Source organism: Trichomycterus rosablanca, chromosome 16, assembly GCF_030014385.1.
Source record: "Trichomycterus rosablanca isolate fTriRos1 chromosome 16, fTriRos1.hap1, whole genome shotgun sequence".
Lineage (NCBI taxonomy): Eukaryota > Metazoa > Chordata > Actinopteri > Siluriformes > Trichomycteridae > Trichomycterus > Trichomycterus rosablanca.
Genome location: NC_086003.1, coordinates 11048802 through 11280427, shown reverse-complemented (window position 1 = coordinate 11280427; position 231626 = coordinate 11048802). Strand labels below are relative to the sequence as shown.

At 37.4% G+C, this 231626-nt stretch overlaps 2 protein-coding genes across 2 annotated transcripts; both read left to right on the top strand.

Annotated features, from left to right (window-relative positions):
• Positions 1-6999: 6999 nt before the first annotated feature.
• rnf145b (ring finger protein 145b) lies at positions 7000-25331 on the top strand. Its single transcript, XM_063011657.1, has 11 exons — positions 7000-7154; positions 13863-14055; positions 16596-16704; positions 16968-17059; positions 18255-18490; positions 19496-19671; positions 20307-20447; positions 20536-20718; positions 21435-21582; positions 21924-22280; positions 23067-25331. Exons 2-11 carry the CDS (start codon positions 13872-13874, stop codon positions 23517-23519), a joined length of 2079 nt encoding a protein of 692 aa, XP_062867727.1. The 5' UTR covers positions 7000-7154; positions 13863-13871; the 3' UTR covers positions 23520-25331.
• Positions 25332-36394: 11063 nt separating this feature from the next.
• On the top strand, positions 36395-159947 carry ebf1b (EBF transcription factor 1b). The gene is made up of 17 exons (XM_063010988.1): positions 36395-37008; positions 38488-38644; positions 39465-39528; positions 40743-40798; positions 49006-49079; positions 52776-52844; positions 119553-119634; positions 123173-123314; positions 129687-129817; positions 131898-132024; positions 144644-144732; positions 152237-152302; positions 153762-153939; positions 154848-155027; positions 157729-157923; positions 158591-158659; positions 159863-159947. The coding sequence occupies exons 1-16, from the start codon at positions 36875-36877 to the stop codon at positions 158656-158658; spliced, it is 1812 nt and encodes a 603-aa protein (XP_062867058.1). The 5' UTR covers positions 36395-36874; the 3' UTR covers position 158659; positions 159863-159947.
• The last annotated feature ends 71679 nt before the right edge of the window (positions 159948-231626 follow it).

The window sequence follows — 231626 nt, the reverse complement described above, 5'->3', positions numbered from 1 at the left end:
TATATCACAAGAACTGAACACAAACTGATGAATACACTGTGTAACGGCAGCTTAACCAGTGACCTAACAAGATACAAGACTACTTTTGAGTGCAAAGGGGACTTAATTGTGCACTTTTTGGTGTAGTACAAGTTACACTGTTTTGAATTAATACACAATAAGCAGTTGAATTGGTAACAGGTGAAGTTTTCATGATTGGGTTGAAAAGGAGGATCAACCAAAGTGCAAGATAGCAAATAATTTAAGTTTTTCACCATCCATAACACAGAATATTGTGAAATTATTAGGAATGTCAGACCGTATAGGTCAGGGCTGGAAACCACTGTTGAATGTGCTTGACCTTTAAGCCGTCAGATGACATTGCATGAGAAACTAGCCAAATATCATACTACTAACCCAATATATCCACATGGGCTTGGGAGTACTTCGGAAAACTGTTGTCTCTTATCACAGTCTACTGCTGCAACCTGAAACTATATCATGCAAAAAAGTTATATGTCAATTCTATGCAGAAATGCCACAGGATTCTCTGGCCCTGAGCTTAGCTCAGATAGATGGTAAGATAGTGGAATCGTGTACTGTGATCACATAAATCCACATTTTAGCTTGTTTTTTTGGTGCCAAATATCAACAGGATTATGATGTTATCAGTAAAAAGTGCAAAAGCCAGCATCTGTCCTGGTATAGGGTTAAATCAGTGCTTCATAAAATATGAATGTTATATTGATATGTATTTAGCAAGAATGTGAAAAATATTGCAAAACTGCAACTAAAATCATCCGTTCCCAAATATTTTAAATCAAAATCTGTCAAAAATAGGTCATCACTAAATCTTCCAGCAAGACAATGATATAAAACATATGTCCAGGTCAACACAAAACCCCATAGAAGGGGGATTGTACACAGTATTAAATGCATGGGTGCTAATAAATATGTACAGTAAATTTGCTACAGCTCAGCAGCTCACCCTATTACTTGAGCAGGCTAAGAGTGGAAAAAATTGCGAATGGAAATAAAGAAAAACTAATAAAATTGACTCCCACTTGCTGGCTAAGCAGATATGATATCTTTTGCTATCTTTAATAGTGTTTAATAGTGTTTCCTTAGAGCATTCAGTTTTCTGTTTGAGTCTTCAAGCTTCTTAATGGTTCGTCCATTGTTCCTCGAATTGTATACATCCATCTTGTTGCTGGCCATCTTCTTCCTCATTTACCTTAACTTTTTCAAGCATAATTGTTTTTTTCCAATTAATTGGTTCTTCTTGTAATATGTCCAAAATATGAGAACTTTGGTTTGGTTGTTTGGGCTTCAAGGGAGGTTAGGTTTGATTTGTTCGAGGATCAGTTTGTCTGTCTTATTTGCTGTCTTAACCAGCAATAAAATTCAATAGCGTCTAGTTTTTTTATTGCCCAGCTTTACATCAATAAAACACATAAAGGATCATAGTCTGGACAGCATCTTTTTTGGAGAGACAAATTGTTAAATCTGAAGACATTTACCAGTTTCTTCAGTCTTATTCTGCCAAGAATCAGTCTGTGTTGCATTTCCTGGCTGCTCGATACTTTGCTGTTAAGCACTTCTACATCTTCTTCATCAATGGTAAATTTAGTGTTTTTTATGTTGTCATGACTTTTGTCTTTATATTAAGCTGAAGTCCCATCTTTTCACTCTGTTCATTAACTTTCCTATAAATGTTTCCATCCGCATATAAAAGGCTATTAATGTTTCTTTGTCCAAACTAAAATCAATCATTTTCCTCCTAGTCCCACTTCTGTAAATATGTTCAGTGTACAGGTTGAACAGGAACATTGACAGAATGCAGCCTTGTCTCAACTTCTTTGCCTGTGTGTAACCGGTGTGTTTGTCATAACAGTGTCTTGTTAATCAGTGTAGAGATTCCTCATTAGATGCTCTGGTATTACTGAGGACATTCTATAATCTTGTGTGGTTAACACAGTCAGAAGCTTTGTTGTAATCAGTAAAGCACATATTAACTTATTTCTGGAAATCCTTGGCTTTTTCTGTAATCCAGTGTACATCAGTGATATTGCTTGTTCATCTGTGTTTTCTTTATCCTGTTTGCACATCTTGCTTTTATTTTTTCAAGGTAAGCCTCTAGTCTTGTGTAGAATAATTTTCAGCATAATTTTACTGGCCTGTGATATGAGGAAGCTACAATAGTATAAACACTCCTTCCTGTCTCCTTCTTTTGTATTGGGAAAAAAACAACCATTTTCAATCTGCCTGCCATTGAGTGGTTTTCCAGGTTTGTTTGCATAATTTGCATAAATTAAAATATTTTCATTACAATGTTAGATTTTTGTGGCTTTCTTTTTTGGTATTGCTCTCAAGGCCTCTCTTTCTTCATCCTTACTCACACTGAAAATTCTTCTTTACAATACCCAAAATGTTTTTTTTTTATTATTTTAAATGCATTTATATGATAGTGAAGACATTTTATAACCACATATAAATATCATACATATAATTCTTATATGCACCTTGTACTGAACATCTTAAAAGGTATTATTTTCATATACTTCCTATTTTATGTACACATTTTTGAGGGTATAGGTCAGTGTGTGTGCGCATGTGTTCATTTGAATTGCGTGGCTTCACATTTTTTAGTGGTGGATAAAGTACCTGAAAGCCATTCTTGAGTAAAAGTACAAACATCTTAGCGGAAATTAAATTTGGTAGAAGTTGGTAGAAGTTAACCCTTTGATGCACAACCTGGGTCAAAAGTGACCCAGCTGAGTTTTTATTTTCTATATCTTTGCAATTAATTAATTTTGTCATTCAAGCTTCCATGAATTTTTCAATCAACTTGTTTTTGATCATCACAAATCCTTATTTCAGTTTTATATTTTTTACTTTTTTAATGAAAAATATTTTTGTATTACTACCCTTCTAATGCCCAACATGGGTCATGTATTTACTATGGAATTTGACAGGAACTACTGACATTTGTAAGTGTTTGTAGTCAAAAATATATTTACTGATCTTTTGAAAGACAACCAAAGATTAGGCCCTTGAATCTTGAATATGTCCAATACTATTTGCTTGCAAGCTGTTTACATATTCTAGTATAGATAGCTTTTATTAGCTAAGACAGTAAATACATGAATAACTGAATAATGTGCATATGAAAATATTCTTGAATGGATGAATATGGGTCATTTTCCACCCATGTTGTACATTAGAAGGGGTTTGCTTAGCTTGTGCATTAAAGGGTTAAAGTCACCTCTTAGAATATTACTTGAGTAAAAGTCTTAAAGTATCTGATGTTTAATGTACTTAAGTCAAAAGTATTTTTTTATATATATTAAATGTACTTAAGTATTGAAAGTAGAAATACAAGTAAATGCAGTTAATAACATTTCTTTAATCTATCTAAAACTGCAAAGCGGTCAAAATTTAAAAAAATATGAAGTGCTATTAAGCCTGTAAACCACCCTAACAATGGAGCCTACCTTACACATACAGAAAAATGAGGTCTTCACAACGTAAGAATTTAAAGAACAAGATACATTTTCTTTTTCCTCTAAACATGTTGACATCACCTGTTTGAAACCACGTCATTATTTAATTATTTTTTTTACCTCAATACTAGCTCTAAATTGCCCAGTCCCAACTTTTTTGGAATGTGCTGTAGGCCTGAAATGCATGTACAACCCCAAATCAGAAAAAGTTGGCCAGTCCAGTACCCGTACCCTCTTCTTCCGCAGCCATGCAGCATGTGGTTTTGCATTGTCTTTTTGAAAAATGCATGGACGTCCCTATAAAGGTGACGTCTTGAAGGCAACATATGTTGCTCTAAGATCTCAATGTACTTTTCTGCATTAATGCTGCCATCACAGAAGTGTAAATGACCTTTGCCAAGGGCACTGACACGACCCCATACCATGACAGACCCTGGCTTTTGGACTTGTTACTGATAACAGTCTGGATGGTCCTTTTCGTCTTTTGTCCGGAGCACATGGAGTTCATTTTTTTCAAAAAAAGACCTGAAATGCTGATTCATCTGACCACAATACACGTTTCCACTGTGTGATGATCCATCCTAGATGCCTCCAAGCCCAGAGAAGTTGACGCCGCTTCTGGACATGGTTAACATAAGGCTTCTTTTTTGCACAGTAAAGTTTTAAGTGGCATTTGTGCATGTAACTCTGTATTGTAGTGCTTGACAAAGGTTTGCCAAAGTAATCTCTTGCCCATGTGGTTATATCAGCTATTGTTGAGTGGCGGTTCTTGATGCAGTGCCATCTGAGGGATCAAACATAATGGTTGTTCAGCTTAAGCTTGTGCCCTTGGCCTTTGCGCACTGAAATTCCTTCCGATTCCTTGAATGGTTTAATGATATTATGCACTGTAGAGGGAGAAATATGCAAAACCCTTCCAATCTTTCTTTAACATTGTTTTTAAACATTTCCAAAAAAATTTCACGAATTTGTTGACAAACTGGAGATCCTCTGATCATCTTTGCTCATCAAAGACTCCTGTCCTGGATGCTGCTTTTGTACCAAACCATGATTACAATCATCTGTTGACATCACCTGTTTGGAATCACATCATTATTTAGTTTTTTCACCTCATTACTTGCCCTAAATTGCCCTGTCTTAACTTTTTTTGGAATGTGTTGCAGACCTGAAATGCAGGAATGGAGATATATTAACACATGAAATAAAGTTAAGCAGACCAAACAAGAAATATCTTGGGTTCAAACTGTCTGCAATCAAATAAAAGTTGAAGTAAATGTAAGGAACACTGCATTCTTATTTTCCATACTGCCCCAACTTTTTCTGACTTGGAGTTGTAGAACTACAAAGTGCTTCTATATGGTAAGTGAAGCTGATAAAATGGACAGTGTGTGTAGAAACAAGGTGGTTTTAATGTTATGGCTGATCGGTGTATTTAAGCAATAGAACACGAGAGGGAGTGTGTTATCGCAAATAACATCACGGCTGTGATTCGGTCGCAGGCACGAGCCAAAGGCGAGTGCCGTAGATCATCACAGCCGTGATGTTATTCGCGATAACACATGACCTCAAGTGTTCTATTGCTTTTATACAACAGTTTTTACAAAATAAAGAAAGAAAATAAATCAAAGAAGCCCTGAATTTCATAATAAATATGCTTTAATATTGTCAATACCTTCCGTCAAAAAGTAGTTCCACAACGAATATAAAGTTTAACACTACAAAGCAGACATCCCAAGTTGCAAAAATTCATTTCAGGGAGGCAAGAACCTCCAAAGGGAAAAAAAAGAAATAAAAAACCTCTCACACACACCAAAGGATATGGGTGATAACAGAACTTTTAGGAGCTGTTAACTGGACTATTTAGCTAACTGTTCGCGTTACAAACACATTAATGTTCCCTACATAGTGCACTAGATTGTGTATCAGATCACGGATTTATGTTCCCTACATAGTGCACTAGATAGTGAATTAGACAATTGATTTATGTTCCCTACACAGTGTGCTAGATTGTATATCAGACAACGGATTTAAAACGCGACCGGGAAAAAAGTCTGTGTCGCCTGCGTGCGCGTTTGTGTGCATGAAACTTGTCGTTACTGGCAGCGCGTCAGCGAAGTAATACAGTTGTGGTGTGAAAAGGCCGTGCTGTTATCACGAATATCAGCACAGTTAGAACGCTTCTCAACCAATCAGATTGTAAGGTCGGAACTAACTGTTGTATAAATCCCAATAACCTATAACCACCACCAGGGGTGCTGACAGGCCACCGTGGTGAGTACCCACCGACAGCAGATGAGATGGCACTAGGATGCGCTGTAGGTAGGGTGGCCAGATTCATACTAACAAAAAGGAGGACATTACACCCCAAAAAGCCGGACATTACACCCAAAAGACGGACCTCATATTAGGAACAGGGGGACATGATACTGCAACACACAGAATGAATCCAGAACCCATATAACAAAGTTTTTGACCAATTTAAGCAAGAATTCTGTAACAAATTATTGTTTTACTCACTAAATGTTGTGTCTACTTTTCATATTTAAGTCCGTTCCTCGCTGCCTCCAAAAGTTTACTTTTTGGCATTTTCACAGCGTTCCTGAGCATGAGAACTGAGTGACTGTCTCAGGTAGCGGTGTTTACAGAACAGAGCGGGCGGACGAAATTCAACCACCCAATCACAGACTAGCATTTAGAGGGCGGACCTTCTGCGATTGGCCAGTGGTAGCACTGTAAGCAGTGAAAGGAGGCTGTTAAACCAGTGAAATACAAAGCATTTGTTCTGACATGTACCTGAGCCAATGACTAATATAATCAATTAATAATATTAATAATATAATAATATTAATCAAAAATGAAACCAGTTTACTCCAAAAGGAGGATTTTTAAGTGTCCGGCCTAGCGTTGCGTGGATGGAGGACTGGCAGCTGAAAAGCCGGACTGTCCGGCCTAAAACCGGACGTCTGGCCACCCTAGCTGTAGGGCAATCCACCTCGCAACGTAGTTTTCATGTACATTTTGTTAACAAGAGATATGAATAATTAAATAAATTATTTGACATAAGTTGTAGCCTAATAATAACTAAAATGTGTGCAACTGAAAGTAGTACGTCAAAATGTTGACTGTCTTAAAAAGTTTGACTTTTAAATTTGGAATTAGTATTTCAAACATTTTTAATAAAATGTCTTTTGGTCTTTAATGAAACTCAGTTTAAACACTTAGATTATAGTCTACAGTTTGAATTAGTGATGCCATGCTGCTCTTTTTCTCTATGTGGCAGGAACAAGCTTTTATTAATATCCAGCAGGACCAGACAGAGTTACATTTCCACGACGGGAAATGTTTTGACTCATGAGACACACACTACCGTACTCGATAGTATGGAACGCGTTACTGTTGGTTTAATTGTTCTACATACTGTTTAGTATGATAGTGTTTTGGTAATGGACTGCTTAGCGTTTCCCGACAGTGGAACGCGCATGCGCAGTGCAAAATACCTTTTGTAATGGCTGCTAGATGGTACATTTCAGATCCGATAGCTCTTCGTCTGTTTAAGAAACTTTGGTCATAAGAGACCCATAACGTGTGATAACCGGAGCTAAAATGGTATATATCAGAAAGGGGACTTACGGGAAGACTCTACTCTATTGTGTTAAAGTGAACTGATAGCATGTAAGTATTAAATAGTTTGAATAGGGGGCGTTTTCGCGAGGAGCAGGACGTTGTGGTATCTAACAATGCTAGCTAGCTGTGCTAAACTACCTGATCGTTTTTATTGAAAGCAGGAAAGTAACTCCCTGTTTTATGTTTTGTTAATGTCTAAATTACAATATATCGGATAACTTTAATATATATCTTAAATAAAGTACGAATTGGATAAAGTTGTTTATAAAAACGCTGCGAACTGATTACCAAGCCGATTTTATTCCAGCTCTGTGTAGCTTTGTTTATTTACCTACTACTTAGTTAAATAATGGAACCTATAATGAAAAAAAACATGCTATATCAACTGATACACCGACTTTATACCAACATTGTGTTTTTTTGTTTTTGTCTAAACAGTTTTATTTAACTTGTGTTCGAAATGAAATCTAAACAGATGAGGTTACTATAGGTCAACAGTCGCCTACGCATCGACACCATAGTGTGTGGAGCGAGATAACAATGTGATCTGTATCTGTTATTTCTCTTTAACCTTTAATTAACTAACAAAAGTACGAAACAGTTTTCCATTTTAAGTGAACAACTTAATTGTATTTTGAATATATACACAAATTTAAAAATTTGATGCCTGCAACACACCTGAAAAAAGTTTGGACATACGTATGTTTATCATTGTTTTAAATTACCATTCCTAATAATTACTCATTTGTGAACGGATGATACTCATTGTTGCAGTTTTGCAAGTGGTATTTTTCGTGTTGTGGTGTCTGAGTCTCCTATTCCTGATGCCCCATACATTTTCATTCTGAGACAGATCTGGACTGCAGGCAGGCCAGTCAAACACACACACTTTGTATACAAAGCTACACTGATGTAGCACGTGCAGAATTATGCCTGGTATTGTCTTGCTGAAATAGTCATGGACTTAATGTCTGTCCAAAATCCTAATATACACCCCCATGTTAATGGTATCTTTACACATACAGTGTATCACAAAAGTGAGTACACCCCTCACATTTCTGCAAATATTTTATTATATCTTTTCATGGGACAACACTATAGACATGAAACTTGGATATAACTTAGAGTAGTCAGCGTACAGCTTGTATAGCAGTGTAGATTTACTGTCTTCTGAAAATAACTCAACACACAGCCATTAATGTCTAAATGGCTGGCAACATAAGTGAGTACACCCCACAGTGAACATGTCCAAATTGTGCCCAAAGTGTCAATATTTTGTGTGACCACCATTATTATCCAGCACTGCCTTAACCCCCCTGGGCATGGAATTCACCAGAGCTGCACAGGTTGCTACTGGAATCCTCTTCCACTCCTCCATGATGACATCACAGAGCTGGTGGATGTTAGACATCTTGAACTCCTCCACCTTCCACTTGAGGATGCCCCACAGTGCTCAATTGGGTTTAGTCCATCACCTTTACCTTCAGCTTCCTCAGCAAGGCAGTTGTCATCTTGGAGGTTGTGTTTGGGGTCGTTATCCTGTTGGAAAACTGCCATGAGGCCCAGTTTTCGAAGGGAGGGGATCATGCTCTGTTTCAGAATGTCACAGTACATGTTGGAATTCATGTTTCCCTCAATGAACTGCAGCTCCCCAGCGCCAGCAACACTCATGCAGCCCAAGACCATGATGCTACCACCACCATGCTTGACTGTAGGCAAGATACAGTTGTCTTGGTACTTCTCACCAGGGCGCCGCAACACATGCTGGACACCGTCTGAGCCAAACAAGTTTATCTTGGTCTTGTCAGACCACAGGGCATTCCAGTAATCCATGTTCTTGGACTGCTTGTCTTCAGCAAACTGTTTGCGGGCTTTCTTGTGCGTCAGCTTCCTTCTGGGATGACGACCATGCAGACCGAGTTGATGCAGTGTGCGGCGTATGGTCTGAGCACTGACAGGCTGACCTCCCACATCTTCAACCTCTGCAGCAATGCTGGCAGCACTCATGTGTCTATTTTTTAAAGCCAACCTCTGGATATGACGCCGAACACGTGGACTCAACTTCTTTGGTCGACCCTGGCGAAGCCTGTTCCGAGTGGAACCTGTCCTGGAAAACCGCTGTATGACCTTGGACACCATGCTGTAGCTCAGTTTTAGGGTGTTAGCAATCTTCTTATAGCCCAGGCCATCTTTGTGGAGAGCAACAATTCTATTTCTCACATCCTCAGAGAGTTCTTTGCCATGAGGAGCCATGTTGAATATCCAGTGGCCAGTATGAGAGAATTGTACCCAAAACACCAAATTTAACAGCCCTGCTCCCCATTTACACCTGGGACCTTGACACATGACACCAGGGAGGGACAACGACACATTTTGGCACAATTTGGACATGTTCACTGTGGGGTGTACTCACTTATGTTGCCAGCCATTTAGACATTAATGGCTGTGTGTTGAGTTATTTTCAGAAGACAGTAAATCTACACTGCTATACAAGCTGTACGCTGACTACTCTAAGTTATATCCAAGTTTCATGTCTATAGTGTTGTCCCATGAAAAGATATAATAAAATATTTGCAGAAATGTGAGGGGTGTACTCACTTTTGTGATACACTGTATGCAAGCCAGTTATGCTGTGGCACAGTGGCTCAGTAGGTAGCACTGTCAGCCTCACAACAAGAAGGTTCTAGGTTCGATCCCCAGGTGGAGCGGTCCGGGTCCTTTCTGTGTGGAGTTTGCATGTTCTCCCTGTGTCTGTGTGGGTTTCCCTTTGCGAGCTCCATTTTTTCCCACAATCCAAAGACATGCAAGTGAGGTAAATTGGAGATACAAAATTGTCCATGACTGTGTTTGACTTTAAACTTGTGAACTGATGAATCATGCGTAACTGGTGACTTCCTGTTCTGTCATGAATGTAACTGAAGTCTATAAAACATGATGTTAAAATCCTAATAAATAATAATAAGTTATGCTGTGGGAACTGATGCACCACTATGCCATAAAAAAATGTGGGCTTTTTTCCCTTTAGCTGATAAATGTCTGGATGGTTGAAGTCAACCATGTTTTTTTCAAAAACAGGCTGAAGCAAGGACTTCAAGAACTATAGCACACATTTTCACTCTTTTCATTCCACAAGCTTAGGCCCAGAGAACACAGTGGCATGTCTGCCACGGCTTTCTTACTGCATAATAAAGTTTCAGGTTGCATATAATATAAACATTTAAGCTTTAATATATATCCTTTAATTGGATTTTTGCCAAAATTTGTTTTGGGTTGTTTACTATTTCTGTTTAGGTAAACACTATATGTATACACAACAGTGTTCTAGTTTTTTAGTATAGGATTAGTGCCACCCTGCAGTGAAGTTTTTTTCCTGTGAGAGGAAATGATCTGAAATGGCATTCCTTGGTGCAGAACAGATGTTTGTTACTAAATTAACTTGTTTACTTGGCCACGGTGGCATAACGAGGTTGACAGACATTATTCACTGCAATTAAAAGTTTAATTCCCTCAAAATCCTAATATAAAAACACCATACTTAATATAAAAGCACAAAGCTTAATTCCAAAAAGGTTGGGTCAGTTTGGAAAATACTAATAAACACAGAAATCAGTTTTTTTAAATAGCTTTTGAACCATGACTTTTAAATGAAAAAATACAAGATATTTAATGTTTTACATTATCAATGTCATTGTTTTATGTTCACTTATTTTAAAATTGAACCCTACAACAAATTCCAAAAACATTAAGTTATGAAGTGCAGTTTTGCTTGGTTATAAAAAAGCACCCATGGAAGACAAAGTTTTTAAATGTCTTGAAATATTCTAAAACAGCTGACATTTTGCATTCAACTGCAGTGTAAATGCACTTGACTTATTTACATTATAAAACTGCATTACTGATTGGCCAGAATGAAACTAATTGGTTTGGAGCAAACAAAACTATTATTATTTATTTATTTTCCAATGTAGTAACTTCCTAATCCCTAATGCAATTCTTCTGCCACGTGCACCATCCCTGCGCTGGTCAAGAAGAGTCTGAAATCCGCACTAGCCCCCTCTGTTGTCGATACTTTTTTCACCAGCAGTGGATTCTCAGAGCGAGCGATACCTCACTGAAAGTGTCATTCTAGGTTCCCAGGTGGTGCAGCGGGATATTCCGCTTGCACACCAGCACCGAGTTTCTTAACTCCCCGGTTCGAAACTCGGGGTTGCCACCGGTCGGCTGGGCGCCATCTAGCAGGCATAATTGGCAGTGCCTGCAGCAGATACTAATTGGCCACCGTATCTGCAGGGTGGGGGCCGGACTGTGTGTGGGTGGGTCTTCATACGCTGTGTAAGGACCCTGATTGGCGGAAAAGATGCCTGTGCAGAATGCATGGGCGAGAAGAGGAGGGCTGTGCATGTGTCGAAAGAGGCGTGTACAGCGACGTGCTCTCCTTGAATGCAATCTGGCATCTCTCAGCAGCGGAAGACAAAATTGAGTGCACTAAATCGGGAGGAAATTGGGGAGAAAATGCATTAAAAAAAAAAAAAAAAATGATTCTGTATTTTGTGATTAGCCCATTCTTCAGTCAGTAGCATCCCTGAGATTTGAACTCAAGGATATAGGTTAACCACGTCACTACAAGGGCTCGAGTTCTCCACAGTGGTGGATAGCTTATTAGACCACTGTGCCACCCGAGTGCCCTAAACATCAATTTTAGTGGAATTGACTGTGAGCAGTGGTTTTGCATTGCAAACTTCAAGTTCAAAATTTACATCTTTGTTTTGGTTCAGCTGTACTCGATGATCATAGTCAAATGCTTTGGTAAAGTCTCCCTCTAAAGCAGAGGTGGCCAATTAAAATGTATCTCTTTTTAAAAAGCAGTAACTTGTACAGTTTTGATAAGCTGTTACTGTTAACAGTAGGTCATGATTTTACATTACATCAGGCAATGAAAATGAGGAGCAGGCAGAGTAAAAACTTCAGCTTTATCTCACTAATTACACTTATTTACGTCTGACTTCTAATTTCTACTGTGGCCATACAATGCCCAGACGTGCTCTAAAGGAATGTTGATTCAATTAAAACATAGTTAAGCTGTGTACCAGTTGACATTTGTACAATATAACCCAACCTGACAGTAATTAATGGCATACAAATGTATTTACATTGTTAGGTTGAAGGAGGCTGAAGTACATAAAGACGTGGTTACAAAAGTTGCAGATATGTTGTTAGGTTACTTTGGTTACAGCTTAGATTGGCAGGTGCGGTAGATTGCCAAGAAACTTGTTTAATATTTTGGATTCACATAGGGTTAAAAGGTTTGTTTCATGTTGTATCTTTTTAAATTTAAGTTAATAATTTGCAAGCTAATCACAGCTATTATAATGACAGACCATTTCTGGCTCAAATTTTTCAGTTCCTTTTTTATCACACCAAATGGATGAAACAATAGGTTTCTGGTGTTATTGTTATTGCATCTGAGTAAAAGTTTGTAGGCAGACTTTTGGCAAGTAATATACCAGGTGTAAAACAGAGCATGTCCGTTTTAATGTGGTGATTAACATCTGAGACTGCAGTCCTCAGCTTGCAGGTTTGATCTGCATATTTGTCACTCTTAGATTTCAAATTATCAATTTACTTTTAATATTAGACAAGATAACACAACTAAACTCAAAGTGTTTTTTAAATAATATCATTTATTGAAGTAAAAATGCTGTTCAGCTCTACCTGGCCTTGTGTGAAAAGATAATTGCCTCCTTAGCTACTACATAAACCAGTTAACCCAAATTCAATTGACAATAGGGATCAGTTTTACTAGGCACACCCAGGCATGATTAATGCCAGACTTAAATCTAAATGTCACTTAAATAGAACCTGTCTGGCAGTGTAAAGCAGGTTAGAATGACTCAAATGCTGCACATGATGCCACATTTAAATACAGATACAGTCATTGAAATCTACCAGTCTGGGAAGTGGAACAAAGCTATTTTAAGGCTCTGGAACATTAGTAAAGCACAGTGAGAGCCAATATCCACAAATGGAGAAAACTTGTAACAGTGGTGAACATTCCCTACCAGAATTTCACCAAGAACACGATGATGACTAATCAAGTTACAAATGAACCCAGGCAAACATCTAAAGAACTGCATGCCTTGCTTTTCTTAGTTAAGGTCAGTGTACACAATTCCACAACAAGAAAGACAATGGGAATGATGGAACCATGAATTCTGGTCTCTATCAAAGATCCTGAAAAAAATGTCAGTTCATTACTTTGTAACAAAACTCAAGTGCAAGTGGGTTATGCAGCAAGACAACAATCCACACAAACAAGTCCACTTTAAATGGCTCCAAATAAACAAAATTAGAGTTTTAGAGTGGCTGAGTGAAAGTGCTGTAGCAAAACGTTTGATTACAGTTGTTAATGCCAGGGGTGACCCAACCAGTTATTAGGTTTGAGAGCTCAAGTACCTTTAAACATGGGTAATAAACATTTTGAATAAATCTTGATCTTCAGTAAATGGAATGCTCATTTAAAGCTACAATTGTGTTCACTTGTGATTTCTTTAACTTATTTTAAAATTGGTTAGAAGGTCTGAAACATTTAAATGTGACAAATGAGCAAAAAAGAAGAAATCTTTGAGGGGCAAATACTTTTTTACAGCCCAAATTAGAATTGTTGTGTGTGCTGTGTGTGCTTAAATTTCAGGTTGATTAGGGATGAAGCAGAATGACTTTCAGTTTTCACTTTCCTATTCTTTCTGTCTCTCTTAGCTGGTGGCCATGGCTGTGTGGGAACGTGTGGAGGCGGTGCTCAACGTGGGGCTCCGGGTACCCAGTATTATGCTGCTGGAGGTGCTCTACCGCTGGGATGTCAGCTCTTTCTTCCAGAAAATCCAGAGAAGCAGCTTGAGCAACAACCCCCTGTTTCAGTACAAGTACCTGGCCCTCTACCTGCATTATGTTGGTATGTGCATTTTTATTGTGGTACCATATAAACCTACACAAACCTGTATGACTAAAAACCTACTAAAGGAGACTTACAGACTGACCAACAAGAAAAAAGGAAATGCTATTGTACAGGAGATGGGATTTGTTGGAAGACAGATGAAAAACACACTAGAGATGTGAACTTTGATGGATAGCCAAGTCGAATACTAAAAGTGAATTAAATATTGATACTATTTCTTACCCAGGGGAAAAAGCAAGATATTTTTAGAAATGAAGAATACTGCACTGAGTTAAAAGTTTATAAGAATTTAATACAAATTTTTTGATGGTAATCAAATACAGACATATACCTGCTACCAGAACTGAAACCAAAGAAAAAGATCCAAAGGTGTCCCAGCTGCAGTCTAACTTCCCCTCACAAAGGCCAATCATTTATACCCTCTATTGATGTCATTGTCTGATCTAACCTTTCTAGAGCATTCTATGATGTATATGTCAGTCACATACATTGAATAACATAAGTTAAGGATTCACACTTAATTTCATTACATCAATGTGTACTTCTACCTGAAGTGCTCATGTAGAAACATAGCCATAGAGATGGCTCCTCTGAACTTTATACTGGCTTTTTCTGGAGCCACCATTCCTCTTTTTGCAACTCAAGCATTCCACTTTTTCTTCTTTAATTACGTGGGAAAGATGCGAGTTTGCATAGACAGAGCATCTGATCCATTTCGTTATTTTGGAGGAACAGTAAAAAACACACTTAATTGTGCATATCTAGCCTGATAAATATTTGTAAAAATAATAAATTTAAAATGTAACACTTTTTTTTTTTTTTTACCTGTTTAATACTGAATTTTCAGACAGAAAATCATCTTGCGACCCCTACCATTTTTTGGCATCCCACCGAGGGATTGCTTCCCGCAGTTTAAGAACCAATGGCTTGAACACTGACCTATGGAAAGTTCAGAAGTTCAGAAACTCGGTGCTGGTGTGCAAGCGGAATATCCCGCTGCGCCACCTGGGTGCCTAGGTGGTGTATTTTTAGTTAGAAAAGCGTGAAGCATGCATTTATTAGCAGACACAGAAACTGAGAAAAAGATTTGTTGTCCTGCCATCCCTGATGAGCTACTCATGACCCCTCTCAGATACCAAGAATGTCTATGTGAATGCAGCCTCACTTACTAACAGCAGAAAGTTGCATTGTCAGCTCAGGACAAACAGTTCTGGCTGTGTTCTAGAGCACTACAGTCAAGGTTAAAAACATTAACATTGTCACACTAAGCAAACCTTGATTCCTTGAAATTTTGGGTTTCTTTTAATCTACCATAGCAGTTATAAAGCTTGTCTTGGGTATCAGCAGTGACTGGTGTGAGCAATGGAACAGTGTTAGTATAGGATCAGACCATAAAGAGGTGAAATCGCAGACAATGATGAACTGTGTTTAAATCAAAACTAAATCTTGAATAAAATTAAAATGGTTACATTTGTTTTAGATGTTTTATGTTGATAAATAGACAGGCAATACTTTTAGTAGACAAGATTAATACGAAGGGTTGTACAGTTTGAGCACGAGTGGACAAACTTGAAATAACTAAATACTACCTGCCATCTGCAAATATGTATTTCACTGTAGCTCTTTTGTTTTGTCTGTGATCTGAGCAGAAGTCTTTGTAGCTCACATACTGCTTGATGTGCAAGTCTGTGCTGTAGACATGTGGTTTTATCTGCACTATGAGCAGGGTGCATTTAATATTACTAGACTATATTACTGCTGTGGTCTGTACTACATGACCTTGGCTTCTAGGCTGGTGTAAAAGCATTTTGTGCTAGTAAATAACTAAATTAGATTTCCTAATTACATGACTTTTCTTACTTGTATACAGCTGTGTTATCTATAAAATGCCTCATGTATAACAGCACTGATACTTATTTCTGTTATGAAAAACATCAGTTTTGAGCTAAAGCTAATTTTAAAAACAACAGATACGGCTTAAATGAAGCCTACACATACAGTAAGCTGCATGCCTAATATCAATTTAAACAATAAAGTCATAAGCAGGCTAATATTTTTGTAACTCTACAGTGGTACTCCAGCAGTTCAGGCCACACCAATGCTAGATTGACATCCTTAAGTGCCAGAATAACTAAGACTTTAAAATATGTGTTTAGATTTTCATTTCCTTTCTAAATCTGTTCTCAACCTGACCAGTAAGACCACAACAATGGCTTTCCCAGGCAAAGTAAAAGTCTTTATGTAAGGAGTAAAATGAATTGGTCTCCTCCTTAACTTGCTTAGCTTCCTCTCAGAAGCCTGCAGCTTGTGGTTTGACATTTTTAATTGAATCATCTCATGATGTCTTCCTTCTACAGCATATCAAACATCTGCTCACACCTGTTTCCTAAACCATTCAAGCATTTCACAGACCCAGCTTGATACTTGATGAAAAATGCTTTTTTGCATGTCTGTTTGTGTCCTGCCTGCTCCACATTTTTTTTGTTTTGTAGGTTATAATGATTTCAGTAGTGGATTGTATCTCTCTCACTCTGCAGGTTACATCCTCAGCCTGGTGTTGCTTACTCTGCCACGGCAACATTTGATGCGCCTCTACCTATATGTACTCACCGCTCTTCTGCTGTTTGGTGGACATCAACTTTCCAGGTGTGTCCACACACACACGCACACACATTGATTGACGGCTACACAAAGGGACACAGACAAACATCCCACTATGTTGTTGCCCAGGTTTCAGTTTCATTAAAATTCACACCTGAAGAGAATCTCTTCGTTTTATTGATATTGTAAAATTTGCATTGTAAATATTTTTCTTTCGTTTTTTTTCCTTAACCCATTTTACATGAGCGTCTGAGGTTTTGCAGTTGCAGTGGTTCTGTATTTCTTAATGAAGCTGATGTTCTTTGCAGGGATTATGTTCGTAGCGAGCTGGACTCGGGCTATGAAGGACCTCTGTACCTGGATCCACTCTCTATGAATCGCTTTACCACTGCTTTAATCGGTAAATGCTCAATTATGTTTTGTCTCCATCTCCATTCAAATAATTGGCTCACCTTTAGTAAGTTAGGTTTTTGCAGTCATTGTGTTTGTCTTTTCACTGCCATTTGATGTGTTTCTGTATTCTTACCATGTTGGATGAGGGTGGAGTTGCAAAGAGTTTCACATGTTCTAACTTTAGTTCCTTTTCCTGGCTGAAAAGGTGTCAGTACATTGATACACACAACCTGACAGAAAAGGAAGTAGATTTTACTCTGAGTAGAAGCCTGTGAGCTGTCTGGGAACAAGGTACAATTCAGTTGTTCATGGTGGATATGTAACAAGTTGCCAGTTCTTTAAACGTTGAAAACCACAGGCAGAGGAGAGTGTTAGGTGTTGTTTCCGGTCTGGTCGTTAAGACAAGGTCAGTGTGCAGTTTGATTCTAGCACAAGTTAGAACAGAAATTACACTTAAACAAGAAGCCTTAACCAGCAGAAGAAACTGTAAACAATTAGAAGACACCAGCGCTGATTGGTGTAATGCAAACACAGTCAATTTATATGAAGTAAAGCCCTGCCCCAAGTTGACACCTTTAGATTAACAACTTGTTTTAACAACAGACACCTGAAACCAACTAATTAGCAGAGTTCCTGACCACACAAATGACCACAACAGGAGGCCTAACCTATGCCTACCTTAACCAGGAGTAGAAAGTGTAAACAAATGGAAGACACCAGTAACTTGCCAACACCTATTTTTTTAAAGCTTTTTACATGATAAATCAGCAATGCAAAATAGCTCCTACACTTTTTTTTTACTTTCAGAAAAAAAGAAATATTAGAAACTTTTAACAAAAATTCAGGCTTCTTGTCACACAGAACTACAAGAGGGAGGGTGGCGTGTGATAGTCACGACTCTCCTCGGTCAGGAGTGGAGGTTAGCAGCAATAGAGAAAACAAAATGTGATTGGGTAATTGGATGCGACTAGATTGGGAACAAATAGTTATTTTATATAAATAAATAGATAAGCATGCAAGAATTGGTTCTTTATGGAAACTCCTCTTTTACTTTTTTTTTTAATGAACACGTAATGGAAAATACCTTGACTTGTATAAAAATGCAGAATTAGCTAAATGTGTGTATGAGAATCCTTCTGAGTTTAGTAAAAAACTGAAAAAAGTGATAAACTTTAAAATGAATGTTTGTTTTCTTACTACAGGACAGTTGGTGGTGTGTACGCTGTGCTCATGTGTGATGCAGACCAAGCAGATTTGGCTGTTCTCAGCTCACCTCCTCCCCCTGGTGGCTCGGCTGTGCCTTGTCCCTTTAGAGACCATCGTTTTCATTAATCGCTTTGCCATGATCTTCACTGGGCTGGAGGTGCTGTACTTTCTTGCTTCCAACCTGCTGGTGCCCTACAACCTGGCAAAGAATGCTTACAGAGAGCTTGCACAGGTACAATGCAGATTTTATGTATATATTTTAAAAAGCCACACAGTATCTACTACTGTCCAATGTCTGTTCTGTTGTGCATTGGAAAATAGCACATTTGTATTTGTGTGTGTGTGTTTGTTTTCTATATATACACTAACACTATGGGTCTGTTCGAAAACCTAGTGAGCTGCCTTTCTGTCTACTGCCTACCTAGGCAGCTGCCTAAGTAGAGAGGATTCTAATAGGACATCTAGCTCACTTTCGGACAGACCCCATGTGGCCGAAAGTATGTGGACATCTTTATTGAGTTTATTGGGTAGCCTATTCTATTTCATCCTAAACCATGTATGCCCCCCTTGTATGCCCCCCTTGTTTTTTAACAAGATTTTGGTTGCGCAACTGTGTGATTTTATGCCTGTTCATTTTAAGAGTTAGGCAGATATAAAAAGGCTTTGGTCAATGTTTTAATTTATTCCAAAAGTGTTTAGTTGGGTTGAGTTCAGGGCTTGGTGAGGGTCACTAGAATTCCTTCACACCAAACTTGCCAAGCCATATCTTTATGGGTTAAATTTGGAGGGCATGGCTAAAACGCAGTAGTTAGAATAGGTGTATATTATGTAAACTTCATTCGTCACATATATTTTGAGCTCTGACTTAGCCCAGACACACTCATGCTACATTGTCAATATACATTGTATGATGAAAATTGTAAGAGATTCAATGACTGGTTTCTCAGGGAAGGTAGTTCACAGCATGATGCTGTGCCAAGATCCCGAACAGATTGGCTGTTTTATGCTACAAAATCACAGATTAATCCACGTAAGTAAATTTTGGCCGCTCAAACCTGTACAAATGCTGACCTGCACCAGCACTTTATCGGTGGAAAAGTGGTATTTGTTAATTGTGTGCAGCACGATTGTGTAAATGATGCAAAGTCAAGATATAACTTGTAAAGGTAACCTAGCAATATACCAGGTTTTGGATACGAAAAAGTCTTCATTCCTTTAATTCCTGTTCTGTTTCTAGGTGGTGGAGGTGTACGGACTGCTTGCACTGGGCATGTTCCTGTGGAATCAGCTCGTCCTGCCTATGCTTTTCATGTGCTTCTGGTTGGTGCTGTTTGCCTTACAGATCTATACCTACTTCAGCATGAGGGATCAGCCACCTTCACGTGAACGACTGCTCTTTCTCTTCCTCACCAGGTTTAAATACAATAACACTTTTATTTGTGTTATTCCTACTAAGTATTAACACATATCTACAAACAATCTGTTTACTCTATAAACAAACTTCTAAAGGAGGCATAGGGGCAGAGCATGTTTTCCAATTTCATTTATATAAACCGCTTAATCAGGGTCACTGTGGGTCAGGTTCCACCAGGAAACAGTGGGCTCAGGGCAGACATACTCTAGGCAGGGCTCCAACTCGCTGCAGGGCTTTGAACACGAAGGAAAAGGGGAAAATGAAAAAATTATATTTGCTAGCTAGATCTATCTATCTATCTATCTATCTATCTATCTATCTATCTATCTATCTATCTATCTATCTATCTATCTATCTAGTTGTTATTAGGTGTGAAATACAGATCTGATGCAAATATTTGGACACCCCTGATCAAATTATAACATGGGGGATTATGCCCTTAGGATGCTGTGTTTACCAATTTTTCTTTGGAAAAGCAATAAAACATGGGATTATTTTATAAGACTGTATGACCAGGCTAAGCTTAGTGAAGTATAAATAAAGCCTCAGAAGAACTTGGTAACTGCTGCAGTATGTCTTAGGCTTTGGGTTTTTGGTCAGAGTCATTAATATAAATGTGTGTTTGTGTGTGTAGCATTGCAGAGTGTTGTTGTAGTCCATACTCTTTGTTGGGCCTGGTCTTCACTGTATCCTTTGTGGTGCTGGGCGTTCTCACACTCTGCAAATTCTACCTACAAGGCTACCGTGCCTTTATGAACGACAATGCAATGAACAGGTAACTTTCTGCTTCAGCCAGCTAAATCTAAACTCTGACATGTTTTCCCCAGACATAAAGTTAATATCATTTTGTGCTTTTTCCATAGGGGAATGACTGAGGGCATCACTTTGCTAATTCTGTCTGTTCAGACGGGGCTGATTGAGCTGCAGGTAATCCACCGGGCCTTTCTACTCAGCATCATCCTCTTCATTGTAGTGGCCTCTATTTTGCAGTCCATGCTGGAGATTGCTGACCCCATAGTGCTGGCACTGGGGGCCTCCAGGGACAAGTAAGAGTCTTACATAACATGTTAATATTGTATGCCAGAAATCTTTTATCTGATGTAAAATTGTATAAAGGTAGGTGTGTGCACGTGTATTTGTTTGTGTTTATATTGTGTTTTATATAAAACCTAATGCTAGTCTGTATGATCCAAAGTTGAGTTACAACAAGATTAACACATTAGGAATTAAAAAACATTGTTTTAAGTCCAAAATGTTTTTTTAATTAAAAAACATTTGGTTTATAAAAAAAAGTCTTTATGTCAGCATGGTTCCCATAATTATTACTTCTAAATACATATTTAAATTAAGGATTTGCCTTAATTTCTAACTTTTAAACAGTAGAACCACTATGACTGTAAATTACAGTGCATTTGAGAGTAGGAGACTCCATTGTCAAACTAGACCTACATAGCTGTTAGGAGTCATAGCATCATCCAGAAATGTAAAAAAATATATAAAAAAATGCAAATTTAAAATATCAAATTATTTAGTAGGACAATTGCTATGTGGCAAATTTAAGTAGCTAGCTAGACAATTGATTATTGATTTCTGAGATATATGCTGAACATTACAATTGTAATAGATATTGTATAAGCACATAATTTGAGTAGTTGAAGAAGTAATTAGTTGATGGACAAGCATGAGTAGTTGTTAAATTGGAATGATTTTTTCTTCGCTTTGGGACATTTTAATTTACCTTGACTCTGCCTGTATCCTTCAGGAGTCTGTGGAAACACTTCCGAGCAGTCAGCCTGTGTCTGTTTCTTCTTATATTTCCTGCCTACATGGTCTACATGATCTGCCAATTCTTCCATATGGACTTCTGGCTGCTCATTATTATTTCATCCAGCATTCTTACCTCACTGCAGGTACTCACACTCACACACAAATAAATTTTACTATTATAGTTAATGTAGAAGAAATAGCTGCACTTTACAGTGAAAAGCAAAACACTGAATGTCTGTAATCACATCAAATATTATATAATTAAAATTGAGAACTGAGAAATCAGTTGTAACAGTGGATTGGTCACAGAAAGAAGTTGAGAGGAATTATTTGTTTACTTGTAAATTTTCTTAAACATTTATTTAACTGACAAAAATACTAAGAAATGCTTTACCTGATGTAACTCGATTGTATTCTGTAATTACAAACAAAATTTAATGCCGGCAGCACACTCAGTCGGGTAAAGCCGTATCCCTCTCCTCAGGTGCTGGGCACTCTGCTGATCTATGTGCTCTTCATGGTGGAGGAAATCCGCAAGGCTCCGGTAGAGAACATGGATGAAGTGATGTATTTTGTGAACGGCACCTACAGACTGCTGGAGTTTGTGGTGGCGCTGTGCGTGGTGGCCTACGGTGTGTGTGAGACGCTCTTCGGCCAGTGGAGCGTAATGGGTTCCACCATCATTCTGCTGCACGCTTACTACAACGTGTGGCTGCGGGCACAGCTCGGCTGGCAAAGCTTTCTCCTCCGCCGCGATGCTGTATACAAGATCCAGAGCCTGCCAACTGCTTCAGCACTGCAGCTGCAGCAGCACAATGACATCTGCTCCATTTGCTATCAGGTATGGGGGGACAGGGCATGGGGAAAGAAGTGGGTCAAAGGTTTGTCAATAGCAGCTCTTCTTAGTACTTTGCCAATTAACTGCACATGGCATTCAATCACATTTTTGGCCTCTTGTGTGTGATCATTAACAAAAACTTTTGGCCTGTGCATTGCCCTTCTGCCACATGACTGACTGATGAATTACATGAATAGTCAGGTGTACAGGTGTTCCTAATAAATCAAACTATGAGTTTGTGACTGCAAAAAAGTAACTTAATTTCATATCCTGTGATGAGTGTTGCCACAAGGGACTTAATTATTCAATATTGTTTTGATTACAGGTACTTTATTTTTGTTCAGCTCATTTTTAAAGGTAGTTCACTGTCTGTGCATGTGACAACAATCTCACAAAGCTGGCCTGTATGGCAGGATGGCAAGAAAGAAGCTGCTCCTAAAAAAGTGCCTAGCTAAATGACTTATGCCTAGTTCACACTACACGATTTTTGCCCTGATTTTCGCTCGCCGACAGGTCGTATGTATTTTCATGCTGTAAGATAAATTGACTACTTCAAAGGGGTATGAGGATTTGAACAGGTGCTGTAAATGCTTATTCCTACTAAATGAACAAAACAAATCAGTCAGGCAGTGAGCAACATTACGGCCACATTTCAGTTGGTGCAGTGCAGATACTTCAGAGTTGTAATGTATCAGTGTGAGCTTTGTAACAATAAACTGCTTGTTGTTTATTTTTTGTGAAATTCACTATTATCTTAACAGATTTTATAATATACACTCTCTTCTGTAGGACATGAAAACAGCGGTCATTACACCCTGCGGTCATTTCTTCCACGCTGGCTGTCTGAAGAAATGGCTCTACGTGCAGGAAACCTGCCCCCTCTGCCACGGTCCTCTAAAGAGCCAACCCCAGTCCCCCAACACTCCCATCCCAGCTTCTCCTGCTGCCTCACCAGCTAATCAGAGTGCTGAACAGGAAGAACCACAAGGTGCAGTAGTAACGGAGGAGCAGACACAAGCAAAAATAGCTGTTCCAAAGTTGGAAAGCCAATCAGATGTTCAGAATTCGGCAGATCCTGGTAGGGAAGCTGTTCAAGAAGAATCCTGCAGCTGTGATTTAAAAGTGGGTGATGAAAACGGTGAAGAGCAGATTGAGGAGACGGATGGTAAACAAGCTCCACACTGTGCTATGTGTGATCTCTCATGTCCTCCTCTGAGCGCACCACCGAGCTGTGCTCAGTAATTTTTTCGAAGGTGACTGTTTAGACTTACCACAGTCTCACGGTAATGCTGCCACAGGAGGGTGCCGGTTGATGGTTCAATCCACACACATTTACACACATTCATCTCGAGTGCTGGCAAATTATATTCTGATTTATAGTCATGTGGTATAATTTTTTAGTAAAGAAAGGAAAATTATATGCAGAAAATTATAAGAATTAGAGAAAACTAGATGTAAAATTTCCCAGCTTTGTGCAGACTGGAAGCAACAATTGTTGGATGATGCCCAATCTGTCCACCACAAGTCACTAGAACAGCCAAAATGCTCCTTAGAAATCTACAAATCTCTGTAAGTGCAATGGAGGGATTGGACACTATCCTTCCAGAAAGAATATGGATGTGGGCATTGTCACCCCCTAAAAAGCATTAAGAAGCATTTATTAAAAGAATGTGAAAATATTATTTTGGATTTACCGACTGCTAACACAGATCTGCTAACAGAATCTGTTTTGTTAGAGCATAGAATCCAACTTCACTTCTCATTGCAGATAAATTGCAGCACTCCCTATAGCAACCAACCATTGGTGAAGGAAGCCTGTGGCATTGCTGCGGTGTGAATGTACCCTGACTGAACTCATTCCACCAAATGGGAAATTCTTTTCAGTTGTCTGCCATAATGTTTATATGTGTTTACTAGGTCATGAACTTTCACTTGCACTAAAATGAGTCATATTTGTTTCAGACTTCTTAAATGTACCATCTAAACATTTGATGGACATATGACATTCTTGAAGGGGTTGTACCTTTCTAAAATGATTATACCATTTGAAACCAATTATTGAGAGTATTTTTGTGACGATTGTTTTTGTACTAGCTTTTTTCACCCCAGAGGCCCACTGAAACCAGATTCCCTCAAAATGACAAATGTGTTTTTTCCTCCTCCAACACGTCTCGCACACTTATTTTTCATGAGATGACCTACATTAACTATGGCGAGTACTGCAAAGTTGTTGGGGAAATTTTATTTCATTGGTGCATTGTCAGCTGGTTTGTAGCCAGGTCTTTTTTTCATTTCATTTTTCTGCTCTATTGTAAGAACCTCTGCAACTTTATGTAAAAAGATTTCCTAAATATCACTTATTCTACATGCCGGAATGATTAATATGGGTTTGGAAAGCAACAAGTGTCTTTAAAAAAGCCCAACTTAAGACCATTGGCGTTTTTGCAAGCAGGTCCACAATTAAAGATCATTTCTAGCAAATACCAAAATACATGTCTTAAATAGATGCTTTAGTTTATTTGACTGTTTTAAGTGTTTGTGACTGAACACAACACGATCAGTGCTTTAATAACATGAAGCACAGGTAGATTTCTATACACTATCAAACTATCGTTTTCATATAACCTTGTTTTCATGCCACCCTGTAGAGGCACCGCTTCCAGGTCTTGTCTCTCCTTACCAGCATGCAATACTTGTGTACACGAGTGACAGCACTTTAAAAATGTGTACATATGTTTAATATAGAATGATGTTTCTGGTTTTAAAATGCCAAACAGTATTGAAGCAGTATTGGCAGTCATGATGCAGGCTTCAGGTTTGTGGGAACACTTCAATGCCCCTGAGAGGTAGAAGTGGGATTGAGTCTGAAGATGCTGAACTGAGTTGTACTGTGTCTTAATGACAGTGTTATGTATAGTTGGTGCGATTGTGTAGATGAATACATATGCCAATGTATGATAAAACACAAAACATCCACCAAAACGGATTGTTCCGGAGGTTTTGGCTTTGCACTTTTTGAAAATAATAATAAAATGACAAAAGTTTACATTTAAACTTGAGTGCAGTTTTTTTTCTTCTATTCTTTCAGTTACAAACATTTACATTTGATTTTGTTTTCCTCTGATGTCACAAAGTTTCACAATATAATTCTAATGGGTTCCTTATGGGTCTCCTTTGAGTACTCAATTTTTCAGACCCACCTCAACCCTACTCTGGATAAAGTGAATAATGAATAAACATGAAAATGAAATATTAAATATATAATAATAATAATCCTTTGGGGCTGTTTATACCTATAATTATTCATGCACTGTCATATTAAGACTGTGTGTCTATAAAGATGACACAGTAAATGATAACTTTTTTATAAATAGGATTTTTATTTTAGCTCATGCGAACACAATCAAATCCCCTTTTGGTGGCAATACTGTATACAGTGCTTACAAAAAAATTGTTATACCCTATAAATCCTTGAATTGCCACATTATACCATAAAATACGAGGATTCTTTAAAAAGTTTCCGTCATTTTTCTTACTCTATTTATTAAGAATTTCAAAAACAAATGACCTCACTTTTCTACATAGTCACTTTCCAGTGCATTTTCCCAGCGTTGTACAAACTTTTTAATGCCATCAGCAAAAAATTTTTTGGTTGAGCGCTGATCTGATACATTATTATAATTTGACTAGTAAAATATCTGGTTTGGATAACCAGTCCCTTAGTAACCATTATAAACTTGCTCAGATTTGACCAATCATCTTCCAGATCACACACCAGGCTAAATGCTGCACACATTACCTCAGCTGTTTTGTATTTGATTACTTTAGAATCCAGCTAATCTTTTTGTGAGAGTTCCACTAGTAGTAAGTAGTGCATGCTAACACAAAAATGTACAGTGGTTGGAAAGGTTCTTTCAAAATGGCTCTGTGATAAAGTTGTTTAAATTAAGTAATTAATTAAAGTTACAAGGAAGGATACAAAAGAGTTTAGTGAGTAACATTCAAAGCATTATCAAGAAGTGAAAAGTGTATAATACTACCAACACCTTGCCAAGATTGGGCTGTCCCTCCAGACTGGATGACCGAGCCAATAGGATATTGATCCAGGAAGCTACCAAGAAGCCAATGGAAACTCTGAAGGACTTAGAAGTCTCTGTGGCTGAGATTGGTTGGTTTGTGCATGTGACGGCAATCTCACAAGCTTTACACAATGCTAGCCTGTATTGCAGGGTGGTGAGAAAGAAGCGCCTAAAAAAAGTGCCATGCTGAAAGACTTGATAGATTCTGATTCCATGTGGCAATAGGTTTTGTGGTCATATAAGACTTAAGATTAACTTTTTGGACCAAGTGGTATGTTTGGAAAAAACCAAAGATGGCACATCACTGAAAACTCTAAAGCACAGTTGTGGCAACATTGTTATGGGGATGTTTCTCTTCAGCAGTCTGTTAGGATATGTACCTACCAGCTTTGCACATCTATATTAGGGAATAATTGAAGTGAAAATTGCCTCACACAATCAAGGAACAGGATGTTCTTAGAAATACAATTGGAAGCAAAGTTTGCAAGTTCAGAATTAAAGGATCATTAGCAGAAAGAGGAAGTAATTACCGGCTGCCACCAGATTCCTGACTGCAGAAGACCTGCAGGAAGATTTGGTGACAGCAGGCTCTGAGGTTTCAGTGTGCTCATTAAGGCACATTCTTAACTCTAAAGGTCTCCATGCCCAAAGACATAAACTTCTACTGACCCAAAAATGCAAGAAAGGTTGGTTCCAATATGCTCAAACCATATAACTAAGCCACGAAAGTGTTTGGACTCTGTTCTGTGGAGCAATGAAACAAAACTGGAACTCTTCAGGTCTATGGATCAGCAGTATGTCTGGATGAAGAAGAATGAAGCATACGCTGAAAAGAACACCCTGCCTGCAGTGAAGCATAGTGGTGGGTTGATGATGCTCTGGGGCTGCTTTGCTTTCTCTGGCACTGGAAACCTGCAGCATGTGGAGGCCAAGATGGATCAAGAATCATGAAATCCTAAGAGAAAATGTCATGCCTTCTTAGTGGAAGGCGGTTGTATCATGCAAACCCAAGGAGATTAGGGAACTGGAGGCCTCTGCCCATGAGGAATGAGCTAAGATTCCTCAGGAACACTGCCAGAAGCTGGTGTCTGGCTATGCATTATGTTTGCAGCAGGTCATAACAGCAGAAAGGTGCACTACTAAGTACTAAAGATGCTTGTCTTAAAGTGGTTGAATAATTCTCGTTTTCTTTCCTGAGGCATTGACACCTTCCTTGACTCTGTCTTTTATAACCTTAGCATTTCCAGTTTAGCATTTTGTTTAAACTTGCACCAGGTTGTATACACCAACTGGGAACAACCAACATTTTGTCACAGACCATGTTGGATATTCTTCTTGAAGGAGTTTTATAATTCTGCTCTTTTGATTAACTGCAGACTGATGAGCAAATTACAAAGTAATTCCATACACTGATCAGCCATAACATTAAAACCCACCTCCTTGTTTCTACACTTGCTGTCCATTTTAGCAGCTCCACCATATAGAAGCACTTTGTAGTTCTACAATTACTGACTGTAGTCCATGTGTTTCTGTGCATGCATTGTTATCCCCCTTTCATGTTGTTCTTCAATGGTTAGGACCACTACAGAGCAGGTATTATTTAGGTAGTGGATCATTCTCAGCACTGAAGTGACACTGACATGGTCATGGTGTGTTAGTGTGTGTTGTGCTGGCTTGAGTGGATCAGACACTGTCCACTCTATTAGACACTCCTACCTAGTTGGTCCACCTTGTAGATGTAAAGTCAGAGACGATCGCTGCTGTTTGAGTTGGTCATCTTCTAGACCTTCATCAAGTGGTCACAGGACGCTGCCCGCGGGGTGCTGTTGGCTGGATGTTTTTGGTTGGTGGACTATTCTCAGTCCAGCAGTGACAGTGAGGTGTTTAAAAACTCCAGCAGCGCTGCTGTGTCTTATCTACTCATACCAGCACAACACACACACCACCACCATGTCAGTGTCACTGCAGTGCTGAGAATGATCCCCCACCCTGAATAATACCTACCTAAAAGAACAGCAGGAAAGGGGGGTAACAAAGCATGCGAAACAGATGGACTACAGTCAGTAATTGTTAAACTACAAAGTGCTTTTATATGGTAAGTGGAGCTGATAAAATGGACAGTGAGTGTAGAAACAAGGAGGTGGTCATAATGTTATGCCTAATCAGTGTATTTTTGATCTCAACATTTGAGTGATTCCATGTTTTTTCCTTGACCTTAGAAATATGGCAGTAGATAAAATTGTTTTATTAATTTTATTAAATTTGAAGTATAAAAGCATCCTATTAAGTTGGTGAATCAATAAGTTTTTTGCCAGGAGATGCACCTATTAGAATATATCATTTTTGCCAGGAGATGCACCTATTAAGAAGTTTTGACCACACTCAATGCTAACAGTTGGATAAAATCAAATCTCCATTTACTAACATTAACAGTCTGGCACACAGAAGAGCTCAGTGGCTTTTAAACTGCCACTGTTAGGATGTCACCTTTATCATGAGTCTGAAATGAGTTTGAAAATATTCTTCTCTGCTATTTGCCCAATTCATCTATCACTAAGTGCTAAACTGTGTAGCACTTAAAAATCACTGTTTTCTGTTGCACCCAAGTGTCTTTGAAAGCAACATCAGCACAAGAACTGTACATGTGAACTTTATTATAAACAGGTTTCCATGGCTGTACACACTTCTAAAAGTATTATATGCAATGTAAAGTTGTAGCCTAGTGGTTAAGGTACTGGACTAGTAATCAGAAGGTTGCTGGTTCAAGCCCCACCACCGCCAGGTTGCCACTGTTGGGCGCTTGAGCAAGGCCCTTAACCCTGAATTGCTTAGACTGTATACTGTCCTAGTACTGTAAGTCGCTTTGGATAAAAGCGTCTGCTAAATGCCAAAAATAAAATAAAAATAAATAAATTATCAGCTAGACTATTGTGAAGCACCCAGTCACTGGAGCAGTATAAACAATCTCTGGAATGATACATCACACTTGACTATCTGATGGGGGAAATCTGGGTTTGGACAATGCCTATACCTACCCAAATGCATAGTTCCAACAGTAAGATTTGGTGGGGGACAGATAATGGTCTGAGATTGTTTTTCAGGATTTGGGATAAGGCCAACAGCATACAGAGACATTTTAGACACATTTGCCTCTAATTTTGATAAGTTTGGTGAGGAGAAACATTGATTGCAAGCCATGCCTTCTCATCCAACATCAGGGCATGACTTCACATACATTTTTCAATTAATGGCCACAATTTCCAAATTGTACACAAAATCTTGTGTAAAGCTGTCCCAGAAGAATGTATACAAAGTGCCCTCTTCTTCTGTAATATGTGCAGCATGTGGTTTTGCATTGTCTTGTTGAAAACGCATGAATCCCTGAAAAAGATGACGTCTTGAAGGCAGCATATGTTGCTCTAAGATGTACTATTCTGCATTAATGCTGCCATCACAGAAGTGTAAATTACCTTTGCCAAGAGCACCGACACAGCCCCATACCATGACAGACCCTTGTTTTGGACTTGTTGCTGATAACAGTCTGGATGGTTCTTTTCGTCTTTGGTCCAGAGCACACGGCATCCATTTTTTCCAAAAAAAGACCTGGAATGCTAATTCATCTGACCACAGTACACGTTTACACTGTGTTATGGTCCATCCTAGATGCCTCAGAGCCCAAAGAAGTCGACGCTGCTTCTGGACATGGTTAACATTAGGCTTCTTTTTTGCACAGTGAAGTTTTAAGTAACTCTGTATTGTAGTGCTTGACAAAGATTTGCCAAAGTAATCCCCTTGCCCATGTGGTTATATCAGCTATTGTTGAGTGGCGGTTCTTGATGCAGTGCCGTCTGAGGGATTGAAGATCACGGGTGCTCAGCTTAAGCTTGCACCCTTGACCTTTATGCACTGAAATTCCTCCCGATTCTTCAAATCTTTTAATGATATTATGCACTGTAGAGGGAGAAATATGCAAATCCAATCTTTCTTTAAGGTACTATTAACAAAGTGCACAAAATATACAATGGTTGAAATTTTTTACAAGCTAATTTTTTTTGAAAAATACAAGACTGATAATACACATCTAGAACTAAACACAGAAAGGACACTAGACAAAGAACATGAATAAATAACCTGTACAAAATCTAGTTACCTATCTTGTCATGAGAATGACCAATGTGTAAACATGGGGTTAAACAACAAACCAACAAACAAACCAAACTTTGAGGTACATTGTTTTTAAACATTTCAATAATTTTCTCACGCATTTGTTGACAAACTGGAGATCCTCTGATCATCTTTGCTCATCAAAGACTCTGCCTTTCCTGGATGCTGCTTTTGTACCAAACCATGATTACAATCACCTGTTTGGAATCACATCATTATTTAGTTTTTTCACCTCATTACTAGCCCTAAATTGCCCCCGTCCCAACTTTGTTTGGAATGTGTTGCAGGCCTGAAGTGCAGGAATGGAGGTATATTAACAAATGAAATGAAATTGAGCAGACAAAACATGACGTATCTTGGGTTCAACTTGTCTGCAATCAAATAAAAGTCAAAGTGAATGTAAGTAACACTGCATTTTTATTTGATTTGCATTTTCCATACTGTCCCAACTATTTCTGATTTGGGGTTGTAGATGAATGGTCTTTTTTCCAAAAACAACAGCCTTTAAGTCTCCTCTGAATCACACTTTATTGTGTCGTATTTCCTTTAACTTTTGGATATATGCGGGTTCTCAACGACTCTTCAGGCTCTTCAGTGTAATAATTTAAACACATGGCGGCGCTCCTGCATTTCTTAACACAATTCGCTCTAAAGCGGCACTGTGCTGTGCAGTGTCATTTTTGTGTCGATTTTCTCACTAAAACCCTCATTTACACGAATGATAAAATGATTATAATTCTCATTATTCTCATCTTCCAAAATATTTTAGCAAACTTTTAATCCTGTCTCATCCAAACAACTAAATTGTGCAAAATTATTACTTATTACACTAATTTTAGGACCTGTTTTTAGAATTTGTAAATGGAATGATAATTTAAACTGTTAAAGCCACGCTGTATATACTGTACTCGAATGCCATATTATGTACGTAATATCCTGTAATAGCAACACTTTCTTTGCCTATTTGCTGTTTAATAAATGCCAATAAATTAAATACATTTTATTTTTATTAAATACTTTTAGATTGTTCAGCACTGATGTAGTTTCAATCCTATTATATTTATGTTTGTATGTTACTGACGCTATAGTTTATGTACATAAAAATAATATTAGCATTATTTTTTTATTCACTCAAACCTCTTAATCGTATTTTATTTACCTGTTTTAATTTGTATTTGTTATTAACAATGTATAAAGCATTGTTTTTATTTTACTGTATTGTCTTCTTTTTCACATTAAGCCATCTGGGGGTTTTTTTCTATATATTTATTGCTTGTTTGTTTTAATTAATTAAATTCGCACAAATTCTCCAAAACGCAGCACAAATCTTCTGGAAAGCCTATCCAGAAGAGTGGAGGCTTGTATAGCCGCAAAGGGTGGGGTGAATGTTTGGCGGACAACTCCATATGGGTTTGGAATGAGTAGTCCAACATGCTCATGGTCAGGCGTCTGCATACTTTTGATAGTGTATATTTTCCTATATTAGTACCAAAGATAAATTTGACTCGTGTGCGCTTCTCACTTTCACCTTAGTAAAATACGGTTTTTGTTTTTATTACAAAACATCAATTTAAAATTACAACTAAGAAATTTTGATATATCTTCAGTAGCTATTTATTTTAATATTTTGCCCCCATGATGCAGTCAGTGAGTTTCTCATCACTAAAACTGTAAAAAATCAAAGCAGAAACGCCATTTTCTGATGGGAACCTTTTTTGTTGTAGTATCTCTAATTATTTAGGGTTGTTAAAATTAGGACATTTTTTGCAGTCGCCTGTAACTTTACGTGAAAAAAGTGAAAAAGAACAGAAATGTTACGCTCCTGTGAGGTCCGGAATCTTCACTATGTTGTAAAGAAGAGTTGCTGCTGTAACAGTCTCTTCTTTCTTATTGTGATCATTTGAAAAGCAGTAAATAATTAATAATGAAACATTTCTACACCAGATTTGACTGGATCAATTTGAGACATTTTATTAGATTACTCTGGTGCATAGGAGCTTTAAAGACCGTGGTAAAGTTAGTTTTATATTGGACGTGCTTTAAAGGCTCGTCTTGGTTTTTTTTTTGTTTGGAATGCTTTATTGTAGTTCATTATAACTTTGTCCCAATAATAATCAACTATAGTTAAGATAAGATAGATAAGATGATCCTTTATTAGTCCCACAGTGGGGAAAATCACAGTATCTAGCATATCATTGTTTCATTTTATACCTTAGGAATTACCGGTGCCCAGGTTTAGAACAAAACCCACCGGGAAACTATGTAATAACATAAAATACCATCTTAAATTGGTCATACAATTCACGTAGATCTATAGATTGTATTTTATATTAAGTATATAGAGGTCAATAAAATAACTAAATACTATTGCAAACTGGGGTTAATTCTCTTTGTTCTTGACATGACAGGAAAATCCATGCCTCTTCGCTCTTGTAAGGTGAGTACATACTAAAAGAGCAGTTAAGGAGGAATTTGAAGGATTTTTTAAGATGGAATGTTGTTGTTGGAATAGAAGAAGTGGCGCTGTATGGTTTAACGTTAACACCAGCGTTCCACACAGCCATTAAATATAAATACTGTATATACTTTTGTTTTAATTTGACATTGTTAAGCACGTACAAATAAAAGCTTAAGATGCACCCAAGACCCTCAGCCCAAATGTAGTTTTTGTTCATTGCTGGTTAAAAATAGTGTTTTAGTACTTAGAAAAAATGAGTCTTAATATTGTGAAGTGTGAAAATAATGTTTCATTACTGTGCATTGTGAAAACAGTGTTTTAGTACTGTTCAGTGTGAAAATAGTGTTTCAGTACTGTAGAGTGTGAAGATAATGTTTTAGTACTGTAAGGTGTGAAAATAGTGTATCAGTAATGTGTAGTGATTTAAATAGTGTTTCAGTACTGTACAGTGTATTAGATATTGTTTATTACTGTGCGGTGTATAAAATAGTGTTTCAGTAATGTGTAGTGATTTAAATAGTGTTTCAGTACTGTACAGTGTATTAGATATTGTTTATTACTGTGCAGTGTATAAAATAGTGTTTCAGTAATGTGTAGTGATTTAAATAGTGTTTTAGTACTGTACAGTGTAAAATATAGTGTTTCAGTATTGTGTAGTGATTTAAATAGTGTTTTAGTACTGTACAGTGTAAAATATAGTGTTTCAGTAATGTGGAGTGTGAAGATGGTGTTTTAGTACTGTACACGGTAAAATATAGTGTTTCAGTACTGTGCAATGTATAAGATAGTGTTTCAGTACTGTGCAGTGTATTAAATCGTGTTTCAGTATTATGCTGTGTATAAAATGGTGTTTTAGTACTGTACAGTGTAAAATATCGTGTTTCAGTAATGTGTAGTGTATTAAATAGTGTTTTAGTACTGTACAGTGTAAAATATAGGGTTTCAGTACTGTGGAGTGTAAAATATTAGATAGTGTTTAGTACTGTACAGTGTAAAATATAGTGTTTAGTACTGTGCAGTGTATTAAAGTGTTTAGTACTGTACAGTGTATTAAATAGTGTTTAGTACTGTACAGTGTAAAATATAGTGTTTAGTACTGTTCAGTGTATTAAATAGTGTTTAGTACTGTGCAGTGTATTAGATAGTGTTTAGTACTGTACAGTGTAAAATATAGTGTTTAGTACTGTACAGTGTATTAAATAGTGTTTAGTACTGTACAGTGTAAAATATAGTTTTTAGTACTGTGCAGTGTATTAGATAGTGTTTAGTACTGTGCCGTGTATTAAAGTGTTTAGTACTGTACAGTGTAAAGTATAGTGTTTAGTACTGTTCAGTGTATTAAATAGTGTTTAGTACTGTGCAGTGTATTAAATAGTGTTTAGTACTGTGCAGTGTATTAAATACTGTTTAGTACTGTACAGTGTAAAATATAGTGTTTAGTACTGTGCAGTGTATTAAATAGTGTTTAGTACTGTACAGTGTAAAATATAGTGTTTAGTACTGTTCAGTGTATTAAATAGTGTTTAGTACTGTACAGTGTAAAATATAGTGTTTAGTACTGTGCAGTGTATTAAATAGTGTTTAGTACTGTACAGTGTAAAATATAGTGTTTAGTACTGTGCAGTGTATTAAATAGTGTTTAGTACTGTACAGTGTAAAATATAGTGTTTAGTACTGTGCAGTGTATTAAATAGTGTTTAGTTCTGTACAGTGTAAAATATAGTGTTTAGTACTGTTCAGTGTATTAAATAGTGTTTAGTACTGTGCAGTGTATTAGATAGTGTTTAGTACCGTGTAGTGTATTAAATAGTGTTTAGTACTGTGCAGTACTAGTGATTTAGTACTGTACAGTGTAAAATATAGTGTTTAGTACTGTGCAGTGTATTAAATAGTGTTAAGTGCTGTGCAGTGTATTAAATAGTGTTTAGTACTGTGCAGTGTATTAAATAGTGTTTAGTACTGTGCAGTGTATAAAATAGTGTTTCAGTATTGTGCAGTACTAGTGATTTAGTACTGTACAGTGTATTAAAAGTGTTTAGTGCTGTGCAGTGTATTAAATAGTGTTTAGTACTGTGCAGTGTATTAGATAGTGTTTAGTACTGTGCAGTGTATTAAATAGTGTTTCAGTATTGTGCAGTACTAGTGATTTAGTACTGTACAGTGTAAAATATAGTGTTTAGTACTGTGCAGTGTATTAAATAGTGTTAAGTGCTGTGCAGTGTATTAAATAGTTTTTAGTACTGTGCAGTGTATTAAATAGTGTTTCAGTATTGTGCAGTACTAGTGATTTAGTACTGTATAGTGTATTAAAAGTGTTTAGTGCTGTGCAGTGTATTAAATAGTGTTTAGTACTGTGCAGTGTATTAGATAGTGTTTAGTACTGTGCAGTGTATTAAATAGTGTTTCAGTATTGTGCAGTACTAGTGATTTAGTACTGTACAGTGTAAAATATAGTGTTTAGTACTGTGCAGTGTATTAAATAGTGTTTAGTACTGTGCAGTGTATAAAATAGTGTTTAGTACTGTGCAGTGTATTAAATAGTGTTTAGTGCTGTGCAGTGTAAAATAGTGTTTCAGTATTGTGCAGTACTAGTAATTTAGTACTGTACAGTGTATTAAAAAGTGTTTAGTGCAGTGTATTAAATAGTGTTTAGTACTGTGCAGTGTATAAAATAGTGTTTCAGTATTGTGCAGTACTAGTGATTTAGTACTGTACAGTGTATTAAAAAGTGTTTAGTGCTGTGCAGTGTATTAAATAGTGTTTAGTGCTGTGCAGTGTATTAAATAGTGTTTAGTACTGTACAGTGTATTAAAAAGTGTTTAGTGCTGTGCAGTGTATTAAATAGTGTTTAGTGCTGTACAGTGTATTAAAAAGTGTTTAGTGCTTTGCAGTGTATTAAATAGTGTTTAGTGCTGTGCAGTGTATTAAATAGTGTTTAGTACTGTGCATTGTATTAAATAGTGTTTCAGTATTGTGCAGTACTAGTGATTTAGTACTGTACAGTGTAAAATATAGTGTTTAGTGCTGTGCAGTGTATTAAATAGTGTTTAGTGCTGTGCAGTGTATTAAATAGTGTTTAGTGCTGTGCAGTGTATACATTATTGTTATAACAATGTGCTGTTTGAGTCATTCTTCGTTTGGATAATTGTGTGGATAATGAGTGCTACAGATGGCATTAATCGGAGGGGCGTCGTTTCGGATTTTTCTCGCTCGTTCTGCCTCCTGGTTGCGCCTTGTTTGGCGTCTAAGTGACTTCTGACAGGCTTGTGGTGGAAGGTGGGATTAAATATGTAATGAGGCGGAACAGACACGGGCATTTGGACTTTGTTAGAGGGCGGTGCGAGCCTCTCAGTACCTCCCTTACACCCTTCAGGCTCACTCCGCTTGCTCGAGTTTGCCTCCCGGAGCACCGAGTCAAAAGGAGGGAGTGCTTTGGAAAGGGGCACACATCACTTAAGTTTTAACAAGAAGGGGGCAACGAAGAACCCCCTAATCGACTAAGGTCTTATCGACCCTCCTTCTGTGAGCATTTTGTCTTTAGCAAAAGCGGAGAAAACTTGTTGGAGGATGCTGGTATTTGATGTAGCGCACGCTGTCAAGCTCTAATACTGAAGCTATTTCACTTCATCTGCGAACTGACAGCGTTCAAATCTCCACGCTGAGCAAAGAAGACAACCTAAAGCTTTGTTTACAATCCCATCGTCTTTTCTTGGATTTGGGCCTACATACTTTTTGGACGTTTCTTTTTTTGGACGTCTGATCGCCTCCCGTTGCTCTCTCTCTCTCTCTCTCTCTCTCTCTCTCTCTCTCTCTGTGTGTGTGTTACGGTCGGACTCAACTCAGCGTCGACAAAGAAAGAGGCGAGGGGAAGCGGGATTAGTTTTTAAGGTGTCTGGATGTTCGGGACTCCGGAGGGTGTGCAGTTTGGTGGGAGCAGTCTGAAGCAGGAGCCGCTGAGCGCAGGGATGAACGCTGTAAGGACGTGGATGCAGAGCGCCGGCGTGCTGGACGCCAACACAGCTGCGCAGAGGTGAGCAGGACAGAGACACCGATCACTCACTGCCGGGGACATGGACAGCACATTGGTTTGAAAATAAAACATGGCAGATTATCAGTTAATGTTGAAAGTTAAGTTTATGCTTTACCAAACTGTACCGGATCTTTAACGCTACTTTCCAATATTATGTTTGATGCTTTTGGATGGGCAGCTTTATTTATATATATATATATTTACTAATTCAGGTCTTGTCAGGTGAAAACGACTTCACAAATTTAGCTCTAAAATATATTTTAGAATTTATATAGTCATATTAAAATAAAAACAAACAATTAGTTCGGTACCTGTCTAAAAGTAGCTAAATAAAACAATATTTTCCCCATTTACAGTTAGAATATTTTTATTTAGGGGCAAATTAAATTGCATTTAAGTTTATGCTAAGGATTTTGTCTCATGCTACAATTACAATCAATAGTTATAGTATTTATTAATTAATTTTTAAGTTTTGTAGAAGTAAATTTGTTATGTTTGAAATATATTCTTTTTTTCAAGACAAAAAGAAAAAGAGACACTGATTCACCACACAGTGACCTTTCGTTAATGTATTAGCCTTATATTATTATTATTATTATTATTATCATCATCATCATCATTGTTGTTGTTGTTATACAAAAATGATAATAATAATAATATAATAATAATAACAAAGCAGTAGTAGTCAAACAGTAGTAGTTATAGACTTAAGTAGTTTGAAGTAAAGTAACTTTACACTGTTGATTTGTGTCTGTGTGTACTATCTGAACACCAGGATTTTAGATCAACACCAAAAATTGTTCTCAGTTATTATTATTATTATTATTATTATTATTATTATTATTATTATGAGTAGTAGTGTATCGACCGTTGTGCTATGTACACGTAGTAGGCAAAAGTTGTGGCAGTATCACAAAGTATTTTGCTAACATAAATGTTAAATTAAGCCTTTAGAGTATTTGTTTGTCTGTTTACACAACACTAAAGACTTTATTATTATTATTATTATGAATACTATTATTATTAATATTATTATTATTATTAGTAGTAGGAGTGCTAATAGTGTCAGCACTAATTTTTGTAGTAGTATACTATATATATATATATATATATATATATATACTACATATTAGTTGTAATAGTAATACCATTTCTCTCTAGTATTTAATTCACATCTACAATGTGTACCTGGACATTCACACTACAAGTTCTACTCCAGCATGAAACTTGCTGTGTATTCCTTTTTTCTTTTACCTGTTATCATTACTATTAGTTGTGTATGCTAAATGTATCACGTTATTGAATATATTAAAGAATCTCAATATAAACATCAATTAAAAGCCACAACTAATACCAGATTTATTTCGAAATAAGCCAGTGATGAACATGTAGTATGAGTGAGTGTGAAGGGGTGTAGTGTGTAGTATACTGTATGTGTTTGTATATTTACTGTTGTGTTGTTGACCTGTGTGTCTGCAGTGGTGTGGGATTGGCCCGAGCGCACTTTGAGAAGCAGCCGCCCTCCAACCTGCGCAAATCAAACTTCTTCCACTTCGTGCTGGCTCTGTATGACCGGCAGGGACAGCCCGTCGAGATCGAGAGGACTTCGTTCGTGGGATTTGTCGAAAAAGAAAAGGTTGAGCACCTTCACATGTTTTTAGAAATGCCTAAATTATTTTAGTCCGAAAAAACGTTGCTAGGAAAAAATCCCAGTGCTTAAAACCTTGTAGTACAAAGTCACAGTGAAACTAACACTTATGCACTTAGCACTTATGTAAATATATTTAAAAACGTATTTAACTTATTTAATTAACCTTTACACTTACTACTGCAGTAAAAATCTAACTTCGGAATAACTTCATTTTTAAAAAATATGTAGTGGTGCAATTATAGTTGATTGTTGAGTTCATACAAGAGCCAAATAATTGTATTTTGTTTTAATTAAAAAATGTGCGTTATATTATCACGACGTAAACTTAATTTATTTAATTAAATGTAAACTTAGTAACATAATTTATGTTGATGTATTGATAATGCAAATAGTTAACACATTTAAAAAACGTCCAAAAGGATTACATTGCCATTCTTAATTAGGCACAAACATGTTAAAGCCTAAAGAAGGTCTACATTAATTAAAAGTTGTTGCTCTTTTGCACTTTAAAATGTTTGTAAATAGCCTGTTTACAACCCAGTGGGTCAAATTGGTTTATAACAGTAAACTGGGTTTATAACTGTAAACTGTTTAGTGCGCGTCTGAAAAAAAGAAAACATGCTACTGTTACTGTTCATTACTTTTAAATTATGAATTTCATTTGGCCATTTATCCTTGTAAATATTTTTAAATAGCATTTTATTGCATACATTTATTCATTAATTTTAACAGACCCATTTTTTTCCTTTTTGAGCTAGGCTGGTTTTTGTATGTTTATTACATGTGTTTTTATCTGTGTGCGCAGGAGACGACAGGAGAAAAGACGAACAATGGCATTCACTACAGACTGCAGCTCCTCTACAGTAACGGTGAGCTTCTGTCTCTGCTCGCACTTTAAATGTACATTTACATTTGCCAAAAATAAGCTGGCACCGAAAAGCAGGTGGATCTAATGACATCGATCCAGCTGTTTGTGAACGAATGGATTATTTTTTGAATAGGCTTACTATGATTTGTGCTCTATATATAAACTGCATGATAACAGGTGGATTCCATTCCTTGGTATCAAAGTGTTAAGCGCATCAGTCTCATGTACTCGTACATAAAAAATTCCTGTTTAATATAATATCCACTCATTTAAAGTCTGTTTCTTCCCTGTATTAGACAGAAACGATTTTGAAGTTAATGTGAATTGGTGTATATTGATCGGGCTGGTGTTGGCTTGGTCACGTGTCAGGAGTTAACACAGTTTACCGGACGATGCTGTTTAGGTTTTATTAAACAAATCTAAGCCCCTTACAAACGGATTTTTTCCCCGTCTTTCTGTATAGCAAATAATGTTCTCTTTCCAAAGACCAATTTCCATAATAGCAATGTCCAAAAGTTTTGTACAGGGTCGCTTAATTCCCATAAAACAACCCTATTAACTGAACGTGTGTGTGTGTGTGTGTGTGTGTGTGTATGTGTGTGTGTCGTCTGTGTATGTATGTGTGGATGCATATGTGTAAATGTGATTGTGTTAATGTGAAAAAGATTATTTTTATTTATTTATTTATTTATGTTTACTGCATGTTATAAATGAAAATAGTTTGTAATTAAAAATCAAATATATACTTTTTGTTTATCTTAAAAAACTATTATATAATAATAAAACAATAATATAATATATAATATAACATAACATAATGTAATATCATATAGTATAACAACATAACAAAACAACATAACAACATTATACAGTATAATGTAATAAATATAATCTAACAATATAATATATAATATAATAAATTATAATATAATACTGTATAACATATGAATGCGGAGAATCTGTTTCTGGTCACAAGTTTTATTTGTTCTCTTTCACCTTTTTAAGTTGTTAGACAGCTATTATAGTCTAACACTGGGTTTAACAATTCAAATCTTATAACCTGCAGAATACCCCAGTGTCAACCTCTGTTTCAACCAACTTAGTTCTCTTTAACTTCATTTGTAAAGTATAATTTGACTGGCACAGCCACCACACGGTATAAAGACAAATTAGGCTCACAGTAATTCACAGTCTGTCCACTTTCTCTGTTTACAGGAATCAGGACAGAACAGGATTTTTATGTGCGTCTTATCGACTCCATGACTAAACAGGTAAGGAAGCGTTTTTTCCAGCCTGTCCAGTTACCTGTATATCATAGCAAAATTTTAATTGTGCTTAATGAGTGGGTTACATGTAGGATGTCTTATGGTTTAGCTGAGTATATCTTTTTTAATGAATGTGGATTTGGACAAATGTACAGCTTTTTAATGAGTGAAAGTAATAAGTGGTGAATAAAGATGGGCTTACTGTATTTTTGTAGTTGTTTTTAAGCATTAGATATTGAATTTGTTTTAGGTACAGCATAAATTTAACCTCTTTATTGTGAATTAGGAACTTACATTATTAACCTTGCGTGTTCCTTGATCACTGAATTGCTGCCAAAACCTTTTAACTCCCTCCCCAACGCACAACTTGTCTGGGGTAAAAACTGTGGTATCACAGTAAATGTACTGCTTTACTTTAGGAGAGAAGTTAATTATGGATGATATATATAAAGTGAAGGAAATGTAAAAATATATTTGTTTTTTGTGATATAATAGTACACTGCACTATTACTGTGAGTTGAGCTTTAATAGCAACTAACTAGTCTCTAACCTCTGGAGAATTGTCCTGTGTGCTTTATTTACAATATCTGTGCATCTGTATGTGCCACTTTGACAGCCCTCATTTGCCTGTTTTGCTGCTTTCTAACTTGCCGCTGTGCCACTCTTTGTAGGAGGATGTTGTACTTTTGTGTGCCGTGTTTCTTGTGTTCTCTCTGTTTATCAGTGTCACGGTGAAGAGAAAGTAATCACCCTGTTGCCTTACTTCTTTTCTTCTTCACAAATCTTTTGTAGTTGTCTACTGGCAGATCTCAGATTATTTTTAGCTCTAGTGTTTATTATTTTCCTTTAGCTAATGGAACGGCTGTTCAGCAGTAATAATAAGGTTGCTATCTGCATTGTCTTGAGTTTAGGTTAGTGACTAGGTGGTAATCACAATTTATTTAATGGAGAAGTCCCCCCCAGTATTAATTCTCAAAACAACCCCTTTATAGTAATGTAGAATTTATAAATAAATATATTCCACCTACTATCTTTGCGTACTGTTATGATCTGTCACTGTTTCCATCAATTGCTGATATGGCAGAAATGTTTTAGAATGGCAGCACCCTTCCCCTGGTAGATTTTGTTCCCACCAATGTTCAGTTTATGGCTATGGCCTTGGTTAGTGAAGGAAACACTGCTTAAAGCATTGTCTGTTTGAGTATCCTAGTTTGCTTTTTCCTCCGGGTGCTACTCAGTGTTACACTGACATGCAGTGAGTTCTAATATTAGAACAGCTACTATATCCCCCTCCAGAAAGAAGTATTACACAAAAGAAGCAGGTATGCGGTTTGGTCGGCATGTGCCTTAGATTTCTTCTGGATGAATAAGAGCTGTGAATCAGGTGTATACTAGCTTAAGGACACGAGACTTTTAGGAAGTGTGAAACAAAATAGGCATGAATGCTGAATGAAGATCAGCTATAGGTGTAGGTGCATATATTATTGTTCCAAGAACTGGATGAACCTTTCCTTACTTAGATTCACTGCACTGTACTGGAGCTAATAAGATCTTTGGACGTTTTATTGTAGTCCCCCAATCAATAGATGTTATCTATGAACTTTTTCGAAGTTAGATCAGTTTTGAGAGACAAAAATATTTTTCTCCAATTTAAATAACTTGTTTCCCTAAATCCCTCATTCCCACCCATTCTTACAATCACTCTATTTCTGTATAATTATATTTACATTATATTTTTCCCTGTCCCTAGTGTTATTTTGATCTAACTTATACCAGTGTTTCTCTTCTGCTTTGTATAGAACTTCCTCTCCATTGCCTTCTATCTTTTCTCTCTCTGCTTTGGATCATTTACCAGTTTTCAGTTCATAAGGCTAGATGTGCGTGGATAGATGTGTGTGAATTTGGGGTTGGGTGTGGTGGGACATCTGTATGTGCTAGTGTTTTTCTGTGTATGCGCTTGGGAACAAAGGAACAAAAAGCGGCACCTCTTTAAATGTCTTCCAGTGACCTAGGAAAAACGCCAGTGATGTTGGCGCACTAACCTTGTAGAAAGCTTGTTTCCATGTATTTGTATGGCCTTGTTTACGCATTTGCAGTTTCGGGCGTGATATTGAAGTTGTTGAAGGAATTGCCGGATAGAACATAAAAAGCGAGGTTGGCAAGAAGCACGTTTCAGAATTGTTTCCTAATGTGCCCCCTGAGTATTCTGACATGTCCTAACTATTATTTTGGCAACATTTAAACATACAACTGTGTTTAATCAAATACAGTAGTACCTTAAAAGTATGTGGACACTTCTAATTATGTTGTTTAGGTTTTTTAGCTACACTCATTGCTAACAGGTGTATGCAATTCATTATATCAATATAATTATATTGTGACAACAGTTTGGTAAAATGCTGCTTACTATTCTAGTATAACTGTATCCCTGTCCGCAAAGCATGTTCAGTGAAGACATGATCTGATGAGATTGATGTAGAGGAACTCCCATGGCCTGCATCAAGCCCTGACCTCAATCCCATTTAGAGTTGGGTTTGTTCTTTCTGTGTCTGCAGATTTGCAGAAGTTAAATTAGCTAGGCTTAATTCAGCTCCTGGTGTGGGTGGGTGTTGCCCTGCAGTAGATCTCCAGTGTGAATTTCTGCCTTGTGCCCAGACACTGACTAATACAAATCTGATGTACAGACTGATACAAATCTGATCTACAGACTGATACAAATGTGATCTACAGACTGATACAAATCTGATCTACAGACTGATACAAATGTGATCTACAGCAAAGATCAGAAAGCTTCTTTTACACCAATTCAACTGAAGTCATACAGTAATTGTATTATTATTATTATTATGAAGTGCTAGTATGCCTAGTGTTTGTTTATAACGTCCTGTTTTCTTAATGGTTCATCCATCATTCATAAAATGCTTATATGGTTTAATTTATCTTACAGTATTAAACATCTATACAGTAGATGCACTGTAGTATGGCCAATATGAGTAACTAAGAAAAATGTATAAGGATGTTTAGGACACCTAAGGTTAAAACAAAAATAAGTAAATAATATACATAAGATACTTAAAATACAGTGAGATGTAAATGACGTTTTTCTAAATCAATAGTTCTTTAATGGTTGAAACAACTCTATATCCACTGTCACTCTTAACAGGATAAAACTGTGAATACTGATGATGAGTTAATATTAAACTAATGTGAGATTATTAATCAAAAATAGGACAACGTGTACTTGTGTTTTGGTTTTTAAGTATGTACATAAAAAAAAAGTGAAATATTTTAAAGTTGGTTCTGAAAGCTATAATGACAATTAACCACGGTTGGTGTTTTGTTCTGTTGTAGCTCAGCAGCATGACCTGTTTGGAGTTAGTTTTGGACTAGTGTGGAATATATAATATATGTCCAAAAGTGTATGGGCACCTGACCATGAGCTTGTTGGACATTCTATTTCTCGAGTTGTATTGCAAACTCCAGCAGAGTGTTTCTTTGGCAATTTGTGCACATTCAGTCAGAACAGCATATGTGAGGTCGGTGTTAAAGAGGTGTTAAAGGTCTGGCTTACAGTCAGTGGTCCAAATCATTTCAAAGGTGTTTAATAGGGATGATGTCAGGGCTTTGTGCAGGCTACTGGATTTCGAGGAACAGGACAGCCTTTCTATAAATGTTACCACAAACGTAGAATAAAATGATTTATTTTATATACATTTTACTCATTTTGGCACACGTAACTTCAGATTGTTAATGTGAATAACTTAACAAACAAAGTTACATTTAAGAAGTAACTTAATTGCCAAAGCGACCCAGACTTTGCAACTTATGAGGAGCTTGAAATCGCTACATTTACCTGCAGTGTAAACATAGCTGAAGGTCTTAAGACAAGCTTCCCTTCATTTGAGAGCTGGCCCATCTATTTTCTCACTTATACTGAGTTATTACAGTGCATGTAATTAAATGTATGTAATTAATGTTTTAACCAGCGTCTGCAACTATACAATCAATAATATAATGAAATCTTTTTTATGCATGGAGCAGTTTGATTTTCCTGCTAAAGAACATGTGCTAACATGGTTTATATATTGTCTGTGAATGTGGAACAGCTGGCAGACAGTGATGCACTCTGAGCACTTTTAAAAGCCCTTGGCTCTTTTTTTTACCTCATAGTGAAAGAAAAACAGCTGAATGAATTGTATAAGCTTGCCTTTTACTGCACTGACTGCAGCGATATCACTTTCTGCACCTTTGTGTGGTGTAAAGTAAACCTAAAAGACATCAAACAATGTATTGATTGTCTGCCATCATAGGCCAACATCTCAGCTGACAAAGTAGGACGATCTTCACATCCAGGACAGCTGAAGATTCTGGGACCTGAGCTTTGGTTAACATTTCGGTTAAACTGGTTGTAAAGCTTGTCATCTTTATTGATGCTGTTGATGTTGATACACCAGGTCATACGAACATTTCAGACAGATTGTTGACTAGTCTGCATGCTTCTTAACGAGTTCCACAAGTACCATCAAGGTGACAGGATTGGCATTGTCAATCAAGGGATTGGTTGGAATAGCAGACCAATTCCAATATTCAGCTTCAAAAGGGCGTCTATGCTATGCTAAGGGGCACAGTAAGCTTTGCCAGTCTGGCATAGACATAGAGAGCAATGCCACAAAGTTATAAGAGAAAATTAAGGAGGTGCCGTGACAGATGGTGCCTCTATTCTCCAGTCTGGCATCCCAACTACTTGGCCCTATACCCACCTTGTGCCTGCCTTCTTGCACCCTCCACCTATACCCACCATGTCCATGAGCTTGTTTGCTGTTTTACACGGGTGGGTAGGATGCTAGTGAGGACATATTTTACACTTACTTTACACTTCCTGTTCTGCTTTCTTGACACTTTCACAATCTGAGCCAAAAAGACAAGAAACAGAAAATGAGATAATGGGTGAGAGAGGAAAGCAGGCTGGAGGAGAATAAAGACTGAAAGATGAGCTTTTTTCAGAGTTTTCTGGAAGACTGGCTAGTGTGAGTCATGAATTTTTAAACCCTGAGAACGCTGGGTGGAGATCTGATGATGCAAAGACAAAAACAATTTGACATTTCCACTCAAAACGTCTTGCTTTGACCTTATCCAAGTTCTCAGTTAAACAGAATAACATAGGGTCTATGGTGCAAGTTCTTATGTAAAAATGACTTGAGGTATAGTGAAAAAGCACCTTTTAGCTATCAAGGACATAGTATAGTTAATACAAAAGCATGAATGTAAGAAGAACTGGCTTTTAACTGACATTCTTATTTATCCCAAAGGTGTTCTGGGCAGGACACTGTAATTCCTCCATACCAAACTTTATAGACAACACTAGGTGCAGTCATACTGAAACGGAAAAGGACCTTTCCCAAGCTGTTGCTATAAAGTTGTAAGCCTATCAATTATTTTATATAATTGATTTTATATACCTTTTTATATATGAAGAGTTACTAATGCAGTCTATTATTAAATATGCATTAAATATCACATTGGGAAAAGGTATTGTTTAAATTGCTCTACTATTAATATCTTACCATAAAGTCTTGAGCCATTATAATTGGTCATAATTCTGACAGAATGTCAGTGAAACCTTCCACTAGATGCATTTTTGTTAAAAAAAAAAAAACCTGGGTAAATAACTCATGTAAATGACCATGACATGCATAGACAATTATCCAGTTTAATAAAATATATAAACCTGTACATACATAATTGTTATACAGTTCACACATACTTTATATGTTTTTAGTCTCCAATGCCACATCTTCTCCCAGCTGTTATAACTCAATCTAATGCATTTTATGTAATTTCATAATTGAACTGTTAACTCTGGACATCACAGCAGATAGTGTCAGTGTTGCTGAGCCCCAGAGTACATGTTTTGATTTGTACTTGTGGTACCCAAGTCTTGTATGTTCCTTCAGTGTCCATGTGGAATTTCACCTATTTCAATAGTTGGACTGGATTCTCATGGCCCAAAATGTGAATTATTGTAAAAGGGTGACTGTGTGTGTGATGCCCTGTTCAGACACTTCCTGCCTTACGCTCAGGGTTCATGTGATATGCTATGAAACCTCCATGACCCTAATCCTAAGATGAATGACTGATTTGTTATTTTATGCTTTGATTTTAAGGCATCTAACCTGGTGAAGATAAGCATAATAACTTTCAGGATGTTTCTTAGGAGACAAAGCAAATGCTGTTGAGGCATTTATTATTTTTGTTCCCTAAATGCTTCATAGTTTACATTAACAGAGCTATTTATTCAATATATTTTAATACCAGTCAAGTAGTTTTATTGTGTATAAAAGCCCTGATAAGTCATTTCCAAATGCTGGTTATTGGTTGCAGATTTTCTGTAAATTCTCATTTTATTTAATTTTGGAAGTACAGATGCCGCTTCTGCCCATTACTTGTCATCTTCTTCATCTAAAACAGTATGTGTAGATCGTAGCTCCTCGTCAAAGCTTTAGACACATTACCTGTAACTGTGAATCTTTTGACAGAAACACACTGAAATTATACAGGATTAAAAGTACAAGGTTTAACAGCTACAGTAGGTCTTCCTACTGTCATCACTTCTGGAATCCCTTTTTTTTTTTTTTTTCTCCGCCCACATTTTTTCTCATGTGTGAAGCTGTAGCCAGAGCCACTGAGTGGTCAGAGATGCTGAAATGGCACTGCTGGGTTCCCACGACATGTGGTGCTTTTCATTAAACACAGCCCTGGTCACAGGCTGTAAATGCTTAAGCTCTCAAGCCCCCTCACTGTGTGTTTGTGTGTTTCTTAAGTGGAATATGTTGGACTGGAGCATGAGAGGATGGAAGAGTTTGGGAAGAAGTTAGGGGTCATCAGGGAGGGGACACTAGATTTTGGGGATGATGGTGAAAAAGCTTTGGGAAAAGCCCAAATCGATAACACAGACATGAAGTATATTGGTTTTAAGGTGCTAATTTGGTCAGAAGTTTGCTTATGTTTAACTATTTCTTTTAAAATTGTGTGTTCCACTGTACATTTATAAACAGTAAATTGTCTAAATCAAAAGCAATGCCATTTAGAATTCTAGCTAAAATCCATTTTGCACAGATGTTAAGAAATAACTAAACAGTTCAGAATGATGATACTGCAGCAACATTACAGTTCTTAATTATAATATTTCCATAATAGGATTAATCCACAGTTCAATTTAAATGATGGGTGCATGATTGCCATTAAACATTAAACAGTGCTCTGATCAACTTGGAACCTTTGTCTAACCTTTTAAACCTGTTTAAGCCATTTGGATTACCATTATTCTTGTTTGTGATAAAAGGCTTTATTTGCAAGGGACTAACAAGAGTGGGTCAACTTTAAATAGCTGAAAGCAACAAAATAAAAATGTGGACTGTAACAAAATTAAACTCTAACAAATTCAGGTTAACTGAGCCTCCATCCTCATCTGCTGGCCAAACTGTGAAGCGCAGTGTGAGATGACTCCTAATATGAAGCTTCTGCACCTCTGTGCCCCAGCTGCCGACCAAACTAGACTGCACAAAGAGAGACATCTCCTATTGTGGAGCATGCTGCCACCATGTTACATAAACAACAAGCCTGTCTATTTTGTTAGTTTGGTTCATTATTTGTTTGAATATTCAAAGAACTTTATTAGGAATATTCGTCTTAAGTGTACATTCACTGGCCATTTTATGAGGTACACCGACTATCTAGATGTACTGGGTGGGTATACAGTTACTGACTGTAGTCCATCTGTAATTCTGTACATCCATCTCTAGCCCATCTGTTAATGGTAAAGGACCCTATTGGATCCCCACTGCCAAATGATGCTTAGGTGCTGGGTCATTCTCATTGTATGGAATGCAGTTCTGTTGTTTTAAAGATGCTTAGAATGATCCATCACCTATCTACTGTGTATGGCTCATTAAATGTTCAGTAAATGCATATTTAAGACAGGTATTGCTTAATTAATACAGTGCTTATTAAGTGTTTGTTTTGTGAAGTGGTATGTCATTAGGGCCTATTGTTGTCTAATCTTAACATCTGTCATGGGTGGTGGCCATACATTTAATAAATGAATGGTGGCCAATTAAAAAAACACAGTTGAACTGTAAGATGTGGCAAAAAACTGGTATTTTGTTGAGAAGACTCATAATAATCAGTGTAACCTATATTTTCTCTTTTCCAAGGCTATTGTCTATGAAGGTCAGGACAAGAATCCTGAGATGTGTCGTGTGCTCCTTACCCATGAAATCATGTGCAGGTAAGACCCAGTTTTGTTATATACTGGTCAAGCTTTGTTGCAAGGTTGTTTGTGTTCATAGAAAAAAAGATGTTACAGTTGGTGCATTATATGTTCAAAAAATTAATAATGCATTAATGACTAGTGAGAAAATTCAACCTGAGTGTACATGCAACCTTAACAGGAAAAAGAAAATCAAAACAGTCATGCGCAAAACAAATTACTTTTTAGTAATCCAACTAAGCTGGCAGTGTGGGTGCTGCACAGCAAGATCAATGCTGGAGAAAGGGTCCAATCCTTGCCTTGAGTTACAGTTTATGAGATGTTTGTTCTGGGCCAGGGTTTGGTAGGTTTGGACTTCAGTCCAAAATAATTTCAGTTTTTAAGCTCAGGTGAAATCAGGTGCACTATATAAATTAATCTTCTCCCAGGGTCAGTAATAGTAGTTTGATTCAACTAATCAAACTACTGTGATTAGCCGATAAATCCTTATGTGCAGTCTTTAATAAACCAGAATTACTTTTATACATTGATTAAAATATAAAAAACAATAAAGACACCAGAGTGTTTAAACCAGAGTTTAAGTAAGTGAGTGAGGTGTATTTCTGCCTTATACAAGTGTTTCCAGATGGTGCCTTGTTTACATAAACAGTAGGTACATTAAAGTTGATGCTAAAACACATCATGTGTAAAATTCACAACAGCACTAAAGCTAAAGTGTGCTAAAATGAAACATGTTTGGTATTGGAATTGCTTAAACAAGAAAATTACAAAAGCTGGAAATGGAAACTTTGTTAAGTGAAGGTAACTGTGCTAAGCTAGACGTAATTAAAAAGACTAAGTAGTGTTGCATATGAATTTTAATTCAGAATGGATCATTTAAACATGAAATAAGGAAGACTCTCTTAGTAAAAAACAAGTTGGAAGGCCTTTTACATAGATGTTTTCTACTACAAATTTGAAAGCCCTCCAGTTCTGATTGCACACATGCAGCTCATAGCATAATGGCAGCTGTTTTTTACTTTATAATGAAAAACAACTGTCAGTGACCTTGCTCTGTGTGAGAGGAATACACATGCATTTATTTTGTTATTATCTGCCTCTATATTATGACTCATTTGTGCCCATGCTCTGACAGCTTTACTACTAATGACCTCAAACTTAGAAAGCTCTAGCCAATGAGGGGAGGGCAAGAGAATGTTAAGAGTTATGATTTTAACTGCTTCATCTACAATTAACATCCACAGATGAATTTTGGATAAAAGTAGGTTGTGGAGATTGATGTGTACCCATTTTTAGCATTATTTTAACAGAGCCCAACCATGAACATCACTGTGATACTGAATTAATTAGGACGGGCAGAAACTCATTATACTTTCAGATCTATTAACAAATATGTCTCCTCTGCAGCACACTGAACTTTCTACTAAGTTTTAATTTTCACTATTAGATCCAGTATAGATTTAAATTGAGCAGCCAAAGTACAAGCACACACACAGAAATGCTTACAGTAACACATACAGTACCTCCCAATGACAAACATCTTCCACTATTAGAGTCAACAATCTGGGCGGCAACCAATGGGTGATTCCCCAAGCCAACTTGCTTCAATATTGTTGTTTTTTCTGGGTGTGTGCATATATGTATGTATGTGCATATACAGTGTGTTTGTGCATGTGTGTGTGTGTGTGTGTGTGTGTGTGTGAATGTGTTGGGGGGGTTCAAATGCACTCTCAATTATAAGCAGAAAATTAGGCTGTTCACTATTAATCAGGCCTGTTAATTGCCACAGACCACCATTAGCCATATGGTGCTGTGCCAGCTTGCAACTGTGAGACAGAAGTGCTTATTCCTTTTATGTGAACAGATTGAGGAGAAAAAAAATATGAAAACAGTTGTTAAAACGTGCTAGAGGACGTTAGTTGCTGAACATGGCCAAAACAGTATTTTTAAAAGATTATAGTTGTCATAACACAGGGCTAGCAACATGAATCAAAGTGTTGTGTGAAGTATAACATATGCTGGAGCGAGGCGATGCATAGTCACGTTGCTGCGAAGTCACAGCAACTGCTGCTTCCTGTTAATTACATGAGGCAATTATGCTTTAATTTCTTCAAAAGCTGAATCGGGAAGGAAATGCTGAGATTACAGATGTGATTTCCTGTAGGGGTTTTAAGAGCTATATTGACTAGCAGGAAATAAACTGTCGCTAGAAAATACTTTCTCTGAACAGTAGCTGATATTATTAATATCATTTGAGCTTAATCTGTTAAAATAATGTAATGTATACATGACACCTCATACTGTAATATCTGTAGCAAACACACGTTCTATTTATTAACATTGTATAGCTGCTGTATTTAACCTTTGCTGCACAACCAGCATCAAGCTTTTATTTTACTATGCTTTTAAGACAATACTAAAGAAAATACTTTGTAGTACAGTGACACAGCTAACAGTTCCTAAAAATGTTGAAAAAATATTATTTATTTGACTATTTTAAGTGGTATGACCCCAGTTAAACCAAAATATGCTACTCATATTTATCATATGTATTTTATGTACACTTTATGTTATGTGCTGAACAGATAATTGATGATACACAACACACAGTTTATCCATTGTCCTAAAAACTTGAAAAAAGAGGAAGAAGATGGAAAGAGATTGAGAAACTGTTGGGGAAAAAGGACAATGCCAAGGGTTTCATGTGACAGTTTCATTCCCAACCCCATTCACAGTCCCGCTGCCATCTGTGCAGTGGAAATCCGAGCCTGAGGTCTCTCTCTCTTCAAGCTGCTTCTAACCCCCTTTCACTTCCCCTTTATCACCCTTAACCCCTCGAATACAACCTCGTCATCTATTCATACCCGATCTTTGGCTTATACACAACTTATATAAATATTTAAAGCTTTTCAGGTACTTGACATACACAAGAAAGAAGCTTCTGCTTTAAAATCAATGATGAAGTAAATGGCGAACAACACTAAATTAAATATAGAAGTTGCTGCATATTTATTTTTAACCAGCTCTTTTTATCCTGTAATTAACTTATCAAAGAATATTTGTGAAAGTACTGAACACAGAATAGTGCAGTTGCGGAAACAATTAAAATCTCAGTACTTCCATGGCACATGTTCTTTAAAACAGTGGTTTTCTTAACCGGGGGGCAAGTGCAGTGAGCCTAGAGGGGGGTCTTGCTACATATTTTGATAAAATTAAGAAAAGTAAAAAAGAATCACATGGGACGGGACAATCAATAGGATATTGGCATATGGGAGATTTCTTGTGATGCCACAAAAGTGCAAAGGTCAATGAACAGCAACTATGAGAGATCCTGATTCAGTTGTTGATGCAGAACACAATACCTTTTGTCATGCTTGCTGAAAGCATAAGTATTAAAGAAAAAAAATACAATATGATACAATATACCACATATGTAAACATTTTGACCTCAACTGTATTATATTTTATACAGTTTTATTTTCTGTATAATTTTTCATTTTCTCACCTTAAATAATATTTGTATTATAAATTGTATATGACTTATTTCTACCCATCAAGGTGTTATCTAGTTGTAATTGTCTGCATTAAAAAGAAGTTGATGCGTGTATAACATGGTCACACTGCTCTCTAGCATTACAACTGCAGGCTTGTTATCTTTCAGTGCTAAATGATTCCTTTCTTAATGCATCTTTCTTCTCCTTACCCCTATGTAAGTCGGTGTTGCGACAAAAAGAGCTGTGGGAACCGAAATGAGACGCCCTCAGACCCCGTCATCATCGACAGGTAGGGGAACTTCCTCCTCATTACTTTGCTATGACAGATGCTTGTGTGTATGTGTTCATCATGCTAATTGGCACTTGTGTTGTAGGGCTAGGGTGCACTGGGTGATTGCGTCCTTCCAATTGTTTTGCTGGCTGTGTACCTACGATATTTGGATAGGTTCCTATTATCTTGTTGGCTTTAATGCTGTGGATCTCTGGATGTTGTCAGACTGTTTGTTGAGCTGTGCTTTTGCTGTGCTAAGCCCAACACGTCAGAGCAATTTCATCTAATGCATGGCTTTTTATTTTTGAAATAAGGGAGCTGTATAGGATTTTATTTATTTTATCTTATTTTGTTGCTTATCTAGATCATTGGTATGTTTTTATGTTTTGTGTCATTGAGTTTATTCAAATCAATTGTTAAAGAGGTAGAAAAGAAATCACAGCCAATATCTGTCACAAGATATAAAAAATCTGTTTTAATAGATTGCTTGACAGTAACCATGCAAACAATCTAGATAATATCAGCATGGTAAATGCTTCAAATTGGTAATTGGCCTGATTTTACTTTCCACATCCAAAACCTGGGAAAGGCTGTACTTGTATTTCTTTCGTTTTTCTTAATAAAATCCACATGGATAATAGGCTTCGAAACAATAGCAGCCAAAGGCTTCGGGCCTCCCTCCCTCTTCCTTACTTTATTTCTTTAGCTCTCTCTTTCCCTCACGTACCTGAATACAACACTTCTCTCCTCCACTCGGTATCCATCTGTCCAAAATCTCCTCCTCTAAAGAGCTTTCCATCATTTTTATGTTCCACTGTTATTGCTTTGTTATGCAATATTGTAGCTTAATAGTTGTATGTGTAATTTTCTTGTTAGCAGTACTACCAAGCTATTAGCCACATTCTTGGACATTGCTGTTTTATTGGTGTTTGTGCTGTAGATGTTTGCATTTGTGTGCAGTGCCTCAGGTACACTTGGTTCTTTTAAGGTGGGTTTTGCAGAAAGTGGTTTTGCTCAATGTGGAAGCTACTATCCGAATTCTGGAGCCGTTTACTTGTACGGGTCAGAGATCTCAGCTCGGTTGTAGAGTCTCTTTTACTCAGTGTTGTGGCAGGATCTTTAGCTCTGCAATCAATGAATTATGTGAATCTATCCTTAGGGACACTCGCATGGAGATCTGACACTCATTTTAAAGGTACCCCTTCCTCTAAAACAGTGGCATTTAAACCATTTTTGGCAAAGTCATAATACTTTTCTTTATAAGTTCAACACTTGCTTAAAAATGAATCAGTTTTCTGTACATGTAGGTAAAATGACTAATATATTTATTGGCCATTTTGATCCTGTTTGGGGTTATACTGGGTCTGAAGTCCACTTGGAAACACTTTTTGCAGGGCCAAAGCACACCCTGGACAAAGCACTGGCCAATTCCGTTAAACTTTAAAATGAAAAGGGCCAGCTCTTTTACTGGCACTTTTTGGAAAGTGTAGGGAAACCTGAGTACCTAAAGAAAACACATGTGAACATGGGGAAAACATGTGACAGTACATAAGGATTTGACTAGTGATTGATAAGTGATTGACGAGTTGCTAATGTGTTGACGTTTGGGTCTTGTGAATGTATAGCCAGTTATCTCTCACTTTGTTGCTTTGTTTTTTTGTATAAAATATTTCAAAATATGGTGTACTTTTTGGAGGAGTGACTTGGCCATTCAAGATATTTATATAATCAGTTCAAGGAGGAAATCACAGTGGAATCTGTCAATAGAACATCTGGCTAAGTGTGGTTAGCAAAATACAATTCAGTAAAATTAAGTCAACATGTAGCTAGTTATATTTCCTATAAAATCAGCTGTATGCAATTTCTTTGCTATTTAACAGCAAAAACAAAAGTTCACACAAGTTAAAATGCTCTTTACGTTTAGAAGATTTGTAATGATACAGCAGTTGGATGGTTGTTCAGATTTGTATGTTTGTGTATCTCTAATTTTTATTCATGTGCTTATTGTAAAACAAATAATTCAGTCCTGACTGCTCTTAGTTAAGTGAATCAGAATCAAAACAGACTGATGAGTCACATAAGTAGAACATTACATTGAAAGCTGTATTCATACTACATAGACCTACACACATCCACATTAAATATAAAACATGCACAGATATTTCCAGACAAAGACTGAGTTTGATGTATTTAAAAGTATTTTTGTCGTGTGTTGTTTTTTGCTTAAGATTTTGTTGAGATTTTTAAGAGGAATAGGTCAAGAGTACGTCAGTTGTCATTGTGTTTCTAGCGATTACTATCGGTCATCTCAACTTTCAGGGTGCTTGTTGTTTCTGAGACCTAAGAGCTTATGGCTTGAAAGAGGTGTGATAAAGTATGTGTGGGTATGTGAATATTTCTTCAGTCTTATTCTGGGATGCACAAACCAGAGGTCAAAGCAGAGGAAAGAGGCGCTATTACATTTGTATTCATTTTTCTGCTGGAATAAAGCATTATTGAGGTGTGTTTGCTAGTTTGTATATGTTAAAAAGATAGATGCCTGTTTTATTCCAAAAACTCATTGTCCCTGGGTTTAAATAATTTGCTGTAAAAAGTTTGTATTACTTAGTAGTAAAATGTAAACCATCAAAATGACAAAAAGACAGCACAGTTAACTGTAAATGAAACATAAATTACAGATTTACTGCAGCTAATAAGAGCTTAAAAACATTTTGTTTTGTTTGTTAGAGGTTCACTTGTACCTTAGTGGCAATCAACCCCCTAATTTCTCCCTGTGCCAATAATACAATAAAATGTGGAAAAATAACTGGCATGGCAATAAATGATGCTTATTATTGATGTTACATTTCAGAGTTGTTGTACTCATATCTTTTGTGATGTGCATCAGCTGCATGGTACTATTTTTTTTTTTTTATAATTTCTATTTCAATGTGTGACCATTTCTCATTAAACACCTCACTATCAGTGCTGGGTTGTGAGTAGTCTGGCAAACACAAATATTTAGCCAACACCAGTAATGCAAATATATGGTAAACATACAGTATATTACCAAAATGATATGTGGACACCAGATCATTAGCTTGTTATACATTTCATAATAATTGGTAATTATGAGGTATTTGGGCCTCTTTTTTCTGGGTATAACAGTGTCCACTCTCCTGGGTTTTCCCACAAGATTTTGAAGTGTGTTTGTGGGAATTTGTTGGTTTTGATGTTGAAAGAGAAGACCTGGCTCTCTGTGTAGTAAATTGAGTGTTTAATCAGTGGACGTAACATAGGTCTTTTCATAATTAAGCAAATGACAGAAACAAGCAAACAATTTATAATCATAGACTGTCATTTGTATGTGCTACTTGTTATCTATATCCATAGTTAAACACAATAAACTGGGTGTAGTTTAATGTTGGATAATTAAAATTATATACTGTAAACTAGTGTATTTTTTTAAGTTTCAGACATGGAGAAACTTCTTTTAAAAGCTTTTGAATGACAAGATGTTAAGTTAGAAAATATTTTAGGACTACTTGTTTTGACCTCAGGTATGTTGTGTTATTATTAATATTAATTATTATTATTGGTGGGCAATTAAATGAAATTATCTAATAAAATATTTATGCATATTAATGCATAATGCATATATTTTTTGACACGTTTGGCTCTCCTCTGAAATACAACCCAAATCCAAATAAGTTGGGACAGTAGGTAAAATGTAAATAAAAACAGAAGACAGATTGGTGAGCAATTAAATATGATAATCTTAATCTTAATGTAAGACTGAAATCATGTAATATAATATTTATGCATATTGTTGCATAATGATTTCTGTGGTAAAGTGACCAGTTTGTTGATGAAAAAAGACAAGTTATGGATGAAATGACCAGTTTTAAGATAAAGAAAAACATTCTCACATTAATGTGTGTGAGAAATGACGGCAGCAGTCTATTGTAACATCAACTACTAAAAGGCCTGAATTGGTGTATTATCCCTATCCATTGCTGGCCACATGGTCTCTTCACTTTGTTTCCCATTAAGCTGATCTAGACATTGTTAGCATAAGCCCTGACAGTTGGGGGTTATTGTGAAGCAATTAGAGAGAGGAATGGCACACAGAGTGAGACTGAAAGAAGCAAACAGAAGGAAGGGCAGAAAGAAACCAAGAAAGGTGTAAAGAAGATTGACAGAAATTAAGATATTGAGAAAACGAGGAGGGACGTGGGTAAAAATCTGGAACGTTACTTCTGTAGCATGCAGAGGTTCTCCGGTCATTCTCAGTGCTGCTCTTTTGTACTCGACTGCGTGTGGCCCACTTAATCCAGGCATGCAAAACAGCTAAAAACATAACATGGACCTCTACCTCTCCAAGCTAATATAAGGTTAACAATATGCAGTTCATGCAGACTGCAATCCCATCATTCGCCTGGTTGACCTCAAAAGAGTGGGCTGTGTTGGGCTGAGAGTGAGGGGGTCTCACTCGCTCTCACTTTCTCACATTTGTATTTATACTTTACCTCATCTTGCTGTCACTCAGTCACTGTGTGCTGATGAATTTTAACTTAGCATTTTGGTGTTTATTATCTAGTTTTTGCGTTTCCATTAATCTCTCTAATGACTTAGTTTGCCTTTACGTTATCATTAATAATGATAAAATGGATTTTTGCCAGTTATCTAATTTGGCCATTAGCTGATTTCAAGCAATCTGCTAAACTGTTATAATTATTTATATATGTGACCAGATTAATCATGTGACCAAATTTATTTCCTCCTCATAACCAACATGACCCTGTTATAAAGACATTTTTACCATTTTTTTTTTTAACCAGAACAGCATTATAGGTCTGTATAGTATAAGGTAAAAAAATGTAGTGCTAATCAACCTTACTACCCAACTTCTTATCTGATATAAAATAGCCCCATATACTTTTACATTATCAGGGTAATGAAGTTGTGAATCCACTAATCCATAAGTAAACACTTATATACAAACATAACGTCTTTTTAATCTCTGCTCTGTGCACATTTTGTTCCTCCCCAAACATGCCAGTGGCTTCAAGGTCTACCAACCCCAAAATCTGGTGCATTTACCTTTGTGTGTGTGCGTGTCTGTGTGTGTTTTTGTGCGTTCGTGGGCGGGTGTGTTTTTTGCTACAGGCAGTGGAACCACTGGTGTGTGTCCTGTCAGTACTAAGGGAAAGGCCTGTGGGGAGGAAGGAAGCACCGTATACCCCCTGTTTGAGATAAGACCAATCATAGGGCTAAACGTGTGTGTGTGTGTGTGTGTGTGCTGAGGCCTGTCAATCAAACCCCCATAAACTCGTCTGTCAATCACCCTTCACAGAGGCTTCTTCTTTACGGCACCATTAGGTCAGCATAAACTCCTTGAAGTTTGCGTAAGCTGGGTTCTATTCTTCATGCCTCATTAAAAAAATTATAATGTGGTGGCTTTACATTTCTGCACTTAATTTACAAAGTTCTAGTCAAAGATGGCGATTTCTTTTTATTTAAACTTACTGCCCTCCTTGGAAGGACGGTTAATAAATAAGTGAGGTCCTGGATTTAGACATCATCACACAACAGGAGGACATTTGGACATGTTTGCTAAAGCCATATAAAGCATTTAAAGCTTACACTCAATTGCAGCTGTATTAAAACACCTGTACACCCACTCATTCATGTAATTTTGCCATTTATTCAAATCTGCCAGTCATGCGGCTGCAGCACAATGCGTAAAATCACACAGACATAGGTCAAGAGCTTCAATTAATATTCACATCAAACATCAGTGGAATATGTCATTTAAGTGACTTTGACTGTTATGGTTGTTGGTTTGAGTGTGTAAGAAACTGCAACATTTCCTGTGACTTTCACACACAACAGTCTTCAGAGCTTACACAGAATAGTAAGAATAATATATAACATCCAGTGAGCAGCAGTTTATTGGAGGGAAAATCCTTGATGAGAGAAGTTAGAGACAAATCACCAAACTGTATTGAGAAAAGTTACATAACTCTTCTCAAAATGTACATGCTAAACTTTGATGTAGATGGGCTACAATGGAAGGACAGATTTGGTTTCACTCAAAAACATGAATATAAGACTACAGTGGGCAGATATTCACTGAAACGGGACAGTTAAAGATTATGCCAGTTTAGTATGTTAGTCATGTATTTAATCACAAGCTTTCAGCTGTTAGTATTAATAAAGTCCTCTAACTGTCTTTATTTATTAGATGCTGAGACAACATTATCTGTACTGCATAACATTGCAAAAATTAGTTGTATGTCCTTATCCACTTACTGGACCCAAGGATATGCACACTTATTCACACGTATGCACATAATGTATGCACAGATTTAATGATTGATTTTCATAAGTGCTTCATCCTGATCAGATCTGCTGTGGTTCCCAAAACAATAATACACCCTAGATAGGGCGCCAATCCATCACAGGCCACACACATGCCGGCCCACTCATTCCCTTTCACACCAAGAGTGTGATTTAGAGTAGCCAGTACTCTATATCTGTATAAATACTCTATATAATACTCTGACTGACTTGTTTTTAGAAAATACATTTTAAAAAGCTCAGACTCTTTACACAGACTGCTGTGTAGTGAGTCTGATGCTTAATTGTATGAAGATTGGCTTTTATCATTTTTGCAATATTTTTGGAAGGTTTTTAGCTTGAGCTTGTGTGTACATTTGGATCCCCTGCTGAGGACACATCATACATTGACCTGATGATTAGCGTTTCCTGCTAAATTAAATTTTTGACCATGGCCCAGAATGGCAGACAGGAAAAGCCCCTCCTAGGGTGCTGATGTCACTTCCTGATTTATATTACACTCTTTCACAGGTGCATGAGAATGTCAAAAAGAAAAACAACTTTTGCTTGTTTCTTTTTGTTTTCTTTCTTTTTTTAGCCTGTGTTTTATATGTATTCTTTAATGTCAATGTGGCCACTGCTAAATTAGTGAACCAAGGTTACAATAAACTTACTTAAATAAAAAGTATTTATCCTTTAGAGAAAATGAAAGGTTTATCATTTTAAGAATTGTAATATATAGAAATAGTAAACAGAGAAACAAGAACTGAAAATGTGCACAGGGTGCAGGGTCACACTTCACTGAGCTCTTCTCTGAAATACAACCCGAATTCAAGTAAGGTGGGACAGTAGGTAAAATGCAAATAAAAACAGGAAGCAGTTCTTTGTAGATTGTCATTTGCAGGGATTTAATTGAAAACAGAACAATGATGAGAAATATACACTAATTCCTAATTTAATGTTTGTTACACATTTCTAAAACATTGGGACATGAATTAAGCCCAAAAACAAACACAAAAATAACTTCAAAAAGCAGGTGATGCTGCCATCATAGGGTAAAAAAAAACATTAACGAAATGTTTAAATGTTTTTGAGCAAGGATGGGTAACAATTCATCACGTTGCAGAAAAGTATACAAGGATGTAGACTAGTTAAAGAACAATGTTTCTCCCTGCACAATTGTAAGGAATTTAGGGATTGTACCATCTACAGTACATAACATTATCAAAAGATTCAGTTAATAAATGGCTCAGAGCAGCTCTGTAACTTCACAATAAGAAGGTCCTGGGTTTGATTCCCAGGTGGAGCAGTCCAGGTCCTTCCTGTGTGGAGTTTGCATGTTCTCTCAGTGTCGGGGTGCGTTTCCTCTGGGAGCCCCGGTTTCCTCCCAAAGACATATAGGTTAAGTAAATTGGAGATACAAAATTGCTCGTGATGGTGGTTGACATTAAACTTGAACTGATAAATCATGTGTAAGCTGTAACTTCCTGTCCTGTACTCAAAGTGTAAAAGATGAAGTTAAAATCATAATAAATAAATACATTAATAAATAATAATAATAATTAGTAGCAGTAAAAGCAGTAGTAAATGTAATGGAATTAAACATTTATTTTAGATTTAGTGGTTTTGTAGTGATATTTTAAATTTCTTACTAGTTAGATACTGTGCAGGTCAACAACAACAGCTAATGACTGTAGTGTGAGGAAGGTTAGTTTGCTTACTTCAGCATTTGCCGTGATTAGTACCTTAGCCACGAACACCATGCATCTTTTAGCATGTGGGCTGTGTTTATTCAGGGTGCATTATGGGCTCCATAACTGAATAATTCATGAATGCGTAATATATGGGATCCTGGAGATTTCTGTATCCCCGGTTGTGTTTTTAGTGTCCTGTTAGCCAGGATCCCTCTGCGCTCAGGGGCTTATTGTTGTGTTTTGAATCCACTTCCTGCGGGGAAAGGTCACCCGTGGCTCTGAGAGAGAGTGAGGCTGGTGAATTATTCATGACATTGACTTTGTGTCAGATAGAGAGAGGGGGAGGGAGAGGCAGAAAAATTGAGAAATAAGGAGAGATCTACAGAAAGAATGAGGATGTTTTATTCATTTAGCTCATTTAGGATCCATATCTGCACCTTTCCACTGGTTAAAAGCCAATGTTTACAGTTGATTTGATTTCAGAAATGTTTGTCCAAGATTTAATGTCCTATAAACAGATATTTTGCATGTTATCTTGTATTTCCGTTAAGAAGACTTTTCTTTTATTAATATCTATACTTGTATAACGTGGAGCCAGAATTCATTACATTTCAAAGGATTCATTTGTTTTTTAAAACTACTTGAACAGAAACCAACTTCACAGACATTATAAACATTAGCATCCAGGAGGACTGCCCTGCTGATCGTACAGAATACTGTGCCCTTAGGCTGTGTTTAGGGAGGTGGCAGGCACACACTCACCTCAGGATGCAGACTCTTTAGGGTTTACAAAGTGCATGACTGAGGTACGGCCAAGGGGGAAAGCTCCTTGCCCCAGGGTACATAATACAAAGATGTGCTCCTGTGTATCTTTGTTACAAAACCCTCAGATATTATCAGCCTTTTGAAAGAAGTAGGGAGGCAGTGTGATTGTAGTGTTCAGGAAGAGTCAACACCAACCATGTACCAACTCGGGTATTTGTCTAATTCATGCACTGTAGAATTTAAGTTTATGGTGAAAAATAATAATGGTGCAAAATACAACCTAATCAAATATTTTAGCTTTTATTATTGTATAGTGTTAATAAATAAATGTGGCTCAGTGTTTAGTGATCTGGATTACTGTAAAATCCCTGATGACCCAGGATTTTTGGACAACATTTTTGGGGACAGGCACTGTCATTGGACAAAAAGGCCTGGCTTTTTAAATAAATGTTCCAATTTATCCCGAGAGTGTTCATTGGGGTTGAGGGAATGAATCCCAAAAGTGTTCAGTGAGGTTGAGGGAAGCTGGCGTTGCATGGTACTTTAGCACAGCCCTTTTAGCTTAGTTTAATTACATTGAATAATTACATTACATTGAAAATTGAAAAAATAATGTAATTATTATATCATTTGAACTGATTATTAGATAGTGTTATTCAGATGCATGTTTTCTTTTAATCAGATATCTTTTGTATTCATACTGTGCATGTACAGAAGCACAAATCACAGCAGGCTGCATTTTAAACACGACTTAGGGCTCTAAATGCTAAGAAAAAAAGAATAAATCATACAGTATCGTTACTGTGCTGACATAATGCTTCGGTTTGAGTTGGGAGTTAGTCTGCAGTAGCAATAGTTTTTGCACCATAAAAGAGAGGCAACTTGGCTGTGATGGGGCTTAAACCAGCAACCTTCTGATTACTAGTCCAGTACCGTAAACACTGAGCTACCCCTTCTCTCTATATATATAAAAGCAGCAGAAAGACTTGGGACAAGTATTGCAACACCCCTTCTAAAATTTTAATTAATGTGTTTTAGTTACAACAATGGCTAACAAGTGTAATAAATCGATTATATAAGTTGGAAATTCTATGCTTCCAACTTTGCAGCAACAGTTTAGGGAAAACCCTTTCCTGTTTCAGCACGTCTGTACCCCTGTGCACAAAGCAAGCTCTATAAAGACACAAAAGCTCTGACCTCAGCCTCACTGAACAGCTTTGGAATAAACTGGAACATCAATTGAGGCTTTGTTGACCAACAAGTACCCAGCCGTACAAATGTTTTTTTGACTGAATGCGCACAAATTCTCACAGACATGCTTCAAAGTCTTGTGAGAAGCCTTTTCAGGCGACTGGTTGTTGTTATAGCTAAAAAAATCACATAGAGGTCACTCTATTTTAATACTAATTGTTTTTTTAATAGAATGTCCAACAAGCTTATGGTAGTGTTCAAATACTTCTAGTCTTCTAGCCATAGTTTATCTCTTGATATACACTATATGACCAAACAAAAGTGGACAACCTTCCAATTACTGGCACTGTTCTGCCACATACATTGCTAACAAGTGTAAAAAATCCATTATTAAGTGCAAAGTGGCAACAGTTTCAGGAAAGAAATCTTTTCCAGCACAACTGTTCCCTTATGTGAGCCCTGACATCAACCCTACTGAACACTTTTGGGAAAATTTGAAACCATGTCTTCTTGTTCAACACCAGTGCTTGTCTCCACAAATGATTGTTTAAGTAAATGGATAAAAATTACTCCAGACACACTTCAAACCTTTCCATGGTGTTGCAATAGGATGTTTAAGATGCTCTTGGTCATGTGTCCGTATATGTTTTGGCCACATAAAAATAATATAAAATTGTGTTTCTTGTGTGAAACCATGCCTGAGCCCAGAGTGATCTTGTTTTGCCACTGTAGTCTGTACATACTGTAATTCCACTTTCCAGGGGACTCCTGCCAGATGATAGAGCCATGGTTTGGTACAGCTTCCCCTGTTGGCTCTTACAGAGCCGCACTCACTCCGAGGGCCATTAGCTTCTTTCAGAATCTGCACCCCCTCTGGTACCTGACCTCACAGTATGCTTAGCCATGAATGAGTCACTGTGTATGCCCCCTCCCCATAATCACCGCCCAACTCCTGGCCGAGCGTGTTTTTACTAGCAACGTCATTAAAAAGAAAACGGACGCCGTTGGCTGGGAAATTCGACCACGTCCTCTCTGTCAATAGACAGATTCAGCCAGGCCTGTAACCCCTCCTCATGTAATGAATGCTTATAATTCGGCCCTGGAAGGTAGTGTGTGCGAGCTTGTGCATGAGTAATTTTATTAGGACAGTAAGTAGCAAACATTCCTTGCTGTTGCTGTATTTTTACTTGTGTAGTGTAGTTCAGCTTCTCTCCATAGTGCACATAGTGACGGTGCTTTTGCTCTAGTAAGGAGGTCGGTTTTGAACCTGTGATTTAAGATCTAGACAGGGCTTCAAAAAGCGTTCACGTCAAGATGACTTTATGCTATTTATTCCAATGCTGTCTGTCTTCACTGTCATGCTCCAAAGAGACAAAATGAAAGAAAAGAGGCTTTTGGAGATGAGCATGTGTAGATTTTCAGTTTTGGAGCCTGACAGGAGCAGCCACTCGCTTGCTCCTACACTTGGATTTTCTTTTCTCTAGCTTTTCTTCTAGCTTTTCTCTAGTGGACTGAGGGATTGTTTAGTCACTTCACAAATGCTCTTTTGGCCTACCTACAGACTCTTTTACTGTTAGTGACCTCAAGTAAAATATTTAAATATTCATGCAAAAATGCACACATTTAAAAATCATGTCTATAAAATGTTACTTTTTCCAAATATGAGGGTGGCACAGTGGCTTACGGGTTCTTTCTGTGTGGAGTTTGCATTTGCATGGGTTTCCTCCGGGAGCTCCGGTTTCCTCCAACAGTCCAAAGACATGCAAGGTGAGGTGAATTGGAGATACAAAATTGTCCATGACTGTGTTTGACATTAAATACTTGAACTGATGAATCTTGTTTAACGAGTAACTATCTCTCCTGTCATGAATGTAACCAAAGTGTGTAAAACATGACGTTAAAATCCTAATAAATAAATATAAATTCTCCAAATATGATGATATACACTATATGGCCAAAAGTATCCAGACATCTTACAATGTGCTTGTTGGGCACCCCATTTCAAAACCATGGGCATTAATGTGGTAGTACCACCACCCTCTTTTTCAAGGCAATGACAGCTCTTCTTTGGGAAGGCTTTCTATAAGATTTTGGTGTGTGCCTGTGGAAATGTATGCATATTCAGTCAAAAGAGCAAGTAGAGCAAGAAGGCCTTGCTTGCAATCAACGTTCCACATCATCCCAGTGGATTTCAATCATTTCTTTGTATAGTTCCTACACACCAGACTTCTCAAACCATGTCTTTAGTGATGTTGCATAGTACACAGGGGAACAGTCATACTGGAGGAAAGGGAAATGGTCTTTTCCAGCCTGTTGTCACATATGGCATAGTTACAATATTTTACTTGTTATTTTACATAATTGATTTTATACATCTGATAGGAATGGGTGTGTTCAAAATACATGAACACACGAATTAAGAGGAGTGTCTCAATACTTTTGTCCATATAATGTATAAGGAATGTGATAAGTGTGTAAAATGTTCCCTGGTGATATATAAGGATTTCTTTTGTCAGGATACCTCAGGATTTAATAACAATGCAACATTTGGTTTGTTTTACTGTCTTCAGGAGGTATAAAACTAGAAACCTTTAAATAAAAGTAGCAAAAAGACTCAAAGACAACCGGCTTCAGTGCTAGGGCTTGATTGTGATGGATATGTGGATATTCCAGCAGTATTTCTGTAGGCCGGTATGCATATGTGCTTACCTGTAGATTTTTGTAGCTGGGCCTTTGGTGAGGAAGGTCACATGGAGGTGGTTTTATTATTTTTAAACACAGTATGTGTGTGTGACTGAGCTGCTTCAGTGCCAGTGCCTCAAGCAAGAGCAGTCTGATGTAGACCTGAAATTCTCTTTGCTTTCTTTCTGCCTCTCTTTGTTTTTTTTTTCAAGCCCCACCGATGCTGGGAGAAAATCCCCTGGAGGGCCGCGGGGAGCAATGATTGACAGGCTGATTGGTTCGGTGTTTTCAGACTTGTCAGTTGTAGTACTGGACCTCAGCTTCCTGTGAAATGTTTGCCAGAAAAAGTTTTAAACTAGAAATGCTGCATTCACAACCTTATAAGTCATACGCCTAACAGTGCAGTAGAAGAACTTATTCACTTCATAAATGTTGACTGCAAATCCCTACAAATTCAGATTTTCATGTGTGGGGAATATAAAGTGTGTTGTTTTAAGTGAATCAGGTAGCATGGCAGCAGGTTGAGATGCACTGAATGCATCTTTTTTTTGGGTTGTGAGATGGGTGATGATTAAGGGGGTAAGGTGGCAGTCATGCATAACTGCATTATTAATAGCAGTGTCCAAATAACAAAGGCAAACTGTGTTCATTTTAACAGATGACTGCGTTTCCGCTGATGGGCCTGTCAAAGTTCTACTTTGTGTTTTTTTTTTTGTTTATTTCAAAAATTGACACTGAAACAAAGGAGTCTGAATAAGCAAGAAATGCAACCACTGAGGTACTAATAGACCAAAACACCAGTTTTGTTATTTGCTATATCACTTTAGATTCTATACAGCTGGTGCCATCTAGTCACTTACTGTCCTTAACTCAGGCTGTAAATTGTGTTAGCAGGCTTTAGCAGTGAGAAATATGATTCATGTTTGCTTGTGTTGAGTCGCAAGCTCTACTGTATAAAGGAACCTAGTCTTTCTGGCTAGTTAGTGGTAAGCCGATGTGGGGCTTTATAATAAGATGCAGCTTTGGTATGATCTCCCTGGTGCTGTCTTTCTGGAAGACTTTGCTAGCATAATTAACACAAATATGCCAGTGTGTTTATGTATTTGGAGGAGGGTTTGATTGTATCTGTTTTCTCCTGCACTGAAGAAATACTTTACACATTAATACTTTTTTCTAATATATTAGCTTTTTACAGGGTTCAGTAAACATAGTAAACACACTTGCACATTTCCTTTCAAAAGGTATCCTTTCTGTTAAACTAGGCGGACAAACTCTTCCATCTTGACGAATGAAGGCAGCCTCTCATTGAGTCTACCTGCAGTGCTTGCTTCTCCTTTTTCCCTTACCATTGATGTTATGGAATCAGTTTCTGTTCATCATTTACATGAAGAGTCTTGTGGTTCGATGTTTTAAATAGAAAGCAGAGATACTGGCACACCAGAGAGATGTCTTTCCTGCAACACTGGGCCTTTATCCTTCTTATTTGCCACTTGTCTTTTTCTGTCCGTTGTGATGTTTAGACTTGGGTTTTTGAGGCATTACCACTGGAACCACAGCCAAACAAAATGAATTGCAACGTCATTTGGTTTTGTGGCCTGACTTACTCAGCCATGCTATTTGGGCCATATTTTGGGATCCTTTACATCCTTCCTTGCCAAATAGTGGTAGAGGGTGCCCTCCTTTTGCAATACCAGCATCTGTGTGTGTCCCCACCATAGCTTCATGTTTTAGGCACCTTTTTGCCCAGACTAGAGGAAGAAAGTCCAGCATAGCTGCTGTTCTGGCCAACTTTACCTTAATGGTCAGTTCTTAGCGGTGTTAATTCCAGTGAGCACCATCTTTTATTACTCTGGCATTGTAACTTTTTATTATTTTAGTCATCAGCAATAGAAATATTGGTCATTATAGAATTGTAGTTTAAAAAATAATTAAAGAAAATTGTAATTTTGTCCAAGAACTAGATAAAATAGGTTAGTACAATCTTATGTCAAATTGTCAACACTTTATCAATGTCTACAAACAAATGTCTATTTCCAAAGGCACCTTGACACTACAACACTTGTAGACTTTTATTTCTGAATTTGGGCCAGGTTTAGCATCCTCTGCCTTTGTCCTAATGGGACATGTTGAGGAATTATGTCATTTATCTGGTGGTCTTGCCATGCAGACACAGCCTTTTGTGTAGATCAGTGGACTCTTCCTGTCCTACACACATGCTGGGGGATTGAGGGCACAGGGGGGCTTGAGAGGTAATTTTCCCTCTGAAGCAAACTAGGAAGACATGGCCAGAGTCCCTGCCGAGCACGCCATTGTTATTTCAGCTCACCAGCTGCACAAATCGATGGCCCTGTCCTGGTCAACCTTCAGCACACGGGCTGAAAAACAACAACTATGTCCTTTAAAGTGATGCTGGCATAAATCTTAAGAGAGAGTGACCGAAGTGGCAGGGTGCAATTTAGAAACAATTTAGAAACTAGAAAACAATGCAGTTAGAGCACACTATGAACAATGCAGACACTGTTTTTAACCCTCCATAACCACTCTGTTATGACATCGCCATTGTACTGTATATGAAAACACAGGAAACTGAAAATTTTATAATTGCCTGTTAAGTATCTTTATTTGGTAGCAAACATGAGGTTTGTGGGAGCGTGAACATAAATGTACATACTATATTTTAAGAAGAATGCTGAAACTGATTCAGAACAAACAAGTTAGGTCTAAACTTTACTTGTAGGCTATGTTCACATTGTAAATTCAGGTCAAATTTCAAGTCAGTTTTATTGAACATTGTCTCAAAGCAACTTTACAGACTCCAGGACCAACAGACCAAAAACCCCCTGTTGAGCAAGCCAAGGGCAACAGTGGCAGGGAAAAACTCCCTTAAAATTACAGGAAGAAACCTTGAGAGGAACCAGACTCAGCAGGGACCATTCTCCTTGGGTGGCCTGAAGGATAATTTGAATAAACAGGATTTACACAAATCAAACATACACAAAATTAAAATAAACTAAAAGCTATAACTAGTAAAAATAATTGGAGTTCTGTATTATTTGTCTCTGATAAAGTCCATAGTGAGTTCTTCACATTTGTGGTGCAAACAAGCCAGGTTCACGTCACATCTAGCAGGAAAATAAACATTTTTGCATTTTATTTTAATGGATTTTCTCCCTTTTTTCTTACAATTTAAGTGTAGCCAATTAGTCTTCAGCTTCAGGGGACCCCGATCGCGTCCAACAAAGGTATAATCGCCTGACACACGCTCCCTCCAACGCGTCCACCAACTTTGGTGGAGATGCACATGAGGCCAGTCTCGCATATGGAGAGTCACTCACAGATCTCCTTGTCCTAACACTGTATCCCAACTGGTGCCCAGCTGACCGGTAGCAGAGCTGAGATTTAAACTCCCAGTGCTGGTGTGCTAGTGGAATCTTGCTGTGTCACCTTATCCTTGCAATTTATTTTGACTAGACGTAACATATTATAGACTGGACATATTATGGTAAAGAGGAAAAATCCCATTTTTAACATCCCAAACTGAAGCATGGCAACAGTTGCAGCAATTTTGGCAGGTCGGAGAAAACCTACACAGATAACTGTACAAAATATACAACAAACTCCCCACATAACTAGAATCAAGGTTTAAACCCAGGATTCTGGAGCTGTACACCAACAAAACATCCCTCTGAGCAACTAGACTGCCCATTATTTTGAATAATCTGCCCCCAATTAAAGATGGTAATTAGAGCTGAATCTGTCACCTAGTAATCAGTGGGTGTGATTATGGCAGCATTGAGTGCCGGCATTGATGCTTTGTTATTTCTGTCACTTTGCAGCAGTGAGTGTGACAACACACATCGCCGGTTTTCACTTCCTCCTTCCTCCGATCTATCACTCTTTGCGCTCCCATCATTTAATACCAGCAGCAGCGCAGCAGCAAATATTTGTGTAGACTTAGAAATCTGAAGAGTTGTTTATGCAAATCAGCACACAAGTTTAAAGCTCAGTTGTCTACTGAGCCAATTTTGAAGAGCTCTTGTAGTATGTTTATATAAGTTATTGATATTATTGCCTGTCTGTGTTATTTTATTCTCTATTGCTTTATAATGACACTGTTTAGGTTAAAATGAGCATGGCTTGTTTTGGTGCTCTTCACTAGTTCAGTCTCATCTTAGTGCTAAGGGAATTTCCAGCATAAATACCACAGGAGAAAATGTGGCTTGGCAACATCAAGTGCCTCTCATCAATCGAGTCTGAATGCCACAGGCTCTCACCCTTCTTTACATGCTATGTTTTGAAGAAATGTCCACTCTTCATCTTCTGTTTAGAGCAAACTAAGAAACCGAGAGAAACACTGCAATTTTCTAATTCAGTCACATAAAGCACTCACCATGTCAGCTGTCAGATGGGGAGCTTAGCCGAGGGGTCAGGGGTCGTGCCGGCGCTTTCACGAGAGTGCTAATCGATTAGCCGTCAAGTCGCACTCAAGTGGTAAGGCTGACGGAGGACCACCTGGGTCTTATTTCAGTAATTGCTCAGTGCTAGGGGTGTGCCACCTTCTCTCCCTCCTGCTTTAGGTTGAGTGATGGAGAGATGAAGAATGTGCCAAAACTGAGAAAAACCTTTTTGTAAGATGTCAAAAACCATCGCAGACGAATTTTACCAAGTAAGAATTGGTGAAAGTATTGAAGTATTGATTAGCAGATTGCTTCTGGATCATTTAGTCTGAATTTATCCTGTGACCCTGTTAAGTTCGAGTGTGTGTAGGGCTTTGTAGCTTTATCCACTCTCAAACCAAAGATTATTTACTGAAGTATGTGTACAGCTGGCCATGTACTTGTTGGATATATCCTTCCAAAACCATGTGTTTTCACATAGAGGTGACCCTTCCTCATTGGCTATAATAGCCATTACTCTCCTAAAAAGGCTTTTCACAAGAATTTTGAAGTGTGCGTGTAGGAATTTGTGCCAGTTCAGTAAAAAGCTCAGACACTGATGTTGGTCAAAAGAGGCCTGGCTTGCTGTTGATATTCCAAGTCATCCCAAAAGTGTTTGGCAAGCTTCTGGTTTCTACATTTCTTAATGTTGGTAAGAGCATGTTGTTAAATCTTGATTTGTGGTTCTATAAATTTTCACAAATTTCACAAGAGTTTGTAATGCACGACACACAATCTGCTGTTTCAGCTCTTGCTTCTTGTGTCTCCATAAACTTCCTCTGAGGTTGAAAGATTGAATATGAGGGTGGGATAAGAATCAGATCAAAACAATCATGAAGTTCAAAGGCCTTCACAAGTCCACATGTGCATTCTAGCCTGTTGGAGGAAACGGCTACATTTCCCTTGCTGACAAATGTCAGGGACCTATGAGATAATACAAGGAAGTGAAGCTATCCATCTTCCCTGAGGGCCACTAGCAAGAAACTGTGTTTATTAGACACTCTATACACTCATCTCTTGGGTACCAGTGTATTCCTTTAATATTACTGAGATATTTAATAATAGATTAATATAATTTGATAGATAGATAGATAGATAGATAGATAGATAGATAGATAGATAGATAGATAGATAGATAGATAGATAGATAGATACTTTATTCATCCCAAGGAAAATAATTGGCCACCAGTAGTTAAGTATTATTTAAAAAGAAGAATAACTTATACAAATTAAAATAAATTAATTAGGGTGTATCAAAAGTACAATGTGCATGTATTCTATATATATATAATATGCAAAAATATGTGCATCTACGTACTACTGACAGTATAGTATGAAAGTAATACTAAAACTAAACTAATACTAATACTGTTATCTAAAAATAATAATAATAGGAGCAGTAGTATGTATATTTGTAAATATACATACTGATACATAAGTATAAATGTAAATATTAAATATTAAATGTAGGTGTAAATATATACAATAAAAGCAATAATATAGATTATTTTAAACGTTATACTATATATAGTATGTATACAAATATAATATCAGATATAGGTATGAATGAATATATCTAATACAATAAAGAATATGTAGATTTGGATATGACAGTGCAAGTGTGTGCATGAGTTTAAGGTGTATCGTTCTAGATTACTTCTTACATCTTATGCCATTAAAATCCACTTCTGCTTTCTTTGTGTATGAAATGGGATGAGTAGCAAGGAAAGATCTTGTTTACAGCCAACTTCAAAAGAATGATCTTTTTCTCACACACACAGAACGGGTATGCAGCCTCTCATGGCAGTTCAGGTAGGGGGCAATTAAGGGCTAATAGATTGCTCAGTCAGGCTCCACAGCTTATGCCGCCATTAGCTCCACGTTACTGACACAGGCCTTGCTGATGTCACACGGTCAATTGGAGATAAGACAAGCTCCATCCATCAAGTGTTTAGCAGACCACTATTATCCTGAACCTTTATTGCTGTTCTCCTCACGAATAATATCCCTGCTATGCCATCAAATTACTACTGCAACAAATGCTACCACAATGATCAGTCATAATTCAGCAGGAAATTATTCTTTTCTAAAATAGTGTAAATGAATAAACCCAATGTTTTATGGATTAAATAAACTTTATAGACAAACATTTCAGGACACCCCTCTAATTCATGTGCTTTAGTCTTAACAATTGATAACAGATGTAACAATTATATAAAGAAAATTAAATGCTTCAATGGTGCAGCAACAATTTAAAAAAGGCCTTTTCCTGTTCCTGTTTGTGCGCAAAGCAAGCTCTATAAAAAAAACATAAAGAAAAGCCCTGACTCCAGCTCCACTGAACAGCTTTCGAGTGAACTGGAACATCAATTGATGTTTTTTTGACCTGTATCAGTGCCCAGCAGTACGAATGTTCTTTTGACTGAATGGGCACAAAATCCCTCAGACATTCTTCAAAGTCTTGTGTGAAGCTTTCTTACAACAGAAGAGTGACTGTTGTTATAGCTGTAAAGATCACACAGATCTATAGGTCACTCTATTTTAATACCATTTGGTATTAAAAGCTTATGGTCAGGTGTCCAGATACTTCTGGCCATATAGTGTACTTAACAGGTTTTTATGTTTTCACATAACAATAGATATGTTTTCTTTGTATGACACATTTTTTTCAGGACATAAATTATAAACCAATTCTTTTAGTCATGTTTGTTGCACTTATAACGTAGGTGCCATCCAACAGTAAGATGTTAATTGGCTAAATTACAGTGCAACAACATGGGATTTATGCTCAGCTAATGAGCTGTGGGTAAAGTACCCTATCTCCCAAACAGAAATGAGAGAGAAAAAAAACCTGATGCAAATGTATCCTCCAGCAGAGAATAGCCAGTTCATTTACAACACTGTAGACAAAGAGTATAAATGCTTCACTAGATTTGGCTTCAACCTATGTGTGCTGATCCTTTAACACTTTTTTTCCCCAATTAATCCCAACTTCTCTACATACAATCCATCACATACTTTCCCCAATTCATCCAAACTTCTCTACATACAATCCATCACATACTTTTCACAATTTATCCCAACTTCTCTACATACAATCCATCACATACTTTTCACAATTTATCCCAACTTCTCTACATACAATCCATCACATACTTTCCACAATTCATCCCAACTTCTCTACATACAATCCATCACATACTTTCCACAATTCATCCCAACTTCTCTACATACAATCCATCACATACTTTCCACAATTCATCCCATCTTCTCTACATACAATCCATCACATACTTTCCCCAATTCATTCCAACTTCTCTACATACAATCCATCACATACTTTCCCCAATTCATCCCATTTTCTCTACATAAAATCCTTCACTTACTTTCCCCAATTCATCCCATTTTCTCTACATACAATCCATCACATACTTTCCCCAATTCATCCCATTTTCTCTACATACAATCCATCACATACTTTCCCCAATTAATCCCATTTTCTCTACATACAATCCATCACATACTTTCCCCAATTCATCCAAACTTCTCTACATACAATCCATCACATACTTTCCCCAATTCATCCAAACTTCTCTACATACAATCCATCACATATTTTCCCCAATTCATCCAAACTTCTCTACATACAATCCATCACATACTTTCCAAAATTTATCCAAACTTCTCTACATACAATCCATCACATACTTTCCCCAATTCATTCCAACTTCTCTACATAAAATCCTTCGCATACTTTCCCCAATTCATTCCAACTTCTCTACATAAAATCCTTCGCATACTTTCCCCAATTCATCCCATTTTCTCTACATAAAATCCTTCGCGTACTTTCCCCAATTCATTCCAACTTCTCTACATAAAATCCTTCGCATACTTTCCCCAATTCATCCCATTTTCTCTACATAAAATCCTTCGCATACTTTCCCCAATTCATCCCATTTTCTCTACATAAAATCCATCACATACTTTCCCCAATTCATCCCATTTTCTCTACATAAAATCCTTCGCATACTTTCCCCAATTCATCCCATTTTCTCTACATAAAATCCTTCGCATACTTTCCCCAATTCATCCCATTTTCTCTACATAAAATCCTTCGCATACTTTCCCCAATTCATCCCATTTTCTCTACATAAAATCCTTCGCATACTTTCCCCAATTCATCCCATTTTCTCTACATAAAATCCTTCGCATACTTTCCCCAATTCATCCCATTTTCTCTACATAAAATCCATCGCATACTTTCCCCAATTCATCCCATTTTCTCTACATAAAATCCTTCGCATACTTGCCCCAATTCATCCCATTTTCTCTACATAAAATCCTTTGCATACTTTCCCCAATTCATCCCATTTTCTCTACATAAAATCCATCGCATACTTTCCCCAATTCATCCCATTTTCTCTACATAAAATCCATCGCATACTTTCCCCAATTCATCCCATTTTCTCTACATAAAATCCTTCGCATACTTTCCCCAATTCATCCCATTTTCTCTACATAAAATCCTTCGCATACTTTCCCCAATTCATCCCATTTTCTCTACATAAAATCCTTCGCATACTTTCCCCAATTCATCCCATTTTCTCTAAATAAAATCCATCGCATACTTTCCCCAATTCATCCCATTTTCTCTACATAAAATCCTTCGCATACTTTCCCCAATTCATCCCATTTTCTCTACATAAAATCCTTCGCATACTTTCCCCAATTCATCCCATTTTCTCTACATAAAATCCTTCGCATACTTTCCCCAATTCATCCCATTTTCTCTACATAAAATCCTTCGCATACTTTCCCCAATTCATCCCATTTTCTCTACATAAAATCCATCGCATACTTTCCCCAATTCATCCCATTTTCTCTACATAAAATCCATCGCATACTTTCCCCAATCCATCCCAACTTCTCTACATACAATATGTCACATGCTTTCCCCAAGTCATCCCATTTTCTCCTCATACAATCAATTGCATACTTTCACCAATTAATCCTAACTTCTTTACATGCAGTCCATTGCATACGTTCCCCAATCCATCCCAACTTCTCTACATACAATCCATCACATACTTTTCCCAATTCATCCCAATTTTTCTACATACAGTCCATCACGTATGTTCCCCAATTCATCCCATCGTCTCTACATGCAATTCATCACTTTCCCCAATTCATCCCATCTTCTCTACATACAATCCATCATATACCTTCCCAATTCATCTCATCTTCTGTACATACAATCCATCACACATTTTCCCCAATTCATCCCATCTTCTGTACATACAATCCTTACAATCCTTACTATGCCTGTTTTTTAACCTTAAATTAAAAGCCAGACTAGCTTAACAGACAGTTCTAGTAGTGAGGCAGGAATTCCTTTAAACTGGGTTTGCCTCTCGAATGTGGAGAAAGTCAAGCCAGCTTTAGTCACAACACAGCAGCTCATTTTCACACATCCACCTGATTTGTTTAGACACTTTCCCTCTGCGAGGCACCGTGCCGCTTAGTGTTGGTTTCAAATTATGTCGGCTGTGTAAACAGACACGTTTGTTTTACTCTCCACGCTTATTAGGTGGCTGACCTCTAATTTAGCAGGCTGAGAATCGGAGGGGAGCACGATTTGCACAGCGCCTGGATCGCTGAGGTGCCACAGTTTGAACCCGGACTGCGCAGAGTGTGATTAGCATGTAGACGTCTTTTGTTCTATACAAAGCGCAACAATAAACAGGACTATTAATAAGTCTTGTTTGTGGTAGAGACCTGAAGAATAGTTCTCTTGGGCCAAACAGGCGCCTGAAACAAAGAGTGTGAAGCCGTGCTCCAGGTGACAATAGATGCCTGGCAGAAATAGAGTGGAAACATCAGGCAGGAGGGCAGGGTGTGGAGACGGCCTACATAGGCTGATGTCACCAAAGGAAATGCGCCATGACCACCAGGGTCCTACCAGCATTCACATAAACAGAAAAGGATGCCCATGTTGTCAACACCGGAGGGGCAAAGGCTTATGTGTTGCTCATTCATTTTTAGACAATGCTAACTGCTGGAAAGACTCAAACTCAACTTCAGACTCAAATTTCAAACTGAAGATTTTTTCTGTAAATGAGAACCTTTAATTTACTGTGTAGTGGTTACTGTAAATGTGAACACATAATAGATTTAAATTCTTTGGAGGATATATCAATTTTTAGATAAATACTGGGTACAAAAGCCAGTTTATCAGTGTTGCCAACATTCTTTCATGGAAATCTGCCAAACACACAAGCAGAAGTCCAAAGTTTTATCAAGAGGCAGAAAATAGGACTAAAAATGTTCATACACCACCACCAGTTGTTACTGTTTTAAATAGTATATGTACATGCACATGGAATGTTATGTTAGACTGAATTTCTCTGTGATTTTTAGCCACAAACAAACCAACAAACAACCAGCAACACATCAATATGTTTTGTTATGGATGGCAAGAATTCAATCTGAACACAGCCTGTCTGACAGAGGAGCAGCACAGTTTAACTATACCACTTAAGTATTAATATAAGATTATTAGAATATAAAGTCATTATTAGATGTTAAACTAAATTTTTCAGCAACTTTCCTTAATACCAGCTGATGCATTACTAGGTATCCTGTAAAAAGGGATAAAAGGGGAGAGGCTACTAAAAGTAAGAACAGGGGAAAAATCAGCAAATTGTAGTGAGTCAAATATGAAGCAGCTGTTGGCCAAAATGTTTCATTACATAAACAAGATAGGCCAGGATATTACCAATAAAGATAAACCGGATGTTCCATGCTTTAAGTGTGGAACAGGTTTCTGAACATTATTAGCACTGTGTTTTACTTCACATGAATATATGTACACATAACCATAAGTGCAGACGTGCACTCTTTATTCATATCTCCTGTGCTAGTACAGCTTAAATCCAGGTCCACACTCCATTAAGAACCAGTATATGCATAAAGGCTCATGTCTGTGTGAGAGATCAGCGTATCGCGGTCAGACGTGCTGAGAGGCCCTGAGTGATGAATTCCCCTGCTCTCTGGATTACTTCCTGTTCTGGAGAGCCCCAGCTCCAAGTCCAGGACCAGCTCCCACAGGAAGTGGATACGGATCGCTTAATGGAAAGGAATGTATAACCCTTGGGGGAGAAAGGGTCCTAAACACTCCCCTGTTGTCCTTTTTTTAATCTCTTGGGGGTCAGGGTTGTGTTTTTGCAGGGTAGTTTGTGTTATACGAAGCTGCAAATAGACAGGCAGAAATAAACACAAGCCAGTCACAAAAAATGAAGCAGAAATGGCGAGTGAGAACATTTGTGCATATGACGTTATGAAACTTTAGGCTTAAAGCATTACATCAACACATCGGTCCTGTTTTCTCTTCTTTCCCATGGTCATCAGTGCTACACCATTTCTTCAGTCAGGTTTAAAGGTCAGACCCCATTAACAAAAACTAGCTTGGTTTCAAAAGAATGACTTTGTTGGGTTATATTTTATCCATAAAATCTACAAAATGACTCATTTTAATTAAAGCAAACTGTTATGATCTAAACTCCTGACCAGGATCATCCCAATGCTTAGCATCATGGTGGTGCAGCTTATAAAGTAAGTGCCACAAAGCAATATGGGTCCTGGGGATCTGGAATTCATGCGGATTAATGTAATGAGTGGGTTAATTATTGTTAAGGATTTTTAAAACAGCTAGAAAGTGGATTTAATTACATTTAACTCAATCCTAATTATCAGTGATTTACTGCGTTCAGTACTTGTGGGAGACACTTTTAAACAGTAGAACATGTTCATAGTGGTGTGACAACTCATGATAATTGTAAGTAATGAGACTGTCTGGCTGGAAGTGGGTGATATACAGCAGGCCAGTCTGTCCACAATCCTTCATCCATCACACCAGCCCTTTAAGAGAATATATGGGGGCTTTTAAGGACCCATGACCCACTGACATGGTGCCAGATCCTTTCTAACAGTAACAGGACATGATACAGATAATATGGAGTGTTTGTGGTTCTTGCTTGACAGGAATAAGCTATAAAACAGATATTTAATGCTCTTCAGTGCCATTCATCTATATATAAAAATAAATGTATGTGCTCTTTAAAATGTTTAAAAGTATTAATTACAAATATGCTAGAAATAATAGAATAAATATGTGAAAGAGGAAAGTAGTGGAGAACGTAGATTAAGGACACCCGTAGAGCATTTAAGATCAACTTGGCAGGGTTAAACTTACCTGGAATGAGTCTTTCCTTGTTTCCTTTTTTGCAATGATGTGTTTTCTTCACGCTGTGCCAACATTTCTCGCTCCGCGTTTCGCTTCGCTACAACAGGGTGTGTGGATTTCTTTCGTTTCTTTTTATAATTTGTCCCGGAAAAGTTGACAATTGCTTGGCGGTAATAAGCGGTGTTATCAATCTTGGCGATGACAATGGAAGGAAAACCTGTGCTGTGTGCGAGGCAGGAGGTACAGTGTCCACACTCGCACACACCCATATAAATACACACCACTGCTACAACACACACTGACCTTGCTTTTCTATAACGTGTGTGTGAGTCTATTTGTCTGTCTGTTTCACATTCCGCCAGATGTTGAAACAGCTATACGTCGACGCACGCATATGAATGGCAACCTTCAATTCTAACAGGAATAAAACATATTTTGTAATTTCTACTATCACTTTACCAAGTATCACTGGAGCAAGCCAAGCATAGCTCCCTGAAGTCCCCCATGGATAAACACCTAAAGTGAGTGTTTATGTGCTTAGTGATTTGTATGGGAACCCCTTTGGGTCCCACTGCTCTAGTTTATTTATGTCTCTGCCATATGCTACAGATTGCATCATGTTGAGGACCGACGAGACTATAAAATAAGCAGAAGCAAACCTTTTCTTTGTGAATCATTAATGCAAAAGTAGGTGCGATGGTATAAGCATAATGCACTATACAAAGATAAATATTTTGTTAAAAAAATTTACAACACACAAAAAGCATTTTAGTATGCGTCAAATAGCCAACAGACTAATAAAATAGCAGTGTGAGAACAGCTGTATGTTATGCTTTACTGATTTATTTATTACATTGAGTTTTGGCATCTGCAGTAAACACATAATGCTGTATTAGTTACTAATCAGAACTAAATGTAATACCACTGATAAATTAAAGGATTTAATAATACTGAAATCTTTACCCACAGCCTCACACCCTCATCTTCGCTCTCTTACAAAGATCACACATCCTTCTGGGAATAGCTATGTAGTTAATAGATTATTACTTTTTATACTTGTTTAATTTTACTGCATGCTGCTTTTATAGGCTCTTTTAACTTAGGGAGGACATAAAATCCAGACCTGGAATGCACTGTGTCCAAGAAATGCAGCAACTCTCTTAAAACGTCCTGAACTGGAACGGCCCATGTGTTACCTGCCCAAAAACTCCTTCTCTTTCACCCCATGTTGTGCCTGCAATTACCTGCTCCATTATATCCACATGTGTGCCTTTCACAGGGCCAAATCCGAGCAAAAGCGCTGTCGTCATCTCTTACAACAACCACTGTGGTCAGGCAGAAGTCGTCTATACATTCGACTGCTTCATTACTGCTGTTATTGGAAACCTATAACATGGATTATAGTTTGGAGTATTGATACTTTCTGTGACATGCAGTGATGGTCTGATCATTTATATCAGCATGACTGCACTAATTCAGTTGCAAAAACCTTTGTATTATAGACTGCATAATAAATAGAATTATCTGTATATTTTATTATAGAGCTGCATTCAGAGATGTGCAGTTGGGTTATAAAAATATTTTAATAGATGCACATGCAAACTTGTTTTTTACTTAAATGCATAATGGCCCAATCATGTTTTTTGTGTTTGTTTTCAACTAATGACAAATTATAAGATATACTGTACTTTGCATCACTAGTGCTTAATAATGACATATTATAAGATATACTTTGCATCACTAGTGCTGAATAATCAGGGTTCGCCACATAGATCCTATTAATTGTGTTTGATCACGTAGTGGGCGGCACGGTGGCTTAGTGGATAGCACTGTCGCCTCACAGCAAGAAAGTCCTGGGTTCGATCCCCAGGCAGGGCGGTCCGGGACCTTTCTGTGCTGAGTTTGCATGTTCTCCCCGTGTCTGCGTGGGTTTCCTCCCACAGTCCAGAGACATGCAGTCAGGTTAATGGGAGACACTGAATTGCCCTATAAGTGAATGGGTGTGTGTATGTGTGTCTGCCCTGCGATGGACTGGCGCCCTGTCCAGGGTGTTACTGTGTGCCTTGTGCCCATTGAAAAGCTGGGATAGGCTCCAGCACCTCCACCCCCCCCCCCCCCCCTTTACATTTTTAATGTAAAAAAATACATTAAAGCTGTTTAGCTGCAACAATAGAAATAAGTTTCTTTTACTGACATAACTTTAGTGGTAGCAAGGATATAGATCACACTATTAGCTGTGAATTAAAAATATGGTGCATTTTTGTTTTAAGGTGTTGTGGCATTGAGGGGGCTTTTAGAAAATGTATTTAAAACAAACTCTTCCCATCTGAGCTAATAATATTTCTCCTGAACTGTATAGGAGATAAAAAACAAACAAAAGAGAAACAAAGAGAGGGAGAGATGTGTAAAATCAAAAGTTTTCATCCTGCTGCATTTCTGCTGAAGTTACAGCATTATGGTCGGTGTCAGGCCACTTCTTTTATTAGAACAATGAAAGCAAAAAAAAAAAAAAAAGCGAGAGAGGGATCTGTTACAACCCTATTTATAATTTCATAGCAAGAAAAGAAACAAGTAGAGAGAAAAAAACAAAAGAATAACAGTTTTTCTTGCTTTTTTTCTTTTTGTTCGCTTCTTAGAAACACATGGCTTTTCTTTTTTGTGGTGACTCCACAATGCACTTGCATTTGGGTTCAATACAAAACTACAATAGGTTTATTTATCGTTCTGTTTTGTGGTACGCTGGTTTAAATAATGCTTTGGCCTTTCTGTTTTCCTTCCATCTCGCTGTCTCTTTTTCCCTCGCCTTCTTTCCCCTCCCTCTTTCCCCTTGATTGCCCTCTTACTAATGTCACCCAGTTAAATTGCTGCTCAGAAATGTTTGTTTTCTTGGCTCCACAAAAAATAGTTTGCAGATGACAAACATGCCAAATTCTGGCAGACATGATCTTTTTATATGCTTGTTTTGTTTGGTCTTTGCTGGGTAACAAAGGCCTCCTTAGCTTGTTCTTGACAAATCTTTTTTTGTATTAATTTTACTGTTTCATGGCTGTTTGTGTGTCTTTGTGAGTGTTTAAATTGCTTTACACAATAAATAACAAAGCAAGTTAACAGCAAATTACATTTTCTATTTTTTAAATAAAAGGTTTGAGGTTGGGTTCCTTGTATGGGTGAAAAAGCTTGTAACCTGTTTCTGTATTTATCCTTATTTACTACCACCCCCCTGCTTGTTTGATTGTTATTAATAAATGTTTCTACATTAGGTACATTGTCACCCAGTTGGATAAAGTGATAAACTTGACAAGGAGCCTCACTTTTTCTAAGTGTGCTTAGAACATCTGGGCCACAGACAGTCTAGGAGCTCACTGATGCCCTGATCCAGGTCTAAGAGGCTGTCTCATCAGTTGTCGGGGGAGCATACAGGCATGTGGGGGCCATACACACTATTGACTCATGTTATGCTATGCCATGATGAAATTAACCAAATTGGAACAGTCTATGATTTCAATTTTTACTTTTATTTTTGGTGTGATTTTGGTACCTGGGTTTGATCCCTGATCTCAGTGGGTTGATGATTTTGGTTTCCATTGACTGTTGTTGCATCATTTTTATCCCAACAAATTACACAATTTATATTTTTTTATAATTTATGTTTATCATTTAATATATGATAGAGAGACGTGTAAAAGCTTCCATAGATCTATGTTTAGGAGTACTAAGCAAAATCCCAACATTGAATGAACAGCTTCAGAGATTAGATCTCAGCTAGATATAAATAAACTTTTCACAGTTAGGCTGAACACCAGGGACTTTCCTGTGTAGTCTTACAAAACAAATGTTTTTATTCACAGCACATTCCCTTCATTTCTAATTTTCAGTAATTTCGTTTATTTACATAGGTTAGCACATGGGTCAGGTTTTAGCAGTCACAGTTTTGTTTATGCTTTTATTTATTAGGACTTGTGTGTTTCCCAGCAACCAATCATCAGAACAGCAGATTCAGCTAATTAACATGTTTGTTGATGATGATTATAGCTTGATAGCTCGGGTTAGGTGAGTAAAGTAGGACTATAGAAAGAACAAATACTTAGCATATCGCAAGCCGTCAGGGACATTCGGTTTTTGTGCTGTTACAGACTATCGTTAGCTTTTTAACTTAACAGATAGTCTTATATCAGCACCTTTCTGTTTCCCCAGTAATAAGAAGTTAAGCCTTTATTAGGCTCTGGTCCTTGTGTTCTGATTTAGGCAATTAGATCTAGAAGGGTCTCTCAGCAGCTGAAAGGTGTTTAGAAAAAATGTTCAGCTGAACTTAATTTAAAAAGCATTAATCTTAAATAAAAAGCCATGACAAGACCTGATTAATTTGCCATAATTTGTGTGTCTTGAAGCGTTTATCCAACAATTATTTAAGTGACCATATAACACTATACTCCAACATCTTGATTTGAATAAAAATTGGAGCTGGATTTTAATTTAGTAAGGAAAAATGTGTTTACTTTGTTCCTGGAAAGGAAATGAACGTTTTTTTACACCTAACCATGATATAAAAAAAAAACTAATTGGATTATCAGATTATTTAACTGCATAAAACACTACGCATACTTTGCTCAATTGATTGCCAAAATTTGATTGCTTACTGCTATCTGATTCATCTCTGTAGACATGCATTGTTTGTTTGTTAAAACAATATTAAGTGTTGACTTAACATGGCACATTGCATTTAGTAATAAAGGATTTGATATGTTCTTTCTTAAAGTGTCAATTTGCTTAATTGAAGACAATGTTAAAGATAATACTTTAACAGATCTCCTGATCATATATCATGATAACATGGACAAGGTTGAGAGAATGTGCACACCTCTCAGCAGGGAGGAAGAAAGTGACGTTAAAAGAAATATACATAGTGTTGCAGTGAGATCTGAAGTTGCTTGACACCTTCTCCTATATGTTAACATATAGGAGACAATAATTGAGTCCTATGAGCCATGGCAGTTCACGATGTGCCATCTCTTACTGGCGTTGGTAACAAGATATGCCTGCCTCGTCAGATCAGTGCAAGTGTTAGGGGGCTGGAGGATCCTAATGAAGAGTGCTCCAAGAGAGGAGGCATTTAGAACCAAGGTTTAACGTCACACTGAGCTAAACTGTGGATTTGCTGACCCAACAATATACACACTGACTCTGCTTCCATCAACTGACATGATTCCATATTCATCTAATTTAATTTACATGACAAAGCCCAAGTCATAGCGTTCTGTGCAAAAAAACGTGCTGTAGTAGCAGTTCTGTAAGAGCGCTGAATGTTGTACATAAAAATATAAAATGTAGTAAAAAGTTGTGTCTTATTATTTTTTTTTAAAATCTGATGTCACATTTGTTCCTGAGAAATTCTGCAAAATACCAATAGTAAATAATGAAAATGTTTGCTCAGACAGGTGATTGAGTGTATGCAAGCATGTTTTAGTGGGGCGTGAATACTTGTACTCAGTTGGTTGATAGTGTGTGTACAAGCTTGTGGTTGGTGGGGGTGTGAATACTTTTGCTCAGACATGTGATTGTATGCAAACATGTTTTAGTGAGGTGTGAATACTTGTACTCAGTTGGGTGATTCTGTGTATGCAAGCATGTTTTTAGTGGGGGTGTAAATACTTTTGCTCAAGTAGGTGATTGAATGTATGTGGGGTAAATACTTTTGGTCACATTAGTGCTTTTTTGTATGTACCTAATTGTATTTACAGTGTATCACAAAAGTGAGTACACCCCTCACATTTCTGCAAATATTTCATTATATCTTTTCATGGGACAACACTATAGACATGAAACTTGGATATAACTTAGAGTAGTCCGTGTACAGCTTGTATAGCAGTGTAGATTTACTGTCTTCTGAAAATAACTCAACACACAGCCATTAATGTCTAAATAGCTGGCAACATAAGTGAGCACACCCCACAGTGAACATGTCCAAATTGTGTCCAAATTGTGCCCAAATGTGTCGTTGTCCCTCCCTGGTGTCATGTGTCAAGGTCCCAGGTGTAAATGGGGAGCAGGGCTGTTAAATTTGGTGTTTTGGGTACAATTCTCTCATACTGGCCACTGGATATTCAACATGGCACCTCATGGCAAAGAACTCTGAGGATGTGAGAAATAGAATTGTTGCTCTCCACAAAGATGGCCTGGGCTATAAGAAGATTGCCAACACCCTGAAACTGAGCTACAGCATGGTGGCCAAGGTCATACAGCGGTTTTCCAGGACAGGTTCCACTCGGAACAGGCTTCGCCAGGGTCGACCAAAGAAGTTAAGTCCACGTGTTCGGCGTCATATCCAGAGGTTGGCTTTAAAAAATAGACACATGAGTGCTGCCAGCATTGCTGCAGAGGTTGAAGACGTGGGAGGTCAGCCTGTCAGTGCTCAGACCATACGCCGCACACTGCATCAACTCGGTCTGCATGGTCGTCATCCCAGAAGGAAGCTGACGCACAAGAAAGCCCGCAAACAGTTTGCTGAAGACAAGCAGTCCAAGAACATGGATTACTGGAATGCCCTGTGGTCTGACGAGACCAAGATAAACTTGTTTGGCTCAGATGGTGTCCAGCATGTGTGGCGGCGCCCTGGTGAGAAGTACCAAGACAACTGTATCTTGCCTACAGTCAAGCATGGTGGTGGTAGCATCATGGTCTTGGGCTGCATGAGTGCTGCTGGCACTGGGGAGCTGCAGTTCATTGAGGGAAACATGAATTCCAACATGTACTGTGACATTCTGAAACAGAGCATGATCCCCTCCCTTCGAAAACTGGGCCTCATGGCAGTTTTCCAACAGGATAACGACCCCAAACACAACCTCCAAGATGACAACTGCCTTGCTGAGGAAACTGAAGGTAAAGGTGATGGACTAAACCCAATTGAGCACCTGTGGCGCATCCTCAAGTGGAAGGTGGAGGAGTTCAAGGTGTCTAACTTCCACCAGCTCCGTGATGTCATCATGGAGGAGTGGAAAAGGATTCCAGTAGCAACCTGTGCAGCTCTGGTGAATTCCATGCCCAGGAGGGTTAAGGCAGTGCTGGATAATAATGGTGGTCACACAAAATATTGACACTTTGGGCACAATTTGGACATGTTCACTGTGGGGTGTACTCACTTATGTTGCCAGCCATTTAGACATTAATGGCTGTGTGTTGAGTTATTTTCAGAAGACAGTAAATCTACACTGCTATACAAGTTGTACACTGACTACTCTAAGTTATATCCAAGTTTAATTTCTATAGTGTTGTCCCATGAAAAGATATAATAAAATATTTGCAGAAATGTGAGGGGTGTACTCACTTTTGTGATACACTGTATGTATGTGAAATTTCAGAGTGTTTGTGATGAATGGGAGTAAATGTAGATTAAAGTGCCATTTGAGAAATGAATTGGAGTGAATGGGGCAAATAAAGTGGATTAAATGAGTGTGACGAGTGAACGAGTTAATGTATCCAAAAGCTGTGGACAAGCACGTCTTTCTTGATCTACAAAACTACGGGATGAGTTAGCAGCAAAAAAACCATTGATGATAATAATAATAATAATAATAATAATAATAATAATAATACAACTATATCATCAGACAACAATAGTGATTATACATTGCACAATCACTAATTATATACAGAAATTTAAGCATAATCTGAAAGTAATAACATTACTCCCACTGTATACAGCTAAAAATAAGCATTGGTTTTCAAATGAATTTTGAAATATTAAATATCATTTCAAATTTAGCCAAAGCTAAAATTATAAGTCTTTGGTAAATATCTAACTGCGCCACAGCAGTAGACCAGGGTAGTCTCTAATCTCCGTCCAGCTAGACGGTGCCTGTTTTGCCAGTCGAGGTTTAAAGCATGTCAGGCACTCCAGGCAACAGTGCTTTCTCATGTTTCAAATTCTGAGAGAAAACAATGCATACACAGCACTTAAAGTAAGAAGTGTTTTACAAATAAACCCTGTCACACTTCATGGGAAATAGAGGAAACATGCACATGTGCGCACACACACACACACACACACACACACACTTTTTTAGTCAAGTCTTAACCCTTTAGTGATGTGATTTGAATTTTAGCACAGTATCAGAGATAAAATATTACAATTATAAATTAAATTATAAGTGCCAGAAGCTGCAAAGCTTTCAAATAAGACAGCAGCTAGCATGAAAGCTACTCCTGGCTTCAAGGCCTTTTCCCTTGATACCTGTCAGCTTTAAAAAGGGCTTGCACAAGAGAAAACAGGTACAGTAAGAAAAAATGTAAGTTGAAATTCCTGAAAATGAAAAAAAGAAAGTAAAAAGCTGATGTGAGTGTGTTTCTGTGAGACTAAATCAGACAAGGTTTGACAGTCAGGTTGTACACGCAACAACTTTTATATTTCAGTTTTTGTTTTAAATGGAAAGGTGAGCATGCATCGGTGTGTTTTATCCTAATCTAATAAAGTGCTCTCTGATTCTCATGTCCCGCAATGAGCCAGGAGTTCTTGCACCAAAAAGCAAAAATCAATAGAGATTTATCATTTACAATGGTAGAGGCCTTGACACTTCTCTATATACTCCTTCCTGGATCCTTAATATTGTATGAGGGACCGGAGGGTGGGGGTTCTGTGTCCTCTGAACCCTTTGGGGGGGTTGGGCTGAGCATCTAAGGAATATGTGTATGTATGCTTGTAGTGTGTTAAAATGAGCAGCATGGGCACTTAAGTTATAGCTTTTCTTTACTATAAGTATTTAGCCTCAGTATTTAGTGGATATACTGAAGTGAGGAGCACTGCATTGTTGCAGAATAAGCAATTCTTATAGACCAAAGCAGCAGAAAGTCTGGGCTTTGATCCAAAATTATGATTTTAATCAAATCTTATTTATCTGTGTGTCACTGAAGTATACTAATCAGTGTTAATTTTGACAGCAAATTTTGATTTAATTTTAGTCATAGTCTTTTGACTAAAATGTAATTTAGTTTTAGTCATAATTTAGTCATCTGAATTGTTTTAGTTTTAGTCTAGTTTTAGTCGACTAATTATCATAAGACTTTAGTCGACTAAATCTACAGTCGATTCAGTCGACTAAAATACATATTTGTTTGTTTGTTTATTAGCATTTTAACGTCATGTTTTTACACATTGGTTACATTCATGACAGGAACGATCATTATTCATTACACAAGTTTATTCGATTCTCAAGGTTATATCGAACACAGTCATGGACAAATTTAGTATCTTCAATTCACCTCACTCGCACGTCTTTGGACTGTGGGAGGAAACCGGCGCACCCGGAGGAAACCGGAGCACTCGGAGGAAACTCACGCTGACACGGGGAGAACATGCAAACTCCACACAGAAAGGACCCAGACCGCCCCACCTGGGGTTCGAACCCAGGACCTTCTTGTTGTGAGGCGACAGTGTTACCCACTTAGCCACCGTGCCGCCCTAAAATAAATATAAAGAGTGTAAAATGTAAATGCTTTTTCATCAGTTCCCGTTATTTAAGTCATTATATACACTTACACAAAATGAAACATTTTTAACCAGTTATGGAATATTATTAATGTTTGAATGTGCAATACAAACAGATTTAACTTATTTCAAACAACATCTTACTTATTATCAAACTTATTTACCTGAGCTTGCTTATTGAGCATAACAATAACAAAATATTAATGACCAGTAGGCCTGCTCTGCCTAAAAAATATATGCATTGTTCATAACAAATTGCATATTACATTCTTTATAAAACTGGGTACCGTAAAAGCAGCAGTGACATTATGTTGCCATTATTACTGCCAGCAGTGCCAGATGTTTCAGATTTGTTGTGTTTTTACCCGAGATCGCCCCACATGGTTTACACATCGTCTTGTTTTTCACGACGTCAAATGAGAAATGTGTCCATATATCGGCTCTCCTCTTTCTCCCTGTTGACATTGTGGAGTTAACCTAGTTCCATGAGTAAAGACAGTTCACAGGCTAGTCTGGACTTCCTGGGTTTAGATCAAATGTGTGCAAGTGTGGTCTTGCCGCGGTACTGCAAAAGATTAGTACTGATTGGATGGCTACCCGGCTTGTCCCGCCCCTCCACATACGCTAAAGTAGTTCTGATTGGATCTCTTTCTAACTTGTCCCTACCTTCCACAAAACTAAATCAGTTCTGATTGGATGTCGTCCCTGCCAAACATTTTCGTCTAGTTTTTATTCGTTGACGAAAGTGTCGATTCATTTCATAATAGTTTTTATCCTTTTATGTAGTTTTTATTTAGTCATCGTCTCGTTTTCGTCATGAAAAAAAGGTTCGTTGACGAAAACTATGACGAAAATCATTCGTCAACGAAATTAACACTGATACTTATGTTATCCAATCGTGTGTATTTTGCTAAAACATGCCAATGAATTATTTGATATTTGTATGTGTGTCTATGTCTTGTTTGTGGTGTATAAAGGACCCAGCTGGTCTGCTGCCTCTTTCTCTCAGGCTTGTTAGATGTTGTTAATTAGCCTGAAGAATGAGGCAGTGGTAACTATACCATGTTTACCCCTTCTTTCCTAGAGCAGCTTCATATACACACACCAGGCAGTTTAGCATTTAAACCTGTCTGGTACATCCATTACTGTACATTATTTTATAAGCTTTGCCTAACATGCAGATGGTTTTGTGGGTATACAATTACTGACTGTAGCCCATATGTTGTTTTGTACCCCACTTATCACTCAAAAGGGACACTGATGATGTTTGTGTGGTGGACCATTCTCAGCACTGCAGTGACACTAACATGGTAATAATAAGATGGTAGTGTGTGTTGTACTGTTATAAGTGTATCAGGTGCAGCAGTGTTGTTGGGATTTTTAAACATATCTGTGTCAACATGTCTTTAGATCTATAAAGACCTAGTTTGATAAATTTGATATGGATGACCTCCGGTGGAGTCAGGACCTCAACCCCACTGAAAACCCACTGACTGCAGCAGGGGACTTCTCTGTGCTTTTATAAATATGACTATTTTGACCCCATTTATTACAACGCACATGTAACAGTGGTTTCTTTGCCAAGATCAGAAAAAGAACCTCATTTGTCATCTTATGTCTAAAAGAAAATAAACTGGATTGTTAGATATAATCTGACCATCACTCAAACAGATCTAAAATAAAAAAGCTACTGAAACATAGACCACACTGTCCAGTTAGACAAGCTTTGTATTGCAGAAAGTAAAAGTCACCTACACAAAAAGTGACCAAATTGCAGATTAACCAAAGCTTGTTACTGATCATAAATAAGAAAGAAAAAAAAAAGGAGCTTTTCTATTGCACATTGACGCTTTTCTGCAAAGGTCTTGTAAATGTCATGTCAATAAATGCTCTAGAATTGTGTTTTTTGAATTATACACACTGCTGTGTATAATATGATAGTCCACATTAATCCAAAACATGCCTACAAAAACACTATATGCACCAATATATACACAGTCTCATCCCTTATATACTGGATCACAAACACAAACATCTCCTGAGACGTTTCTGCAGCTGCTCCCTCTGACAGCCTGGGCGTGTTTTGTTCCGTCCGCCTCAAAACAACAGCTAAATGTTGATCCCTAAAGTCTGGCAGAAGGTGTGTTGAGGAAGGCACATATTCTGTGTGTGTGTGAGAAAGAGAGAGAGAGAGAGAGAGAGAGAGAGAGAGAGAGAGAGAGAGAGAGTATTGGTGCACATGACTTAATTCCAGTAGCCCCAGGTGACATGTACCCATGGTGACTTCTGGCCTTGATGGAGAAAAGAAAAAAGCCAATTAAAAGGCAAGCCATGATTGGTTTGAGGCATTCATTAACACAGGTGTTGTTAATTAGTTCCCATGAAACCTAATTTGCTGTTCTGGGACAGGGTGTGTGTGTTGGAGGACCATAAAAAAGTGCCATATAGAAAAAAGCAGGATCTAATGTTGTCTGCTTTGCTATTACTGGTGAAAGTTGGGAAAGGTTTTAATATGCACACGCAGTCCCTTGAAAGTGAACAAAATAATTAAATCTATCTGATTATGGAAACAAGGACAACCTGCACTGTGAGGCGCTCGTCCTTTTGAACCGCGTGGTGTGTTTGAGATAGCGGGAGATATAGATTAATTGTCATCAAATTAGTTTGCTTATGTAGGTGTTAGTGTTGACCTTCATGTTAACAAACGTATCGCCTGGTTTCATTTACACTTTCATTTACATAAATCCACAGTGCAGCGTGACTTCATTATTTTCTGCGGTTTCACACTCACCGTGTTGGTTCGGATTTGTGTGTTGAATTTGTGTTTGTAATGGTCAGATTACAGAGTCTATCTGAAGAAGCAGACGGGGTCATTCTAGTGCCATGTTTTAAATGCCCTCGGGCAGTCACATTCATGCAAGACGCGGCATACATTTCTATTAATTAAAATAACCTGTGAGAATAACAGATGTTTCAACAACATGTTTTTTTGTCTTCACTGGTTTTTTAACAGATTCAGCTTTATTTTTCTGGATTATTTAGCTTACTGAGGTGGTACAGTGGCTCGGAGGGTAGCACTGTTGCTTCACAGTTAGGTTCGATTTCCAAGTGGAGCAGATTGAGTCCTGTGTTTGTTGATCCATCAGTTTGATTAACCATGTTTGATGAACCATGTGTAACCTGTAGCTAACTGTCCTGTCATAAAGGTAAAAACAAGTATAAAACATTAAAATTAAGAATAAATACACCGATCAGTCATAACATTAAAACCACCAGCTTGTTTCTACACTCACTGTCCATTTTATCAGCTCCACTTACCATATAGAAGAACTACAATTACTGACTGTACTCCATCTGTTTCTCTGCATGTTTTGTTAGCCCCTTTTCATGCTGTTCTTCATTGGTCAGGACCCCCCAGAACCACCACAGAGCAGGTATTATTTGGGTGGTGGATCATTCTCAGCACTGCAGTGACACTGACAGTGAGTTGTTTAAAATCTCCATCAGCACTGCTGTGTCTTATCCACTCATACCAGCACAACACACACTAACACACCACCACCATGTCAGTATCACTGCAGTGCTGAATGTGATCCACCACCCAAATAATACCTGCTCTGTGGCTGATCAGTGTACATACATTTAGATTATTGAGTGTGCTAGTGACCACCAAAGATGGTTAAATCCTACTCTTGTCCCTATCACTGCACTGTAAATGCAAAAACGGCATTCACACCCTTCACAGTGCACTGTGTATGTAGGTTATTTAGAATTCACCCTATTAGCTTGATTTTTAGCAAGTTTAGCAATTCTGGTTTTTCATGTTCATCATCACAGTTGATAGAAACTGAAGCTAAACTAGAAATAATATGATTGGCGAGCTTTAAGGTTAACAATATATTCAATCTTTTTTTGTTGTTGTTTATTAACAGTTAGAAGTCCCTGTAGTACAGCTGTTATGCTGAAGGTTATACTTTATCCTTTTCATATTTCACTTAGTGCCCCATCTCTACTGGATTTGCACACTGACCAGCACAAGAGGTAGAAGTAAGTATAAAGCTGTCAGAGCGAGAGAGCGCATGAATGATGCATGCTCTGCTGATGGAGGACTTTTCTTGTCAGGATGTGGTATAAGTAGGGAATAAAGCCCGACAGGGCATGCTGTTATAAGGGGAAAAAATCAATGACCTGGTGTGGCCATTAACCAACACAGTTACAGCACACTCTAGAATGTGTTATTCCACTTACACCACAGCAACTTGCCAACAAGCACACATTTGTCTTTATTAAAGAACTGCAAATCGTAATGTGTTTATAGTTTGACTGATGTAAGAAAAATCTGATATATTAGTCCCCATATTCTCTTTCATTTTAGCAGTAGTGGATCCCTCACAGACATAAAATTTTTAACTCAGAATGCAAACAAAAAATCATCATTTTCATGTTATTTTCCATTACTTTATCCTGGTTAGGGTTGTGGTGCGTACGGTTTCCACCATTGGGTGCAATTCAGTAACACACCCTGGACGGAAAGCCAATCCATCGCCAAATCCACTCCTCCTCCCAAGATACAGCCAATCATGACTGTATAAAGATGACTGACTGGATGTTATTACTGCCAGGGAGTGGTGGGCTGAATTTTTCCCCAATTTTACCATTTTACCACCTAAGCACCTCACAATAATACTGTAATAATAATAATAATAGCACTGACGCCTCATAGCAAGAAGGGCATAGGTTTGATTCCCTGGCCAGGGTCTATTCTGTGTGGATTTTGCATGTTCTCTTACTTGTTTTCTCATGTTATAATTGTTAATTAAATTATATTTTTATTAATTCATCTTCTTAGACGTCATGAATTAGTATGTATAAGGAACAATGTGCAGTACAGTGGGTGCTGCACAGCAACATGGTTCAATTTTCACAGTGTCTATATGGGTTTCCTTTTGGTAATCCTTTCCTCTCCCTCCTTCTACAATACAGAAGGTGAACTGGCTAATAAATATTGCCTCTAAGTGTGAGTGGTTTAGCATGTGCTCCAGCCCTTATCCCAATGTTTCTGGGTGGTGCAAGACCTACCGTGACCATGACGAGAATTAAGTGATAATAATTAATGGATGCACAAACAGCTGGTTGTGTAGCGTCTAAGAAAACTGTGTTGTGTGTGTGTGGCTTTGTACATAACACCCCACAGATTGCCTCCCTTGAGAAATCTTGCTGTTCAAAAACAGCATTAGTGAGAAAAACAAGGTGTAGCTACACACACCAACACCCACACTTTTCAGTATAGTACATAATAACTACAACAGGCAAGTAAACTCTTCTTTATGTACACTTGTATTTTTTATTAGTTTTAAATTTTATTTAAATAAAACCTTATTTATGGACAAACTTTAATTTTTAATTCTTTGTAATTCTTACAAAATTTTTTACAAAGATACAGTCTTGAAATCATGTTGGCTGGGCAATTTTTAACAATGGTCAGGATTATTAGATTTAGATTATTATCTTAATTTGTGCAAGTTATTGCCATGCATAGGTACCCAAAGAGGAAGTAGCGATCAACACCTAAATCATGAACAGTCTGCCCTCTTTATGGTTGATTCAACCAACAGTGGATTTGAAAATTCTATAAAGTTTTTATAAGTAAAACTTGCTTTTGCTACACCAACCTCTAAAGTAAATCCACATAAATGAAGCGATGTATGAGGCACTGGTAGCTTAGTGGTTAAGGTACTGGACTTGTACTTAGAATGTTGCCGGTTTAAGCCCCACCACTGCTAGGTTGCCAGAGTTGGCCCCCTGAGCAAGGCCCCTAACACTCAATTGCTCAGGTTGTGTTCAGTTGTAGTTGTTTTGGTTAAAAGTGCCTATTAAATGCTTTCTACAAATTAAATAAAATGTATAGACTTATCCTCAGTCTGTCCAGCCCTTGTTGTTTGTATTGTTTGTTTACATCTTGTGTGCACCCTTTGTTCATGTACATTGTATTATGTATTATAAGTTAATCGGAGGATAATGTATGAAGTATGTTAAAGTATAGTAAAGGATGTTAGTTGGTTGTATGGAAATACTATACATGTCATTTTTGATGAAGGACTCAAACATCCACAGACTTTGGTATCTGCAGGGATCCTGGAACCAATCCCCAAAGGTATGTTAGGCTGACTGAATATTGACAGTTATCTGTCTACTCTTCTTGGTCCAAATTGTATCTATGCCATTTCATTTTGTTTTCCCAGCACATCTCCACATATCATCATCACCCTCACTGAGAGCATGCATGTTTACTTTGGACAGATAATTAAGCCTGAAGTTGCTTTGTAAACGTGTGACAGTTTTAACTGTCTCATTCTCCCGCTTGTAAGGGCCAGCCACTGTGACAGCACGTTGGCATGCTAACTTGGCACGGATTTAATAGCGCCAGCATCGTCGGTGGCAGCGATTGACGCTTGCTTCCCCCGTTGTTTTTCCCCCCCTTTGCATGTGGATGTCTAATTCAGCGAAGGTGGTTTAGGCTTTGATCACTAATTAAAAGGAATGATGCTCTCTAGGAGAAGGTGGTTTCGACACTGAAGTCCTCCGCTTGTTTCTTTTCATTCCTCTCACTACAGGTTTTATTGGAAACAAGCAGGAGCTTGTCAGTTGCAAAAGACCTCCTGAAGAGTAACCTGGTAAGCTGTTGGTGTGGCAGATTATTACTCCTTTATTTATTTATTTATTTATTTATTTATTTATTTATTTATTTATTTTTGTATTCTTTCTCCTATTTACCAAATCTAGTTCTTTCCACTTCTCCGTTGTACATCCACTGGCACTTGCACCACCCCATTTCTGGGCCTGGAGACCCCCGACACTTGTATGTGCCCTATCCAATGTGTGTAGTCACCGGCCCCTACTTTTTACCTGCCAGTGGTGGACTACCTTACGGGGTCATCACATATGACATAAGGATAGACACAGTATGCTCCATGGGGCTTCCCCCCAGCCATGCCAGAGCCAAGACCAATCCCAATGATTGCATAAAGAAGAAACCCCCTCCAACCCTTTCTCTCTCAGACACAGCCACTTGTGTTCATTAGATGCCAGGTCAGGTCAATAGCGCTGCTTTGATTTGAACTCGTAAGCTTTAGCAATCCAAAGGGCTTGTGTGTTAGACCACTGTGCCCTCCTTAAAGGGCTCATAATTTTAGATTATAGGAGTAGGAAAGTAAAAGAAATAAAGACTGAAAATAGTATAAATGAGTAATGCTTAGCTACACTATTGCACAGAATTACATTAGAAACATAATGGGACATAAGCTGATTTCATTGTCTATCAACGTTTATCAGTTAAATAATACAATATCTATAAATGAATATTAACATAAATGTATGCCCTTTAAAGTGGTTGTAATATGTTAACACTCCATGCTATTAAGTAATTAACATAATTAACATGTACATTGGATATTCTTTCCTTCATTATTACACGTGTATTTCAGCATTTTTGCTGATTATTTATTAGTTTTTTTAATGATTTTCTTTAAATTTAGTTGTTGCTGATCCTTTACCCGCTAGCTGAGATATCTTTGTCACACAACAGCTGCATATACAGCAATTGATGGTATGTGCATCTTTAAAGACAGTGGCTTTTAACCTTTTTAATGACCACAACCATGACCAAAAACTAGTTAGTTAATAGTTAGAAATAAAATGCCTATAGTATATTTTAAAAAGTATTGGGCTGCAGGTTAAGAAACCCAGCTTTAAAATATTTGCATTCAGCCATTGCCCTTTATTACATAATTGTTATATATAACATAACCAATAAAGATTGGAGTGATATATAAAGTGACAAGCAGCAAACATCAGTTATTCTTTCTTGGACCCCCAGCCACAGAAGGTATTAAATCCAAAATCTGTTGCTGATCGGGCAAATGTTTTATTTTGGCGCCCTACCTGTCATGTTTTTGATGGCTAAAATAATATCTCCATTTTACATCTTGTGCAGTGGCATCTGCAGAATGTTACTGTCAGACACGGCCCTCATAAACCATTTTAAAAGCAAAAGTGATACAAACTTTGCTGCCAGCTCTGGTAATGTAGCAAACAGAGCACTCTGCATATCTGTCTCCTCAGGCTCTTCATCTTCCTCTAAGCACTTTATTTATTTATGATACAACTCCGAGGAACAAAAGGGAGGCTATGGCAGGACAGCAAGGAGGGGTGTTTGATGCTCTCTGATACTGAAAGCATGGCATCTGCTCTTTCCTCTGTGTGTGTGTGTGTGTGAGAGAGAGAGAGAGAGAGAGTGAGTGCGAGAGAGAGAGAGAGAGAGAGAGCTACAGCTCTCAGGCTGTCATAATAAAGTGGGGTGTAAGTTTAGTCAGACACACAGTTATACTCACACATAGCACTTCCACACTATGATACCTGTCAGGCAGCCTGAAATAAGTGTAGTGCTGTTGCTTTAAAAGAATCGGGAGGAAAGCGGGGTGGCTGTTTTAGTAAGACTTGGCGGTGCCTGTCACTTAACATCCTTTATAAAGAATGAAGGAAAACGAAGGGCGGAACACCAATTTTGACATGGCAGAAAGAGATTTTTTCTCTTTTTTGTAGCACAAAATAAGGTACCGAGCTGCCACTCGTCTCAACTTAACTTTGAGTGCAGCAGGCCCAAACCTAAAAAAATAAACATATTAAAGGACTTGTGGTGGGTTATTAAATGGAACTGCTTAAGCATGGTAGACGGCTCTGCCAGTCAGGGCTTGTAATTAAAATAATACGACAATTCTAATTCTATGAATTTGGATATTGTGTTATTGTATTGTATTAAACATACAATTAAATCTGTAATTTGTTTGGTTTTTGGTGTAATCTTTCTTTGTGTGTCTTAAACTGTTAATAATTAATAGTTTATCCCTGTGCTTTTGTATCTTGTATTGAGTATGGATTAAGTACAGATCTCTTACTCTTGTGACTTGACTTCTTGTTTGACCACTCAACAGAACAGAAACTTTAATGTCTTATAATCTGATGTGTTTAGATCTCTCTCACTGAAAATGTATCTAACTATAAACCAACATTTTAAAAATGGCAACAATTATTATATATGGGCAGCACGATGTTGCATTCGGTAGCGCTCATGCCTCACAGCAAGAATTCTAGCAGCCAGCCCAGCTGGACTACCCGGGTCCTTTCTGTATGAAGTTTGCATGTTCTTTCTGTGTGGGTTTCCTCTGGGTGCTCTGGTTCCCTCCCACAAGTACAAAGACATGCAATCATGTTAACTGAAATTACTAAAAGTTCCACTAAGCGTATTTGTGTGTTTGCATGTCTGTAAGTCAGTAACTAAAAAGGTTTTACAAGCTTGAAACTACTTACACTCCTGGTTTCTCTTGTTATGGCACCATAGGTTCCTTCACAATGATCTTAATGACCTTGTTTACTTCTCAACAAGCAAATTATGTGTAGATTTTCAAATACTGATGGAATAGTATTCGGAGGGCTTTAGTTTTTGCCTATTTAGGCCTGGACTCACTAGAGTTGGGCTAGATCCAAATTGTCTGTTGCTCTGGCCACTCTCACCATTACTGCCATCCCAGAAAACAGATCTCAATTAGCAGCCTGCTATTTTTTTCTCCCCCCTCTGCCTCGGCTCAATTTCCACAGTCCAAGGCAAGTGCATCGATGCCGGATAATTTTGTGCATCCTCTAAACAATGTGGGCTTGCCTGGCAAGCCATTGCATGCAAAAGTAATAATTAGACCTGCCCTAATGAGCTGACACAGCTCAAACACACACATGCACACACATGGCAGCTTGACAGTGCCCAGCAGTAATGAAGAAGCAATGAAGCTAGAAATGAGAGCAGTGCAAGTGAACTATGATGAGGCCTGGTATGGATATAAGGAATTGACCTAAAAACTAATATTAGACTGAAATATTCAGTGGACTACATTAAATGTTCAATCCTTGAGACGTTGTAACATTAGATATAGGTTCAGATATATTTTCTGCATGATCTGAATAAGAAGATTGGTTAGTCAATTGTTAGAATTACAAATGTAATTTTACATTTAGAACAATTATGCACTGAAATGTACATGTACAAATGCTCAGTAGTTTGTGTCCTGCATGTTTTGTAATGCTGATCACACACGCTAAATATGGGGCTGAGAAAAGGCAACATGCCTGCATTCTCGTGCTTGCAGTTTCAATAATTAAAGTGCATAAATTTGGTAGCTGTTTTCGTTCTGATTAATTATTCATTAACGGCATTTTAATTGCTTCCGCAGTCTGAATATTTAATAAAATGCAAAAACAAAAGCAGGCGGACAGTGAATTAGGTATGAATATTCAAAGACATTAATGAATAAAAGCTTGAAAAGGAGCAGACATAGATGTGTTTCAGAGGGAGTAAGCATTCACAATCCTGGACCAGATTAGGCACTTTTTAAAAGATAAGTCATCTCTGCCATGGCGTCTGGCATTTCCATAACAATGGCAAAGCAGACTTCTGAGATAGCAACGGGGAATACCGAATGACTTAAAGTAATATGTATTCACTGAGGTTATGGAAGAGGTGTTCAAAGTGACTTTCGAGTTGAGGGTAAGTGAGAGAGATTTACATAAAAGACATTTCAGTACTGTTGGCCTTTTTTTGCATGGAAATAAAATCCTTGTCATTAAGCGGTACATGTGCAGTCACTTATAGATATGAACTGTGTGAAAAACAAATATGGACTCACATTGTGAATGTCAGAATGTCACGTGAATACACTCAGTTCCAAGTCTTCAATATTACATATTACATATATTTACTACATGGCTATGTGGTAGATGGACACCTTACCGTAACTTGTTAAATGTTCAATTTCAAAACCATGAGCATTAATATGGAGTTGCCCCAGTCTATAACAACCTTCATGTGTTGTAGTGTGTCTGTTAGAATTATTGCAAGTTCAGTCAAAAGGCCGTTTATAACATCAGACACTGATGTTGGATAAAAGAGGTGTTCAGTATGATTCAGGCCAGGGCTGTTAGTATTGGGTGTGACTGAAACACCTGAACGCAGTAATTAGAAGTGGTGTCCCCATACTTTTGGCCATACAATGTGTGTACACTTGCAAGAAAGCATTTGTAAATGCTTTAAAATGACCTGATTTACAATGTGACTCCATCATAATATGGACAAATAGATGTTGTTGAACTATACACACAAACAAAAATTCCTCTATACACAACAGTATGGACGAATGTGAATTATTAATTGTTCAAATAAACAGCTTGAGCCCTGATCAGTAATGCAGCTCCGACCAAGACGACTCTTTCACCATGCTTTACAGTTAAGGTGTTAGGGATGCATAGCATTGTGAGCAGCGTGTCTTTACACTGTGCCATTTTATTTGTGTTTAGTGTTTTCTAACAAATAAACTTTATAAAGTAGACTTTATAAAGTTTTTGAGTTTTGCTGGTATATTACCTTGTGCTTTTGCTATCATTTTTTATGATGCTTACTTCTTAGAAAAGTAGCAACAGTATTACATTTTCACTATTGGTAGACTCATTTTGGAGTGATAAATACCCAAGTCTTGTACAGCTTTTTACAATTAGTTTTGATCAGGGCATATTTTACACAAACACTGTGTGTTTTGGATTTATACACATTTATGCATATATAACAGTGTACCTCTGTTTGCCAAACCTTTAATCTTATCTCATTAATTGGAACACCTGATGTTTGGAGAAGTTGTTAGCCTAAATACTACATACACAATCTGGACAGTAGACAAAACAAGTGTTTATTGAAAACTTTTTTGTGTTTGCATCATTAGTATTATGACTTTTAAATATCAGGTCAGGCAAATATTCAGACAAAAAAGCATGGTACAGTTCAAATAAGCTGGTGTAGTCCAGTAACATGTCTTACAAACAGTTGTCTCTAGTCGGCCTTAATGCTAAAGTAGTCTCTGTTGTATAGCATGCAGCATTGGTTGTGGTTGAGTCCCTCTCCCCACAGGCAGGATACAAAAAGTAGGAAGAAGAACAGGGAGGGGGGTAGTAGCCAAACAGGATGACACCCCAGTATAAACACATTTACCGCTGTGCTGCTAAGCCTAAGGAGCCCTCTTTTAACAAGCTCATTAGTGTCACTTAATTAAAACGGCAGCGCTTGACTTTGATGCCGATGGAAGCTGGTTGGGGGCTGGTCATTATTAAACTGGAATGTATGTATTGTATATGCACACACAGGGAAAGATAAAGACAAATAAAGATTAAAGAAAGATGTAGAAGGACGGGAAGAAAACAGGTGTCACAAAAAGCTGTTATGGGAGTAGGGGATGAACTACAGTGTACTCGAATGGTCACAAATTATAGTGGTTTTACACAGCAACTTTGCATACATCATGTCAAAAAGCTGTGGTCTAATGTTAACAAATATTACCCCATAGGCTTTATTCATTATGTTAAGAGTTTCCTTAAGAGCAAAAGACCTGAAATGTAATAATAAAATACATTTAGTGATCAGACAGTGTGTAGGAGGGGGTGGCGGACATGTGGAAAGAGAAGAAGTGGGGAGCGAAACGAGCAGACGGTATTGAAATGCGTTTCGAGCTAATTAAAGCCACTACTCCTGAAATGCCATAATAACCGTTAATTAGGGGCTCTGCTTTTTTTTCAACATAATTTGCTAATTAGCCGTTACATTGGTGTGGGTGTCTCTGGCTAATTATTGGCAGGGCTGAGCGACAGCTACTTGTGATTGAAGAGGAAATGACACCATTGCAGATCCAGCAGTATTACTGACCTGCCAGAAAGCTCTTAAGTTCTTTGTAAAGACTCTGGAAAAGAGGGATGCTCTGCTCCGCTGTATTTTAGTCATTGTTATTAGCTGATATTTAAGGTTAGTTTTGTATTGCTTTGTGGACTGTTTGTGTGCAGTAAGTGGGACACAGTGAGCTTTCTGGGGGGTCTTGGCTAGCCTGTGCCATGCATCTGTGTTCGCAGCTGTGATTACATTTTTTTGGTGTAAAGCATATGAGCCTTGTCATTGTGAAATGATGCCAAGTAAACGCCTGGCAGGAAAGAAAATAGAGGTGACCCAAAGAGTTGTCCTAGAAGTAAATCATTTTATAGTGCAGTGTATGGGGTTTTCCCACTTCTACGTGCTTTGCAAACTTCAGTATTTCAGTGCATGTCAGATGTTGGACTAACTTGGACTAAGTTCACTTTAAAATAGTGCTGGTGTCACAAATCAAGACAGGTTTACAAGTATTTCAGTGATAAATGTTTGTAGGTTCTGATTGTCTCAAGCATCATATGGTCCAGGCTTCACCTAAATAACTAGATATTTATTTTGTTATGTTTTAAAGAAAAGAGTAGGCAGGGAAAGATCAATATTAAGAAAAACCTGAGTGACCTTTGTGGTATATCAGAAGCTCAGCAAGACTTTTATAAGGATTTTCTCGACAAATTTTTATTTATTATGCCTAATTACACTGGTTTAGTCAGTCATGTCAGGTGGTACCACAGAAAGCCAGTGTGCCTGAATAAAGTATGTCTGAAATGTTTAAATGGTAAATGTTCATGTTTAAAATTTTAATATTAAAGTGGTGGAAAAAATAGACATAAATCAATACTATTTATCATATTTTTAAATATATACTTTTAAATAACTCCTGTGTAAATGTTTTAGTGCTTCTTATCTAGTTGCTTTCCCGCTAATTAAAAAAACCCTCAGGCTTTGCTTTTCGATTTCACATTATGTCAGACTGTTTAATGTCATAACTGCTGGCTGTTACCGTCTGTGTATTTTTGTTGCACATTTAGATACTAGTATGCACATTTGTCAGATGTTAAAACTGAAAACAGATGTCTCAGAATTAACTGTATCATTAACTAATCAGCATTTTATCTCTTTGCTTTTTTTCATGCCATGTGGTCCCACTTGGAAATGTCTGCAAACAGGTAGGAAATCATTTGTACTACGAATGAGTCGGATTGTGGGACATTTGTTTGGGGTGTTTTTGGGTCAGAATTAAGACATATTATTCATGATCTGCTGTTCTGAGAGGTTGCAGCATTTTTTACAGCAGCACAGAGACCTCATAAACAAAACAGTGACTGATATGAGCACACACATTTAGCCTAAAATGAGATCGCTTACTGTGAGGGTGGTGTGTTGTTTTTCTTGCTTTCTTTATGGATTTTTAATGACTCCGTCAAACTTCTGGAGAAATGTGAGTGGAAAGGGGGCAGTTCCATTGTCTTGATTTATTTAAACAGAAACAAGCACTCATGCCTTTCTAATCAGATAGCGTTTATGTCCCTGCTTAGGCCCGTTAGTATTTATAATCAATAATTTAGGGTCCTTCCTTGACCAGTCATGGTGCCTGTCCTCCCCATCTTCCTCCTCCGATCTACCCATGAGCCCACGTAGCTCAGCCATTGGCCCATCATCTTGTTAATCAAATTACTCCTGAACCAAAATTGACAGTTTTCATTAATTATAAAGGATTATTCTAATTGCAATTCAAATTTATTCATTTAGAACAGACGGTGTTCAGTAATATTTCGGCACATTTGCATATTAAATGGAGACAGTGGGCTATTAGCTATGCAAATGTATGCATATTTTCTTATTTTGAATGGAGGAGCCATATGCGCTTGCAGTGTGCAAGGCAGGTGAAGAATCTCCTACGTGTTTAATTTGTTTGACAAACACGACGGTGGCAGCAACACGTCCTCTGGCTCCCACCCGCCTGGCTTCCTCTGGTCTTGGCAATAGAGGCGCCACATACCGTCTGCTGGCATGAAAGAAGTACAGGTGACACTGTGACAGTAGATGATGCAAACAGGTTGTGTATTTATCTGTGCTAGTCATGAATCATGCAGCTGTGACCAACTTTTATCATTTTCAGATTCATTAATTTTTTATGTTTATCCCTCTTTATAATTTTTACATGATGCTAGTGTACCATTTCTAAAGAGCTATTATCACATCATTAGCAAACACATCTATGGCTAAGCCTGTTAGGGTAACTAAAAAAGTAAATAAGAAATATTACTTAAATAAACAAATCCCTGTTTATGAATACACATTTATCTGAAGTATATCTGCAAATTACACTTATTTGAGACGTGTTTTTCTAGAAATGAAAGGGTTAAATTGGCTATTAAATTTTTAAGAGCGCTCTGTTGAGTTTGCAGAATGTCAAGGTCGTTTGGTGCAAGAGTGAGAACATAAAGGTACTGAAATATTTTACTCAGATTTTCTCCTGGTTGCAAATTCTGCTGAATGAAGTAAAAATAATCATTAAATCTTAAAAAAAAAAAAAAAAAAAAAATACTTGGCCGTGACTATATTTCTCAAGCAATAATAAATTAAAGGCATAAAAGATTGAAGAACTTTAAATAAACCAAAATCAAACAAATGTCATTCTAATAAATTAGATTTTCATGTGAATTACACACTGAATTAGACAAATTGCAGAGTCTTAGTCCTTTGAACATCATAATTAAGGCGGCATAGTGGCTCAGTGAATAGTCACCTTAAAAAATTTCAGGTGGAGTGGTCCAGGTTTTTTTCTGTGTGAAGTTTACATGATCTCCCTGTGTCTTTGTGGGTTTCCTCCGGGTGCTCCGGTTTCCTCCTACAGTCCAAAGACATGCAGTCAGATACTAAATACCCCCTGTGTATGAGTATGAATGTGTGTATGTGGATGGATTTTTTCAAGGATAAAATTAGCAACCTTATTTGCTAAGACTGGACATTAGCATTTCCTAAAATTTAGATTTAAAGGTACTGGTCAGCTTTTATAATTAATACATATTTCTTACATACCCTGTGTAATTTTGTATCTTAAATTGACTACACACACCACCTCACATTTCCCCGTCTTTCTTTTTCTCTTTCTGTTTAGTATCACAATCAGTGCTCGGACCCCTGTATTGCTTTAATGAAGTCTAACTGCAGGTTATGTCAATGTGTGAGTAATGGCATCGTCTCTACCTGACCGCTCCCTCACACTCAGACCTGACAGATCCATTAGTCATTTTCTATGCCAGAGAACATAGCCAGACTCTGCTTATGCTGCGTGTGGAAGTGGAGGGGAGTTCCAGTCACTACATGCTTGACAATTAGTCCCTCCACTGGTCTCCGAGACTCCAGCACAGATCCAGACTTGGTCACTGTGGGCCCCAGAGACTGTCACACTGGTCCCTAGTCAAATTAATGAGGCATGGACTGGAGGAAGACAGAGTTATAGCTTACCCTGTATTTGGACTGTGTGTGGCAAATTACTTAAGTATTTGAGGCAAAGGACTTTATCTTCTCACATTTAAAGTTATTTTGCATGTTGTTTTGAATTTTTGCTTTATTGTTGATGTACATGATTTATTTTTATCCCCAACACATTTACAAGTGATGTGTGAGTGCACAAGAAACGTTTTAGAAAAGGTTTATTTAAAGGTGGAAAAGAGGCCAGGAAAAAAGGAAGAGATGAATCCATTTGTTCTGAGAAATATTTAAAGATGGTGAGATGCTGCAGGACATGGGCAGTATTAGCAGAATGCATGCATGGATTAATTTTTCATGATGCTGGAATGTTGTGATTAAATAAAAGATGGCCCTGAAATAGACACTGATACTGAGGTGCTGAAGCTTCTGTGGCTGAGAATCTCAAGGCCATAAGCAAAGTCACTAACATAAACCCATCTCTTACACATCATATGGCCGAAAGTATGTGAACACCTATCCTATATTGAGATGTTTTAGCCACGCCACTTGCTAAAATGTGTTTAAAGGTATGTTTTTAACTTTGTAGCAACAGTTTTTGGAAGGCTTCTTCAGTTCCAGCACACCCCCTTTGCACAAAGCACGGTTTGGTTGCTTGCTGCTTTGTTTGGAGGGGGGGCTCCAGGAGGTCCTGACCTCAAACCACTGAACACCTTTGTAATATACTGGAAGCGGGCAACTCTAATTTAAAGCTTACAGTCTGGGTCTGGTGTACACATTCTTAACCATATAGTGTACAATATACTACATTTGCTTAATGTATCTCATGGAAGTGTATTTTTGCCTTGTGCCCATTTCTTAGTGACCCTGACCAGGAAGGAGTAGTTGTTGGAATGAATAAATAAACGAACAAAACAAATAAGTGAGCGAAAATGAAAGTAATATGATGGACTGAGATGAGATGGACTGGCACCTGACACATCTTTTTTTTTATTTCTCTTGCTTTTCTCCCAATCTAGTCATTTCCATTTTCACCACCTAAACCTGACCAAGGAAAGGTGCAGACTACCAACCCCCTCATGCATGCAGTCACTGGCTGCTTCTTTTCACATGATAGAAGTAATGTCTTACAGAGACACGGGGAGTTGTGCTATGCCCTTCTGTGCTTCAACCACCACTCTTGCATGTTCCTTGACCAGCCACTAGTGGCCGTATTTGCAACAGCAGTATGGAACACCCCCCCACCCAAGTGGCCTGTAATCCATGGTTTCTGGGTGGACTTTGGACCCACGCATCAGAGTTACCAATAAAAAATGTAGAAGGCGTTTACTTCCACTTTCATACAACAGTCCAAAATCATTCAGCTAAAATGCTATTAGAAGAAACAATAGGTATACGAACAGTAGCTGGTTATCCATACTTTATAGCCACTAGTGGACTATCAATTTAAACATTGAGAGTTTGAATCCTGGCTCTGGCATGCAGCCACTGTTGGGCCGTTGAGCAAGGCCCTTAACCCTCTCAGCTCCAGGGGCGCTGTACAATGGCTGACCCTGTGCTCTGACCCCAGCTTCCAAACAAGCTGGAATACACGAAAAGATCATTTTTAATTGTACTGTACACGTGTATATGTACAGTGTATCACAAAAGTGAGTACACCCCTCACATTTCTGCAAATATTTTATTATATCTTTTCATGGGACAACACTATAGAAATAAAACTTGGATATAACGTAGAGTAGTCAGTGTACAGCTTGTATAGCAGTGTAGATTTACTGTCTTCTGAAAATAACTCAACACACAGACATTAATGTCTAAATAGCTGCAACATAAGTGAGTACACCCCACAGTGAACATGTCCAAATTGTGCCCAAAGTGTCAATATTTTGTGTGACCACCATTATTATCCAGCACTGCCTTAACCCTCCTGGGCATGGAATTCACCAGAGCTGCACAGGTTGCTACTGGAATCCTCTTCCACTCCTCCATGATGACATCACGGAGCTGGTGGATGTTAGACACCTTGAACTCCTCCACCTTCCACTTGAGGATGCGCCACAGGTGCTCAATTGGGTTTAGTCCATCACCTTTACCTTCAGCTTCCTCAGCAAGGCAGTTGTCATCTTGGAGGTTGTGTTTGGGGTCGTTATCCTGTTGGAAAACTGCCATGAGGCCCAGTTTTCGAAGGGAGGGGATCATGCTCTGTTTCAGAATGTCACAGTACATGTTGGAATTCATGTTTCCCTCAATGAACCGCAGCTCCCCAGTGCCAGCAACACTCATGCAGCCCAAGACCATGATGCTACCACCACCATGCTTGACTGTAGGCAAGATACAGTTGTCTTGGTACTTCTCACCAGGGCGCCGCCACACATGCTGGACACCATCTGAGCCAAACAAGTTTATCTTGGTCTCGTCAGACCACAGGGCATTCCAGTAATCCATGTTCTTGGACTGCTTGTCTTCAGCAAACTGTTTGCGGGCTTTCTTGTGCGTCAGCTTCCTTCTGGGATGACGACCATGCAGACCGAGTTGATGCAGTGTGCGGCGTATGGTCTGGGCACTTACAGGCTGACCTCCCACGTCTTCAACCTCTGCAGCAATGCTGGCAGCACTCATGTGTCTATTTTTTAAAGCCAACCTCTGGATATGACGCCGAACACGTGGACTCAACTTCTTTGGTCGACCCTGGCGAAGCCTGTTCTGAGTGGAACCTGTCCTGGAAAACCGCTGTATGACCTTGGCCACCATGCCGTAGCTCAGTTTCAGGGTGTTAGCAATCTTCTTATAGCCCAGGCCATCTTTGTGGAGAGCAACAATTCTATTTCTCACATCCTCAGAGAGTTCTTTGCCATGAGGTGCCATGTTGAATATCCAGTGGCCAGTATGAGAGAATTGTACCCAAAACACCAAATTTAACAGCCCTGCTCCCCATTTACACCTGGGACCTTGACACATGACACCAGGGAGGGACAACGACACATTTGGGCACAATTTGGACATGTTCACTGTGGGGTGTACTCACTTATGTTGCCAGCTATTTAGACATTAATGGCTGTGTGTTGAGTTATTTTCAGAAGACAGTAAATCTACACTGCTATACAAGCTGTACACTGACTACTCTAAGTTATATCCAAGTTTCATGTCTATAGTGTTGTCCCATGAAAAGATATAATGAAATATTTGCAGAAATGTGAGGGGTGTACTCACTTTTGTGATACACTGTATATATGACATAAAGGCATTATATTCTATTCTAAAAGGATGCTATGAGAAGCTGTGTAAAGATATAAATCTATTAAGAGAGCAGGTTTCTTCCTTCCTACGAATATGCAGAAGGTGGAATTGCTACTAATAATGGCTTTTAAGTGTGAGTAATTGGATAAGTGTGTAATGCCCTGCAAGTGTGTTGTTTAGAGTGTATATTTGCCTTGTGCCAAGTGATTTTTGGTCAGAGCCCTGATTAATGCAGTTATTAAAGATACATGAATGATGAATACACATCTGTAAGTTTTCAGGCTTAAATATAATCAGTTGTTCTTGGTACACCCTGAGAGCTTCACACAGAAACCAAGGTGTAAGATACTAGCAGGTAATTTCTTAAACTAACTGAGCTACTTTATATTTTACATTTTATAACTTTATTGCTTGTTGATCTGTTTTTCATTACTAGAATCCAGCATATCATTTCACTAATCAATAACAGGCTCCATGAAAATCTATACGAAAGCCAACAAAACATTTTCTTCCCTCCATTCATATCTTTAACTGTGCAAATTTCCAATAGCATCATCACTGTCAGGACTTTAAGACTAGACTAGAGTCTACTGCTGACTGCTATGATGAGGCCCTTAAGGCTAGACTGGAAGTCGCTTCCAGTCTCTTTAATATTGATGGCGACTCTGTCTCCCCCTGGGGTCAGCCAGGGTTGTGCCGCTAGCACGAAACGTACAGCATCATCGATCACCTTCCATTGCCCACAGGCGCAGAGAGAACAAAAATGCTGAAAAAAAAGGAAAAGCCTTTATAGCACAGGTTTAGATGTTGGGGTGTGTGTAGTACAGTCTATGGGACAAAATAAAGGAAAAAAGACAGCAGCAACTAATTCTCGTCAAAAAACAAATTAAAGCCATCTGTTTGCCTTCTAACTGATTATTGTCCTAGGCTTTCTTAAGGGTCATGACCTATGACCCTTGAGGTCAGAACTGACCTTGATTGGCACTTCTAGCACAAGGCATTCAGTCTGTTTCAGTTGTCATCAAATGACACCACTCTACTTTTTGTAACACAGGGCATTTGTCTTAGGTTGCTCACCGGTAATTCTCTTAAACCATTTTCTCATCAATAGTAAACGAGTAGCTCAAAGACATGCTTTTACGAGCACTTTCTCCTCGGCACAGATATGGCTACTGCTGACTTGTCCTTTTATTCCTGCTTTTTTGTGCTTTAGCCGATCAGTGGAACAGGAACAGGACTGGCAGGCTTACCTGTTCTTATCTTGCTGCACGACTCTGGTAGTGTGAGTACACAGAGCCGAGAGCAGGCAGAGTGATGTCAGCGTGAGAAAGCTTGGCTCCTAGCTCTGTGTTCCAGATATGCGCTGGGTGCAGATGTAGCAGTCATAAGCTGTGTAACATTAGCCCTGCCTACCTTACTGCCTGGGTTGGGTTACGTCAACACACACACACACACAGATTGTAGATTCTCTTAAAATCCCACACTCCTCTGCCTGCCCCCATTCTCTTCCCAGCAGCATGGGTCCAAACCCTTTTCCTTTTCTGGGTTAGTAGGTCTAAGCGTGAGCATGTGTGTCTCTATGTGTGCAAACATGGCTTCTATAGCGCTAAAAACCAGAACAAAAATATTTTTATAGTTAATTACTAAATCATTACACAGATGTGGGCCCCATTGTGTGAGCCCATGAAATTACACACTTCACAAGCTGCATCAGTAGCAGAACGTATTGTCTTTTGTAACAGAGGTAGGTAGGTGGTTGGGTGGGTGTGTGTACGGGGAAAACAAATGGCATGTCTAGACCCATTTTTCAGCAAGATAAATATGACACAAGCCACAACTTCCCTTGAAGTATATATTGTAAATAACATAGGACCCTGAGGAGAGTCTTTGCTCTCAGCTATTTATAACACAAACAAATTGCACAGAGGGGAAAATAAAGGGTCGAGGAATCAAGAACATTTTGCATATGTTTAATCACGGACATGCCTAGCGTTGAATGGTATATGGTAATGCTTTATATAGAATTAAATGTTACACTCTGGCTTTTGACATTGCACATGTATTTGTCACCATATGTGATTTAAAACCTTAAAAATGTTAAAAACTTTAAAAATGTCTTGTGCTAATCCTTGCTTTTTGTCTTCTTTGTCATTAGGTTATATATTTTATCCATTACTGTGGTTTTGTTTTTGTGTCCAATTCTGTTATTTTTCTAACATTAATGAAGTAAACCATACAAATGATCTTTTATAAATATTCTACATTTATTATTGGATAAAGATATTTCTTTTATATTTGTTAATATATATATATATATATATATATATATATATATATAGTACAGAATATATAGTATGGTATACGTATAGTTATACATAGCAATGCAGAATATGCAGATGAAGTAAAAAACACTGTAAAATGTAAAAAGTAAATGTAAAAGTAAAATTCATGATAAATATTCAAAATTATATATAATTAGGAAAAAATATATATTATAGTATAGTATATTATGTATAGTATACATAGTATAGTATAGTAATACATAGCAATGTATTTCTTCATAAATAAGACTTCAGATGACCTTTAAGGTGCAGTGATATTAAAAATGGTCCATTTTAAAATGTTATTGTAAAGGTAAATTAAAATCTATTAATTATCCAATTAATTAATTATTGTAGTTTAAGAAACAAATATGTAATATTTTCAGAAACTGTGTTCAGGTCCTGTATATTTTGTATTTTTTTAGTGCTTGCAAACACTATATGGTTTCATTAAAAAGCATTTCTTACTTAACCTCATCAAAAAGTGGTACTTGGCCAGGGTGTTATTATAACACCAATCTCAAATGCTGCACATCTGTGGTAATTAAGCCGTGTATGAAGAGGTGATGGCATCTCTACAATAATTTGAGCCTTTTCCAGGATTTTAGATAATAAGGAGCTTTTCTCTTGTCCATTATCCTTCCTAATCTCCGTCCACTAATTAAAAAGCATATCTGGAGTTTGATGGAAAAATCCAACAGGTGTGATACTAGGCCATTTGATCAGTGTGCAATGAGGGAAATAGAGTCCAGAAAGGAGAGGTAGTGACAGTAAAAGATAAAGAAACTGTAAAGGTGAGGAAAATAAGTAGCTAATGCCATTTAAATGAATGTTATAATCCAAGTTTGAACTAATAGCTTTTTGATTTTTCAATTCTAGATTTCAGGCAGGTACACGTTGCACATTTCTCATAGACAATAGTTCATGACTGAATACAGCAGTGAGGTCTTTGCTGGACCATTTGGGATCATTGTGTACATTTGTGATTTGCTTCCAAAAACTGGTGCCCAAAAGCATGAGTGGTTAAATGTGTCAGTTTATTTTATATGATAAATAATAAATTCATACCAACTTAATAAATCTGAATAGGAACGATGCCAAGATTTTGTGCATAACACACTGGATCTTACAATGGTCCATGGTTTAGAAGAGAACAAACCTACAATATTGTTGATCCCCCCCAAATAGCGCCAGCAGTCTCGGTTTAGACTCAAGTTTGCGGGCCAAGGATGAAAATGAATTCCCTTAGCCTACATGCATGATCTACAACTTGTAACCACAACTAGAAGCACACTGTTCCTTCAAGCTCTTTTGCAGTATTACAGTGACATAGATAGTTAAAAAGATTATAACAAAAATTCTGCAAATTGTTTTTCTTTGTCACCCAATTTCCTTTTCTGTAAGTCTGTACAAAAACCTGCCAAGAAGATAGGACAGTTCATGTGTACAGGCCTCACTGCAGAATGAAAGACAGCTGAAAGGTTGTGAATGTGGTTGCTGTCAGTATGAATCCGTAACTCACTTTGTGTATTATCATAAATTATTTGTAAAGCTTTAAACAACAAAAGAGTCAGAATTTGCTGTTCTAGAAATCTTTGGACTGTGGTTGTGCCAACAGTGTGTCCTCTGCCCTCACACACTTTGACAACATACATATGCACGCCATGTTTCTGTCACAAGTCTTGAAATGAAATAATTAATGCATGTTTTCTCATTCAGTGAAGAAATCATTATTCTGACATTTTTCTGACAGAAACATGGAAACTGTGTAGAGCATAGGAGCATAGGAGAAATTAAAGTTAAGAGTTATGAGTTGTGTTAACCTTATTTGGGTTTGGAACAAAAGCATGAATAGATTTTCCTTGTTTATTATAGTTTCCTTGTTCATTATAGTTGCTAAAACATGAAGCCAGATACATATTTAGGTAAACAAATAAAATAATATAAAAAGTTACATTAATATTACAGTGGTACCTTGTAACTCAAGGTCCCCTAAACTCAAAATCTTTAAAACAAAGAAATTTGTACCCTTCAGCTCAACGTTTCCCTTAAATTCAACGTGTGTGCGACTGCTGCTTTGCTCAGCGCTCAGCTTGAGTGGTGTGGAAAAAGTCATGCGAACACGAGACGAATCTGCATTTGTGTTGAATAACTGTCAAATTTACTCTGAAAGTTCCACATGTATCTGTGTTCAGCTTTGTTTTTCCTGTTTCACTTTTAAACTTGTGTTATAGCTTGGGGTGCTGAGAAATTGTAGGAATCAGCTTTTTGGAGAGAGTCTAAAATGTTTATCGTAAAAAAAAAAAAAAATTTTTACTTTATGTTAAAAGACAACATATAAAGACTAAACCTTTCTTAATTATTACTGCTCATAAGTTCTCTCCACTAATTAAGGAGCATAAGGAAACAATAAAGAAGTAAAGACAAAGAGCAGGTTTAATTGTATTTCGTATTGATTTTAACTGTTTTCAATTGTTTTCAGTGTTTTTTATATTATATTTGTGTTATTTTTACATTAGCCTAAAATATATGCAGTTCCACGTTACCATTAACAGGCTTTCCATGCATCCTTATGGGAAAAAATACCTTAAAACTTAAGAGTCCAGGTTCTTTTTGTCTGAAGTTTGCATGTTCTCCCTGTGTCCGTGTGGGTTTCCTTCAGAAACTCCGGTTTCCTTCCACAGTCCAAAGACATGAAGTCAGGTTAATTAAAGATACTAAATTTCCCTCTCTTTCTCTCTCCCTCTGTGTGTGTGTGTGTGCGTGCGTGTTTGCCCTGTGATGGACTGGCGAACTGTCCAGGGGTGTATACTATCTTTTGCCCGGTGAATTGTAGTAGTGACTTATATAAGCTTATACAATCTTATACAACCTCAATTCCAAAAAGTTTGAATAGTATTAGATATTGAATGAGATATTGAATGTTTACCTTTACCTGAATATTTTTTGTAGAAAAAAAAGTTGAGAAAGGGAAAATATCTAACTGCAGTGTAAAATGATCAAAAACACACATTACACCACATTACATTACACACATTACATTAGTCTATTACACCAGCCCACCATCACTTATATGCATGTTTGAATCTCAGCATGTGCTATTAGCCAGCCAGGTGCTTACACAGACATGATTGACTTTTTCTGAGGAGGTGGGGGATGGACAAAGACCTGCCATAGATTGGCACCCCTTCTAAGTATCCCTTCCTTGCGCCTAGTGTTTCTGGGTAAACTGGACCCACAGCGACCCAACAGTTATATACTTTTTGTGTGTTTTATATATATATAAAATAAAAAAATAAAAATTTATATATACAGTATATATGTATATATATATATATATACTGTATATATGTGTGTGTGTGTGTTTATTAAAGGGGCTAATGATTCCCTTGCTAGCCTACCATACCAGCCCCCTTGTGACCCCATGAGCTAGCCCCTGAAATCAATCTCTCTCTCATGAATTATTGAGTTGTTTGCCTTCAGCCCTCCACAACAGACACGAAAGGAGACCTTTGCTTTCCTTCTCTACCTTTCTCTCTTTTCATGTTAGTCTTTTTTTGCTGTCTGTTACTTGGCTGGTTTTGGGTTGATGTCTGTTGTTCTTGATGACAGGAATACTCAGAGGTCACATTGTGCTCCTTGTAATATGAGAGAGTAGACAGAATTTGCAGTGTTGCATGCAGAGCCAACAATTTACTCTTACTGTTTTTTTCTTGATAAATGATTATTAATCAGAGGACTCAGAATGACCGGCTACATTACAGCCACTGTGTAATTGTTTTATTCAAATAAAGAATAACATATAAGTAATGAATTAACAGCACAGACCTTGTTGTTCTGATCAAAGTTTGCAAAAAATATATATATTTAGAAAATATTCAGACCATTTACTTTTAACACATTTTATTTAGTTGTAGATTTGTATGTTTAAAATTTAAAATTATATTCACAGCACTACTTAGACTGGGGTCCAAGCAGTTAATTTACTCTGCATTGTCAGGAAAAAAAAACATACCATGAAGTCCAGGAACATTTTGGGCAACGCATGGATCAGGGTGAGGAAACAATATTTAAGACTTTGAGTGTTTCTAGGACCACAGATCTTGAAATGAAAGACGCTTGGCACAATCTTAAACCTTGTTGGAGTTGGCCATCAGGCCAAATAATGCATCTGGGCAAGAGGGGCCTTGGTCAGGGATGTAGCAAATAATGTTTAGAGTTGGATGGACAACCATCTCTGCAGCACTCTATAAATCTGGCCAATATTAGAATGGTTCTGGGTTTTGCCAAGCTTTTACTGTTTTAAAATAATTGAGGCCGAGCTGTAGATATTGTTTTGTATTCTTGTCCTGATCTATACCTAGCCATAAGTGATCGAGGAGATCTATAGACAGTTCCTTGGACTTCATGGTTGTTTTTTTTGTCCTAATTTAGTGTGATTTGTGCAGGTGTGTCTTTTCAAACTATCAGTTCAAAGATAATTGTGTGTTTTTGTAGTTTTCTGACTGAAAATGACACTCTTAATATATGACCTAAAATCTTTCAGTGTGACACCTATGCTATAAAAAATGCAAAGATGGGGTCATTATTTTTTAGGGGCTTACCTTGCGGTTAACAGTGCTTTTTAGAACCATGTTGTTATTGAATTTACTCAATGACTTTACTTAGTTAAACTGAAAACTCAATAGCATCATGTTATCATGTTATCATGTTAAGAAGAACTATTATTTTAAGCTGAATCTGTTTAAGTTTATTTTGTGTTGTATATAATAAGCCTTGTTTACTGTTTCCATAAAAATTTTTTTTTATGTAATATTGTTTGAGAACCTTAAATAATCAAAACTTTTTGGTAGTACTCAATTGGTGGTGGGTGGCTCACAGCAACATGGCTTTAGTTTTGATTCTTGTCTGTTTGTTTTTATGTCTGTATGGATTTCCCTCAGTTACTCTTTGTTTTCATCCACCAAACAGAAGGTGGATTGGCTAATTAAAATTGTCACTAGGTGTTAGCGAGTAATTGTGGAATTGTGTCGTGCCCAGCGATTCATTGGTCTAGGGTTTATTTCTTTTTAGTGGACTCCAACTGTGACCGAGATAAATCGGTTAGTTGAATTGAATGTAGTTAATGATGAATACATTTCATGGTAATAGAATCACCATGGAAGTTTTGGATGCCACTGTAGGTAGAAATGAAATAATTTAGAAAATGGTATGATTTTAAAGGTTTTTCTTGCTATGTGCAACTATGTGTTCTACCCCAAAATCAGAAGCATTGTAACTAGAGTTGAGCTGTGTACAAGTATGATTGCCCCTGGTAGTATTTCCCTCTGCAACTCTGACCTCATAAATCTAATTATGATAATAAATATAATTCAGGTGAATGTGTTTTGCCTTGATTTCCATATCTCCAGGGTCTCTGTGTTTTGATTGACAGGTCTGTGCTGCTACACTGGGACGATCAATTACCAGTGCTGCATATGAAGTGGTGCTTATGTAAAATTATACTCCCCAGTGTTAGTACACATTCACTCGCTCCAACCAACTATTTTTATGCATTACCCAGAGAAACATTGCCTCCATGTGACTTCATAATTGTTATTGTTGGAGTAAATCCAAACCTTGGTATTTTAATAGGTTTAATAATAATAAATAGTAATTATCAATAATACATTGCAGTCACATGTTTAATCTGTTAAGCACATCATACTATTAAATACAGTTAAAAATGTTACATATGATTGCATTGCAAAAAAGTACAAAATCAAAATCTGTTATAACAACCAAATAACACAAACAAATATCTGTTTATTTACAACTGTTTTTATGTCCATGTTTACAGCCTACAGCAATGTTTCTAATAGTTGGCCCCTTCCACCAACTTGCAGTAAACGGCCCAGTAAAAGAGAGCTAAGATTGCTGAGAATAGTGGGATAGCAGAGGAGAAAGAGTAAGAAAAGATCAATCTGAGAACGACTATAAAAAGGGAGTATTGAGACCCCCTCTCTTTCTCATGCTGTCTGTCTCTCTTCCCTCTTTCTGGTTCACTTGGAGGAATGCGTTAGCCCTCATAAAATATTAATGTTGGTTGTGCTCCTGGCCATAATTGCCATCTCAGCCCTTGAATAATTTATGCCACTGTACTTCACTCGCACTCGTTTATGGTGCTGGGGCTAGCACCATGCGAGACTATAGCATTAATGGCTTCTGTTTGCATTTAGCAACCAAATTAGATTACCTCCTAAAAATGTGTTATTTACTTCCACTCTGAATTTCTGGAATATGTATTGCAACCATTTTCTCAAGTTAAGACAGATGTTGGAGAGTTAAAATATTGTCATGAATTAAAACTGTGGGCAAAAAGTTTAAAAGCTTCAGCATTTGAATAAATATTTTGGTTTTTGGAGGATATAATACAAAGCGTTTTTCCAAAAAAGTTAGGCCATTTAGTAAAATGCAATATATAGAAAAAGTCTGTGATTTGTTATTTATCTTAAATTATTATTTAAATGTCAAAAGTAGAAAGAAAAATTTTTTTTTGGCTCAATTTTATTGTAGTTTGCAAATATAAACACATTTAGAAGTAGATCCCTGCAACACATTAAAAAAGTTAGGAAAGAGGCAAAATGGGAGTGAAAAGTACATTATGAAGTGGAAAGCCAGACAACCGCAACAACGGACTGTTAAGCTGCTGAGGTCTCTTATGAAACAAGAATGGAGAAAAATTCCACTTGCAAAACTAAAACACTTTCCAAACCATTACAAGGTTTCATTAACAGTAAAGATGTTCTAATAAAAACAGTTCTAATTTGTCCCAACGTTTTTGAATGTAGGCAGACATCAAATTCTGAATTTGTTCATATTTACAAACCACTATACAGCTGATCAGTAAAAACAATGGAAATCTTTTCTTTCTAATTTTATCAGTTAAATAAAGATTTTAAAAAGTTAAGAAACCACAGATCCTTTTTTTATTGCATTTTACAAAATGTCCTGTTCTGGAAACTGGGTTTGTACATGTTCATGAACAATTCAGTCAACTACAATTGCATTCAGTAGCATTTAGCTGTTCTGAGCTCTTTAAATTATACTCAATGTATCCTAAATCTAGAGAATTTGCTAACATTAAAAGCACACGCCAATAGAAAACAAAACCGTCAAAAAAAATGCAGGAACTGATAATTATTAAGCACAGAGGCCGACAAATCAGTTGTTCTGTTGCCAGCGACAAGCAGATTTTTCGGCCGTTATTAGTATTTTTTGCACATGCTAGGTGGTTAATTTACTCAGTAGGCAGGTGTAACACCAACATTTCCTTAATCAGCAACATCAGCCCACTCGTCCACTTATTTGCTTTTTATCTAAACATTGTTAACATAGATATTTGATAAGTATGCTACACTTAAAATGATACCATTGGTTCATGCTTCTCAGGGTCACAGTAGAGACCTATTGATTATTTTTATTTCCAGGCAGTGCTGATGGCTTGTTCTGTTAAGTTATACGTTTTACTTGGACGATACTAGTTATCAATTGATGTAAATTGTATTAGCAAAATATAAAAATAAACATGTATTCATTTTCAGTATAACTGAAATATTACTAATATCACTAATATTACTTGAATAAACCCATAAATAATGGCATTTTCTATCCATGCAAATAGTCATTTTATTAAATGTGTAATAATTGCTTTGCTGTTTTTAATATTTCTCATGAGATTATTTACCTGATTTTAAAGCATTTTCCCTGCTATAACATGGGTCTTAATCAATATTTATGTTTTTACTTTTTTAAGTCACATGACCCAAATTTGTCTAGTCACCTGATGTTGACTTCTTCCCCCAAAAAAATCAAAGTAAATATCTGTTGTGATTGTTACTGATTTAGAATTGCTCATACTTACATTTAAATGTGTATGTGTGTGAGAACCTGGTTGTGTGATTTTAGTTCTGTGTGTTGTTGACTGATGGCCAGATGTGGCCTCTAGACACAGAGGTCTAAGGTCACTGTGTCCCACATTACTGCCTCCCACCGAGCACCTTACCACTTTACAAGACACCTTATACCTCTCACCCTGTTTAAACTGTTTAGTGACGCTTTTGTTTGAAAGCAATACCTAGACCACATTTCACATGCTGTACCATACACCCATGTACTTAAAATCGGAAATATTTACAGATCATGTAAATCATTACAGTCTGACAGGGCATTAAGTGACATCAGTCATAAATCAATGTGACAATGCATTACAATGGGAACTGCAGTGTGTTGTTACTTTGTTCACTTTATTTTTAGTTTGGTAGTATGTAGTTTGGAACACAACCTCCATTTTAGAAAAAACACACATTATGTGCTACTGGCCACTAAAGGACTGTGTTGGATCGGCGTCCAGGGCGGGGTGTGTTACTGCATTGGACACACCACAGCTCTATCCAGAATAAAACCATGGTAAAACATAAAAATGAAATGAAACAGCTGGAGAGTGGGCAAGTAGTCATCTGTGATGCAAAGAATTATCTGGGCACAGCAATCATTTTTTCATTCCTTTTCCCTTTTTTAATTGTGTCATCTTGTTGTTGTTGTAAGTCCATCTTAAAAGGCCATCATGTTTTGACCAGAATCCCTAGTGCTATTGAAAGGTCAACACGAGCATGTGTAAGGCCACTTGGATCCCTCTAGATCTGTCACTGTAATTATTGACCTTTGTAATTAGTGTGCCCTTAACACAAGGCATGTCAGAGGTGTCCTGGTAATTATGAAAGCAGTAGGTGTGTGTGTTGTGCGAGGCATTTTCTTGTTTAACATTTCTGTCCTTCCTGCCGATAGTCCTTCAGTAACTATAATCACTGTGCCACTGAATCTGACACTTGAGTCGTAGACATAAGGAAGGGTAGGTATTAAACAGGCCTGAGATTAAGAATTTATTAATTCTACTGTTTGCATTCATGTCCTTTTGTATGTGTATGTGTGTGCGTGGGTGTGTATATATTTGTTTGTAATTTTCCCTGTACTAATTTCAATTAAGTAGTCTTACACAACCACAAATTTCTGATATTGACTCTTTTGACTCTTCGATTGTAAATATGAAAATGGTAAAGAAAAAATAAAAAAAAATTTTATCCTCCTTTTCCTATTTATCTAGTAAATAATAGTTTTGACTTACATTTTCTGCATTTGGCAGACGCTTTTATCCAAAGTGACTTACAGTACTGTGACAGTATACGGCCTAAGTGCCTTACTCAAGGGCCCAACAGTGACAACCTGGCTTGAGCCAGAGACTTTTGATTACTAGTTCAGCACTGTTAGCCTTTAACTTGCCCTTGACTTTGGTTTCTGTATTTGCAGTGCAGAAACTAAAACTTAATATTCATTTTTTTCAATCGCAATATCTTGGTCAGAGTCATGGTGGGTCTGGTTTTGCTGGGACACACTGGGTGAAATGCAGGATTGCCCTGGAAAAGAAGTCAATCCACCGTTGGGCTTCGGCCAGTCCCCCCTCAGACACAGACAGTCGTTTATGTAGTCTGTGCAATCATGTCTGATGGTTCAAACCCGCATATCAGTGGTAGTGCTATAGCAGGAGAACTTGGAAAATAAGGGATGAGCAGTGAGACTGTCCTAGCTTTTTAGTTGGCAAAAACTATACTATAAAAATGCACATATACCCAGATTGTGTGGCTGCTTATGCTTTTGCTAGTCAGAGCAGCTGGTATTTTGCTGGTACGACTTTAATGTCCATCTGTGACTGAGCTATCGGCCAGGCATGTTTTTGTTGTTTGACTTACAAGAGGGTGTGAGAAATTTTTTTTTGGTATAAATGTAGTTATCCATCCCTCTGTCTGTCTGTCTGTCTGTCTGTCTGTCTGTCTGTCTGTCTGTCTGTCTGTCTCTCTCTCTCTATCTCTCTCTCTCTTACACACACAAACACAAACTTGATAAAAACACAGCATCCTGAACTTAAACAAGGAGGAACATTTAAAAGTAAAATCTAAAAACTGAAATGTATTTCTTGTGTAAACAGATGGATCATTTGGGAGATGTTGGGTGTCTACACTTTTAGTGTATTGGATGGCATTGCTAAAAAAGCTTTGACTTTTGGGTGTTCTAACTATTTCTTTTCTTTTATTTCCCCCTCAGATTCTTCCTAAAGTTCTTCCTAAAATGCAACCAGAACTGCTTAAAGAATGCTGGCAACCCGCGAGACATGCGCCGCTTTCAGGTAAAAACGCATGGTGATTCATCTGTAGTATACAAATGATACAAACACTAATATTTTTCACACTTGCTATCTAACTTTTTTAATGTTTTTGAATTAATGCCTGCAACATTAGCAAAGATGGGTAGTGGCTCATCACTTTGTGCTGTTCTTCATAAGAGAATTGTCAATCAGTTTAAAAAACAACATTATGCACACACTACATAATATTGTACAAAAAAATTGTCCTTGTATGGCAAGGCCAGAAACCACTGATGACTGGGGGGGATCTACGAGCCCTGTGACAGCATTGCATGTGAAACTGTCAGGCTGCAGTGATAATTACAGCCACATGAGCTCGTGAGTACTTTGGTACTGTTGTCACTTAACACAGTCTGCATCACAAAATGCAACCTGAAACTTTATTACACAAAGAAAAAGCCAGACATAAACTTTATGTGGAATTGCTGCTGCTGCTGAGTTGTATGGGCTCAAGCTCATGTCAGATGGACTAAAAAACTGAGTCCACAGTTCAGTTTGTTTTTGGGTAAAGCAGATGTTAAGTTCTGTTCACCTAAGACTAAAAGGACCATCTAGACTTTTATCAACAAAAGATGCAAAATCCATTATCTGTCATATAATATGGGTGCATTTGCATGTGTACCATTGACAGAAACGTATATTGGAATTTTTTTTAAATTTCCCAGGAAGTCCATGGTTACTTTAGCAAGACCTGGCCAGATCTATCTTCTACAGAATCAGTTGCTGAATTAAATGCATTTTATGATAAATTAATTGTGACAGACATTTATACCCAGTGCAGAAAATGTGAATAAGAGAGAAAAACAGTCCCTTGGAGACTTCCCACTCACCACCAGCTTTTTTTTTTTTTTTTTCAAGAGGCCTCCTTTCAAAGATCAACTGCAATTAAAATGAGAGGCTCTCCACCAGGCCACCAGAGGACTGCCTCGGTTTAAGCCTTGCCCATTAATGCCAATCACAATGCCAAGCCCAAACCATTACCTCTCTGCTGTTGTCTCAGGGCACTTGAGTGCCACCCATGTTTTAATTGAATTAATCTATGCCAGTGCATATCAGCAATCAGTCCTTATAGCAGGAGATTCTGGGTCGGACGGACAAAGAATGAAGAGAGGCTGGAGGACTTTGATAAAGACGTGTGTGTGTGTGTGTGTGTGTGTGTGTGTGCTAGTGCTGAGAAGAGGGGATTAAAGACTTGAAGTGGTGCAATCACAGCACTTCAAGTAAAAAGCTTTATTCTACTTGAGTGTCACAAGGCCTAGCATAAATAAACATTCAGCATAACTTATTAACAATTAAATGGCATTAAAAGCTTTTTCACTTACTTCTAAAATGCATATACATCTTAACATATGTACGTTATAGTGGATTATTAATTTATGTACTTAATCCTGTTTAGGATTAAAAACACTGGGCATAAGGCAGGAATACACCTCGGACAGAAGGCCTTTCCATCGCATGCATTACACTCTCCCCTATTCATTTACACATAGAGGCAATTTAGAGCAGAAAATCTACCTACTGACACGTTTCAGGAAAACCAGACTATTTAAAACATACATACAAGCAAACACAAAATATGCCCCAAAGGTGAGAATCAAACCCAGGCCCACAGGACCCTGTTGCTGTATGGCACTCACAGTTCAGCTCCCTTAATTCAGTTCCTTTGAAATCATCGTTTGTATGGCACTTCTTTTAAAAAAGATTTTATGCCAGCTTTGCAGAAGTCCACATCCAGCCTCCCTACTAGGCAAGCATCAAGAAGACACTCCTGAACTTTTTAGAATAACAAAACTCTAAAGTACCAGTCCTTCTGGAAAGCCCAGATAATATTTGCCAAATAATTCTTAAATTATTTGTCATTTTTTTAAAATATGGAGAAAAAGTTGATTAAATAGATTTTGTCCAAGACAAATGTACAATCTACTAGTCTAGTTAGTAGTTAGTCTACTCCAGTGATGATGGATGTTGTCAGCTTTGCCTTGCATGCAAAATTGTATGTCCCTATTCTTTAAATCGTTTAATAATGTTATAGACTGTAGATGGTGAAATCACTAAATACCTTGCAATGATGTGTTGAGAAACATTTAATATAAACTGTCGGAATACTAGCTTGGAAACATCCTTGTTTGTAAACACTTGAGCCTTTGGTTAATGTTTCTTTTATATGCAATCCAGTGTTAATTTTGACAGCAAATTTTGATTTAGTTTTAGTCATAGTCTTTTGACTAAAATGTAATTTAGTTTTAGTCATAATTTAGTCATCTGAATTGTTTTAGTTTTAGTCTAGTTTTAGTCGACTAATTATCATAAGAATATAGTCGACTAAATCTGCAGTCAATTCAGTCGACTAAAATACATATTTGTTTGTTTATTAGGATTTTAACGTCATGTTTAAGCAGCAGTGACATTATGTTGCCATTATACTGCCAGCAGTGCCAGATGTTTCAGATTTGTTGTGTTTTTACCCGAGATCGCCCCACATGGTTTACACATCGTCTTGTTTTTCACGACGTCAAATGAGAAATGTGTCCATATATCGGCTCTCCTCTTTCTCCCTGTTGACATTGTGGAGTTAACCTAGTTCCATGAGTAAAGACAGTTCACAGGCTAGTCTGTTCTTCCCGGGTTTAGATCAAACTTGTGCGAGTGTGCGCTTAACGCGGTACTGCAAAAGATTAGTACTGATTGGATGGCTAATCGTCTTGTCCCGCCCCTCCACATACGCTAAAGTAGTTCTGATTGGATCTCTTTCTAACTTGTCCCTACCTTCCACAAAACTAAATCAGTTCTGATTGGATGTCGTCCCTGCCAAACATTTTCGTCTCGTTTTTATTCGTTGACGAAAGTGTCGATTCATTTCGTCATAGTTTTTATCTTTTTTTGTAGTTTTTATTTAGTCATCGTCTCGTTTTCGTCATGAAAAAAAGGTTCGTTGACGAAAACTATGACGAAAATCATTCGTCAACGAAATTAACACTGATGCAATCATGACAGCATCATCTGTTACCTAATAACCTGTTAAGCTGAGGGAAGTTCCAAAAACCAGTGCTTTTGATTATTCTCTAAACTAACAATGCCTCTGTCCCAAATGTTTACAAATATGTTGCAAATATGACGCATCAGATTAGGAATTAATGTATATTTGCAAAGAACAATAAAGTTGATGGTTAAATAATTTAATTCAATTACTTTCTTATATTACATGTAATAAAATTGTATATTGTCAGTTTTACAAAAAAAGTTTGCAAATGACTGTTTAATGTGCATTTTACTTGTCCCAACTTTTGAAATTGGTTACATTTCACAAAATCCATTGTGTGTGTGATGTGCTGTGTGTGGATCCTGTGTACCAGGATTTTGTACATCCGTGAAAAACAAAATTAATTTGTGAATTATGGAAAGCTCTCCTGGTATTTACTTTGGTCTTGAGTGTTGAACGAGCTTTGAATGTTTATACTGTAAGAAACATTAAAAAAGGAAATCTTAAAATATTTTCTTAATGTTTTCTTAACGTTTTTAGGTGGTAGTATCGACCACAGTGAGTGTGGAGGGCCACGTTCTTGCTGTGTCAGACAACATGTTTGTGCACAACAACTCAAAACATGGAAGGAGGGCACGGAGACTGGACCCCTCAGAGGGAACGCCGTCATATCTGGAACATGGTAAGCTGCTTTTTTTGCAGTACATTACAGACTGGTGTTAAAATTACTGTTTGTTATCATAACACAAACACCAGTTCATCACTTTGCATGCAGGTAACGTTGCAGGTAAAACAATGTTAACCAAGCATGCATTTTGCACATTTCAATGCACTTGTACAGTAATCTTTGCTTTATTTATAATGTGATGCCTACCAGATATTATTACATTTAAAGAGAGAGAGAGGGAGAGGTAGAGAGAGAGAGAAGTAGTGAGTTGATGGCTTGTGGCCAATGGGGACCCCTATCAGATCAAGTACACACACTCTTTATTATCTCATTATCAAGTCAAGTCAACTTTATTTATATAGCGCTTTTTACAATATACATTGTCTCAAAGCAACTTTACAAAATCCAGGACCAACAGATACAAAAACCCCTGTTGAGCAAGCCGAGGGCGACTGTGGCAAGGAAAAACTCCCTGAAAATTACAGGAAGAAACCTTGAGAGGAACCAGACTCAACAGGGCCCATCCTTCTTGGGTGGTCTGGAGGATACTTTAAATAAATACACGATTTACACAAATCATACAAACACAGAATTGAATGATCTAAAAGGCATACAGTGGTAATAAATAGATAAATAAACAATTAAATAATAATAGAGTTGTTATCCGCTCTAGTCTTCAATAAAGTCTGTAGTGATTTCTTGTCGTTGCAATTACTCCAGACCCGTCACATCTGACAGGAGCAGCATCGTTGTCCCGGCAGTCTCGACTTTAATCCTTAACCTCGGCGGGTAAACAGGTTTCCATCAGAATGCCCTCGGGGTAAAACAACAGAGAATGTAGTTAATAATGTACAATGCTAGTTGACAAACAGTTTTACAGAGAGTTTTAGACTCCGGCAGCCCTAATTATTACAGCATAACTAAAAGGGAGAGCGAGCAGGTAACAAGGTCATGAAGGCTTTCACAGGACATCAGCGCCCACCTCTCCTACCCAAACCAGAGTGATTGGACAAGAGAGGCAGAACGACAGCGACCCAACATCCCTGATCACCACAAGTTTCTATGACCAAGAACCCCCAAGCTCTGCGCCTTTGTCTATATTAATCAAAGGCCTGAGAAAATAAATATGTTTTCAGTTTAGACTTAAACATTGAGACTGTGTCCGAATACCGAACAGAGGCAGGAAGATTATTCCAAAGTTGTGGAGCTTTGTAAGAAAATGCTCTTCCACCAGCTTTGGTCTTTTTAATTTTAGGAACTATAAGTAACCCTGCATCTTGTGAACGAAGTGGACGTGCTGGGTTGTAGTAATTAATAAGCTCACTCAGATACTGTGGAGCCAGACCATGTAGCGCTTTATAGGTTAGTAAAAGTATTTTGTAATCAATGCGAAATTTAACTGGCAGCCAGTGTAGAGATGATAGAACAGGAGTAATATGGTCAAATTTTTTAGTTCTAGTTAGCACTCGAGCTGCTGCATTTTGAACTAACTGGAGTTTGTTTAAGGATCTACCAGAGCATCCAGTTAGAAGAGCATTACAATAATCTAACCGAGAAGTTATAAACGCATGGATCAGTTTTTCGGCGTCATTAACAGATAGTATATTTCTTATTTTAGAGATATTACGCAAATGATAGAAAGCAACTCTAGTAATATTATTAATGTGTGTATCAAAGGAAAGATCTGAATCTAGTGTGACGCCTAAGTTTTTTACATCTGGGCTGGGAGTAACAGAGAACGTGTTTAAGTTTAGCACCAGGTTAGACAACTTGTCTCTTGCAGCTTTAGAGCCAACAAGTAAAACCTCAGTTTTATCTGAATTAAGTAAAAGAAAATTACACGACATCCAGTTTTTTATGTCGTTTACACAATCTTCTATCTTACTGATTGTGTCAGTATCATTTGGTTTGGCTGATATATACAGCTGTGTGTCATCTGCATAGCAGTGAAAGTTTATGCCATGTTTATGAATAATTTCACCTAGTGGAAGCATATAGAGTGTAAATAATAGCGGTCCAAGTACCGACCCCTGTGGAACACCACACTTTACTTTTGTAGTTTCTGAGCATTTATTATTTACATAAACGAATTGAGAGCGGTCAGTCAAATATGATTGAAACCAAGAGAGTGCGAGTCCTTTAACACCTACTGTATTTTCTAGCCTCTCCAGTAAAATGTTATGATCGACCGTATCAAACGCTGCGCTAAGATCTAATAGAACAAGAAAAGAGACACATCCATTATCAGAAGACATTAACAACTCGTTAACTACTCTAATTAATGCGGTTTCGGTACTATGATTGGGTCTAAATCCTGATTGAAATTTTTCATGAATACAATTTTCATTCAAATAAGAACATAGCTGTTCAAATTATCAAATAGGCAGTGAGCCTTTGCCACTGACAATGAGATTACACACACACACACACACCACACACACACGCACAGCACACACACAACGCTCTCAATGCTATCCTTCCCACTTCACATACAGTGAATTTTTGTACATATTATTGTGTGTTTGTGTGTGTGTTTAAGAGATGGCTTTAACGTCACACTTCATACATTTCTCTAAGCTTTGACCCCCGTAAGTCTTGAAACCAATGATGCTGAGAAAGTAAGAATGAAGTACGGTTAATTAAAATGCATCCTTGTGTTCTCCACTACTCGGCTCCACTTTATTTTCCTTCCACACTCCAAAGTCCATGCCTATGATGGTGTTTAACATTGATCTTGAAATGATGAATCATGTGTAATTTGTAAGTGCCTCTCCTGTCATAGATGAAATGTAACCAAACTGTAAAGATGCCTTTAAAATCCTAATAAATAAATAAATAATTACTGCCACCTCCACCATGGTGAATTACGTATAATTTACACTCTAGTAATGGATGTCTTAAAAATCTATTTACTTTTAAATCAAAATCTTATTTCTCCAAGCTTTTACTGTGGTTGAAACCTATCTATGTAAATCACCTTAAGGTCTGGTTTAGCATGCACTTCTCCCCAATATTGACTACATTAGACAGTTTATTACTTGTCAATGTTTTGCTAGAAGTGTAATGTAATTAATGTGATTTAGTTAATATTAATGTAATTGTAAATGTGTTTGCATACTGTGTGTGTGTGTGTCACTGGGAGCAGCATGGTGAGCAGATGGTGCAAAGCGAGCCACAGAAAGTTTAATCCTATCAGATGGATTCATGCTTCCCCATCTGCTTAATCCAGCCACCAGTTCAGCCTCCGCCAAACTGCGCACTTATGCCAAGATTAGCGGCACACGCTGCACCTCGTCTTCTGTACTTCCTCACCTCCCTAAACTGCATTGTGTGTTCGGTGTGTGTGTGTGTTCGGTGTGTGTGTGTGTGTGTGTGTGTTTTCCACTTTCTGACATGCAAATAAAGCAGATTATCAGTTGTGTATAAAATGATAATCTGTTAAAAATTACAACAAAGAGGCTGTTTTTGAAATTAAAAACAAAACAGTTAATAGATAAAATAGACTTTTAAATTGTCTGGCTTGTGCAGCTGGTACATAGTAGATGTCACAAAGCAGCATGTTTTAGTTTTAGAGACTTGAGTCCAGCTTTTCAATGGCCACAAGAAACACAGTAACACCCTGGACATGGGCGCCAGTCCATTGCAGAGCAGACACACACACATACACACACCCATTCACCTACAGGGCAATCCAGTGTCTCCAATTAACCTGACTGCATGTTTTTGGACTGTGGGAGGAAACCGGAGCTCCCGGAGGAAACCCACGCAGACACGGGGACAACATGCAAACTCCCGCACAGAAAGGACCTGAACCACCCCGCCTGGGGATCAAACCCAGGACCTTCTTTCTGTGAGGCGGTGCTACCCACCGAGCCACCGTGGAGAATGAAGCAGTTAGTGAAAATTAAACAAACATGTTAAATAATGGCATAATAAATTATCTAATAAATAGCTTAAGTTGTTATCATTTTTATTACATTTTATATTTATTTATTGATGTAGGATAAGATTTTTTTATTGATCCCCCTGGAGGGACTTTGAGTGTTACAGCAGTTCCAGCACAGGGTAAATGAAATAGGGTAAATAATGAAATAAAAATACTATATAAGAGCATTTATATAAAGTAATTCACTATATAGGACCAGCAACAAGTAATTTAGCCAATTCCAAATGACTCACTTGTTTATTTTTATTCATATGCCTGCAATTGCTTAGCAAACTAAATTTTGAAGAAAAATTAAAGGAACTCAAGAAAAAAGACTGTGCCAAAACCTACCATCATCTGGTACTTGCTTTTCCCAAGTTTTGGAATTTCCTTGTATCTGCCTGCATGATCAGAAATGGCACAGTGGCGGTCTTTCTCTTTCTTTCTGCAGTTTATTACAGTAAAGGCCACTATTAGGAAACTAAACACAGAGGTCAACTTTAGCAGGCTAAGCAGATAAATTGCTTTCATTGCCCCCTGCTAGTGCAGAACTCTCCCTCTCTATGGAAGGAGGACAGATGTAATAAGTGAACTGACCTTTCTCCATGCCGTTCCCTATACTCCATGACAACAATTTAGAACCACCACAGAGAGCAACAAAAATGTACACCAGCACCCTGTGACAAAATCACTTGACATGTGCAGTGTGAGGTCCGCAGTTAACTTACTACAATACTGTCTGTTTTATGCTTATTAGACCTGTAATTACAGTAAATCTTGTTTTAGACACTAATCAAAAACAGGTTAAGCTCTAGTAAGCTCTTGTCCAGGAGACCTAATGTAAATGAGAGTGCACTGTTACCTGCTGTAGATCTTTTGTCTTAAATATCAGAAATAAAATAACTTCATCAGGTGTCTTATAGAATGTTTTATAGATTTATTTATCTGTGGACTCGGGTTGAACTAGTTTATATTAATCTATAGCAATGCTGTAGCATTATACAGTAATTTACTATTTCCCCACTGTTTTTCTAAGATAAAATCCCTAACATAAACATGTTTACTGGGTGATCATTTGTTTTTATGCCTGATATGCACTGTAAGAGCTGTGAACCACCAGCAATCTTTCCAGGCCATGTGGTGTGGGACCCCTAGTTAAATCCAGCTGTGTGAGCTTTTCCAGTGACTTTTGTGCATGTTTTGTTTTCTGCTCTGGCTTTCGAAAACAGAGATGCAGAGGTGTCATACGACCTCCCATGATCCCCTCAACCTGATGAAACAAACCACATTAGGCCCTCACCTCTAACCTTGAGGGTAACAAAAGTTAAAGCACACATACTGCATTCTCCAGGAACATTTACCATTACCTTTCAGTAGAGCTGTTGATAGGTTTCAACAATCAGAACACAATGTATCAAAGGTTATTAATTAATGGCATTATTGGAGCATGAACTAGTGTCCTCCAGATCATATGAAAAATGCCTTTCTGTTGCACCACTTGGGAGCTATAGATGTTCTTTTACTGAACCACAGTGCAATTAACATCATTGAAAACCCATGTGCAAAATTCAACTTGGAAGAAGAGCTTGGATTGTTTTACTTGATCAGCAATTTGGCTAATGTGATAATCAGTATTAATGATGCAAAAAATAATAATGATAAACAGTAATAATGATACAAAGAATCTTCACCATAAGGTTAATGTGACTTTTAGCTAACCCTTAAATCTAATGTCGAATATCCATGTGCACTATTATTCAACCCCCAGCCTCAGCACATGCCAACATGCTTCTGGTACCTCTCTTGTAAAATCTTTACCCATTCTTCTGACACAAAATCTTCCAGCTCAATAAGGTTTGATGGCTTTTGTGCAGTGACTGCTTTCTTTAAATGTCGCCAAAGATTTTCTATGGGATTTAAATTTGAAGACTGAAAAGGCCATTCCATCATATTCCAGGATTGATTTCTTAACCATGCTTTGGTTGACTTGGAGATGTGCTTGCGATCACTATCTTGTTTCCATTTATGACCAGATTCACCATCATCATTCAGTTTTACCACAGAAAGCAGAACATTGCCTTGGTATTTTTGTAAATCCATGATGCCATGCATATGGTCAAGACTGCCAGTGCCTAAATTATTAGCCTCCATGCTGATAAGAAGAATAGTGTGACAGGTCAGGAGGGTTGTGTGTTGTGTAGTCTGGCCATGAAGTCCGTAGTTGTTAAGTGATGATCTTACGGTTGCCACTGTTTTATTTGTCCCAGCCTTCATCAGATCATCCTGTCAGGAGAAATAATTTTTTCTTTGTTTTCTTGATTTAATCACAGTTCTGGGCTACGTTTCATGATGCACCATAAGTTTGTAATGCTGCACAATAATAAGCTTTTTAACACACAATGATGTATTTGTCATTTTCTCTTTTTCACATGGTTTCTTTTGGTACTACTATTGGAAAGCAGCAGCACCTTGTGTTAAAGCCATCAGCCCAAGTGAAGGATGGACAACTGGGGGCGCTACAGTAATAATTATTGGTGACAATTTCTTTGACGGACTTCAGGTCATCTTCGGAACCATGCTGGTCTGGAGTGAGGTGAGTAAACCTGTTTGAAAAACCTTTATAATCCACTTTCTTGATTTTGGACAAACATTATTTGCCATTTCCAACATGTCTGTATAGCTAGACTATTACACAGACATTTGCAAAAATTGTGGTTTGTCTGACAGTTGCCCCAGGTGATATGGCCTGAGATTTCTTGAAGTACACAAGCCCCATAACCAAAAACGGAGAACAGCTTGTTAAACAGTAAGGAATGGCCCATGACTGGCTCATGTTAGTGTAGTTCCAGGCATGTCCCACTGGAGGAAGACTATAGGGCAAGCCTAGGACCCAGTAAAGTATTATATCTCACAGTTAGCCTGGGAATGTCTGGAAATACCCCAGAAGAAACTAATGTTTGTGGCTATGAAGAAAAAAGTCTGACTATCTATTTAATCTTGTTGCCACCACAACCCCTACCAGAAAAATAGAATTTAAAATAAAATGAAACATAATTTCATGTCAAGCATTTTAGTAATTAGTCTCAATATAAGCCAATTATTTGAGTCCTTTATAGCTTTGTGTTCCTTATACAGATATTTTCTCATTCAAGTATTAACTGCATTGCATCTGCAATACTATTTATTCAGCATTTTGAAGATGCTCAAGATAACATGAATTCACTTGCAGAATAATGAGCATGCATGCTACCAGAACAGAAAGCGCGAGTAGTGGGGTTATGTGTATAAGTGCTAGTTATGACAACCTACATCTGGGACACATTTACTGCCCTGAATTGCCTCCTCCCCCTTTAGCTGTTCCTGTGCTCGTCATAACATTTTGACCTTCTGCTCTAACCTCATAGCCCCTAAATGAGGAGGCCCACCCAAAGCCCTTTCAGCTGTACCCATCAGCTATGGATCTGATTACACCTCTTAGAGGAAAAAAAGAGAGAAGATTGTACATCATTCATTTTTGTGTGTGTGTATGTTTTTGAATCACTTCTTGCTGGATTTACAAAATACATTATTTATTCTTTTGTTTTCTAATGAAATTTTAATCACAGTGGCTGTTGAGTGGGTCATAAATAGCTCTGATTAGTACTGAAGAAGTATGTATGACTAAGTCAATGTTTACAATGAATTATTTTTTTCTGGGGGTTTGTTTTAAAGGTCACATACTGACATTCCAATCTTAATTTCAAATCTAGAGACTTATAATTAATGCTTTAACAAAACATTACCAAAGAAGATAATACTACACTCTATCTTTCAACAGTTAAACTAAGTTCTTATTCATTAAATGTGTATTTCTACAAACTCTATTTCCAGAAAAGTGGGGACATTTTGTAAAATGCTATAAAATATGAATCTGTGATTAGTTTCTTCTTTATTTAATCTTTATTTAACTGATAAAAGTAGAAAGAAAATGTTTTCAATGTCTCCACTGATCAACTTTGTATTTAGTAAATATAAGTTCATTTAGAATTTGATGCCTGCAACACAAATAAGTTGGGACAGAGGCATGTTTCACACTGTTCTTTATCACTTTTTTTAATGAGACTTTTTAATAGTTTGGGAACTGAGGACACTAATTGTTGCAGTTTTCTTCACTGTTGCTTGATACAAGAATTCACCTGTTCAACAGTCTATGATCACTGTCGTCTGATTCTCCTCTTCGTTATTTACATCACACTTATCATACCTTTTTGGTGAGAGAATGATCTGGACTACAGGCAGGCCAGTCAAGCATACAGACTCCCTGTCTATGAAGCTGTGCTATTATAGCTTATATACAATCGGGCCTGGTATTGTCTTGCTGAAATAATTATAGACTTGCTGGGAAAAGGCATTCTCTTGATAGCAACACATGTGAAATATACACTTTGGATCAGTGGTACCTTCACACATATGCAAGTCACCCATGCTTGCATATCAATTTGTTTACATTTACAAACAACAATAAAGATGATCAGTAAAAACACTGGAAACATTTTCTACTTTTGTCAAATAAAGATTTAAGTTCACTGACAATCACAGATTCTTCTTTTTATTGCATTTTACAAATTGTCCCAACTTTTCTAAAAATGGAGTTTGTACATAGTAAGTGAGACTTTTTCTTTTTGTTCTATCAGCTCATTACGCCTCATGCCATTCGGGTACAGACGCCGCCTCGACACATCCCTGGGGTTGTGGAGGTCACGCTCTCCTACAAGTCCAAACAGTTCTGCAAAGGCACACCAGGCCGATTTATTTACACTGGTAAGCTGTCATGTACAGAAATATTACAAATGCATACACTTTATAAATACTGACACATTTAATTATCCCTGTGTAAGAAAAGTGATTGTTCTTAAACAATACATTTTCATTGTATATGAAATGTTGTGGGTAATGAAACAAACATAAATTATATATTGTGTTAAAATGGCTAGCTTGATTAAATAAATTAATTAATAAATTAATAAATTGAGCTTTTAAGTGCCGGACATAAAACAGTTTGCCCTGATGTTCAGACAACACCGTAATGGTCATGTTTCCAGAGGAGCATAATTGATCTTGTTTTATGGTTGGAGGTAGGGTATTCATCTTTTGATCAAAGTAACACTATTCAGTTTTTGGTTCTTTGTTTTTATGTACAAGAAAGTTAACCATTTTTGCCCTCCTCTAAATGTGTGTGTTCTGCCCAACTTCAGTTCAAAAGCATGTAAGGGCCAAATTCATTTGTTTTGGAGGAAGCAGGTGAAAATGGGTGCAAATAGCAACAACTGTCCTGGAGAAAATGATGCTTTATATAAAACAAATGGGTCCAGTTTCCTCTACCAAAACACCCAGTCTGCTCTCAGATCAGCCACAAATTACAGCAATAAAGAAAAGTGGAAATAAAGTAAATCTGTATGTGTTTATGCTATTAGCAGTCTATATAGCTCGTAATTTCAGTCATCTGTGATCATTTATCTGCATTGCTCCTATATTGTGTCTTAGAAATGCAAAGAAAGAGCACACACACACACACACACACACACACACAACAACACAAAACCGAATAAAAAAGAGTTCAACAGGAGGGTATTGTTTCCATAATTACTGTAGATGGGGAGATAGTAATAAGCACTGCTTGTAAACACTCTTACAGTTCAGCTAGACAAACAGTGGGCACTTTATTAGTCTCCATCTTGAAGCCATTTGAAGTAAAAAGGAAAGAAACGATCTGTGAAGATTTCCGGATTGTGCACAAACACATTTGGATGCAAAAACACTTATTTCAGATGCATCCATTTTCCAAAAGTACGCTCATAGAGCAGTTCACCGAGAACCAATTAAAATAAGTGGAATTAATCCCAGAACAATCTGAACAGCATTCTAATAAGTAACATTTCCATTTTAGATTTCCATCCACTCGTTTTATCCTCTGGTAAAATTTATTTTAATTAGCTTGGTCTTTGCGCCAAACCCACATGCTCTTGTATAAACATAGGGAAGTTGGGGCAAATCCTTACATGTGGAAGCACTGAGCTTAAGGCACACCTCTAAAGCCAAAACCACCAATTAATGCCATAAGATCAAGGGTCAAACTCATAAGAGCTCATTAGCAACTTGCTAATGCTCTGTTTGCAAAGTTTGTATTTGCTAGTTTTAAAACATTGGGGTTTACCTCAAATATCCAAACAAGAACATACTGCACACTTGAAAGAGATTTAAATCAAACACTACAGTTATTCTCTTTTCTTGGCTAGAGGGGTTAAAACTGGGTAATAAGAGTTAATAAGAGTTTTTGTGGGTGTGTAGTTTACTTATTTAGATTTTTATAGCCACACAATAAATTTACAAATGAAATACTTCCTTTTTTTCTCAGAACTTTTAGCTCAGGTGAAATGTCTTTTATAACTTTCAGTCTGCAGCTGCATAGCCATTTTAAACAAGCCTTGACTCCAACTCTTTCCTCCTCCTTGATCTTGTTCAATTTCTAGGTAAAACAGGTGCTTGGTGACTGGCAGCTGGCTTTGGCATGGCTAGTACCCAGTGGACAGCTGGCAAAGTTAATCAGTCTCTGTTAGTAAACCTTGCGGGCAGCAGTTTTAAAATTGCTAGCTCCGCAGAGCTAATTAAATCGATACAGGCAGAACCACGGACACCTCCTGCCAGGCACGGCTAGGTGCTAATCAGTGGCTACCTGGGAACTGTCAGTTTTCTATCACGATGTGTAACCAGCAGGATCGCTCAGCCGAGATAAAGAATCTTAGTCAAACTGTGAATGATTTGTCATGTACAAAAAATAAATACAAGATCTCTAAATAATGGAAGACTTCAAAGTAAAGGTAAAATAATACAAATTAAGTGTGCTACAGATCTGAATTTTAATCTAATTTGTTACTTTGCAAATTGTAATAAATTATCTTTTACCTGCCACTGTAAAATAATCAGTTGGACTTAATGGTCAAGATTGGTAGAGTTGCCATAGTTGCAAAGGTATGTTGTCTTAAACACATTAAAATAACAATCAAGATGCATTGTCAAATGTAAAACTATAACAGTGGTGCATTTTAAACAGATCATAACCCCTTAGTTTCTCTCTATTTTTCTCTTGCTATTTTTGAGGAAAACATTTAATTAATGCCATTTGAAATTCACTTCTAACTCTAAATGAGATGTTCCCTTCAGAAACGACAGTTCTGACGGATTATCTAAAGTGAACGCTTTCTCTCATCTCTGATTGGAATAACCCTACAAGTGGCTCTAAGGGCAGTTCCACTTCAGGGTGTCTTTGTAGGGATTATTTCAGATTGGACAACAGCCCAAATTCCAACTCTAAGACTGAATATTCATGTAGGCTCAGTTAATATTACATGGGCAGTGATGGCTCAGCGGTTAGGGTACTGGACTAGTAATCAGAAGGTTGTGAGTTCAAGCCTCACCACCACCATCAATGTACGACTGTTGGGCCCCTGACCTTTAATTGCTCAAACTGCTCAAATTGAGCAAACCTTTAAGTGATCAAACTGTATTCGAATACAATTGTAGGTTGCTTTGGATAAAAACGTCTGCTAAATTCTGCAAATGCCCCCGTCGTTAAACAACAATGACCTCATAATCTCTGTTTGTAATAATGTATGTCTGTATGAAGTCACACAAACACACAAAGTAAAAGTTTAATATGCAATCAAACACTCAGGCCAACAGTAGATATTAAGGGGCATGCACACCCAATGACAGAAAAATGTCTAACAAGAATAATTTTCCCTAATTATTGTAGATGTCAGTACTCACCACCTTTTTCATTCCAGCTGTCCTGTCTTACCATAAAAATCTTAGTTTGACAAGTTCCACATCTTCAGGATAACAAATTCTAACAGTACCAGAGAAAGATGGGGGGAAATTTATAAAAAAGACAATATATGATTCTCTATTGATCTTAAGTGTGGTGGCTTCAAGAAAATAATTCATTTATAAGAAAAAGGGAAGAATAAAGCAATATTTCAGAGATATTGAACGTTATCCTGGCGAGTGGATCAATTCCCCTGAGCCCTTGTCCTAAGATCACACCTAGAGGAGGGAGATGACAAGCTGAGGGAATTGCAATACATCCACATGTTCATTACTGCATTATTAGGCCAGGCTACATGGAGCCATGGAAATGAGGGTAAAGCTAAATCATCTTCTGTGATGTTATGGGGGTTTTAACCCTCTGGAGCTAAAATCATTCCTGCAGACAGTCATGTCCAAATTAAGTTGGCTGGATATACTGACCCAAATTGACCATTAAAAACAGTTTGTTGCTCAGTCAGCAGTAATATTAGAAGTGGCCTAGTACAAACAGTAGAAGAGTTTGATCTTAAATCCTTAAAAAATTCCACTAGACAAACTAAGTAACTATTAAATTGAGATCTTATTAGTTTTAAGCAGATTTAAATGGCACAATATAGCAAATAATTGAAATTGTAGGCTGTGAAAGATAATGTGTGCATTTTTCACAATCACCTCACATTTAGCGGCGTTTGGTACTAAAATAAAACAAAGAAAAACATATAACTGCTGTCGGATTTTATGTTGTCAGTTGTATTAAGACATCATAAATGTAAAAACAAAGTAAATAAATGTCACAGCTGTAGCAGCTTATGGCATCACAAGATACAGACCTTGAACATCATGAGCAATATATCACCTGCTTATATTATGCAGGGTCAGGGATAGATTGGTTGACCTAAATTGTCTTCCGAGCCCCTGTCAAAACTTGTAATGACTCTAAATTCTCTTAGGGTAAAAACATGTTTGATGTGTACTGTCGAATAAATACTTAAACAGTATTGTGATATAATTTTTATGCTTGTCTTTAAGTGACTAGGTAATTTCTATTCCGGTACATTGTAAATAAAGGATATTTCCTTCAATTGATTCCTCCTCCACCTCCTTCTCCTCCTCTATCCACCTTCCTCAACTCATACCATCCTCCCCTCTAGATCATTATTGTGAAATATGATGAGGCTTGCATCTGCCCTCATGAAATTTCAATGAGCATTGATCTGTGTGATTGCAGGAGATCTACACAATGTGGTGAGAGAGAGAGGGAGAGGGTTTTCTTTTTTATTCATTTATTGATGCATGTATCACAGTAGGAAAGCTGAACTAAGGAGATACCTTAACCTTTATTTTTAAAGTTTTTAAGTTTATAATTTTTTTAAGGGACATAAGTGAGGCCCTTACTTCTACTGTAACATCCACCCTGGTCTTTCCTCCAGTGTGGCCTTCTCTATGACAATGATTCGTGTGCACTCTGTGTTTTCAGTTTCTGTTTCCCCCGTCCTGTTTACGCCCTTTGTAGGTGATTTGCTCTCAGTCATTCTATACACCTGTTTCCCATTGTCTTTATAATTAGTTAGTTTACATGTACTGTACATCTGTTTGTCCCTTTGTTCCTGGTCAAGTTGCAGCTTCAATATGCATACAAAGCACTTTCTAGTCAAATGCTTCTTTGTTTTCTTGTGTTTAGTTTAGTGTTTCTTGGTTTTTTAGATATAGTGCCTAGTCCTGTTACCCTGCCTTTGTTTAGTTCCTTGAAGTATACCCTTTGTAAATATATTCTTTTGTTTGTTTATTAGGATTTTAATGTCATGTTTTACACTTTTGGTTACATTCATGACAGGAACGGTAGTTACTCATTACACAATGTTAATCAGTTCACACAAGGTTATATTGAACACAGTCATGGACAATTTAATATTTTCAATTCACCTCACTTGCATGTCTTTTTACTGTGGGAGGAAACCGGAGCACCTGAAGGAAACCCATGCAGACACGGGGAGAACATACAAACTCCACACTTTCATTATCTTACATCTGTTTCATTAAACATATGTGTGAATTTAATGTTAGCCATGAGTTCTAGTAATTCATATTAAGAAAAAAAGGCAACATGGTAAGCAGGTTAGCATAAGAAATACCAAGGGGAAATAATAAACCAACGTGCTTGAGCAAATTGAAACCCTGTGGCAGTTTAAAGCAAACAACAATAATTGTATTATAAATAGTTCTAGTGTGGTTAGCAGTTGTTTCACATATTCTTCTGGCTATAGTGAAAATTTAGACCAACAGCAGTCCTACTTCCTCATTTTAGCGGGCAGTGGGTACATGATTGGTAGATGATATGGGTGTTGATGGGTGTTTCAGCTTACTGAACATCTAAATAACTTCAAGAGTTACTGTACAGTGCAAGGATATGTACCAGGCAGAATGTGTTCAAAGGGGTTGCAAACTTTTTATTGGAACTACAGTATATACATCAGTGTGTTTTTGTTCTTTTGGCATAACAAATTCGGGTCTGCTAGAGTCTTCATGTCTGGGAAGATTTGAAAGATATTTTGCACAGAATAAAAAAAATCAGAGGAGTAGATTTGTATATAAGTTTGTATGTGTATGTGTGTATATGTGTATATACAGTATATATATATATATATATATATATACAGTGGGGCCAAAAAGTATTTAGTCAGCCACTGATTGTGCAAGTTCTCCTACTTAGAAAGATGAGAGAGGTCTGTAATTTTCATCATAGGTACACTTCAACTATGAGAGACAAAATGGACATGATCCTTAACATGGATCAGTCGTCCTGTCCCCTTTGCAGAAAAACAGCCCCAAAGCATGATGTTTCCACCCCCATGCTTCACAGTAGGTATGGTGTTTACTTAGCATTCTTCTTCCTCCAAACACGAGGAGTTGAGTTTTTACCAAAAAGTTCCATTTTGGTTTCATCTGACCACATGATATTCTCCCAATCCTCTTCTGGATCATCCATAAGCTCTCTGGCAAACTTCAGACGGGCCTGGACATGTACTGGCTTAAGCAGGGGGACACGCCTGGCACTGCAGGATTTGAGTCCCTCTCTGCGTGGTGTGTTACTGATGGTAGCCTTTGTTACTTTGGTCCCAGCTCTCTGCAGGTCATTCATCTAGTTCTGGGATATTTTGCTCACCGTTCTCATGATCATTTTGACCCCACGGGATCGAGGGAGATTATCAATGGTCTTGTATGTCTTCCATTTTCTTACAATTGCTCCCACAGTTGATTTATTCACACCAACCTGCTTGCCTATTGTAGATTCACTCCTCCCAGCCTGGTGCAGGTCTACAATTTTCTTCCTGGTGTCCTTTGACAGCTCTTTGGTCTTGGCCATGGTTGACTGTTTGAGGCTGTGGACAGGTGTCTTTTATACAGATAACAAGGTCAAACAGGTGCCATTAATACAGGTAACGAGTGGAGTACAGAAGAGCTTCTTAAAGAATAAGTTACAGGTCTGTGAGAGCCAGAAATCTTGCTTGCTTGTGGGTGACCAAATACTTATTTTCCACCATAATTTACAAATAAATTCTTTAAAAATCCTACAATGTGATTTCCTGGATTTTTTTTTCTCATTTTGTCTCTCATAGTTGAAGTGTACCTATGATGAAAATTACAGACCTCTCTCATCTTTCTAAGTAGGAGAACTTGCACAATCAGTGGCTGACCCGATTGTCGATTACGATTTCGATTTTTTTTTTCTTGTATAATGCAATTAAAATAAGACTCAAATTTCTTTTTTTGTATTATAATTAAAGGCTGCAGAAGTGCAAAAATAGTAACAGCACCACCTATAATTATCCTTTTAAGGGACTCAAACTTTATAACAATAACGATATCACAAACATTAACAATAATTAAAACAAAATAGATCTAAATGATCTATATCCTTATCTATCTATATCTAAGAATAGCTCACAAACAACTTTTATTTTAAATAATGTTCAGCAGAACCTCCTTACATTAGGAAAAAAACTACAAAAAGCTGTCATTTTAGTCCCATAAAACTTTTAAACTGTATTAACCACTATTATGTGTCGTAGAATGATTCGATTCTATTGAACGGCCCTTTAAGCCAAAATAAAGGAACCGATTCGCGCATTTGGGAGTCGTTACATACATACGGCTCTTTAAAAGGAACCGAGACAAAAGATCCGACTCCCTATCGCAGAATTCACTGCAGCAGTTTCCCAGACGCGATTTTTTTACTCAGTAACGGATGTGATTTAAAATGTAGCGAATTACAATTCTTAGTACAAAACTTACTTAAGTAAAAGTAAAATTACAGGCTGTAAAATCTACTTTAAAAAGTACAAGTACACAAAAAACGACTCAATTACAGTAACGCGAGTAAATGTAATTCGTTACTTTCCAGCCAATCCTGATCGCGCTCATCGGCTCCGTGTTTTGATTCAGTTCAGCGGTGTTTAATTCAGTGAATCTTAATTAAACTCTTCTGTTTGTGTCTTGTTTTGCCGATCGTGTTTGCGCTCCTTATTACTGAATCTAACCGTTAGCGTGTATAATCCTTGTTGTCTTCCGTTTACTGTTTTGGTCTATCCTCTGGTTTTGGACTCTACCTGGTTTTGTACACTGTTTTCGCCCTTTTTATATTAAACTTTCCCTGATTTATATTCCGCGGGCGTCTGGTCAGTTTCTGCCTCGTGACATGTTGGTATTTTAATTAAAATATAAAGTATGTAAACAATCGCGATTGTCACATTCTAACATCGGGTGAAAACGTTCATGCGAATTAACCGAATTAATCGTGAATATCGCCCAGCCCTAGGCTGACTAAATACTTTTTGGCCCCACTGTATATATATATATATATACTGTATATATATATATATATATATATATATATATATATATATATATATATATATATATATACACAGTGTATCACAAAAGTGAGTACACCCCTCACATTTCTGCAGATATTTAAGTATATCTTTTCATGGGACAACACTGACAAAATGACACTTTGACACAATGAAAAGTAGTCTGTGTGCAGCTTATATAACAGTGTAAATTTATTCTTCCCTCAAAATAACTCAATATACAGCCATTAATGTCTAAACCACCAGCAACAAAAGTGAGTACACCCCTTAGTGAAAGTTCCTGAAGTGTCAATATTTTGTGTGGCCACCATTATTTCCCAGAACTGCCTTAACTCTCCTGGGCATGGAGTTTACCAGAGCTTCACAGGTTGCCACTGGAATGCTTTTCCACTCCTCCATGACGACATCACGGAGCTGGCGGATATTCGAGACTTTGCGCTCCTCCACCTTCCGCTTGAGGATGCCCCAAAGATGTTCTATTGGGTTTAGGTCTGGAGACATGCTTGGCCAGTCCATCACCTTTACCCTCAGCCTCTTCAATAAAGCAGTGGTCGTCTTAGAGGTGTGTTTGGGGTCATTATCATGCTGGAACACTGCCCTGCGACCCAGTTTCCGGAGGGAGGGGATCATGCTCTGCTTCAGTATTTCACAGTACATATTGGAGTTCATGTGTCCCTCAATGAAATGTAACTCCCCAACACCTGCTGCACTCATGCAGCCCCAGACCATGGCATTCCCACCACCATGCTTGACTGTAGGCATGACACACTTATCTTTGTACTCCTCACCTGATTGCCGCCACACATGCTTGAGACCATCTGAACCAAACAAATTAATCTTGGTCTCATCAGACCATAGGACATGGTTCCAGTAATCCATGTCCTTTGTTGACATGTCTTCAGCAAACTGTTTGCGGGCTTTCTTGTGTAGAGACTTCAGAAGAGGCTTCCTTCTGGGTTGACAGCCATGCAGACCAATTTGATGTAGTGTGCGGCGTATGGTCTGAGCACTGACAGGCTGACCCCCCACCTTTTCAATCTCTACAGCAATGCTGACAGCACTCCTGCGCCTATCTTTCAAAGACAGCAGTTGGATGTGACGCTGAGCACGTGCACTCAGCTTCTTTGGACGACCAACGCGAGGTCTGTTCTGAGTGGACCCTGCTCTTTTAAAACGCTGGGTGATCTTGGCCACTGTGCTGCAGCTCAGTTTCAGGGTGTTGGCAATCTTCTTGTAGCCTTGGCCATCTTCATGTAGCGCAACAATTCGTCTTTTAAGATCCTCAGAGAGTTCTTTGCCATGAGGTGCCATGTTGGAACTTTCAGTGACCAGTATGAGAGAGTGTGAGAGCTGTACTACTAAATTGAACACACCTGCTCCCTATGCACACCTGAGACCTAGTAACACTAACAAATCACATGACATTTTGGAGGGAAAATGACAAGCAGTGCTCAATTTGGACATTTAGGGGTGTAGTCTCTTAGGGGTGTACTCACTTATGTTGCCGGTGGTTTAGACATTAATGGCTGTATATTGAGTTATTTTGAGGGAAGAATAAATTTACACTGTTATATAAGCTGCACACAGACTACTTTTCATTGTGTCAAAGTGTCATTTTGTCAGTGTTGTCCCATGAAAAGATATACTTAAATATCTGCAGAAATGTGAGGGGTGTACTCACTTTTGTGATACACTGTATATATATAAAGAAAGAGAAAGAGAGAGAGAGAGCAAAGGGGGAAAGTATGTTAAAGGTGAAGAAAAGATTGGTATAGTACAATGTACAGTAGTTATAACAAATTTAGATATGTAAAAATATATCTAAAATAAAGACAAGCTTTTTTACATCAGTCTTCAGTTTAGTAAATTCTGTTTTATTTTTTATTTTAAACACACAAGTTCCAACCATTTCCCCTCATTTAATGACAGTATTATATAATGTAATTATAATTAACAAGCTTTCAATTTGGGTCTGTCTAAAAACCTAATGAGCTGCCTTGCTGCCTGTTGCCTACTAGGCAGCTGCCTAAGTAGAGATAATTCTATCTGACATTGAACTTCGGCAGATTATTTAGATGCAATATTTATCTCATCTCTCTCCGCACACCAAAAACTGTTACACTGCAAATTTTGCTGCATATATATTTTTTTTATTTGTAAAAAATTGCTAATGAATTACACTTGTACATGTTTATAAAAATGAATGATAATTACTTACGTAAAATGCTGTCTATGTAGAGAGCTCACTAGACTTTCAGACAGACCCTTTGTTTCTTTTGTTCCAAAATGTGGATTTGTTTAATAATTGGTCATATCCACTTAGCAAAATCTAGATGTTAAATGTACATCATTTTAAGCTGTTCAGTGCCATTCATGTCAGAGATAAATTATCATAAGAACACGTTTGGTTTTCATTTCTTTTCTAGTAACATTATGTTTTATTTAACAAGTCTGTCAGTTTTTACTGAACAGTGAATCTGCAATACAAGCCCAGTTTTGTTTGATGCCTGTTATTTTCACTCAAGAAACAAAATATAGTATATGCTCAGGTGGCTCTGTGATAATTTATTCTAGCTAAGAGTTTAAATCCCTAGCATTGTTGTGGCCATGGATTGGTGTCCTGTCCGGGCTGTGCTAATGCAGGAAACCAGATCCACTGCAACCCTGACAAGGATAAAGCAGTGATTAAAGATGGAAATAAAATTCTCCCTTTTTTCCTGACCTTAGTAAGTGAACATTTTCCCTTCCTAAGTGAAAGAATTTGGGACGATGTAGAAATCAATACCAAAAACAGCAAATCAAACTGCCTCTGACATCTATGAACTTTGTAACTGTTTTAAACAGCATCAGTCTCCATAAAGGAATATTAGCACTATCACTCACTAACAGAGCTACACATAGCAAAGTTTACATTTAAAAGAAGATTAAAATGATGAAAGATTGAAATTAATATAAGAGACCTAATCCACATCGTAAATACATGTAACTTGGACTTAAAGTCTCATTCCAGTTGTATTATAAACCTGCAATGAATCCTACTCATATTTCCTTTGCCTAGTATTGGACCTCATACTAATTTCATTATTACTGAATTAGAATTTACTGAGCTGTGACCATCTGCTCCAACTGACAGGAAAGCACCCAACTCCACTTTCTCTTGTTCATCAGCTCCTAACCCTCGCTCACACCATCCAAACCACCATTTCATTTTCTCTTCCTCTTTTTTCTCTATTACAGTGGTCTGTGATTAAAAATGGTCAATGCTAAATAAATTCACGTTTATTTTAGGCATGTTCACAGTGAGTACCAGAAATGTAAGGTATACTGGTCTGAGCATAGTAAAAATAAATAAATAAATAACAACTATAACAACAATACAGTTGGATAAATTAACATTTTTAAATTTCTTAGAACTTTAACATGATTTTGTCTTAAATCATGACAATTTGACAAATAAATGTGTTGTGTACTTTCTGATATCCTCAAACATCATTTCTGTGTGTTTGTAAGCCCTCACAAGCTTCAGTAAATTATGCAGGCCTTGTGTACGTTCCACACAACCAGCATGACAGATAAGAAAATAATAATTTGGTTATATCTATAAAAAGAGTACACAGGGTGTTTTATTAGAAAGACAACAAATTGACATCGGTGCTAAAGTCACACAAATATAAAAAAATAGTCAATTACAGTTTGGTCTGGTGACCAAACTGGTTAACTCTAGAAAACCAGCTACATAAATATCAATTCTGCTGTCTGTTTTGAATATGAAATGTCTCCTATGTCTATAAGTCCTTCCGCATGTTACTGCAGGTTTCTCCTGCCTCACAAAAACATAGCTGTTGGTTCTAAAAGCACTGTATTAGTAAATGTTTAAATATACCATTTTATTATGTGTGGCTGTACTACCTGATTTATTTGGGAACGGAGGGTTATGTATTATTTTTATTTAACTATTTTGCTGTTTAAATTGCTAATACATTGAGAACGTTGATGCCATTCAATCACTGATATACATCTTTTAAAAAAAGCTTTTTCGTATGTACAGTTTGGTCTTAAACTTTTTTTTTATTTAAACTGTTAGAAATTCGACTTAAAAATAAAGTATGCTTTATAAATGACAGCCATTATTTTTCAGCCTTGATTTTCTCTTAGCTATCTAACCAACTTTTGTTAGGTAGCTTGTAAATCTCTTCATGTCTTCATTTCCTTTTCGATGATTGATGTACTTTGTGCATTTTGTGCATCTGACAAGATAAAGACTGCACGTGCAGTAATTGCTACACCAAATGCAACATGTTAGCATCTCTTAAAATCCTTAGAATCCCAAGATTGCCTTACTTATATGTGCATTTTACACTAAGTATCAGGTAAATATAGGTAATCGTACAAAAGTACAACTGCTTCCATTAGGAAGCTCCCATTTTACATTTCAATGTCACCTTCAACTGCATTAAAGCTCCTGTCACTGTGATTGTTTAAGTGTAACCCTCTTACCCTATCTCATATTATTAGCTGATGGAATACTTTTTGATTTCTTTGATCTTTAACTGCGAACTTATTTTATAAAAGAAAAAGTTTAAAATATATCAATAATTAATTATTTGGTAAAGTGATTCATTTTTCAGTTATTTTATGATAGCAGCAGTAATGTGCACATTTATAGAAGACTGATGTCAAAATGAGTTGTCTATGTTTTACAGCCCTAAATGAGCCCACTATTGATTATGGATTCCAGCGGCTACAGAAGGTCATCCCTCGACATCCTGGAGACCCAGAGCGTTTGCCAAAGGTATGATGATTTTTTACACTTCTAGACTGCCACGTTTAGTACTTATATTATTGTATTGTATGAAGTTTGGTAGAGCTTGTACAACAATACAAAAAGGCTTCTACTAGAGCCTAAATTTCCTCTACCAAGAACTGGAAATGTATTACATTTGTATAATTTACCTGGACACAATTTAACATGATTCATCAATTTAAGTCAAATAATGTTATTAATTGTTAATGATATTAATGCAGCATAAACACTAATTGCTTTTAAGACTAGTCCTTCTAAGAGCACAAAAGCAAGCACTGGTTTATTGTAGTGTTAAGATACTTCTTTCCATGAGTCCAATGTCGCTCACACAGCTACATTTTCAAAATAATGTTTATAATGTTGCAATTTATGTAATACAGAGAACTTAAAATTATACATTGCATACAAAAGCTGCCAAAATGATTTAGACATTTGAAAAGCAAAAATGCATTTACCTGATATTAGAGAATTTCCACTTTATATTCAGAAAGTTTTACTGTTTTTGTTAAATGTGCCAGAATAGACAGAATATCAGTGAAATCTAACTTTGTGATTTGCTATAGGTTTGTGGTCTTTTGATTTTGTCTGTATACAGATAGCAGTTGCCAGAACATTACCTTGTGCTGATACATTGCACATTAGTGTGCTTTTTTTTAATGTTGCCATTATGTCAGTGAAGTTATTTCAAATTTGTATGATTTAGAGTGAAATCCTTGCATGAAAGTAAGCATGTTGGCTGGCTGACTGCTCTGGTGTCGCCATGGGCTTGCAGATTAGATAAGGTAGTAATGGTCTATACTTGAGTCATTAGCAGCAGTTGCTGAAGTATGAGGAGAGTTACATCATCACTGCATTACCTGTGTGTGTGTGTGTGTGTGTGTGTGTGTGTGTGTGTGTGTGTGTGTGTGTGTGTGTGTGTGTGTGTGTGTGATCAAGCCCTTACAAACTTTGGTTATAAGTGATGGCAGTAGAGACTCACCCAGTTTGAAGGGATTTGAGGGTTTTTTACTTTTACATGTTTACAAAGGCTGTCTGTTCATATTATTAGTCGAAGCATTAGCAGTTTACAATGTGTTCCCAGTTTATGTGAGCATTATACCCTTGCTTATGTCATTTTGAAAAATAATAGAATTTTTATTTAAGTATGATTTAGCCCTGTGTTTTGGTTTCACTTTCATTAGGATTAATTTTGATGTTTGATGAGACCCCTAGATAGAAAACATCTTGATTATTTCTAGAGTAATAGTTCAGTTTTGGAAATGTACCTTCTAGAATTTTTCTCTTTAACATTTTTCTTTTACAAAGTGTAAATAAAAAAAAAAGCAAAAAAAAAGCAATATATATATATACGTATATATATACAGTATATATATATATATATATATATATATATATATATATATACAGTATATATATATGTATAACAATCATACCTAAATTGTATAATGATGGCTTCACAAATCTGTTTCAGACATATGATGTTTTAACACTACATCACATTACATTTCATACAGCATTTGTTGAAACAGTGTAAAGGTTTATACAGTGAAAATGAATCATTAGGTTGTGCATGTACAGTGTATCACAAAAGTGAGTACACCCCTCACATTTCTGCAAATATTTTATTATATCTTTTCATGGGACAACACTATAGAAATAAAACTTGGATATAACTTAGAGTAGTCAGTGTACAACTTGTATAGCAGTGTAGATTTACTGTCTTCTGAAAATAACTCAACACACAGCCATTAATGTCTAAATGGCTGGCAACATAAGTGAGTACACCCCACAGTGAACATGTCCAAATTGTGCCCAAAGTGTCAATATTTTGTGTGACCACCATTATTATCCAGCACTGCCTTAACCCTCCTGGGCATGGAATTCACCAGAGCTGCACAGGTTGCTACTGGAATCCTCTTCCACTCCTCCATGATGACATCACGGAGCTGGTGGATGTTAGACACCTTGAACTCCTCCACCTTCCACTTGAGGATGCGCCACAGGTGCTCAATTGGGTTTAGTCCATCACCTTTACCTTCAGCTTCCTCAGCAAGGCAGTTGTCATCTTGGAGGTTGTGTTTGGGGTCGTTATCCTGTTGGAAAACTGCCATGAGGCCCAGTTTTCGAAGGGAGGGGATCATGCTCTGTTTCAGAATGTCACAGTACATGTTGGAATTCATGTTTCCCTCAATGAACTGCAGCTCCCCAGTGCCAGCAACACTCATGCAGCCCAAGACCATGATGCTACCACCACCATGCTTGACTGTCGGCAAGATACAGTTGTCTTGGTACTTCTCACCAGGGCGCCGCCACACATGCTGGACACCATCTGAGCCAAACAAGTTTATCTTGGTCTCGTCAGACCACAGGGCATTCCAGTAATCCATGTTCTTGGACTGCTTGTCTTCAGCAAACTGTTTGCGGGCTTTCTTGTGCGTCAGCTTCCTTCTGGGATGACGACCATGCAGACCGAGTTGATGCAGTGTGCGGCGTATGGTCTGAGCACTGACAGGCTGACCTCCCACGTCTTCAACCTCTGCAGCAATGCTGGCAGCACTCATGTGTCTATTTTTTAAAGCCAACCTCTGGATATGACGCCGAACACGTGGACTCAACTTCTTTGGTCGACCCTGGCGAAGCCTGTTCCGAGTGGAACCTGTCCTGGAAAACCGCTGTATGACCTTGGCCACCATGCTGTAGCTCAGTTTCAGGGTGTTAGCAATCTTCTTATAGCCCAGGCCATCTTTGTGGAGAGCAACAATTCTATTTCTCACATCCTCAGAGAGTTCTTTGCCATGAGGTGCCATGTTGAATATCCAGTGGCCAGTATGAGAGAATTGTACCCAAAACACCAAATTTAACAGCCCTGCTCCCCATTTACACCTGGGACCTTGACACATGACACCAGGGAGGGACAACGACACATTTGGGCACAATTTGGACATGTTCACTGTGGGGTGTACTCACTTATGTTGCCAGCTATTTAGACATTAATGGCTGTGTGTTGAGTTATTTTCAGAAGACAGTAAATCTACACTGCTATACAAGCTGTACACTGACTACTCTAAGTTATATCCAAGTTTCATGTCTATAGTGTTGTCCCATGAAAAGATATAATGAAATATTTGCAGAAATGTGAGGGGTGTACTCACTTTTGTGATACACTGTACATGTATGATTGTGTGCTTGTGTGTGCATGTGTTTGTCTGTATGTGTGTATACTGTATGTTTGTTTCTAAACATGGGTACCAGAAGGTGATCCATCATGGTGAAGTCAGTTTCTGCCTCTCAACAGGTCAGCCGATTGAAGTCTTTGCGGCCCAGACTTTATTATTGGTCCACCACTAATAATTGAGTCACAGCATGTGTGTGTAGATGTGTGTGTGTGTGTGTCTGTGTCTCTGTGTGTGTAAGTGCCTGGGCATGGCCAGTACAGTATGTGTATGTGATGGTGTGTGACCGGTTGTGTGTGTGTGTGTCTAGATGTGTGTGTGTTGGTGTGAGAGTGTAGGAAGAAAAATCTCTCAGGTACCTCTGACATTCAGAGCAGTGTTGAGCACAATAAAGAGGTCAGAAATACTAAGTGAAAACATGTTTCTCTCTCTCTCTCTCTCTCTCTCTCTCTCTCTCTCTCTCTCTCTCTCTCTTTTTCTCACTCATTTCTTGGCAGCTGTCCCAGTTGGCATCACTAGCATGTCTCTCTCTCACACACAAAAACACACACACACAGTGCTGTTAATCTTCACCTCATCGATTTTCTCCCCATTTATTGAGGTAATAACAGTTTATTGACGAGGCTCACTTTTCAAATGCAAGCTACAGTCATTTTAGTTCTGATTCAAACAGACATAGAGATGACACACACACACTATACAAGGACATGGCCTGCAATATAAAATGCAATTTTTCTTGACTGACTTTTGCTTTTGTGATCATTCCGGACTCTTTGCAGGTTTTGCTCACCATGCCTCTTTATCTTTATTACTCTGTGTTTGTGTTTCTGTTTTTTCCCCTTCTTTTCTGCTGTGAGTTCTCTTCTCGCTGTCTTTGCTGTCTTCTTCTCTGTTGAATTGTGACAGTGTTCCAGTCATGTCATCTAAAACAAAAAGTTTACTGTGTAGTCGACTTCGGGCATTTGGTCCTGTAGCGATGCTGTTCATGGGGGTCCAGTGGCTCCTCCTGCAGTTAAGAAAAGGGCTGATCCTCCTGCCTCATCAACAATGGCAATATTTTATGGCAGTGGACTTCTGGTAGTCCTACATGTTGGACTTGCATCTGTGGGCACCAGGTCCCTGTGCTAGCTTTTTTAATTTTTGGAACTTTTACACTCTCTTTGCAACTACTCCATACCATCTCTTTCTTGTGAATGTAAAAGCACCTATGGATTTGTAGAAATTACAAATAATAATTTGTATTATTATTATTATTATTACCATTATTACTATCCAAATTCTGTCTATATGTGTGTTGGTAAAAATTTTTATTAATTGTAAACACACATTATGTGTGCCAGTGTTTCCATGTCGCACCAAACCCAAACTGTGATCCTGACTTTAATAAAGCTGCAAACAATTTTTAACATGGAATAAAATATTTAGTGAAAATGTTTAAACTTGATGGGACTAAATTACCATTACCACCTTAGTCTTAATTGACATCTAAAGAAGTCATAAACCTGCATAATTGCAACTAAAAAATAAAGACAAAATTCTGTTAAAAAACTACATAAAAGCACAATTTAAAAATACTGGGTTTAGGTAGCGTTGCTGTAACAATGGAAAATAGCAACACAGATATCATAGCAATTATAAGTGCTGTATTAACTGTTGTGTGTAGACATGCCTTACTGTTCATTTTGTTTTTAGAAATTCATACTATTACTGGCATTTATTCTCTGTGTAGTGGCTACCATATCAGACATTTCTAAATAAATTCACTAATTTCTTTTTTTAATTTTACTTTTTTATTTGTTTACCTGATTTGTACAAAACCCATGTGACCGAGAAAGAGTCCCAATCAGAGTGTCAGACAAAAAGGGACAGATGGTGTAGCAGCCCATGTAAGGGGATTAATGGAACGAGACAGAAGCTGGAATGGCTTATTGGGCATTCATACCACCACCGAGAGAAGCTAGCACAAGCTGGGCAGTTTTAGAGCTTTCACTGGTCAAATTTAAGTCTTTGCCTGTGTGTGTGCATGTGTGTGTGTGTGTGTGTGTGGTAGATGAAGAGATAGAAAGAGACAGAAAAAGAGATATAGTAAAACTATTGCAGACAAAGCTTAGGCTCAAGCACAAGTTGTACATCTTTAGAGTAAATGATTTTGTGAATGACTAACTGGAATCAACTGGATGTATCATTCCTAGTGGTGTCATTACTTTTCCTATCAGCCTTCTCTTACTAGCTTCTGACATCATGCTCTTTAACGGGAAGTGCGTGATGATATCATGCTTTTTGAGCCTGATAAAGCTGATTAGCAGGTGTAAGGCAGAGTAACACAGCTTCAATCAGTGTTGAGTATATGATCAATACATGGTGAAACAGGGTCTATAATTTATTTAGTGCATTACTTGTATGAGCATTGTTGATTTGCAAATTGTTTTGTCACCTGGTGACATCAGATAAATCTTTTCCCACATAAAAGATCATAATTTATAACACTGCATGTAGAAAGCAGTAGTTCCAGATTTGCACCAGTGTGCAATAACTCACAGGGAAAAGAGAGATAAAAGAGTAGCTTATTACTAACACTAACATTACTTTTTCACATGTAAATCTGATTTTTATCTTTACTTAGAATCAAACAAAAAAGTGGAAAAGCATCGTTAATGATTGTGTTAAGTGTGAAACATGATATTTTACACACACACACACAAATTAAAAATATGAATAATAATACATTTTATTTTATTTCATTTTTTTATTTAATTTATTTTATTTGCGCAACTGATTTGTTGTTTTTGCTATTAATTTTGCTGATCAAATGCAAATAATATGATAATGACAATAATAGTAATGATAATAATAAGAGAACTAGTATTAATTATTATTATTATTATTATTATTATTATTATTATATCCAATAAGAATTATTATTATATAGTTGGGGTATTATAATTGTTAAGCATTTGTGTACAATAAGAAGAATTTAGTGTTTAATACACATTTAATTCCATATTGGACATGAAGTATCATTTAATAAAAACAACACATCAGAACAAAAATAAGCTCCAATGGTTTTGCTGTTATTAAAATAATTCCTGACTTATATGATTAATTTATCTTAGTTTAATTCTTGTGATTTTTGGTTTATCATTTTTTTTTATATTAAAAACACCATGTTTATAAATACTCTCATTGGGTAATTATGGAATAAACCCTTAGAACTGGTTGAAAATCAGCTACTTAATCAAATGATCCTTTTCTTTTTTTGACCTCTTACATAGTGTACTCTTGCCTGTTGTGCCTAACAGAAACAGAAACATGCTGGGTTGGTAAGGAGAGGTTAACACACCGTAATAACACACAGTAATTGGGTGAATTTAGCACCCTGGACAGCGCACTAAAACTCTTTATTGCTCGCCTGTCCTGGCTGTTCTGTTTCCTACAGGGTGTGTCTCAGTGTGTGTGCGCATGTGTGTGATGGGCTCAGTTCTGATACAACACTCACACACAAGAAGGTTATTACTCACTGAGTCATGAGTAATACACAGCCTACATATTAACTTTTAATTCTTCTAAAAAAACTCTACAGAACAGTAGGACACGTGAGAAAATGATTGTTAGGTAACAGGGCATTGCAGTATGGTGTGAAGCAAGAGTGTTTTATTGCATCTGACTTTAAAAGGGAAATAAAAACAGAACTGACTATTTTGTGGTAAATGGTTACGTTTGATCTACGGCTGTTGACATGATGTTTTGTAATATGTTACAGATTCACTCAGTACTCATTTCATACCGCAAACTGCATTAGCAGGATAGTCCACTGAGTCTGGCTAACAGTGTAGAGACATTGCATTAGGTCACTCATGATTCAGACACTACTAAAACCAGTTGTTACAGTCATTGCTTCTCATTATTAGACACACATAGCACTAGCAATGCTCTAAAGTCAAAGCTATTAGCCCAGCCTGGTTTTCACTGAGTTATTGCGTTCAGTGCAGCCTGCTGGAACCGACTGACCTTTTCTGCACAACATAGATCTCATTGTCTCCTCTTCAACCCGAACCAGATGTGTTGTTGAAATACTGCGCTTTTTCATTTCAACAGACACCAAACAATTGAGCAAGCACCAGCTTTATGCTTTTTCCTGTCTACAGTGTTATTCAATGGAAATTTTACTTTTTTTTGTTCTTTGTGGGAGAACTTGTTGGCTCAGTTGTGGCTGAATGTTAACTGACCGCTCCTAGTGGTGACATGCATTATGCAAGGAATGAAAAGTGCTTAATCTCATTTTTTTTTTCTTTTTTCTCTTTTTTTCTGTGTGACTATAGGAAGTAATATTAAAGAGAGCAGCAGATCTGGTCGAGGCATTATATGGAATGCCTCATAACAACCAGGTAAGGCATTTTATGAGCTTTTTATAAGATTTTTTACTTTTTTATTATACTGTGCACTTACTGGCCATTTGTATTAGGACCACCTTACTAATACTGGCTAGAACAGCCCAGTTTCTTGTGACATGGTTTTGACAAAGTGTTGGGAACCTTCCATTAAGATTTTAAGATTTTTGTCAGCTGCACATTTAGGCTGCATATATACTTTTCCACCACATTGTATTGCTTCATTCATTTTACAGTGACTGGGACGGCTATTAAAATACACTTAAGTTATTGTCATCTTAATGGAACCAGTTTGTGATGACCTTCCCCACACCTTTACACCAAGAGCAGCCTGAACTGCTGACGGGACAGTATGGGTCCATGGATTCATACTGTTTATACAGAGTTTAGACAGTAGCATTTGCATTTTACATCAGAAGTGGAGCCATCAGACCAGGGAATGTTTTTCCAATCTTCCCGAGTCTTGTTTTAGTCTTTGATGCTGTGCCTACTGTACTGTACTGGCCATTCTCTAATTTGCAAGGCATTTATGCCTGCATGACTACTGTTCACTAGATATTTTTACTCTAAATATTTTTACTCTAAATTTTTACACTAGATATTTCTTTTACTGTTCTGTATAAACTGTACAGACTGTTGTGGGTAAAAATCCTATTAAAGCAGCATTTTCACTTACTCAAACAGGCCTCTCTGCCATGAACAACCATACCATGGTCAAAGACTACATTTCCCCTGTTCTGATGATTAATGACAGGCTGATCAGATAGTTACATAAAAAGCAGGTGTTCAGGTGTTCCTAATAAAATAGCTGTTGAGTGAATATGGTGAATTAAATGCTTCATTTTTGGCTTCAGATGCATATTTAATAGTAGTAAGTAATACAATTTAGTACCCAAAATCTACTCAGCAGTTTCATTTACTACTAAGTTCTGAACTGCCACTTTAAAAAACTTTAAAATAAAACAAGAACTGTTCATCATGAGCATCATAGATGCATTTTGGATTGGATGCACAGCCAATCAGCTAAACAGCAGTCTTAAGATCACCCTGTTAATGCCAAACACTGGCTAAGCATTGACTGATGGTGTAAATCGCATTGCTATTGGAGTCTGGAGCACTGTAAATGTAATTTCAGAGGTAATCAATCACACCCTACCATTTGCAAGTCTGGCAAACAGCTCTGGGTTTGGCAGATGTTAGGAGAATATTACAGTTGGCTCCAACGTGCATGATTTAAATTTCAACAGAGAAAAAAATTCTGATCTTGAGCCTTTTAATTGCAGTAAAATGGTAAACCATAATCCTTCAGCATACATTTTATAGGGATTTAAGAGAATTGTGTTTTTAAGCTTTGTGTCAATACATTGGGGAACTGCTGGCAGCAGTAATATTGATATTGAACTATGCGGTATTGTATCCTTGTGATAAAAGTGATCAAACAATTGTGTGTTTGCAGGAGATCATTTTAAAACGTGCTGCTGACATAGCCGAGGCACTCTACAATGTACCTCGCAATCACAATCAGCTAACAGGCCTAACTAACAGCTCTGTCCACACTGGAATGATGGGGGTGAACTCCTTTACCGGACAAATTACTGTTAACGTATCCGAGTCCTCACAAGGAGGGAATCAGGGTAAGAAAAACACTCACACATGAATTGTCATATTAAATTAATCAAATCCTGTTTTTCTTGTGCAAATGTCTGTCCAATGAGAAACAGGTGAATAGGGTACAGTTCAACTAAATTGCAATCTTCTAGTGTTGCTGGTAAGTCAGGAACTCTGCTAGGTCTTGAAATATTTCCAAGGGCTTGAGAAACATCCTCTCTACATTATGTACACTTCTGCTGACTGCTCGTTTTTTTCCCCTCAACTTTCTGCCACATTTTGACAGGGACTAGAATCAATTCCAGCTGTCTTGGCTTCCACTAGTTTTCACTGTTAAGCTGAATGGACTGAAATCTGGTTTGCTTTTATTGGTTTCCTAATAGCAATAAAACACCACCTACTCTTTATCACTGCTTTACATTAATGCTTTATTTATTTATTCATTTATTGTGTGTTTTACCACTGCTTTGTCCTGGTCAGGGTCACAGTGGATCAGATTCACTGGGTGAAAAACAGAAAACACTTCCGACAGTCCATCACAGGGCAGACACACACACACACACATGCACACACACACTCTCACTTGGGCAATTTTAAGTAGCTCCAATTTTCCTGCTGGCATGTAAACTTGTGGGAGGAAACCGGAGCACCCTGAAGAAAACCCACACGAATCGAACTTAGGTCCTTCGCCTAGACTTCAGCTATAAAAAATACATTTACATTGATTAGTTAGCAGTCGAATATTAAGGTTGTAGTGAGTGCAGAAACTTGGTGTTATTATGCAGCCAGTTTATAAGCACCACTGTTCAAAAATTTGCCTGCATACCTAATTATAATTTGCATTTAAGTGATTAGAAACGTTATCTCTGTGGTCAAGTCTTTGAGAAAAGATATTAATGTTTTTCTTTGTCCCACCCCAATCTCTATTTTACAGGTTTTAATAGGAATACAAGCAGTGTGTCTCCTCATAGTTACGTGCCGAGCTCCACACCCCAGCAAAGCAGCTACAGCACAGTGGCCACGAGCATGAACGGTTATGGTAATACTGCCATGAGCAACCTGAGTGGCTCGCCCAGCTTTCTCAATGGCTCAGCCGCCAACTCACCCTATGCTAGTAAGTATGGAAATCCTGTCACGGTTAATCTAAAGACTTGTTTGCATTTGCTTGGGAAGTGGGCATGATCAACTAGAGATAAGAGAACTGAATTGACAGTAGTTCACAGTTGTGAAGCAGTTTGTAAAAAAGGTTTTACTTTCTAAAACTAATTAAAAAGAACAGATAATGTCATACAATCCGCTTTGTTTGCTAACTTATTGAGTCGTCACACAAATAATTAGAAGCACACATGTAAAAGAACGAGATCACAGATACAAGCGGCCGAAAGGATTTTTCTCTAGCGGGTTACTGTGGAGTAAAACTGCTGCTCCTTCGCTTGAAGAGGAACCAGTTGAGGTTGTTTGCATGTATAATAAGGATGCCCCCTGGATGCCTTTTGTTGAAGATATACCAGGCACGGCCGACAAGAAGGAGGCCCTGGGACAGACCCAGAACCCGCTGGTGGGATTATATCTCCCGGCTGGCCTGGGAACGCCTAGGGATCCCACTGAAGGGGCTGGTTGAATCTGCAAGAGACAGAGGCGCCTGGGCTGCTTTGCTTGCCCTGTTGCCACCGTGACCCTGAATGGAAAAGTGGAATTTAAAGATTTTTAAGTATGGAATAATGTATTAAGGTTGGATTAGTAATTGGGTTGAATGGTATTATATAATAATGTAGCACTGTTAGAGTGCTATAGTTAGGTCTTAACTTAAAATTTTCCACAACACTGTAAAACACAGCAAAGCGGTCACAGGGTGGTGACGTGAGAAAAGCAAAGGCAGGCGACTGTACCCGTGGGGCAAAAACACTGCAGTCCATGTGATCACCAGAAATCACAGAAAACAAAAGGACAGACTCAAGTAAAAACAAACGCACATTGGAAGCTACCTGTCAAGCTACTCAATTTACCTCTGAGTTGCAAAGTACTTACCAGTAAACAAGAAATAAGAACATAGCAAACTGGCAGCAGCTATAAACTCAGGATGCTGCTGTGCCACAAATGGAAAAACTCAAACCAGAGCGGTGTTTGCAACAGCTACAAAACCAAAACACAAAGGCTGCCACCATGCACTAAGTTCCTGGAAACCTGATCAAAATAACACCAACAAAAAGGCCACCCTGAGAACCAGGGAAGGCTATCAAGTCTGACCTTTAGCCAGACATATCAGCCGAACGATCAACAAACAGACACAAGGAGTCAGGAAATCAGAGGACTCGGCCTATGCTCAACCAGTTATGTTTGATTAGGCACAGTTTGCTTTTGAAATGCAGTTTAAAGAGAGTCAATATTTTCCTCTACCACCACCAGTAAGCATTGGCATGGCAAGGGGCATATTCTGACAGCTGTACATCAGCTGATAAAGCAAATGTGCATAATCAAATTTTACGTTTGACAAAACATGATGTTTCTGATGCAAACCTGCTTTTTATAATTCACATTTGTACTGTCAACATTTTGGATTTTTAACAGTTATGTTTGCACAGGGTTGCTGCCAGGTCCTCTAGCCATGATAAGTTATTACTTTTAGTCACAAGTAAATCACTGCAATATAACTAACTTTTATATGCACCTTCTTCTATTCCGTAAATGTAAATTTGTGTATTGCCTCGGGCAAAGGCATCATCGACTCATGTGTATCGGGCAAAGGCATCATCGACTTCGTTGGTCATCATTGCATTATGCTACCATTTATTCTATTAATACTTGATGAGGCCTTTTATAAAAAAAGTTGTTTTTTTTGTTTTGTTTAGTTGCACAGTCATTGTGGTGTTGTGACAATTCAGATCTTTAGATTTTGCACAATACCCTGCTGGCTTCATTGGCATCCCCTGAGCCCTGGAGTCTCTCTTTATTAACTCTTAATTCTGTATAAAACGAAACATGCCTATCTTACTTTTTCTTCAGTATGCACAGCCATCCTGCTTTTCGTTCTCTAGTCCTTTCTCTCACGCCTGCTGTTGTCGCCTTTACTGAGTCTTAATTGGTTCCCCTTTTAATTATTGGCACTAAAAAGATGGATGGAGGAAGAAAGTGATGAAAGAGCCAGAGAGAGAAAGTGAAAGCTGGTCTGACACCCACATGTTTGTTTGACTCAATTATGACTGGCAGAGCGTGGGGTGTGCAAGGTTTGAAGCATTGCGTTTGGGGAGAAAATCTGGCTCACGGTCTGAAATAACATCCCTCCCACTGTCACAGGCACAATTTATACTTCACACTTAGGCAAGGCCTGTTGCAACATAGCAGAGCTCGAACACAAAGAAAAATAGTGTGCAGGAATTTAACTCTCTCTCCTGGTTAACTTTACCTAAACCTAAACAAAAGTGCCTATCAAAGTGACTGCATTGGCCTCCACATTAACTGACAGATAATTGAATCAATAAATAGATAAAGTGCTTAAAATTGTACTGTTTTGGTACTGTCATTTTAACAACTACTTTAACAGCTTTGCTGATTATATTGTTCGCCTACTTGTTGAAGAAGTAATATGTTATGTTTTTGGTATGGCCAATCATGCTCTCTGTTTTCCAGCCAGAGATGGCTATGATAATCAATGATAATCAATGATTATAAAGCTCTTATTTTTAATGCAACTAAATTGATGTTATTATGAGTTTTTTTTTATTAATAAAAAGATGATATATTATAGAATTTAACACACAAGTTTTCTTTTTACATTTTTGCTTGTTTTAAAAAATATATATGTTTTGCTCCCACAGTTGTCCCCTCCAGTCCCACTATGGTCTCATCCACCAGCTTGCCGTCCAACTGCAGCAGCTCTTCTGGAATTTTCTCGTTCTCTCCGGCAAACATGGTGTCAGCGGTAAAGCAGAAAAGTGCGTTTGCTCCTGTAGTGCGACCGCAGAGCTCCCCTCCACCCACATGCACCAGCAACAATGGCAATGGCCTTCAAGGTACACTACAAACCTATGTACATATCAACTTTCAAAAATGCATCGATCACCAAATTGTTATTGGTGACAGCCAGTAAGAGCCATGTTTGTTTTATTAAAGTCACATTCATGGTTTTTGATGTGATATGTTATTTAAAAAACTAGTTACAGTATTAACAGATTTTTTTTGCAAGTTTGATTGCCAACAGTGCCATAGATATTGGCAAGAAGTAAAAAAAAACAGCTAATTAGTGCTGTTCTCTGGCACACTCAGGCTCATATGTACAAAATGGGGCCATTAGTGTTCTTCTCCATCTGTGCTGAGCTGCCCAACGATGCTGTAGTTTTAAAAAGAGGCAGGAACTGTCTGCATGTCTTGGAGGAAGCATGTGTAAGACTTACTCTCCAAAGTTGACAGCTTTCAGAAACCTACCTTACAGTATATTTATGCACCATGTTTATTTGGAATTAAGTGCAATTTATATCTTATTAGGAATGTATAAAGCAATCAAACCAATGAGATTGAAGTACATGATTCTCCTACCCCTGTGTTATATTTCATAAATTCATGTATCATATTAAGTACAGTATTAACCCTGAACCCTGTTTTTTCTTTTTTTTTCTTTCCTTTGTGCCTCTTTACTACCCCCCTTTTCATTCTTTTACTCTTTTCTCTTGCTCCTCTCAGATCAGTCTTTTGTGGACTCTAACAAGTACTCAACTGCCAGTGCGCTCCAGGGCCTGGCCTTCTCCTGAAGTATGTTCCTCGTGTTCCCTACCTATCTTTTAATGTCTGCTTTGCTTGCTGCTTTGTGTAAACATCCATTCCTTCATCCATCTCCACCCATTCATCTTGCAGCTTTTGTGAAGTTGGTTTCCCAAATGATCAAAATGAACTAAAACATTTCTATTTGGGCTATGTTTATGCTGGTCTGTGAAGTAAATTTATTGTTTTGTTTTAAAAATCGTACCCCTACATTGTTGGGCAAATTGTTGAGCATCAAGAACCAAAATATTAAAATATATGTTATTTTGCTGGTAAAGGGGTGCAAAGTAACAAAGTACAATCAGAATTATTAGAATTCAGACACTGATGGTATTGCATTAAGCAAATGGTCTGCAGTCTAAAGTTTAATCTCTTAAACTGTAAATGCCAAACCGACAAACACTTGGCCCAAACATGAACAGTGTTTTATCATATAGGGTGGCAACTTTTTAAAGGTGTCGGAACAGTACACATACTGTCACAGCTGTGTGTGTTTTCTTTAATCATCCTGCATGACCAAAACACCCTGGTCCTTTTCCTTATTTTTATCAGCTATTGCTAGGAAAAAGGTCTGCAAATCTACATCTTTGACAGTGGTAACCTAGCGGGTAGAGCTTTGGACTGTCTTCTTCTTCTTCTTACTAGTCACAATATAAAAGTTGTGAAATGTTTTATAATCTAAATAAATAAACCCAGTTGAAAAAAATAAACTTAACTGAACCTCCTTCTGATGCTAACATGTTTTCAAACATCAAAACCCTGTGATGTGGGGATAACACATTTCCTTGCCTTATAGGCAAGAACAATAAAACAAGAATAAAATGTGTGCTAACGATTACAGGAAAGTTGAGACGTCTGCAGTCAAGCCCTGTAAATGCATACTTTAAGCCAATTTGGCATGACAAGGACAAATATTTGGATTTATCTTTTTTTATATATATATAACATCGAGGCCTCTGGGCTGTTCTACAGTTGTGTGAACAGATTAAACAGAAATTATTAAAATGTAAGCTTTTTAAGTAAAGTTTGATCATGCAGCAAATACACGCCATGCTTTTTATATCTCTCTTTTGCCCTTGCTTGCACATGTGTCTGTTTGCCATGTTTCACACACTGTTCTTTTGGCTAAAAATATAAAATTAACTGGCTTTAATGGTATTTTAATCAACTAAATTAAATTCTCTTTTATTCCAGCAGCAGCAGCGGCAGCAGCAATCTCTGGAATGATCGTTCCTCCCATGTAGAAGAAGGCCAGGACATTGTCACTGGTCTCTCTGAATGTGTACAAAAGACTCCGGTTGATGGACTGCGTCTGCAGTCACTCTCTGAAGGATTACAACCTTAAACTCAGGCCCTTTTTTAATTAATGAAGTAGTAGAAGAAGAAACAACCTGGACTGTTGTATGAAGTTTTGATGTTAAAATTTGTACTTACTTGTAGATGATTTTTTAAAACAAGCAGCACACTCGGTTCATACTAGCCTCAGCCACACAAGTAGAACAGAGTCCTATTTATTTTCAATTTTTTGACCTTTGGTTTACCATCCAGACTGTGTGTTAGAAATGTAAGACACAAAAGATATCACTGTTACATTTGTTACATTTTCTATTAATGATTTTATATGCAAAATGAAGGATTTTAGAAGGACTGACTGATTTTCAGAACTCATTGCTACTTGGAGCCAACAATATTTAGTAACAATATTTTGTCAAAAGAGCAAATTAAAGGGGAATTCCAGATACTCCAAATACTCTTTCAGTGAATAAAAATCATATTCATACAAGACTTAAGTAGGGTCTTGATGTATCATTTACTGTGCTTTTCTGTTATTTTATATTTTGTACTAATCGGTCTCTACAGTATTTTTACTATTTTCAATTAACTTGTTAATTGCGCGTACAGGCATTGCCTCATGCGTTATAAAAAATACTGATGCTACTCAGAATATGACTGCTTAGGAGAATTTTTTTAAATATACAGCATATAATTTAACCTCCATACAACTACATTACACATGTGCCACAATATTAAATGCCAATTTAAAAAATCTGAAAAGTTGCATAGTGTTTAGTTCCTTAAACAGTTAATGTTATATTGTGCTAAATTAGTACATATCATTATAAATGATTTAGCATTAATTGTGAACTGCCAATTTATAAATTTTTTTAAAAGTTTGTCAAAAAACAGTAAAAGACTCACCCAATAATTAAAGTGCAAAGAACCACTAGAGACGATACACATCATCTGATTTCAAAATATGTACTGACCAAAATGTACTAAATCAATGTTCTAGGGTTTTATTTCCTCTTATGACACACACATCATTTCCTCAGCTAAGATTAGTGAAACTTTTTTGCACCCTGTTAACAAATTAGCATGTAAAAGTAAAATGTAAAAAATTGCCAAGACTAAATCTATTTGTTATTAGGGCTGCAAAAATAATTATAAATAGTATAAGAATTTGCAGCAGATATGTGAATATGTGTATCTTACAGATCAGAAAAGCATTTACATTTAAACCTTAAATACAGAATAAATGAAGATACACCATACTTAATTCCATAGATCATTTTGTGGTGAAAATACTTTGTTAGCTATTCACCAAGTAAACTAAACTCAACTCTAAATATGTTCCCATGTAACGACTTCTAACTTAGTACACTTACATATGTTCAGTTTCTAATAAATGGAATGGAATTCCTCTTTAACACTCCAGATAGCTCAGAAACTCAAGCCTAACATCACATGGAAAAGATGACTATGCATTATGAATTTAGTGCAAAATGTAACATTTCAATGGTCCAAAAATGACAATTGCCAAAACTATACCCTCCACACCATTACCATACCATCTTTATTTTTACTTCCATAAGATCTTTTTACTTATAACATGACATGGTTGTGTTTTTGTTTTTACAGCATACCAAAAATGTATGTACTCATATTGTTGAAACTATATGAGCTGGTTGCCACAAGTCACAAATTATTCATGAATAAATGTGTTTTTATGGTGTTGCCATATCAGAGGTGGACACTTGTTTGAATTTTTTCATATTTTGAGTGAAGAAACCTGTGATCATGTCCACAAAGTTGAATCAGTTCATCTGGACACAAGTTTGTTGTAGAGATACGTTTCGTCACTCAATCCGAATGACTTCTTCATGACTGAAGAAGTCATTCGGATTGAGTGACGAAACGTATCTCTACAACAAACTTGTGTCCAGATGAACTGATTCAACTTTGTGGATTTGTGTACCTGGATTATTGAGCATGCATCAACAGACTGTGATCATGTCTTTTTTCAGCTATAGTGCAGCATAAAAAATAATCATTGAATGTTAGAAGGATGAAGGTGTAAATGAAGCAGATTTATGTTGAACCTGTGCTAAATCTAATTAATGAAGTTGTTTACTTAATTGACCTGATCTGACGTGAGATCAGAGACAGGCAGGATAAATTATTGAGCCATGCTATCAGGAAAGATAGAAATGACCTGCCCCTTATATAAAACTTTGTATATCACATTAATTTGATCATCATTATATATTTGAATGTGTCATATGCAGAGTAATGAGAATTTTTTTTACTTTTAATTTGCCAAAGTTGTTGTTTGAAATATATTTATACATTTCATTAATGAAGGCAGCTTTATACAATCTTTCACTGATAATAATGTTCATACTCAGCAAAACTCCTCAAAGATTTGAACTAAACAGTGTGTATGTAAAATACCCATCTTGCATAATGTATGTTTCGCTTACATTTTGTACATTACTTTTATTTGATATCTCCATTCATGTAGGTGTGTGTAGCTGTTGTAATGTGAAAATCTGATTTTTTACTGTTGTTGTCCACATTCTATACCATGTGGTTTTAAAAATGTGTGATTACAGGTTCATGTTTAAAATGACACCCTCATTTTCATTTCCATTCTCAAGAGGCCATGGATTTATTTTTATATCATTTGTGATTTTTGTTTGTTTGTTCTGCATCATGTGACATTAGTTATTTAATTTTACATATTTGGACCTTATTCACCCATTGTATCACCTTAATATAAATATATGTACTTTGTTTTGATTTGCATTACATTACAGAGATATGTCAGAGAGCATGTCCAATATTTGTCCAGTACTTTTTCATTTTAATGTCCATTTTTTTCTCACGTCCATTTTTATACACCAGCAGTTAAAATGCCTTAACAATACAGAACCATACAATCAATGTGGTCCTGTTCATTTGGCTGGGTAGGTCATCAAAGAGTACAAAACATTTACAGTAACATGGTCTGTCGAGTGTCTGATGGTTAATTGTTCAAACGGTTCAAAATAGCACAAAACCCTACAGATATATGTTGTGACTGGTATAGTCTTAAATAACTCTCCAGCTGCAATTGTGTCACACCGAATTCCCCCCAAACTTTGTGCTCCCCCTAGTCTGTTTTTGTAGCCATATATAACTATTTATTTTTTATAAAGTAAAATTGCCAAGCCATAAAATTGGTGATTAATCATGGAGGTAAAAAGACAACTTATTAATTTATACACAGTACCAATTCAAAATTACTTGGCTCTGTTGTTTCAGTACCTTTCTACAGACTGGACGTTTGGTGTGGAGTTCTATATTGCTGGGGAGGGAAATAATATAAAATTAAAACTACTGTACAAAATATCATTTTTTTATTAACTTGAGCTGTAAGATAACTTTTTGACTTTCACAATATTTAATTAAAGTTTCTTCTTGTCTGTGGTCATGTTCTGTGTGTGTCTTTATTAACAAGCATTGTCTCTCTTCTGAGGAATTCATCATTTTGATACTACAACAGCCTCCGATCTTTTGGGATGGCTTTCCATTAGTATTTGAAACACAACTGCAGATATATGCTTCTATTTAATCACAAAAGTATTAGTGAAATTAGTGAAATTTAACTTATTAATATAGCATTAATAAAATAATACTTGACAAACTTAGATCTTTCAGAATTTGTGTAACGCTAGTGTTTAGAGTTAGCTGAGTTTATAAAGTAAGAAATAAACTGTACACAGACAAAGTATCGGGAGCAGAATACTTTACTAGCTTGTTCTTTTGAGGTGCAGAAAAGACTACAGAGAGATGATCATGTGTGTAGAAAAGCACACTTTTTTATTGATTATGGAATCCCCAAAAGGGCCAAATGCACTCAATACGTGAACACACACATCAAACATTGTCAGCACACTACACCACAGAAAAGTCTGTTACACTAACTTAATTGCTGTATAATTGCTAGGACCACTCATATTGCATACTGCACCTCATATTGTAAATGTTACGCGAATGAAAACTGTTAAATCTCTAAACATTTTGAATTTCACAGCAAATTGGACATTACATGGGAAATGGCTCATTTTCCAATCTATGACACGATTTTCACGACTGTGAATTAGGTAGGGCCTTAACAATAAAGATGTTTGGCTTTTTATGTTACAGCTCTTAAGCTTTTATTTTTCATTCAAGTGTTATTGACAGTGGTAGCCTATTGGGTCAGTGGTAGCCTAGTGGGTCAGTGGTAGCCTAGTGGGTAGAGCATTGGGATATCAGTCTGAAGATTGTTTGTTCAAATCCAGGCTCATCTATGCAGTCAATGTCTTAAGCAAGGCCCTTAACCCTGTCTGCTTCGGGGCGCTGACTCTGGCCCTAGCTTCCAAACAAGCTGTACACATGTATATGCATATATTATATATAAAGGTAATCTCTTCTTCTTCAGTCTTCAGTAGTGCTTTACCAGAGAACTTAAGCAAGTTGCTGTAATGATTGCTTCACTATTATAAAACCAGGTGCAACAGATGTACAGTATCTAGGTTTATTTGGAACCCACTACTAACAGGTGTATAAAATTAATTGTATGCAGTACATGCTTTAAGGCCCTTTGATGTTTTAGTATGACTGCACCTGTGCATGCAGCAAGTTCCATAAGACTTGATTCATCATGCTGTAAAGGAACTCCGTTGATCTTCACAGAGCCCTGAACTCAACACCATTGGATGAGCTTCACCAATCAATTTTTTGCCAGACCTTCTCATTCATCCTCACTGCCTGACCTTAAAAATGTACTCTTAGGGCCAAAATTATGTTATCACCTCACCAAGAGCTTAAACATTCTATTTCTAAACCATGTGTATTAATTTGTCTGTGGGAATTTGATCTTATTTTGTTAAAAGAACATTTTTGAGGTCAGGTCCTGATGTAGGATGTGATGTCAGATCTTGCATTAGACATTTCACTTTATCCCAAATGTTTCCTCTGGGGTTGAGGTCAAGGCTCTGTACAGGCCATTAGAGATCCTCCAAACCAAATTTGTTAAACCATATTTTTATTGACCATGCAATGTTCACATGGGCTACAGTCATACTGAAACAGGAAAGTGTCTCCCAAACTGTTGACTTAAAGTTGGAAACATCAACTTTACTAGTACAAATAAGAAAAACGTACTAGTACAAAGTGATCCTCGGGGTAAAAAATAAAAAGGGAAATAAATAGTATGATCTTGCATTGAAAAACTGTTTCATCCCTGATGTCACTTCATGTGTCACCACGTTTTTTCTGCTGTAATGTGTTTGCAAATGAAGTGCAGTACAATTACACAATTCAATTTATGCAATGCTATTGTAGCCCTATATATTACTTTAATCCCCAGTAGATATAAGTCATTTTACATTTACATTAGAAATGATCACTCCAACCTTGTAAAAGTAATATCTTTTCAGTTTAATAACTCTAATTCTTTAGTGTATTACATTCCACTGACACAGAAAATATGTCCACTGTCTTTCTTTAGCATATTATTTACGGCACTGGAAATGTGAATTGCAAATGCACTTGGTGCATAATTGATTCATCATTTGCATTTATGATCATAAGCCCAAAGATCCACTCATTTATTAAGCACATGAACCAGAAGCACTCTGATCTGATTAGACTGTAAAAACTGCTTACCACTGACCATAGACAGTTTCTAGCTGCAAGGCATTGTGGGAGGGTGTAAAATGTACATTGCATTATTTACATATATTATTAGATTTAAACTCTTTCTTAAATTAAGACTGATATTTTGTAAAAGGTTTTGGTAAGTATAAAACATTTTCTTTGTTTTAGCAGTGTCTGGTTATATTAGACTTGTCATCAATGTTGTTAAGGACTTCATTCATTTATTCATTCATTTTTTCATCACTGTCTGTTTTACCACAGTTTTATTCTATGTATGGTCACAGTGGGTATGGTTCACTGGGTGAAAGGCAGGAAGCACCTTGGACAGGGTGCCAGTCCATCACAGGGCAAACACACATACACACATACACACACACACACACTCACACTTGCACACACACACACATATACCTAGGTGGACAGTTAACCTGACTGCATGTCTTTAGAAAGTGGGAGTACACAGGAACGCCCAGAGGAAACCCACACACGTGTAGAACATACAAACTCCACACAGAAAGGACCTTAGTAATTTACTTAGTAAATTATTTACTTAGTAATTATATTTACTTAGTAATTATACCCAGGACCTTCTTGCTGTGAGGTGACAGTGCTACCCACATAGCCACCGAGCCACCCCATACAGGTGCAGTTTACTACATATGTATCTCCACTACCATCCTCACACAGCTACAATATTTAGTGTGTTGGCTCTGCCCATGTACATTGATCAAACCTTCATTTCTTAAAATATGGTGCTGGTTCATGCTTGTTCATCGTTCCCTTACATAGTCTGATCGCTCCTTTTACAGGTGTTTTACAGCGTTTGGAGCCACAGCTACTGTTCCTACAGCTTCTAAAGCTTTCTTTCTTTTTACATGTCCTGCTAAAGGTACGGTTCTTACAGCTTGAAGAGCTTCAATATTTCACATTGCCTGCCGCTTCCCTCGCAGATAAACTTCCACAGGTTCTGGTTCTCTTTAGCTTTATATTGTGTGCTGGCTCCTCCTACAGGTACACTTCATCAAACTGTGATGGTTGGTGGGATATTTGACAGTGATGGTAACACTCTGGGTTAAGTGACTGTGCTTAAGGTATCCATTAGCTAATGGATCAGTGTGAGGGGGTGCGTGTCAAAACCTACCCATGGCACTTAACCCCGGTGGTGTACACCCCTCCTCCTCTCTTTCTTACACACTCTCTCTATCATTCTTTTGAGCGAGACAGGAACTGTAGATTAAAGAGCAAATATAATTGTGGTGTTACAAATGCAGGACTATTTATCCTACTAAAATGACAAGTAAAATTGTAAACAGCTCATGCTGACTAAACTGGTACAGTACTAATCACTTTATTCTGGTCAAGTTTGCAGTGGGTCCACAATTGTGGACAGGCTGTAATATATTCTCATCATAGCCAGGGACAAGTTGGGCTAGCAAGCATTTGCCTATTTTGGAAGATAAAAGAAATGAAATGAAAGCAAATCCTTGCAAATACAATGGAAACATGCCATAATGTCACAGATTGTAACCAAAGTTAAGACCCTTGCTTCTGTGTGGTACCCACATCTACTGTTCCACTGTGATGTTATTGCAACACTGCAACAAAATGTGTCATGATGTGATTTCTAAAATAAAACAAAAGCAGTATACATATAGTAAACATTGTTTTAATAGCAAATACAGTGAATTTAGTAAGTATTTAGACCCCTTAACAATGTGCACACTTTAAACTCCCACACATCACTCTATATTTAATCTCATGCTTTTAAAGTTTTTTGAACATTACTGAAAAATTCTGATCTTTTGTTTAGTACTTTGTAGAAGTTGTGTGTCTTTTTGAAAATGTCTCAATTTACAATGAATTTGGGCAAATTATCCAATTTTTCATGGCATTTCTCTCAAGATTTGTCAGATCAGATTATGTAAATCTGTGAACTGTCATCTTTATGTCTCTCCATGTTCAATGGGGTTTAAGTCTGTGTTTTGTTGTGCTTTGTCTGAGCCAATCATGGGCATTAAGAAACTAACCTACTCTATATGTATGCTCTGGATCATTGAAGTGTTGAAATATAAATTGTCATCCCAGTTCTGATTTATCAATGTCCGACCTATGGAGAGCTGCAAAAATGGTTGTCCATCCAACAGGTTTTCCCATATGTGAACAGAACTTTTTTTCACCCACCCTGGCTCTTCTTGCCTGGCCCTTCTTGCCTGGATACCCAATTTGGCTGTATGGCCAACTTTAGGTTTTTTTTTTTATCTGACAATGCAGTGTTATTTGTGATTCATTGTACAACCAGGTTTGTGCACTTTCAAACTATGTCCTTTCAATTTACATTGTAACTGGTGGACTTGTACTGGAGTTCTAGACACATCTCAAGCAAACAGTATGGACAAGATCACAGTCTGTAGTGTCACAGCATAATTTTATATACTTTTGTGAATGAGATTTTAATTTTTAATTTTCAATAAATATTCCAAAAAATTCCAAAACACATTTTTAATTTATCAGTGAATGATTGATCGCTAAAAAAATTCACAATACACTATAAAGTCAAGGCACCTGAATACTTTCAGAATCTAGTGAAGTTATCTCTGATGCCATCCTGCAAAATGTATCCTGAATAGTAAGTCATCCACATTCTTGTCCTAAACAATTTTGTGCCACACACTACAGTGTATCACAAAAGTGAGTACACCCCTCACATTTCTGCAGATATTTAAGTATATCTTTTCATGGGACAACACTGACAAAATGACACTTTGACACAATGAAAAGTAGTCTGTGTGCAGCTTATATAACAGTGTAAATTTATTCTTCCCTCAAAATAACTCAATATACAGCCATTAATGTCTAAACCACCGGCAACAAAAGTGAGTACACCCCTAAGAGACTACACCCCTAAATGTCCAAATTTGTCCAAATTTTCCCTCCAAAATGTCATGTGACTCGTTAGTGTTACTAGGTCTCAGGTGTGCATAGGGAGCAGGTGTGTTCAATTTAGTAGTACAGCTCTCACACTCTCTCATACTGGTCACTGAAAGTTCCAACATGGCACCTCATGGCAAAGAACTCTCTGAGGATCTTAAAAGACGAATTGTTGCGCTACATGAAGATGGCCAAGGCTACAAGAAGATTGCCTGATGAGACCAAGATTAATTTGTTTGGTTCAGATGGTCTCAAGCATGTGTGGCGGCAATCAGGTGAGGAGTACAAAGATAAGTGTGTCATGCCTACAGTCAAGCATGGTGGTGGGAATGCCATGGTCTGGGGCTGCATGAGTGCAGCAGGTGTTGGGGAGTTACATTTCATTGAGGGACACATGAACTCCAATATGTACTGTGAAATACTGAAGCAGAGCATGATCCCCTTCCTCCGGAAACTGGGTCGCAGGGCAGTGTTCCAGTATGATAATGACCCCAAACACACCTCTAAGACGACCACTGCTTTATTGAAGAGGCTGAGGGTAGACCCAATAGAACATCTTTGGGGCATCCTCAAGCGGAAGGTGGAGGAGCGCAAAGTCTCGAATATCCGCCAGCTCCGTGATGTCGTCATGGAGGAGTGGAAAAGCATTCCAGTGGCAACCTGTGAAGCTCTGGTAAACTCCATGCCCAGGAGAGTTAAGGCAGTTCTGGGAAATAATGGTGGCCACACAAAATATTGACACTTTAGGAACTTTCACTAAGGGGTGTACTCACTTTTGTTGCCGGTGGTTTAGACATTAATGGCTGTATATTGAGTTATTTTGAGGGAAGAATAAATTTACACTGTTATATAAGCTGCACACAGACTACTTTTCATTGTGTCAAAGTGTCATTTTGTCAGTGTTGTCCCATGAAAAGACATACTTAAATATCTGCAGAAATGTGAGGGGTGTACTCACTTTTGTGATACACTGTATATACTTCTTTTAAATTAAGTGTGAGTAGTAAGTTGTTTTGAACACAGCCACAGAATGGGTATGGTGAGGAAAATAAAGAAGAGTAAAGCAGAGAAAACAGAATACACTATGAACAAGCAAAAAGTGGAAATTATCAACAAGCTAATGTCAGAGAAAATAGGACAGCATATAGGTCAGACATCTGGACAAAGTGTAAGGATGTGTCCACACAATTACACACACACACACATACACACACGCACATACACACACACATAGGTGCCTGACATCATTAAGTTGTTGTATGGCCGGAAAGCTTTTGAAGCAGGAAGTGTAAGCTTGCAGCATTGTGCACCATAACCCAATGACATCAACAGCTATTAAAGGCAAATGCTACCTATTGATCTGTTCCACTCAGAATGTTACACCAATGAGCTTATTTAATAACTGAATTTGTAATGTTACAGAAGTACTTCCAATCCATCTAAATATAATTGTATTTTCTCCACTGATTTTAAAAATTCAGGTGCTGGATATGGTCAGGGCATAATGCTTAAGAGGCTTAATACAACTGGTTTCAACCTGTATCATACACTGCACACTGAACAAAACAAACCTGTATGGGTGAAGGCAATGGTCGTGCAACCAAGTTTTAGGGAAGGATACCTATAATCTTATCCATGTCATTTACCAAGTTTTTTTTCTTATTTCTTTTTTGAAATGACTGCATGTATGTTGACAGGTCAACGTTTCTATTAAATGCATTTGGTAAATAAACATACATAAAGCTGGTACACATCTACTTAGTTTTTAAAGAAGTACATTTAAAGTAGAAATATGCAATAGAAGTGTTTAAAAAATGTTTGTTAATGTTATTGCAGACAAGTGGTTCTCTGGTTCTCTTAATCCCCTGGGGGTGTTAAGAAAACACTCAAAATGTGTTTCAAGCCTGAAATGCAGAGACGAACCTCTATGTTGTCCAAACATTTTTCGAGCATATAAGCAATGCTTATATGTAGAGTTTACTCTTTCCTTTTCATTTATTAATTTGTTGTCAGTTTTACTACTGCTTTGTCCTGGTCAGGGCCACGATGGGTCTGATACATTGGGTGAAAGGCAGGAAACACCCCAGACAGGTTGGCAGTCTATTACAGGGCTCTCTCTCTCTCTCTCTCTCTCTCTCTCTCTCTCTCTCTCTCTCTCTCTCTCACACACACACACACACACACACACACACACACACACACACACACACACACACACACACACACACACACACACACACACACACTTGGAGCAATTTTTAGTATCTTCAATTGCTTTTCCTTCTGTGAGTTGACAGTGCTATATCCTGTGCCACCATGCCACACCCTGTCCTTACCAGCACATCAGCATATACTCAATGTGAAGTGTTGTTTTAGGGTATGTTTCCTAAATTCTGATGATGCTCATGTTGTGTTGTATTGTAAGTGTCTAAAGTTCCAGTAATTTATAACTTTGTCCCTCATATAATTTGCCTTAAATGTATGATATTTTATCCCACTTGTGCAATAATTGTGTTAGGACTATATGAAAAAATACAATTTATGTAAAAAAATGTTAACAGTGCCACACAATGCATTATTTAGTTGGACTTAAATGCTTGCCTCTACTGTTCACATATTCCTCTTAATACCATCAGTGATGATGCCATTGGAACTGGTGGCCCAACACACTAAATAATTGAAATAATTACAATCGCATGATGTCACTATGACCCCCTTAAATATTTCATGAACAACTTCCTGTGAGTTATGCAGCATGGTGAAGATTTTAATGCCTCAGTAAAACGTGCATTAATGGTCTAGAGACCCCTCCAGCACAGGGCAATAAATCTGCCGTCTCTTTTTTTCTCTTCTAATTTTCTTATTTACTTTATTTTTCTATGGTGTCTATATAATACCCCTCCTGTTCTTTCGGTTATTAGTAATACACTACATACCCAAGTATATGAACACCTCTCCAATTGATAGGTTTAGCCATATCCAATACTACTATACATTATCTAATTTTAATAGACAAAAAATAAAATGACATACTAAACAGTTCACTGGCCTTTAACATGCCACTGTTATTCTAACAAGCTGGGTCAAACCATGCTACTGAGGTGCCAGGTGTAGCCCCACACCTGCAAGTATTGATGCTTAACCAAGATAAAACAATTATGTGGCTAAAAAGCCACAAACAAAATCTGTAAAAAGAATATAAAAGCTGTGTCCAAAATAACAGAAACAAAAAAGTAACAAATAATACACAAAATACACCCACAGCCTAGAACTGAAAAAGTAGGTAAAAGGGATAGAGTAGAAATAAAAACTGGTTCTCATAACATGGCAAGCTGTGGCAGCTGCCTATGTCAGCCAGATCCTCATAAAAAGAGTAAACCCAGAGCAAACATGGGATGGCAATGAACAGGTGGCACCATACCACACACAGCTGATGTACCAGAAAAAAATAATAAGTGCCGGCATCTGTGCCAGCAGAAAACCAGACTTGATTGAGCCCATCATCACAGTTTTGAGAAAAAGCAGGTTGCCAACAGAGGAGCCAGCAACTCTAAAGAAAAAAACATGATAAATAGAAACACTTCCACATGGAGTCGATTAACACTGAACAAGATGCAGGTCACTGTCAGTTAAGAGGAACTTAATAAATGGCAAGGTAGCAGGGTATGATTCTGTAACTGTGTTATCACACCAATCTCCATGTCAGATAGACATGTTAAAGTTACAGAATGCCAGTCTTCTCGCAAGTCATTTCATAAATTTTTTGTCCTGTTAGAGCAGACTGTCAGTGCAGTAACTGTAAAGTGGAAACATTCAGGAGCAGCTTAGTCACAAACTGTGGGCCAAACTTGATGAAAGTGATAATTAAAAAGCTCATAGTACAAGAGTATTAGGGCTTAAAGTTCAACTTAAGGCTGCAACATTCAATACCAAGTTAAAATCTTCATCTGGAAGTAACATGAAAACTGTTTCTTAGAAATATGGACTGGGTCATTGTGGCTAAGCAATCACAACATACTATGGAAATTGGAAATAAAAATTGTTTGTCATTTAACACTGGTGTTAAAGAATTTGAACTTGCCTTGTACAGGTGAAAAGATGCAGCCGGCGACATTACACGTGTAGGAGGGGGCGTGTGTTAGTCACAGCTCTTCTCAGTCAGAGTGGAGGTCAACACCAGTACAGAGGAAGCATAATGCTATCAGGTAATTGGATACGACAAGATTGGGAGAAAAATTGGGGAAAAAATGCAAAAGAAAAACAAACTAAATTTGTCATATTATTTATTCCTCACTCCTTCAGTAGGCGTTTAGGTCACAATGTTTATACATCATCAGTAGCGCTTGCACAATACCATATTCTTTTCTGATAAGTATTTTCCTCATGTGTGCAAGCCAAATACAATAAAATATTAATTTTGAACTAAACTGTTTGGAAATGAGCTTGTGAGAGTTCACTGTGCTGTTGCTACATTTGGCACTGACACATTATCTTGCATCAGACCAGGAAGATTGTTTGTAGTCCTGTGATTTTTGCAATAATATTGGTAATACATTTAACTAAAAAAGAACACTGTCAGAGGTCATGTGTCAGAATTAATAAGTGGAATCATGCATTGCACATTGTGCAACTTGAGCAATGCTGTGTGTAACCTTAAAACAGTGCTTTAATACTTTTAATAGCAGAAACTGTATACCATAAAACTGTTTTAAAGTTAGACTACATGGAAGAGTATCTGTGCTATGTGTGTCAGTAAAAGTATAATTAAGTGGTTTAGATTTATAAACAAGACTAACCTGTTAGTAGCTGGCTCTGAACTTTTTTATTGCTTGTTTTGTAATATTTACAACCCCAAATCAGAAAGCTGGGGCAGTATGGAATTTGCTGCAAAACACTGCAGTGTTTCTTACGTTTACTTTGACTTTTATTTTACTGTAGACAATATGAACCCATATTATTCAATGTTTTGTCTGGTCAACTGAATTTCATTTGTTAACATACCACCATTCCCACATTTCAGGCCTTCAACACATTCCAAAAAGTTGGGATGGTAAAGCATTTACTACTTTGTACTGTTGCCATTCTTTCTCACACCTTCAAGATGTTTTGGCACAGAGGATACAAAGTAATGAAGTGTTTTAGGTATTATTTTGCAAACACAAAATCTATTCTTCCTGCAAAACACATCTTAAAATGCTGGGTTGTCATTGTTGCATTTTACCTTTCAAAATCCTCCACACATTCTTTACAGGGGACAGGTGAGGACTCTTCTTTCACAGTCATGCCTTTGTAATGTGTGCAGCATGTGATTTTGCATTGTCTTGTTAAAAAATGCATGGATGTCCCTGGAAAAGATGTCACCTAGAATGCAGCATGTTGCTCTAAAATATTACTTATCTGCATTAATGCTGCCATCACAGAAGTGTAAATTTTTGCATTGTAAAGTTTTAAGTGGCATTTGTGAATGTAACACGTTGTAGTACTTGACAAAAACTAGTTCCTTGCTCAAGTGGTTTTATTAGCTGTATCAGATGGTTTTTGATGCAGTGCAATCTAAGGGAATGGAGATCACAGATGTTCAGCTTGGCCTTGCACTTAGGTACTAAAATTCCTCAGGACTGTTGTATTTTAGGCTGTACACTAAATGCTGAATTACATCCTGGACATACATATCCTGGAATTACATATGGGTTGGAAAAGAGAAACAGAGAAAGTAATAAACACATAAAAACACTGGGAATCACTGTCTCTTATTTGCAAGCTTTAATGGAACAAGGTCTTCAATCGAGTGTGTTTTGTCTATGTGATGGAGGGAGGTATAAGTATTCACATTTTTACTTTTATAAGCATAGACAAATATAAACAAGTAATATAAAATATTGATTTCATTCACAAAATTACATAGTTTTAGTGTGAACTAGCTCAATTGTGGTCTCTAACAAAGAAAGTGAGGGTGTTTGTACAAATATCCTCATTTAAATCATATTAAAACATTTATTAAGGGGTTTACATGAGGAACACTCGTGACCCTGAGAAATTTAAAAAAAAATTAGCTAGAGATGCTGCATAATACTAATTATTTCTTATCATAAATGTCTCATAGCTTAAACAGCCAACACTGACTTTGCAGTAAAGTGCTGTTGTAATTCATTTGTGGTGTCTAAATACTTATTTACCTATCCAATTTAGTTTTACATTTATTGAAATATATGTTATATATATTTAAATGCACTGCCTGGCCAAAAAAAGGGTCACCAATTTGATTTAACTTAGCAAATAGGTAAGAGCCTCCCATTGGATAATTACTGCATGGGTGATTATGTTTCAGTTGGCAACAAGTTATTTAACCCTAACTGATGCAGTGAGTAGCTTCTCATTTGTTAAACAACCACACACACCACAAAGACACATCCTGTGGTGGTGGAAAAGATGTTAATCTGTTTCAGAAGGGTCAAATTATTGGCATGCATCAAGCAGAGAAAACATCTAAGGAGATTGCTAAAACTACTAAAATCGGGTTAAGAACTGTCCAATGCATTATTAAAAAGTGGAAGGACAGTGGGGTAACATCATCTTCGAGGAAGGAATGAGGTTGGAAAAAAATCTTGAATGATCGTGATTGGCGATCACTTAAACGTTTGGTGAAATCAAATGGTAGAAAAACTACAGTAGAACTGGGATATGTTTAATAGTGAAAGTAAGAGCATTTCCACACACACAATGCGAAGGGAACTCAAGGGACTAAACAGCTGTGTAGCCTTAAGAAAACCACTTGTCAGTGAGGCTAACCAGCAAAAACGGCTTTAATTTGCTAGGGGGCATAAAGATTGGACTCTGGAGCAATGGAAGAAGGTCATGTGGTCTGATGAGTCCAGATTTATCCTGTTCCAGAGTGATGGGCGCATCAGGGTAAGAAGAGAGGCGGCTGAAGTGATGCACCCATTATGCCTAGTGCCTACCGTACAAGCCTGTGGGGGCAGTGCTATGATCTGGGGTTGCTGCAGTTGGTCAGGTCTAGGTTCAGCAACGTTATGTGCCCAAAGAATGAGTTCAGCTGACTACCTGAACATACTGAACCACCAGATTATTCCATCTATGGATTTTGTCTTCTCTGATGGCACAAGCATATTCCAAGATGACAATGCCAGGATTCATCGGGCTCAAATTGTGAAAGAGTGGTTCATGGAGCATGAGACATCATTTTCACACATGGATTGGCCACCACATCTAGACCTGAACCCCATTGAGAATCTTTGAAATGTGCTGAAGAAGACTTTGCACAGTGGTCCAAATCTCCCATCATCAATACAAGATCTTGGGGAAAAATTAATGCAACTCTGGACAGAAATAAATGTTGTGACATTGCAGAAGCTTGTGGAAACGATGCCACAGCGAATGCGTGCCGTAATCAAAGCTAAAGGCGGTCCAACGAAATATTAGAGTGTGTGACCTTTTTTTTGGCCAGGCAGTGTATATGCACTAGAAGTATAAGGATTACCAAAAAGTACTTAAATACTTTTCTCCCACTGTATATTCATTCATGTGTTCAATTATTTCTAATCCACAGTTAGACCTGAAAAAAATATTTTTTTACTGGAGGTTGTTCATGTTAAATTCTTCACTTTTTTCCACAGGAATTAAAAGGTTTAGTTTTAAACTTACAACACTTAAATTACATTTACTTGATTTATTTGACCATGACACTTGGCTCTCACTCTTGGCTTTTTACACAAGCGTTAAAGCCATTTATTCATGCTAATTTGACATGTTAGCAGACACAGCAGATGCTTTAGCCTGTTATTAAAGCTCAAACATGAACACCTTCTGCACCATGTCTGGCCTGGATTTAAAGATGTACACTGTATGACTATAGACATTTGACCATAAACAGTTGGAAATCCCATTAATCCCATTTCAAAGCCATGGGCATTAATATGGAGTTAGCCCTTAATTGCAACTATAACAGATTTTTAAGTGTGTCTGTAGATATTTGAGCCTATTCAGCAATTTGCAAAGAAGAGTGGTCCAGAATTTCTTAACTTCAAAATAAAAGACAGAGCTCGGGTATTTGGTTGCAGTTTTTGCTGGTAAAGTTGTCCCAACATTTTTTTTATTTAGGGGTCAATTCATTTTTCACATGGTTTCACATGTTCCATAACTTTTTTAACGTTAATTAATAAAATTCTTTTATGTACATTATGTGTTTATATGTTCTTGTTTCTATTCTATTATGTAAATACTTTTTCATGTTATTTGTTATTTGTTTTTAGGCGTATTAGTGAATATGTTATAATAGCTTTTCAAATGAATGCATTTAATACACTGTAATACACTTTAAGTCCAAAAATTGTGGAAACCCACATATCATATCCATGTGTAAAGTCCTAGGGAGGTTTTTATTCCAGTTACTCGGGCACTAAGGAATTTGTTAGGATTGAGATCTGGACAATGTGCAAAACCAGTCTATTTTTTCCACTTTTTTTGTTTGTGCATTTGGAAGACCTTTATCCACTGACCTGCAATTAAAGATACAATCTGAGCAACTAACAGTAAAAGCTTAAGGGCCCAAAAGGCAGCTCAAAGGTGGCTGTGTTTGACTACTTTTTTAAAAACACTTTAATCAGTACTTCTCATTTAACCACTGATCATTCCCTAAATTCCTCGCTTTATAAATGGGGACTTGTCAAACTGAAACTGAACAGAACTTTTCCTGTAATCAGTTGGAAGTATATAATTCTCTAAAATTGCAATAATGTAGCATTAACATTTACCCCTAATTTTAATTATTATTATTATTATTATTATTATTATTATTATTATTATTTTATTAATTTGAAGTGGCATTCCAAGCAATAAAACACCCCCAACTTGATATTCTCCCACAAAACTTTACACTACATACTATACATATTTAATACATTACATACATTCTCCTGGCATTTGCCAAAACACATAAAAACACATGTGCTGCTCTGCCTTTTTTGCACTTTTACAGCTGGACAGGAAATTACCCAAACTAGTAAGAATAATATGCTCCAAGATCAGCATGAATGCCAGGAGTTATGATGCAAAGCAACGCTTTTTTAAGGGCTTCCAATTATTCCCAACAGTTCTAAAGCTTCATTCATCAATAACCACACCAGCTATTTCCAGAGACAGTCAACATCAGGTTTTTTTATTTACTTACCAGTATACTTGGATATATCAGAAAATTACTCATTTATACACAATCAAGTAGAAAAATGGAACAGAGAAAAGAAAACACTAAAAGTGAGAAATGTTCATCTGGATATTGTAACAGTCATTTTACTAAATGTTCATATTAACTTTTCAAGTTGACACCAGTGCAACTTATTGTAACCGTGGTTCATAAACATCTGGTGGATTGGTAGAGCTGGCTACCCACAGCCTCAACCAACCCATACCTGTTGACATTTTTCATTGTAAAATAAAGCTATACACAAGCCTGTATTTAACCTTCCTTCTTCTATATTTACACCAGATCAGATTCGGATGTAAATAGATACTTTTAAGCTCTGAGGCTGTTGTGTGTTTTATTGGGCCCTGACTCCACTTTTTCTCTATACCTCTGCAACAGGGTTGACACAGTCTGGACAATAATTGCATATGTCAAAACAACCCCACAGTTTTTTGAAGGCGAACTTATAGTAACCAGAGCGGTAGAGAGAACAGAGTAGCGACACTCCCATAGGGAACCGTTGTAAAGGGGGCGGGACATTTTTTCTGCGCAGCTTCGGCATCGTGGGCTGCTCAAAAGTTCCATACAACCCATAGAGCCCCATTCATTTCCACTACTTATCAAGCATTTTCAGCTGTATGTTGCTTTGTTTAAAAAAAATAATGAATTTAATGTCATTAATATACTTAATACTGTTATTGTTTAGCATTTGCTCAGCACTAAATGTTACATGTTTATTTTAATTAATAGGTATAACCAAATTTAGCTTAGTCAGTTAAGCTAAATTAATGACACTAGAGTCTTTTTACCTAAAATGAGCTGATTAATCAAGTCTTGTTACAGAAATGATCATAAAACATTAGAGCCATAATAAATCATGCTACTTTTACTTTCATACTTAAGTACATTTGAAGGTAAATACTTTAGTACTTTTACTCAAGTGGAGGTAAAGAGTATTTTTACTTTTACTACTACTTTACTGGAGTAATATTTTACCTTGGATATCTCTACTTTAACTCAACTACATGGTTTGTGTACCTTGTCCACCACTTACATTAGACGAAATGAACTAGCGCATATTCATAATGAATTCATTAATGTATTACATGTAGGAATCAATTATTAATCACTCATGAAATAAGACATGAATGAATGCTTTTTCATGTACCTGCACTATAATGTTAAAGGTACGGTAGTGTGTTTATGAATCTGTTAATTCAGTGCAGGTAAACCTTATGAATCCAGCCACATGGCTTAGTGTTTAGCCAAAATTATTATTATTATGAATCCTCAGGAAAGTGAAGGGAGATTAGTTTATGTAAAAAACAAAACATAAAAAAACTTTAATCTCTGTACTGTATATTGTCTCTACTACTTAATGATATGGCATTATGTAATGTATGCTAATATAATGTACTTTGTGTTAACAAGAACGACCTATTAACAAGTCATTATAAACATCAATCTTCCACTTTATATACCAAATTGACATTAAAGCAGATGCAGTAAATGTAAAGGCAGTTGAAAATACCCAGAAATTGTACAAATGTTTATTATTTATTGTTTAATATTTCATACACTGCTGCCTGTCCCATATGAGAACATGACAGCGCCGGGTTTGTTTGGAACTATTGGAGGGTTACATTAACCACGTGACCGCGTAGTGGCGAGATCAAGGAGTGTCGCAACTCTCTCTATCTACGGCTCTGATAGTAACCATTCATAAAATGTTACAAGTACTGTGACACAAAAACATGTGACCTAAAGATAAATGAAGTGATACTAATAATTGTATTTAAGGCTTCAAGTATATTCCAGTTTTATTCATTTAAGGCAACACTCGAGCTGTAGGTTACAGTTCTTTCTTTGCCCTTCCTCTGACCTTCTGGATGTTGACAGATGTCACCTAATCTAAACTTGCTTTCTTTTTTCTTTAGTGGGGTAGAGAGAAGAAATCAGGCCAAGAAACATGGAATTGGAGCATAGGTAAATATTGAATGGTGGGGTTCAACTGCACAGCCACCTATTGCTGAAATATTGCTTTCAATGCCAGCTTTCATTTTCAGTAATATGCCCAAGTCACCACTGTCCAAAATATACAGAAGTACACACTATACATGTGGGATTAGTAAAATGCTAAGCAGAACATTTGCACAGTTGCATATAAGGCTTTCACAGTAACATGATTGAAAGAACTGAAGTTATGCTACATGGAGTACTTGTCACGGATCCAACTGTCAGGTGCCACACGTCAAAAATGCCCAACTTGTGCACTCTAAAAATAAATAAATAAATAAATACCAAGAAAGTGTCTCAGACTGAAAAGATTACTGCTCAACTATAATTAAGCAGCAACCATTTGCTACAGAGTGCCAATGTTAAGTGGTGACAATAATTTGAATAGAAAAAAATCTGCTGCCAAACATTTACACAAAATAAAACAAATAGATGATTTATCAGGTGAAATATCAGGTTAGGAGTTCACATATATTTACAAAACTAAACAATGTTGATAGACTTCATGCTGAGATCCAGGGTTTGAATACCGGGTAAAGGTTAGACAATAACACAGAAATGACTGGCTATGTCAGTCATGTGTGCAACAGGGTTACATCAGGATGGACATACGGTCAAAAAATTTTGCCAAATCAGGTATGTGGACTATATTTCTTTTTTCTGTTTTCAAATAAATGCCTGTAAAAGAAATGTACAAATCAATTTTATGTTTTTATTTGCTTTTTAGTAGGGCTGTCAAACGATTAAAATTTTTAATCACGATTAATCTCAGAATTTCATATAGTTAATCGCGATTAATCGCATTAAAAAAAATCTGTGTAAATGTTATAGAAAACAAGGATTTTTATGTGAAATGTTACAATTAAAATGGTGAACACATTTTATGCTAAATGTACTGATGTTAAAAACTGCTGGGACAAGAGAAAACTGTAAGGGAGTTTTATTCACTCACATACTAGGCAGTAAATGTCAGATTGTAGTTTAGAATTTCTCCATCAGCAAACATTGTAGATCAGCGGTGCTTTAGGTGGGATAAGGCGTAGTTATTGTAACAGACTTTTCTGTGGTTGTATTGTGACAATGGTTTGATGGCCGTTTCTACACGAAGTGAGTGTGTTTTGACCCTTTGGGGCTTCCATAGTGCATGGACTAACGTGCTTGACTCAGCTTTCCGGTATTTGGTACCTTAACAGAATAAGTTAATAAAAGTGTTCTGCTCCCGACAACTTGTGAATATAGCGTGTATTTATTTCTTTATAAGTGCATCACTACAACGCTCGGTTACATTATGCTAACAAACCGCAAATGAAAAACGGTGGCAAGTCCGACATTAAAACGTTTGTTTTAACATAATGTTAACATAATGTAACCGAGCGTTGTAGTTCTACCAGTCAAGTCTCAACATTAACTAGAATTTGCGTTAACGGCACTATTATTTTTAATCGCGTTAAATTGAAATCGCGTTAATGCGTTATTATCGCGTTAACTTCGACAGCCCTACTTTTTAGTCAACAGCTAATTGAATCTGTCTCATTTTTAAATGAACATGTGGTTACTACAGCCTTTATCCACAAATACAACATAAGATGTTTCTTGAGTGTTTATTTATCTGGCTACCACTGGGCTGTTGACAGGGTAAAACTGTAAGAAGAAATAGAACTGAAAGAAAGTGGAGTAAATTATGCAACTTGGGGAACATAAGAGTCTAACCTTAAGCACTCAGATGTGGTTACTGTCACAGCATTTGTTTTGGTTTTTGGTTATATTTTAGTAAAATAAAAACTCTTACATGCATTGCTTTTTCAGAAACCCTGGGAATGTGCTGTATTTTTTTTTGGGGGGGGGGGGGGGTAGTTGGGGTAGGGGATCATGCGAAATATTTTTTAACGTAAAAAGTATACATTGACAGACATATGCATGTGCAAGATATGCACAACTAAATGTGTAATGAATATGATAAACTGATATGACAAAAAGCTGGCCTTTTTCAAACAGGAAATGACACTTTGAAAAATGTGAGATTTGTAGATCCACTATACTGCCATGTGTCCACCAGTTTAAATCTGTTTTATTACAATCATTTATAAATATATAAACATTAACCTGCAACCCTGTGAGATGTATGAACTGAACCTGCAGCTAACAGCAGAGCAAGATGAAAGGAAAGAGATTCTTAAAACAACAATAGTGGCTAACAGGGGCCGCTCAGGTGGTGCAGCGGTAAAATACGCTAGTACACCAGAGCTGGGTTTTCAAATACATTGTATCAAAACTCAGCTCTGCCACCCGGCTGGGCTGGGCGGCTGCATGAACAACGATTGCCTGTTGTTCATAAGTTAGGGACAAGCAGGATCATGGGTCCTAATAACTGGTGCAATTATGACCCCTGCAGGCTGATTGATGGTGCCTGCACAGGGCTGAGGAATAATGCTGATCAGGGTGTGGCTCTCCATGCACAGTTCTAATCTGTATATATGAACTCAACTTGTGCAGGTGAAAAATGTAGTCTGTACTGAGCACGTGTCAGAGGGGGCGTGTGTTAGTTGAGAAGCGTCCTCAGTCAGCGGTGGAGGGTTAAATCAGTGGAGGACGCAATCAGGGTAATTGGACACAACTAGATTAGGGGAGAAAATTGGGGGAAAAAGGTTGGAAAAATAGAAAATAAAAAAAAACAAAAAACAATGGCTAACAGAGAAAAAAGAGAGAGAGAGTGGAACAGCCACTCCATCTAATGACACCACTGATGTCAGTAACGCGTTACTTAGTAACGCGTTACTCTAATCTGACCACATTTTTCAGTAACAAGTAATCTAACGCGTTACTATTTCCAATCCAGTAATCAGATTAAAGTTACTTATCCAAGTTACTGTCCGTTACTGTTTTTGCGACTCGGAGAGTGACGTCTGGCCTATGCGACAATTAAGTCACGAGCTGCGTCCGGAATCGCATACTTACAGAGTATGCACTAGATTGGAGGAAGTATGCACTACTCGGCCGGTAAAGAAGTACATACTTTCAGTACAGAAGTGTGCAGTATGCACACAACACCGCTACGTACTACACGTGGGGACGTGATGACGTAATATCACCATAGTTACAGACTCATTACAAACCCCACTCGCCAACATTTTGGATATTTATCGTCTTTTTGTTATTTATTTGTCTCTAAAAATTTTATTTTATTTATCTTACTTACACTTGTGAACAGAGGACTTAGTTTTCCGCGTCTTTCTTGTTTCTTATTCCGCTTCAATCGCCTACGCAGCTCCAGTTGCATTACGGCAGCTGCTGAATGTAACTAATAAAGTAACTTGTAATCTAACTTAGTTACTTTTAAAATCAAGTAATCAATAAAGTAACTAAGTTACTTTTTAAAGGTAACTATGCCATCACTGAATGACACCACTTGCATCTAGTGTGGATTCCTGTGTGGGGTCTATTATAAGGAGGTCTGTAATGAGGCAGAGATTTAAGGAAAGTCCTCCAGCCAAATTAATGCTTAATGTGGTGCAGAGACTGATGATTAAAGCAAGGCCATAGCCATGAATTGAATTGATTGGGTGGGGGGGGAGCAGAGTGTGGTCTGGGGGTGTGGGTCTTCCTGCCATTCTAAAATTGTTGGGGTAATATGGAAAATGCAAATAAAATAAAAATGCAGTGTTCCTTACATTTACTTTGATGTTTATTTGATTGCAGACAGAATGAACCTGAGATATTTCATGTTTTGTCTGCTCAACTTCATTTTATTTTTTAATATACAGTGTATCACAAAAGTGAGTACACCCCTCACATTTCTGCAGATATTTAAGTATATCTTTTCATGGGACAACACTGACAAAATGACACTTTGACACAATGAAAAGTAGTCTGTGTGCAGCTTATATAACAGTGGAAATTTATTCTTCCCTCAAAATAACTCAATATACAGCCATTAATGTCTAAACCACCGGCAACAAAAGTGAGTACACCCCTAAGTGAAAGTTCCTGAAGTGTCAATATTTTGTGTGGCCACCATTATTTCCCAGAACTGCCTTAACTCTCCTGGGCATGGAGTTTACCAGAGCTTCACAGGTTGCCACTGGAATGCTTTTCCACTCCTCCATGACGACATCACGGAGCTGGCGGATATTCGAGACTTTGCGCTCCTCCACCTTCCGCTTGAGGATGCCCCAAAGATGTTCTATTGGGTTTAGGTCTGGAGACATGCTTGGCCAGTCCATCACCTTTACCCGTAGCCTCTTAAATAAAGCAGTGGTCGTCCTAGAGGTGTGTTTGGGGTCATTATCATGCTGGAACACTGCCCTGCGACCCAGTTTCTGGAGGGAGGGGATCATGCTCTGCTTCAGTATTTCACAGTACATATTGGAGTTCATGTGTCCCTCAATGAAATGTAACTCCCCAACACCTGCTGCACTCATGCAGCCCCAGACCATGGCATTCCCACCACCATGCTTGACTGTAGGCATGACACACTTATCTTTGTACTCCTCACCTGATTGCCGCCACACATGCTTGAGACCGTCTGAACCAAACAAATTAATCTTGGTCTCATCAGACCATAGGACATAGTTCCAGTAATCCATGTCCTTTGTTGACATGTCTTCAGCAAACTGTTTGCGGGCTTTCTTGTGTAGAGACTTCAGAAGAGGCTTCCTTCTGGGGTGACAGCCATGCAGACCAATTTGATGTAGTGTGCGGCGTATGGTCTGAGCACTGACAGGCTGACCCCCCACCTTTTCAATCTCTGCAGCAATGCTGACAGCACTCCTGCGCCTATCTTTCAAAGACAGCAGTTGGATGTGACGCTGAGCACATGCACTCAGCTTCTTTGGACGACCAACGCAAGGTCTGTTCTGAGTGGACCCTGCTCTTTTAAAACGCTGGATGATCTTGGCCACTGTGCTGCAGCTCAGTTTCAGGGTGTTGGCAATCTTCTTGTAGCCTTGGCCATCTTCATGTAGCGCAACAATTCGTCTTTTAAGATCCTCAGAGAGTTCTTTGCCATGAGGTGCCATGTTGGAACTTTCAGTGACCAGTATGAGAGAGTGTGAGAGCTGTACTACTAAATTGAACACACCTGCTCCCTATGCACACCTGAGACCTAGTAACACTAACGAGTCACATGACATTTTGGAGGGAAAATGACAAGCAGTGCTCAATTTGGACATTTAGGGGTGTAGTCTCTTAGGGGTGTACTCACTTTTGTTGCCGGTGGTTTAGACATTAATGGCTGTATATTGAGTTATTTTGAGGGAAGAATAAATTTCCACTGTTATATAAGCTGCACACAGACTACTTTTCATTGTGTCAAAGTGTCATTTTGTCAGTGTTGTCCCATGAAAAGATATACTTAAATATCTGCAGAAATGTGAGGGGTGTACTCACTTTTGTGATACACTGTACCTCCATTCCTGCATTTCAGGCCTGGTATTACGTTGGCAAACCTTTGTCAAGCTCTACAATACAGAGTTACATGTACAAATGGCACTTAAAACTTTACTGTGCAAAAAATAAGCCTTATGTTAACCATGTCTAGAAGGGGTGTCGACTTCTCTGGGCTCGGAGGCATCTGGGATGGACCATCACACAGTGGAAACATGTATTGTGGTCTGATGAATCAGCATTCCAGGTCTTTTTTGGAAACAAAGGACACCGTGTGCTCTGGACCAAAGACGAAAAGAACCATCCAGACTGTTATCAGTCCAAAAGCCAGGGTCGGTCATGGTATGGGGCTGTGTCAGTGCCCTTGGCAAAGGTAATTTACACTTCTGTGATGGCAGCATTAATGCAGAAACATACATTGTGATCTTAGCGCAATATACAGTATGCTGCCTTCAGGAGGTCATCTTTTCCAGGGACGTTCATGCATTTTTTTAACAAGACAATGCAAAACCACATGCTGCACACATTACAAAGGCATTACTGCCGAAGAAGAGGGAACAGGTACTGGACTGGCCTGCCTGCAGTCCTGACCTGTCCCCAATAGAGAAAGTGTGGAGAATTTTAAAACAAAAAATGTGACAACGACGACCCCATACTGTTGCACATTACATTACAAAGTGGTAAATGCTTTACTGTCCCTGTGTTGCAGGCCTGAAATGCAGGAAAGAATGTTTATTACTAAATAAAAATAAGTTGAGCAGATAAAACATGAAATATCTCAGGTTCATCCTGTCTGCAATCAAAATAAAGTCAAAGTAAATGTAAGAAAGTGTGTTTTTTATTATTTGCATTTTCCATGCTGTCCCAACTTTTTCTGATTTAAGGTTGTAATACATCACAAAACACTGACTTATCTCTTGTACTACTGTGCTACTTCAATCATCTGACTAGTACTCATTTTCCTAATTTTCTTAACTTATTTTTTCTGAGGCTGGTAATAAAAACTGGAGAATGTTACTGCAGCCCTCTTGCTCGGAATGAGTCACTGTAAATGAAAGCTGACTGTAGTAAAAATAAAACTACCTGTAATTTAATTAAACTAACACTAATAATGCAATTAATCATAAACAAGTACAGTTACTATATGAATATGCAAAAATGAAATCTACTACCGTCTACTATGTTACATGCTTGGTTACAATAATTGACGACTTACTGAGACTTCACATGGGTTTTCTAACGAATATAATGTAAAAACATTAGTGTTGGTTAAATACGCCTCTGACTATTGATGGTCACTGAGTGAATGTGTGGCTAACAAACTTTCTAGGTAAATTCGCTATGATAACGTTAGTGATTGTTAGTGATTGCACTTGCAAACCTGCCTGTTTTACCCAGATGTTTGTTTCTACTTTATATAATTACTTACACTTAGCAAATTGTTGTTTATTTCCACAAATACAGTTCCAGCACAAAATGACATACTGACATGACCATTATTTTTATGCAAGTAAGAGCTAATATAAAAACTTGGCTGAAACAAAAGTGCATTAATTACATTTTTGGCATTTAGCAGACGCCTTTATTCAAAGTGACTTACAGTACTGTGAGAGTATACAGTCTAAACAATTGAGGGTTAAGGGCCTTGCTCAAGGGCCCAACAGCAGCAACCTGGCAGTGGTGGGGCTTGAACCAGCAACCTGCTGATTACTAGTTCAGTACCTTAAATGCTAGGCTACAACTACCCATCAACACTTAATGACTACACAAAACTGGTGAGTAGTGATTTTTTCAGAAGGCTGTTCAAATTGGTATTTACAGGTTATTAATAATAATATGGGTGGGTAACATCCCCAAACCAGAAGAAGGACCTGGACAAGTCTGGCTATCTGCCTCTGTCCTTAGAGTCCAAAAAGTTAGGCCCCAGATACAAGGTACAATCACTGTTCTCATAACGGTTAATCCTGTTTCCCACAGAGTGTTACATCTTGGTCCATTTGGATTAACCCCATATCTAGGGTTTAGCACCTCAGGCTGGTACGCTTCAAACCCTCCTCCAACCCTAAACCTCCCCCCGACTAACAGCAGAGTCCCTGGATTACTTTGCCTGTCATCTACCTGACCATTTCCATGTAAACAGTGAAATTCAGTGTCTAGTTGACTGGAAGGGAGATGGCCCAGAGGAACAATTGTGGGTGCCAGCCTAGCCTGGAATTGAAGTGCAATCCTAGATAGAGGGGTTCTATAAAGAGTCAATGAGGTTCTTCCAAGGGGCTATAATGCTCATCAGACCTAAATCTCAGTGGTGTTTGTGGGACAGAAACCCTGGTGGGGCACAATAAACTCTGTATGGGCACTGTCCAAATGGGCAGTATCCAACTTGTCAGTGAAACTACACACAAACCTATTTGCTTAATGAATCCAAAAACAAATGCACCTCATCAATGAAGTCACAAATGTTCACATAAACATAAAACAAGAGTGGAGACTGGAATATGAGTGACATCACCAATAACGGCATTTGATCTCACACACATTGCAAATACAAAGCTGTCAAGCAGCATACAATGATTCTGGGCTGCAGCTGTGGATTGCCTTGCTATGAGTAGTGGCTATCAGAACTGTGATGACTATGGCTAGCTGTATAGAAACACTGGTATCGTAAATTATGTTTACTAAACGTCTTGATGTAGGCCTATGTAAATTTTTATTGACTGCTCTCAGAATGGGGCCAACATGATTATGCCCCCTAACTCATTATTAAAAGGGTTGTTGAACATGTGCACAATATTTTCAACTGCTCACTTGGTTAGATGAACGCTGACCGGCTGGCCCCATACTCACTAAACAAAGATTGCTTGGAGAAGTACTGGCCTTTATATTACAGTACAGTAAGATGTTTAATAAAGGCGCAACAATATTAGTTACAAAAAATTGTTATAATTAAATATTGTTTATGTCGTGCACTGCTTCACAGCAACATCTGGTAAGGCCAGGCCTCACCGGCCCCTAATGTAGAGACATGTCTGCTAATTCTCCTCACAAGTACTCAGCACTATTTAATCAAGACTTACATTGATCAGCGTATTTCTGAGTCTTTGTTCAGGTAGAGAGCTCTCTTTTCTTAGTCTGCCGTCACATTGTCAAACACAGGATCTTAGTTTATCTTTGGTTTTTGTTTTATCAAATCAGATGGTTTATGATTGTGTTCATTCTTTTGCCTCCCTGGTGATAAGCCTGTTTATTTCTGAACAAACATCATCACTGTGTGAAATCCTCTCTTGGACAGCTGGAATTAGCTTTTATATTATCTTGGACTGTGACTTATTTTTTTGTTTTATTTGGCTTCCTTTTGTTCTGACTTTTGTTTTATTTGGCTTCATTTTGTTCTTATTCTGTTCAGCCACTGCACATGGGTCCAGAATCAACTCAAGGGTGAGTCAACTCAGGCCTCTTTCTCACCACCCTGTTACGGTATGCCATTTCAAAAACAGATACAGTTATTAAAGAGTCTTTTTAAAAGGCTTTGTTATAAAACCAATTTGTATGTGAAGCCTAAAAAACCTCATCATGTATGACAGCTCTTTTTTGGCATAAAACCCTAATTATTATTTTGTAGTTAGTATGTATGGCTATAGATGATGATGTTTAGTACCTATATAAATAAGGCCGGGGTAGTTTGACTGCCACCCATTAGATTTTGCCACAAGCATTATAAGGGAAAGGTTCAGATAGCTTTCAAATATGTTAACTTGGAGTAATGTTTTAGCTCATTTAGATCCAAAGCTCATCTGTACACACAATCTATACTGTTAATACAATGTACATAAAACAACAATCTATTGTTGGAACAATGAAAAAAAACCACCAAAACTGTTCGTATATGCTGAGAAAAATTATTTGAATGATCAGATGTAATTTAAGAACTCCAAAAACAGCCCGGTCATTTCAATTACATTAGCATGACTGTTACAATAGTTAGAGTATTGCCAGTGCTTTAAAGTGAGTGTTTGTGTGTGTTTGTGTGTGTCTCAGTCTGTTGCTGGAGATACACTATATTGTGGAAAGTATTCGCTCGTCTGCCTTCACACACATATGAACTTGAGTGACATCCCATTCTTAATCCATAGGGTTTAATATGATGTCGGCCCACCCTTTGCAGCTATAACAGCTTCAACTCTTCTGTGAAGGCTTTTCACAAGGTTTAGGAGTGTGTTTATGGGGATCTCTGCACACTGTGCGCCTCAGCATCCGCTGACCCCGGTCTGTAATTTTTTACGTGGCCTACCACTTCGTGGCTGAGTTGCTGTAGTTCCCAATCGCTTCCACTTTGTTATAATACCACTGACAGTTGACAGTGGAATATTTAGTAGTGAGGAAATTTCACGACTGGACTTGTTGCACAGGTGGCATCCTATCACGGTAGCGACCCATTCTTTCACAAATGTTTGTAGAAGCAGTCTGCATGCCTAGGTGTTTGGTTTTATACACCTGTGGCAATGGAAGTGATTGGAACACCTGAATTCAATAATTTGGATGGGTGAGTGAATACTTTTGGCAATATAGTGTACTGTGCTTCCACAGTGCAGCTCTTCTTGTCTTCCCAACATGATTCTTAGATTCTCTGTGTTGGTAAGAGTGTAGATTTCAGAATGACTTTTATGAAACTTAGCAGATTTCCTGTGAAGACCTGTGAAGAAAGGCAGCTCGGTCTCTGAAGTGTTGTTGTTGCACCAAGGACACTTTGTTCTTTAGGAAGACAGAATTTCTTATAGCTAACTGTACTGCTGACCCACTTGTGTGTACTGAGTGTGCACTTAGTCAGCAAAATTCTGTCATTTATATTAGTCACTGTACTGCTACAGTGTACTGTAGCTTTAGGGTCAAATAACACTGTATTTTACTTTGTGATTGGGTTTCTCCAATAGCTAATTATTTTAACTGATTTAAAGGGAGTCTGGTCCTGATGCATTGATGTGTGTGTGTTTGTTTGGCATGGGTCTGTGATTGTGAGTTGCTGGTGTGCGGTTGTGCATTTTATCTGTGACTGTGCAGTCTCTGTGACTGTGCAGTCTCTGTGTGTGTTTGTGCAGTGTGTGAGGGCAGTGTATGTGTGTGTTTGTACAGTGCCTGTGTGTGTTTGTGCAGTGTCTCTGTGTTTCTGTGGTATCTGTGTGTTTGTAGATTGTTAAAATGTGTTTGTGCAGTGTCTGTGACTGTACAGTGTCTGTGTGTTTGTCCAGTGTTTCTGTGTGTGAAGTGTCTGTGTGTGTCCGTGCAGTGTATCTGTGTATGCAGTGTTTGTGTGTGTTAATGCAGTGTCTCTGTGTGTGAAGTGTATGTGTGTGTCTGTGCAGTGTATCTGTGAATGCAGTGTATGTATGTGTTTGTACAGTGTCTGTTTGTTTGTATTGTGTGTCTTGTGTTTGTGCAGTTTCAGTATGTGGTTGTGCTGCATCAATGTGTGTGTGTGTGTGTGTGTGTGTGTACAGTGTTTTTTAGGATGATCTCTTCTAGGTCCTGAACTCATTTCCATCAATGATTATCAAAGGGTCTAAAGTGATAAGAACCACGGGGGTATATACCCAAATATTAGGTCTGCCTTGAGCATATTTTTGACAGCAGATTTTGTCATCTTTAAAAGATATTTATATTATCTGATTATCTAAATGATTCTGAAAGTCCACACACCCATCTACTGCCTGAAACATCATGGCTGTGCTGGTGTCCATTAGGTGGAAGGCTTTAATACCATGGCTTGTTTTTAAGTAAATCAATCAGTCAGCATCTAAGGCAGGACCATATGTGCATTCTCTGAGAACACTGCGTCTGCTCACCTAGACTTATTCTGCACACTGGACACAGGGCCAGATCCTAACCCCTTAATGAAGGGCATTTCAGACAGAAAGTATATCAGAAAAATGTTGATTTGTTACATCTAGAACCCAATCCTATTAAAATGCTATAGCAGGATTTTTAAAGATCAAAGATCAAATAACTATATTCAATTTTGTAAAAAATACTTGGGTAAAATGTATCCAAACAATATGAGAGGCCAATAAACTCTTGCACAAAACATTTACTTTAAGTATTGTACTTTAAGTACTTTCTTTTTTTTTTTTTTTTTTTTTTTTTTTTTTTTTTTTTTTTACCCCTTTTTCTCCCCTTTTAGCGCATCCAATTGTTCAATTAGCATCGTGCTTCCTCTCTGTCTATGCCGAACCCTGCCCTGACGGAGGTGATTGAAGCTAACCCGTATCCCCTCCGAAACACGAGCAGCAGCCAGATGCATCTTTGCCACTCACACATTGACGAGTTTGGCGCCACCTAGCGTTGCATGCGGAGAGACACACCCTAAGGGCACCCCCTCCCATCTCTGTGTAAGCGCCTCCAATCAGCCGGCAGAGAACGCAATCGCATTCTGACAGAGAGAGACCCACATCCGGTTCTTTGTCCCACCCCCCACATGAGCAACCGGCCAATCGTTGCTCATATAGCCACTCAGCTTCGAACCGGTAAAGCAAGGCTGGATTCGATACCACGTTCTCAGAATCCAGCCCTGGTTGCAGCGCGTTTCTTTTTACCGCTGCGCCACCTGAGCGGCTACTTTAAGTACTTTAAGGGTGATTCAACATGTTACTGAATTAGAGGGTGTACGTATTTTTCCCCCCTTGTATCTGAATGTATCTTCACTTTCTGGGGAACATTAAAATCTGTAGTTTTTTTGTTGTCACTTTATGTTCATCAATTTGTTTGATGATAGCAGTTTGTAAAACAACACATTTTTTAAGGCCATGATAAACTAAAACAAAGACTTAAAATATGGCATACTTTCTTTTTCCCAGTTTTCTAAGCCTCCTATAAGCAAGTTTACCTTCTTTTTGCTTCTATTTTTAAAAAGAAGTCTCAGTGCATTTGATTACCTACTAAAGCCATCTGCATCTCAATTGCCAAAGTGCCCTCAAATTCAGTCAAACTGATGCAATTGCAGAATGACCCTTCGACCCTTCATATTAATGGAGACAGGTAATTATACCATACCACCCACTTACTCCTACCCTTAAAGTACGCTATAATGGGGTTTCCATTACAACAGCAACCATTCTGTACTCCCTTTTTCACTCAACCATGCAGCATTAAGTGAAGTCAGAATACATTACCCAAGCTGCAGTCAAAATAACATTACTGTATCTTGTGTAACAGGTTACCTGGGTGGTATTTATCAAGCCAAGAATCCTAGTTTTTGACACAAACGTAATGACATCCTAATGTTCATGATTAAAGTTGGAGCTGGTTTATTGTGTCTGTGGCATTCAGTCTGATTATATTATATACAATTCCATTGATTTTGTAATTACAATACATGTAGCACATTTTTTAAAATGCAAAAAAACAAGAATCTGTTATTTGTTATTTTTTTAACCTTTATTTAACTAGCAAAAGTAAAAAGAAAATACTTTTAATGTTTTGGCTGATGTTGTAAATGTATGCAAAATTAAAACAATTTAAAATTTGATGCCTGCTGCACACTCTAAAAGTTATGACAGCTCCAAAATATGAGTAAAAAGTTCTTAAAATGCTCGTTACACTGTATTGAAACATTCCACAATATGCCGGTAAATAAATGATTGGAAAATCATGATTGGGTATAAAAGAAGGATCCACAAAAGGCTCAGTCCTTGTAGACAAAGATGGGTCATGTCTTAGACTTTTTTTTTTAACTGTAAATAATATAGCCATTTTACCATTTACCATACATAATATTGTGAAAAGATTTAGAGAATCCAGAAAAATCTCAGTCCATATAGGGCAAGGCCAGAAACCACTGCTAAATGTGTGACCTTTGAGCCCTCATATGGCACTGCATGAGGAACCGTCATGCTACTGTGATAATTATAACCACATGGGCTCGGGAGTATTTCAGAAAACTGTTATTTTGTACTTAATACAGTCTGCCATTGCATGAAGAAATCATACATACATCAATTCTATGCAGATCATACACACGTCAATTCTATTGCAAATGAACTGAAAGACTGGAAACCTGTGGTCAGATGAGTCCAGATTTTTTTTTTTGGAGAAAACATTTATTTTTTTTGGTCAAAGACAAAAAAGGATCCATCCAGACTGGTATCAATAAATGGTGCAAAAACCAACATCTTTCATGGTATGGGGGCATGACATAGGTGACTTGCACATGTGTTAAAGTACCACTGACTTGCAGATGTATTTTGGGATTTAGAGAGACATATTCTGCCATCAAGGTAACATCAGTCAATATCTGTCTCCTGCTGAATGTATGGCACATCATCAAGAGGAGAATCAGACAATAGATTGTTGAGCAGCTGAAGTCTGGTATCAAGCAAGAACTGGCAAAAAAAAACAGGATTGTGTCAAGGCATAGATCTGGAGAAGGGTACAGAAACATTGCTGCAGCTTTACAGGTCCCAAAGAGCACAGTGGCCACCATCATTCATAAATGGAAGAAGTTTGAAACCACCAAAAATCTTCCTAGACCTGGTCGCCCGGCCAAACTGAGCGATCGGGGAAGATGGGCCTTGGCCAGGGAGGTGAGCAGGAACCCAAAGGTCACTCTGACAGAGCCCCAGCATATCCTTGTGGAGATGGGAGAACCGATCAGCACTCCACAAATCACACCTTTATGATAGAGTGGCCAGATAGATGCCACTCCTTAGTAAAAGACGCATGAGGACTCTCAAACCATGAGAAACAAGAGTCTCTGGTCTGATGAAACCAAAATTAACCTTTTTGGCTTGAATACCAAGCATCACGTCTGGAGGAAACTAGGCACCACTCATCACCTGGCTAATGCCATCCCTACAGTGAAGCATGGCGGTGGCAGCATCATGATGTGGGGATGTTTTTTAGCAGCAGGACCAGGGCAACTAGTCCTAATAGAGGAAAAGATGAATGCAACTAATTACACCGAGATCCTTGAAGAAAATCTGCTCCAGAGTGCTCTGGACCTCAGACTGGGGCGAAGGTTTACCTTCCAACATGACAATGACCTCAAGCACACAGCCAAGAGAACAAAGGAGGGGCTTCAGGGAAAGTCTGTTAATGTCCTTGAGTGGCCCAGCCAGAGTCCAGACCTGAAACCAATCGAACATCTGTGGAAGGAGCTGAAAATAGCTATGTACCAACGTTCCCATCCAACCTGACGGAGCTTGCAAGTATATGCCAATAGGAATGGGTAAAAATGTCTAGAAACAAGTGTGCTAAGCTCGTAGCTTCTTTCCCAGGATGCCTTAAAGCTGTAATTGCTGCCAAAGGTGCATCAACTAAGTATTAGGCTGTACAGATATGTACATTATTTTACATGTATTACATATGTACCCCTTCTTTTTTTGTCAGTAAAATAAAATTGCATATTTTCACTTCATAATTATTGGTGATTGTGTGTAATTGTTTGTGACAAAAAATGAACTCAATCTATTATACTATTATATTATAGTAGAATGAGTCTGTAACATAATAAAATATGGAGAAGGTGAAAGGGTGTGCAGACTTTCCAGCTTGACTGTAGGGGTTGTAATTGTTTTTAGTCATTTTGCATCCACTATTAAAGGTAATGCAAGTAAATAAGATTTTAAAAATAACTGTCTTGCACGATTTAACGTTGTAAACCTCTAAATGTAGGACATGTTACAGTTAATCATTAGCAACCTCTCCATATATTTTAACAAAATGCAGCACAAAATGCAAATAATAACACTCCAAATGACTTTTTGATCTATGACCTATGGAATAAACATAAATACGTTTAATTGCATGTACAAACATGCATTTTATATTTAATTTAATAATTATATTGTTTCTATGAAACTTGTATTTGCCATGTACACTGTAAGCCCGGATAAGTTCAATCTACTTAAAAAATTTGAGGAAACCGGTTGCCTTAAAAAAGTTAAGTAATGTATAATGAAAACTTGAGTTAGCATAACTTAAAACATTAAGTTATTACACCTAAAAGGCAAGTTGATTAAACTTTCTTTTTTTTGTTATACCAACTGCTTTTCCCAATAATTCTACTTAATATCTTGAGCTCAATGGAAAAAACTATTGATTTCTTCTTAGTTTTCATGTTAATTACATTTTAAATATGAATTACAAATGTTTATAGAGAAACAGACACAATTATAAAATTATTTTTCTTTATTTCACTTCATAAGTATTTACTTAAAATACAACATGTCAAGAAAACATTTTAAAAACTGTACAAACTGTATATAAAGTTCTGATGAAACACAAACAGCTCCTCACAGTAACCATGAACCTGTAAAACAACAAAAAGAAACAACAGAAGTATTAAAATCAACATTAACAGCATTAATTAAGGATTAAAATAAAGCAAGCCAGCACACTCTTTGCTTCGTATGAAGGCTAGCATGCTAACATGTAGCCTAAATACGGCAAATAAAGCAGCGCTGTTTGATTATTTATTTAGTGTCAACATTAAGATCATTTATTTTAAACAAAATTGTTAAGTAAAGTTCAACACTTACCAAAATTAGACGGAAGATGAAAAAGCCCCATCAGACTGGTGTACATGCTACTTAAAAATAGCATAATGAGGAACAAAATGTTTGTCCACTTAGTTTAACAAAAGTTCCACTTCACAAAAGACATTTCAGGAAGACAAGTTTACTTGTGCAAAAAGCCTTAAATGAAAAGTAAAAAGTAATTTGCAACAACAGGTTACAAAAGTTAAAACAAATGACTGCCTGATTCACCAACAGCAAGCTGAAAAAAGGCGGACTTACAGTGTATCACAAAAGTGAGTACACCCCTCACATTTCTGCAAATATTTTATTATATCTTTTCATGGGACAACACTATAGACATGAAACTTAGATATAACTTAGAGTAGTCAGTGTACAGCTTGTATAGCAGTGTAGATTTACTGTCTTCTGAAAATAACTCAACACACAGCCATTAATGTCTAAATGGCTGGCAACATAAGTGAGTACACCCCACAGTGAACATGTCCAAATTGTGCCCAAAGTGTCAATATTTTGTGTGACCACCATTATTATCCAGCACTGCCTTAACCCTCCTGGGCATGGAGTTCACCAGAGCTGCACAGGTTGCTACTGGAATCCTCTTCCACTCCTCCATGATGACATCACGGAGCAGGTGGATGTTAGACACCTTGAACTCCTCCACCTTCCACTTGTGGATGCGCCACAGGTGCTCAATTGGGTTTAGTCCATCACCTTTACCTTCAGCTTCCTCAGCAAGGCAGTTGTCATCTTGGAGGTTGTGTTTGGGGTCGTTATCCTGTTGGAAAACTGCCATGAGGCCCAGTTTTTGAAGGGAGGGGATCATGCTCTGTTTCAGAATGTCACAGTACATGTTGAAATTCATGTTTCCCTCAATGAACTGCAGCTCCCCAGTGCCAGCAACACTCATGCAGCCCAAGACCATGATGCTACCACCACCATGCTTGACTGTAGGCAAGATACAGTTGTCTTGGTACTTCTCACCAGGGCGTCGCCACACATGCTGGACACCATCTGAGCCAAACAAGTTTATCTTGGTCTCGTCAGACCACAGGGCATTCCAGTAATCCATGTTCTTGGACTGCTTGTTTTCAGCAAACTGTTTGCTGGCTTTCTTGTGCGTCAGCTTCCTTCTGGGATGACGACCATGCAGACCGAGTTGATGCAGTGTGCGGCGTATGGTCTGAGCACTGACAGGCTGACCTCCCACGTCTTCAACCTCTGCAGCAATGCTGGCAGCACTCATGTGTCTATTTTTTAAAGCCAACCTCTGGATATGACGCCGAACACGTGGACTCAACTTCTTTGGTCGACCCTGGCGAAGCCTGTTCCGAGTGGAACCTGTCCTGGAAAACCGCTGTATGACCTTGGCCACCATGCTGTAGCTCAGTTTCAGGGTGTTAGCAATCTTCTTATAGCCCAGGCCATCTTTGTGGAGAGCAACAATTCTATTTCTCACATCCTCAGAGAGTTCTTTGCCATGAGGTGCCATGTTGAATATCCAGTGGCCAGTATGAGAGAATTGTACCCAAAACACCAAATTTAACAGCCCTGCTCCCCATTTACACCTGGGACCTTGACACATGACACCAGGGAGGGACAACGACACATTTGGGCACAATTTGGACATGTTCACTGTGGGGTGTACTCACTTATGTTGCCAGCTATTTAGACATTAATGGCTGTGTGTTGAGTTATTTTCAGAAGACAGTAAATCTACACTGCTATACAAGCTGTACACTGACTACTCTAAGTTATATCCAAGTTTCATGTCTATAGTGTTGTCCCATGAAAAGATATAATGAAATATTTGCTGAAATGTGAGGGGTGTACTCACTTTTGTGATACACTGTACATGCAAATGGGGGCGTTTTTCTGTTTAATTACTTTAACTTAACTTTTTTAAGTTAATCTGATAGAAAAGTAATTTTTTTTGTTTAGTAAACTTAAATCTTTTAGCACATTTAAATGTGTACTCAAATTAGTACAATGTACTCCGCATTTTATAGTAGAGCAAAAAAACTTAAATAATTTATGTATGTTGTACTAAAAATGTTTGATTAAATATAAAGTCCGGGCTAACAGTGTATATGACGCTAAGAAATAAGTAAGTATTGCAATTAATAATAATAATAATAATAATAATTACATTTTGTTCTTGGCTGCTAAGATGTGACCTTATACTGAACCTAAATCACTTTCTAACTCACCTTCAGACTGACCAGCTATCACCTCATGCTCATGCCTCTACACATCAACTATGATAAATTTCCTTTGGCTCAATACCCAGTCCAGACCACTATTTATTACCGCTGGGACAGAGGAAGCCCTTAAAATATGAGGAACATCAGGCATTACAATACCTACCTCACCTAGCATTCCCAGTCTTACAAATAAAAAAATATAAAAATAAGAGGATTGGGTGATCCATTAGTCTGTGAATGATAGGCCAAAGACCTCCCTTAATTGCTTTCTTCTTTTTTGTCTCAATTTATTTCCCAAAGCGCTTACCTCCATGCACACACACACACACACACACACACAGTGAAGCAGGGTTTATGATGGATGGAACTGTAGGAGGATGCTGCAGTGCTAGGTAACGCACATGGAGGCTTTGATTAACGAGTCTGCCGAGGGTCCCTGAGGAGGCCGTGGCAGAATAATACTATTACAGAGAAACAGCTGCTACTCATGGACCTCTGGACCACACCCACGCTCACAGGACCAGATAAACCAAGAAATTAGACATTAAAGGATGGATAGATGAATAAATGGGTGGATGCAAATGAATAGGTGAACGTACGGACATGAGACTCTGGTGAATAAAGTGTATGTAGATGGTTCTCCCCACCACCAAACACAAACATACTTAAGCAATACATGAAAGTGTTATACAGGATAACATGTGACCTGAACCTTTTGCTTTCAAATAACAAGTATGCAATGTTAGGAAAGGAATAAAGCCAAGAAACCACAACATTTATGAAATCAGTATTTTGTTTAAAGTATTATTTTTATGTTTGTTTTTTAATATTTGAATAATTCCCTCTGCCAGAAATCTAGTTCAATAGATAGTCAGTGATCCTGATTTATTCTTTGTTTTGACCTTTCCATCCTTTTTCTGCTTACTTTATTATCACTATTCTCTAGGCTAATAATAATAAAAACAAAATAATAAAACAAAAGTATTAATAATAAAAATAAAAAAATACATAAAAAGAAACAAGCTACAATTTTAAGCATTAAAATGAAAAAGAGAAACAGCCTAATAAATACAGAATATGTTATTGTTGCTTTTAGTCAGTTAAAGGCTACTGTAGATAATTGTTGGTATCAAGCTGAACTTGCTTTAATGGCTCTGTTTATTAAAGGCAATGATAGGTCTCAGTTTACTACTACAGAATCTGCCCGAAGTACAGGCTAAAAACAAGCAATAAACTTTTACTGGCCATCCACTATTTATACATTTTCTGAGGGTGAAAGGATGTTACCATTGGCTTGGTGGGTAGCACTGTCACGTCACAATGAGAAGGTCATGGGTTATGATTCCTAGGTGGAGCAGTCTTATTAGGTGAATTTACTTAATAATGCATAGAAGTAACAACTATTACAATATGTGTTGTATTGTACAATACTGTTAGAACAAAAAGAAGTATATATTATTTGCCATATTTTTTGCTGTACAGTACAATTACATTTTACTAGCATTGTAAATTTACTTTAAAACACAATGGCTAAAGTGTGAATCCATCAAAGTAACTTGCATTTGAAAAGTGAATATTCAAGCATTTTATACACATATACTTGTGAGTGAGAACATACTGTACTTGCATTTCTTTTTTATATTCTATAAGTGCCACTACTACAGACCCCTACCCTAACCAATGAGGACAGTTGTAGCCTAGCAGTTAAGGTGTTAAAATGTGTTGTATTGTACAATACTTTTAGAACAAAAAGGAGTATATATTATTAATTAAAGGTAATCAAAAGGTCGCTAGTTCAAGCCCCAACACTGCCAGATTGCTGCTGTTGGGCCTTTAAGCAAGGCCCTTAACCCTTGTATAATGCAGAAAAATCAAGAATCTGTGATTTTTCTTTTAATTTCTTGACCTTTATTATGTTTTGTCTGCTCAACTTCATTTAATTTATTAACAAACATCCATTCCTGCATTTCAGGCCTGCAACACATTCCAAAAAAAGTTGGGACAGTAAAGCATTTACCACGTTGTAATGTTGCCATTCCTTTTCACCAAACCATGTTTTGGCACCGAGGATACCAAGCAAATGCATGAAAAATGCATGGACGTCCCTGAAGGCAGCATATGTTGCTCTACAATCTTGATTTACTTTTCTGCATTAATGCTGCCATCAGAGAAGTGTAAATTACCTTTGCCAAGGACACTGACACAGCCCCATACCATGACACACCCTGGCTTTTGGACTTGTGCTGATAACAGTCTGGATAGTCATTTTCATCATTGGTTTGGAGCACACAGCACCATTATTTTCCAAAAAAGACCAGGAATGCTGATTCATCTGACCACAATACACGTTTCCACTGCGTAATGGTCCATCCTAGATGCCTGTGAGCCCAGAGAAGTCAACGCCACTTCTGGACATGGGCTTATTTTTTGCACAGTAAAGTTTTAAGTGGCATTTGTGCATTTAACTCCATATTGTAGTGCTTAACAAAGGTTTGCCAAAGTAATCCCTTGTCCATGTGGTTATATCAGCTATTGTTGAGTGGCGGTTCTTGATGTAGTGCCGTCTTATGCACTGTAGAGGGAGAAATATGCAAATCCCTTCAAGTTTTTCTTTGAGGTACATTGTTTTTAAACATTTCAATCATTTTCTCACACATTTGTTGACAGACTGGAGATCCTCTGATCATTTTTGCTCATCAAAGACTCAGCCTTTCCTGGATGCTGCTTTTGTACCAAACCATGATTACAATCACCTGTTGACATCACCTGTTTCAAATTACATAATTATTTAGTTTTTTTCACCTCATTACTAGCTCTAATTGCCCCCGCCCCAACTTTTTTTGGAATGTGTTGCAGGCATGAAATGCAGGAATGGAGGTATATTAATAAATGAAATTAAGTTGAGCAGACAAAACATGAAATATATTGTGTTCAAACTGTCTGCAATCAAATAAAAGTTACAGTAAAGTTTTATTTTATTTTATTATTTTATTTTATTTTATTTTTCATAGTGTCCCAACTTTTTCTGATTGGGGGTTGTATTTCAAGAGCAGAGAGACTAACAAAAACCTCCTAGCTTACTTCTGAAGCCAGCGACCTTCATGGCAGACAAATGATTATCGGTTCTCCTCACTACCTGCCTGTTCTAAGAGTATGTAGAAAGGTAAACACATCACTGAAACTGATATCATGGAATTTTTTGTTTGAAAAGATTTTTCAGACCTACTAGCATCAGCATTCATGACCATTAAACATCAACTACAGCCCGTCAATTCTGTCTTTTTTGCCTTGCTTATTTCTTTCTCAACCTATTTTTGTAGGCCTGGCATGGCATTACAATGAGAACAGCACAATGAATGTTTATTTTTCCTAGCAGTTTCCAAGTTCGTACCCACAGTCTGAAGCCCACATGTTATTTCGTCCTCCCTGCTTTGAAGATATTTACAAGAGACAATATTTTTAAAGAAATATAATCAATCTAATCCAGAAAAAGGCATTGAACTGTTTGAAATCAAAGGGAGTCTACATATTAAAAATACATTTACTCTTTGGTTATGTAAAATTAATACTTCGCAAAAGCTCTTTGTTTACTTTGTTTCTCCAAAACACAAACATTTAAACTCGTCGTCTGTATTTGATTTATTTTTTTATTTTTTTTTTGTAATAGTGAGCCCTAGCTGTGTGGTTCAGCAACCAGATGTTTATTTCGCATTGCTTTGGATTCATAATGAATACTGCGATTACTTGTTCATGAACAATATATTATGTTTTACAGTGTAATTTTATCAATAATATTACTACACATTTTCCACTTTTCTTAATTCAAGAAGATGTTAATTTAAGTAACTATTAAGCACAGCATACATCAGGTGAATTATTGAACATGATCAACAGTGCTTGTAATATAGTTAAAAGATAACCAACAACTGGTAGGGGACCATGGTAGAGCTTTGAGCTATCAATTGAAAAGTTGAGAGTTCGAATCCTGGCTCTGCCATGCAGCCACTGTTGGGCCCTTGAGCAAGGCCCCTAATCCTCTCTGCTCCAGGGGTGCCGTACAATGTCTGACCCTGTGCTTTGATCCCTTTTTTCCAAAACACGTGCATTTCATTGTACTGTACACGTGTATGTATATATATGACAAATAAAGGCGTTCTTCTTCAGGTGGTGATCAGCTCACAGCTCGATCCTCTTTGTACCCTAGAGGCCAACATATTTTGTCAAGTTAGATAAAAACCAAAAGCTTTTGGCCTTTGGCTAAAGGTGATCTTATATTAAGTAAACTTATGAGCAACTTTATGTTGATAGATGTTGATGATTAATGACAAACTGTGGCTTGAACAAAAGGATAACATCATTACAGCGTCCATATTTAGATCCAGTAGGCCTTCTTTTCCAATCACATATCTTCTTCTGTAGAACTATGTGGTAAGTACAAGGGTACCTCTTAAGCCCCCTGCAATATCTTATAGTTTTAAAATATAAACTGCTATTTGGTGCGTGGCACAGCAATCAATGTTTTCTCAATTTTGGAGTGCATTTGAATACACAAACTATTCTTTATCTGACCACTTTCCCAAGATCTTTTCAGCTATGATGTCCCTAATTAAGAAAAAAACAAGTACTTTATCACATTAAGGTTAGAAAGGAAACTGACTGGCATCACACTTAACACCCACCATTCACATTGTAGGTGACAAGTTCACAAGAATGTGCAACATTATAATTTCAAGCTAAGTTCTAACATTGGTGTCTTTATCACCAGATGCTAGCCTGCAGACACTATTATAAGATAGCACTTTGTCTGTTGCCAAATTTGTTCAGCAGTGGGTCTCAATCCATTAGGCAATTTAGATTTATTTATTAGGTTAATTTATAAATTAATTTATGCAATTAATATATGACAATTACATAAATTGGATAAACAGCACAGTGTACTTTATTTTGTTTAATTTGTTTACTTTTACTTTTGCTCTGATTGATTTTTACAGGCTTTCTTTGGAATCTCTTAACCTGAAAATCATGAGAATATTTATATTTAATAGTTTGTCTTCATTATTACAGCCTTCAATGTCTTCATCATTATGCACCAGTAATCTTCTATCTAGTTAATATTTAATTAAAAAAAATATTTGCATGTTTGGATTTTTTAGTCCAATGCATTTAGGCAACTATCAAAATCTGGCTGTGGTAAATTTTAAAAATCAGTGATGAATATTAAAGATTAAGAAAGTTACTTGAATTCATCCACCTTGACTATAATGCTAATAAAAAAATCAGGACATGCATGGGGGGGGGGGTAATGTCTGTTGTCTATATCAATTAATGTCCCATTTAACGACCACCGGAATCAAACATTCTTCTAAGGAGGCGGATCAGAAGAAGAGAAGCCTGAGCTGACAAACAAGCAAGGATAGAGAGGGAGGGAGCAAGAGCAATAGAAGACAAAAAGACATCAGAATACATCTCAGTCCAAAAATAGACTTTAGCTCTTGTTTTCATGCAGCATTGTGAGGTGTAACTAATTAGAGCAGAGATATTAGTTGGGGCGACAGGTACAGGTATGGAGTTGTGGCTTTTCCACTCTTATTGACAGTGCATGCTTAGCGCAGAGGAGTATAAGCGGGGCTAATGGCTGTCAGCTCTTGACAGGCGTAAAATGGCCTTGTAGTTCACAGCACTAATGCTGTCACAGATACATACTTCAGCATGGCGTTAGCATGCAGACTGTCACTGAGACAAGGCACATCATTATTAACAAATGTGGCCTTTACTATGGGAGGTACACTTTGCTATGGGAAATAACCCCTCCTTACACACACACACACATAACAAACCTTGACCTGTCAGTGCAGTTGGTTTGTGGTGCCATTCATTTTTGTTTAACAGTGTTGGCATCAATTAATGTTTGACCCCAACAGGAAAATGAAACAACTGCTTGCAATACATTCTTGCCAATCTGTGACACGCTTATGCAGGTTTGGTGTGCCTTCTGATGCTGTTTGTTTTTGACTGTTTTTGCAAATGCTTGAGGCACTGAGAACAAAAAAACACACAGGTACATGGAATAGAGTTATTCGGTACATAAAAAGAGTATTCAAATATAGCTGGGAACATCTATATAACATTTAGCATCAGTGTAAAAATTTATTTAAACAGTGTGAATGTATGCCTAGCTCAGCACTTGAAGAAATCTCTTATAACAAAATGCTGTATCATCAGTTTTAGAGACTCAGAATCTATGGTACCTCTGTCCTACTACAGTTTATGTTTTTTTCTTTAATTATTTACCTGTCTGTGAAATAATTAAAAATCAAAAACCAAAATCTCCTATTTACAAAATTATTCAGGCATTTTCTTGTGGCACTCCAAAATGTGGTCAGGTGCATACTTTGTAACTTCAAGCCCCAACATGTTCAGCACTCAGTTCTGCTCCTGGCTGTGGGTCACTGTGCCTATGAGCAGCTTTTGAGTACTGACACCTGAAGCTCATCACACACATGATTATCCCACTTCAAGGACTCCTGGCACAGTATTGCACATCTCTTCCATGTGCTTTTGCTCGCCATTTACTAGTTCAGAGTTCTAATTATTTTTTTCTTATAACATATATAGTTTGTGTTAGCATAGTGTTAGCAGAGATAAAGTTTCTGTCTTTATTGATCAGGTTTTTAATAGCACATTAGCTTTAGCACTTTGTTGGCTTTTGGGTCCTCTGTGGTTGTTATTGTAAATGGTTACAGGTTTATTTTCAGTGGTTTGTTTTTTATGTACATCTTTAGTGACTGTAAACTGCCTGAGAGCTCAATGGTTATGCACATTTAACAGTGGTTTGCCATAAACGGAAAGAGATCTCTCCAGATTCCCTGAATCTGTTCACAATATTATGAACAGTAGGTGGTAAAAGAACAAATTATTTGCAATCCTGTATTGAGAAATGCTCTGTTTTACATTTCTCAATGTTCTGGCAATTCTCTTCTAAAGTTTGGCACAAGGTGGTAAGTCACGTCCCATCATTGCTAATAAAGACTGATTCCTTGGTGGATTCTCCTTTATGTTATATTATCTTTCTACTATTTTGCCTTTGTCCAATTCTCCTGAGTGTATAGCAGGAACTACATTCTAAATGTGTTTCTATTTACAACATTTAATAATTACAGATTCATATTTTATTGCATTTTCCAAAGCGTTCCAACTGTTTTTGGAAATGGGGTTTGTACTTTTAGGGTATATTACATGTACTTCCTTATGTAAAATTATCACTGAATTATTTCTCTGCTGCAGTACATAAATTAAGGCACCCTGTTAAGAGAATGAGCCAGTTGTGCCCTAAACTCCTAAAAGTAAAAAAATTCTGTCTTTACTTTTTCACACAATTGCATGGACTCTGTCTGTGTAGCTGCTACTTAAAGTCTTTTTATGCTTGCTCTCTTGAGGCCTGTAGAAAGAGCCCAAAGTGATTCTGCAGCACATACATAGCTGTGTTTCCAAAAGGACGAAAACAAGCAGACATCAAGGAACTAAGGAGCTGAAGCCCAGTAAGAGAAGTGCGGTTCATAGACTGGTCATAGAATACATCTTATAGACTAGTCTTCCAAATGTTGTTTTTGTTTTTTTCTTAATACATTTTTGATTAGTTCAATAAAACTACTTAATAGGATCCAGACTGAGAGTGTGGGTCAAGTTCAGGTTAAGTCACAGCCCAAATTGTAGCATTACAGTCTGACTGGTCATACAAGCCAATTGCTTGACTTTAATTGGTCATAATTACAATAAAATTAACAACACTTGTCTTTTTGCATAGCTTCCAAATTACACTGACTTTAGTGGACCCAAGGTCTCCTCTCAATTCGCTATGCTTTTAAAAATGTCCCAGCTATAAAAGCAATATAAAGTTGCTGTGATGACACTGCTTTAAATGCAGATTTAACATCTGTCCAAGATTCCTGATTGGGGATGAGCTCATCTCTGGGACTTCAATAATCTATGGAATTCACAGAGGTATGAAGTTGGACTGTTTAATATTCCACATGGAACTGAACTTCATTCATCTGTTGGTTAAATTATTAAGAGACTAAAACACATGGAAGTTTTTTTTCATTGGATGATTTGTCTCTTCCAGTCCTTTAATGGGAGCAGGAATGTAAGTGCTGGAAAGACTCTGGTAACAGGCTATGTTTAGCAAAACGAAATATTAAATCAAGAATAATTATGTTTATTTTTATTAGACTTCCTGTTCAGGGCAATAGAGGACCTTCTTCTTTACAGCCATGCCCAGCAGAAATTATTAAAAAAAATTTTGATCAAAGTCTTTTTATTAAAGATTTTTACAATATACAGAATACAAACAATCCCAAGCCCCTTTAACCCCTCCCACCACACCCCCAGACCTGCATACACCAGATTTCAAAATGAAATTATTAAAATGTTAATTAATTATTTTTTTAAATAAGAGATATCATTAAGCCCTAATAAATATATTACTTCATAACTACAATTTTACAGCATGGTGGGTGAGCATGGTGCAGATGCAAAACAATTTGTCTAAACTTTAAGATCTTTATCATGTCTGTGTGGGTTTTAGTATTTCAGTCGCCACATTAGACTGATTACTTTAAATTGCCACTGTATGTGTGAGTGAGGGTAAATGTGTTATCCTGCAAAAGACTGGATTCCTGTCTTGGGTGTCTTCCCACTTTTACACTTAGGCCAGATCCACAAGGATAAATCAAAACCTGAACATATTTTAGAAACAGAGAGTAAGAACAATGTCTGGTGCATTTTTTGCAAAGCAATTGTAATTATTACTGTTAAATAAAAAATATAAATACATTTTTTATGCCATCATTATCTTATTGAGCTATTCCACATTGGTAAATGTTAAACTGTTCAGATTTTGTACGCATGGCACCATTATATTGTTCCATTTTTAGTCCATAAGTTTAATTTCTAAAATCTGACCCCCCTGAAATTGTGGATAATTTCAAACCTTTTATATGTTTTATTCCCCTAACATACATATAAAAATGACAAAGTATAATAAATTAGCCACAGAAAGACATTGAAAATAATTATTAATATTAAACTACAACTATAATAACAATATTACAATGTTACAACATTTTAGCAACTGCAGCACATTCTAGCATAACTGCCAGCATTACATTTATATAAAGTAAAATCCACCACACATCACAAAGCTTTTGAGAGACTGTTATTTGCTTTGAGTATATTGTATATTTCATTGAATGTTGGTTTTTTTAATCTTAATGAAAATCTGTAATCTGAAATCTTTTTAGCTTGTTATTCGCTGGCCTAATTGCAGTTTAAATGTGGGTGAGTCAAATCAGCCATATTTTCAAAAACCTAAGAAACAAGTTTTGGTTGATACTTCTTTCTTTCTTTTCATTTCATGTTAACATATATTAGTATGTGGGCACATGGGTGAAGCAGCAGTAAATTACCCTAGCCAACTACCACTCAGATCCAGAGTCCATATCCTCAGCTGTTCTATCGGCCAGTTACATACAGTTACATACAGACATGACTGGCTTTGTCTGAGGAGTGGCCAAGGCAATGGACTGCCATCCTGTCCAGAGTGTGTTACCTCACCCAGTGATTCCAGGAAAACAGGACCTATTACGACCTTACCCAAGATAAAGAAGTTGTAAAATATGAAAATAAAATGTTGTTTGTTTTTTGCTTTTTAACCATTTTCAGGTATTTACAATAAAGACCTCTAATTTTGTAAATGGTGATTTATTTGGTTGAATTTACAAAGACTTAAAGACTATTGTGTCTGTGGTAATGATGCTTCTGCCATTCAATTCTTTTATACTCATACAGTGGAAACCATAAGAGATTTTTTTCTCCTGTAAGAGCTAGGACACACTTAGACTGGGCATAAAGCTTGTGTCCAAGCCATAACTCCTGAAAAAAGAAGCATTGATTCAGAAGACCTAATTGCAGCCATAAAGTGGCAAACTCATGTTTTCACAGGAAGCGTTTGGCGGGATGTTATAAAACCGCTTTCCTTAAGCCTGTCACCACACTATAAGTCAGGCCTTTTGCTCTGACAAAAGCAGGCTGTTGTTCTGTCCAAATTTGCTGCTGGTTGAAATTACCTCCTTGGCTCATTACTGCCTGAGACGGATGGAAGCATGTACGGATGGAGGAATGTTAGTTCAGCAGAATAGTTTTTTTTAGCAACCTAATGTCCATTACTTTAACCAGACTTATCAGATGATGAAACTCTGCCTGCTAGGCATTTGGTAGTTCTTAAGACAGACTTCTGGTTCTGCTTGAAAATGAACCAAATTCCTGGAAAAGAAAAAAAAAAAAAGAAAATTCCTACAGTCACACCCTAGCTAACATTCTAATGGAATAAAAGGTGTCTAACTATTATATTTCTTAATGGTCACTTTATTCTGCTCTGATTTATGGGGGGTATAAAACCTACTCCAGGAACACTGGGTGCGAGGCAGAAATTTACCCAGGTCAGGGCTGCAATCCAGTAAAGGCCAATTATTCCTTTATGTATCTTCACCCTGGTCTACATCCTGCTGAGTCCAGGCATACTGGTAAGGCTATACTCTGGACCAGGCACCAGTATATCACAGGGTATCAAATATGTAATCATTCATTCACTCACAAATAATTACACATAGTAGCAGTTCTAGTTAACAAAATGTTTTTAGAGATGGGGAGAACATGAAGTACCTGCCAAACTCCAAACAAATAGAGGAGAGGATCTAACTATTCTAAAACAACACTGTGCCAGCCACTCCACATTATAAACAGAATTTACTAATAATGTGTTATATTATTTGTATATTAGGTCAATGTGCCTATATTAATTCTAAAAGTACACTATATGGCATGTGTACACCTACAATTTTGTTAGTCTTCCCACTCCAAACCATGATTTTTATTTTATTTATTTATTAGGATTTTAGCGTCATGTTTTACACACTTTGGTTACATTCATGACAGAAATGGTAGGTACTCATTACACAAGGTTCATCAGTTCACAAGTTTCATGTCAAGCACAGTCATGGACAATTTTGTATCTCTCACCTCACTTGCATGTCTTTGGACCAGCCCCGTTTCTGGACTGCTTTGCTTGGGGGGGCAGTAAAACATAATGGGTGGGCATGTGGTTAGTCATATTTTTAAATGGCAAGTTCGGTCGATGCATTATAGGTTTTCCTACAAAATATGTTTATTAAATGCAAAATTCCCACAAAAAAACATACAGAAAGGTATCAAGTAAAGTTAAGTCCGAAAGATTGCTAATAAAATAATTAAAAATATATTAAAAGTAAGTAATATTAAGCAACGAATCACCACGTTAAGCAAATGTTACCATGTGGAAGTGAGTTTAAACTCGAAGAAGTGTTTTAAATTGACATGACATGAACCTGTCTGCTCTACTGAGCTGCTCGAAGCAGTCTGCCTGTTTTATATGACTCAAAGAGCCAATCAAAAATAAGCAAAGAAATAGCTTCACACTGAACAGCAAAACACGTTTTTGTGATTGATTCAGAGATAATTTAAAAAATAGCCTTTGCTTGCGTTGCACTTGGGAGGGCAGTGAGAAAATCTGGGGGGGCAATGCCCTGCTTTGGACTGTGGGAGGACACCAGAGCTCCCGGAGGAAACCCACGCAGACACAGGGAGAACATGCAAACTCCACACAGAAAGGACCCGGACCGCCCCACCTGGGGCTCAAACCCTGGACCTTCTTGCTGTGAGGTGACAGTGCTACCCAATAAGCCACCCCTCAAACTGTGATATTATTATGAAGTTAACTGGACTTTTTCCTACTCTGCGAATGAAACATCCTTGCAATGGGAATTTGTATTCATTTAGTGAAACGATCATTTGTAAGGGATCATGTTAGAGAAAGACTTGGCTTACAATCATTCCAGGTGTATAATAGGCTTAAGGTCAAGTTACTTACGTTACTTCACAAAAAAACTCATCAAACCATGTCTTTATAGATATTGCTTTGTGCTCAGAGGCCCAGTCATGCTTGTACAGGAATGCCTTCTTTCCATATTGTTGCCACTATGGTGAAAGCCTATAATTATAATTTTTTTTAAATTAACTGTAAACACTTGTTGGCAACTGATGTGGCAAAAACTCCTGAATTCAATATCTAGGAGTGGTATACCACATCCATTTAGCAAAAACTATTATACTCATCAACCTACACTTAATTATCCTTAAAATCAAAACAAATCAAATGTTTAGGGATTAAAGAGTGTTGGAGAGGCCTAGTCAAGTCCTGACTTGAACAATTGGTATGCTGCGGAGGAACCTAAGCAAATCAAAATGTTAAAATCAAAACAGTTTGTTAAGTGTTTGTAGGACCACAGTGGCCTCAGCTTGGCACAATCTTGATCCTTTCTGAATTGGTCAAGAAGAGCCTTGGTTATTTAGATAAGAAAGAACAATAGGTCATTTGAGGAGAGCTCCTAAAGCTTGTGGGATGGGAGAACCTGTTGGACAGACAACTGTCTCAACCATCTCATCTCTTAACAGAGTGGCAAGAAGGAAGCCACAGTTGAGTAAAAAGCATATGACAGGTCATTTGGATATTGCTAAATGGCATGGAAAGGAACAGCAAGCAATATTTCAGGTGTAAAACAGACACTGCACATCATCAGGCTAATCATACGTCTAGTGAAACATGATAGAGGAAGCATTATGCTATGACGGTGCTTCTTTGCAGCAGGGACTGAGAGCCTAGTAGGAATTAAGGAACGAATGAATGCAGACAAATACAGAAACATCCTGAAATAAAACTTTCTCCAAGATGACAGTTCACCTTTCAGCATGAAACTGACCCAAAACACAGGAGTGGATTCAGGGTGTTGTAAATGTCCTTCCCACTTTGCCCCAGCTGAAGCTCAGACTAAACATGCATTGAAAATTTTTGACCACAGACTGTTGAGCTCCTGAAGTCTCATATTAAGCAAGAATGGACAAAAATTACACTTGCAAAACTGCAACAATTATAGAATAGAATGCCTTTTTTGTCATATACAGATGTACAGTACAACAAAATTCTTTCTTTGAGTATCCCAGCTTGTTTGGAAGCTGGGGTCAGAGCGCAGGGTCATCCATTGTATGGTGCCCCTGGAATTGCTTCTGGAAATGTTGTTTGTATCCTACTGTTGAAGCATAACTTTCTTTTTCATTAAATCTTTGCTTCTCTACAAGGTCAAAAAGTTTCAAATAAGAGACTTCACAAACTGTTGATCCCCAGGATTAACACTGTGGGGCTGTACTGCAGCGGGTGGATCTGTCTGACATGGCCTCGTCTCTTCCTGAACAGCTGGCTCTAATAATGACTCATGTCTGTGGGTGTGCATTTACCTTGTTGTACTCAGTACTTGTTGGTAGCTATGAGTGTCCGTTCTCACTTGCTTGAAGTTTTGTCAGTAGCAACGGGACACATGTGGCATGAATCAGTCCCATCATATATCTGCTCCCCTTCGGCCATGGTTCTTCCTGGGTGGAGGGGTGGTGCAGCAGGTGTTAATGATGGAGGAGTGTGCTAAATACTTAGCTGACAAGTGAACTCAGTTTCAGGTTGCTATAAAATTTTGGTTTAGTCTTGTATACTTATTAGAAATGAGTCCAGTTTACTTTAAATTAATCGATTGCTTTAAATTTGTTAGGTAGTGACTTCTGTATTGAGCCAACCTGCCGTAGAGATCAATGTGGCTCAGTTATAAAATCATGCCCTTCTGTTTCCCAAGTTTGACTAGCAGATGGGGCAGTGAGGCACACATGATTGACGTGTCAGTTTGTCTTAATTGACAGTCACCTGTGCCTTCCTGAGTGTTCATTTGCTCCAGGAGGGAGTGTTTCTCTATGTATCACAGGCTGACCAGCTCTTCTGATTGGCAAGCTGCTTTCTCTGAAACCATATTCTGAGGCTTGGTTAGGTTTTCTGTTGGTATATGATGCCAGCATACCTTTATCTTTTCATTGGAACCTGGCCGAGGTCGCAGGACATTCAGGTCTTGCAAGGAAACCACTATTGGAGAACAAATTGCCCTTGAGGCGACAAAACATCCCGTGTTCAGGGTAGACACCATGTATGGACCTATGCTGTGCACTGGCTGTTCTCAGTTCTTTGCTAACCCTTTTCTATCCACTTTCTTTGTTGCAGGATGTGGAAGTGTCATATATTTGTTACTTTGTTTCTTTTATTTTAAACACCTCATTTATTTTTCCAATTGCACTTTTTTGCTAGTGGCTTGTTTTAACTTGATTCTACCTTTTACCTTACCTTAAGCATCCTGCAAAAGGCTTCATTTTATTCCTGCAAGTGCTGGCCTTCACTTTACCATGCTTTAGTATTATGGTTTGACATGCCCCCTTACAGGTATCTTTTAAAGCTTAAATAGAGTGTAAATATTTAAAAGGAACTGATAATATGTAAACATTACTTCAATTCATAGTGTAGGAGTAGTTGCTTTGACATGTTTTAATAAATAGAAAACAATATGAGCATGTATGTACACATTCACCTTTAAATATTAATAGGTTCAAATAAATATTAATTTTAAAAGGTAGTTTTGAAATCAGTGTTTGCTATAATAATGTGTAATCGTGACTTTTACTTTCCTTGGCACATTAAATGGAAAAAAAAACAGACAGTGAAGGGGGAGGAGAGATGATAGCAACATCTGAAAACCCATGGGTCCAATTAACTGGAGTATCACCTGGAAATGAAATGTGTCTTTAACAGTTTGGGGAGATATTTTGTCAAAGTAACAAACTGCTTCTGTATTTTATGAATGTATATATGAGAATGATCTCTTTTTAGTTTAATTTATTAATTTTATGTTGTATTAAAGGTAGATACTTGTTTATATAATTGCTAATTGTACACTGTCCTAATATGTATTCCCTTCTTTTTATTTTAATTATGTTTATGCTGTCTAATTTTTAAATGTATCATTGCACCTACATGATTTAGCTGTTCTAATACAGCTTTGACAGATGATGTTTCATATAACAGAGGTTACAGAGTTCAAATTGTGTAGAAATAAGTTGAAAATCAGTTTTGTTCAACTGCCCAGTGTGGCAATTTAATGAATTAATCCCAAAGTCAAATACTACGATCACTGGGCATAAGATTTCTCACAGTTGAAGAAATGGGTGTCTTCTACATTTAACGTCAAAAGAACTGATCCAAAAGCTTGACTTTAAAATATACTTTTGCCCAGTGTTTCCCAGTGGAACCGAATCTGACACAACCACAATCAGAATAAAGTGGTTGATAAAAATGAAATAAAAAATGAAATAGAATTAATGTAAGTAAAAAGTAATTTCAGCTTTATTATGTTATTGCTGCTGTTCTTTAATTTATGAAGCACAGCATCATAACAGTAGTTTAGTTTTTTTTTGTTTAAAATAGTACAAACCAAGCCTTATATGACAAACAGAAGCAAAAGAAAAGAAAAAACACAAAATCAAGTGTTTTATAAAATTTAATTATGAATCCTTTGCATATGTCATTAAAGATTATTCAAGACAAAATTAGTTTGCTAAATTAAATTAAACTGCCATATCTAGTGATGGCAATTCAGTGATTTATTAATGTTTTGTCACAACTATACATTTGTTATTGTTATAACTGCCTAAAGTTAGTGTTAAAATGACACAGAAACAATCAATATTAGGAACCCCCAGAAAGTGTATGCTGAATAAACGTTGTGTTCTGGGCTTAATGATTAACAGGTTTGATCTAATCAGCAAAGAGTTGCTTCTAATAGACCTGATCTTAATCTGGGTTTTCATGTCAGGTCCTGGGGCACTGGCTCCTTATCTGCAATCACTTCATAATAATGAGCCTTGTAATGAGAGCGTATTTTCAATCAGCCGTCTTTTTTGGCATTCTGCTAAACTAATGAAATTACTTACCTGCTATGTATTTACAAGCTGAAGGGGGTGCGGTGTGAGTATTAGCTCACACCGCCACTGCTGAATCACATGCTATTTTACACACTTGCTGTAATAAATAAACATGGTTATTTCAGCTCCCCTGCTATCTATCAAAATATGTAACACAGTCATTACACAACACAAACAAGTGCAAGCCATGCACAAACATAGAAGAAGCAAAAACAAACAGGCTTTGCCCTGTGCACACGGCTTTATTAAATGTCTCAGATTTGTACCCTTGACCTTGTTCGTCGTGTCATTTAGTACGTGCAAACATATGCAAGAAGCAACCGCTCATAATTATTTCCACCAACCATCCCTCTATGGGCACAAAATCGTGCTCACTAATCCCAACTGGGACCAATCCTAATTTTGTAACCTATACCCCTGAACATTAGTAATGTGAGCTGACCGAGGGGGGTGAGGTCTACATTGACCTACAGGATGCTTGTAGGGGCTTGGCCTTGTTCCAAAGTCTTGAAGGCACTTGGCAGAGAAGCCCACCCAAGACCGGGCTTTGAAAAAGGACCTAGTGAGTGAGGACAATCGGCAGCTGTAGGTTGGGCAAGAAAATTGAAAAGACAATGCAGAAGACTTTGCATGTGACTAAAACAGTATATAGGCAGATAACTCTTTCTATATTTAAAAAGCAGCAATATCTGTTCCTCCCTTATTCCATTCACTAGTATATTCAATAAATGTGGTAGGTAGAACATTATGTCTGATTGTGAAATTCTAAAATTACCAATATGGAAAAGGTAATATTATCACAAATGTATTATTTCTGGACTATTTTAAAGCAAACTATGTAGAAGTTACTGGCAATTAAAGCCTAAAATGCTTTTCAAGTATGAAGTTTGGAGCAAGCAGGAACCAAGTATGAATGCAGTGACAAGAACCCATTAAACTATAGAAGAAAAATCACTGTTAGACATTGATACAGCATGCAATCTGTTAGATAGATTTCCTAATACCTCCTCCAAAGTTTTTCGGCATCTGACGACTTGAAAGTTGGAGTTGCATGTACTTGCATCAGAATGTAACCTTCTCTGATTTGACATGTGCCTAAATAATGCATTCAGCCAAAAGATGATAAGTCATCATTTTAGCCTGAGTCTTTCGTCTTTGCCAGTGTCTTGCTGCATGCACAGTCTGTTCAGTTATGCCACATGACATCACACTCACTTATTAGGCAGTGTTTTCTTCAGAAACGACAAAAACAATGCTGTTCGAATTTGACGTTTGCTAATTATTGGTCAATTATTAATAGTGGGGGATTAAGTACATTGAATGTGTGTTGGGGGGAGAGGAAGGTGTTGTTTTCCTTCACTCTGGGAGCCAAAAATAAAATGTATGTTTAGAAAAAAAAATGGCTCAGAATAAAAAAACAAAAAATAGTTTTATATGGGTCAGAAAATGAAACTATAATTGGAAATGAATGAAATTAAAACTCACCAACATTCCTATAAATAGTAAAATAACAGTGTCTTACTGGGTACAGCAGATTCCTTACACATCCCAAACTACTTTAGAGGGTGATTTTTTTTTTCTAAGACAGACTGGCAATCTGTTGGGTACTAAAGGTGAATAAACTATATATGCAAGTATATAAAAAGGGACCACACCTGGGGACAATTAAGAGCAGTAAAACTTTTGATACATTTTTTAGAAGTTGGGAACAAAACAAAATACACACAGAAAACACAAGGACAGAACGAACAAGCTAAAATTCTCATAAAATGTGACTAGAGAAAAGTATAAAAATTTTGCTGTGCAGCACATAAATACACAAAAATATAATATATTTAAAATATGTTATAAATCTAAATATTTAAACATTGCTAAAAAGTGTAAAGGAACATTTTAAAAGAAGAATCTTACAATATTACTGTTACAGATAAAAAATGACTACACTTACATTAATGTAAGACAGTGGCAAACAAAGCGGCTTTTTGTTACCCATTTTGTATCAGTGGTAATTATTACAGTAGTGACATCCTCGCCTTTCATCTCTTCTGTCACATCACACAGCGGGTGACAGTCTGTGGCACACATGCCACTGTGCCACATCTGCCACACTGCCACATCAGCACTTGGCCCTGCTGGTAACATACACACAAAACAATACAGACAAAACTGATACTTTCTATTTTTGACATAAATTGAAAAGAATGTGTTTGTGTGTGTGTGTGTGTGTGTGTGTATTTATATATATATATACAGTGTATCACAAAAGTGAGTACACCCCTCACATTTCTGCAAATATTTCATTATATCTTTTCATGGGACAACACTATAGACATGAAACTTGGATATAACTTAGAGTAGTCAGTGTACAACTTGTATAGCAGTGTAGATTTACTGTCTTCTGAAAATAACTCAACACACAGCCATTAATGTCTAAATAGCTGGCAACATAAGTGAGTACACCCCACAGTGAACATGTCCAAATTGTGCCCAAAGTGTCAATATTTTGTGTGACCACCATTATTATCCAGCACTGCCTTAACCTTCCTGGGCATGGAATTCACCAGAGCTGCACAGGTTGCTACTGGAATCCTCTTCCACTCCTTCATGATGACATCACGGAGCTGGTGGATGTTAGACACCTTGAACTCCTCCACCTTCCACTTGAGGATGCGCCACAGGTGCTCAATTGGGTTTAGTCCATCACCTTTACCTTCAGCTTCCTCAGCAAGGCAGTTGTCATCTTGGAGGTTGTGTTTGGGGTCGTTATCCTGTTGGAAAACTGCCATGAGGCCCAGTTTTCGAAGGGAGGGGATCATGCTCTGTTTCAGAATGTCACAGTACATGTTGGAATTCATGTTTCCCTCAATGAACTGCAGCTCCCCAGTGCCAGCAACACTCATGCAGCCCAAGACCATGATGCTACCACCACCATGCTTGACTGTAGGCAAGATACAGTTGTCTTGGTACTTCTCACCAGGGCGCCGCCACACATGCTGGACACCATCTGAGCCAAACAAGTTTATCTTGGTCTCGTCAGACCACAGGGCATTCCAGTAATCCATGTTCTTGGACTGCTTGTCTTCAGCAAACTGTTTGCTGGCTTTCTTGTGCGTCAGCTTCCTTCTGGGATGACGACCATGCAGACCGAGTTGATGCAGTGTGCGGCGTATGGTCTGAGCACTGACAGGCTGACCTCCCACGTCTTCAACCTCTGCAGCAATGCTGGCAGCACTCATGTGTCTATTTTTTAAAGCCAACCTCTGGATATGACGCCGATCACGTGGACTCAACTTCTTTGGTCGACCCTGGCGAAGCCTGTTCCGAGTGGAACCTGTCCTGGAAAACCGCTGTATGACCTTGGCCACCATGCTGTAGCTCAGTTTCAGGGTGTTAGCAATCTTCTTATAGCCCAGGCCATCTTTGTGGAGAGCAACAATTCTATTTCTCACATCCTCAGAGAGTTCTTTGCCATGAGGTGCCATGTTGAATATCCAGTGGCCAGTATGAGAGAATTGTACCCAAAACACCAAATTTAACAGCCCTGCTCCCCATTTACACCTGGGACCTTGACACATGACACCAGGGAGGGACAACGACACATTTGGGCACAATTTGGACATGTTCACTGTGGGGTGTACTCACTTATGTTGCCAGCTATTTAGACATTAATGGCTGTGTGTTGAGTTATTTTCAGAAGACAGTAAATCTACACTGCTATACAAGCTGTAAACTGACTACTCTAAGTTATATCCAAGTTTCATGTCTATAGTGTTGTCCCATGAAAAGATATAATGAAATATTTGCAGAAATGTGAGGGGTGTACTCACTTTTGTGATACACTGTATATATATATATACAGTATATATATATATATATATATATATATAGTTTATGTGGTTATAATATGTAAATATACACATGCGTGTGTCTGTGTTTTGAACATTTACATGTCATATATTAATATTTATTGGTAAGAAATATACATTTTTAATACAAATTGTGCTGATGTTTGTGTGGTGTGCATGCCTGGGCACCACTTTAAATTGTTGCTTTGTTAATCTGTTGTGTATCTATTTTATAAATAATTTTAAAAATGTACAGTGTATACAATTTATATTGTATGCTATGTCAGTCATGTTCTGTTGTTTTTGACCTCTTAGATATCTTTAGATTTTCCTTTTTAATTACTTACCTGCTGTTGGAAGTTGCTGCTGTAACACCGATATCAACATATCATCATGCACATCTGGACACATTTGCGACCAATAGTGCTCACGGGCGCTTTAAACTGTTGAATTATTATGGGTCTCCATAACAGGTGAATTTACTGCCACCACAGAAACTACATGACTTTCACTTCTCTAAAGTACTGTAAAACCAAGATGTATACAAATCAGCTAATTCGCCAGATTAAGTAAAACAACCTAAAATAAGTATCTGTACACAGAAACAGGAGAAACCAGCTTGTAAATCAATAACTAACACTTATTATAACTGTCCCTGTCAACTTGGCAGAACTATACTGCCCCCTTTTGGTTCTGAAGAATTTCAAAAATCTTAGATCAGAGAAATCTAAATAAATAAATAACAAGATAAATAAATAAATACATACATACATACAAAAATATATACATACATTTTGAGGTGTCATACTTTTATTTCTTATTCACATTACTTTCATTCATCAGAAATAAACATTTGCTAACTCATATTCATTTACATTTTTGACATTTAGCAGACGCTTTTATCCAAAGCGACTTACAGTACTGTGACAGTATACAGGTCCTTCTCAAAAAATTAGCATATTGTGATAAAGTTCATTATTTTCCATAATGTAATGATAAAAATTTAACTTTCATATATTTTAGATTCATTGCACACCAACTGAAATATTTCAGGTCTTTTATTGTTTTAATACTGATGATTTTGGCATACAGCTCATGAAAACCCAAAATTCCTATCTCAAAAAATTAGCATATCATGAAAAGGTTCTCTAAACGAGCTATTAACCTAATCATCTGAATCAACGAATTAACTCTAAACACCTGCAAAAGATTCCTGAGGCTTTTAAAAACTCCCAGCCTGGTTCATTACTCAAAACTGCAATCATGGGTAAGACTGCCGACCTGACTGCTGTCCAGAAGGCCATCATTGACACCCTCAAGCAAGAGGGTAAGACACAGAAAGAAATTTCTGAACGAATAGGCTGTTCCCAGAGTGCTGTATCAAGGCACCTCAGTGGGAAGTCTGTGGGAAGGAAAAAGTGTTACAGAAAACGCTGCACAACGAGAAGAGGTGACCGGACCCTGAGGAAGATTGTGGAGAAGGGCCGATTCCAGACCTTGGGGGACCTGCGGAAGCAGTGGACTGAGTCTGGAGTAGAAACATCCAGAGCCACCGTGCACAGGCGTGTGCAGGAAATGGGCTACAGGTGCCGCATTCCCCAGGTCAAGCCACTTTTGAACCAGAAACAGCGGCAGAAGCGCCTGACCTGGGCTACAGAGAAGCAGCACTGGACTGTTGCTCAGTGGTCCAAAGTACTGTTTTCGGAAGTCAAGGTGCCAGAGTCTGGAGGAAGACTGGGGAGAAGGAAATGCCAAAATGCCTGAAGTCCAGTGTCAAGTACCCACAGTCAGTGATGGTCTGGGGTGCCATGTCAGCTGCTGGTGTTGGTCCACTGTGTTTTATCAAGGGCAGGGTCAATGCAGCTAGCTATCAGGAGATTTTGGAGCACTTCATGCTTCCATCTGCTGAAAAGCTTTATGGAGATGAAGATTTCATTTTTCAGCACGACCTGGCACCTGCTCACAGTGCCAAAACCACTGGTGAATGGTTTACTGACCATGGTATTACTGTGCTCAATTGGCCTGCCAACTCTCCTGACCTGAACCCCATAGAGAATCTGTGGGATATTGTGAAGAGAAAGTTGAGAGACACAAGACCCAACACTCTGGATGAGCTTAAGGCCGCTATCGAAGCATCCTGGGCCTCCATAACACCTCAGCAGTGCCACAGGCTGATTGCCTCCATGCCACGCCGCATTGAAGCAGTCATTTCTGCAAAAGGATTCCCGACCAAGTATTGAGTGCATAACTGAACATAATTATTTGAAGGTTGACTTTTTTTGTATTAAAAACACTTTTCTTTTATTGGTCGGATGAAATATGCTAATTTTTTGAGATAGGAATTTTGGGTTTTCATGAGCTGTATGCCAAAATCATCAGTATTAAAACAATAAAAGACCTGAAATATTTCAGTTGGTGTGCAATGAATCTAAAATATATGAAAGTTTAATTTTTATCATTACATTATGGAAAATAATGAACTTTATCACAATATGCTAATTTTTTGAGAAGGACCTGTATTGTCTAAGCAATTTAGAATTAAGGGCATTGCTCAAGGCCCCAACAGTTGCAACCTGGCAGTGGTGGGGCTTGAACAAGCGACTTTTTGATTACTAGTCCAGTACCTTAACCTCCAGGCTACAACTGCCCTCTGAAACACAAAAATCAGAAAATCTGAAAATGTATTCAAAACATCAGACATCAATGTACATCTTCATATATAGAATAAAGTAAAAAATTATTTGGACAACTAAACATAAGCTTGATGGCCATCATGTTCCTAAAAAAATAGACATTAATATGATTTCAACCCACCACCTTGTGCCTCTTGTGTCTCTAACAGTTTTGACTCTTCTGAGGAGGCTTTCCAAAAGATTTTGTAGTGTTTGTTTAATGGGGTCCTCTACACCAAAGTCATGAAACAATGTCTTTATGGAACTCATTTTGTGCACAGGGGCACAGTCATACTGGAACAGATAAGTACCATTCCCAACTATTGGGGATTTCATATTAATGATTTCATACACCTGTCAGCAATGGGTGTGGCATATCTAGTGTAGTAAGGAGCTTCATAGCTTCAAAATAGAGGACCAGCACCTTCTACGAATGCTAATTACTGTATACTGCATTGTCAACGCTATTAAAATTTACCAGGTTGAATAATTTTTTTTTAAATACATTAACTGTTTATTAAAAATCTTATTTACTGTCTTTTGTGGAACATTTACATCTGCATGTAGATATCATCTACATTTGACATGAATAATTTATCACCATTCAGTGATTCCTCCTTATCAACACTGCTTCATCCTTATGAAGGTGAAGGTGATTGCAGTACATTGCACCACACAACTACCCATACAGACATATGGACAATTTGCTATACTTTCCTATAAATAAATTCTCTAAAAAATACATGTATGTAGCTGAATTATACAGTCAAATCTATGTTTTCGCCAAAAATCAACTTATTAACAGAAATATATTACAATCTTGTTATTAATCATCAGTAAGTCTACTTGAAATGGTCACAAAATGAGTATTAAAGATAAACAATAACCATGTAACGTTGAGGCTAAATAAAACACAATAATGTTTACACTTAAATTTACAAATAATGCCTAATGTGTGTTGTAAAACAACAAAAGTGTAAGACTAAAGGTCAGTAGTGAGGAAAGTGTTGGAAAAATGTAAGACAAATGTAATATAATTTGTAAATTGTTACAAAGATTTTCTAATACATATTTCAACATATAAAGTGTCTGAGCTTGAGAGTAGCAGTTGCACATAATTACATCAGCATGTACTGTGAACTGAAAAAGTATTTGCTGCCTAATTTTTTACCAATATTGTATAATTTTAAAACAAATTGTTTCAGTTCTTTAAAATTTGCACAAAATGTACAAGTGAGGGTACAGGAGTATATTAAATGCTGACCTGATGTTACCTGTAATACACTTGTTAAAAACATTAGATATGGGCAGCATAAAGACCTCAGTGACATTAATAAGTGTAAAATCGTTATGACCAGACAACTGGGTTGAAAAATCTTTAAAATAAAAAAGAGGGTGCTCACAACCTGTCCGTGGTAAATACCCACCAAAAGTGGTCCAAGGAAGAACAAGTCACAAATCGCCAACAGGCTCTTGGGCTATGGAGATCATTTTAATACTGGTGATTAGGTGAATGTCACAACACAGTGCATCAAACACCCCTGTGTATGGGGCTGCATAGTTGGAGTGCCTGTGGTATCTCCTGTCCACTGTCAAAAGCACCTACAATGAACATGCAAGCATCAGAACTGGAAACCAGAGCAGTATGAAGAAATATGAATTCTTAAGGATTTTCTTAAGGATCTTGTGTATTGTTTACCTGCATTAAAGATGCTACTATTGCGCACTGTAGTAGAGTCACCGCACAACATACAGTTGTTGAAGGGTCTGCTGTTAATGTAAAATTTTAAATTAAAAAATGACATTTGCATGTTCATAATGCTTTTTACAAAGTGTATTATTTCAGAATAACTGATTCCAGGTCCAAAACACTCTAATGAGCAGGCCGTGGGCAACGACAAAATAAACTTAAAGGACTTAAATCTAAACTTAAATCTTAATCAAATCTTAAAAATAAAATGTAAGTGTCAGTTTGGTTTTGCCACAAGATTCAAACCTGGAATCCATGTAACAAACTCCAGTTCCCAAATTACAGCTTTAACAGTCATACCCTTGGCTGTGCAGGCTAAACACTTCACAAGACCTAAGTATTAACATCCGTGGCTCATTACTTAACCATATACGACCAAGTGTTTTCCAGTCAGGTTGCACAGTATTACACTGTCACGTGTCATTGTGCCACCAATTCATACTCTATTACCATGTGTTCTTGTAAATGTGTTTAAGGTATTCTTTTTTTTATTAGTGATGGATGACTTAAATGTTGGAAGTTGCTGCTGTAATTAAAAACAGCGATTCATGTCTGTTTCAGGATATGTGTGTTTGTTATTATCATTAGCTTCTCATTGTGTTATAGGTTCCTCTTTCACGTTAGTTTTATTTGTTGTGGTATTATATTCATTTTGTTGTATAGCATTGACTATGTACACTTGGTAAACGAATTACCCCATGATAGCATTTTGATAACTTGTCCCAGTCTCAATCCTGATAATTCACATCTAACTAAAAATAGCAATATGAATAGCAAATAGCAAAATGTATGTGTGAAGTAGTTTTTGTTGAACTTTTGATGTGAACCCTAATGAGATGCTGCGGCAGGTCTTTAAACAGTTTATGTTCCAAAACTCTCCAGTATGGCTACATCAACTATTTAGCAAAAAAAAAACATTCCTTCTACAGTGATGTGAGTCATTTGATCTTCAGTCATGATCTTGAGTCATTAAAAGCATTTGTTTGCAGTTGTTGCTGGTAAAAGGAGCACAACCAGTTACTGAGTTTAGGTGTTAATTATTACAGGGCCCAAGCCCGGAGTGGCTAATCGGGAGATTCGGGGGGATTCCCGATGGGCCGGCTCATGTCCATCTCGAGTTTGGGCCGGTTGGATGGGAAAAATAATTTTGACACTTATCTGTCACTTGTCTAATCTTCTTCTTGCATTCATTCTCCATTCATCACATTGCAGTAGATTAGATGGGTTCTACCATCTGAGGGAATTCTCCCCTCCCAAATGTTTAAGTTGGTTGGGCCCACGAGGCGTCTTTTCTGGAGCGCCGGTAAAAGTATATAAATAAATATAGCAACAGAATAGCGCAAACCATCAGTCGGTGGTGATGGAGGGTAGGAAGAGGCCAGGTGGAGCCAAAAAGGCCAGGTAAAAAACAGAAAGGCGTTGGAAGAAGATGCTGCCAAATGTGCCAAATTAACAGACCTGTTTTCCAGAGGACAGACCCCATGCAGCCGGTAAAGAGAGATATGGAAATAATTTTGTATTGTCACTGTAAGGCTATTGCGCAACATTTGCAATGTCAACTTAGCGTAGTTTATTTTGTAGAACCCAATACACACCATCAATCAGAAATATCCAGTTTCAAGCTGAAAATAATAAACATAATTTGAAGTGTAATACAGTATATTAAATAGCCTAACTCATTAATGGAATGTTTTTGTTCCGACGCTACTGTACTGTCGACAGTCATTTAAACTAAGATAGTTATTTGTAATGTAAAATATAACGTAGAGAATATACTGTACATGATATATGTTAAATTGTTCAGACATTCAGAAAGATGTCAGCATGATAGCCTAATTTATTTTAATAAATGGAGACAAATAACCTAAATCACGATCAATTTTACACCATCATAATACTGTATAAGCTAAATTGTAAAAAAAAAAAAAACTTCAAGCATGTTATGTTATTCAGCAAAATAGGCTAACCCTTAATGAAATGTTTTTTTTAGCCTCAGAGCAGCAGATAAGCCCTGTCTCATGTCTATAGACAATGACACCGTTATTAATAAAGTTGCAGAAACCAGTGCACTGCTTAGGAGGCTTTTGATGCTTTAGGTAGCCTACTAAATATGCGTGTAGTAAAGCTACTTAAGAGTACTTAAGAGCTACTACAATAGAGCACCTCTCTGTTGGGAAGACAAATGCAATTTTAATTTCAAATTATTTTTATTTCAACTTATTGCTCCTGTACAATTGTAAATATGTTTTCATCTTTATTACATTTTTTTACCTTTTAAATCTTTATCTGATTTAAATTTAAATTAAACATGTTAACTTTCCAACATACTGTATACAGTGGGGTCAAAAAGTATTTAGTCAGCCACTGATTGTGCAGGTTCTCCTACTTAGAAAGATGAGAGAGGTCTGTAATTTTCATCATAAGTACACTTCAACTATGAGAGACAAAATGAGAAAAAAAATCCAGGAAATCACATTGTAGGATTTGTAAAGAATTTTTTTGTAAATTATGGTGGAAAATAAGTATTTGGTCAATAACAAACAAGCAAGATTTCTGGCTCTCACAGACCTGTAACTTCTTCTTTAAGAAGCTCTTCTGTCCTCCACTCGTTACCTGTATTAATGGCACCTGTTTGACCTCGTTATCTGTATAAAAGACACCTGTCCACAGCCTCAAACAGTCAGACTCCAAACTCAACCATGGCCAAGACCAAAGAGCTGTCGAAGGACACCAGGAAGAAAATTGTAGACCTGCACCAGGCTGGGAAGAGTGAATCTACAATAGGCAAGCAGGTTGGTGTGAATAAATCAACTGTGGGAGCAATTGTAAGAAAATGGAAGACATACAAGACCATTGATAATCTCCCTTGGGGTCAAGATCTCTTCCCGTGGGGTCAAAATGATCATGAGAACGGTGAGCAAAAATCCCAGAACTACACGGAGGGACCTGATGAATGACCTGCAGAGAGCTGGGACCAAAGTAACAAAGGCTACCATCAGTAACACACTACGCAGAGAGGGACTCAAATCCTGCAGTGCCAGGCGTGTCCCCCTGCTTAAGCCAGTACATGTCCAGGCCCGTCTGAAGTTTGCCAAAGAGCATATGGATGATCCAGAAGAGGATTGGGAGAATATCATGTGGTCAGATGAAACCAAAATGGAACTTTTTGGTAAAAACTCAACTCGTCGTGTTTGGAGGAAGAAGAAGAACCCAAGAACACCATACCTACTGTGAAGCATGGGGGTGGAAACATCATGCTTTGGGGCTGTTTTTCTGCAAAGGGGACAGGACGACTGATCCGTGTTAAGGGAAGAATGAACGGGGCCATGTATCGTGAGATTTTAAGCCAAAACCTCCTTCCATCAGTGAGAGCATTGAAGATGGAACGTGGCTGGGTCTTCCAGCATGACAGTGATCCCAAACACACCGCTCGGGCAATGAAGGAGTGGCTCCATAAAAAGCATTTCAAGGTCCTGGAGTGGCCTAGCCAGTCTCCAGACCTCAACCCCATAGAAAATTTGGGAAGTCCGTGTTGCCCAGCGACAGCCCCAAAACATCACTGCTCTAGAGGAGATCTGCATGGAGGAATGGGCCAAAATACCAGCTACAGTGTGTGCAAACCTGGTGAAGACTTACAGGAAACGTTTGACCTCTGTCATTGCCAACAAAGGTTATGTTACAAAGTATTGAGTTGAACTTTTGTTATTGACCAAATACTTATTTTCCACCATAATTTACAAATAAATTCTTTAAAAATCCTACAATGTGATTTCCTGGATTTCTTTTTCTCATTTTTGTCTCTCATAGTTGAAGTGTACCTATGATGAAAATTACAGACCTCTCTCATTTTTCTAAGTAGGAGAACTTGCACAATCAGTGGCTGACTAAATACTTTTTGGCCCCACTGTACCTGAACTTATACCCAATAAAAAGGCATTGTAAGAGGTAGCTGCTGTTTCATTTATTCAAATTGCTCCTCCATGGAAAAAGTGGGCCGGGTTTGGGCATGAAACTCCCGGGCTGAAAAAGGGGCCCACTCCGGCCCTGACAGGGCCAGTTGGTGTTGACTTTTCTTTCCCTTAACAAGTGGACAGGGGTATTTTGTGTATATTTAGTCTTTCCTATTGATAATCTGAAATAGGTATGACATATGGTACATGCAATAACATTTTTTCATGTTCCTGCAAACTTTTCTGCATCACTATTGTTTGTAATGATCTGCCAGTGTATGAGATCCCATCTTTTAGCTGATTTATTTCCATGTTTGCTATTGTACTGCTGGATTTTAGTTATAAATCAGTTATCCATGGACTAGTAACTTTATATGTTTTTTAATGAAGTTTCTGAGGACAGAAGCAACTAGAGTTACTTTTTTACTTATTTGCTCTAGTATTTGCATGTTACTCAAGAGCAGCTCTGAACAGATGTTTCTTATTACAATTTTATTGTTTAGCACTGATCACAGAGATATAGTAAGAATGACTGTGCATAACACATAAATAACACTTAATATATAAATGACCTGTGTCATCTGTAAAAAACACATTTAATGGTAAATACTAAATATTAACAGAAACCAACTTAAAGCAGAACTGACAATTAATATCTGACCTTCAATCATAATTAGGGATGCCAATTTTGGCAATTTTTACTGATAACACAACAAACTACCATAAACTGACAGTTAACTAAAAAGACTGACTACATTATAGTGTCCAATTAAAATGTAAAACACATCACATGCTTTAATATTAACAAGTCCTATTTGCTTTATTAATAAAAAGGGGTTGTAAATCACACATAGTGATCACTGTCTGTAATGTAAAACTGTAAGATAAATATTAACCTTTTTACCTTAAGCAGAACTAGTTCAGCGTTATGAATGTAGATTTCACACAGATTCAGTAGCAGACAGTTCACTACAAGCCCTAAATAAACATGCTAATCAAAAACCAGTTTTACCATTACACTGGGACATGATCTAAAATATCCACTCCATTTTTGTAAAAGACAAAAATGCTGCACAAAATGTTGCTGCTAGAAACATGTTCTTGCTCTGGGCAGCACGGTGGCTATGTGGGTAGCACTGTTGCCTCACAGCAAGAAGGGGTCCTGGGTTCGATTCCTTTCTGTGTGAAGTTTGCATGTTGTCCCAGTGTCCATGACATGCAGTCAGGTAATTTGGAGATACTAAAATTGGAGAAACTAAAATAGTCCAGCACCCCCTGCAACTCTGATAAGTGGCTTAGAAAGTAAGGGGGTGTCTTGCTCCTCAAATTTCAGTAGAAACAACGTTTCTGTACTTTTAACATTTACTTTTAACATTATTTTCTTGCTTGTTGGTCTGCTCTCTTTTATTTTTGTGCTCACAGTTTGAGTTTAAACGCTAGTGTGTGAAACACTTCGACCACCTCCCTGTCAGTCTTTCAACAAGCCCTGATTCTCTGCTTGTGAAGCATTTACTGAAGGCCACACATCTGGCAATTACTTAAATGCACAAAAGAAGTATTATCCAATCTATGTGAATCTGGAAAAGGATAAAACATTTTTTTTTATTAAAGACACAGATGTTTGTAATTCTACAACTGCCAATGAATAAAGACAAAAATCTTTAGTGTTGCTACTCTCCAGTATGACGGGGTCCCCAGAAAAGGTCACACCAAGAGTACAAATTGTAATCCTAAAAGAAAGTAAAAAATTAAGGGGTTACAGCAAAGTAACACTGTACTTTCTGGTCACTTGTAGAAAACTATTGCTTTTCATGATTCCTGCTTCAAGTTTGCAAATGTCCATGTTTTACAATGCTTTTAGGGCAATGGTCTGCAGGCAAATGAGACAAAAGCAAAAGTTCAGAATTGCACAAAGCTATTTTAAAAAAAAAGAAAGAAAAACTAACCAAAAAACAACCAACACCAAAAAAACTAGTATTACATATGTGATGTATTGTGAAGGGAGCATCATATAAAACTTTATAGAAAAGAAAGCCCTTACTGTGATGTTTACATAAACACATGGACAAAAAAGTTATTCCTGGGGTGCTCAAATGCTATTCTGGGAAAACTATCGACCTGATCAGATGCCCAAACTGGCACAACTAAAAGTCTGACCAGTAGCACTAGGAAATCTTATTGTTGCAAAATTTATGAAAGTTTTAAAATACAATGAATTTTAAACTGTGAATAATGTGAATAATCAGTGTGTTAATAATTACATCAAAATATAATTCTGTTAAAATTCAGACAGAATATGTTTGTCCATTATGGCTGAAATAAGGGTCAGATCACATTATATGATAAATGAATCCAGATAAATGCAAACAGATTGCAAACTGCATCTTAAATTGTGGTTTTAGCTACTAGAGGACATTGCACATAAAAATGGGGAGTGATTAACAATTCAAAATTGGCTGCTTGATGTAATAATATAATAATATGCTTTGTGCCAACATTTTGGGGAATGCTCTTTTCTGTTTTAGCATGGCTGTTATCCTGTTCATAGGGTTAATAAAGAATTGGTTTAACAAGTTTGGTTGTGGCTGGCACGAGTCTTGATCTTAGCCACATTAAACTCATTTTTGGATTAACTGATGAGTTAATTATGATGTGGACCTTCTTGTTTAACATCATTGTCAGTCTTTACAAAAGCTATTTTGACTGAATGAGCAAACATTTCTGAAAATAATTTTCAGAAGTGTAAAGGCTGTTACGGTTACAAAGAAAGACCAGCTCTATATTAATGCCCACAGTTTTATGTATAGACTGTTAGTGTTCACATATGTTTGATCATATAGTGTAACATTATTATTTTTGCTATTTTTGTATGTGTGCTTTATTTGTAATATAATTCATTACACTACATATCTGTACAAGCCCCTTAACCATAAAACTTGAGCAGCAGTATTTACAGGCCAGTTGTTACTGTACACATTAACACACAGCCTCTCACACCATCTGGTTTTTGGATGGCTGGTGACAATCTGAAGGAAGTGTGGCCAGTCCAGAAAGAGGGAAGTGAAACAGGTCAAATACAGTAAAATGGGATAACTGTGCAAATTTTTGTCATCTCTGTTTTTAACCTCATTTTTGTGATGTGGCAGGTATAAATATGAAAAGCAGATGTCTGTGGTGCCACACCTTGCTTTAAAATAGAAAGCTTCTTAATGTCCATTTTGTGAGGACTTTGCTATGTAAAATTTTTCCACAGGTGTAAAGCTGGTTCACCCATCACACAATACCAGCATCTATTAGTTGACATTTAAATTGGGAAATCTTAAATCATTGGCTTTATTCTGAAATTGCCAGCATGATTAGCCCTTATCAGTCCATGATCAGTTCTTATTCAACTTCTTTTACGAATCTGGCGACTGATGAAGGACTTATTTTACACTGACATTTCAAAAATCATCAGTACTGAATTTTCTTTTTTATTTTACATTTTACTTACAGCAGACCAATAAACACCAGAACATTCTTTTCTTGCTTTTTGCATTTGTGCATTTCTATATTTTTTTATAGTCATAATGCTCATGAACAGATATTTTATGATCTTTATCTTGATTTCATTTTATTATTTTTATTACTGACTTAAAGAGAAGGCATAAACCCAGAGCTTTATATACATAGCCTTCTTGGAATGTAAATAAGTAATCCATGTGTTTAATAAAGACACTGACGCTGTAGTACAGTTATTTGTATTATTAGAATGTTTATCAGTTATTCTAGATTAGATCTTAGATACTGTAAGTATCACACAAAGTTTTACCAGTAATCAATGCAAAATCCAAGTAATATTAATGTCCATGCATGCCACTTTGTATTGAAACATGAATTAGGACAGAGAATAAATGAGGCAGATACCCAGGAAAATTATGTGGCAGTTGGGTCAATTGTTCATGACACATGCACTGCTAATTATTGCCACAGAAAGGTAATCTCCAAAGATTATGGCAGCTGTCAAACCTAACAAGCAAGCCACCAGGGCCTACCCTACCCCCCTGTTCTCTAACAAAGCTTTTTTCCCCCTCAACCTTTAGTGAATAGATAAAGCGTCCCCATGGCACAAATGGAAGATGGCACTGAACTTCATGGAAGTCATCATCTACTGATGTAGCCACTTACTGAAGTGCAAACCAAAATTTATTTTTGACTAATTTCAGAAAATGAAAACTTGAAAAATGCAGCTTTGTTGCATTTTTAATTTTAGCCTCGTAAATTATTTTACCTCTGTCTCTGTTAGTGAACTTAGGCCTGCAACCATCACTAAATATATTTTTTAGGACTGATGCATGTATTTGAGGCACACATTATTTGGTCTATTTGGAATTATGTTATTGACTTTTAAATCTTGTTGGATGCAGAAGTGGATTCCTCATAACTGATGCATTTACGACCTTTGCTGGGGGATAATGAAGATCAGTGCTTGACTCTCCGTCCCCGGGACTGAACCCCATATGAACTAGTCTTGTAGAGGTGATAAAGATGCAGCCAGGTACTGCACAGGAGTCAGAGAGAGTGTGTGTTAGTCACGGCTCTCCTCGGTCAAAAGTGGAGGTCAGCAGCTGTAGAGAGGGATTGGACATGACTAGATTGGGAGGGAAATTAAAAAAAATAATAATTAAAAAATGCAGTAGATATTCTATAAAAGATGTAGCAATTTAGAGGTACATATTTATTTATTTATTTACTAGGATTTTAACATCATGTTTTACACACTTTAATGACAGAACAGGTTGTTACACAAGACTAATCAGTTCACAAGTTTAATGTCAAACACAGTCATGGGCAATTTTGCATCTCCAATTAACTTCAGTTGCATGTTTTTGGACTGTGGGGGAAAATCCGAGCTCCCGGAGGAAACCCACGCAGACAGAGGAAGAACATGCAAACTCCACACAGAATGGACCCCGACCGCTCCACCTGGGGATCAAACCCAGGACCTTCTTGCTGTGAGGCAACAGTGCTACACACTGAGCCACTGTACAGATAAAACTTTTGCTGAACATTTGACAAGCTTTGGTGAAGCCATTTCCTAACCTTAACAAGCACCTTAAACCAGCAATACTTTTGCCAGTCAGGAGTCTTGCACTGAACATGAGGTTTGGGTCAACAGATGGGGCCGTCAAGAAGAGAAAAACAAAAAATTTATTTCCCTAATAATAATAATAAGAAAAAGAACAAAAACAACAACAAAAAAGAATAATGACAACTACATATTTTAGTTGTATCACTTACAAATGCTTAATAAATGAACTTGTTAGTTTGAAAATCGTAATATTAAAGGCTTTTTAAGGTTAATTTTAAGTTGTAAATTGAAGAGCTTCTATTTAAGTGTTTGCAAGCCATTAACATTATTTATAACTTTCATGTCTGACAAAAATGCATTTAAGAAGTTCAGAAAAACTGTAAACATTGATGTTCTGTGAAAGATTCTACTAAATTATTTCTCTGACAAATCTTGTTTAAAGCACTGTAGACACAGCACTGAGGACACAGCATCTAAGGGTGCATATTCTTTTAAAATCATAACCTTATATCCAGT

Excerpts from the sequence above, each read along its gene's own strand:
- rnf145b (XM_063011657.1), top strand. The coding sequence starts at position 13,872 with ATGGCTGTGTGGGAACGTGTGGAGGCGGTGCTCAACGTGGGGCTCCGG. Across the intron at positions 17,060-18,254 it reads CTTTACCACTGCTTTAATCG|GACAGTTGGTGGTGTGTACG; the intron begins GTAAATGCTCAA and ends TTCTTACTACAG. Across the intron at positions 21,583-21,923 it reads GCATTCTTACCTCACTGCAG|GTGCTGGGCACTCTGCTGAT; the intron begins GTACTCACACTC and ends CCCTCTCCTCAG.
- ebf1b (XM_063010988.1), top strand. The coding sequence starts at position 36,875 with ATGTTCGGGACTCCGGAGGGTGTGCAGTTTGGTGGGAGCAGTCTGAAG. Across the intron at positions 37,009-38,487 it reads GCCAACACAGCTGCGCAGAG|TGGTGTGGGATTGGCCCGAG; the intron begins GTGAGCAGGACA and ends GTGTGTCTGCAG. Across the intron at positions 49,080-52,775 it reads ACCCATGAAATCATGTGCAG|TCGGTGTTGCGACAAAAAGA; the intron begins GTAAGACCCAGT and ends CCCCTATGTAAG.